The sequence below is a fragment of the Hemicordylus capensis genome, chromosome 6, assembly GCF_027244095.1.
Source record: "Hemicordylus capensis ecotype Gifberg chromosome 6, rHemCap1.1.pri, whole genome shotgun sequence".
Lineage (NCBI taxonomy): Eukaryota > Metazoa > Chordata > Lepidosauria > Squamata > Cordylidae > Hemicordylus > Hemicordylus capensis.
The window spans coordinates 98,760,890-98,982,128 of record NC_069662.1 but is presented as its reverse complement, the minus strand read 5'-3'; the positions used below and the strand labels follow the sequence as shown (position 1 = coordinate 98,982,128).

Here is a 221,239-nt window from a genome sequence, read left to right as displayed (position 1 = left end):
GCAGGCCTATGCAACTTGTAATCCACCAAGCTAAGCAGCACAGCCCATCAGCTGTGTAATGCTGCATACCAAGGTCTTGATGAACTTGCTGTTCTTGCTGCCTGCCTGGGACTGCAAAACCAGTAGTGGGCTGCACTGGGCTTGATAGGTCATAAGGTGTATAAGCCTACTCTGTAGATTTGTTCTTTTGTTTCTTGAAGTGACTGCACTTTGTTAGAATTTCATTTCATTTCATTTAAAAAAAAAACTTGTTTAATCACAAGAATTGAAGTATATAGGCCATTAAAGGGTAAGCGGCAATTTAGTTTATACCCCCCACCTCCCCCCCCCCGTTTTTCTGTCAGAGTTAGTATTAAGCAGGCAAAGCTTGTGAGTCGTCGATTTCCACCTCCCCCCCCCTTTTTTTTAATCAGGTGCCTGATTAGATTTAGGGAGAGTATCTGGGATATGAGTGTTTGGATTTTAAACAGTGAGACATGGAACACTGAAGTTGACATCTGTACGTTGAAATGTCTGTTCTTTATTTGTAGTTTTTAATTTTATTTTAATCTACGCAATAAAAAGGTCTGGAGAGAAGAATTTAATCACAACTGCAAGACTCATTTGTAAGAATAAGATCACAATGTGGGTAAAACCTGAAAACAGTAAGAAACAGGTTGTTAAAAGCTTGAGCAAATTGCCCGGAAGACAATGGAGAAGGCTCCAGGATGTTCTCTCTTGGGAGGTGGTTTCATAGGAATCTGCCTTACTGAATCTGACCATTGGTCTGTCAGCATGGTTTGTACTGACTGGCAGAGGCTCTCCAGAGTTTGAGATGGGGGTCTTTCCCAACCCTACCTGGAGAAGCCAAATGTTGAAAGTGGAGCCTTATGCATGCAACATCAATGCTGTGCCACCAAGCTACATGCCCCATCCCCACACTGTGCTACAACTATGGTATTCCACAACCTGCACAGGGCTATAGCTCAGTAACAGTTGCTTTGCATGAAGAAAGTCCCAGGTTGTGTCCCTGACAATCCAGATAGGGCCAGGAAAGACGCCTGCAGAGCCTCTGACAGTCAATACAGACAATGCAGGACAAGATGAACTGATGGATCGGTCTGTTCTTGGAGTATAAATGATGGCAGCTAGACTGTACTTATCCAGGAGGGGCAGTAGCTGGTGCACCACCATAATTCTTGGTTGCCTTGGGTCCAGTTAGTATTGTGTCATAGCTTATATGCCTTTTAAAGCCCCCAAATATGACATAGTATTTGTATAATGTTTTTTAAAGCACTTCACATGAGCTATCTTGTAATCCTTACAACAACCTGGATAAATAAGTATTGTTATTCCTGTGTTGCAGATGCCAAGGAGGGGAGAGGACGCTGAGGCTCTGTAGCTTGCCTAAAGCCACCTAGTGAGTGGCAGAATTTAAACCAGGAAAGTTGTGATCCATAGCTCAGTCATAAGAACAGCCCTGCTGGATCAGGCCCAAGGCCCATCTAGTCCAGCATTCTGTTTCACACAGTGGCCCACCAGATGCCGCTGAAAGCCTACAGGCAGGAGTTGAGGGCATGCCTTCCCTCCTGCTGTTACTCCCCTACAACTGGTCACTACATCATAACAGCTCTCTTTAAATCCTTGATTTAGTACATTGTTCTATCCCTCTTTTACCACAAGCTGGACATTTCTTCCTTTGTTTTAAAATATAGTCACAAACTTGAAAACTGTTTAAGCAAAATGCATACCTTTTTATAAATTACTGCTGCCTAATAATTATTTGCTGTTTGTTAAAAAGTCATTAATGAGGGCCTTGTTCACCAACGCTATCCATTTTAGCTTTGTATCTTGATTATAAATTATTTTTACTTGGAAAACAGGGCTCCCCTAAGCACATTATTAAGCTTTGAAAGCGGACTCTCTTTATCTTTAGAAAAAGAACACGTAGGCTTCTTAAAGCTGAATGCTTAGTTCTACCACAAAAATAAATAAATAATAAAACCCACCTAATTAGGATCTTACAAAATCTAGGAGCACTTGATGGATTTGTATTTCTGATGTAAATTAAGAGAAGCAATTTTGCGCTGCTGTTGTGAAATCAAACATCTTTAGAGATTGGATAATTAGTGAAGGGGGCATAGTTATTCAACAGCTTAGAAATGCTCCATTTATCTCTCCCTTTTGTTTTCTTAAGCTAATGAGAGCTTGCATTTCCCTTTAAAGGTGTCAAGCTACGCTTAAAATATGCAAAAATGTAACATTTCTTTAATGGGACCCTGCCATTAGGAACACTGCATCTCATATGGCTTCATCAAACATCAGAAGGTAACCTGGAATGTCTACTTACTGCTTTTCAAACAGAATGAATATGGCTTAAAGCAAAACTAGAGTTGTCATGCAAATATTTTATCAGTCTTGGGTATACATATTGCTTATCCATTGAAACAGAATTAACTGAACTCCCCCCACCCCATTCAGTTATGACTGTTAGAGTCCTCCTAATCTATGGCTCTGATATCACTGGCCACTGTTGGTGAGATGGGGTACCTGTTTGAGTTTTATCCCTCTGAGCTACACAAGCTTACTATAGAAGCTGACTGGAAACAGTTGAAACAGGAATCGGCCTCAAAAGTAACTCCCCTGCTTTTACCACAGAAAAGACAGTCCAGTTAGAACATTCTTGCCATCTGTTGCATTGTTTTTCGTTCTTCATTCCAACAGAGGCCTGATCATAAAACCAGCTTCTCTTATCAAAATGATTCTTTGGATCTCAAGTTTGATGTAGCATCCTTGTTACAAAAGTAACATGTTAATTGGCCCTGGCCTGCACACAAGAGGGGTGTTCACCTTCACCAGTGTCTCTTGCAGTTAGTATTCATGGAACATGAAAGGCGATCTCATACAGAGTCAAACCATTGGTCCATCTAGCATAGTACTAGCCACACTGACTGGTAGTGGCTTTCTAAGGTTTCAAGCTGGTCTCTCCCAACCCTACCTGGAGATGCCAGGAATTGAAATTGGGACCTTCTGCATGCAAAACAGATGTTCTGCCATGGAGCTACAGCATCATCCCCCATGCATAATTCGACAGAGAACAAATAATAAAGGGGGGGGGGAGTTCCCCTTGCATTTGATATAGTAAAGTCAAAAGTGCCACTGCAATCATGAACTCTTGTAGGAGTACAAGACCCATTGGTGGTAATGGGCCTCAAGTGCAGGTACCCCGGCAAACAGGCAAATACATAGAAGTTAAAAGTCACTTTTTCAAGTGCTGGCTCAGACAATACATTCATGCTCCCCAACCAGCCTTTCAGCTCTTCTGATGACTTGGTCCACTATAAACAATTCTGTGGTGGAAGGGGAAGCGTGCAGAGAGCATGTCTGTTCAAGTGTTTTTCCCACTGGACTCCATTATTGTGTGGGAAGGATTCTGAAGCACCCACTCACTCTACACATGATCCAAATGCTAATTTAGACTAATATTTGTAATGTATGTGTGGAGGGGCCGAAAAGGTGTCCCAGGAGCAGGGAGGAGAACATGCATGCTCATAGCCTGCATATCTGTATCATAAGCGGTCAAGTCAGCAGACAAATCATCATCTGAACTGGTCAAATCTCACTTCTCCAGTTAATGACATTCTTTCCCAATGACTCATTTTTGCCACCAACTATTTTAAATTCCCAGCTGCTGATTGCTCACGGCCAGCCAGATTAAGGTTATGAGGAGCCTGATGCTAATGGGAAAGAAGGGCCAGAATGGAGGGCCTAAATCGACAGCCTTATGAGCCTACAGGTTAATCTGGCTCTGTCTACACTTGAGAAATGGAACTACCACTCTAGTAACAGAGGAGAGACTCCCTCTGATTTTTCCCCTAACATGACAGTGTAAGGGGAAAGTAAGTTCTCATAAGAAGGCCTAACTTTTAAAAAGTTTCATATTTACATAAATGAACTCATGGTGGGAGTTTGGTAGCCACACCTATCCTCCAATTGGTTAACTGGAAAGTTCAAGGTAGAAGAATCAAACTTGAGATCAATTTATAATGGGTGGGTGGTTGTGCTATATCACTGCTGCCCCATATAGGTGTTTCCCATAGTCTGGGAAACATACCAGTGGGAATTCAAACCAGCAACCTCTGGCTTAATTGTAAATCCATTTTGAGACCCGCACTTTATTTCATATGTCCCTCGTTGAAGGATAATTGTAAATTAAATTAATGAAAGTAGCCCTAGTTCTTCCAAGCTTTCCATGCTTTGTCAACACAGTCTCTCCTGCTGAGGCCCAATAAAGCAGGTGTGAGAAACAACCATGCCTTCCGCCCATCCCATATGGATCCCTGTTTCAAAATTGACTGGTGTAGTATGGGACATGATTGCCTGAGTGAGTAGCCATGCCATGCAGGTAATCAGTCATCTGAAAACTGTAAGACATCCTCAAGAACAGGCAGATGCCTTAATCCTTTTAACGAAAGCATCGCAATCATTTGATGACAGTGCCAAAAGGTCATATTTGATGAAGCTGGAATATTCCTGTCAGGTTCAGGTAGAATATGACTGTACTAATTGCTGGATGTCGAACTGAGTTTAAAAACACATTTGATTGCACCTTTTGAAACTGGATAGTCTGAAGAACTGCATAGTGCTTTGGTAAGTTGATATGGAAACTTAAATAAGAAAAATCCAGTGTGTTCAATCCTTTAAAATGTGTGCACATACTACTTTGATCTCAGGCTATGACACACTCTTCTTCATACCGCTACGTCTGTGCCTATGTGCTTGTGCCTTAAATAACCTTTTTGAATCAGACTCCATTTTACAATAGAGAAAGCTATAAGGAAGGCGGAGAGTGGCTTTTCTTATCAGATATTTGATGCATGCTTGTTAGGGCAAGCTGTATAGTCCGCTGTGACAAACTTTGAAGGAATAACTCCTGGATACTGATTTTTAAATGACTGATGAATTGTTTGAGCATTACTAGTTCTGTTTTCTGTCAGATACTCATCTTCCTCCGATTACTCTTAACTCCCAGTTACTAGACCTACGTGATTAATGCCCAATTAATCTCTCTAGAATAAATTGTGTTTGTCCATGGAGTTTGAATCATGGCATTAATCATAGTTCTTCTGTATCCCTGGAAAGAGATGTCTCTCTCATGCACATACAGAAATGCATATGCATACACACATGCACTTACACACTAAATTAGACCACAGCAAGTTGCCACAAATATTATTATCATTATTATTTATTTACACAGTCAGACAGGTGTTATTGACTGGTTTATCCAGACATCAAGTCCTACCCAAGGACCTGGGCTGGCTGAATTTTATTGTCAATGTTGTTGCTGTTGTTATAGATATCGTCGCAGAATATAGGCTGTTCTGAGTAAAGCTGCTTTTTGTAATTGGCTGATGGTGATTTCTGTGGCCCCTATGGTGTTGAGGCGCTCTTCAAGGTCTTTTGGAACTGCACCCAGGGCGCCAATTACCACTGGGATTATTTTGGTCTTTTTCTGCCACAGCGTTTCAATTTCAGTTTGTAGATCTTTGCATTTTGTGATTTTTTTCTATTTCTTTTTCTTCTATTCTGCTATCCCCTGGTATTGCTATGTCGATTATTTTAACTTGTTTAATTATTAGTATTAGTATTAGTATTAGTATTAGTATTAGTCCGGCACTCTAACCACTACACCACGCTGGCTCCTTATGATTAACAGTGTTGCAGGAAGTGAAAATTCGGGACATTCAGAGCCTGGTACAGGTGATGCTCATCACATGAAAAGCAGCCAGCTAGATCAGAATTTTTCCTCGCGACAATGAAGGAAAATTGGTCTTTGAGTTCAGACCAGTGGCAGCTCAACAGCTCTGTGTGCCTGAGACAGGGTGTCAAATGCTGCCAACCCCCATGCACGCCCTTCTCCCCCTTTCCCCCTTTTAAAAAAAAGTTGGGGCAGGAGTGGATCTTGCCACCTCTCTGGTACACCAATACCAGAGGTGGCCTGAGGCAACTGCCTCATTTTGCCTCATAGAAGAGCCACTCCTGGTCTACTGAGAGGAAAGAAGCAGCTGCTGGCAGGCTTTCCCTTCTGTAGCTCCTTCACCTAATTTTCCCTAGCAGGTGGCAGGGGAATGAGAAGAGGATATTTAGCAGTAGAAGGTAGTGTGAGCTTACAGAAGGGAAAACCCTCTTGGACCCCCTAATCTTCTTCCCTCTCAGTAAGAGTTTAAAACAAGTTTCTCCATTTATCTCCAACTGTGGGAAGGCAGTCTTCCAAATTCTGAACATCCAGAGCTTGGCTGCATTTCATGGAATGAATGTCATATAATATAGCTGGACTTGGGACCAGATAAGGGGTAGGAAATGCAAGAGAGCCATGGGCAGTCCAGTTACTCTTCAATTCTGAAAGCTTCTATAATAAGATTAGAGGAAACAAAGTTTGTTTTTATTTAATTACTAGTAAAATGGGTGTGCAGTTTGCAAGCATTGCTCCTGCACCATGACATGACCATGCACTCTCCCTTCACTCATTGGTAGTTGGTGTGCAGAAGAGTTTATGTGTTCAGAAAAATGTATTTATATCTCCAGCACTTGATCTTTCTTGCGTTTTTCAATTTCTTCAGTGATTTTCATGCTTTCAAATCACTGAAATGCAGTGAACTGAAAAAATATAACTTGATCATTGCTTCATAATGAACTCTGTCTCAAAAAGTACCAGAGAAAACTGCCAAAGTTGGTCAGAAGGTATCATTCTCCATGCTTTTCCAGGAGGAGAATTTTTCCTCCTTTTCTGCCAAATCAATTTTTCAAGGATTTCAATTTTTCAAGGATTTCTGTTTTTCTGGGCAAAATCTGGGCAAAACCTGTAAAATGGCATGTTTCTATCTTTTGTGGTTTGGTCTGGGCATTTCATGTCAGTGAATGAGTGAGAGGCCTAAGCAGCTTGAGAGAGAGAGAGAGGGGGGGGGGTATTAATACATTCAGATTTACAAATCCATACATGTAAATTAATTGTCTTACAGGACAGAGATAATTCATGTATGCATATTATACATCAAAGTCATGAAAGGGGCTACAAATACAATAAAAAGTGGCATTCAAAAGTAGAACAAATGGAGGGAGATGCTTAAGATGTTCCTTCCCTGAGGCACCATTTCATCTAGGGCTCATTCTGGCTGAGTTCTTACTCACATGGTACAGATCTCACATGTTGAAGAAGTGGGTGTGCTCCCCTCTCTCTGCCTGCATTCACATCACCTATAATAATGTGGGTGTTCTATGTGGAGGCTAGTACAAGCAGTTACCTGATTGGTGCAATTCTTCCCTAACAAAGAAGAGGTCGGAGAGTGAGATCAGGATATTGGCCTCTGCACCAAGTCATGCACATTAACTTCGTGGTAGAGAGAACCATGTGTTTACTTGCTTACTAAGCCAAGGCGTTGCCACACAGAGGCAGTCTTTCCATGCATCAAGGTGAGGCAGTTGCTTCAGACAGCAGATTTGGGATGTCCTCCTGCTCCCATTTAAAAAGGGGGATGGCGCATGTGCACAAGGGAAGGAGACATCTGGTGTCCTGCCTCAGGCACACAGAGATCTCAAGCTGCTACTGTAGCCACTCAAGGAAGCATTTAAGTGCTTCCTTAACAAGCAGAGGGTTGCTGGTTCAAATCCCCACCGGTACTATATTGGGCAGCAGCGATACAGGAAGTTGCTGAAAGGCATCATCTCATACTGCGTGGGAGGAGGCAATGGTAAATCCCTCCTGTGTTCTACCAAAAAGAAAACCACAGGGCTCTGTGGGTGCCTGGAGTCGAAGTCGATTTGATGACACATTTTACCTTTTACCTTTATATTGGCTTATACACTGTCGCTTTAAAAAAAAAGTATTTGATCAGCAGCTTGAATGGTCATTTTCTAAGGTCTTAGTGATATTCACTATATTCACTAGCCATGTCTGGGTATTAAAGAATTAAAATTCCAGATATTAGAATACATAACTTAGTTTTATTGGCTTTTATTGAGCAAATGGCAGTGACTGATTCAGCATGGTGTAGTGGTTAGCGTGCTGGACTAGGACCGGGGAGACCCGAGTTCAAATTCCCATTCAGCCATGATACTAGCTGGGTGACTCTGGGCCAGTCACTTCTCTCTCAACCTAACCTACTTCACAGGGCTGTTGTGAGGAGAAACTCAAGTATGCAGTACACCGCTCTGGGCTCCTTGGAGGAAGAGCAGGATATAACTGTAAAAATAAATAAATAATAAGAGTCTTCATTTACCATTTTGATTTTCATGTGTTGGCAGACTGAGTATGAGCTTCTGCAACTATATTTGTCCCTTTGCTAAGCAGGGCCTGCTTTGGTTTGCATTTGGATGGGTGACTATGTGTGAGCACTCTTATTCCCCTTAGGGCAGGGGTGGGGAACCTTGGCCCTCCAGCTGTTTTTGAATTACAACTCCTACCATCCCCAGCCACAAGGCTGAGGGTGGTGGGAGTTGTAGTTCAAAAACAGCTGGAGGGCCAAGGTTCCCCACCCCTGCCTTAGGGGATGGGGCCATAGCTCAGTGGAAGAGCATCTGCATGTCCCAGGTTCACTCCCTGGCATCTCCCGGTAGGGCTGAGAGAGACTTCTTGAAACCTTGGAGAGCCATTGCCAGGCAATGTAGACATTACTGCACTAGATGGACTAATGGTCCGAATTGCTATGAAGCAGCTTCCCATGTTCCTATAAACAGTTATGACTCATGAGCAGATCTTTAAACTAAAGAACAAGCTCCAGTTCTCCACTTCATCTCTGGCTGGATCAACAGTGACTCCCTGTGGCAGAACATAGTGACTGATTGTCTCTTAGGGTTTTATGGCTTTCAGCTATTAACAATTATTACTATAGCCTCTCAAAACTTCAACCGACACAAAATGCTGCTGACTTGAACTGCTTATTGGGAGCATATTACCCATTAGGGTTAGGGTCACTATGTGATCTTCATTGGTTACCTTTTTGTTTGGGGTTCAGTCCAAAGTGTTGGTTATTACCTTTAAAGCCTTCCATGGTTTAAGACTTGGGTTGCTGCCTTCTCTCATATGTGTTCTGCTTGTCTCTCTTTTCAGTGTATGAAGTAACATGGCTCTTTTGCTGTGCTTTTGGTAGGTGAAGTGTATCGATCCTGTCTGGTTGCTGATTGGGGGCATTTGGCTTTTGTTTTCTCAGAATGCTATTTTTCCTCTGTTCTGCCTATTATTTCTTTTAGTTGACTGTTTGCTTGATCTTACTGTTTATTTTTTAATACAGTGTTGTCAGCTGCCACTGGAAGGACAAGTGGGATACAAATGTTTTAAAATAAATTTATGATAATAAAAATAAAAATAAATAGGAATGGAACTACCATGTCTGCACTGTAAGCAGCCTTGACTGTACTGTACAACTGATGAACTGCTGTAGAGGGGAATCTGTCTTGATTGTTAAGCAGTTATAGTACATTCTTGTTCTTTCATATTAGAGAAATAACCCTGAGTAGTATAGGTACTCACCAGCTGTCAAACTCCATGTGCTTTTGTTTACAAACAGAAGAACATGACTAGGGAATGACTTCATAAGAGCTGTCAAAATTCACTTACGTCACCAGAAATGGTCAAAGGAGGGGCTTAAATCACAGGAAATGGTCGGAGGAGACCCCTACGTGACCAGAAAGGGTCAGAACTAGGGGTATGCCTCACCCCTAGACGTTTGGCCCCCCCACCCTCCACTCCTACCCCAGAATATGTCCAGGCATGTTCTGACGGTGGGCATGTGACCCCTCTATGAACATGCCTAGCCATCCTGGACCAATAGGATCAGGTTTCAGACCCTGGAAAGGGCCAAGTGCGCAGGCGTGATAATGGTCGGGTGGCCATTTTGTGTAACTTTATTGGCCAAAATGGGGTAAAACGACCCGTCTATGAACAGGACTAGGGGGTTGTGTGTTTAGTGGGGGCCATTTTACTGTTGTACAGAGACGATGACTGATGCTAGGACTTCGCAGTGTCCCACGGACCTATCATTGCCACAGACACCCTTGAATATTAGGCCTATGACTCCAGTGAGTCTGTCCTAATCTCCTACTGGCCTGAAAACCTGCCAGATGGCTTACCTTATTGCTGGTGAGGTTCTGGTTCCAGAAATTAACTTTGCAACAGATGCAACGGATGAGGTTGATAAACTAGATAGAATGTGATTGTGGCTGCTGTAACACCAACCCTGCAGCCCCCATGGAAACTGAAGATGGAAAGCCTTCAGCTACTGCCTCCAAAGAGGGAAACGTACATTCATCAGATTCTGAAACAGAAGCTCCTGTGAAACAAAAGCTGCGTAGGAAGAAAAAATGGGTGAAGAAGAGACCTCAGTATTTTTGGTGCAACGACAACTGTTGCCACAATTCAGAGGAGAAATTTTCTGAAGATAAGGAGTGTGGCTGTGATTCATGGTTGTCAAGCAGGTCCTGGAAGCCACATTGTACGAAACCATGCAGTGTGTCTAGTGAAAATTGGTCATCTTGTGATTGCCTGACACCAGTTTCAGGCAGCCCAAGATCTGCTTACTGCAGGGAGGTGTGCTTTACTTCATCATCTGAAAGTGGGGAGGAGGAAGCCCTGGATGGCCTTGTGCTTACAAAACCTGAAGAGCCAGCCCCAGCTAAGGAAATCGACAAGCTGGTAAGTTGGATGTGATTTAATTTGCCTGCTTTGTTTGGCTGTGTTTACCCTTCAATATTAAAATATTGCCCTCTTTTGGGCAGGTGCGGGCCTTTGAGAACATGTCCCTCGAGTTAAGCAGAACCATGGCAAGGCACAAGGAAATCCTAAAGAAATATATTACACCCCTGGGAGAGTGGGGAGTTTCAGTAGTGTAAATCCACTATTTCAAGAGCCCGGGTAGCACAGTAAAGTGCTGAATAAAAGGCAAGTTGAAGCCTGGCTTTCAGAGCAGGATGCTTACACTCTACACAAACCTGCAAGGATTCATTTTAAAAGAAACATGACTGTTGTTTCAGGGGTGGATACACAATGGCAGGCAGATTTAGTGGACATGCAACAGTATTGTAAATACAACAAAGGGTACAAGTACATTTTTACCCCTGCTAACTGGGCAAAGAGGCACCTTTTACCATGGTGATTCTCTTTATTTAGCAGGGGGAGAGTAACTGGCCCTATCCACCCCCAGCACAGTACTTCCAGTGACTGTTGCTGGTGTGTGTCTTATGTTTCTTTTTAGAATGTGAGCCCTTTGGGGACAGGGAGCCATCTTATTTGTTATTTCTCTTTGTAAACCGCCCTGAGCCATTTTTGGAAGGGCGGTATAGAATTATTATTATTATTATTATTATTTTGACAGTGGTGGATATTCTATCTAAATATGCATGGGCTGTACCTCTAAAAGACAAAACAGGGAGGGAAGTGGCCACTGCTTTTAAAGCTATTTTCAGAGAAGGAAGAGAGCCTGGCAAGCTCCAGACCGATAGAGGGAGTGAGTTTTAAAATAAGCCTGTAAGTGCACTGTTAAAGGAGCAAGGGATTCACCACTTTGCCACTGACAATGATGTCAAAGCAGCCCTTCTGGAGAGACTGAACCGGAGAGTAAAAACTCGTATGTGGAGGTATTTTACTGCTCACAACACCTTCAGGTATATTGATGTCCTGCCTCAGCTCCTAAAGAGCTATAACCACAGCTTTCACAGAACCATACAGTGCAGGCCGGTAGATGTCACCACCAGCAACGACCTGTCTGTTTGGAAAAGAGTCTATGGCAGCACTAGCCATTAAAAAGTCAAGTCTCCTCTGTTAAGAAAAGGAGATTGCGTTAGGATTTCTAAAATTAAAGGAGTTTTTGAGAAAGGTTATGAACAGGTGAAACTTTGGCGAAATTTGGGGAAGCTTTGGAGAAACTTTGGCGAAACTTGGTGAGACTTGGGTGAAACGTGGTGAAACCTGGTGAAACTTGGTGAACTATGGTGAAACTTGGCGTAACATAATATAACTTGGTGAAACCTTGGTGAAATTTTGTGAAACTTGGTGAACATTTGGTGAAACTATGGTGAAGTTTCACCAATGTTTCACCAAGTTTCACCAAAGTTTCACCGGGTTTTGCCAAAGTTTTACCAGGTTTCACCAAGTTTCACCAAAGTCTCATCAAGTTTCACCAAGGTTTCACCAAGATTCACCAAAATTACACCAAGATTCACCAAGATTCACCAAAGTTTCATCAGTTGGTTTATAAATTAAAGCAGATCTAAGTCTACATATTCAGCAACTCCATATGGCATGGAGTATCTGACGTATACAAAGAGGTCTCTTACCTATATTTATTTAAAATATTCAAGTTTCACCAACGTTCACCAAAGTTTCACCAAGCTTCACCAAAGTTACACCAAGCTTCACCAAGTTATCACACCTGCGTACTCGGCCCTTTCCTGGGTCTGAAATCTGTTACTATTGATCTAGGATGGCTACATGTGTTCATAGAGGGATCACATGCCCCCTTCAGGATATGCCAGGACATATTCTGGGGTAGGAGTGGAAGGTGGGTGCCGAACTTCTAGGGGTGAGGGCGTACCCCTAGTTCTGACCCTTTATGATCACATAGGGGGCTCCTTTGACCATTTCCTGTGATGTAAGCCCCTCCTTTGTCCATTTCCGGTGACGTAAGTGAATTTTGACAGATCCTATGAAGTCAGCACCCACATGGGCACTATGACGTCATTCCTAGCCATGTGCTTCTGTTTGTAAACAAAAGCACATGAAGTTTGACAGCAGGTGGTTACCATTCACACATTATATTCAACAATTGTACAATGAGTGTACACACAGGTACAAATCTGTGCACAGGTATAGTCATTCAAATGTTACACAGGTACAGCATTATACTTCCTATCTGTACCATGCAGTTGAAGGGCCTGTATCCCAGTTTGAATTTTAAAATCAATCCTGGTACAGTAATTCACAGCAACATGTGTGTACTTCCACAGAATAGTCTCTGAATCAGGATAAAGAAGGCCAAGGGATGACTAGAGGATTTGGGGAGGATGGAATAGATCTGGGCAAGCAACAGGAACATGGAGGAAACCTTTTCCAAGTGTATCCTCCATTTTAGAAAGGAAACACCTATCATGGCTGCACGCTTAAAAGAGACCTCACTTGGGAATATTTTAATGAAGTTTCTGTACATGTGGGCTCATCTGGTGGCTACTTGGGGAAGGGTCTTCCGTGCTGCTGCCCCAAAGCTTTGGAATGTGCTCCCTGATGAAATAAGAACCTCCCCATCTTTGTCATTATTTATTATTTATTAGATTTCTATACCGCCCTTACAAAAGTGAGCCATTTGAGCGATTTTGGAAGGGCGGTATATAAATCTAATAAATAAATAAATAAATAATAAAAGTGTTTCAGGGCGGTTTACACAGAGAAATAATAAATAAATAAGATGGATCCCTGTCCCCAAAGGGCTCACAATCTAAAAAGAAACACAAGATAGACACCAGCAACAGTCACTGGAGGTACTGCACTAGGGGTGGATAGGGCCAGTTACTCTCCTCCTGCTAAATAAAGACAATCACCACATTAAAAAGGTGCCTCTTTGCCAAATTACCAGGGGTCTTTGACAATTTTTAAAAAATCTTTAAAGATGCATCTGTTTCCCCAGGCTTTTAATTAAATACTGTTTTAATAGTTTTAACATTGTTTTAAAATTTTAAATCGTAATGTTTTAACTTTTTTGAAGGCATTTGTTTTAACTAATGTTTTTAATGTTTTCTGTTGTCATTTATTTTGTTTTGTTGTAAACTGCCCAGAGACATAAGTTTTGGTTGGTATAAAAATGTTAAATAAATAAATAAATAAATAAATAAATAAATAAATAAATAAATAAATAAATAAAGGAGTGGCAAACCACTATAAAAGCAAGAAAGAAGGACAAGAAAACAAATATGAGAAATGATATAAGAAAAAAGAACAAAATGAATCAAACTTTTAATAATGAAAACAAATGGCATAATGGAACGAATTCTTTTTTCTTGCACATCTTAGATGGATCAAAGGTCTGATGCAGTAGAAGGCAGCTTCATTTGTTCATTCATTTATTATTGTTGTTGTTTTATTTATGTCTTTTCTATAGATTTTATGTCTGAGCATGACTGTATACCATTGAACACCATTATATACTATGCGGCTTCCCTGCCCACTCCTTTTGCATATTTTAATTCACGAACAATAATTTTTGTTGCTCCGTGGCTGATAAGACACATTCAGGCAATTCAATGATTGTTTTTCCTGCTGTGATCCTATCAGCTTAAATGGATTTTACCAGTGCAAGTACATAAGCTTCGCCAGTCCTCTTTTGGTGAGTAATAATCGCAAAACGCCCACATAATTCACTGCATGCCTCATTATTCAATGAAAGCAATGGCTTTAACATGTTTATAAACAGTGATTTTATAGCTGGAAAATGTCCTAAAACCTGACATTTAGAGACAACCTACATGTTGTAGAATTAGATATGCCTGCCAGGAGTAATTTGGGTAGCTCTACACTGACTCAACAGCACAGTTTACTTTACTTTACTAGCTATTCTATCAAATGTTAGTAATCTCAAGGCTATTCATAAAAACTGTCTCTACAGAATGGTGTGACTATCTCCAGCATTTGGCTCATACACTTACATAGACCCAAATCTGGAGGCTGTTTAAATTTCTAGACTTCTGGTTACACCACTGGAAGGACAAACTGTTTTTTCTTTAGATCCAGACTTTGCCAAAACCTGGTGGAAAGGAAAAACTTTTCCAGATCCTGAAACATATAAGGATGTAAGACAGCTACAGCAAAATGAATTTACTGTTCCTTTTCTGTTTAAATAGCTGGGTGTGGAGAACAAAATCTGGGTCAGGAAGTTCCATGCTTTTGCGCAGCCTTTGTGTTAAGTCTTGTAAAGTCTTGTAACAAAAATATAGTATAACCAGATGTAAAATCAATGTACTGAAATGGAAATTATGTGAAACGTATTATTTATTGGGTATAACTTTCATTGTCTCTTTATTTTTATTTTATTTTAAAATCAAACGTTCAGTGAGTTTCAGACAGACAGGGCATCTGGCTCTGAATTTTGCTCTCTAACTAGAATCCCTGATGGAATTTCACAAACAGAGGAAGATAGTGATCTCCACTCTCTGTTTCTGGAATCCAGCATGTGGTAGCTGAATATAAATGATCTCTATGTTCAGGGGCATAGCAAGGTTGGAGTGGGCCCAGAGACAAGATTTTAAAATGCCCCCCCCCACTCTGAAGCTCAGCAAAAAGGTTTTGTAAACTGTGGACGATGCAAGTCATTTAATGGTACTAGAGAAAGACATGCTGTTCTGGTAGCTCCAGGTCTTAACACTCACATCAGTTTTGGAGGATGAACACAGCTGAAAGAACCCTGGGTGGGTGTGCAGCTGGGGGAGTCAGTCATGTGATTTGGCTCTGCCCCCCCCAAGACAGTGGGCCCCCAGACAACTGTCTCCCCTTGCCCTATTATAGTTACGCCCGCCCAGGAGGCCTCAGGATGTGACAGGCTATGTGAGTGAATTGGGTTTCACTTTTGTGGCAAGAAGCCTGTGTGACAGGTGGGTTTGTGTGATTCTGTCAAGGGCCCGAACAGTCCTACGCCAGATGGACTAGAAACTAGAGAGAGTGGCTGCCATCCAGGTAAATTACTCACGAGTAGTCCCATTGAAATTAATGAGACATCAATCATGATTAACTTGTCCCATTATTTGCAATAGGCCTACTCATGCGTAACTTGGATGTCAGCCAGTGTGAAAATAAATTGTGCTCTTCCCCTCCCCCACCCCATCCCCATCCCCAAAACAAAGTTTTTCTGCAGTGCGATTTTCTAGTGAGCTGAATTATTAGAATAGGTCTAATAAGTCTATGTGTTGCCCTTCTCACATATCCAACATCCAATAGCTTTTTAAAGTGCCGAATACTAATATCTATCACATCATCTTGTGAGTGTCAATTTCATCTGTTGAAGAATGTGTTGTGGTAAGAAATATCTTTTATTGTTTATCTTAATGAGCTATCAGTTCATCAGTAGTCTGCGTACCACAGTACCATCACTGGATCTTTGCAAGCCATAACACCTATGGCCACTAGATGACATCCTTTTGTAAAAGCTTAGACAAGTGATAGATGATAGATATCTCATCCATCAATGGATATTAGCCATATCAGTGGGTTATAAGACAAATTGAACCTCCATGATTAAAGGCAGTATAGCTCTGGTTGCTGGATGATGGGGGGAAACAATGGGTATGGATATTACATCATAGTCTACCTACTGTATGAACTTCCTGAAAGCATCTATGGGGTTATTGTTAAAGACAGAATGGTGAGTTACGTGGTCTCTTGTTTTGATCCGGCAAGGCAGTTTCTTTTAAACACACACACACACACACACAATTTTGATGTTTTTGCTCGAGACAGAGACACATATGTTACTCAACAGCAGCTGTCATCTTCATTGAATATTCTTAAAATATCACTCACTGGGATATTAATATTTATTTAATTCATTAAGATCAAGGTTATTAGCTGATTTAGACCACTTTACCGCCCTATTATGTCATTTTTTGTTAAAGAACAGATCGTGCTTTATTTCCTGCTAACATCATAACATATAATTGAAAAAATGCTCACTGTAATAACTCCTTTAAATGTGGTTCCAAGAATGTGTATGGCTTTGATTTAAGACTGGTCTTGATGGCATCTGGCTTGCCCAAGTTGAACCACACTGGGAGGACTCTGCTTCCTCCTCTGCAGCATTCCAACAAGCACACAGTGTAAGGAGAACCTTGGGGCCTAGTGTGCATAAAGTATATTATCACTTCTGGAAAGGTGACACAAAGCACAAAGGCCTGAATTTCAAGGCACATGTTGGTTTCCCCTGAAAAGGGACCCTTCTGTTAAGAAAAGATTGTGAAGCAGCAGGAGGTTTTACAGACAGGGCTCCCCCCTCCCCAAATCCAATCCTGATTGGAGTGTGCCAGTGCACATATTTGCTGGATTTAATCTGACCTCCCTGCAGTCTATCAGCGACTAGGACGCACAGGATTTTGATTCTCCTGGAATGGAGGCTGCGAATTCTGGCTTAGCCCAAGTTATGTCCAGGTTAAAAAAAAATCCTCTATTTCCAGCAGCTGTTGAAACAAACTCCGGGGGGGGGGGGGGCTTCTGCTTTCTCTGAAGGTTGTTGATGGAGGTGCTGAATCTGATGGCTATGTGAATGGTCCATCTAATCCCTCGAATTAAAATGCCTCAAATCTGCTGAGAAGCAGATTCGCTCTTCAGATACCCCCCCCCCCCCAGCATAGAGCCATGTGTGAAAAACCTCCTGGAGAGTGCAAACTAGAGTTGTGGCAAAATGTGATTAAAAAAACGGTTTATAGCCCAAATCTGGGGAAAGAGGATTGGGTGAAAGTTGCACTGTTCATTCTTTTCTTTTTCACTTGACTCTCCTGCCTGTTTACGTGATCCCAGTGGCAGCAGTGATGACACTCCCCTCTGTGGCTGGGAGCCATTTTTCTTCAAGGTCCCTCCCTACCTCAAAGGCAGGTAGGGAGGAACCTACCTTAAACCAGTGTTTTAGGGTAACGTATAACTCAGTGGGGTGAGACAGGACTAGAGTTGCCATGTCCCTGAAATTCCGAGTTTCATCCAGATTTTAAGCATCTCACCCAGATTGTTTAGCCCACCCAGATTCGCCAGGATTTCAGCTTTCTTTTTTCTTTTCTTTTTTAAAGCTAAGCTCTAGCCCAGGATCTTCAACGTTGGGCCCCCAGATGTTCTTGGACTTCAGCTCCCATAATCCCCAGCCAAAGGCCACTGGGCCTGGGGATTATGGGAGTTGAAGTCCAAGAACATCTGGGGGCCCAACGTTGAGGATCCCTGCTCTAGCCCTTATAGAAGAGGAGTTATGGAGCAAAACGTGCAGTCACTCTTCTGCTCCAAAATTATTTTCAAGCCAATTTACATAATATGCAAATTAGGCAGTTGGAGTTGGAAAGCCAGAATATGGCAGCTCTAGACAAGACTCATTGCTGCCGTCATGTCTGCCTGGGGCAAACTATGTCCTGTTCACCATGCAATGCACTGCAAGGGAATTGAGTTCCTTGTGGGAATACCATATGACAAATGTACTTTCACAGCCCCCTTGCATGTGAAGCTGGGCATGGCTTTATGCTACAGTGTTGGCTCCTGTCTGGAGCCTAAATGTTACTCTGTAGCACAGTTAGTCTAATTATGAATCCAGACCTATTCCCTAAAGTGGCAGATATCTTTCATTATGGTTAAAAAGGGTCACTGGTGCTAATGATGAGCAGATGGGACCCATTTGTTTTGAATAATGGCGACCCAAGCCATTTTAAAGACAGCCAGAATTCTTAAGAGAAAAGGAAATACCAGAGAATTCTGGACTGGGCCCAGATATCATTCACCAAAGGCCAGCAACTGTCCTTCTGTCATCACTTATTCTCTTCCCTTCCTTCTTCTCTGCTGCTTTTGGAGATGGAAGCTTATTAAATGTTGGAAAAGGAAAGGGTGCCACAGAAAGAGCAGGTGGCTTAGTGGGGGGGGGGTGTCATCCTGGCAGATTATTGGAGTGCAGGAAGGTCGATATTGAGACACTCTCATCTCAGACCTCCAAGCAGCATATAATACAAGTACAAATGTGATGAGCTTTTCATTTTGTCATTTGATGTTCTTATTTGGTTACTTTTAAATTTCAGAACTCAGCAACATTAATGAAAATATATATAACAGTAAAGCTTCAAGTAAGATCATCTGGAACTACAGGAAGGGCTGTTGCTTAGTTGTAGAGGGCATGCTCTGCATACAGAAAATCCCTGGTTTGAGCTCTGGTATCTGTAGAATCCAGAGGAAAGAACTGTGGCATGCGAGGACAAGACAGTGGAGCTGAATCGGGAATACTAATGGTTTAATGCGACAGAAAAGCATGTTTTACAGAGAAGTAAGTGCAATCTGTGTCACCTAATGGCGCAGTGGGGAAGCAACTTGCTTAAGGAGCAAGAGGATGCTGGTTCAAATCCCCGCTGGTATGTTTCCCAGTCTATGGGAAACACCTATATCGGGCAGCAGCGATATAGGAAGATGCTGAAAGGCATCATCTCATACTGCGCAGGAGATGGCAATGGTAAACCTCTCTTGTATTCTATCCAAGAAAACCACATGGCTCTGTGATCGCCAGGAGTCGACACCGACTCGATGGCACAACTTTACTTTAAGTGCAGTCTGCCTTCAGTGCTCTTGCTGCTGGCTGTTTGTTAGCCCCACCTCTACTCCAGGACTGGAATACAAGTAACAAAAGCTCCATTCAACAGCTTGCCTGGATCAAGGAACGGATTAACCCCCAACACCACAGTATCTACATGTATGGCTGGTAAAAGACCATGTCTACAAGCCTTGAGAGCTGCTGCTAGTCAGTAGGGTTGCCATATTCAAGCTTCCCAAATCTGGGTGGCCTAATTTGCATATTATGCCCATTATGTGGCAAGTCATTTGCATTTATTTATTTATTTATTTATTGGACAGATTTGTATACTTTCCCCTCATTCTCTGCTCTCCCATGTGGTCGGATCCAGAGTAAAATCCACACAATCCGGGCAGTGCATTTGAAATCCGTGTAAATCCAGGTGGAATTTAGCAGCCGGATTGAGAAGCTAAAATCCAGGGGCTACCCTAAATTCTGAGGGACATGGCAACCCTACTAGTCAGTGACTGACATACAAAGCAAGGAAGCACCAGTGCAGCAAGAGGAGCAGGCTAACAGCCAGAGGCATATCTAGGGAAAATAGCGCCTAGGGCAAGCACTGAAATTGCGCATCCTGTCCAAACATCTGACACCCATCTTTACCATAATATCAGCTCAAAAATACAAGTTAAGCTCATTAATCTTTTAATATTTCAAAAACTATTTAGCAGTGGATGTAGCTAGACCAAAAAATGCTGGAAAACTACACATTTCAGGATGCTGGGGCTCATGAAATACCCAAATACTATGTGGAGGTGTACTTGGAAAACTAAACAGAAGTGCCTGTCTAATTCTCTACTATGCATTGTAGCATCACTATTACATAAGTTTGAAAAATAAATGGAGAATTTGACTTTTCCCAGATACTCTGAAAATAATTAAAGGATATGCAGAGTAAACTGTGTCACTGCTTGGAATATATTCTAGTATTTCAGAAGACAGTTAAAATAAGAGAAAGAGAGCAAGAATCTCCCAGTGGGCCTTAATACTAAGGATTTCACACTGATTCAAAGAGAAACTTACCATTAATAGCCATATTATTAAGACCTCACATTTAACTCACTTATCACAAGAAGCAAAGTAAGAGCAAATGAATACAATCCTAGCTCATAAACTTCAGCTCAGTATTCACAAGCCCTGATTCTCTGTACATAGTGCCAATCTGAATATGTGTACAGTGTCTTATATTATATTATTTTTTAATTACCTGTAGCCCCTTTGGGGGGCTTCCTAAAGGCTGTGGGGGGTCTGTAAAAGTCCCCCCTCCCCTCCTCTGGCCTCTAGGACCTTGCAGGGACCATTTGAGCATGTGCGGTGGCCATATTTTAATTTTTTTTAAAAGGCTGCTGAAAACAAAATGGCCACCGCACATGCTCAAATGACCTCTGCAAGGCCTGGCATGGCCTAGGGCCTCACAGAGGCCATTTGAGCATGTGCAGTGGCCATTTTGTTTTCAGCTGCCATTTTTATAATTTTTTTAATTTTTAAAAATGGCGCCCTTCCTTCAAATGGCGCCCGGGGCATGTGCCCTGCCTGCCCTACCCTAGATACACCCCTGCTAACAGCACTTCCCAATGAGGAAAGGACAATTGTTCACAACCTGCTCACCCCCAGGAAGCCTGTGCCAGCTGAAAATATGTCCCTGAGGTCATGGAGAGGAGAGCTGGTCTTGTGGTAGAAAGCATGACATGTCCCCATAGCTAAGCAGGGTCTGCCCTGGTTGCATATTAATGGGAGACTTGATATGTGAGCACTGCAAGATATTCCCCTCAGGGGATGAAGCCGCTCTGGGAAAAGCATCTAGGTTCCAAGTTCCCTCCCTGGCTTCTCCAAGAGAGGGCTGAGAGAGATTCCTGCCTGCAACCTTGGAGAAGCCGCTGCCAGTCTGTGAAGACAATACTGAGCTAGATAGACCAATGGTCTGACTCAGTATATGGCAGTTTCCTATGTTCTATGTCTGCCTGTTAGCCTGTTCCTCTCTCTACACTGGTGCTTCGTTGCTCTGTATGTCAGCCATTGTCAACAATGCTGAGCTAGATGGACTAATGGTCTAACTCAGTATTGGGTAGCTTCTTATGTTCAGCTTTGACATTTTGGAGTCAAACAGGCTGATGGAGAAGAAGTCTTTTAAAGCCAGTATTTTTTTAGGACATATTGAAGTCATAAAAAACACTTTCCACACTTCACTGGTTGGATTAGAAGTAGCTTTGATTATCGTTCCAATGAGAATATGCATTCTTTGTGTTCAAACAATTTGCTTCCAGAATCCCAATGTTGCTTTAATTTGCTCCCACAGCTGTTGTCATTGCTATGCAACATGGTAACACAGAGCTGGCCCATGCCAAGTTACATAACAGACATATAAGCATAAGTACCAATTGGCAGATTAATGACTAGTGATTTAGAAATCAATAGATTCTGAAACAAGATTCTATGATTTTACATACAAAGCTCATACATTTTAAACATCTTTAGCTTTGCTGAAATAGTCCAGTAATCCAGATATTGCAAACTAAATTAATTATAATAATTAAGGAAAATGTGTCCACAATTGTGAATTCCATGGGACAGAACCCTTTCACTGCCCCTTCCTGTTTACCCCAGTCCAGATAGTTGTTGTTTCCCCCTGAAACCAATGAGGGCTTTACAATTATTACTTGCAACTTCCTTTCCCCATCTATTTTCACTGGACTTAAACACATCTGCAATGTGTAGAGATGTCCCAGTGATGACATCTATTTTTGGTGCTCAGTTAGTCCTTTCTGTGGCTATCATAATAACTTCTAACATTTTTACAGGTTGCAGGTGCATATCAAATTTGTCCCCTGCCATTTTGAGCATCTCACATGCCACTTTTGCCAGTTTGTCTATCTTCAGAACTAGATCTCAGTTTTGCCTGCTCCTACTGAATGATGACATCCTGAAAATGTTAGTATCTTGAAAGCAAGGTGCTGTGAGACAGTAAACATGTTGACATGTATGACATGTAAATGTGACAGCGTGTTGGGACTGTATGTGAGAAGATCATATTTTGAAAATTATTTAATTGTGCATGCTTCTACTACAACCCGTTGAAGAAAATTGTCCATCTGAATAGTGTGTAAATCTGGATCTCAGAGCAGCAATTTTTGTTTTGCCCCCTGTGGAATCCAGAGGAAAGAGTTGTGGTGTGCAAGGACAAGACCGTGCAGTTGAATCAGGAATACTAATGGTTTAATGAGACAGATATTATTTACAGAGAGGGAAGTGCAGTCTGCCTTCAGTGCTCTTGCAGCTGGCTGTTTGTTAGTCCTGCCTCTACTCCAGGACTGGAATACAAGTAACTAAAGCACCATTCAAAAGCTGGCCTGGATCAATGAGTGGATTAGCCAAAAATAGCATACCCCCTGCCATTTTAGAAGTTAGATTTCCTTGAGCCCTTTCTCACGATTTGTGAGAAGGGCATGGTAGGCCAGCGGGGAGAAAGGTTTCATTACCTTATCTTCCCCGGAGACGATCCATGGAGGGTGCTGGGTGTGCAGATCATGCACCCAGATTATCCTCCACTACCTCCGGCGGTACGGAGAGTCAGGGGCTGGAAAATGTTGTTCCACCCCCTAGAACTCCCATAATGCACTGTGCAAGTGTGCAGTGCATTGTGGGTATCCCCTGTCACCAGCCAGAAGCTCTGCAGTCTGACAGCCTCAGCTACAAGCAGCCGGGGTTGGCAGACAATGGAAAAAACAGGGCTCCCTTCGCCATTTTTAAAACTGTGGGCTCCACAGGTGGGTTTGCCGCAGCGCTGGCAGCTGCTTGCTTCTCGCTACTTCTCACGAGCAGCCAAGAGCGGGTTTGGCTGCCTTAGCCCACTCTTGGCTGCTTGTGAGAACAGCCCCATTGTCTTGTGATCAGGGGCGTAGCTAGAGAAGAGGGGGCCCATGTTCACCCATCTCCCAGGCGGCCCCTAGGAGTGAGGGAGAGAATGAAGTAAATAGGGAGGGGTGGAGCTGGGGGGCCCTCAGGAGCTGGGCGGCCCGAGTTCTTTGAACCCATCTGCTCAATTATAGCTACACCCCTGCTTGTGATTTACCAAATCTTGGAAGCTGTCCCTCTCAGAGGGGGACAATTAGAATGAAGAGTGCTTCAGAGGGGGAGATTAGAATAAGAAGTTGTAATACCAGATCTGCCCTTTAGGAAGAGTCTACTGCAACTCAGCGCTGTAGTACTTCCCAGCACTTTCCAATTTTAACACACGTTCCCACAAGTAAACCATGCTTTGAAACATATTAATAATTTAAGATCACATTTCTAATCATCATTGCTCTATCTCGTCTCCTGATTGCTGTGGTTTTATACAAGTTGAACATCTCAGTTCTGGGTCATGAGTCAATTGTTTTGATCCTGGAGAATTAAATCATTCTCATCACAGTGAGGTGACAAAAAGAAAAGCAGCAACTCATATTCCAAAATGGGAGTTAATTGTTAGAAGATGGTATCTGGATACAGAGATGTTTCTGGAATGTCTGGAATCAGGAAAGCCATCAGTGTGTGGGGAAGGCGACCCATTTCACCTTCTCCAGAAAAGGGAAGGGGGCTAGTGAAAGGTGTGTTGGGGGTTGTAATTTTTATTCCTCAGTTAATTAGCGGAGCACTAATGAAGCTACCCACTCCAGTTACAGAGTAGTTTGCAGAGTTTAGTTGTTGCAGCTATTTAGAGAAGACACGTGGAGATTCTTGTAGAATAAAATACTAAGCAGATTTACTGGTGAAGTACACCTTTGAATAGGAAAGACCTAATCCTTAATCTAAAAGAACTACATAATGAATAGGTAGGGAGAGAGAGAGATGTTTCCATCTGCTCTCTAAGAGGAAAGGAAGGGATTTCTGACTCAGCACAGGAAATACCTGAAGAGTCATATCAGGGGTCATAGAGTAGAGACAAGCAGAACAGCTAGGAAGACCCTTATTCACTATCTCTACTCACAATGCCCCTAGTGGTCATTCGGGTTCAAACAGGCAATGCGCTGGAACTCCAACAAGGTGGACCTGTGCAAAGAAAATGGAAGTTTGCCCCTTAAAACAGAGACATAGATTAGAAAGAGAGGAGAGCTGAGGTCTGAAGGCACCTTAGGGATCTCTCTCTCTCTGAAGATCTGATGTGAGGGAGTGAAATCCTCAGGTGAATGAGAAAATAGGGACATGCTGGCAGGTATGTAATAGGATTGTGAGACCTGCTACTCATCCTCATTTAAGTCAATATCCTCAACTTAAGCCTCCCATGTAACTCAGGTGTGAAGCATGGCTAGTAAAGTAAACATGTTGCAGTTGGGCTCTTTATGCCATTATCTTTTCTGGCAAGCTGAATTCTGGATTACTCTGAAGAATGTTTTACTACTTGGAAAAGAAAACATGCCATTAAAAGAGATGGACATCACTCTTGTCACAAGCCATATGTCTTTATTCTATGGTAATTTGTTCAACAGAAAATTTGGCAGTGATAATCTCAGACACAAGCACTTCTACTTTCTTCTAACCTAGCCCACCTGCTATAAAAATATGAAAAATACTTGTACACTGTCAGGTCAAAGTAGCCATTTCAGGAATTTTTCCAGTGGATTTTTGAAGAAAACTAGTCTCAGTTGAATGATCTGTTCCAAACACTGGTAATTGATATACATTACACACATCTTCCCCTCTCATTTAAATGGAGAAAGCTAGTCTGCACACACATCCTTTACAATGAACAGGAGCTTTCTCCACTATGTGGGCAAGTGACCAAGGTGTGCAAATGAGCAAGCCCTGTTAGAAAGGGCTAAATTCTGAATCAGGTTGCCTGATGCACTCATGTTCCTGGGGCAGGGAGGCACTCTGCTGGCTCTGTTGTCTTGGGAAGGCATTCACTACATCCAACCCCTACAGAAATATGAGCATCTTCCCACTTTACTACAGTTTAGATTACTTGGGGGAAGACTGGAGCTGTAGTAACCCTTCACAACATGATAGAATCTCTTGCTGTTAGATCTTCTGCTCCCCCTTCCTGCTATTCCTTCTCCAATGTCTGCATTTCAGTTGGATGTGACCAGAAGGAGGTTACTGTAGCACACAGCTGTAGTACTCCCTGCCAGCGGATGCAATATTTTTTGGGTTTTGTTTTTTTACACAAAATAACAAAATTGCTTGTTGGCTTCTCTCTTGCTTTCCCTCTTTACACCAGCAGTGTGCAGTGTTATAGATGAGGCTGAGACAGCTCTGCTTACCTCTAATGTCAGTGATTAAAAGGTGCTAAATCAATTGATGTGGGCTAATTATTCGGCAATAAGGCAGGTGTAACATGAAATGAAAGCAGGCAATGATAAAACACCAACACATTTTCAGTCCAATAGCTGATAATAAGAACAAATCAGCAAAAGGTGGTTTAATTTGGTGCAATCGGCAAGAAGAAAAAAGGGGGCTGCAAGAAAATGACATGCAAGGACAAACTTAATGAGTCTTAAGTGTCATATTGTCTTGGCAAAGTTTGAATGTTGCTCAGACAATGAAGCCATCCTAATAAAATCTGGGTGTAAAAATATATATCTGTAACTCGTATCTTAGAGCGAATAATGCAGCTATTAACAAGTTGGGTGTAGCTTTCAGCTAATTAAAATTCAGCATAGATGTAAGTCATTCTAATCCATTACCAAGAGATTGTGTGTGTCTATATACATACGCACACATCCTTTGCAGATGTACACATATGTATATATTTACACACAAGCACACTCAAAGCTCTATTCCCGGTGCCCCAAATGTCTTGCCTCTTCCACACTAGGAGACCTACTATTAAACAATCATGAACTGGCACACATATGGCAACTGGTCCCTGCATCTCTTGTCAAACCACTTGCCAACAGCAACTCCGGACAAAGCTGCACAGTTTTCCAGCTTCCCGCCGTCTGGCTGGGTGGTGATCTCTGTTTCCCAATTCTTGTAGGTGATGCTTCTGCTTGTCATGTCCACCCACCTTCCTTCAGAGGCCAGGTCATTAATGCCAAGCCAGATTTCCATTTCGGGCCCAATACTCTTCCTCATGTAGTCGTAGAGAGCATCGTTCTCATCCCCTGTTTGAGGGGTGGCGAGGGTGCCACCTTGAGAAATGCAGTCCTCACTGGCCTCGTGATAGGTCTTTGCATTGGAAAAGGCGAGGAAACACTTGAGGTTGACTTTGGTGCCTTTCAGACAAACTAGTAAAGGAGAAAGAATGTGTCATCAGTAAAGGAACATTGTGATTGGATGATGTCGTACTAGACCTGTGACATGTATCTGCTAGGAAGTCATTTCTTGCACATTCCCATTAGACTTGCCAAAGTATACTTGCAATAGTCAAATCACAGACTTTCATTCTACAGTATGTGAATGGGCATTGGCAAGGAATCCAGGCTTACATTTCAGCAGTTTAGCTGGATAGATGTGGGGGTTCTTTGTCTGAAAAGGCACTATATAAATAATAAACACAATAACTTTTTAATAAACACAACACACAGCTGTTGCTGCAGAGGATCAGGTGTCTCTCCCGAAGACAGTGCTTCTGGGCACGGAAATTACCTTTTCCCAACAATGCAATCACTTATTTCTTTGTTTGGAACATACAGTTCTCCCCACTTCCCCAGTTTAGGGCTTCCACTGCAAGAATGAATGGGACAGGCACTTATTGGCTAATTCCTGTACCATCACTGGTGACAAGCAATGCAACTACTTCTACCCATGTTGTATATATTTTTAGAGGCAGAACAAATGTAGATACTCCAAACTAGCTTTTACTCAACAAAATAAGGAATACAAGTAATGCTTTGTATCCCCCTTGACTTGAAGTCATGTTCCTACCAATTCATGGAGTGCTCTTTTCCCCTTCCTGTGAAATCTCCTTCTTCAACAAAGCCATCCGCATCAAAAAAGACTGCATTGTCAGCTTCTCCTACGAGTGTGACAAAACTGACAATATTCCAACGCAAGCATTTCCCCAACCAGGGGCGTAGCAAGGTTGGAGTGGGCCCAGAGCCAAGATTTTAAAATGGTCCCCCCCCCCCCACTGAAGCTCAGCTCATGAAGTAAAGAAATCTTAAATGAGGCTGAATAGTGGTAACAAAAAGCACAGTAAAATTTATTTATATATTTAAATAACCACAATAGAACATCATCCTAAATTATTCTTAAAATGGTTTTGTAAATTGTGGATGATGCAAGCGATTTAATGGTACTAGAGAAAGACATGCTGTTCTGGTAGCTCCAGATCTTAACACTCACATCAATTTTGGAGGATGAATCCAACTGAATGAAGCCCGGGCAGGTGTGCGGCTGGGGGACTTGCCTCTGGGGCCCCCCCACAAGGCAGTGGGCCCCCAGACTACTGTCTCCCCTTGCCCTATTATAGTTACACCCCAGCCCCCAACTATATCTTGCCATGAGGAATTTGCACTAGGATTGCGCAAAAGAAGAGAACGTGGTTTGCACACACTCTCTGCTCAATCACACAGATATTTATTTCCTAGGAACTTCTTTCCAATACATCAGCATTTTGTTTGAACCTCATAAAAGCAGGTGAGATGTTAAACACATCATTGTCTCTCTTTAGTTAGCAACCCCTCCTAACTTAACAAAGGCACCTTTTGAAGTGGTTATTCCCTTGTACTTAGCAGGGGAAGAGCAACTGTCCCTATCTAACCTTGGCACAGCAGCCATCCAGTGGTGGTTGCTGGTATGTTTCTTTTTAGATTGTGAGTCCTTTGGGAACAGGGAACCATCCAGAGATGCTCTTATCCCTGGACTTCTGGGTCGAAGTCCAGGGCCTCCAAATCCTCCTTAGTCTGTCCTGGGTGGTGCTGGCCTGCCACTGTGCCAGGCAGCCGAGAGTGACCTCTGCTTTAGAGACAGAGGAGGGAGTGGGAAAAGAAATATGTGAGATGGGAATATGTTAAGTTGTGTTTCTGCTAATGCTTATTTGCATAAATATACCGATTTTATATTCTTACATTCTTGTGAGTTCAGTTGCTGTGTGTGCCCTCAAGAAACCACATTTAAAAAATTGTGTGTGTGTGTGTGTGTGTGTGTGTGTAGGGGGCCTCCAAACTGGGGGAGGCTCCAAAGGCCTTTAGGTCCAGGCTCCAAAATTACCCAGGTGCACCTCTGAAACCATCTTCTTTATTTTTTATTTATTTTTCCATGTAAGCTGCTTTGAGTACATTTATTGAAGAACAGTATATAAATATTTGTTGCAGTCGCCATAGTCTCTTGTTTTTGTTTGGAGATTAGAGGTTTTTGTGGGAACCCCTAATCCAGACCAGGATCACAGTGAGGGTGGAGAGGCAGTTGAAGCTTTTGCCTCTATGCTGTTTTTTGACCCCAAAATGCCATTTGTTGCAGGCAGTGACTTGCCTAGGACTATCCAATGAATGTCATGGCAGAACATGCATTTGGAACTATTCCCCTGACAGGTTTGTTTGTTTATTTAGCATATTTGTATACCGCCCACTACCAAAGTCTCTAGGTGGTTTACAACATTAAAACAAACCAAGAAATTTAAAACATATACAAGTTCAAATTAAAATAACTACCCATAAAAACCAAAATCATTTATCATCACATATTTCTTATCTGATTATGTTCATATTTACCCTTCCTTCAAAGAGCAGCATTTTTCCAGTCTGACGATAATCATGTGAACTAGGTTAGGCTGACTTGTCCAGAGCTGCTGAATGAACCTCAGAGCTGATTGGACCTTTGAAATTAGGTTTCTCATGGTCACTCACAATACCGTTCTGCCCCTCATTGTGGGGTAAACTTGTCCCACTTGCCCCATATAGGATAAGCCTCTTTAGATAAGCCTGCAGCTGTGACAGATGTGAAAGTGATGACTGGTGACTCCTATACCTGTTTGAAGTGCTTGCTTTTCCTTTAGAAGAGCCACCTCCTGGGAGATATTCTCTAGCTGCATCTTAAGGTCTTCAATCATTTTGAGGCTTACAGCATCTGTTGAACAGATAAAGAGTTAAATGATTGTGTCTGCCTTCAACTAATGAGTGCAATTACATTTATGAATGGAATCCAAACTCCCTTTCCCATTGGTAATGCAATAAATGAGACACTGAACAGAATGAAAAAAACAGTGCATTATGCATACTTGTCATAAGGAGTGTTTATGTGAGGTGTGAGGAGAGCTGGTCTTGTGAGGAGAGCTGGTCTTGTGGTAGCAAGCATGACATGTCCCCTTAGCTAAGCAGGGTCCAACCTGGTTGCATATGAAAGGGAGACTAGAAGTATGAGCACTGTAAGATATTCCCCTTAGGGGATGGAGCCGCTCTGGGAAGAGCAGAAGGTTCCAAGTTCCCTCCCTGGCATCTCCAAGATAGGGCTGAGAGAGATTCCTGCCTGCAACCTTGGAGAAGCCGCTGCCAGTCTGTGAAGACAACACTGACCTAGATAGACCAATGGTCTGACTCAGTATATGGCAGCTTCCTAGTGTTTAGCACATGGAGTTGGCAGGTAATGTTGCTCAACATCCCATGAAAGGCCTCACCTGCTGTTTCAGCTGTAGAAGCATGCCACTTCTACACAGCTCAGTAGAAAAGGTGGTAAGCCTAAAATTCTCTGCCACGGGATGTGGTGATTTCCACTAGCTTGGATGGCTTTAAAAGGGACTTGGCCAAATTCCTGGAGGACAGGTCTATCAATGGCTACTAGTCTGGTGGCTATAGGCCACCTCCAGCCTCAGATGCAAGATGCCTCTAAATATCAGTTGCAGAGGAGCAACAGCAAGAGAAAGGTGCATGTTCTCGCCTCTTGCCTGTGGGCTTCTCAAGGGCATCTGATGGGCTACTGTGTGAAACAGGATGCTGGACTGGATGGGCCTTGGGTCTGATCCAGATCCAGCAGGGCTGTTCTTATGTTCTCTCTCTTCATATTCAATGCAATTTACATACAACCAAAGAAAACAAAACAATCAGGTTTCTGGCTATGGCTGGGATTGGTTCTTAAAGCCGCAGCAGGCCTGTTGCAAAAGCCCCCAGGAACATGGTCGCTAGAAGGAACCTGACAACAGTTGCAGGGATGAGATTTCTTCTATGGTGGGCTCCAAATGTAAGAGCAGCCCCTGGCTGCTTTCTCTTCTTTTGCTGAGCAGCTCCAGGCCAGGGTTGCTGAGCTGGTTTTCCTGTTGCTTCTAGATGAGTCCAGTTAGTGGTAATATCAGGAGTTTGTTTAGTTCTGAAAACCACAGTTGAATTTCTCTGGTGGCTATGTGTATGGCCCAAGTGCATTAGCTGCTGTTGCAGCAACCCCCCAGGAAAATGTTATTCCTGCAAGTTGGCTTGCAGGAGTCAACTCTTGTTTCTCTGCTATGGGTCACCACCAAATGTCACTTTCAAACCACTGACTATGCTAGCTTTTGAACTCCATCCCACCCATGGTGGTTATCAGGGGCGTAACTAGGTTGGAGTGGGCCCTGAGACAAGATTCTTAAATGCCCCCCCCATCACCGCTTACCTCTCCTTCCTCTGGCCCGATGTCTCTGCTAACTATCCCAACTAGTTGCAAGGTATAGATAACACCTTGGGGAGAGCCTCTGAGGGGCCCCTCCAAGGGTGGACAAGTGGAGACAAACAACAAGGAAATAGCGCCAGAACAAGGAGGAGAATTTTTTTAAATGACTTCAAAGGGAAGATCGGGTAGGAGCTGGGTGGGGAGAGCCTCTGAGGGGCCCCTCCAAGGGTGGACTCGCGGAGACAAACAACAAGGAAATAGCGCCAGAACAAGGAGGAGAATTTTTTTAAATGACTTCAAAGGGAAGATCGGGTGGGAGAGAGCCTCTGAGGGGCCCCCCAAGGCGGGGGCCCCGGAGACAACGGCCTCCCCCTGCCTAATTGTAGTTACGCCCCTGGTGGTTATACAATAGTCATATAAAGGCTAACAATCTTTTATCTCATGATGAGAGAGAGGTAAGTCGGTAGGCACCAGTTAACTAGCACTTCAATTCCTGGTCCTCACTTCATTTTAACCTCTCATTAATATTTAGTTGTGTAGAGCAGAGATTCTCAACATTGGATCCCCAGGTGTTATTGGACTTCAATTCCCATAATCCCCAGCCCCAATGGCCTTTAGTTGGGGATTATGGGAGTTGAAGTCCAGTAACATCTGGGGACCCAACGTTGAGAATCCCTGATGTAGAGCAAACACTGAAGCCAGTTAATTGGTTTCAACTGCAAAACAACTAACCTATAAAAAAGATCTAGGAGGAAAGGTAGCCTGGAACTTACCCAGGTATCTTTACTGGTATATGTATAAATGAACAGTAATGGTGAACATACAGCATAGAAACCCATTTTCCAAATGTAGTCAGAAATGGGAACCAAATATCCTCAAACCTGGCCATCTTGTTAAATAATAATCTGTTATTCCTGATGGTTAGTTTGGATTGTCCAAATGCGATTGCATTGTTTTATTCTCAACCTTTTCATTTTTGTAGGCTTTTTTGGTTTGGTAATTGTTCCCATGAAACATACATAGTGAGAGAATTAAACGTGTCTTGAGTAAATCGAAAAGCATGAGGAGACTACCCTAGTCTTTTCTCAATTAACTTTAATGAGCTCCACTAAAGTTGCACTAGTCATTATTATTACTTTGGTTTCCTCTAATCCAAACATATTCTGGGGAAGTGTCTTCTTTATAGAGCTCTACTGAAAGGAATCATTCATCACAATATTAGCTCTGTTTTGTATAAACTATCCATTATTTGTCTCTGGGATATGTATATAGCTATTGCAGTGACCAGTGCTTATTTTATTTTAGTGTGATTGTGGTGTATGTGATCACTGGTTGGCAGGAAGATGTTTCTCTAGGCTGTTCCTAATGTGCAAAAGTTATACTTAACCATATCATGGACTGGTTTCAAATATAACCAGTCTTTAAGGTGCCACAAGGCTTTTTGTTTTTTTGGTGCTTCAAATCCTTGTTTAGCATAGATAGGACCGTGCAAAGGGTCTCGTATTGTTTTTATGTATTTTTAATTGGTTTTAAATGATTCTGAACTATTTTAAAATGGTTTTAATATTGTTTTAAGCAGTGTTTGTTTTGTGTTTTTAAACTTGTGCACTGCCCAGAGGCTTTGGATGGGGCGGTCTAGAAATTCAATAAATAAATAATATTGAGCATAACCACAAAGTAATTATAAGGAAAAGTTACCAAGTGGTGACTATTCTCTGCTAGAACTGAATGTGTAAACTTACTTTTTTTAAAAGTAAGTTTATCTTAAAGTAAGTTGCCATCCCCATCTAAGGAGGCTCACTGCTTCTCTCAGCGCAGGAAGCTTCAGTCCAGAGGCCTAGACATCCTCTGCTAACTTCCCCTTACTTCTCACCCTGAAGTCCTGCACTGGTATTGCTGGCTATACTGGTAAGGAGTATGTAAGCTCTTTCTGACTTCATGTTGTAATCCCCAAGCAGATCTTAGGAACTGCTGGAAGTTGTTAATTTCTACCCCCAGTAGGTAAAAACAGCAGAGCACAAGGAACGAGCACACACTCCAGTTACAGAGTAGGTAGCAGAGGATGGCTTAGTTGTTGCAGCTATTTAGAGAAAACACATGGATATTCTTGTAGAACTAAATACTAAGTATTTATTGATTAAGTACACTTGGATAGGAAAGCCTAAACCTAATCTAAAGGACTACATAATGCAGGGGCGTAACGATAGGGGGGGCACATGCCCCAGGCGCCACTTGGGAGGGGGCGCCAAAAAGTGCCCCCGCCAATTCCCTGCCTTTGGCAAAAAAAATTTTTTTTTGTGATTTTTTTTTTTTTTTTGGGTCATTAAGGAGCTCTCCGGCGGGCGGGAGCTCCCATTGGCTGCCGGAGAACACATGCCCACCATGCTGGTTGTCTCAGTTCCTCCCTCCCTGCTTGCTGCATGCACGAGTGGAGTAGCTTGGTTTAGTTGAGAGAGCAGCTGCTGCTGGGGACGTTCTCTGACTCTGCCTGCCGTTTGCCCACCACACTGCCCTCTGGCTGCCTTTTATTCTTCTGTTGTGCATTAACAAAGTAAGTTTCATTGCTCAAATCTCTCTCTCCCCCGTGTGTGTTGTGTGTGAGAGAATCCCCCTACTCCCTTGCATAACGTCCTCCTTTTAGCTCTTCTGTGCTTTGCATAGCAGGCTTCACCCCCCCCCCCAAACCGAGGGTAGCTGCCTGCAAGTGGAGCCAGTGGCGCTCTCCTGGCTTGCATTGTGTGAGTTTCTGGCTTGCAATGTGTTTCTGGCTTGCATTGTGTTTCTGGCTTGCATTGTGTGAGTCCCGGTGGGATTGCAAAAGGAAACTCACGCAATGCAAGCCAGGAGAGCGACTTGTGGCTCCACTTGCATTGCCCGAGTTTCCTTTTGCAATCCCACCTCTGCAAAAGAAAACTCATGCAATGCAAGTGGAGCCACAAGTTGCTCTCCTGGCTTGCATGCATGAGTTTCCTTTTGCAGAGGTGGGATTGCAAAAGGAAACTAGTAGACTAGTACACAAGATCTTTGCAGCTCTGCTAATAATTACAACTTCTGGATCATCCCTTAGCATGGGGCGTGGGGTGGCAAATTTAATTTGGAACTCATTAATATAATTTTTGAATAATGTTCAGTCTGTCTGGATTAATACTAGGTTTATTCTTTATAGCAGATTTTTATTAGCAACATACAGTCTACAACATTTTCAGCCTTGTTCATTTGGTGCATATTGTAGATGTTCTGTCTCCAAAACATAAGTACAGCATCTATATTTTTGAAGGGGGGGCGGGAAATCCCATTTAATACAGTGTGAACAAATTGGTTCAAAAAGCAGCAATGGGAAGTTTTTCTTTCTGCCCCTGTAGCTTTAATAAGATAGAGTGCACAAATATCACTTGATTAACAGCTGCAATATTAATTTCCCTTTTTGGTTGCTTGACTCACAGCGAGAATCATGTCAAGGCAGTGGAGAACCAATTAAATTGATTTTAATCTTTGTTAGGGAAGATAACATGCCTTTTTCTCTCCTTGTTTAAATAAGTTTCAGTAGGTATTATTTCTGGCTTTAAAGAAATTGGTATCTTAATGTAATGGAATCCTTCTAATTACATACTTAATAGTTTTTAAAAAGTTAATCACGGTTTTTCATTCAATGTGTATTTTGTTTTACATATAAAACTTATATTTTCCTTTGAGAGAGTTTTAAAAATAAGAGGAAATTGGGAAGGTTTTTTTAAAACAAAGAAAAATCTCACCCCTACTTATTCATGATCTTTTTGATTTGCCTGTGTTTTTATTTCAAGCAAGTCAGATGTAATTGCAAATAACATGCAGAAGATCCCAGGTTCAATCCCTACCTCCAGGTAGGGCTGGGAGAAACTCCTGCCTGAAACCTTGGAGAGCTGCTGCCAGTCAGTGTGGGCAATAGTGAGCTAGGTGGACCAATATCTGACTCTGTAGACAGCTTCCTACGTAATCAAACCATAACTTGCCCTTACGTTCAATCCAATTGGATGCATTCGCATTCACATTCACAGCTTACATCCAATAAACTGCTGAGTGAGCCCTCCAAACTAGGATCACACAGTGTGGTTTGCAATTCTGGTATATGAAGGGCCCAAACCTCAGTTTTGCTGTTCAGGTGCATAGGCAAACGGTGATTTAATTAAACCAGGAGGTTATTTATTAAGACTGTGTATGAGAGGGAAGCAGAAAGAGGAGGAGATCATGGCTCAAATAATGGTGGCTGAATGTGGCTATTGAGTTTCCCAGGAATACAACCAACGTAAAGTGTGCTACAAATAGACATTATTATAGAATTAATAAACATAGAATATCTATGATAGACTAGAATATATGTCTATTATAATTTAAGTCTCTATTATAATATAAGCATAAATCTTGAATAGACTAGAATATCTATGATGGAAAAGACTAGAATACCTGTCTTGTCTTTTCCATTTTGGGACACAAAACCTATTACTATGTTTAAAAGCATTTATTTTCTGGCCATGAGGACTGCAAACTTAGGCTGTTGGTATGCAAGACATTTCTTTAAAATATATATTTCTAAAGAGCCTTGTAGCCTCATGTTTCCTTTTTCCTGTCCCAGTATACTTGCACGGATGCAGCCCACAACCCACATTTGACTATGGCTGTGACACATTTCCATATTTCCGGGGGCGGCCGGGGGGAAGGAGCGTGGCGGGGGGGGCGCAATTTCAGTGCTTGCCCCGGGCACCGTTTTCCCTAGTTACGCCTCTGACATAATGAATAGGTAAGGAAGGAGACAGATGTTTCCATCTATTCTCTAAGAGGAAAAGAAGGACTGTGTGACTCAGCACAGGAAGTGAGGGAGAGTCAGATCAAGGGTCATAGAGTAGAGACAGGTAGAACAGTTAGGGAGACCCTGACTCACTATCTCTACTCCCAGTGCCCCTAGTGGTCATTAGGATAGTTGGTGCAAATGGTCGATGCACTGGAAACCCTGGTCATATTATGCAATGTGTGCCTGTGCATGCCTATGTGTAAAGGAATGCATGAACACCTCCTTGTTGGGATCTGAAGGTCTTTCCACATGGTCTGAAAAACAGTGCCTTAGCATTGTCTTTTCTGTTGTGCAATACTCCTGCAAGACCTGATTCAGCTAGAATACTGAAATATCCTGTCCACATGTAATGGGTTAGTTGCGCTGTGGTACACCCCCTTTAACATAGCCTGGTTAGATGCACATGTCAGCATAGGAGAGAAGTGCACAACACACACAGAGTGCACAGAAGAGTTAAGAATGGACTAAATTGCACATGCAGTGTGAATCAGCTGGTGCCAGTTTTGCTGGATTAGACCACCAGATTGCAGATGGGACAATGGCCACATTGCCGAGAGCTCTCCTGTGAAAAGACTCTTTGCACATGAAAACCTAGTATCTCAGATAGGGTGCACATTTCTGTTCATTGCTTTTTGCATCTGATAAACGTTCTCAAAAGTGGTCAATTTAAGAAACTAAATATGTAATCAGCTGTATTAATGTTTGATATGTTCGCCTATTTCTTGAGTACAATTACAATTTCTTCTTGTTTCTCGTAACTGTAATCCTCTTCAAAACTATAAAGCTTCACGATCAAACTTGATACAAGAATCCAGATTTCTATAGACAAAGGTTTTACGTGATCCAGGGCAACAGCCAGAGAACTGACGTATACATTTTAAAAAGAATACTTGAGTGACTTGTATCACTTAATCCAGTGTCAGTGTCACTTTTTTTAGTGTATACTTATAGGATGGCTCAGAACCCATACAAAAGGCAACTGAGCCCATCTGCTACTTCTAGAATACATGTTATTAAAAGGTTATAAAAAGAACAATTTGGCAGTGGAAGAATTTGCCTTGCATAGTGGTGAGATGTCCTTCATGAAAGGTTTTCAAATTCAATGACAAATATTTATATGCCACTTTTCAACAAAAGTTTCCAAAGCGGTTTACAAAGAGAAATAATAAATAAGAAGGATCCTTCTCCGCAAAGGGCTCACAATCTAAAAAGAAGCATGATGGACGCCAGCAACAGTCACAAGTCAAACAGAGGCTCAACAGTCATCTGTCAGGGATGCTATAGCACTTTCCTGCACTGTAGAAGGTTGGACTAGAAGACTTCCAAGGTCCCTTCCAGGGTTCCCTCTAACAGGGATGCCCAGATGTTGATGACTACAACTCCCAGAATCCCTAGCTGCAATGGGTTTTGCTTGGGGTTTATGGAAATTGTAGTCAACAGCATCCGGGAATCTTAGTTAGAAGGAACACTAGTCCTTTCCTACTTTAGCATTCTGTGATTTATGAAGGATTATTATTAATACACTAGCAGACCCGGTGCATCTGCACCGCTAGTTTGTCTCTGCCCAGCCAGGCTCTGCCGCTTTCTCTCCCCGCCACTTCCCCCCTCCCTTCTACTCCAGTCGTTCTCCGTCCTCCTCCTGCCATCAACAGCTTTCTCTCCCTGCCCCCTGGCAGCGCTTTCTCTCCCCACTGGGCTCCCTCCCTCCCCACCATTTTTGCCTGTCTGCCCACCCACCTCCTCTGCCAGGGCGTGCTACCACCATGCTCTCTCATGGGGCCGCCACCCGCCACCACCATTATTTCTCCCCACTCCTGCCTCCCGCCTCCTTCTCCTGGCCGGCAGTCTCCCCCTCTGGGCCCACCATTGGTCGCGGCTTCAGCGGGAGCGTGGCTTGCCACATCCCCATGCATTCCCCCTGGTCCATCTACAGGAATTAATAATATAGATTTAGCTTGCACTTTGCATGTGCAAAGTGCAGGCAATATTGTTATTCCAGAAAAATCTCTTGCATATATGCATGCTATAAATAGGGTTGCCATATTAAAGCTTTCAAAATCTGGGTGGCCTAATTTGCATATTATGCAAATTATGCAGCAATTGATTTGCATTTAATTTATTGGACATATTTGTATACTTTCCCTTCCTTCTCTGCCCTCCCATGTGATCAGATCCAGAGTAAAATCCAGGCAATCTGGGCAGTGCATCTGAAATCCGTGTAAATCCGGGTAGAATTTAGCAGCCGGGTAGAGGAGCCAAAATCTGGGGGCTACCCTAAATTCCAGGGGACATGGCAACCCTAGCAGTCCAAGACCATAAACTTGAAACTCTCTCTCTCTCTCTCAAATTATATTTATGTATCATGTTGTAAGTATTGTATTGTTTTATCTGTGTTTTGTGGTGTTGCAAGATTTTTAAAAAATTAAAAATAGTCATTTTACAATTTATCTTACATGTTTGTTGTTGGGAAGAATACCCAACAAGCTTGAATCCTGAAGCTTGGTACACACAGAGCTCAAGCACACTGATGTACTGAAGATGGGACAAGTTTGTTCCTAAAACTAAAAACCGGATGCTTGAAGTTTACTTCATAAAATTAATACCCAGTATTCTAGCACAGAGCAAACTGAGTTGCACATGGGACAGAATAATGGTATGTGGGAACTCCATTGCCTCTTTGGGCAAGCTTCATAACTGAGCAAAGAGGCACCTTTTAAAATGGTGAGTGACTCTCTTGTATGTAGGAGCAGGAGAGCAATTACCCCTGTTCAACCCAGAATAGAGTCTCTCCCAGAGGCTATTGCTGGTGCCTTGCTTTTCAATTGTCATTTCTTTTGCCATGCAAACTGCATCTCTCTCTCTCTCTCTTTCTCTCTCTCTCTCTCTCTATATATAAAATCTGTGGTACAATAATAAATAATTGTATGCATTCAGCATACCTCCAGAATTTGAGCAGAGTGCACTCAGAATGCAGGCTTTATTTGTTAGTCTACATACATAGATACACACAGAGAAAAAACTCACTTACAGCTATTGTGATCAGGGAGTATGTTGTTCAGAGAATTCCATCTTATTTTTCAAGCAGAAGCAAGGGCTGTGTGTATAAAATATTACAGCCTGATAACAGCAATGGATTAAAGTGAAGATTATATGCACTGTTAACATAGATTGGCTGTAACTCTCAATGTTAAGTGAAAATAGTTTTCAAAAACCCTCCATTGAAAATGGGGAAGTCACAAACCCAGTTACTTAATCATCTTCCTTGGACCCATCCCTTACCTTGCCTGACGGCTGGCTTTTTCTTGGGTTTGGCGTTCTGCTGAGTTGTCATCTGTGCCATACAATAAAGGCACATAAGAAGACAAAGTCCTCGCAACTCCATTCTGCTACTGCTGCTGTTCTCAGAGGGAGTGGAGATGAAGTGGATTTGATCTCAACCTGAGCCAGCCTTCTTAACATGGGCTTTAACCAAAAATGTCTGGCCAAGAAACTCTTCCAGATTCTTCCCTAGCATTCCAGTGACTGCAACTTATATTACAGAGTGCTGGAAGAGATCCAGTATCTGAAGGGCTTTCAGACTGTCGCACAAATATTGGGCGGGGGATTGGTTATGAAGTTTATTTTGTTTCCTAGGTTTCATTTAAAATTACAAGAATAAAATAACCAAGAATAAACATGTTTACTTCCCATGGATGCACGGAGGCTTCCAGCTCCAACATAGTCATTATTGGCTACCAGGATGAATATAACTCAGAGTGGTCCTATTGAAAAACTTGTTTTTATTTCAGTGGGACTACTTTGAGTAATTTTCCTCATCATGGCAGCCACCATCTTTTTCTCTCTGACAGAAGTTTTGCTGAATGCAAGGAACATTCAATAATTGCTGTATGTCCCACCATGGAGAGGAATTGACAGGGAGAACTGCCTATGTTGATATTCTGTCTGCCTCACAGTTGTTAAAGGCACCGGAGCTCCAACACAAAAAGTGGCAGCTTCAGTCCAGTGGCCTGATCCTATTTGTCACTGTGCTGGTAATTAAAGCTCTAACCTAGCATTTTGATGTGTAGTTCAAAAAAAGAAGCCTTGGCTACAACCCAGTGTGTCTATTAAATTAATTTCTGTAGATTCAAATAAGTTGATGGAATGTTGCTGTTTTATTATTGGCCATAGAGGATCTCGAAGCATTGGACTGGTCATTGATTTGGGCATTTGCACAGGCAGCTAAAAAAATCTAGGGAATGCAGCATAAGAGCTTAGTGCACATTAGACTGGGATATGCAAGTTGTTGAGTAATGAGGTTCACACTGGAGATACATGATCCAGATGCCAGTGGCTAATTTGCATATTGAACATATGAGAACATGAAGCTGCCTTAGACTATTGGTCCATCTGATCTGGTCTCTTCTGGCAGGCAACAACTCTCCAAGGTCTCAAGACAAAAATCTGTCTTATCTCTGGGATAGGGGAGCTTCTTAAACTACAGATGTCAGGGACTGAATATGGAACCTCCTGCTTGAAATACATGTGCTCTATCACTACCTCTGCACAACGTATTGCATTACATTTATTTATTTTATTTGATTTGATTGTCAATATACATGTCAATATTATCTCTATACAGCTTGCATTATCAGCATAAATATTATTCTATTTCTGTTGCACTTGTTTTATGCTGCTCTGATGCTCATATTTTATCCCCAGCTGATGAATTGACAAAGTTTTTTGCCTCAAAAGTAAGTATGGGTTTAAAAATAAAGGCACTTGTGTAGCAGAATTCCCCAGCCCGAGCTCAAGTGAAGGATGACACCAGCAGTTGAGAAAAGCAGATTTATTGTTGACAATTAGATCTTGGTGAAAATAGATTTCAAAGCCCGAGATACCAGATTACATTTCAGTTCCAGTACTTATACTCATTTTAATTACATTCAGTGGATACAATCTTCATTGGTCAGCATCACTTTACTGTCATATTACAAATATTATAATCATTGCTAATTAGACAACATTCCTCTAGTACAATGGAGCATTTCTACTCTACACATTGATAAGCCAAACTATCTCTCCGCCTACCCAAGCCAGATGTTGTGTCCTTGAAAGTGTTCAATTAACAGGCTTGGCTATCAGGAGATACAAGGGAAAGAGGCCTCCTTTCACATTCCAGCCAGGTCAGCAAATTTATGATTTTACAACTTGCAATTAGCAACAAGGCAACTTACAAACCCTATTAACCATTTCTTGACCAAGGCAAACCTGAGTTCTGCCTCACTTGATGGTCAGGAACCTACTTTAGTATGCAGATAGCTTTCTCCATTACCACGCTAAGACTGTACCAAACCTCAGAGTGGGCTTCTACCATACCCTCTGCCAAAAACATATCTCACCCTTTCTTAAACATCTAGCTTGAAAGAGAGTTCCATATAGCTCAAAGGTTTCCTCATTAGTTTGCAAGCATTATTTCTCTAAATAATTTTTTTTTTTTACTGGTCCTGTTTGACTTTTTGCTTGTTGTTTTCTGAGCCTTTTCCTCATATTTACATTGCACAAGTAAGTCTGCAATTTCCTAGCCCACAAAATGTTTTGCTTGCTTGCTTATAATTTGTGGCACTTGCAACAGCCAAAAAGAGGGGAGGAGAAGAGAACCTGATTTTAAAAAGCTGGGCCTTTCCCAGACAGCAGGCTTTACCACAATATTAAGAGGGATGAAATACTGCGAGTTACAGCACATATCAAATATTTTGAATTTGCCCAAAAACCTGATGCAAAAAGTGGATTTTTTTACTCTAGACATAAACCAGGCTAAGCTTCAATGCACAATGAAAACCCGAATTGTGTATAGAATGCTCCCCAATAGCTCTCAGGGCCTTCGACATAAATCTGGACAATATGTGAATGCACATCTGCCCTTCCAAAGTAAAATGGCCGCCTGGCAGGGCTCCAGGTACATTTAAATACTCAGTCAGACCATTATAAAGGAAGCCACCATGTACCGAGTCCACGGGGTTTCAGGCAGGAGTCTTTCCCAGTCCTACCTAGATCTGCCAGGGATTGAACTTAGGGCCTTCTGCATGCAAAGCAGATGATCTAGGATCCCACCGCCCTTCTAGGTCAGTATTGTCTGCACTGACTAGCAGCAACTCCTCGGGGATTTAAGCAGGGATCTTTCCCAACAATCCCTGAAAATGCAAGAGATTGAGCTTGGAAACTTCTGTGTGCAAAGCCTGTGCTCTAACAACAAATTACAGTCCCTCCTCCAACCCTAGAAGCAGTTCTTACTTGCCATGGGCAACTAGGAGAATGGCTATTTACAAACCCAGATTAGTGCATCTGTAAAGGAACATTGGACTTGCAGAGGTGCTGCTGAATACTGTAGAATCAACAACACAAAAAGATGAATTTCAGGACATGGAACAAGACAGACATAATGCCCAACTGGGCAAAACCAAAACAAAACAAACACAACAAAAAGCAGTGAGATCACAGACATTTTTGAAAGCCATTCTAGGAAATTTGCAGGTATTGCCAAGTCATTAAGTAGGAGCATACACACTTTAGTTTTGAAAAGTCAGAAAAGGCACTGTAGAAGGGGTACATTGCCAGGTATGGTTTTCCAATTACCATATTCCATATTCCAGCAAAAACTATTAAATAATTAGGTCATGAAGGAATTCATGCATCTTTTCCTGCCTCAGAAAGAATTTGGTGGAAGCAGGTCAACTGCCGGTATTCTCATCAATATTGTGGATGAAAAGAAGATACAGTAAGATAGGTAGGTAGTTCTTCACACAATGCATAATTAAGCTATGGAATTAACTGCCCCATGATGTAGTGATGGTCACCGGATCATACTTATTTAAGACGGGGATTAGACAAATGGAGGTTAGGTCTATTCGCAGATATTTGTATGGTACTGACTAAGAACACATAATAACAGGATGGCCATCAATACCATCATGTCCTGCTTGTGAAATACTGGAGTTGTCCAGCATGTCATTGGGGGAAAACAGATGGACTTCAGTCTGATAGAGCAGAGCAATTGTCCAGCTAAATTGTTATGAAGATTAAGTTCAAACTAATCCTTTGTAGAGGGTTTCCTATCCACCATATGTTTAGAGCTGCTTTATATATGCATTGTGGTGCTAGCAAATTTCTAGTATATCCTTTAGCTCATGCTTGTCTGCTTTTACCTGAAGTAACATACAAATGAAAGGACACATGCCAGGTTATATGTGGCCATTAAAATACCCACACTCATAGTGGTTGCAAAAAGGCTATGGGAATTACATTGCATCCGCTCATAGGAACATAGGAAGCTGCCTTACACCAAGTCAGACTATTGGTCCATTTAGCTCAGTCTACACTTAACCAAGATTGCAGGCAGGAGTCTCTCTCAACCCAAGCTTGGAGATGCCAGGGAGGGAAGCATGCAGATGCTTTTGCCAGAGCAGCTTCATCCCCTAAAGGAAATATCTTACAGTTCTCACACATGTCGTCTCTAATTCAAATGCAAACCAGGGCAGAACCTGTTTAGCAAAGGGGACAATTCATGCTTGTTACCACAATGCTTGACTAACAAGCAGAAGGTTGCTGGTTCGAATCCCCGCTGGTATGTTTCCCAGACTATGGGAAACACCTATATCGGGCAGCAGCGATACCGGAAGATGCTGAAAGGCATAATCTCACACTGTGCGGGAGGAGGCAACGGTAAACCCCTCCTGTATTCTACCAAAGAAAACTACAGGGCTCTGTGGATGCCAGGAGTCGAAATTGACTCGACGGCACACTTTACCTTTACCACAAGACCAGCTCTCCACATAGGCTTCCTGCTGACACACTACATTCATCATTTCAGGAAATAAAGTGGTACTTCCACATGTGTGAAATGGCCCTTCGAGAGCAATCTCGGTGATTTGTGGGTCTGTCAGACACACATTCCAAATGGAGTTATGGTTTTCCCATTAACACCCTCAGCCCACTTCACATGTCGCTCTTAATGAAGGAATTACTGGAATACCAATTAAAATGATCTCTGATGAGAGAACATGAAAGATGCCATTTGGGACTCACTAACAAGATACTTCGAACATGTTGCACCTTTTGCAACAGTAGCAAATATTTCCATAAGATAAACAAGACAACTGCTGCTCACAGATAAGGCTTGCTGATCTGCACTGTAGATCAGTGTTTCTCAATGTTTTTGGAGTCATGGACCGGTACATTATTCGTGCACAGTTTCCTGGAACAGCAGTTAGTAAGGGGGTCTCCCGCCTTGCCCCCAACCCCACCCCTGCCAAACTAATTTCGGGCAGCCCTTGGTGCTGGATAATGTTCATTTTGAGGAAGCGAAATGAACATTATCCAGCAGCAAGGGCTGCATGGAAGTGAGCTCTGGAGAGCCCTTGCCAGCCTGAATTTGCTTTTTGGGGTGTGTGTGTGTGTGTGTGTGTGTAATTTTTATTAGTGATGCCTCACGGACCAGTACCCAACACCTTGCAGATTGGCACCAGTCCGGTGGTTGAGCAACACTGCTGTATATCACGGTTTGGTTTAGAAAATATTTCTACAGTCAGTACATAAAGCAAAGTATTTTAAACTACTGTTTAGGCTATTTCTTATTTCCCCTTAAACCTCCGAGGAGCTGTTGAAATCCTCAGTTTATTCTATGTGGCTTTTGGATGTTATATTTTAAGCCACAGCAATTAAATGTTTCTGGGACAAATCTTTGCTCCACAGATGTTTCCTTTTAGTGCTCGGCTGGATGCATGACAATGAAAACGTGGCAATAACTGCGCAGCAACACATGGAAATTTCCAGCAGCCCTAAGAGCAACAGCTGCCCTGGCAAAGCCCGTTCAAGGAACACAATTCCAGTTGGGTGTGCAGTCAATTGCCCTGAGCAACATCTCCATGTTGTCGTGAGTAAAGTGCCAGTGGAGTGGCCACACCTTTCTTAGCAGTGTGGAACGAATAGATCGCTTTTGAGGCAAAATTCTTTAATGTGGGCAGAGGTATAGTAGGGCTGGCCCATCCATGAAGTCAACTCAGTTGGTAAATTTGGGGGAGTGGCGGATTTGGAGTAATCTCTCCAGCTTTGCTGCAATTGGTGGCAGCACCACTCTAGCCAGACTGTTCTGGGTAGCCTCACTCGATGACTGGAAATCCCTCTTCTTCCACTTCCTCTCCCTTCTCTGCAACTATCAACTGTGCCAGATTCAGTAGCACTCTTGGTTGTTGTCAGTCCTAAATATGTGCTCCTTCCTTCCATGCTGCTTTGCCAGACATTACCTGTAAGAAGGTAGGTTGCCTCCAGCCCTTTGAAAAGCGGCAGGATCAGTATGATTGAATGGAGGGAATAGAGGGCAGCGTTGTTTCAGGTGTCAGCATGTCTTGGGCCACTTCTGGTAAAGATTATTCTGCTGATGCCGTCTACTGTACTTGGAGATCCCTTCCCCTTACTTTGATAAGCACATGATCAGCATGTGTCTATTGAGTGGATGCACGGCAATGAAAACATGGCAATAACTGCACAGCAACACATGGAAATTTCCAGCAGCCCTAAGAGCAACATCTGTTATGGATGTTATGTATGGATGCAGCGAGACAATCCAGGACTGAGAGGGGCTGAGGACATGACAGAAAACTTCACCTCTGTTGCTCAACCTGCCCCCTGCTGCCCCCCTGACCAGAAGATGAAGTATATATCTCATTTCTCTTGTCAGACCCTCAAGCCAATGTTACCTACAACATGGCTAAGTTTTGTTTAATAGAAATGAATATACAACCTTTAATGTGGAAAAATTTACCATGGCATTGTATATTTGCAAAACTATGATGATGTATGGGTGTGACATTATGTCCCTACCTTCACGTTTCTGTACTGGTCAAAGACTGTAATAAACCTCATCTATCTGCCCCCGCTGACCTTCTGCTGTACTTGTGGTGGTCTGGCAGGGCAAGCACTGTGTGTGCAACTCCAAGAACTGAATGGGATACATTCCCAGTCTGGGCAGCACCAATCTGAACATGTAGTGGGGAAGAAGCCTGTTTCTGCATGCTGATGATCATCTCTTGATGGATTCGTGTGAGCAAACAGAATAATTTTCAAATTAAGTGCTTTAAAAAATATTTTTATAAATGTCTTGATAATTTTTCTTTTGCTACAAATATTCTTAAAAACAACAACCCCTTAACAAGAGTTACAATAACTGAGAAATGAAAAGAGAAGTATTTAAATAATGTTTGAAAACAAACTAACTGCCCCCGCACCCGCCGACAGATTTTCAACCAGGTTCATGCAACAATGAAGCTCATCCCAGGAATCCAACTTTTTTCCGTGCTGTTCCAAGGCTCTCTTCTTTGTCTAAAATAGTTTGCAGGGAGGCGTGCAAAAGCTTGCCTACTCTCTTTCCTGTCTGGAATGCAAGTGGGGAAAAAAAAGAACAATGTGAGACAAGACAATTTATTAAAAAGAAAAGAATGCATACAGAAGGTTTATTCTTTTGCAAAATGTTTCTCCTACACTGTTAATATCTACCAGGTGTGGTATGCAGCTGTAAAAAACTAACATAGTAAAAGAAAGAAAAATCTTTTTAATTTGATCAAGAGATCTTTTTTAAAGTAATGGAAATGCACAGCAGTTATGCATAAAGTGATGCTCCTGTTCAACACATAACTAACTCAAAAATCTTTCATACAACCACTTTCTGAGTTGATATTCAGTCTGTGCTGATTTTGTGAGTTTGGGCTTGCATGAGCACATTCTGAACAGCTGTCTGCATATTCCTCTTCATGCCCAATTTACTGCACCATTGCAAAACAAAGTAGGGAAACCTCTTGGGCGACTTTTAGCCAGAGAATTGAACCTGACAATGCTCTTTAGATAGGGAGTAGATTATGAATATATGAAGTCAGACTACGGGTCAGTCAAGCTCAGTATTGTTCACACTGATTGGCAAAAACTTCCAGAGGGGAAGCTGTGTTACTCTGTTGCAACAAAAGAAACAGAGAGACTGATCTCATGCGCTGCCTAACCCAGGCTAGGGAAGTCCAAGCTGGGTTAGGCTGCATGTGATTGCTGCCGGGATTGGGCCCAATCCTGGCAGGGAAGTGCCACCTAGCCCAGCTTTTTAAACCAGCTTTTAGCTGGAGTTAAAGGCAAAAATTTGCCCTTTACCCCAGGTCCATGATCATGTGTTCGCTTGGGCTGCGTTCAGCCCAAGTGGACACAGAGGTGGGTGCCTAGAGCACCCGTTTCCTGGGGGAATCCTCCAATGCACTGTGCACATTGCACAGTGCATTGTGGGATATCTGGAGGCTGGGATGTGTAGTCCTGGCTTCCGGGGCTCCACACTGCATGGCGCAGCACGGATTGTCTGGGAGTGCGGTCTGCACTCCCAGCAACATTTGGTCACTTGTCTGGGGTGAAGGGGAGTTCGCCCAGCCTCTCCCCCGCCACCCACCCAGTTGTATGAATAGCTCCAGAATCTTGTAGCACCTTAAAGACTAATACATTTATTTCAGAATAAGCTTTTACAGTCTATAGTGCACTGACTGTTAGCTCTCCAGAATTTCTGACAAGAGTCTTTCCCAGCGATACCTTGAGGTGCAAGAGATTGAACCTGCATTCATGCCTGGGACAGAACTTTCTGCATCTGTTCTACTATGCAGCTACAACTTGTCCATACATTAGATTCTAGCTAATTAAATGTTCCTCATGTTAATAACCTAGCTGAACTGAATCATATGCCTCCCCCTTCAAAAGGGGGTATATACACTGACAAATACAGTAGACTTATTTTCAGAGTTTGAGACTGAAAGAAGCCCTGTTGCTAACATTATCTCTTCCCTGTGGCACACTGGATTGAGAAGGGTAATAATGAGATAGAGTATTTCTGCATAACCCTCCTCAATTCTGCTGCTGGTGTAGCTCCTCTGGAAGGAAAAACGGGTATGACCTTGGAAAGCATTTTGGACATTCTGATATTTGTGCTGGTTGCAAGAAAAACTATGCAATATGTCTTAGAATGAAGAGTAAAAAGATATGCCCTCCTGGATCCCTCAAACATCTTGAGATGGAGGACTAGATATAAGCTATAGGTATATAGATGTGGAACTACTACTACAGCAAATACTTATAAACTGCTTTTCAACAAAAGTTTCTGAAGTAGTTTACAAAGAAAAGAAAAGAAAAGAAAAAAGAGAAAAGAAAAGAAAGAAAAGGATCCTTGTCCCCAAAGGGTCCACAATCTAAAAAGAAACACAAGATAGACACCAGCAACAGTCACTGGAGGGATGCTGTGCTGGGGTGGATAGGGCCAGTTGCTCTCCCCCTGCTAAATAAAGAGAATCACCACTTTTAAAAGGTGCCTCTTTGCCCAGTTAGCAGGGAATGTGGAACACAACACATGACTAGAATAAGTAAGATACAAATTTCAAAACTACAGTTAAGCAAGCTCTTTACAAATAAACTGGCCTGAAGCATACGTTGCTATAATTATTCAAAGCTATGCTCCATCATTTCATTTTTTTCTAAATTGCTCTGCGCTGGATGGAATTACCATTTGCCCCAAAGCTAACAAATGTGTTACAATTCCTGACTTGGAGCCAATGGGCTGGAGCTGAAGAATGTTAAAGAAAGGTTATGAAACTGTTACAAATCAGGCATCCTCTCTTATTTGACAGCCTGCACAAACCCCCACCCCAAGGAGAACATTCTTTTATTTTCCCAAGGAAAAAAACCCTCAAATCACTACAGTTGGATGCATCACCATTTTAGATGAGAAACAGCGGGCAACACAAGGCTTGCAGATAAAATAGTAATGTTTAGGTTTTTTTTTTACAGGATTCAGTACTTGTTAACAGTGAAAACTGTAACAAATGGCTTCCATTTATATCAACACAGCAAAATCTGCATGCATATACATATCAACATTTCTTGAAAGCTTCTGACATTTTTAGAAGCAGCATTTAAAACCAAAATAGGCTGGCTTTTATGCTGTATTAATTGCCCCTGCAGTTATAATAATATGTCAAAATCTTGCTTAGGAGCTGATATAGCATAGTGGTTAAGGAACTGAGCTATAAATCATGATGTCACGGGTTCAAATTTTGCCTCTGACATGAGCTCATGAGGTGGCCTTAGGCAAGACACTCCCTCTCAGTTTCAGTCCCTATCTGCAATATGGGGAAAATCAATTTATTTTATTTATTTACATTTTATATCGCACACCTCCTCCAAGGAGCCCAGAGCAGTGTACATGGTTACGTTCATCCTCATAACCACCCTGTAAGGCAGGTTAGGCTGAGAGAAAAGTGACTGAACTCAGGTGGGTCCAGAGTCACCCAACTGAGTGGTGATTTGAACTCGGGCCTCCCCAGTCCTAGTCCAACACTCTAACCATTACATCACGCACAGCAATAGAACAAAATAATACATACTAACTGGGCTGGGCACAGAACACCTGCACCTCTAGTTTGCCGCCACTTTCTCCCCCCACCCCCCGCTGGCCATCTTCTTCCCTGTCCCCCCATCCCATCTTCTTCCCACCCGCCGCCATTTTCTTTGGCTGGCCAGCCACTACCATTCACCACCATTATCTTTGCTTGCCGGCTAGCCTGCACTGCCATTTTCTCCCCCACCCCCGTTGCTATCCTGGCAGCTGCTTGTGAACTCTCGCGAGAGCTGCCACACATGGGATTAGCGACGGGTACACTTAAGATAAATATACAGAGAGATTATAGTACAGTGATTTTGGGTGCTTTGAACACAAAAAGTGCTACAGAGATTCTAAGTATTACTATTGCTTACCTCCATCATCTCAAATATACTCTCTGGGTCAAGGCTCCCTTTTCCCACTTTCTTCATACAGGTTAGGGCACCACTACTGGTCACAGAAATGAGGAGGCTAGCCAAAGAACATGCTTCCTCTTGAAGGGTGGCATCCACTACATGCCTACAGCCAATCTAGAGAACCAACGATAAACAAAAACATAATGACCCAGATCTAGTAGATCTGTGTGGACACAGAAGTTCCAATATACACACAGATCTGCTACTGAATGGGCAGGAGCTTCCCAGTTCAGTGTCAGAGGCAACCCTACAGGTATATCCCACTGTGCATGCAGAACCAGTCCTCACATTAAAAAGTACAGAAGAGCTCAACATACAAACTTGGATATTGTGAATCCTTCCACAGGAATGATCCCGGAGGTTCTTATGTGTGGGAAAGACTGGGATTGGCTTCATTAGCCCGCTTACGCGTGGGAACAGTCGCAACATATTAAAACAGCTTTTAAAACCCACAAGTGAAGAATATCCACTCATTTATAAAAGCATTAATGGACAAGGGCATAATTCTACAACAGAGGAAGCCTCAAGAATAGGAGTTTTTTCTATTCTATACTCAAAACAGAAGGGTACAGTAAGAAATGCATTCCAGAACTTTCCAGAGCTACAATGAAAAATAAGGCATTATATCGTAATGAAGTGAAGTGGAAAATTTTCAGAAGCTTACCTTGCTCAGTGTGACCATGCAGGGCACATTATCTACATTAAGCCGAATGCAGTCAAAGGGATCATCAGAAAGCTCAATTTCCCGTCCTCCTTCATCCTCCAAAACACGTACTCTGGGTATTCTAAAGGAAGCAAACGTGCATGTCAGGTACTATGACATTCCTGTAGATTTTGTCTTTTGAGCTTGCCCCTTCCTAATAAAAACTATTATGTAAAGATGATAAATTTCCTAGGTTAAAATAAGAATTTCACGTTTGCCTGTTATTTATATATGTTTAACAAACTCCCTGTTTTGGAAATTCTGGGTGTTTTCAAAAGCTCTTCTCCATACATTTTAATAGCCTTAATGCTCTTGAGATCTTATTTATACTGTATTTACCCAAAGCGAAGTTGACTCTGAATTTAAGATGACCCCCTTAAAAAGCAGGGGTTAAACAAAGGCTAAATACAGGTACAAGGCTCTGAACAGGTACAAGACGACCTCATGATTTCTAATATCAAAAAACTCAGGGGGGGGTTTCTAGTCCTCGATTCAGGTAAATACAGTAATGCAACAGAACAAACTAAGAGAATACTATGCACTCATTCATTTTAACAGAAGTTAATTTGGTCAAATTCAGGGAAGATTTCTTCAAGAAGATTCTTAAATAGTCAACGGAAGTGTACCAAACAACATCATTCAGCCTAGAAAGGCAGAAGTGAGGGCAGCACTGTTAGCCACTACAAAAAGGTTACATGTGCAGAAATCCTGTGCACCTGATACGTGGCATTGTCACCACAAACTGTGGTTTACACCAGTGTAACCACAGCCTCATTCTGTCCGGGGCAAGTCTATTCCAATAACCTGCCAGTCAGTTCCATACTCATTAGAAGATGCTGCAAGGTATCAGGTGCAGGGGGCTGTACAGCTGAAACTGTTTCTATAGTGCTGCCTCCACACTGTATTTCTGTGCTCGACAGCAGGTGTTCCCAACCTGCCATACTCCAGATGTTGCTGAACTACAACTCCCATCATCCCCAGCCACAATACATAGTAGCTGTTGTTGCTCATACCTCTACCAGAGACAGCATCAGGTGTATGTGCATGTTAGCCATATTAGTGCAACATCCCTGGGTTAGCCAGGAAAATGCCACAAGGTGTGATGCTGCCATCTCTACAACCAATCCTTCACACATTTCAGAGATATAGCTTTTGCTCTGAGGCCTGGTAAAAGGAAAACCCTTCTACTGTATGTATTAATCATCCATAGCAACATTAATTTTAGTAACTGCATGACAGTTGTGCCAGAACCAATGTCTAACTGCATGATAGCTGTGCCAGAACCAATATCTACCATTCATCATTTGTAAAATTATAGCATCACATTTGTAATCAGAGCTGAAGATGTTGTTTCTAGAGTTTGGCTTGCAGTTTGCTCTTAAAAACACAGAAATAGGAGACATGGTCATTTATTTTCTTAACAGGAAAGGGTTTTGTTTTTTCCCCAAGATCTTTGAGAAAGTTTTGTTCCCCTTTTCTAAGCTTTTGAAATCAAGTTGTATCAGCAAGTAATTTAGAACAGCTTCTCCATCTAAAAGAAAAGAAAGAGGCACATTCCCAGCATAAATACAGGTTCATTCCAAAGCTGAGGTCTTTTCAAATAAATAGCCTAGAACTGTTTTGTACAGTCTGTCATAAAACCCTGGGCCAAACTGCTGAGTCGGTTTTATATAATGCAGCAAGAAACCAAGTTGTTTTCAACTAGACTTTTTGGCAATGTTAGGAAGCTCAGTTGAATCACAGCATCTCTGTATATGGTATGAAAGCAGAGAGTCATGGCTCCCTAGCATTAGGCCGTGGTGTGTGTGTGTGTCTGTGTGTGTCTCACACACACAGACACACATACCCTTCCTCAACATAAGACAAATGCTACATCCAGAACTATGAATAAACTGACTAGCTTAAATGAATCTGGAGTGTAGCAGAAACTGACCGATTGGTGGTCAGTATATTGGTGAAGCTGATCAATATGGTTCAGCTACTTAAAGGCAGACAAAGGGTAACATGCAGTGGCGGCCAGTGCTTGCTGGGGCAGGTGAGTGGTGAGAAAAGCAGAGTATCATCCTGGGAAATTTCTACTTCCTTGCCTGTCCGGCCTAGGGACTGGCTCACAAATTTTTGCCGCACTGACCCCTCAAATAGCTGCCGCTCTTGTGCATCAGCCAGCTAAGCAGAGGGAGTGGAGCACACAGGGGGCAGGCTGGGTGCAAGGGATACTGAGGGGGGTGGGGAGATTTCTAAAAATCTAGGGTTAGGGTTAGTCATACTCTGTCTTCCTTGCCACCCCCACCCTGCCCCAGCAAGCATCTTCTGGAAGCCACAGTCATTTTTCAAACTCCCCTCTTTTAAGCAGCTCTTCTGCTCCACTTAAAAAATGCATGCCTAACCTTTTGCAAAATTCAGAGCTAGCTTTACATATGACAGAAGTGAGCCTCTCAAAACACACTTGGAACTGGCCTTTCATCATCCAAAATATCCACTATAAAGGAAAATACCAGGAAGTTTTTAAATCATCAGTTCAAAACAAGCCAGCATAGCACAGTGGTTAGAGTGTTGGACTAGGACCAGGAAGACCCTGAGTTCAAATCCCCATTCAACCATAAAAATCACTGGGAGACTCTGGGCCAGTCACGTATCTCTCAGCCTAACCTACCTCACAGGGTTGTTGTGAGGATTAAAATAACCATGTACCCTGCTCTGAGCTCCTCGGAGGAAGAGTGGATATAAATGTAAAAAAATTATTTAGGCTTATACAAACCCTTTCACTTTACAAATTTCTGTTTGAAAAAGATATGCACTTTACCTGGTATTAAATAGTGCTGCCTTCACTGCAATAGAAATGGCATCAAATAAGTTGCCACCACACTCCAATAACTGAAAATAAAAATAAAAATGAAGAGTCTTAAAACAATCCCAGGAATCTCTGTATGGGTTCCTTTATAGCATACAACTTTACGCTTTTTGTCTGCACAACAATCTACTCCAAATTAAACATTTAAGTCATGAAAGATGCCCGGTGATAAGACATAATTGATGATAGATAGATGTTTTTACAAAAAAGTGTTGCCAAATAAAACAGATTACAAAAACTGAACTGAAATAATGGCTAATCTAGTAATAATTAATGTTTATAGGGTGCCATTGCTTAACCCTTTAAGTGCTTTACATATGTTCTTTCAAAAATCCTAACAACCCTGAACAGAAGGCCAGAATTATCCTCATATTATAGCTATTGGGGATGACCAACAGTAGCTTGGCCAATAGTGAATTCATGGCTGATCAAAGCCTGGGGATTTCTTGTCTTGCAGCTCAAGCTGTTATCCACTACACTCTGCAAGCTCTCTAATTTCAAAACAATTCCCAAAGATTTGGAAAACAGAACAAAAACAAGAGAGAGTCCTATATTATAAAAAGAATGAGCAGAAAGTACTTTTGCTGCCAGTAGCCAGTGTTCATATCTAAACCAAGCATGTGCTAGAAAGGCTATGGGCAGAAGACCCTATTTATGCTCCTATATGGTGATCATTAGCAAGAACTGATTTTAAACAGTGGCTGACATCCAGACTAAAGTTCTGCACACCAAATAATGTTTCACGCATGCAGCAGGGGAGGGGTGATTTTCGCTGATCCTCCCTTCTTTCTGTAGCCCTATGTGCCTTCCAAAAATATGCCCCTGAGGGTCCTGCAACCCTCAGGGGTGGGTCAGCAAAAATCACCCCTTCTCCATTGCATGTGCAAACTGTTATTTGGTGCACGGATTGTTAGTTTGTAACAAAAATAAGATCATAGGCTGTTGTCTTCCAAGGGATCTGCATTAATATTATTAAGTTAGTGTCATGGACAATGAAATGCCTTAATCCAATGGGGAGCCAATCACAAAGCTCTGATGTGTAACAAATTGAAGAGATACCTTTGATTTAAAACTGGATTACCAAAATCTGGGATTAACTAGTAATTAAGAGGGGTTGGAGAATCCATTATCTGAAGTTGGCATGAAACCTATCTAAACCTGGGTGGTTTTTCTTAGCATCTGGCTGCCATTTCTGGCAATTCTTCAGCATCTAGATCACTGAAGTACAAAACAATATACTTCTACTATGAAAAAAGAAGAAGTCCAGTGCAAATTATTTGCAGCCTCTTAAACTGAATTCAGAAATTACCCAATTAACCTCTGCAGCCCAGAATGTAAAGAGAGAGTAGGCAAATGAGGAAAGGAGAATGGGGACAAAGGGCATAAATCAAAACAGTTATTTCCAGTACAGTGGTGGCATTTAGACTATATGCCCTCACTTTTCTAGAAACAAGGGCTGGTATCCAGACTAGTGTTACGCAAGCACAATGCAAGAAGTTCCTCACACATAAGGAGTGGGTGGAGCTATGCAAAGTTGCAGATGTCATGTTGCGCAACTGCTGTTATTAGACCTTCTTCAGGACACAGACAAGGTTGTGCAATGTATTGTACAAGGCATCAATGTCTTCCTTTAGTGCGAAAATTGATTGGAACAGGTGCTCCTTTCTTAACGCAACAGCATAGCGCTATGTCCTTGCACTAGAATTACGCTACCGCAAAACTATTCTGGATGTAGGGCAAACTCATTTCTATTCAGTCAGTTAACATCCTGAAGAGCTCTCAAGATGAAATCAATTAAGATTTAATTAAGCTCAAATCTGCTTTACTTACCAAGACGTCAACATAAAGCACCCAGCAATGCTCTCTGGGATTGATACAGAGCAACTTCAAATCTATGCTGCTCTTGTTGTTAAATATTCTGTAAAGGGTATTTGCTATTTCAGTGCCAAGTTCCTCTCCACCTCGGCCTTCAAATTCAGGAGCAGCATTTGCTGAACTAAAGGAAAGGAAAAAAATGTTTTTTTAAAAAGATGTTTTTATCTTCACATTCAAGGGACTCAAGGAACAATACAATTCAGCATATTAAATCCTACTACTATCCCCGCTGACAGCCATGAATAAATTCAGATTTAACAAATCAAAAATAATCAACTGAGGCCAAAGGTATCTATGGATTACCTGAAATAAGTCAAGAACAAAAAACAAAGTCACATAGCTGGCTATATATCTTAGCTTGAACGGTTTGCTATAGTCTTCTGATTACCTTAAATACTTCAGTTCAATAGAGGTGACACTTCTGTAAGTTAAACACCACTGTTTCCTTCTGAAAGCTTATGAAAAAGTTGCAAATGGCTAGCAATATAGTCTGTTAACTATGACAGAAATGTAGTGGGTGAGAACAGAAAAAAGCAACAGCATGATTGGCATATTCTTAATTGGCTGTTGCTGTACTGGATACCTCTTTGCTGAAAGAGTCTCATTATCTTCCTCAAGTGTCACTCAAGGTGGGTTCCATTTTTAAACATTATTTTAAATAAAAAACAGCATTTCAAAAGTAGAAAGCAAAATTATGCAGCCAGGATGCCTTCTGAAATGCTGTTTTTTAAAGAATTATTATTATTATTATTATTATTATTATTATTATTATTAAATTAATAAACTAATCTTGATCCTCCTGCATTGGTCCCAGGGCTGTCCTTAGGGCATGGCAAGCAGGGCGACTGCTCCGGGACCCACTCTTTTAACCCCCATTAGAATTAACCGGAAGGGGGCCCCCGCACTGGCTGATTTGCCCCAGGCCCACACCGCCACCAGGGCTCTTTAAGGACAGCCCTGATTGCTCCATTTCATTAGAATAATGAAAGGGACCAATGCAGGAAAATCAGGACTAGCTTGACAGCAGGGGTGTAGTGGAGGGGGGATGCACAGGAGCGGAGCACTGGTACTTCTGACTTTGCAACTACATCACTGCTTGACAGACCTCCTGGAGGCCTAAAGCTCCTACTGTGGACCATTCTGCTCACCACCACCATCACTCACCTAGGACCCAGGAGCTCCCAAGCCCATGAAACAGTTGCAGGCGCTTGCTCCCCGTGCTTCCCTCGCTTTGCAGGGACAGACACGGACACACACTAAACAAGCCCAACCACCGCTTGCCTCAAATCCAGGGCTCTGCCAGGCAATACTGCAAGCTGCTCTACACAGAGAGCCGGCATGGAATAGTGGTTAGAGTGTTGGGCTAGGATCAAGTTCAAATCCCCATTTGGCCGTGAAACCCACCAGGTGACTCTGTGCCAGTCACTTATCTCTCAGACTAAGCTACCTCACAGGGTTATTGTGGGGATAAACATAACCCTGTAGACCGCTCTGGGCTCCCTGGAGGGCGATCAGGATATAAATGTAAAAGTGTAACACAACTCTACTAATCAGGGCACCTTTTTCATTTACCAAAAACCTTGTGATTAACTTATCTAACCGATCAGCCAACTAAAAGCCATGGTTTTCCAACATACATTTTTATGAAGGCTGCTTACTAAGTTAGCATGTGCAAGCGCTTTTTACCGTGCCAAAGTGTGGAAGAAAAATACACTCACAATGACTGCAACAATTGTGAATTTCCTCCAGTTCAATATTTTGATAATATGAAAATCAAACAACCAGAAAGCATTTTGTTTTATTTTAAAACAACAGTCTGCTGTGCTCATTTTCTTAAAGAAGAATGCTTTCAATTTGCCGTGCATTTCACTGATTTAAAAAAACCCAGTGATCTTCACTATTTTATAAGTGGGGTCCACTCAAGACCTTAAATGTGAGAGCCATTTTCCATTGTAATGACCACTGAGCAGTGCTGCATTTTGCCCAGTGCTGGAGGAGACCCTTTAAGAGAAACTGAGCCTTGATGAGCCCAATCACCATCTTGGAAGGCAAACACAGAATGCTGGCATATGTAGTCCTACCCAGAACCTTTCCCATAGAGCTCTATGGGGAAAGTGCTGGGAAGGAAGTTTCCCACTGCTCTATATGCACTTTCCAAGATGGTGCTGGAGCTTGGAGGGCTTTATTTCCCTTAAAGAAAAATAAAATTAAAAGATGGCATTTCTACTGGCTTTCATCCTTTGGTTCATTTTGCTATGCCAGTTTTCTCTGCTGGGGTTAAAAAAAATAGCAACTTAAAATATTGGGAGACCAATGGTTCAAAACACATACTTTAAGTTATTAGCTGGTACTTAAGCAACCATGTTTATACTAGTGATGTGCAAACCAATTCGAATCAAATCATTTAGAGTTTAAATTGGGTTAATTTGAGGGATTCAAATTCTAATCAAATTGCCCTTAGAATAGAGGGCCTGATTCGAGTTCAAATCGATTTGAGTGATCTGAGCGCCATTTCCCCTCCTGCCAATTGGTTTTCTGGCACTGGCTTCTGATTGACTTGAGATCTCCTTGTTGCTTGGTTGGCTTATCATACAAATCAAGTGTTGTCATGGGCAACTATGTCCCCATTGGCTGGGTGAAGGAAGGAGGGAGGGATAGGGGACCAAAAAAAAGGTGAAAATTTCAAAATGTTTTCAAAGGGCCTGGGGAGATGAGGCAGAGAGAGCTCTTAGTGTGCCCTTGAAGAGGATACATCAGGAGAGGAGGGAGGAAGGAATCAAGGAAGGTATAGTTTTGTGGTTTTCTTTTCTCAGCACTGAGTATAATATGTTATGCTACTGCTGCTATATTATTAACTATTTGCTTTTGCTGGATCTCTGATTGACAAAGGCAGAACTTGGGTGCCTGCCTGCCCACCTTCTTTGCGTTGTGGTTTAGTCTGTTTGTGAGATGGTGCTGTGGTGAGACATGGACAGCTCAGTTCAGCTTGTGTGTATGTATAATATTTCTTGGTGATTGTTGTGATGAGCTCCATGTCCGGCCTTGAGACTAACTTGTGCTACACTCACTGCTCTGGTATTCTCTGCAATCAGCATTGCAAATACTCAGCAAAAATGTGGTTGAAGATATTGTTCTAGTTGCGCTTATGGCTATGCTTGCCTGCTGGCTGCTAAGGGTGCTGCTGTGGCAGCTGGTGCAATGCTGAAGTAAGGAGTCACAATTATGTGTGAGAGTGCAACTTGTGCCAATGATGTTACTGCAGGACAGGCATTGTGGCTGCTTTGGATTCTGGCCAGTGATTCTTTTTTGGCCATTTTTGGACTGTGTGTTTGGCAAAATGTGGTGTTCTGTGCTGGGAAGGACTGTGTACTTCTGTTCTGCAGTGTTTTTCAATGCAGAGTTTCAAAATATGTGTACTCTGCTTGTTTCGGCTATAAGGAACAATGGGGAACTCAAATCACCCCATTGTTTCCCATGGGTAAGTGCTAGGGATACCACACAGTGGGCTGGGTGATATGGCATGATGTGTGCTACCTACCACCCAACCCACAAAAGAAATAAGGTAGGCAGGCAATTGATTTTTTTAAACCTTTCCACAAAATCCCCATAGGATCCTATGGGGCTTGGGGTAAATTTTTTTTTTAATCACCCGCTTCCTTGTTTCTTTTGTGGATTAGATGGTAGGTAGCACCCAGGGATGTGCATGGTCCAGACCAGCACCGAGGGGGGGTGTCTCCCTTTAAGGGCGGGGGGTAGAACTTACCCCTCCCACCGCTCTTCCCCCTTCGGCGCTGTCGTTTACAGAGAAGATTTTGGGGCGGCAGCGTTCTTCGCTGCTGCCCCTGCCCCCGTTGCCGCTTGTAAGTCTCTGGACAATCAGCACGCATGCGCGCATGGCGGTGCGCACCCGTCGCTGCCGTACGCGTGCGCGCCGCCTACGTCACACGCACGCCCCAAAATCTTCACTGTAAACGACAGCGCCGGAGCGGGAAGAGCAGCGGGAGGGGTAAGTTCTACCCTCTGCCCTTAAAGGGAGACCCCCCCTCGGTGCCGGACTGGTCCGGAGGCCTTTAACATGGCCTCCGGACCGGTCCGGGCACATCCCTAGTAGCACCCATCATCCCCTACCACCCAGCCCCATTTGGATCTACCCATGGGGAACAATGGGGTAGTTCAAGTTCCCCATTGTTTCCTATGGCTGAATTAATTGATTTGATTTGTTGAAACAGCCAGCAATGGCTGCTATTTCAATGAATCGATCTGAGTATTTTGCAATTCGATTCGAGCACAAATCGAATCACAAAATCCGATTTGTGCACATCTCTAGTTTATATTGTGCGACGGCAAAAATCCAAGGTGGGGGCATATTTCATGACTATAGCTGCTGTTTCAGCAACTTATATACAGATCACAATAAGAGAGTCCTGAGAGAGTCTTGGAAGCCAGGGAAGTGAAGTCTGCGGGAGAGAGTCAGAGCTGAAGGTTGAAGAAGACAGAGAGTCCTGGAAGTCAGTCTGCTGGAGGGAGAAACCTAACTGAAATCACTAAGAAGAAAAAGGAGCCAGGCTGGATTGAGCCCCAGACCTGTGCTGTAATCAGAACCCCCAGCAAGCCAGAAACTGACAAGAAAGCAGAGGACTGAGTAGTATAGAGTGAGGTAGTAGATGTGTTTTTTCACTTTTTATTTCCCCTGACCTGCTCTGTTAATAACTGTTTTTAATGTGTATTTTTGAACCAATTTTTCTAAAAGTAAATTTTCTTGTTTTAAAAAAAATTAGAAGCTTGTTGATTGTCTCCACCCTTGCCTATAAGCCATTCCACACTACGGAGGGATTTTGTTTTGTTTTTGGAAGGGCTGTTGTAGTGAACCCAGACATACCAAAAATCCGCTTGGTAGAAGTGGTAAAAAGGTTAGGAGGAATAGAGGGCTGTTCCTCCACAGTAAGTATGCAGTTAGAAATTACCTGGAGAGAACGAACATATACAGAAGTGTTAATAAGTATCTAATTTACCTGCACTGTGCCATTTAGCCTCAGAGTAATTATGAGCAAGCTGGATTTCTAAATCACAGTAGAGCTTAATAGGCAATTTAGATGAACATCAAACTAAGCCATCAACCCTAATGCATTAAAGCTGAGATTTGAATTACACCCAGTCTCAGAAACTCAGATTTATAGGTCCCACAGCAACACCCTAAGCCTGCCTCTTCGGGTTTTTGCATGTCAGACCTTTATTATAGGATTATATTACATTTGCAAAGCAAAGCAATACGTTACACCATGTGAATACCGAGATAATAACTGAAGCACCAAAGCTCTGCAAGGCAGGAGGACCTATTAGGATGGTCCACCCTTGGAGACTGATGCATCCAGAGGGATTTCTGTATGTTCTGGTTTCCTGCTGTGTTGGCAAAGTCCTGCTTAACCTCTAGTAGGAGGAAATGGCCCAGATGGTTGACATGATCTCTCCTAAATAGTCTCTTGCAACTGTCAGTGAATAGCTTTATTACGATAATTGATCAGTTATTATTTTTTATTATTTTTACATTTATATCCCGCTCTTCCTCCAAGGAACCCAGAGCGGTGTACTACATACTTGAGTTTCTCTTTCACAACATCCCTGTAAAGTAGGTTAGGCTGAGAGAGAAGTGACTGGCCCAGAGTCAACCAGCAGGTTTCTTATTTGCAAGGAGGATTAAGGAGTAAAATGCAGCAGTCCGGCCAGGAAAGTGTGATAGCAAAGGAGAAATAAGTCTGCACCAGCTATTATTATAAAAAGGACAAAACAGAAGCTCATGGTGTACAGATTCAACCTCACCTGAGTCACAGGGGCATAACCAACTGGCCAGAGGGTTTTTCCAAAGCCTTCCAGATAAAACTGCTGACGGTAAGGCATCATATCTTGCTCTGAGGAAAACCCTGTGATGACTTGGTAAAGAGAAGGACAATAGCTAGCTAACAGGTTCCCAGTTAAAGTCACCAAGGCACCCTCTTATGGTCTCTGGGACGGAGCTTAAATTGTTCTGTTGTTCAATGTCCAAGACCCTCTGTTTGAGGATCTCCTTGGCTTGACTATAACCGAATAACAACAAATGTTTAGCAGAGAGGCCGAGTGATAACAATTTACCCATCAGTGCTCGTGTATAGGTGGATTGAAACCTATCGGCCAACATAAGAGGGATCAATCCCAGGGGGGAGAAATTTATCCTAAGCCAATAACTGAGGATTAAAATCCATGCTTTTGTTTCCACCCTTTGGAAGCTTGTTTCCAACCTCAGCACTATGTTGGAGATACATCAAGGGGCCCTGAATACTGCTCTAAGAAACTTAGAATGGATTATCTCCAGCAACCTATAGTTAGGGTAGGGGCCCAGTTGTGCGCCATACAAAAGCTGGGCCAATGATTTAGCAGCTAATAACTTTAATGCTGCAGGGATAACCTCTCTACCTTTGGAGCGGAAAAATCTTAATGTGCAACTGTTAAATCTCACATTCCTTGGTTTTCATTACATTCATCTCCAGGTGCAATGAAATGTTTGGGTAGATGATTAGTGGAGAAAGACTTGTGATGAATTTGACGGAATATGAACCAAAGCTCATTTTAAGGTATACTCCATGTCAGTGATGGCAACTTTTAATTAGAACTTGGGGGGGGGGGTAGCTCGGTCTTTTAACCTGCTTAATTTTATTCATCTTTTACTTTATATTGTATCTATATTATTAATGTTGAGAGCCACTCTGAGCAGTAGTGTACTGGAGGGCAGGATGTAAATATTTTCAATAAATAATTACTTCATTCTCTCTCCTTGCTTCTTGTCTCCATCTCTCAGCTTCCCCAACAGACATTAGCATTGCTTTCTGTCTTGGAGTGGTTAGGAAATAGTTAGCTGTGCTTGGCCATTGTCTGTGGAAGGAGGAGGGGACTGATAGTAGCTTCTGTGTTTCCAAAAAAGCTTGTGCTTGGACACCACACTGCCTTTCCCATCAGACCAATGCAGAGAGAGTAGCTGATAAGGTGATGCCATGCCAGCAGCAGGGCAAGACAAAGTAGGCTGGGACAGAATTTGGGCATTTCATGGGGAGGCAGGAGAGGTAGCAAGCTGAGATATAGCTAAACAAACCAAGTTCTGGTGATCATCTGTGGCACCAATTCTGGTTGGTTAAATAAACCTACTTACAAAAAATCTTGGCTCTATGTGATATCTGAACCAGCCCAATGTTATATAGCTGGTGTACTCTTTATGAGTCACGAGAATATTTGTGAATGTTCCCAGACACAATAACAGCTCTGCCAACAGCTACACACACACACACACACACACACACACACACACACACACACGGCTTAGATATTTTGTATACATGGCCGAGCGGCGGCCTGCATCCAGCCCCGCTCGGCGGCCCCCTCCAATACACCTGTGCATGTGACAGTACATGCACAGGGGCGTGGCTCGGGCTCCGGAGGATCCCAGAGCAAACTCTCCCCTCCCACGCTGCCGAGAGCCCGGGCGAACTCTTCGCCAATTATTTCAGGCAGCTCCAACTGCTCGATAGAACACTTTCCCCTTCCTCTCCCTCTCTGGAGGGAGAGGAAGGGGAAACCACCCTATCAGGCAGGTGGTGATGCCTGAAATGACGAGCTGAGAGCTCGTTCTGGCTCTCGGCAGCCCAGGCCACGCCCCCTTTGCACGTGACAAGGGGGTGTGGCCTGGGCTGCTGAGAGCCCGAAGAAGCTCTCCCCTTGTCATTTCAGGCAGCATCGGCTGCCTGATAGGGCGTTTCCCCCTTTCTCTCCCTCCAGACAGGGAGAGGAAGGGAAAAGCACTCTATTGGGCAGTCGGAGCTGCCTGAAATAATTGCTGATGAGTTTGCCCGGGCTCTCGGTGGCCTGGGCGTCGGAGGGGGGAGTTTGCTCTGGGCTCGGTGGCCATTTCCCATTGGTGGCCTGAGTTCTTTGAACCCGTTCGCCCAATAGTGGCTCCGCCCCTTCCACAATGTTCAGAAAGTTACACCCAGATCACATCAGCAAATTTGTGTCAACCTTCGAGCTCTTTACATTTGGACACTACTCTTCATAGCTAAACAAGCTGCCCACTCTCCTGGCATACAGCCATGATGCCGTTCTCTTCAACATGTAATAAGAGTATAATCCTCATTTGATTCATTCTTCATCTCAGTGATAGTGCAATCAACACAGAAAATAAATTTTAGCAGAAGATTTCCTTCTCTGACATCTCCTGTACATCTCCCAAAGGACAGCAGACTGAGATTGCAGTTAAACATGAGTTACTATTTGGCAACTTATTAAATATGGAAAAACACCACTCAAATCCCTAATAAATAACAAATGTAGTCAATCTGCAATCATTCACAGAAAAGAGTTCCAGATGTTACACTACGTTTGTTAGCACCATCTAGTGGTAATCCAACAATATGACATAAACAATCTACACTGAAGAAAGCTGGGAGTTTGGAGTCAGGGTTTGGTGGGCTATAAGCCGGACAGTAGTCAAACAGACCAGGGTCAGATTTCAGTGTAGATAGCTGAGGCTCCTAAGGGCCAGATACAGAAGTCAAGGTAAAAGGCAGGTTGGTGGTCATGCAGGCAGACAAGAGTTCAAGGCAAGGTGCTGTATTGCACCTCTCTGAGGGATGAACAGTTCAGACTGTGGAGCCAAGCCCAGAGGAAAGGACTTCTTATACAGGACCAACAGGGACATGATGGTCTTTCTGGGCTGGCTGTGATTTCCCTTCCTGCTCACCAGTGGGGTGCTATGGAACAGCAAAGCTCGGGCCAGTCAGTTTTTTCTCCCTATGAGCTATTTCAGTGGTGCACAGAATAAAGCACCTGAACAGTGTAACAGGGATTCCCAGATGTTGTGGACAACTCCCAGAATCCCTAGCTGCAATGGCTTTTGCTTGGGGATTATGGGAGTTGTAGTCCACATCTGGGAATCCCTGTTAGAGGGAACACTGCACCCGAGTGCTGCTGCCAGGATCTCTGCTTAGAGATCCTGCAGCCTCAAATAAGTACCACCAGCAGCAGTGGAAGGAGTAGATTCATAGATATTCCATGAAGGCTGGAAAATGGAATGCCCTCCACTCTGAGGTGCGCCAAGCTCCGACACTGTGCACATTCAGCAGAATCGTGAAGACGCACCTCTTTACCCTGGCCTTTGACTTGTAATGTAGTGGTTCTTCCCCTCTTAGGCACTGCATTTTTTACTGTATTTTTGATTTTATGATGTTGTATTTTAATTACGTTTTATATTGGTTTTATTGTAACCCGCTCTGAGACCTTTGGGTATAGGGCGGGCTAGAAATGTAATTTTTTTTTTAAAAAGTGGAATTTGTGTGTATGTGTGAGAGTGTGGGAGGAGAGCTGGTCTCGTGGTACCAAGCATGAATTGTCCCCTTTGCAAAACAGGGTCCACCCTGGTTTGCTTTTGAATAAGAGAATACGAGGCGATTCTCATGCTCGCCAAAAAGCGGGCTAAGGGAGTGTAGCCCACTTTTTGGCGGTCATGTGCTGCAATGGGACCCGCGCAACTCCTGGCAGCAAACCACCCAAAGTACCCCTCCCCTTAGCTGAGGCTAACAGAGCGAGCGCTCTGTTAACCCCAGTGTTTTGATTGTGTATTGCCATGGCATGCCTCTGCACCGTGGCACTGCACGAGGAGACCCCCGACCAGGAGGCTGCAAACAGCTGCCCGGGCTCGGGGGTCTCTCCAGGATGCCCCACGCACTCGCGCGGGGCATCCTGGAACTTCCAGAGGCCGCATGGCCTCTGATCCCTGCAGCCCCCACCGGCTCCGTGATGGATACGGCAGTCGTGTAGGCGGCCGATCCAGCTGCCCAGGGCTGTCTAGCAATCATCTGCAGGGAGAGCGGGCTAAGCCCACTCTCCCCACAAACCCCCTTATGGCGAGTCTCACTGATTGTGAGACTCACCTCTACATGTGTGAGCACTGTAAGCTATTCCCCTCAGGGGATGGCGCCTCTCTGGCAAGAGCAGCTGCATGGTTGCATGCAGAAGGTGCCAAGTTCCCTCCCTGGCATCTCCAGGATTGGGCTGAGAGAGACTCCTGCCTGCAACCTTGGAGAAGCCGCTGCCAGTCTGTGTAGACAATACTGAACTATTTTTTAAATTATTATTTTTAATTATGTTATTGTTAAATTTGTATACCGCCTTTCATTAATGTTGATCAGATGGACCAATGGTCTGACTAGGTATAAGGCAGCTTCCTATGTTCCTATGAGTGCAGTGAAAAGGCAGGACACTGATCATGGACAAAGGGAAAGAAAGAAATGAACAGGAAAGGATGAGGAAGGAAAAGTAGAAGAGGCTGTCAAATTAGATTGCTGGGTAGGTATGATAATCCATTGTTTAGAATCCTGAAGCAAAAGATGCCAATATAGAAACAATTGCTTATTTTGCAAAATTAATATTTGTACCCCAGTGTTCAGCTTTTCTTGGCACATTTAGCATAGTGATTTAAAAAACAACAACACAGACACAAGAGTATCCAGTTCTGCCATGAACAGAGCTTTAACATTGCTGATCTACGGTCATAAATAAGGCCTCACTGTGAGCAGTTTTCACTAACCAGTCAACAAAGAATTCCAAGTAGCCTTCATTTGGTTTATCCAGCTTTGGTGTTCCCATTTCTGCTTTGACTCCAACGAGGATGTCTGTGTGCCCCTGTTAAAATACAGCATCTAGCTAAAGAGGTTTTCCAAGCCATCTGATCTTACCAGCATACATTCCTCTATTTACTGTAACGGTCAACAAACATTACCTAGTATGCACTTCCAAAACAAAAACATGCCAAAAAGGCAATTTTGCCTTTTTGAAGGAACTTTGCAGTTCCTTCAAAGCACTGGAATAGGCAACCAAATAATATCATGATCTCATTTCCTTCAAAGTACTGCAATAGCCAACCAACTAATATCACGGAATAGCCATCCATAATATCATAATTAACAACATAAATTAAGTGGACTGGGATACCAACAATGTCAGCATTAGCTGTTTGATACATATTCAGTCAAATGATTCATTCATATTCTCTTTCTCTCTCTCTCGGGCTATTAAGTTACTTCCATTGTATCTCCAGATTCTGTACAGCATGCTCTAAACCAAGGATTCTCGACGTTGGGTCTCCAGATCTTATTGGACTTCAGCTCCCAAATTCCCCAGCCCCAGCGGCCTTTGGTTGGGGACTATGGGAGTTGAAGTCCAATAACATCTGAAGACTCAACGCTGAGAATGCCTGTGAACATTTTATTTCACAGGAACAGAGAGTAAGGTGCCAGAGGGATTGAACGAGGGAGCCTGGTAGAAGATGGCTTACTCCCTGCATCACCAAGGCAGCGCTCAGGCAGAAGGAGCTACCAACCTGTCTGTTGTGCTGCAGCACCATCCAGATAATGGCCAGAAAGGGTACTACAAGTTCAGCAAGAACAAGTGATCTGGGGAGCCAATAGGCCCTTAACTGGCTCTATATACAACTGCTGCTTCAAGCATGGTTCCTGTCTGAGCAACCTGTTGCCAGAGTAGCCATGCAGGCGCCTGTGTCACCTATTAGGACCTAATGACCTTGATTACATGAATGTTTCTAGATCTCGATATGGTGCTCAGGACCTTGATTCTGGACCCTGACCTTGATCCAATTATTACGTACTCACTCATCGCTTCTCAGCTTCTTGGCTAAGATCAAGTGTAGTGTGTAGTACTCACCGCTGTCTCTTCTAGCTCCTCTTCTAGGAGCCTACTGTCTTGAACTTGCAGTCTCTTGGCAGAGAAACATTTTCTCACGTTTGGCACCACATGCAGAGAGAATGTGGGGAGGAAAAGCAGGCTCCTGACCTCTGCATTTCCACTGGCCCTGCTCTCAACCTCTAACCTTGGGACAAAGATGAGAATGGTATGCACAGCATGCATATAGACCCTTTCACATGACTGGGAACCCACTGTGAACAGAGTCCTGATTGCATGGAAGGGTCTATGTGCATACTATTATATGCTTACAAAAACCCCATTGTCACCTTCAGCCCAGAATTTGGAGGAAAGAGGTGGTGCTAGATAATGTGATCCTGCTCTGCATATGAGGCTGAACATGAGAAGACAGCTATTAAATTCAGTTTATTGTGGGCAAGACCACTTTCACTGCTATACCTGGCAGCCTACCGCAGAGAAATTTCAACATGTATTGTAGAGAATTTTTGCCAACATGAACTTAGTTTGACATAAAGTCTACCTGACTTCGGGTCTTATTTCTTCCTGTCCAAACTTCCAGCCTCTTTAGCACTCTTCAGTTCTTCCCTTAGCCCAGATTCTTGCTAGAAGCTCGGCTTTGGAATGCCTGCCCCAAAGAGCTACGCCATGCTCCCTCCCTCAGTGTTTTAAAACAACAACAATTGAAAACACATCTTTTAAAAGAGGCTTTTAAATGTTTCGTCTCTGTTTATATCTGGTAGGTTCTTTAGTTTTTATAATTTTTAGTTTTTAGCATTTAATGTGGCTTTAGTCTGGTTTTCAACTGGTTTAACTTAAATTTGGTTAACTTTATTAGTCTTATTTTACATTCTATCTTTTTATTAATATTGTGAGCTGCCCCGAGCAGTAGTGTACTAGAGGGGCGGGATATAAATGTTATTTTGAAAGAAGCAGTAGTACACAGACTTTCCTGTGTGCAAGTCATAGGTGAAATTTTTTGCAGACTGGTTGTTCTTGTCATGCTCTGCTTCTTCAGGCCTACTTTCCTGTAGGCCTCTTCCTCCTACACTCATCTCCCTCTGGTCTCCACTTCTCTTGCCTGTGGGCTCCCCAGACGTATCTGGTGGGCCACTGTGTGAAACAGGATGTTGGACTCGATGGGCCTTGTGCCTGATCGAGCAGGGCTGTTATTATGTTCTCAGGTCAATTCTTATTCTGTCTCTCTCCTCCGTTCAGCAATCCTGCTTTTAGGTTTCCTGCCCCTTCATTCTACTGTCTCTTGAACCTTCTACCTGCTCAACTTCCCACCTGCCCTAGGCTCCCTCATGTCAGGCACCCAGCCACCTTTCCCTCTCTTCCCACCATCAGTGCAGTTTCCAAGCCTGTGTCTTTTTCTCATCTGAATGTTCACTTCTCTTACAGAACTTGCATTGTATGACATCATTCTACTGCTTAACATGCTCACTCACTCCCAGACAATTAGAATGTATGTGTATATACATGATATCACAGCAGTTCAGAAATGCAGGACTTCTAGACAGGAGAGGGGGAGAGCGAGAGAGAATTTTCTAGAAAAATGTTCCATACTTTGTTTTTCCATGGAAATTTCCCCATTTCTAAAAATTCATTATTTCATAAAATGCATTAACAACAATGAATGGATACCAATGCAATATTAGGCAAGCTTGGCAATTTCAAAGTTGTAAATTATTCAGCTGATTATCCCTAGGAATATCCCTAGGAAGTGTACGAGACAGTACATATACATATTATTGATTTGTAAATAGGTTATATGGTGGGTTCTTTCTTTATTAAATATATATAGATCAAATAACATGCCAAATCAGATCACATAGGGCATCAGGAATATAGGAAGCTGCCATATACTGAGTCAGACCATAGGTCCATCTAGCTCAGTATTGTCTACACAGACTGGCAGTGGCTTCTCCTAGGTTGCAGGAAGGAATCTCTCTCAGCTCTATCTTGGAGAAGCCAGGGAGGGAACTTGAAACCTTTTGCTCTTCCTAGAGCAGCTCCATCCCCTGAGGGGAATATCTTACAATGCTCAAGTACTTCTAGTCTCCCATTCATATGCAACCAGGGCAGACCTTGCTTAGCTATGGGGACAATTCATGCTTGCTACCACAAGACCAGATTTCCTCTACCACAAGACCAGCTCTCCAAGATTATCACAGAAACATTTTCTGAGAAAAAAGTCATGTAAATTGCATGCAAACGAGAGAAAAATGCAGGGACGTAACTACCATTAGGCAAGGGGAGGCAGTCGTCTTGGGGCCCCACTGCCTCGAGGGCCCCCCCAGAGGCACATCACATGACTCCCCACCCGCCCATGTTGCACCCCCTATGAATTATGTTGAGTCTCTTGGAGATCGGCAGGAGCAGAGAGTAAAAAAACTAGATTCAATGTGAACTAGATATTCACCGTATTCATAATGGGGATGTGAGTGTGAGTGCACGATATATTGTGAAGTGTGTTTGTGTGTGTATATCAGCGAGGGGCCCATTTTAAAATCTTGTCTCTGGGCCCCCTCCAACCTTGCTACACCCCCGAAAAAATGCATAGGAATATTTTCCAGTTTTCAAGTTATCCAGAAAACCCATAACTCTGCTACCAACAGTCAGTTTTTAGCATTTAAAAACAATCAGTCTTTTGTTTTTTTAAAACAATAATTTAGCAATGCATAACAGCCCCCATGAAGTGTACTTACCAGTTTTACTCTAGCAGATCCACTTGTATTAGATACTACATCTGTTTCTACTTCAGTACATCTATAATCTTCACAGCCACGGCCATCAACGCGAAGATCCTCCTAAAATAATAAGCATCAGTATTGTTACAAAAGGTAAGTCATTAACCAGAAGGATAAATCTGATGAGGGGACCAGATGATTTGCACACATTTTATCAGTTTTGAGTTTGTGACTTCTTAGAACTGAATGCCAAAATGTTTGGCAGTTAGCACAACCTACTGCTATATACTGCTCAGTTACATCATTGTTTTAAGGGAGATGAACAAGATGCGCAAAGGATAGACCAATCTAGGATATCACTATTTCCCAAGAAACAGTGCTGCCCTTGACTATCAGAACATTTTGTGAAATTGTGGAGCTTATCAACAGAGAACAAAAAGTAGAGTTGACACTATTTTTTATTTTAGGGTTCATGCAAAATAGCATTGGGGAAATTTTTACTTGTTAAATTTCTGTGCACCATACAGATATTTTACATCAAAAGTCAGATATCAAAAGTCAAAGGTGCCCTTCCAGAAAAAAAGATGGCAACTCTTGTTGAAAGAGCACCAACAGCAAGTTGCAGGTGTCTCCAAGAACAGTAAAAACCAACACTGCATCTTAGACCGCAGCAATCTGACATTGATTTCTAAAAACTAAGGTGCTAGTGCTCCAGGCTGCCTGGAAGCCTTTTCTCCTTAATACTGGATGTGAAGAAATTGGCTGCACTTGGTGATACAGAGCTGCTTACATATTTATTGATCACTTGCAGCTGAATATATGAACTGACTGAAAGCACCAGGTCCGAAGTAACATCCAGCTATCTAGGAGCTCACATCTGTGATAGCTAACTCACAGATGCATCACTTGATGTTGTGGCCAATGGTCATTATGCAACATCAAGTGATGTATGATGGCTGGAAAATGCACTCTGCACATGATTGGATACACCCTCTACTGAAAAAGGATTTCAGGGCTGGTCCTGGACTCAAATTAACCGCTGCTTTCAAAGAGTCCTTGAAATCTTGCAAAGCTTTTCAGGAGGCTTAAGAACCACTCCGTGGCTACTACCTGGACACCGTGGATGATGTACACTTTCTCTGCTTCACTCAGCACTACTGACGCCATAACAAGCCCTCTACGCAGATTCAGTTCGCCCTAAGCACCGCACGCGCGTAAAAGGTGCCTAATTCAGAGTCTTAACTTCCGCTGCGCTCTACTCTTCACGGCGCCCCCTAATTACGTCACTCGCACTCTGTCACCCCGGTTGGGCGCGTAGGCGAAGCGTCCTCGCGCCTTTCTCCTTTCTGATTGGTCCGTGCTCTGTTTTTACGTCACAGATGGGAAGGAATGCTTGGAACGAAGTTTTTTGCTTAGTTAGGGAAATCATCCACTGAGCAAAACGCCGCGGGTTTTTTTCTCGAAGGAGGCTGTGGTGTTGCGAGTCCGAGATCAAGACAGAAAAGAGAGCTAATAACGGCATGGCGCTTGTGCCTTGTTTTGCCCGTTCCTATATATGTTTTAGTCAGTTTCGCAGAGCTCCGTTAGGCTTGTCCCCAAGTAAAAGTATAGGATTGCAGCCGAGCAGCCCGAGCTTGTGCGTACTGACTCGGAAATAAATCCCTCGCAGTTCAAATGTGCTTACTTCTAAGGTATGTATGTGTGCACAGATGGGAACCTGGCTTGTGGTGTGTGTGAGTATGAACCTGTTCGTTTCCCCTATGAAGTGACTAAAAGTCCTAACCTTTTCCTGCGCTTGTTTGCTTTTTAACGGCAATTTATAGCACCCATTTGGTGAATGAATCGACTTGTCTGAATTCGGTTTTTTGTTTTTGTTTTTTTGCTTGATGATATTCCTTACATACTTAGCCTGTCTCCACAAAAGTTAACCACATTGATTTCAATAGAACTTATACTACCCGTATTTGCCCGAATAGAAGATGATTTAATTCATTCATTCATTCGTTAATATACCGCCTAGTATAAAAATCTCTAGGCGGTGTACAGAATTTAAAATGTAACAACACATTTAAAATTCATAAAAAGATACAATCATAATAGATAAAAACACAAGTCATTAATAACACATTAATATTTTAAAGAATTAAATTTAAGATGACTCCCTCCCTTAAAAATAGAGGTTACTTATACTTGTTTACCCAAATGGAACAGGGCTCTGAATTTAAGATGACCCCCCCAAAATTTCTAACATCAAAGAACTTGGGGAAAACACCTAGTATTAGATTCAGGTAAATAACCTGAGTAAGTATGTTTAGGATTACAGCCCCAAGGCTGACTTGCATGCATAGCCTGCAGATTACAACCAAAAACTGCAAATACTAAAGCCATTTATGATGCCACAAGAACATTTTAAGTATAAATTTGGCACATTTGCCCTTTCAGCAATGTTGTAGTTTAGGACAGGGGTTCCCAACCTGTGCTACTCCAGATGTTGCTGAACTACAACTCCCATCAGCTACAGTTTATTATATTGTGGCTGAGGATGATGGGAATGGTAGCTCATCAACATCTGGAGTACCACCGGTTGGGAGCCCCTGATGTAGGGAAGCAGATATAGTTTTATAATGTGTGAGTTCCATAATAACACATTATGTGTGTTGTTTTAAATTGTGTACACCGCCTAGAGAGATACCTATCAGGTAGTATATAAATAGAAGCCTACCCGCACAGAGCATCTGTGTGCTCTTTGGGGCCCGCTGCTCCCTCCTGCCCCACTCTCTTGTCCTCCATCCTGCCCCCTCTCCTCCCTCCCGCCCCACTCTATCTGGCCCTTCCTTCTCCTCCCCTCCCTCTTGCTCCCTTCTCTCTCCCTCCTGCCCCTCTCCCTCCTGCCCTACACTCTCTTGCCCTCCCTCCTGATCCCCTCTCTCTTGTCTTCTTCCCCTTCCGTTCCTCTCTTCCTCCCCCCCCCGCCTGCACTGTGCATTTTACCTCAGTGGGTGGCGGGAACCTTCTCCTGAGCGGCGAAGTCCCACCACCCATTTCCCTCCCACCCCGGCCTCCATCGGGAGTCAGGGCTTTGCGCCGTCGCTTGTTTCCCACTCACCCCTCTCGCCGGTGCCTACTCTGGCCGTCCTGCCGCCACCTCCTCCCTCTCCCACTCCCCGCGGCCAGGCCAGGCTGGGCCGCTGCCTCCTCCTTGTCCTTAACCAGGATGGGACGGCCTGACCTGGCCAGGCTGTCCCGCTGCCTCCCGGCGGCCAGTTGAGCCCACCTCCTCAGGCCGTTTTGTGGCCTGCCATTACCGCCTGCTGCCATTTTTCTTGCCCGCAACTCTTGCCTTTTGGCAGCGGAACTCTTGCAACCTGTCGTGAAAGTTCCGCCGCCAAATCCTGGGCACGTATACCGGCTAAGCGAATTAAATATATAGATGATAGATACATAAATAAATAGTTCAATGGATTCGGATTTCAAATAGCGATGCTAGATTTTTCACGCTCAGAAGCTGACGTGTGCTGCACACCTGCTTATGTACATTTGGTTTGTATAATTATTTTAATTAATAACATTACTATTAATCTTGTAGCTTCTAAATGTTTAGAATTTGAAAGGTTAGATTTCATTGTGCTAGGCACTATGCAGAAATATAGTCTTTATCCCAAGCAGATATCAGTTTAAGTAAATGGAGTCGCGTACCATAAACATCATGATGCTCAAGATCACTGTTCCCTCTAAGGCGTGTGCATGCTCACAAGTTTTTGGATGACCGCTCAGTTCATTTTAGATCCTGCTCAGGTTGACTCAGGAAGGCCCCACTCTGAATGCAGGTGCGCACACACTGCCTTGATACTGCCGCTCAGAACAAAACTCATTCTGCACAGAGATGAAAAAAATTAGAGGGACCACTGCCTGCTAGGAATGTAAACTCTCCCAAGATGGAAGGAGATGGAACATTCATTACTTGATTTCATGGTGGAATCTTAGGGACAGCATGCCCAGTCATCTGTCCCTAGGAATAACACATCTGGGGCAGGACACAGAGACATATATCTCAATGCACATTACTTCATCTTCTGCACACATATCTGCATGTGAAGCACTTTGAAAACTTCAAATGTGCGTGCATGCTTCTGTTATTCTTACACTACACAATTCCCATGATCCTTCCACTTCCTTTTCGAGGTACAAAGACTGTGGAGGTCAAACTTATGCATGACTCACCTTTATTACACATCCAGTTGTATATCGTGATGAGTGTATGTGTAGTACTCCTGGATTGCCTAATGTGTGAGTCTACCTTTATAGTTTTACCAAAGTGCTGTGGTCAACTATTCCAAAAGTTGCACTGATCTAGGGATGTGCACAAAATGTTTCAGCACCTCATTAGAGAGGCACCAAAATGATTCGGGTTGCCGAAGCCAAAATGTTTCAGCAGGGATCGAGCTGCAGCTTTAAGGAGCAGGTACACAGGTCCTTACCTGCTCTGCCACTTCCGTTCCGGTTGCAGTGCTATGCTGCTCAAAAGGCCATGTGCGGCTGCTTCCCTGTTCCCAGCAGCCTGTGCACGGTGTTGGCACGCCGCCAACACCATGTACTGCCTTTTGAGCAGTATAGCACAGTGCTGTGACCAGAATGGCAGAAGGGTGGTGGAGGACCAGGTATGGACCTGCGTATCTGTTCCTTAAAGCTACCGTTGTCCACCCCACCCTGCCTGCCAGAGACATTTCATGCACATCCCTACTCTGATCCATGCAGACTTCTGCAAGTGCTGTGAGCATTCAAATGAAACCCTTGGCCCATGGAAGTGTGAGTGGGCCCTAAGTATACACTTTTGAAAATGAACTTGTCCAACTGTTGTGCAGGAATAGACCTTTCTAGGGAATCAAGCCCAAAGTGATTGGGCATCTTATTTTTAACGTATAATGTTGACCCCTGAGCCTTAACATTTGTTCACTGGCAGATTTGTTTGCCACTTTCTCATAATCATATCCAAAGTGGCTTATAATGGATAGAAAAGGAGCCATAAACATATGTAAGATAATATAAGAATATATCAGCAATAGTGATACAGCAGGAACATATCAATAGTACATTAATAACGCATCAGACCACATATTGCTCCTATCTGGGCAAATAGGCACCTTTTAAAGTGGTGGTTCCCTTATATTTAGCACTGGCCCTATTATTGCTTGTGTTGTGTGTGGTTGCTTTTTAAGATTGTAAGTCCATTTGGGACAGGGAACCATTTTCTTATTCCTTTTGCTATGTAAACTGCTTTGGGAACTTTTTTGTTGAAAGACAGTAGATAGATCTATTGCCTTTCAACAGTAGAGAGAAAGGAAGCCTGCACTCTTAAACACACTTTCTTGGTTGTAAGTTTAATGGAAATGTATGGGAGTTATCACCCAGGGGCAGCCCATTCCTGTGTGATTACTCGGAACTAACCTTCATTGAGTACAATAGAGCAGGGTTTCTCAACCTTGAGCTCCTAGATGTTGTTGGACTACAACTCCCATCATCCCCTTTGTGGCTGAGGATGATGGGAGTTGTAGTCCAACATCTGGGGGCCCAAGGTTAAGAAACCCTGCAATAGAGCATATGTCCCCAGTCTGTGGTATTCCAGATGTTGACGAACTACAACTCCCATCATCTGCAGCCACAACAAATTGTAGCCGGGGATGATGGGAGTTGTAGTTCAGCAATCTGGAGCACCGTAGGAGGTTGGGAACACCCGCAATAGAGCATAGCGCCCCGCGAGGACAGCCTAAATTTAAGTTTGTGGTGGAGAGGCTGGCGCGTTTGTATCATAGGCGATACGTTAAGCCTTCATCGAGTCAAGTGAAAAAGAAGGGATGCAGCTCAACTGAACGCCAGCTTCATGCAGCCAATGGGACTACAGCAACGGAGACGCCGCTTGAAGTCGGTCCGTCGTCGAGGGCAGCAACAATGCAGTTGCCGCAGGAGCCACGGACACGCCTCCTGCGAGATGGCCTGCCCTCTCCGTGGGAGGGAGGCGTTCCGGTTCAATCTGAAGCGGAGCTCGCGGAGAGAGAAGGCGTGCCAGGCCGTGGCGTTGCTCATTTCCTGATTTCGCCGACTCTTCCTTCTCCCAGTCCCACCCTCCGAGCGCGAATGGGGGGGCAACGAAGAGACGGAGTCGAGCCTTAGCAGCCTCCCTCGGCAAGGAGGGAGCGCCGGGGCGTCGCGGGCTGGCTTCCCCGGCTGGCAGAGCGAATGGAACGACGCGCTGGGCGTTGGAAGGTTGCCCCGGGAGGCGCGCGCCGCTGCTAGAGCGGGGGCGGCAGCGGCAGCGGCAGCAAGCGTGTTGCAGCAGCACCAGGCTGGGTAGGTTGAAGGGAGAGGAGCCCGTATGGAAGGGACTGGGGAGACCCCGGGGGGTTCGGCGGCGCTCGCGCTAGGAAAAGAGGCAGGTTGAGTGGGCGTCCAGAGGCAGCACGAACCTAACCAAGGGCTGGCGGCGGTTGCCTTCTCTGCAGCAAGCCAAATGCAGGGAGTAGGCAGGAAGGTGGGTGCGTGTGTAAATGGTACGAGTGCGTGTGTAAATGGTACGAGTGCGTGTGTAAATGGTACGAGTGCGTGTGTAAATGGTACGAGTGCGTGTGTATGTACACCGTGTGTGAGCCAGAAAGCCGGTAGTGGAGCGACGTGGTCGGGCTTGGGGTGGCGGTGTGCAGCCAGGCTTCTTGCAAGGTGAAACGAGTGTCACTAAGAGCAAGTGTAAGGCTTGTGCCCCCATCCATAGGGGAGCCTTGCTCTGTTCGGGTTTGGCTGAGGATTTGAGGTTTCAAGGGAGAAGGGGATGCTGAAGGGCTACTTGAAGCAAATGAATCGGGTATTTATAAATAGGTGGTGGAACTGAGAGTGCCTACATAATTTGCAAGGTGCCAGTGTCTGAGGAAAAAACATAAGCAAGCCACCAAGCTCTCTTGTCATGCTCACCTCTCAGATTCTCGTCAAAATTATTGGGTGTGAATCCTAGTGTATGTAGTACCACTCGGTGGCTCTTTTACAGCACAAATGCTTAGGGACAGAGGCATACCCTTCAATCTTGCTAGGGGTATACATCACGTATCGAACGATGTGAATGGCATGTCTCTCTCAATCAGTGTCCACACAACCAGAAGTGCCAGGTGCTATGGTCTCTGTAGAGTATATCGAGTGTGTCTGGTTTTTCAAATAATCAGATGTGCATCTTGTGATCTGTCACTGTTTAGCTCTCAACTTTTTTTGCTGGCCAGTAACCAAAATAAACATTACTATACTACTGCACTCCACTTTTAGTTTCTGTTTTTAAAATCCAGGTTAACTCAAGATGTGTAAAGCTTCCCACAGCTGACCAGGACCAATATCTGCCATTGCATCTGGGCGCTCAGTTACCTTAAGCACTTGGCTAAGTTCTCTTTAGTTCATTGCCCTGAACTTGGATATTTCACAAATCAACCTTAGCTAGTCTGACATAATGTGTGTAGAGTGTTGGAATTGAACTAGGAAGACTTGAGTTCATTAAATTCACTGAGTGACGTTGGGCCAGTTGTCTCTATTGCCACCTCTATCACAAGGTAGATGCAGTGGTAAGGAGGGTTGTGTATGCTGCCCTCAACTCCTTAGAAAATGGGTGGGATAAACATGTAATACATACAATAAATATGTTCTCCCTTCCCTCTCCACCCAATAATTAAATGTATTGGGGCATTACAAGGATAAGTGTATAAATTTGCTGGGGGTGCGTGGGGTTAAAAATCTGACCTTGCCATTTCAGGAGCACAATATACATATGTAAAATATGATGAGTACTGTGAGACAAAAATGAAATTTCAATAGGATGAGAGTTCTAGTCTGGATACTACTGTGAATATTTATATACCACTTTCCAACAAAAGTTCCAAAAACAGTTTACATAGAAAAATAAATGAGATGGTTCCTTGTCCAAAAAGGGTTCACAGTCTAAAAAGAAACATAAGGTAAACGCACCAACTATCACTAGAGGGATGAAGTGCTGGGGTTGAATAGAGACAGTTGCTTTCCTCTTGTTAAATATAAGAGAACTAGTAGATGAGCCCTGCCGTTGACTGGGCAAAGTCATTTTGAGTAGATTACAGTTATAGAGAAGTTCAAGAAATTAAATATGCATACTGTAGTAGAATATTTAGTCTATTTTCCTTAAGGAAAGTAAGCTTGTGAGATCACCCGGTATTCTGTGTGTGTCCGTGTGAGTGTCCCCATCCCCCAAATCAACTTTGCAATACCTGGACCAATATGAACCAAACTGGGTACAGTTGTAGGGACATCTAAACAGCGTAGTTTGTGATGATGCCATCCACCCCAATTTAAGATGACAGACACATACACGTTTGAGGTGCAAGTGGGCTAACTTGTGAAGTACCTAATCAATTTGAACCAAATTTGCTACAGCTATAGGGACACCTCAATGGTGTAGTTTGTGATGATGTCATCCCAATTCAAGATGGCAGAAGCATGAATGCTTGAGGCTCAGGAGGGCTAACTTGTGGACCACCTAACTGAATTGGACCAAATTTGGTGCACTTGTAGTGAGCGATACAAAGGGATACCTCAGTGGCATAGTTTGTGATGATGTCATCCACCCCAATTCAAGATGGTGGCCGTGTGAACGTTTTAAGATGAAGTTAGCTAACTTGTGAGGATGGTAATTATCAATTGAGATTCTAGTGAAAGGAAAGTAGACAGATTAATTCTTACTAGAACAACTTGTTAATGTGCTTGCAAAAGGGAAGTAAAAGAACAGTTTGAAATGTGTGGGATTTCAACTTCAAACTTTTTTTTTTAATAATGATTACCATATCTGGTAAATTTGAGTAATTACATTTGAATCTGAGAGAGATCTGCTTTTCTTGAGCATGATGTCATTTTGGAATTATTGAACTGATTATTGAATGTTAAAAATCTGTTGAGAACAATAACTATTAAAATATGATTATATCCAGAATTTATTCTTTTTTTTAAAAAAAAGCTAAACTTCTATCCAAGCATATTCCAGTGTGAAAAGTAGTGTATTCAGTTAATTTTAGTGGAGGATTGTGTATGCAAAATTTGGTATTTGTATGTCATTGGTAAGAAGTATGACTTTATTGCACGCAAGCAAACAAACAAACAAACAGATTCCTCAAAATACATAAGATATTGGCACTTTAAAAGAGGCCTCTTTGTTCACTTAGCAGGGTACTCCCTGGGTACACCCTTAGTGTATAGTATTACACAATACGGTAATACCACTACACTGTGGAGTGTTATCACATAAACCAGCCTCTGAAAGTGAAATGTCTTATCTTCATATGATAAGCCTATGATGTTGCTGAGCTCTCTTATTTTGGGAGGGCTAAGCAAATCCTTTTAATGCCAGATGTGATTTTATGTTGTGATTTAATTAAAAGGCTGCATGTCTTTCTGTTAACCTGACAGTTAAAACATTTTTGTTCTTTTAGAAGTGTAGCCCTTGCATTTATTATCACTCTTACCAGCAGATGTTTGCTTAGTAAATACAAGTGAACCAGCTAACAAGTCCCACTGGGAGCTGTCCTTCCATGGAAAATAGCCACTGGGGGTGGGGGGCAAACTGGATTAAGGCTGTGGTGGGGGTGGGTGGGGGTGAAGTGTTGAAGACCTTTCACTTTCCTGATCCAGATTAGGGCTCTATATAGCTGTACATTTACATTTAAAGGAACAACACAGAAGTCCTACAGTTTAATTCTTTATGTAGCTTATTTCCCTACTTCTTACTGTTTGATATTACTGGAAATATTATAGACCCAAATATACTTGCTGTGCTTATCATAAAAATACTTATTTTATAATGTTAAAGCAGTATTTGCATTCTGATTAGTATACTGATTTATCAGTAACTTAAATCTTACAGAAGTTTGTCACTGTGATCTTTAAACAATTTGTCATTCTATGTAGCACATTTAAACAGTCTTATAATTCTTTTATCCTTTGCTGTGCTGCACTTTGAAGAACACCAAAAGGTAGGAATAGCACTATTGGTGGACAGATAAAACTTTCTAATTATTCTAAACGCTTAACTAAAGAAAAAAGGACTGATCTTTACTGTAAACAAATTGTTTCCTTAAGTTTCCTCTATTTTATCTCTTGCTATTTTGTCACACTACTGTACTTAGAGAATGTAATTTTAATAGCTATGTATTTTAGGTTACTGCAGTGATCTTCAAAAGAAAATATTTTCATGAAAATATGGTTGCTTGTAATGTGAGTACACTTTAAGTGGAGAGAGTGCTTATTATTCCATTAGGCATAGTATAGCAAAGCATATCTGTAACCTCATTGCTTTTCTGTTTTGTAGAAAGCTGTTCTTGTCTTTGTTGTAGCCTTTTCATGCTGGGCAGATTGAGGAAAACCCATGGTTGCATAATTAAGATTTTACCTACTTGTGGGCACTTAATAACTAGTTGTGACATTCTTTTGTTGACTTGTTTGCTCTTTTTCTTGACTGTTCCTTTCTTGTCTAAGATACACTATGGCTGCCCCCAAGCCATGGTTTGGTGATCCTCTAAGCCATGGTTTGGATAACAACCCCCATGCCTACCCTTTTTTCCCTCCTGTCAAGCACATGTTTTTAATCAAACCATATTTAGTTGTTGCATCCAAGCACAGTAGATTGTGGCACTTGCAGCCCATAGTTTGTTCCTGATTCCCCAACTAAAGGATTGTCTGAATGTAGCCTCTCTTTGTTTTGTATAAGGACTGTATGCCTACTTAGACAACGTGGTCGGTTTTGTTATCTGCTAAACTTTTTGTGTTTAAGTTTGTTGTGTTTTCTTTTCTGTATCCCAGAGATGCAAAGAGTCGTATGATCCACAATGTGGGAGAGTAGCAGCATTACCTCAGCATAATCTGTCTCAGTGTAATTTGATTACGCATGAACTAACCTGCAATAGCATTCCAAAGCACTTTGGTAGCTGCCTTAAATTGTGATGTGATATTGTATCATTGCTCATTCTGCTGAACTGGCAATTCCACAAGATTTTTTTAAAAAAATTAACTCGTTCAAGTGTTAAAAGGTTTTGCATGTCCAGCAGATATCCTGATATGGGTAAACTTGAAGCATAATGTTTGGTCACAAAGAGAAGCTAAAGAGATGCAGGAACTCAAGGAATAAAGCATCCCAGTGATCTATGATATATACTGGAATCCTTTAAAACTATCCAGAAAGGAAGCAGAACTGTCGTTCAGCAAATACACAAATATTCTAACAATGTCTTTCATTGAGTAAATGGCAATATCAGGTATCTAAAACAAAAGAACCAACTTGTTCATTAATAAACAAAATCAAACATGTTTCATTGGAATCATGTATACATTGAAAGTGTGGCATTAGGAGTGACAGTCATAAAAGCATGCTAGGCTTCACACTACTATGACCAAAATTCATCCACCAGCACAAGCTTTTAACGTCACACTTGCCATCACCAATGCTCTTCAATGATCTGCACCAACGGCATCATCATAACCCTGTGCAGGAGAATGTGCACAAATCTGGTGTTGAAAAATGGGGCAGAATGCGAGTGCATTTTGAAGTGCTCTCCAGCAGAAGGTATTTGGAGTGCTGGGACCTCTGATTCAGCACACCATAATCCTGCAAACCCCACAAAAATGGGCTGATTTGTGTGAGAGTCCAAACAGTAGGTCACGGACCAGCAGACTTGTTGCAGGTTGCACAGTACTATTGTGCAACTTCCCTGAATTGTTTGGTATGCATTACAACCCCCACTCCTCCTGTTTTGCCATTACAGTACAGAACTGACCAGGAGGGAAGCTGTTGATTGGACAGTTTTTCTAGTCTTCTTAGATATTCTCTTTCTGACTTCAGAACTGTGGCACTTAAAGCAGTGTCACAGGATAGTTACTTTGAAGTTGCAGAACCGGAATTAATTAATGGACTTTAGTATCTGAGGGCTTGCATTAGGCTTATAGGTTGTTCTTGTACTACAAAGGATAAATTCCATATTGGCTGTGTATTGTGTTAGTATATGATTAGTGCTTTAGTAGTCAGGGCATATTCTGTATTCTCATTATCTTTAACTTTCTCTTTGTTAAAGCCATTTCTGTTCAGGATTATTTCTAGTTAGAGATACTTACCTTCTCATTCCAATTAGTGTATTGTGGTAAGTAGAAGCTGGCTATGAACACTTGAGCCATAATAAATGAATGAGTTTTCTGAGGTGTTGCAGTGCAATCTTCTGCGGGCACAGATGACAGCAGCCCTACTGTAAAACTTCAAAGTACAACCAGTGATCCTGTGTGTACACCACAGTGTGGCTTGTAAAGAAAGATGTTTCATAAAATAGTAGAAATGTTGAATCGGTAAACAGAGATTTAGCAAATGGCGACAGGGTAGTGCATGACTTTCAAAAGAAATTTTACATGTATATACCTCAAATAGCAAAAGTAGTGATAAGCACAATATGAAAAAGAATAAACAAGTAATAAGCTGATGTAAATCAAGAATGAGCAATGCAATGCGTATTGTATGGAAGTGGCCTGAAAGGAAAGGGAATCTAATAGCGTAGTTGTGCCAGAGGGGCCAAGCACCGCTGACGGGCTGCCCTCCCCATTGTGATAACTGGCACTTTGTACAATATGTTTATTTTCATCAATATATTGTTATAGATGAAGTAATGGCTACTTAGCCATCTACTTGTGTGGCAGAATGCTGGTTGATAATGCAGAAGGCCTTTGGCTGTCTCTAGAAATGTTAATGGCCTTGAAGTACCCTGATGGGAGAAGCCATAGAAGTCTGTTGAATTGGCATACAGTATAGCCACCTGATGGGAGGGGTGTATTGACTCCATCATACACACACACACACACACACACACACACACACACACACACACACCCTGACCAAGTGTAAAGACAGAGAAAGTAGCTTGGGACAGGCTATGTGAGAGAGTTTTGGAGAGGCTGGAATGGAGGAGTTTGGCAGAGACCTGAAGCACCTTGCGTGCTGGGTTTTCTCTCCAGGGATCAAATATAACGTGCTGCTGCTTGTAGAAGTGCTCATCTATTTCATCTCTTTCTAATGCTTAACTTGTATATCTCTGAATACACCCAGTATTACAGAGACACCATAAATGTTCAGTGCTTGCTCTTCCAAAGAGTGCCAGAGTTCAAGAAGCACTGCATCCTTAGAACATATCGCTGCTTAGGCAGTGGGGAGCATGCATAGCAGTATAGATTAAAAAACTCACCAGCATCGTGTACATAAAGAACTCACTTCCACTTATATTTTGGATGGGAGCATTAATGTGAAATACACCACTGCTTTTTGTTCAGAAATCAAAATCTGTGACAAAAGTTCTCTTTCCTCCCACCCCAGAAATGTCCTTTGCCCCTTCTCTCTCCACACCCCCATATTTATTTTCTGGTGCCACCACTATCTAAGAAAGAAATCTACGTAATGGCAAAACCTGCATAAGTGTTAATGTTCATGTGAGCATGATTGCTGATATTGAGTTAATAAATAGACATGTGTAAACAGATGCTGAAGGAGAGTTGATAATCTAAGGCTGTCAGCATAGAGAACCTTTCTGATTCTTGCTGTATCCTTGTGGCAAAGTCAAATGACTGGTGAATAGGGAGATCTGACGACAGAATATTTATTTATTTATTTATTTATTTATTTATTTATTTATTTATGCATAGAAACAGGACTTGTGAGTTTTTTCTTCTTCGTAATAATCTTAAAATAGTGTGGCTTCTTGTATGTATTTTGGAGGAATCAACGTTTCTGAAGATAATTTTGTTTATAAGAGTACAGTACACACATCTTGAAAATACATACAGAAGTCTGGTTTATATTTGAATGTTGTGCTTTCAAAATTCTATAGGAGTTTGACTTAATTTATCATCTTTATATCTAGTATCAAGAAAGGACAAAATAATAACCACAAACAGAATGTTGATTTTTCAAATTCTGCTTTTTGTCATTGGTCAGATTGAATTGGTTGAAGTAGTTTTATAGTTACCTTTAGGACCAGACACTGGTGATAGTTCTTTGCATATCAAAATTGGATGTAGTTCAATAAGTCATGTTGGGAGCCACAATGAAATGTGAAAATTCAAGGTGAACCCATCATGTATTCTGTTTGGCAGATGCTATTCTGATGCCAAAGTTCTGAACTCCTGTTGAAACTTTAACAGCATTGTGAAGTAAGCACACACACACCCTACCTGTATATGAACCCAATAACTTCTAGTTTTGCATTAGAACACTTATAGCACAATCCTATGCATGTGTATTTGGAAGTCCCACTGTGTTCAGTTGGACATATTCCTAGGAAAGCAGAGGGTGTAAGTCCTGCTGAACACAGTGAGACTTCCAAGTACACTTGCATAGCATTATATTATATAATGGAGCCACCTAGTGAGAGGTGACTCTTTTAACTTAAAACTGACTGGTGTCCAGAATCTGGTGTGTGCTGTGAATGAAGTGTTGTCAAATCACTGGTTGCAGTGACCACGCTGCTTTATTTAAATTGTTTCCCATTGGTATTGTATGTGTTTCCTAAATGGTTAACTTAACCATAAAAATGTAGTGTTCACAACTAAATAAAACATTTATATCATATAGGAGGATATATACTTGTATAGGTGTATATATTTACTAATTTTAGAAAAGGTTGTGTGAAGTTGCATACTGAACAGTGTTCTCCCATTTTTCCAATGTTGCTGCTTTCTGTTTCACTTCTGCTCCTCCTCCTTCTGTTGTATAAGTCTCCTGCCCTGCACCAAATCCAGCCACACCCCCATTTCAGAAATGTGAATTAGTTAACAATCAGAAGCAGGAAACAAGGCAGGAAGGCAGCTGGAAGGAATATTAAAGTCATGAAAAGACTATCAGAGGAGGATAGGGAGATTGCAGATAAGTTTATTGGTTCTTTGCCTTTGTATGGAAGATACTTGACATGTAGTGAGACCTAAGCCCCACGCTGCCCCACTTTTGTTACCCCACTTTCTGCTTGGGTATACAAACAACTGAATCAAATAGATGTGACAAGATGAAGTTGTACGGCCGATTGGCAAATTAAAAATCGAGAACTCATCAGACTTGGATGGCATACACCCTAGAGTTCATGATGAACTTAAATGTGAAATTGTTAATCTTCTAACAAATCTATATATTTAATTCTCTAAGGCACACCTGTGGCTAATCCCATGTGTGGCAGCTTTCCTGAGAGTTTGTGAGCAGCTGCCAGATAGCCACAGGTACACCGCTGTGGGCAGCGAGGGAAAGCAGACTGGGAGGGGCAGAATGGACTGGGGCTGAAGAGGGGCGGAGGAGAACAGACTGGGGCTGGAGGGAGGGAGGAGAGACGGGGAGGACTAGGGGCGCAGATGCTCTGCGCCAGGTCAGCTAGTACTAATCACTAAAATCAGCCTTGTTGTTGAGGCTTGGAAACTAATTGACAGTGGCATCTGTTTTCAAATTGGAATAGGATCTGGGATAGGGGAGGCAGGGAACTGGAGAGGTGTTAGGCACACAAGCCTAAATTTTCTTTCTACGCTAGTGAAAAGGATTATTAAAACTATAATTAACCTATGGCAGAAACAAATATATAGAAGAACAAGTGTTGCTGAAGATTAAGCAGCTTGGCTTTTGCAAAGGGATGTCCTGCCTCACTAGAATCTTAAAGTTCTCTGTGTGTGTCAACAAGTGTAGGTTAGACAGGGGTGATCCAGAAGAAAGACTGCTCTGGTTTCAGTGCCACATGAAGACCTTTTTGTTCTCCCAGGTTTTTTCTAGTATTTCCTTGGGATCCTTTTAAAACCACAATTAATGGACTTTATTCTGTATTAACATGAGCTTACGTACTGCACAAGGGGTTGTGGCAGCTTGAGCACTGCCTGCATGTATGTAAACAGCTGCAAGGAGGCTGTGTAGGGGCTTCATAATGGAGATACACTTCACATCATTTCCAATGAGCAGTGCATCACACAATGCTGTGCATGGTAAGGGTTCTGTGTACAGAGTTGTACGCCACGCTGCCCATTGGAAATAATGGACGGCATATTGTGCAAATTCATGCATGGAGTCTTTACTGCTGAGCACTGCTGCCTAGCGGAACAATTCACACAGGGCATGGCCAGTGCTCAGACCACCCATAAGCCACCTGCTTTTTCTAATCTCACTTAGTTTATGTTGGTGCAGGCCAGTTTTTGTATACATTTTTAGATTTTAAAAAACCCTATTTAAAACATATATTGAAATTATATACTTGGGCTTCCAAAAAGCTTTGGGCTAGGTCCTTTGTTAAAGATGCCTGAGTAAATGTGATAGTCATGGTATAAAAGGCCAAAACTACTCAAAGAACCAGAAGTAAAAGGTTATAAGTGGATAGTTCTCACAATGGAGTAAAGTAAGCAATGAAGTCCCCTTAGCAGTGGTGTTGCAACTAGTGCTTTTCACAAGTGATCTGAATCGGATGAATAGAGAAGTAGCCAAGACTGTAGATGGAGAAAAAGGCAACTTTCACCTTAGAGATTGTTGGGAAAGGGATTGGAGGTGGGAGGATGTACCATGCCTTATATACGTTTATGGTGTAGCCATGTTTGAATATTTGTACAGTTCTGATTGCTCCGTTTCAGAAAGGATACCAGCCAGGGAGCTAGAAACAAAAATGATCAAGGAGCCAAAGCACATTCCTGGTGAATGGTGACTAAATCTGGGATATTTTTGGTTTAGTAAAAAAAGGCAACTGTAGGAACACAGGAAGCTGCCATGTACCAAGTCAGACCATTGATCCATCTAGTTCAGTATTGTCTGCACAGACTGGCAGCGGAATGGAGCATCCTGGCAAGGTTGCAGGCAGGAGTCTCTCTCGGCCCTATGCTGATGCCAGGGAGGGAACTTGGAACCTTCTGCATGCAAGCAGGCAGATACTCTTCCCAGAGCGGCCCCCCCCTTACAGTGCTCACACATGTAATCTCCTGTTCATATGCAACCAGGGTGAACCCTGCTTAGCAAAGGGGACAATTCATGCTTGCTTCAACAAGACCAGCTCTGCTATGGGGCATTTTAGAAGTATATTTATTTATTTATTCGATTTCTATACCGTCCTTCCAAAATTGGCTCAGGGCGGTTTACACAGAGAAATAATAAATAAATAAGATGGATCCCTGTCCCCAAAGGGCTCACAATCTATGCAATTACAAATTCTGTATAGAAAGTGAATAGAGGGAAATTAGCCTAATGAAATGGATTGGCAGTAGATTCAGGCCAGGCAAAATAAATTACTTTATAGCTTATACAATGCATAACTTAATTTCTGGGATTTGCTGTCACAGGAGGTAGTGAGATCAGCTGATTTAGCCTTAAATGACAAACAGATAAATTCATGGAGGGTAGTCTATCATCAGATATTGTCCATGATATCGCATTAATTAATTAATTAAATTTTTATCTGAATTGATGAAGACAACTCTGAATTTAAGACAACCTGCCCGTTAAAAAAAGGTTAAATACAGGTTATATTGTATTTACTTGAAAGGAAGAGGAGAACTGAATTTAAGGTGACTCCTTGATTTCTAACAGTAAAGAACTTGGAAAAAACCTAATTTTGGATCCAGGTATATACTAGGGATGTGCCCAAACCGGTTCAGCGCCTACTTTGGGAATCACCGAACCAAGACTAGGATTTTTCCAATTTCTTTAGAAACCAAGGGGTCATCTTAAATTCAGTCTCCTTTTCCTTTAAAGAAAATAAATATAACCTGTTTTTTAAAAAAGGGGGGGGTTCATCTTAAATTCAGAGGCTGCAGCCATGCACGGCCTTTTAAACACCAAGCAAGGTCCTGCTTGCTTTTTAAATGAACCAACCCCTGCCCACCTGTGGCTGCACATGCTGTTCGTGCACATCCCTAGTAAATACTGTAGTTAAATGCAGCCTCCATATTGAGAGGCAATATATCTTTGAATAAAAATTGCTTGGGAGTCAATAGTAAGTAGAGGTCTTGTCTTCATGTCCTGCTTGTGGGCTTCCTGGAACCATCTGGCTGGCCATTGTTGGAAACAGGATGCTGGACTAGATTTACTCATGGTCTGATCCTGCAGGTGTGTTGGAGATAAATATTTAACATGTTTGCTTGTGCACTTGCTTCTGGTATTGCACCCAAAGTTGGGAGTTTCTTAAATATAAATGAAGACATCTGTCCTGTCTTGGTTTATTTATAGATAAGTTTGCTCTTCTTGGTCTCTTTCAAGTGATTAGGATAATTAGTTGTACCAACAACTAATGAGCTGTGATTACGCTTGCATTCCCCTGCCCCCACAGTTCTGGTTCCACTCTGCACAATTCAGAGGTGAATGGAGCATCCTGGCATAGGTGTTTTGAGTTCAAGTATCATATCAGTCAGTGGTATGCAATTTACACAAGCCCATTTTGTGTTTGGTCATTAACACGTCTTACAGGAACAGTGTTTTACTGTAGTCTTTCAGACTGTGAATGCTGTTTAAATGTTATAGAAAAGACACTGGCAACATGTACCAGCACAGTACTTCTAGTGACTGTTGCTGTGTGTGTCTTATGTGTCTTATGTTTCTTTTTAGAATGTGAGCCCTTTGGGGACAGGGAGCCATCTTATTGTTTGTTATTTCTTTTTGTAAACTGCCCTGAGCCATTTTTGGAAGGGCGGTATAGAAATCGAATTAATAATAATAATTATAATAATGTAGTGGAGGCATGGGGACCTATCTTCTGTAATATATGAAGCAGTTCTTAATCCTTTGAGTCAGAAAATGTTGTGCAGGGCAAACAAAATTGTGTGTTTCATTATTTATTAGGCAGATTTTGAAAAATAAAAGACAAAATGAAAAGGAAGAAAATAATGCACATTAAAAATATGGCACATGTTATCAACATCTAATAAAAGTAAAAACCAGATTGTACCAACTACTTTCTAAAAAAAACCATAAAACCTGGAAGTTTTTGAGTTATGCATAAGTTATCTTCAGATTAGTTTTCAGAGCAAAAATATGAAATAGATGTTGTATAGTGAAGCTAATGTCTACCCACTAAGTCTGTTCTAAAATGCATCAAAGAAAGAGGAGGTTGGAGAAGGCACTATGTTAATTAGGGCTATAAATAACTAGGCTGTTTTGGGAGGAATAAAGTTATAAAGCAGTAAATGAAAAATATGTGTCTTTGGGAATATAAAAAATCAAAAAGTAAGTCATGTATGTGTTTCCAGTGCTACTTGGGTTTTGCAGAACTCTTGCAAGACAGAAAAACACAAAGCAAAACAAATATGATGTATTAGCAAAGATGTATTCTTAGAGCCAGTTAAAGACTAATTCTGTGCTATTGCATAGTAGTCAGTCATATGCCTTCTGCTTTTTTCTTTTTAAAAAATTAACCTTTTTTCTTTAGTGTGGTGTTCTACGCTGTTGCACTGTTTCTGTAAAAAAAAAAAATACGGTAAATGTTTCAACTTCCACTTGCATCAGTATTTGAGGCTAGTCTTCTATTAGTGTATAGATGTATACACCCCCACACACTCTCAATTGTTAAGTAGCTAACTGAAAGAAAACTTAAATAATTCGGAAAGCATTTATATATCAATTCAGAGATGTTCAGCTTCTCCTGACTATCTCGGAAACTCACTGCCCCCCTTATTATCTGTGGGCATGCAGGGTGCCATGTTGGCAGCTTGTTGCTTTTCTTTGTTGTCCAGTTTGGAAAAAAACCTATGTGGTTGGATCCCTCAAATCTTCCCCAGTGGCAGTCTCCTTTTTTGACACTGATGCATGAAACAGCAGAGTGAGGATGTGTATCAAAGCTGCTTTTGATTCTCTCTTTTTTCTCTATTCCTTTTCCTTTCCCCACCCCTTACTTCTCTCGACATCCCAATGCCTGCTCATTGCGAGGCCATTAGTTTTCTTTACTCCCCTTTCTTCCCTATCTAGCCACAGGGGCTACCTTCATTCCCTATGCATCCCACCATGATAAGATCTTGATGTGGGAGAAGGAGCCACTGCAGTGGGCAGGAGTGCCATCTTGCCCATGGTGTGCGCTCCATGCAGGCCACCGTAGATCCTAGAACCTCTGCCAAAGACATTAGGTCCGCCGAAGGGAACTGTAGGAGTGGATGTAAGGACGTGGCGATCTTAACCTTGCTTTCTTCTGGAAGAGATAACAATCCCTGAGCTGTATTGAACTCTGCTCCCAGGTGTTGGAGAACCTGCGATGGATACAGATTACTCTTGTCCAAGTTTATTACGAACTCTTGATGCTTTAGGCACTGTAGAGTATGACTCACCACCATGTGGACCTGAGTGCGATATAGAGCTCAGATCAGCAAATCATCTAGGTATATGTGCACCCCTTCAAGACAAAGATGCTCAATGAGAGTGATCATGATCTTCATGAAGGTCTGTGGGGCTGATGACAGGCCAAACGGAAGAGCTTGCTAATGATAGTGAAGACAGTTGTAAGAAAACCGAAGGAACTTCCTGTGGAGTGGTGTAATCGGGACGTAAAGATATGCTTCGGCTAAGTCCACCGAAACCAGGAAATCCCCTGGACAGACCACCTCCTTGATGGTTTGCAAGGACTCCATCCTGAACTTTCTTTTCTTTATGTACTTGTTCAGGCGTTTGAGTTCCAACACTGTTCTGCAAGAACCATCCTTTTGGGGAACAAAGAATAAAAGTGAATAGATGCTGTGACAGAAGTCTATTGAGGGCACCAGCTCTATTGCCCGAATCTGTTCTAGATGATGAATGGCTTGCATCATTCCCAGATTTTTCTCTGGTTTGTTTGACATCAGGGATGCTTGAAAAAAGTTGGGAGGTGTGGTGGTAAGGTCCAAAGAATAGCCGTGGCAATCCTATCCAGCACCCAGCTCTCTTGGGTGATGGACATCCAGGTGGGGGCAAAGTTTGGGAGCCTGCCCCCAACCGGGACCACATCATTGCTTCTTAGGGAACTGGGCATTGGGGACGAAGGGCCTAAATCCTTGTGCCTTAGTGCGACCCCAATATCACTGTTTCCACTGTGGTCGACCCGATCCCTTGAAACCCTGGTTACCCCCTGACATGGTAAAAGGAATTTCCCTGGTATTATCTGTGGGGATGAAAGGAAGAAGAGTAGGGATGAAAAGAACTCCGGAAATCCTTTCTTGTAGAAGGCATGGCCGCCTTATCCTTCATTTCAACTAAAACTGCTTCCAGAGCTGGGCTGAACAAATTAGTTCCCGTGAAGGAAGAGGCAGTGAGCCATTTTGGACTTTGCATCCACCTGCCACGGCTTAAGCCAAAGAGACTGCTGAACAGCGACTCCAGCTGCCATAACCCTGGATGCTTGCTAAATGCATTGAAGGCTCTAATCTGCCATCAAAGCAGTAGCTTTGGCCATTTTGTTTATGCCCTGTTGTAGCTTAACATTCTCTGGCGGCACAAGAGCGACAAGCTCCTGGGCCCACAGACTGGAGGCATGTGAAAAAATCGAATTTGTAGTTGCCACCTTAACAACTGTTGCTGAGGCTTCATGAACCTTCCTTAGTAAGAAATCTGATTTCCTATCTTTAGGAAATATCAATTGCTTTTGATGTTCCACATTTAAAATAGAACCTGATACCATTTGCACCAATGGTATATCAACGTGGGGAATAGCTAACAGTGAGCTGACATCCTGATTAAGTACATAGTGCTTCCTAGGATACCTCCCTACCGACTTGGAGGAAGCTGGGTACTGCCACTCTGCTGCCATCACCTTACAAAACAGTGATGGGAAGGAATCAGTGGCTGAAGCCACAACCAACGAAGGAAACACATTTTGATCTAGATTTGGAGTGCTTTGCGTGACCTCTGAAGGTGTCACATCATTAATAGCCCTCTTTGCCTTAGAGAGCAACATTTCGAAGTCTGCAGACATGAACAAGTGAGCTGAAATGGGGGCTTGGCCAGCTTTTTCCTCCCCAGACAATTCTCCCTCCGCCTTATCAGAAACATTAGGCTGGAGGGGCCCCAGCAAAGCAGAGTTTGATTCAGAATCCGAAATAGGTCTACGGGGGCCTGCTGGTTCTTTTGGTGGACGGGAAAGGCCTGGAAAGGAAGGTGGAAGAGGTAACCCTGGCGGATGTAATACAGGGTCCGCCAGCAAGACTGGCAGGGACATAACAGGGAGAGGCAGTGCAGGCAGAGGTTTCAATGGAGGCAAAACGAGGGGGATGTCTACCTGAGCTGGCGTCTGGGTGGCAGTGATCCTGAAGAGGAAGAGTAACAGACCCGCCTTTTGCGCTTTTGCCCAAGTCCTTTAGTGACAAAAAAGGCCCCATTCAGATGGAGGAACAACCCGCCTTCTAGGGCTGGAATCGGGAGATAATGTGACTCTGCAGTGCGGAGGCCTCGGAATTCGCAAGGTGGGACACACAGGGAGCACTTGTAAAGGTGCTACATTTTGAAGGGGCAAGCATTCTTGGCTGAAAAACTCCCATAGCCACCCAGTCACATCGGGGGAAATTGAGGAGGCCAGCCCTTGAGGGACAGGTGTCTTGATACTCACCGGCTCTGGTCTATTAGGCACCGGATTTGAAGGAACTTCGGCTGGCTGGTCATTCACCTTCACTGGCTCAGGCAGCAAATCTTGCAATGGTGCCTTGTTTGCCATCATTGTCAGCTTGCCATTCACAGGGATCAGATGAGGCGTGGGGGGACTGTGCAGACCAGCCGGTTCCCCCTCAATGCCCACTGCCACCAGCCTAAGTGGCACAGACGCCAGTAAATCGCTTACCGGGTGCTGGTCGTCCTTAACTGGAGCGTACTCCTCAGGAGAAGTAGGATTGTGCCACAGCTTGGTTTTGCGGCACACATCCTTTATAAGGAGGTGCTCGCTAAGCGCACGGAGAGCTGCAATCTCTTCTTATTCTTTTGAAGTGGCTCAGCTTGCACCTTCGGGTGCTTGGTCTTTTTTGCCGCTTTCCTTGGAGCTGGTAGGGCCTCCGAAGCTAAGGGAGCAGAAATGGTGGGAACGGAGTGCTGAGGCAGGGAAGCTGACCACGCCCATAACAAAGTCCCACCAACCCGATCTTAGGGGTCATGTGAGGCCCCTCCAAAAGGGAACCTCTTAGAAGTTCTTCCCTGTGAGCCCACTGCATAAGGACAGCGTTAAGGAGGAGCTCTAGACACAGGGAAAAAGAACCCTTCACGGTAATTTCACACAGTGGCCCACCAGATGCTGTTGGAAGCCTACAGGCTGGAGTTGAGGGCATGCCCTCTCTCCTGCTGTTACTTTTACGCTGTGGCCCTGCATTATTGATAAACTTTATTTCAAAAGCCTTGTATGAGTCTGTTGCTCCTCTGGGTTAACCCTAATGTTGGCATTGCCTGTATCCAGACTGTGATGGTGTTCACACTTTCAAATTTCCCAAAGTGAATCCAAAGGCATAGTTATACACATGTGCTGCATACACATGAGAGCAAATGTGGTAATGCTAGCACATTGATCCCCAAGCTAACAACCCTGGTGAACTATGTCTGCCCTCCTAGCAGAGTATGAAATACGCTGAATATGTTGTTCCATATGGAATTCAGCTCAGGCTATCTTCCCACTCCTGAATACAAGAGTACATCCCAGGCAGCTAAAAAGTGAAACCTCATATACTGCTTTTGGGCCAACTACTTCTGCGTCTCTGGGCTAGGAGAGTGGGCTGTCTGATCTGCATTGTGTATGAGATGGATAATCAGATCATCAAACATTTAACTATTAATAATTGTTCAATCTTTTCTGTAGATGTATATGCTATTATTTATGTGTGCACAATTTCTTGATTTGAAAATGTGTGGACTGAGGGATTATTCCTATAGCACTTACCAATTATTTAATCAAAAGATATTACACAAAAATGTTTAAGAAAATATGGTTTATACATTTTTAATGTATATCTTATAAAAAGCCTAAAGTCACTTAAATATCTCAAATCAGATTTCTAAAAAATAGCTTGTGGAGATATAGGGTGAAGATTGTATGGGAATTTCTCCCCCCTCCCCGCCCCGCCACAACAACTTTGGGAGGGAGGAGTGATTCTATTTAAAATATTAGCATATTAAATTAACATTTCCTTTTGATCTATGGCATTAACTAAGTGCTAAATAATTGTCAGAGATGTGTTGGGTGCACTATTGAGGTTATCAAATTGAAAAGGTCTATGGTGATCCCAGTTTAAAAAGTGAACCTGTTATTTCAGTTATCTTCAAACCACCTTCAATTATTGTAAATATATGTTATGGCCTTTGCAATCATTTAGCTTTGAAATATAACTGAAATGTTTATGCTGCCTGGGCGTAGGAGCTACTTTTCAATAGAGAATGTCCCAGTGTGTTCCAAAGATCAAAGTACTAGCTGTAGCTTTCTTGCCGAGGCTGCTACTGATTCTCTCCCCCCACCCCACCCCTTTGTCTGTGGTTTTAAAAAAGTCTTGCTCTTCATGAATGCATTATTTTATTATAGACTGCTCTGTCCTCTCTACACAACTACTCTGAAAGCCTTGGTACCTCATTTTATAGATGGAAAAACACAGATTGAGCTACAGTGATTTCTGCCAAGCCACAAAGTGAACTCTGTATCTCATGTTAAAAATTAGCAGCACGAAACGTAGGAAGGTGGGTTATTTAACTAGGTTGGATAAAGGCAATTGAACTGTAAGGCTAAGGAGACGATCAGAGTTGAGAGTGGTTTGAGAGGCTTTGCTTCCCCATGGTGTACCTGTGTACTTGTTCCACTTGCGCCTCTGGTCAAACAAGTTTGGCAGGGTTTTTGAAACCACTAGAATCTTTCAGTGGCGCTACAAAAGCTTCCTCACTTGTTAAGCTTTTGGCTTGGCTCTCAACTTGAGGATAAGCCAGATGCTGAGTTTGCAGGGCCTAATCCAAGAGCCTGGAAGTTATCTTTCCATGAGAGTAAACTGGATTCCTTAAGGCTTTGGGGCACCCTGAGACCCAAACAGAGATATTGATTGAAGCTGCTCTTTGTGGGAGTCGGGTGCAGAGAGTTGACTGCAAAACAGTGGACTGCCTTCTGATCTTTCATTCTGGGAACTGGGAACCTGGTGGAGTTTGTGGAGTGGCATGCAATTCAAAACCAGTGCCTGAAATGCCTCCCTAAAACTGTCCATAACGTTGCTGTTTATATCCCGCACTACAAACCAGGGTGGATTTGATTTAAATCAAACTGATTTAAATCACTATTTAAATCACTATTTAAATCACTAGCAGGGTGGATAAAAATAAAAAAAATCCAATTTAAATTAAAAAAATCCAATTTAAATTAAAAAAATCCAATTTAAATTAAAAAAATCCAATTTAAATTTAAAAAAATCGGATTTTTTTATTTAAATCGGATTTTTTTTATTTAAATCGGATTTTTTTTATTTTTATCCACCCTGCTAGTGATTTAAATCGTGATTTAAATAGTGATTTAAATCAGTTTGATTTAAATCAAATCCACCGTGCTACAAACTGAACCCCATGTTAAATTGGTTAAACTGGTACGGATAGAGGCTTCTCCACTCCCCCACCACCAGCCCATTGGAAATAATAGTGTTTAAGTCCACTGAATGTTATGGGGGCCAGGGAAGGGAGGAGAGCCTATGCTCAATTTCTAAGGCTGCAAAACAGTTGTACTTCTTTAACAAGTGTTGATTACGAGTTATCAATGGATACTGGTTTTACGTGGAGACATGGTGTATGAAGGTCTTATCTCTTAATTTCTTAAATTGATTTTTAAAATATCTAGTCTCAAAATGGAAGATGTCAGCATTTGTTCTATAGTGAAGGATGGGTAACTGTTCACTCACTTGTGAACTTGTGAAAACTATGCTTTAGCTGTTTGATATACATCTTAATTACACCTATGCTGTAAAATAGAGCTTGTTGATACTGGCCTCTGCTGCAAAAATGGGTGGTTCATGGTTTAGGAATTACAAGTTCTTCTAAAGAGTTCTAAGTGCTCATGGCATTCCTAAACAAATTCAAGTTTTATTGACAACATCCATTTTATATAGCTCAAAGTGTTGGACCTCTAATGAAGGAAAGCATTGTTCTACTCCAAGGTTAGACAAACTTGTGGAAGCTTACAATATTTTTATCCATATGGATACATTTTGGCTGGGAAGCAGTATGTAAAAAATTTAATCATTCACTTACATTTTTTTCTTGTTTATTTCCCTCTCCCCATGCTTGTCCCAGTCCTTTATTTTTAACACCCCCTCCCCCATAAGGTGTATATCGATATAGAAACTCTTCAGTTATGTTTGTAAAACAGAGGACTGTTTGTTCTTTTTTCAGATCCAAGAATGGACATTATAGTCGATGATGATTACTCCAATCCACCGCTTCAGAGATATTGAAAGGAAACCAGAATACCTCCAGCCAGACAAGTGTGTTCCACCTCCCAGCCGCAGTTCCTCAGGAATGATGTGGTTTATTCGAGATGGCTGTGGTATTGCCTGTGCGGTTATCACCTGGTTTCTGATCTTCTACGCTGACTTTGTAGTCCTCCTTGTTATGCTGCTTCCATCAAGAGACTTTATTTACAGTTTGATCAATGGAATAGTTTTCAACACATTGGCATTCCTGGCTGTGGCTTCACATGTTCGAGCTATGCTAACAGACCCAGTAAGTTTATCACTGAATATTTTTGCCAGCTGCTGTTTCTCTTGCTCTTTTTTGGTAATGTGGGAGCAAATATTCTAGAACTTGTAGTATAAGTGCAGTATTAGAAACCTCACCACTTGATTTTTTTTAAAGCATAGTTACACATTCTTATTATTATATTGCAGTGCATTATTCAGTTAAACTATGATGACCATAAGGGTGGTCAGGAGAAATCCTCTCTGTCAGATATTGGCAGACTGTAAAGTGCCTTTGCTTTATGGTTCTTTACACAACAGTTACTATTGAGCATTTGTTGCTCTCAAGTGGCATTACAAATGAAACAAGCTTTGATTTCTACTTGACAGGTGTTATGTAATGCTGTGTAAAGAGAGAACAATATTTGCGCTTTCATTCTTACTAATGCACTGTACTCTAATGGAATTGCAAAGTTGAGGGAGTGGTGAGAGCATTTTTGTTGAGACTGAGCTGCTTCCTTTGCATGAGAAGAGGAAAAATGGAGGTGGAGAGAGTCTGTCCTTTCCCTCCTCCTCAGTAGTGCATTCAACATTGATAACATGTCATAGCATGTAAAACTGAAAATCTGGAAATCCCTGTCTTGTGTGCTCATCTCTTCAGACAATTATCACTGCAATGAAATAGTATTACAAATAAAAATATTCATGTTAGGACTGGATATCACTTAATAATCTACACTAAAGTTCTATCCAAGTATTTTAACTCAACCCAGGCGCACTTCTACTCTTCAAATGGGTGTGAATTTGAGATTCAGGTAAAGAAACAATTTGCTTGTGTCAGACTTGAATTCTGTTTGTACAGTATTCTCTCCACCCAATGATATCATCAATGGGCTTTGGGATGTTGGCTTATATCGTTGGGATCAGTTATAACCTCAGTGCATAGAAGGATTAGGAAAATGGAAAGTTCCCACTAACTTCACTGAATTGTGTTATCTCCTTTCAGTTTCTGAAAACAGATAACAGTTTAGTGAAGTTGGTGGGAATTTTCCATTTTCCTGATACTTCTATGCACTGAGGTTATAACTGATCCCAAAGATATAAACAGATGAAAAACCTTTCCTCTATGTTGTACTTCTTCATGCTCCATATACAATTAAGAGTGTGTGTGAGAGAGGGGGGGGGACAGGGCGGGGGGGGGGGGGAGAGGTACAAATCACCACTAGGAGGCAGTGTTTGTAACAATGGATCACCAGGTTAGAGGTTACTTAGGGGTGTGTCCAATCACCTGCTCCATGTAGAAGAATTCTGAATTGGCCCTTGGTGCTATAGTTGCTATTTGAAAATGCAGCTATCTGGATGTAACTCCATGTCAACAGCTATTTGTATGAAGTAACTTGCTGTCTGGTTTTGGCCACACCATTACAATCCTTTTTCTTAAAAATAAAATAAAATAAATCACAGTGTACATGATTGAAATTTCCATAAATGCATGGAAAACCATTTAAAGTATTTGCTTAATACACTAGTAGGTCTCTGCTTGAAAATGCATTACTCTAGCCTGGGCCTCAGACTCTAAATTTGCTCTCATGTTGCATGTTTTGAACTATAATGAGCACCAAAGTTGGCAAAGAATTATTTGAACAGCTGTATTGTGGCTGCTTTGATCATATAATTAAAGTTTTCAGATGGCCCAGCCATTTTTCTTTATCTGAATACAAGTGACATAGTCAATAATAACAATAATAATAACAACAACAACGTATGGAAAGTCCCAGTCAGAAATTGAATCACTGCTAAACACTGTCCATATATTCAGTAGCGATATAGCAATGGAGTTTGGACTAGACAAGTGTGCTGCATTAATAATGAACAGAGGGAAAATAAGAAAAACAGAAGGAATAGAACTGCCCAATGGAAGCAAGATCAAGAACCTTGTAGAGAAAGAACATTACAAATACTTGGGCATTCTCCAGGCTGATAACATCACACACACTGAAGTTAAAAGAAAAATGGGAAGTGAATACATCAGGAGAGTTAGAAAAATCCTCAAGTCCAAACTCAATGGCGGGAACACCATACAAGCCATAAACACCTGGGCTATACCTGTTATCAGATACACTGCAGGAATAATAGACTGGACCCAGGCAGAGCTAGAGACACTAGATATAAGACCAGGAAAATAATGACCATCAATCATGCTCTGCACCCCTGCAGTGATGTAGATAAGCTATAGCTCCCTCACAGCTCAGGTGGAAGAGGAATGCTGCAAGTCCATCAGTAGAGGAGGAGAAAAGAGGCCTTGAAGAATATATCAAGGACAGTGAAGAAGATGCACTTCAAATGGTCAGGAACGCAAAACTATTCAACACCAATGAAAGAAAGCAGGCCTACAAGAAAGAACAAGTCAAGAACCGAGCAGAAAAATGGAAAAATAAGCCCCTGCATGGTCAATATTTGCACAATATAAGTGGAAAATGAGACATCACCAAGACCTGGCAATGGCTTAAGAATGGCAACTTGAAGAAAGAAACAGAGGGTTTAATACTGGCTGCACAAGAACAGATAATAAGAACAAATGTAATAAGAGCAAAAGTAGAAAAATCAACAACAAACAGCGAGTGCCGCCTTTGTAAAGAAGCAGATGAAACAGTGGACCACCTAATCAGCTGTTGTAAAAAGATCGCACAGACTGACTACAAACAAAGGCATGACAAGGTAGCAGGGATGATACACTGGAACATCTGCAAAAAATACAAGCTACCTGTAGCCAAACATTGGTGCGACCATAAAATTGAAAAAGTGGTAGAAAATGAAGATGTAAAAATATTATGGGACTTCTGACTACAAACAGACAAACATCTGCCACACAATACACCAGATATAACTGTAGTCGAGAAGAAAGAAAAACAAGTTAAAATAATCAACATAGCGTTACCAGGGGATAGCAGAATAGAAGAAAAAGAAATAGAAAAAATCACCAAATCCAAAGATCTACAAATTGAAATTGAAAGGCTATGGCAGAAAAAGACCCAAATAATCCTAGTGGTAATTGGCACCCTGGGTGCAATTCCAAAACAACTTGAAGAGCACCTCAACGCCATAGGGGCCTCAGAAATCACCATCAGCCAGTTACAAAAAGCAACTTTACTGGGAACAGCCTATATTTTGCGACAATATCTATAATAACCAACAGTATCGATGATAAAATTCAGCCATCCCAGGTCCTTGGGAAGGACTCGATGTCTGGATAAAACAAACCAGTCAATAATACCTGTCTGACTGTGTAAACAAGAAATAATAGAAGATCATTTAAAGTGTGTTTGACACGTGGATGAAACTTGCTCTTGGAAAAGAAGATATATTATACAGCCTCTTGGGTAGGGCTACTGACTTTTTTCTGAGATAATCTAATGGTGAATAGTTTCCTTTTTAAATCAGAAACCACAGTTTGTATAATGCTTATTGTAATTTTATAATATGTAACACTTCCTACAAGCTGTTCATGAGACATTGGAAAGTTGTAGCCTCACTTAGGTTTCTAGTTCACCAAGGCTGCAGGACAAGAAATCAGCAAGAAAGAGATTATTCATCCTCCCTACACACTTTTTGCCATCAGTGCTGCACTTCTGCTATAGTTGGGAAACACTTTCTAATCATTAGCTGAAGTAGATTTTCCAGTAAACCTGCCACTACATTGCCACATCAGTAATAGATACGATGGATAGTCATTATTTTGTTCCTGCCATTCTTTTCCTTATATACTCGTAGATCAAATGCTGTAGTGTATCAGGTAGTGAGAAATTGTTTCAGTGTGTTCAGCTTTTTACACCAATTCAAAGTTTTCAATTGCTGTTCATTTTCCTTCTTGGATTACATAAGTTTATTAATGTGTCCAGGAGCATGAGATTTCACTTTCCCCATAAAATGATTCTCTGATAATGACTAAAAGTGCTCTGAAACTTTTGTTTTTGTTTCCAGGGTGCGGTGCCTAAAGGTAATGCCACAAAAGAGTTCATAGAAAGTTTACAGCTGAAGCCAGGACAAGTGGTTTACAAGTGTCCAAAGTGCTGTAGCATCAAACCTGACAGAGCTCATCACTGCAGGTATGGAAACCACTATTATTAGTACTGTATTATGTTATGGACTTACCATGTTGTCAATATCTGAATTATTTTTCTCTCATCCTTGATAAGAAAAGTCTTGATAAGAAAAGTCTTGATAAGAAAATTTGTGGTGATCCAATATACGATGGCTTGCTTTGTGATTTTTTAATTATATGAGCCCCTTTCCTTAATTACTCTGCCCTTTTAACATAAATTTCAGCTGGGATTTTCCAAGGCACAGTGAGCCTGTCACTCAAAACAGCAGGCTGGTGCTCCAGAGCATAGCTCATGTCAAGCAGCAGTTCAGAGCCCTCCTCTGTCTGCTGATCTGCTCTAAGGAAGATCATAGTAATTCTCTGTGTATCTTTTGTCCCTCTTGTCCTTTTTTTGTTCTGGTGCTGATCTTTATGTATACTGGTTTGTGAGCCACAAACAGAACACAAAGTAAATAAATCTGTACAGTTTCAATGGTGAATCTGCTGCAGAGGCATATGCACTCCATTTCTGACAAACAGGTTGTCGTCTTGCCCAGGTTAGGCTCAGAGAGAACCTGTTCTTCTGGGTTTTAGCAGAAGCTGTATTTGCACAACATTGATTTGACCACACTGTGGGTCATTTGTAAAACTCTCCCCCGCCCCCAATCTTGGAGCAAGAGCTGTGCACAGCACTGATTGGTTGGGCCTTATGTCAGTCACAAAGCATGAAGCATGGTGGGAGGACTGATGATAAGCGTTTGATCAGAAGCAAGATAGGTATGTCAGTACAAGGATTGCGGGTGGGGGGAAGTAGAGTTAGCCATACAACAAAAACAATATACTTGCTCCTTTTTGTAGGTGCAGAGCCACAAGGCGACCGAATAGAGACACTGGAGCACAAACAAACCATAATGGCAACCTATGAACAGACTTATTTTTAATACAGTGCTAAATGGCTGTATTGGTTTTGTAGTTGCACTCTGCACTTGAAGCAGATAATACCTTGTCAAAAGGTGGGGTGAAATCCAATGGTTCAGATGTGGAGTTGTGTTTTAAATTGTTCTATCTTCTAGCATTGAGTTGTCCTAAGCAGTTACCTTTTCTGTGTGGTACAAAGCAGAATCAAATGTGATTCCTCAAAGATTTGCTCTAACTATTGCAATCAAAACAAGAGGGCCTGAGTCTGTTGGAAGTATTGCAACAGAATTTATCATTTATTAATGCTGCTCTAAATCCAGTTGATATTTCGTCAATTATGAATGGTGTTGTACATCTGAAATGTGTCCTCAGTTTAGCTAACTTGAAAGCTGAAGTAGAATTTGGCAAAGGGGACATGATTTTTCTATGATCTGATATTGAGGGGCAGATAAGGTTTTCTGGGTGGATGGAATTCCATTTCAAATTATGAAGCATCTTTTTATTTTTAGCGTTTGCAAGAGATGTATTCGGAAAATGGATCACCATTGTCCATGGGTTAACAACTGTGTAGGAGAGAATAACCAGAAGTACTTTGTATTGTTTACAGTAAGTAATTCACTGAATTATTTCTTTGCTGTGATTGAAACTGAGACCTTGAAACCTCTAGTGGGACTATGGTTGCCCTCTAAAATAATTTCTATGGAATTCTCCTTGGAACAGTGGCAAAACTGTTACTATTGCAAAATGTTTGAGTACTGCAGTTAAAGAACAACATTAAGTCACCAATGCGTGCATTATTAGCAAGGGTTCACATAAGTTTTAAGACTAGGTTCTCAAATGGTTCAGTACTCACAGATCTCGGATATCTCGCTAGCTCCTCCTTTGCCACTTTGGTGGTGCAGCTCTTCGGCACTCCTGCTGCCCTTGCTGCTACTTGCCAATGGTTCTCTGGGCAGAAGCAGAAAAGGCTCTGTTCCTTTCTGCAGACATGACCAGAGCCTTTTTCTTCTTATGAGAGGCTCAGAGAGCCACAGGTGATCTGCCACAACGGAGCAGTGATGAGGGCGGCTGGATTGACTGGCGACAGGGGCAGGCTAGTGAGGTAGCTGCAGACAGACAGCACTCATTCAGCATTTTTCAAATGTTTGGGGTGCTCTTTACAATATTTTTTTTATTCATGAGTACCCGAGTACCACTTATGTGAATTCCTGATTATTAGCTATTTACTTATTTTGTGTGTTGCAAAATATTTTGAAAGGATCAGCCCAAGTCCTATCTAGCCCAGTTCTTTTGGTCAAAAGATCGTAAATAAAGTATGTATGTTTCTAGCCCAGCATCCTGTTTCACACAGTGGCCCACCAGATGCCTCTGAGAAGCCCAAAGGCAAGAGGTGAAGGCATGCCCTCTCTCTTGCTGTTGCTCCCCTGCAACTAGAATTTAGAGGCATTTTGCCTCTGAGGCTGGAGGGGGCCTTTAGTGTTGCCAGACAGCCCAGTTTTGGGGTAGCCCCAAGAGCACCCTTCTATCTATTACATTGGAAAGCTATGCAGCCTGAGACTGCGGGATTGCACCCTCTGTTCTGACCTTTTCACCTGCCTGGGTTTGGCAAGACTCGCAGCTGCTTGCTTGGCATGAGCTAGGCATGGAGCAATGCACCCCAAGGTCAGAAGAGCAAAGACTGAATGGGACGCCCCCACCCTTCTCTTTCACACAAGAGGAGAAAATAGCCAGTGAGCAGTCTCTCTATTGCAAAAGGTGAATCAATCAATGGAAGAAATTTTCCTTTTCACAAGAGGTAACAGTAGAGTGCTCCTTGGGAGTCACACAGATAAGCGGTGCATTTCCTAACCCATCTTTGAATTAACAATTTAGCTGGGCAAAGTTTCAGGGAAATGAGTGCATTAAAACAGGAGATGTGTAATCTTGTACACCTAAAGGCATCCTGCTCTTCAGATATTCAGTCCGGCACAGACCTATTCAACTCATATAACACTTTTACATAACTTTACCCTTGCCTTTGTTAGGAAGATCTACTCAACAAGATTAAGCTCAAGTAGCAATGAGCTTGTTTGTCTTTCATGGAATCTGCTCCCCTCTGGGTAGACCAATATGTAAGCAAAGATCTGTGAAACAACCTTAAACAAGGTCAAGATATACTGAACATGCACATGGAGAATGTCTATGAACATACATCATATACAACTGGTCACAGACCATGAACAGAACCAGCAAGTACAACAAATGCAAAAGTGAGGAATATGTATGTACAGAAAGTTCATGATCAAATCTTCACAGCTGGAGTACAAAACATACAAAGTACTTTGAAGCCGGAGATGCCAAAAAATGTCTTCATTCTTCACAAATTTGAAAAGTAAATTCCTTTACAAGTGCCCTAGGTTATCTCGCCAGTTTCGAAACAATCTTCTTCAGAAGTACATCATATCTCTATATAAACAAAAAAAAATATTTATTTAATTTTATTTTTACATTTATATCCCACTCTTCCTCCAAAGAGCCCAGAGTGGTGTACTACATAAGTTTCTCCTCACAACAACCCTGTGAAGTAGGTTAGGCTGAGAGAGAAGTGACTGGCCCAGAGTCACCCAGCTAGTATCATGGCTGAATGGGGATTTGAACTCCGGTCTCCCTGGTCCTAGTCCAGCACTCTAACCACTACACCACGCTGGCTGGACATATTGACACAATATACATTCGAAATAAACAATCTTACTCTTTCAACCTCTACAAAACAAACCTTATGTCCGGAACAGTCTTGCTCTATCAAGCGGCACATAACAAATGTCTGCACAAGCATGCTTGCCTCCTTAATAAGCTCAAAGCACATTCGAGGTTTAAATACACCACAGCTGAGTCATCCACTTCACAACAGGTGGAGGGAATATACTCAATATGTTCTATATTCTCAAACAGTGATCAATCACATATATCTACTATAAAACGCTAGAGAAATCACAGTTAACAGTTAACATTGCTGCCTACCTCCGGGTAGACAGCACAGCTTAGAAACTGCTTCAGGGCACATTTGGAGGTATAAATACTGCTGGCCAAAGCAAATGGCCTCAGAATCTGTTTGGATCACTGTCCTACGGACACTCAAGCGAATCATAGCCTTTGCTCCTCGCTTTTCTTCTTCTCTGCTTTTTTTGCCCACTCCCCGTGAGGGGAGGCCAACTAACGTGCAATGAATCCACCGACAAACCAGGGAAGGGTATGTAAAGAGTCAGCGTGGTGTAGTGGTTAGAGTGCTGGACTAGGACCGGGGAGACCCGAGTTCAAATCCCCATTCAGCCATGAAACTAGCTGGTTGACTCTGGGCCAGTCACTTCTCTCTCAGCCTAGCCTACTTCACAGGGTTGTTGTGAGGAGAAACCTAAGTATATAGTACACCGCTCTGGGCTCCTTGGAGGAAGAGCAGGATATAAATGTAAAATAATAATAATTATTATTATTATTATAAATAAACAACAACAAACATCCTCCTAAGCCTCCTTGCTTCCTCTCTTTCCAGCCTCCCTGCTTTCAAGCATTTCCCATGGCAAGCCTTAAGCCAGGCTCTGGTCAAGCGCCGGAGCCAAGCCGAACGATCTCTAATTAGATCTTTAGACCTTTTAGCTAAATTATTGCCAGCCTTATTCTTGCCTAGGATATCAGCTAAGATTTATTGCCTTGCCTAAGTAAACATTTTCATTCTGTATATACCCTTAATAAAACTCTTGAACTATATTTCTGCCATAACATCTTTTCCAAGACACCAAACCTGTTCAAGTTTGATACTGGAACCACTGCTGCCTCTAGCCAAGCTAATTCCCCGCAAACTAAGCTGAAAGCATAGTTGGTGTGTCTAGCCAGCACTTGGGGGAAGTACTACCACAACAGATATTTATATACTGCTCTTCAACAAAATTCTCAAAGAGGTTTACATAGAAAAATAAATAATACATAAATAAGGTCACCTGTCCCCAAAGGGCTCACAATCTTAAAAACAACAACAAAAAACCCTAATGAAGATACCAGCAACAGCCACTGGAGGGTAGGGCCAGTTGCTCTCCCCATGCTAAATATAAGAGAATCACCACTTTAAAAGATGTCTCTTTGCTCAGTTAGTAGGGGTCTGGTAACAATAGCCACCAGACTAGTAGCCCTTGATAGACCTGTCCTTCATGAATTTGTCTAAGTCTTGCCTTTTGGACAGTGGCTTGGACTACGTTGCCTCTGGCTAACTGATTAAAGTAAAATAATTTGCTAGCAGTGTTCCATATTCCTGCTGAGTCTGTAAAGTGTGCTGTCGAGTCAGTGTCGACTCCTGGCGACCACAGAGCCCTGTGGTTGTCTTTGGTAGAATACAGGAGAGGTTTGCCATTGCCTTCTCCCGCACAGTATGAGATGATACCATTCAGCATCTTCCTGTATCGCTGCTGCCTGATATAGGTGCTTCCCATAGTCTGGGAAAAATACCAGCGGGGATTCGAACCAGCAACCTCTGGCTTGCTAGTCAAGTCATTTCCCTGCTGTGCCATTAGGATTTTGTAACTGATCTCTAAATACAGGATTATTATTTTTTAAAGCTCTTATTGGAATAAGATGGGAAAGCCCTAGTTTGCTCTTATTGTGCAATGTATAGTAAGATATCACCTGCAAGAATAGGTTTTTCTTCTCCTCCCTTATCACATAATTCAGTATTGTTAGGAGTAAATAGGCCTCTTGTTACAGCCAGTTTATTCTTGGTACTTTTCCACATATATGCCTAGGCCTTTTCACTCTGTAGCTGAAGTAATTTGGGAGATGAGGCTGAAGATAAGGGAATCTTTAATCGTGAGGACTGGAATAATGTTTATTGTCCTGAATGCTATGTCTTGGGTTTCAGCTCTAGCTAAAAATTGCTAAGCTACATTTACAAAATGGGGCTTATTGAACTCTCAAGTTATTGCTTTGTTCTGCTTTTATCTTAAAATATTCCTTCAGACCCAAGAGCACAGCAGAGTAGCTGCACAGGGAAACTACTGGGGCAGAGGAGAGATGTTTGCAATGGTGTGGCACAAAATAATTTTCAGTGGCAACATCCATGATATTTTCTCTTTAAGAAACTACAGCTGTCTAATGAGATGTGCATGTTTAATTTTAATGCTATTAGGCTCAACATGTTGCTCTACGTGAAACGTGGAGACAGCTTCTAGGAATTGAAATACAGTGTGTGGTACAATATAGCCTGGGATCTTATGGTTCAGTGCTATCTAATTTACATGCCTACCAATCCTATGCATAATCAAATTAAGTTCCACTGCATTCAAGGGAGTTTTCTTCTAAGTAAGTATAGAACTATTTGTCTGCAACCCTTAGGCATGATACACAAGTAAAGTAAAACATTTAAACCACCCTGAGCCATTTTGGAAGGGTGGTATAGAAACGGAATAAATAATAAATAAATAAACATGCAGGGGGGAAATGTACAATATAGTTCTATTTTTTCATTATTTATAGCATATATTTAATGTATGGCAAATTACTGCATACTTATCCTGACGTCTAAATGCCTGTCCAGTTGTTATTTCTAAAGCATATAGGACTACTTTATTAATAGCCAAACTAAGAAATTTCAGATCTAGGCAACAGGTACAGATGAGTCTTCAAATTCCCTTGCTATTCAGAGTACATGGTGCATGGTGCAGCTGCTGTCTGACTATAGTTCTTGCACTGGATGAAAGACACAAGCTGTTGAGACCTCTTTGAATTAGTCTTGTGAACAAACTACTTCTAGATATGCGTTGTTACTCAAAATTTTATATATTTTCCACATATAATAGGATTGTGTTATAGTTTTCAAAGCTGTGTTTCTTAATGGTTCGAAATTCTGTTGTTTCAGATGTATATAGCACTAATTTCCCTGCATGCCCTTATAATGGTGGGATTTCACTTCCTGTATTGTTTTGAAGAAGATTGGACAAGTGAGTATTGGCTTTCAGGCTAATTGGGCTGAATCATTTTCTTTCAAGTTAGTAAAATGTCTTGAAAAGAATGGCCCCATTCTCCTGTTGTATATGACCCCTTTCTACAGATGTTGCCATGGCAGGACAATATCCAGATTTGGAGATGTGGCTCCTATTCCACTATTGTTATGTATAAATCAGCCCTTCCAGATCCAGTCTGAGATAGCTGGGTTTGCAACAGCCAGGGACTATTTGCAATTCCATGCCTCCAGTTCAGCAACCTTGTATAATTGCAGCCCTCATCCTGGGGAAACATTTAAGCCAGGTCTATCTTAGGAACACCCCCCCCCCCAAGAAGTGGAAACATTTTAGGTGCTTCCCAAATCCTACTTCAGTCCTGATGAAATGCTGCCCTAAGTGTGAGAGATCATGCACATATTGGCAAAGGCGCGTGGTATAGCCCCCATAGTACTGTACTATCTCAGATATAAAGGATTGCACACTAAAATCTCCCTACTTGCTCAAAGGGAGCATATCAGTAAGAAGTGTTCTTCCTCTCTCAACAGGCTCTTGAAAGGTTTTTCTAAATACAATAATTAAGGCCAAATTAGATGTTGCTTTAAATGCATGCGCAAAACCCATGCTTGAGATCTGCCTCCTTCTAAATCAAAAAACTTTTGTGGAGAGTGCAATCTGGATCAGGACCATGACAAGGGGGTCCTAAGCCTGCTTTCCACTGAAAATAACCCCCTACCACTGCTATTTACAGTAAGCAGCAATTTGGGGTGAGAGGTGATTTTCAGCAGGAAAACCCTTCTGGGGGGCGAGGGAGGGTTAACCCCCCATCACTTTCTTGATATGAATTGGCGGGAAGGGGGAGGCTTGGCGCTGTGTGTGTGTGTGAGAGAGAGAGAGAGGGGGGGGGAGCGGTGGGGGTTGTGTGTGGGGAAAGTGGAGAATACCAAGCATGGGATCCGGCTGCATGATACATAATCATGGGATTGTGCATCAGTGCACATAAATTAATTTCTAGTTTAATCTTCAATTCAGTCTACCTGAGGTGGTTTAATACATGCACCAATGGGTTTAGTCATGACAAGCCGTCTCCTAGGGCCTTGTTCTGATTTTAAACTATTGTTACCTCACTTGCTCCAGGTAGGGGTTGGGGAGAGAGAGAGAGAGAGAGAGAGAGAGAGAGAGTGTGTGTGTGTGTGTGTGTGTGTGTGTGTGTGTGTGTGTGTGTGTGTGTGTGTGTGTAAGCTACTATGTGTGTACTTGTGCTTTTATTCAGGTTGGGGTAATTAGCTCCCTTGATCCAGTGTTTCAATTTGAGGCTCAAACAGCCCAACGTAGGAGAAAGGGATTGAGAGCAGAAGCAGGTTCTCTGTTGGGAGAGGCTGTGGCAGCAAGCTCAGAATCATGGTCTCAGAAGCAGCTTGATAGGAAGCACATTCTGATAACTGAGCATTCCCACTGAACTGGGGGAGACAGAGCACTTTTTATAGGGGTTTGTCTAAAATTAGTGCTTCCTTCTAGGATGTACATGAGTGACTCAGCAGAGGGGAACCCTCCCTTCTGCAGGTGAACTTCCCCCCTGATCTAGCCCGATGCCTGGCAGAACTGTCTGATCCAGTGCAGACCCAGTCTATTTCTTAGCAGTATCAGATGTACATTTGGGCTGAGACTTCTGACCGGCAAGTCATTTATTCTTAGCATGGACAAAGAGAAGGAGTGGGGGAAGCAGGCTGTCTGCTAACACCAGGGATTGTGAAAAATTGCTTTTCTCAGTCAAGCTTACCTCTCAGGTCTGTCATGGGTATAAAAGAAATACTGTAAACTTGCATAATGTACAGGAAGGGGCAATGAAATGCTGAATAAAACAAAACAGTTTTACAATTTTGCTGTAAAAGAATCTGGATTCAAGAACTGTGCATGCCAAAGTCAGGAAGTGCCTTGGGAGAGTAAAATCAGTTCCACCTTCAAAATGAAGGTGTTGGCAAGCAAGATAGTGTGGAAATCTGAAGCTAGAGTTGGTTCTGTACAAGACTTGAGCATCTATAGTCCTCAAGCACATTTGAGGGTACATTGCAACAGAAGGAAGAAATCCAAATTAAAATTAAGTGGTGTTTTTTATTTCAGTCTCTGCTCACCCTGAACCAGCTCTGTCCATTTTTGTTGATTACTCTCTCTGATACTTCTGTGCATGGCTGTCCGGGCTTTTGCTGGGCGCAGGGTGGAAATAGTTTGCAGGGGGGGCCCATGATGAATCAATACTGTTGTTTCTCTGCCAGAACTCGGAGTCTCTGTCACTGTGAAGATGTGGGGTAGAAGATTTTCTGGAAATTTTCCCAATGCTTTATTTTTCTATGGAGAAAAAATCAATTTCTAAAACTTTATTGGCTGACACCTAGACTAGCACTGCACTTACGCAGCAGTGAGAGTTCCTAACTACTTCTGCACTGATGCTTGATAAGAGGAAGGGGTGATTTTTACTAATCTCCCCTTCTCTCTGAAGCCCTTGTGCATCACTGAAATGTCTCAGGAACATGTTTTGGTGATGTACTATGGACTTCAGAGGTAAGCGGGGAGGTTGGTTAAAATTGCCCCTTTCACTGCTCAAGCAACAGCATAGCACTGCTCTGCAACTTGTACTGCATCATGTGCATAATGCTCTTCTGGATGTCTTTTTCAGAAAATTTATTAGTAACAATGAATGGATGCCAATGCAATATTAGCAAGTTCAGCTATTTCAAAATTGTAATTAATGTTTTTCAGGTGATTAACTCTAGGAAATGTGTGAGAGGGTACATATGTTCTGTTGATTTGTCATGTATTCCAACAAAAAGAATTTCTTTCCACATCAAGCTTTGAATTTGTTTCTGTATAACAATTAAAGCACATAGCTTTAAGCTGCCCCCCCCCCATATTTCAGTTCAGCTACTTGAAACCTTTTTAGGATACAGTGTGAGAAATTAATATTCTTTTACTATATGAATAGGTCAAATAACATGCCAAATCAGATCACCACTTATTTAGGAAATCAGGAAAACTTGTATAGTTGTTTTTTTTTTTAAAGAAATGATGCTGATTTTATGCAAATGAGAAAAGCCTTGCATGGGAATTTTTTCTAGAGAACTTTCCAATTCAGATTTTTCTAGAAAACCCACACCTCTGGCCCTTGGTGACTATTCCCATAGCCCTACCTCTATGTAACATTTTAACAACATTTAACGTTTTAATACACTGTGATTAGAAATAAAGTTCAGAAGCATGCTGCTTTGCTTTCTTGAAAAGTTGAGCAATGAAGGAAGTGCTTGGAGCAGATGATGGGCATTTAGCTGTTTTTGGAAGTAATATCCTCCAGGCTCATTATCATGTAGATCATATGCGTAGTCTATGATGAAAATGTATTAGAACCATTTATACTGTATTAATGATCTCTAGATAACAGAATGTGCAAGTGATCAAGGCCTGGGGAGGTGCTTAATTGAAAAATAAAAGCCTGCATACCATCACAGCATGAGTTCTATCTTCAGATCGGTAGTAAATGATTAATTTCTTGCCTCCTTGGCAATAGTTGTCTGTATGGACAAGGTACATGTTAGCTACGACAGTCAAGGTTTTATATATATAAAAATAAAAATTTATTTCAGTCATGCCCATGTTCAATGCACAAAGCTAACAAGAATGCTCAGCTAAATCACCTCCCCAAAAGATTTTGATAAGCCAGATTCTACACCAAGGAAGGCTTGCTTCTGGGACCAGTGTTCCCTCTAACAGGGATTACCAGATGTTGTTCACTACAACTCCCAGCATCCCCAGCTGCAAAGGCCTTTGGCTGGGGATTGTGGGAGCTGTAGTCAACAAGATCTGGGAATCCTTGTTAGCGGGAAAAACTGTCTGAGACCTGTATAAATTATGCACATGAAAAACATTTGTGTCTATTTTATTTTGTGTGACCTTTTACAAAGTAAAAGGCAAAAAATGGCACTCTGAAATGTTGCTTCTTGCCATTGGAAATCTGTTCAACTTTCTGCCCGATCCACCACCAACATCTGCTTCTAAGATTTCACTGTGCATTGCCTTTGTGATTTAAGCCAGTCTGCAACTTTGAGAGATACTAGCTTACTTAAAACAAACAAACAAAAAATCCTGAAAGCTGAAGTTTTGACTGCTGACTTCTCAATTCTGTGCTTAAGTTGGATGGCTGTGAAATACATATGACCTTGCTTGTTCCTAATATTGCATCTCATTGACTCTGTTCTTATGTAGAACATTCAGTGCTTTATCATGTTGTGTTTTTACAGAGTGCAGTTCTTTCTCTCCACCAACTACTGTAATCCTTCTTATCCTCTTGTGCTTTGAGGCTCTTCTCTTTCTCATCTTCACATCTGTCATGTTTGGAACACAGGTACACTCCATCTGCACTGATGAAACGGTGAGTGCTCCCTGGTCTCTTGTAGTTTTTGGTTCTTTGTTTTTGATCATCACTAGGTTTTCGCTTCCTTGCCCTAGTCTGTAGGGATCAAGTGACAAGCACGTTACAGGTAGGTCTGTAGAGGTGTGAGAGGAGAAAATATGGCATTTACATGGCAATTTTGAAATGTATGTAATAAGTAGTAGTTGGAATTGCAGTGTTCCTTTTGCACAACAGACTCTGAAATGTTCATTGCTGGTGTCATTCCAAAATCCTAATTTGTACTCTCTACGGTTGTTCATGCCTTTACATGGTTACATGCAAGGATGATGGGAGAAATGTGCTAGAAAATATTTTTTTAATGTAAATAAAGCTTAAATTTACCGGTGGACAATCTCTGCATCACCAGATATATATAAAAAGCAAACCTGTGCTAACAAACACTGACACATTGGAGTCCTTCCGTTAGAGAAAAGAAACCTTTAGGTTCAACCCTATATATAGTTTGATCTAGTGGTGGGTTTTAAATTGACACTTTCGTTTGTGCCATGTTTCTGCCCTTTTAAAAGGGAAATTTGAGGTGGTATTGTGATGTGATGTTGAGTTATCCAAAGACACTTTCTGAGGTGTAATGAAGTATTCTTTCATTACCTCTGTTTATATTTTGGCTGGGGAATGTGTATGTTGCCAAGTGTGCAGAGAGGCTGGCATGGCTCTTTCCCCTTCTTCCTTGGCTTTTGCTCAAGTAGAAAATTCAACTTGTCTGAGGTGGCTTCTGGAGACACCCCCCCCCCACACACACACAGAGGGAAGGAAGGAAGACCTGAACTAATGAAACAAGTAGGCCTTACCCTGTGATTCATCAAGCAAGATGAGCTAGCAAAATAAGCTAGCTTATCTTGCTTCATGAATCACAGGGTAAGGCCTACTTGTTTCACTGCTTGATCTTCATTCAAGAATGAAGATATGAAGATAGTGCAGCTATGAATAGCAGCATATTTGTGATTTTTGATTATGTTTGTCCTTTTTGGATGACTTTTGTTAGCAGCCTCTGCATTTTGTTGTAAACTGCCCAGAGACGCAAGTTTTGGGCGGTATAAAAATAAATAAAATAAAGGACTCTCCTGCTAATGATACCAAATGTTTAATCAGTCAATGTTGTCTTGTGCCTGGGAAGGAGGTGCTGGGTTCGTTAGAATAAATTGTTTTGTATCAATGGCTCTCCTTTGCTACAGTTTCATAATTTACCACTCCCCCTCCCATATAACTAAGGCTGCAGTCCTATGCACACTTACTTGAAATAAGCTCAGAAGACAATGGGATTTCCTGTTTATATTAACTTGGAAGTATCCTGACTGTCAAAGGAATCCTGACTGCCAAAAGCTAGAAGTGTCAAATGAATATCAGCATCTTAGATTGGGATGAGAGAGATCAGAGGATTAATTCACTGCTCTATACTTGTAGAAGGTTGAGATTCAGTTCATTACACATGAATTACTCCTTATATCACTCAGGTGTTGCCATACTTGCCAGAAAGTGGTTTACAGTTCTTTCCTCCTTTGTGCTTTCTGTATCCTTCGTACTAATGGGTTTCTTCTGCGCCTGTGCAGATGGTCTTGAAATATTCAAAGCTTTTTCTCAGCATTTTTGGCAGTAGCCCCACCTACTTTGGGGGTCTCATATACGCATGGTTCACTTTCCCTTCAGTTCTTCGTTGACCACCATGTTGGCAGTTTCGTTTCAGTTAGATTTTTTTCAGTCAGTGCAGAAAAAAGGAAGCTTCTTCAGTTAAGTTCCTTCTTCCCATTGTTCTCCTACTTTGTTCCATCTAATCTTTCTCTTTGGGTGCTCTACTTTTAGATTTCACTTTTTATCCCCCCCCCCCTCACCTTGTTCTCTCCACCCTCGTTGAGGGTCTGGCTCTTACTAGTCTTGTCCTATGGCCAGAAAGGTCACTTTTAAATAGTGTTTGGCATGTTCTGCCAAATTTCCATCTATTGGGCAGACACCAACAATGCCTTCTTTGTTTAGCTGAAGGCCATGTTGTTGGTTTTTTGTGTGCATTGCCTAAAATATACTAAGCAAGCAATTCACGCAAACATCAACACACTTGCTAGAAAGTGGTTTAAAGTTCTTTCCTTTTGGGGGGCCTTTCATATTGTTTCAAGACTTCTGTTCTGAGACAAACATAATTAGCCTTGCTGGATTTAAAAACATCATGCTGTTTCTGGAAGTGGCCAGCCAGATGCCATTGGGGAGCCATATCTTTCCCCCATTCCCAACATCTAGTATTTAGAGAGATCGTGGGAGAGGAGCATGCGAAGATGGCACTTCAGATGAGGGCAAAATGTGCACAGCCATACTCCTCCCTCACATGTTTGAGAGTGCTGTTGGATGCATCGTTCAAACTGGCCCTCTGTTTCTGAATATGGAGGTTCTTTTTACTCTCATGACTCATAACCATCCTTCATATTTATAGCTTATTCTAAATGGACTTGTCCAGCTTTCTTTAAAAGCCATCTAAGCCAGAGGCCGTCACAATATCCTGTAGTAGTGAATTCGACTAGTTAACTATGTGTTGTATAAAATACTACTTCTCTTTCCCCGTTCTAACCTGCCCCTGATTAGTTTCATTGTATGACTTCAAAATGTAGATTTATGAAAGCAGAAATCTTTCGATCCACTTTGTTTACCATGTATAATCTCATAATCTTCTACCATGGATTTCTCCTGTTCCCCAAGTGTCTTCTAAACTAAAACATTCCTAACTCTGTAGCCTTTTCTCATAGGGAATGTGCTCCAATACTTCAGTTATCTTGGTTGCCCTTGGTCAGGAGTTTTTCCAGTGCTGTGATACTGCTTTTGAGATGAGACAACTAGACTTGTGCACAATATTTGAAATATAGCTGCACAATAGAGTTATCTAAAGGCATTATTATACTGAAATTTTATTTTCAGTTTCTATCCTAATGTCAAAGGGGTTTGTTTGTGACTTTACACTGTGTTGATGATATTTTCAGTAATCTGTCTACCGCAACCTCACATTTTTCTTTCCTGGATAGTCACTAGTAATTTGGATGCCATCCATGGCTGACATTCTTCTCAGGGCTGCGAAATCAGAAGTAGCCCTGGGTAGCAAGCATGAATTGTTCTTTTGCTAAGCAGGGTTCACCCTGGTTTCCGTTTGAATGAGAGACCACATGTGAGCACTGTAAGATATTCCCCCCCCGCCCCAGGCTACTCTAGGAAGACCATCTGCATGCTTGCATGCAGAAGGTTCCATGTTCCCTCCCTGGCATCTCCAAGGTAGGGCTGAGAGAGACTCCTGCCTACAACCTTGGAGAAGCCACTGCCAGTCTATGTAGATAATACTGAGTTAGATGGACCATTGGTCTGACTCGGTATATGGCATGTTCCTATGAGATGCTAACAGATTGGAGCCCCAGCAGTGGTGGTGTGACAGGGAGGATGCTATTTCCACTGTTCTCTCCACCTCACAGTCCCAGCAGTGCCAAGTAATGGAGAGGGTGCAATTTTCACTGCTGCACAGCCCTCAGGAATGGATTCCTGGAAGTAAACACTCCATCTGGAGGAGGGAGAACGGGAGAGAGCAGTGAAAATTGCATCCTCTTCTCCCCACCCCACCCCCCGCTGCTGCCACTGGGGTTGTGGGGAAGGACTGGAGTGCAGTTAAGCTGCAGTCTGTTTGCATCTCCACAGGACTACTTCCGTTTTTGTAGCTCCGCGGAGGACATCAGCCAGCATGTTAGGACTTCTTGTGACAAGCATCACTTTGCACTTTCTTATATGGACTCCCATTTATCATTTTGTTGCCTGTTCACTCAGTTTAGAGAGATCTTTCTGAAGTTCTACAGTTGGATTTCACCATCATGAATAACCCTTTTTCCATCCATAAACTTGGCTACTATACTGCTTGTCCTGAGCTCCAGGCCACTTTTGTGGCTATAATCTCAACACAGATCCTGCTTACTTCCTTGCATTGTGAAAACTGCCCATTTACTCCTCTCTTGTGCCTCCTGTTCTTTTAACCAGTTTTGATCCATATGATGACTTGGTCCTCTTATCCCATGACTGCTATGATTATTCAACAGTGCTTAATGACAAATTTTGTCAAAAACTTTTTTAAAGAATCAAAGTATGTATATAGTGACTTGCTAAATCACCTCTACCTATGTATTTGTTGACTTTCACAAAGAATTCTAAGCAGGTCTTATTCTCTATGTGTTTAATAAAGTTTTCTACTAATTTAATTTGGAATCAGGGTTGTCCTGGTCAAATATATTTTCCCCCCATCTCATAATGCCTTTCAGAATTTTGATGGGGATGGGATGTCTGCAGTATTCTATTACAGACAGTCCTCAACTTCAGATGCTCCAAGTTAAATGAATGTCACTGAAAACGTTTGTTAATTGCCAGCTTGTTTCAACTTCATAACACTTGTGGAAGGGCAGGTTCTGCTAGATGGCTGCTGGTGTGTAGGCTGGAGGAGGCAGCGGTGACCATGACTTGCAGACTCCCATTATTGAGACTGCTAGTCCTGGCAGCTGCTGCTGGGTCTGAGGCTGTGGGAGGATTGACTGGCTTGCCCATTCACGAGGCTTCCCCTGCCACTACTTGCACTCCTCCTTTGTGCTCAGCTGCTATGCTGTGACGATGAGAGGGAGAGAGCCCAGTCCATGCACTGCTTCTTGCCTACCCTCCTTATTTCCTTTCTAATCATTACCCAGGAGGAGGAGACAGAGGCAAGCTACCCAGTTGGCTCCCTTCCTTTCACAGAAAAGTGAGGAGGAACTAGGAAGAGATTGGGATGGGAGTGGGTGGCAAGTATGAACAACTTCTTATTCTCTACTATCAACCTATCTGCTGCAGGTCTGTCTGAGATATCACTAGCTTTGACAGCAGCAGGAAAATAATAGGGTATCTAGCCTTCGTTTAGGAACCCACCACCATTTAGAGCATTGTTTGCTATGGGAAAATAGGTCCCTAATTAAGACATTTTGACTTGAGGAGTTTTCAGGAACCAGTTGTGTTGTAACTGAGGACATTCCTGTGTTCTGGATTTGATATTTTTACTCCTTCCTCCAGTACTAGTTCCTGTGATTGAAATTTTTATTCTAGGATTTTAAAGTGTATACTCATTGTCTGTCATATAGAGATCAGTAATGTGAACTACTCTGTCTCTTCTGTATTTTTGAGTGTAGGTGTGAAAGATTAGCCTTGAGAAATGACTGGAGAATGGAACAGTTTTCTGAAATAGCCAGCATCAAATATATATATGTATATGTATATAACTCCATATGCTTGTTGGGTTCTTTATTATTAGCCATGGTTTGAATCCCTTGAATGAAAACGCTAACACCAAAGCAGTTAACTAACTGGAAACCTATTATCGGAAGGGTCTATATTTGCTCTCCCTGTAATCTTTACTAAACCAATGTGATTCCTTTCTTGTCCGTTGACATGCTGACACTTTATCCTCCAACTCTTTTCCCTGCTTGACAGCTTATGCTTTGATAATCGGAAGTTTCAATAGAATTTCAGAAGCCATGCTGAAGCCGGGGCCTTTCATGAACTTATTTGTGAAGAACCTGGCAGTTATTGGAAGAGGGAATAATATTGAGATGTTTTCATTGTAACCCGTTTGCATACGGTTTACTATGAAATATGACTGCCACATCAAGTGCTTCTTTAGATAAGGGCTGTGTGGCATGACATGGTACGGATTTGTTTAAACTTTATTAATGAGTTGCTACAAGCTTGGGTTCCCCCCCATCCTTTCCCTATAATAATAATAATAATAATAATAATAATAATAATAATATTATTATTATTATTATTATTATTATTATTATTATTATTATTTATGAGGGAAGTGTTCAGGAAATGAACCTGGTTATTTTCCTGCTCCAGCCATTTGATAAAGGATAGTCAAGAGGGATCCTTTCCCCCCGAAACCAGAACTATAAAAATAAGTTCCTGACTGAAAATGTCATATTTCTGTTTTCAGGGAATAGAACAGTTGAAAAAAGAAGAGAGAAGATGGGCTAAAAAAACAAAATGGATGAACATGAAAGCAGTATTTGGCCATCCGTTCTCTATAGTTTGGCTTAGCCCATTTGCTACTCCAGACCAAGGAAAAGCAGACCCATACCAGTATGTGGTCTAAGAATTCTTGAACAGCATTTCCACTAAAACAAAACCACATTTATAGCACTACCGTTATCTTACATGAATGTTTCAAATGAAAAGGCAAAATCTTTTTTTAAAATGCCTATTAAATGGCTGATCATTGCAGAGAAAAGAGAAGAAAAAGCCCTGTATTCTGAAAACTTTTGGTAATTCTTCCTGGTGGCTGATGCTTTTTCTTTTCCTTTTTTTTTTTTTTTAAACCTGTTAACTTTACTGGCCTTTTTGTTTTTGTTTTTCTGTCTGCTTTCTCTATGCCATAACTAATGTAAAGAGAAACCTTTTTTCTTTGTGCCCACTTATTTGGATTAAGTAATCTTTATACTGTGGTTGACATCCGAGTGACAGTCTGTGCCAATGGTGCCATCTTCTCACACAGGCTATAAGTATTTTTGATGGTAGATGATGCTCTTAGTGGGCAGTAAGTCTCTTGTTTGTGGTGTGTGTGCCCCCTCCCCCGATCCCCGAATTTAAGCCTCATTTACTAAAAATGGAATGATGGAAGACAAAAGTATGGTACTGCAAGAGGGCCACTTGCTAATGAAATTGCTTAGCATTAGTGTTTAAAACACATTGCCAACATTATTGTACTTTGGATGCTGCCAGCTACAGAGAGAATTCAACCTTTTCTTTCATTGTTTGGTTCTGTACCTTCCCTGATTAGTGGGGAATGTTTTCTTCCTAGGTTAAATGATGGACAGTCTTTTGTGAATGTATGTGTGGATTTTAATGCCTTATTGCTGGAGAGAAGGAAGAAACCTTGATTTAAATATGTAGGATAGCAAGGTTATGTCTGTCTTGGTTTAGGAAAACAAACAATTTGTGAGATGTTCATTGAACAGTGTTCCTATTTAGAAGAGGCTTGCAGGCCCAATAAATACCTAAGCACAGAAAGTTTGTGTAGATATGTCAGCATTGTCTTTTTTTTAATGTCACCATCTTTTTATAGCTCTGTAAATGTTTATTCTCCTTTATATTTATACATATTATATATTTTACATTGGGGAAATGTCAAGTGTTAAAGGATTGTGCATGCCTTCTGTCATGACTACGTGGATGGCAAATTGTGTGTGTAGTAAGAACCAGGAAACAGGGAGGTATGTAGAGGGCATGATTCTGTTTGAAACAAAAGCGGGTAAAACAGAACACCCAACTAATGGAGTCAATAACTTTTGTACCTAGGCAGGGATTTTGTTGTATATTTTGGATCAAAGGGGGCGGGGGGCAATTAGTATTAACTCTGATGGTTCATGTCAGTAGTTACCACACAAAAACCCCTACAAAGTAGACCTACATATAAGCTATGTTTCTGAATTTTTTCTTTTGACTGAATCAAAGCCATGGGGTGGGAGGGAAGTCAGTGGAGAAGGATAATGGATCTGTCTCTTTTGAAAATAATGTGAATGCTGCATCTTTTCAATTCTGTCAATGCTTCCATATGGAAAACAAATGCAATAAACCTTTTCTGAACACTGTTTCTGTGTCTTTTTTTAAAAAAAAACCCTTTATATTCCACTTGCAGCCAAAGTGTTAGGACGACAAACATTAAATAGTGGTTTTAAAATTATGAAAATTGTTTAAAATCAATAGTATAGTGTTGACTGTTCTGTCCTCTTGTAAATCAGTTATCAGTGACTGTGTGTCCAGTGAGTAAACAGACATGTCTGTAACAGAATCTCCATTGTTTTCCTGCTTCTCCAATTGTGTTTAAAGCATCTTTGTTGCTATAGGAATGCACACAGTAGATTAACTGACCTCGCTGTGTGCTTAAATAGGAAAGATTTTTTTGGAAGAAATATGTCTTTATTAATTGCATGCTTTTTAATAGTTGAGAAAATAGGGAATGTTGTTTCCTCTCTCAGCCTGATCCTATACAGTACATGTTTGCATGGAAGAGCCTGAGCTTGATGAAACGTACTTCAAAGTGACTGTGCATAGGAGTGAATCCTTTGTTAATCTTTTCATCAATGGTTTATTTTTGATATGAGATTTGGCATACCCCCCAATTGCAGCTTCCCAGGGCACACTAGTAAATTACATCCTTTTTCTGCAACTATATTGAAAAAAGTAATACAAGAAGTGACCTTGAAAGTTTTCCCAGGATATGGTGAGTTATAATCAACAAGTCAGCATTCACAAGTACTGCAGGTTCCTACACCAAAAATCTATTGAAAAAGAGTTAACTTATGCCAACACGAAGTGATTGTGTGAGTAGTCCCTGATTCTTTGTTGCAGGATGTTTTATTTCTTTTGTAACTAAGCTTTTGTTGCACCATCTCATACTGGCTTGTCCCAGAATATTTTGGAACCTTTGTAGTGGAATAAAAGTAACTAGGCTTTTGTATATGTACACATATCATTGGGTGTGAAGTTCATCTAACCAGGGGTTCCCATGCTGTGGCATGCCAGATGTTGCGGAGCTACCATTATCCCCAGCCACAATAAATTGTAGCAGGGAATGGTGAGCTCTTAGCAACAGGTACCACAGACTGAGAATCCCTGATCTAATCTGATGAATCGTCACCCTGCCCACACAGACTTCCCCTGCAGTTAAAGCAAAAAAACTAGTAGCTAATCAGGTACCTAACTTGATTAAATTCACTTATTGATGTACCTTTTAATGTTTGGTTAGTCTGAAAGGCTTTAGATTGTATATTGTCTTTTTTATGGTCCTTGAATCACTTCTAATGTTTATAGTTATATCTTCCTTTGTCTTGCAAAATATTGAAATTATTATTTTATACTTTTGTTACAGTCTGACCTATCACTGAAAATGACATTAATTAATTTATTAAATGAATTTAAATTGGCTGAGTGTTGTGTACTTGTGCTCAAAATGTACAGTACTTGCCAAATATATTGGATAAAGGAAGAGAGAAACCTATTTTTAAAGTTAGTTCACTGACAGCTATTTCACTTAAATACAATTAGAATCTTTGTACAAATGAAATAGGAATACAGTACAAAACCCTTATCCTCAAAGTTATAGTTAGTGCTTTCCATTTCGTAGTAGATAAATTTGATTGTTCTTCCATATCATAACTAGCTGCAAATACAATTGCCAGATATTCCCCCGACTGGCACTCTTAAATAACTCTTTGCCTGGGGTAAATTGTCTCTCTATGACACTACAGCAGTTGACCCTGTGGCCTTTATGTCACAATGGGAGAGGGTGGACTACAGCAGTACCATGGAGAGGAGGAAGCGAAACTTGCTAGTGTTGGAAGAAGCTGTTCTCATCAATAGTGTTATGTTAAGGTCCCTTTGTGGACCATCACATCTCTGGTGTAAATCAAGTATTTAAGCTGTGTATCATTTCCCACACAATACTCTTTCCATGATGTATATTTGTTCTTCTGGACTTATCTGCTATATTGAATGAGCACAGGGAACTCTATCATGTGGCATCATACCACTGGGAGAGTCTGCAGTGTCCACTTGCATGATGGGAGAAAATCTACTCCCCTGCTTTCCCCAGTCTTCTGATCTGATGTGGATGTGTTGCACAAACCCACATGGCCATGTGGCAGTATCAGCTGTGAGGATTGTTCTCATTCTTCATCCCTGCCCCCCTCAGTTCCCCTTTTTGTGTGACCAGCCTCAGGCTCAGTCCTTTTGGCCCTATCCAGATATCTAGATTTTTGAAATCAAATGTTGACAGCGCTATTTCAAAAGGATCTATTTGCACAAACATAGGCTTTTAGAGACTTTAAACCTTTAGTCAGTTGAGTATACGGTTATTAGGAAATCTCACACTTTTTATAGAATGCTTCTATTCTGCTAAATAGTCCATAACTCCACCAAACTCTATGGACAGTCTTCTACAATATCCCCCCCCCCCCCCGAGATAATCTGTGCTCTCAGATACTTAAAAAGAAAAATGAGACTCGTTGCATAGGGCATGTACTTCTTTTTGGTTTCACTGCACATTTTGTGTTTTGCTGTCCTGATTGTCATTTTGTTTGTTTCATGTCCATATATGTTGTTTGTTTCCTTCTTCTTCTTCTCTGCTCCCCCCGCCCCACTACACTCATGTGGATTTGACCCCATACCTTCATCCACCTATAAAGTAGATCCTGGGAGGTAGTGGAAGGGAGAGTCCTTGAGCCAGGATGGTGACGTAGCAAGGTCAAACAAACCAGAAGAAATTAACAATCTAAATAGAAAAAGGGGGGCTCCAGGAATGGAGGAAGAAATGAGACAGTGTAAGGTTCAGAAAAATATATGCCTCTTTAGTGAGGTATAAGGCAGGGCTGCAACATTCCATTATTTAAATAGTTGGATTGATTTTTTTTAAAATGATCATTTAAAGGTACCCTAATTGAGTAGGTAGATTTTTGTTTTTGTTTTTGCCAAAAGTGTTAATTTTTAATAGAAATATTTAGGAAAGCAATGGATTACAGACACCATTGTAGAGGTATTCTCTCTCACGCCACAAGAGCTACTAGTCCTGATGCCTATTGGCTATCTCCAAGCCCAGAGGCAGGAGGCCTCTGAGCCATTTTTGGAGGGGTGGTATATAGATCAGATACCAGTTGCAGGGGAGCAACAGCAGGAGAAGTAGCATGCCTTCATCTCTTGCTGCGGGGCTTCTCAGAGGCATCAGGTGGGCCACTGTGGGAAACAGGATGCTAGATATGTCTTTGGCAGAGGTGCACTTAGGTAATTTTTGGAGCCTGGACCTAATGGCCTTTGGAGCCCCCCCCCCCGCAAGTTAAGCATCATCGGGGTGCACCAAGGTAATTTGGCTGCCCAGCCATGAGGGCCCACCCTCCTTTGCAGGGCCCACCCTGCTAATGCTCCATTAAAAAAAAAAAGTCTTACCATGGCCAAGGGTTGGCTGCAGGGGTGGGGGGAGCGGAGCAGTCCCTCTCCCCGCTCCCTCGGCAGTGGTGGGTGGGAGCAGGAAAGACGCTGGCCCCATCCATTTCGGCCAACGTCTTTAAGCAACTGTAAAGTTTGCCTGCGCAGGTTAGAGATAGTCGCAAGCCCATGATGTCACAGGCTTGCGACAATCACAGCTGTGCAGGCATGCCTCGCAGTTGCTGAAAGAGGCCTGAACGGATGGGTTTAGCATCGTTCCTGCTCACCCCACTGCCGCTGGGGGAGGGAGGCAAGAAGGGGAAAGGACTGCTCCACTCTCCCCCACCCCGCAGCCACCCCTCTGCCACAGTAAGACTTTTATTTTAAAAGTGGAGCTTTGGCGGGGTGGCTCAGCTGCCGGAAGGCCCCAGCCATTTGGAGGCTCCCCCAGACCTTGGAGGGCTCGACCGCGTCCCCAAGGTCCGGGGGTTAGTGTACCTCTGGGCCTTGGGCCTGATTCAGCAGGGCTGTTCTTATGTTCTTAGGAAATTCATCTTCTAAAATACTGCCTTTTGCAAGATGTATATGTATATAATCTAAAACCAGAATGCTTCCCCGCCACCAGAACTGACTTGAATATGCAGATTTAGGAAAGCCTAATTTAAGGAAAAAAACGTGTCTAATTCTATTTATTTGTATTATCCCACTTTTCTTCCAAGGAGCCCAGAGCAGTGTACGTGGTTATGTTCATCCTCATAACCACCCTGTGAGGCAGGTTAGGCTGAGAGATAAGCAACTGGCCCAGAGTCACCCAGTGAGTTTCATGGCTGGATGGGGTTTTGAACTTGGGCCGCCCCTGTCCTAGTCCAACACTCTAACCTCTACACTGGCTCCTAATTATTAAAGATAATTAGCTAATATATTTAATCATGTGGCTGCTCTAACAAGAGTTTTTTTGCAGGGGAGAAAATCCAGTAGAGTGCTGAGCAGGAACGGCAGCAGGCAGATCATGGGAAGACTATCAGATTCTGTCACCTCCTTTATATAGGGATCAGCAGCAGGTCATACAAACTTCAGATATATTCAAGAAGTTAGTTTGCTTGAGATTAAGAATGCGGGATCTGGGCAAACCTCTCTATGGTACATGTGTATTTTCCCTTGAATGGTGTGTCGAAGCTGCAATTTTACATTAGTGTGCTGAACATGTGCTTTCGGTTTTCTTGATAGAGTCACTTTGAGTCGCTGTTCTTGCTTTTTATTATTTATGGCTGGAGTATGTTCTGATCATTTTTCCCCCCTTAGAAAGCTTCACATCCCACAAAAGGCCTTAAACATGTTTGTGATGTTCTAGCACATAGGTGGAGAGTGCAGTACTGCCAATGCCGTGGTGTTAATTGTCTGTGATTAATAAATCCAAACTATTTTGTCTTCTACAGGGCATAGAGCGGCTTAAAAACCAGGAGCCAACTTGGGAAAAAGTCACTGGCTGGGAAGGGATGAAACTGGCTTTCGGGGGTGAATTTTCACTGCGGTGGTGCAGTCCTTTTTCAGACCTGTGTTGCAAGGAGACTCCACCAGCTGGTACTGCAACAGTTTCTCCATCCGAGATGATGGTTGAGGAAGCTTTTGATCAGTTTTCTGATCAAGAGGTGGTTGTGCAAGTGTGTTAAATGAATAATATAAAGTGCCCTTTAAAAATGCCTATACTGTGGAATCTGTGCACTTGAGACTTTGCTTTAAGGGACCATGATGCATGAAACCATTGAGGCTCTACTCTTCCTCTAGCCAAGGACTGCACTAAACGAAAGCAATGCAACTACATTGACATGGTTCTACTGATAATGGTTTAATTGAGCTTCCATAACTATCTCATGAAAATGTGAGTGTCTAGTTCAAAGTTAACAATTTCTAAAAATATGCAATAAGTACATTGTCTCAAAAGAAAAATCATTATGCTTAGCATAACTTCTACTGGTCCATTTGGTGTGGGGCAGTTGTCTCATAATAATTCTCTTGGCCAGGAGATTTGAATTTGTACTTGAACCAAGTACAACTGAGGCCCAGCAATATGACTTTGGGGAATTAGTGAAAACCTGGTTTCTATTCCAGCTCAATTCATATTGGGAATCCTTTTATTCAGCTAAACAGCCCCTCAGGGAGTATTAATGTATTTTTATAATGTATGTATAATTAATTCATTTTGTCATGAATAATGGACTTATTTTAAGCAGAAGAACTACTGTGTGATGCACACTGAGGTGTGATGGACGTTTAGCAAAACCAGCATTTACTATCATGTTTTATTATTAAAGATAGGGAGTAATCAATGATAAGATTCTATAATGTTCTGGGAATGGCCAACTAAAGCTAAATCTGGGATGCTAATCTTTTAACTGTTTGACTTTGATCCTTTGGACTTGCTTCTTACAAGTAAGTCCCATTTGATCCTGATTGTTTTCAGCAAGTCTACCAAACGAGTACAGGATTATTAGAATCTGTAAAACTCTAACTCCGAAACAGTGTTGCTATATTGTGTTTGTAGCCTGGGTTAAAAGGTTGAGGATTGCAACATGTATTTTTGAAAAATTTCATCACTATGAAATGGCTAGTTGCTTGTATGCGAAAGCCATGAGTGCCTCTGTGTATCTCAGAAAGGGACCAATTAACTTAAAAGGATACTGTGTGTCTTTAAAGTGTCACAGACGGAGAATATTATATTAGGAGTATTTTAGGACCCAATGAATGACCTCAAAACAGATGCTGCAGCATTGGAGAAACTAGGCAGGCATCAGCCCGATCAGTAAACTTGATGGGAGACCGTCTAAGAGTGGAATGTTTAAAAAAACATTCTTAAGAACATTTCTGGTAGCAACCCATTAAAGAGGAACTAAGTTGAATGTTGAACTAATATTGAGTGTCAAGAAGACATTTTCCTGCCTTACACTGCTATCCGTTGAGGAAGCATCCACAAACTCATTTGGCACATTGACTGCCACTGTGAAATAAGAGAAATAAAAGAAAATCTTTGTCAGGTCTGATAGATGATGTCATTATGGCCTGGATCCAGAAAACCGTGTGACTCTCTCTGCATGCCTAAAGAGGCTTTCAGTTTGTTTTTCTTTATTTTTTAAAAAAATCAGCTTCCACTCTCCATGCTGCATGGCAAACCACTTTTGAAACTGAAGTGGGTTTCAAGAGCAGTTTGTGATACAGCATGAGGGGCAGGGGAAATCTTGCATTCAAAGTTCTTGTATTTAGTTCCACTGGGTGCAACTAAAGTATGTCTTTGGATCCTAGCCTATAATATTTGGATCCTAGCCTAGAATCTCCCAAGGTTCTCACTTTGCGGGGCTAAGAAACACACACAGTGCATATTTCTATAAGGGAAAAAGTCCCTAGGTTTGTCAGATAACTTGGAAAGTGTGTATACTCTTAAACTCCTCCTAAAGGTGGAGATCAGTTGGCCGCTCCTGCCCATTCACCCCCCTGATCCTTTTGCCAGTCCTCCTGCCCTGCCTCCAGTAATATGTCCCGCAGCAGGTGTTAGAAGCAGGTAGACAAAGGGGGCGAATGGATGGGAGCAGGTGTACCTACCTCATTTCCTGCTTTAGCAGAGAGTTTAAAGGCAAATACTTGTTCTCCAACTTGCAGTCTTCCAGCCCCAAGTGAAATATATGTTTGGGTATAAAGCAGGATATAATTTTAGAAGGAAGATGGAGCTGAAGTTATATCCTTCGGGGAAGGAAAAGTTTATTTTTCAAAGGTAGCTTTATAAATTGAAACTAATACAAATTTAGTTATTTAAAAGGTAGATTTCCAAATATGTTTCTGAATAAATACCATGGTGGGGGGGCCTGCCTAATTAAAAGCACAGGGGGAAAGGTGAGGGCCAGTACAAAGCACTCCAAAGACTATTAACATTTTGTCCCTATTGAGTATGGTATATGTTGTTCAGATAGCATTTATTAAATGCAGAATCTTCACGGGCTGAATTGAGTTAATTTGGTTTACTACAAGTATTTTTATTTTTATTTTTGCAAGATTCCCGCTACACAGCAAAATTTGCAACTCTGCTTTGGGGGTTATATTTGGGATTTGCATATCTATCTCTCTATCTCTGAAACAAGCTATTCGTATAGATTGTTCACAGTGTGTTGATGTCTGTCCATGTTTTACAAATACAATGTCAAATGGATGGGTTGTAGAGCAACATGCTCTTACTTGGTTTCCTGTCTCATATATGCTAGCTGTACTAAGGGGCATAATCGCATTCAGTACAATAATACATGTTTTTCTGCTAGGAGGATCCCCACTGACTTCAATATGGAGCTCATTGACACAAGCAGTGGCCAGAGTTTAAATTTTATTGGCCTAATAGCCCTATCCTGTGTGCGGGGAGGAGGATAAATCAAGCAATTTAGTGTTATATGAAGCTTTATTAGGAATTGCTTCGTGTAAAGTGTTCCAAAATGCAACCTAAGTGCTAATTACTCTTACTATTTTTACTTTATTATTCACATGGGGAAACAGTATTGATTTTTTTTTTTTTTAACCTCAAAATTGCCTTTTGAAATTGACCTACATTTGTGTGCTTCCTGGAAAAACATGGTCTCTGTTACTGTACTGAAAAGCCAAGCACCTTTTTAGCACTCAAATGTGCTGAATAAATTTTGAATAAATAATAGTGAATGTTACCTAATGTGGCTAAATTGTGAAAGAGCAAATCTGCCTTTAAACTCAGAGAAAATTGCCTCTCGATTGACAGGATTGTAACATTGACATTGCTTGTATGAAGGCAAGGAAAGAGACCAGTTCTTCTGTTTTTCTGGCATATGTCTGTAAATTACAGCGATGCAACTGTCACCCTCTTCCATCTTTATATGGCTGGAGGTTTTCTCTTCACCTTTCATCACTTTTTCTATGGCTAGTGGGGGGGAAAGGGCAATAGAATGGAAGACAAGAAAAAACTGAAATTCTGTTCAAACATGTTTACAGAAAGTATCTCTCTGACACTGAATAAAAGTGCCTTATGAGGTCCAGATTATTTTGTAAAACTTTATCTAGCAGACCGAGACCAAATGATTTTGCAGAATACCAAGATTAATCTGCTGTTAACCAAAGCTCTTAATTTTTCCTTCTTCCCAAAGGTTTCGACACTGTTGTGCTCTTTTTCAGAGAGTCTTTTAGGTGGGGCCTTAGATACCTCAAACCAAATAGCCTCTTTGTCTGGGGTCCAGTGTTTACATTACTAGGTAACTTGCTAACTACTGTGAGTAGCCCCGTTGAAGCTGATAGAACAGCCTGCCCATTAAAAGTTCCATAAGTATTTGCGTAGGCAGGACTTTGGATGGATGGTTTCAGGCAAGGAGATGCTCTCATGTTTGAAGCTCGTTGTGCAATCATGGTGTTGTGCAACCAGCCAGGCTCTGTTTTGTTTCAAACAAATAATATGTCTTAAATTTAAAAAAAAAATTGATATTTTGAAAGTGTGGTAAGCTGGGATGCCTCTGCTCAAAGGCTTTAAAAATGATGGGCTGGGGCCTAGCATACTATAAAATACTATATTTTTATGAGCAGTTTCAGTGCTGCATAGCAGCCTGTTCTATGCAATTAAAGGGTGTATGCATTTTAAAATCTTGGTTTTCTATTTTTGCTCTTTGTATCTCATGTTCTGACTTAAACTGAGTAACGGTACTTATTAAAGAATCAATATTTTAATCTCAGACTTGTCTTATGTTTCCAGTGGCTGTAAAGCTCCTGAGGTAACCTTTCTCTAATGTATTTTGGAGCACAAGCTCAATTTCATCCTCTCCAGTCTTTTCCAAGCACATCCAGATGTTACACAGGGCTGCATGAGACCAATAGGACATCTGGTTTAAGCTCCTGCTCCTTCTGGAGGAGGCCCATTGCCCCGCTGCAGATCAAGGCACATAATCCAACTCGTAAGAGAAAAGGAAAAATGTGTGCAGAAAGTGCAACACAGGGATATTTCTCCTAATGATCCCTCAAACAAGTTCCATGCACTACATGGAAAGATAAGACTCACTCCCAGGTCATTAGTTAATCTAAGGCAGGGAGAATTATTTATTTGATTTGATTTGTATACTGCCCTTCCAAGATGGCTCAGGGTGGTCAGCAATGCCTTGCCAACCTTCTCATAAGGCAGACACTAGACATCTATTGAAAGCAGTGGTGTAGCGATGTTGAGGGAGGCCCTGAGGTAAGATTTTGGGCAGTCACCACCTGCCACTCACGCCACACTCCCCCTACTTCCCTCTGCTGACTGACACAGTCTAATGATGCCATTATGCCAGCCCCAAGCCATTTGCTTTGAGGTCCATTTGCATTTTCAGACCCTAGCCCAGGAGAGTAGGTTCTTGTACAGCCAGCCTTCTAGTTACAGCCCTGCAGTTCCTCCAGGCCCCCCTGAGGCAATGAGCTGTGGGCCATGGCACCTAGAGAGGGCCAAACATATGGGTCTTCTGATTTCCTCACACAGATAAGCCAGTGCAGGCCTCCTCCTCACAGCCTTTTATTTTTAGGCACGAGCTCTCTTGCCTCCTAGGCCCCTTGAGGTCACAACCACAGGTCATGACACTGAGAGTGGCCAGAAGTATGGATCCTTATTTTGTTTTCCCCACACAGGCCAAAGTAGGCCTCCCCATTTTAGCCTTGGCAAACTCATAAAAGTAAAGTGGGGGAAAAGGAATGGTGGTTTAATGAGTCATGATTTTTACTCATAAATACAACTTTCTTATTCCTTGGTACTTTTCCAGACCACAGAACCTACAATAATATTTCACTTCTGTGGAGTGAAGTGGTGAGCCCCACACCCCAAATATTGTGCCCTGTGTGACAGCATAACTTACTGAGAATGTGTGTTGTTAAGAAAAATTAACATTTCAAACCCTACACTAATGAGAATCCATGCTTCAACATCTCGATTCTCATTTCAGCTGAACAGACACACTGTGACTGACCTGAAGGCTATCATGACAGGTCTGGTAACTGGTCAATTGCATTCTACAGGCAAAACTTCCACAATTTGACACATCTTTTGATTGTCAGCTATCCTTGGGCACACACTTCTTGTATACATACAACACCTAAGTCTTCTGTCGGTCCAAGCCAAACACGGAGGACAGTCGTTCCACTTGTGAATGTGGTTGCATCTGTCAGACTGGCTTGTTGTGTATCATAGTGCCTACACAGATCAACCCTGTTTGAAGTGGTTTTTCTCCCAATTGACTTAACATGAGGATGGGATAGAGACCACCTCAACATAGGAGTAGGAGGAGAGCTGGTCTTGTGGTAGCAAGCATGACTTGTCCCCTTAGCTAAGCAGGGTCCACCCTGGTTGCATATGAAAGGGAGACTAGAAGTGTGAGCACTGTAAGATATTCCCATTAGGGGATGGAGCTGCTCTGGGAAGAGCATCTAGGTTCCAAGTTCCCTCCCTGGCATCTCCAAGATAGGGCTGAGAGAGATTCCTGCCTGCAACCTTGGAGAAGCAGCTGCCAGTCTGTGTAGACAATGCTGAGCTAGATAGACTAATGGTCTGACTCAGTATATGGCAGCTTCCTATGTTCCTATGTCATATTTCTGTTAATAGTATAAATATAACTGGTGAGGGGCAATACTTGTGGATATATTGTGTACCAAAATGCAGGCAAGATTATGACAAAAAGGGCATAGCTGAGAGTGCAGTGGTTTGCTTGATTACACACATTTATGCAGCCATGGGTGGAAATCTATCTCAGAATCCGAACTAGAGTGTTAACGCCAGCATACTCGTAGGCTCTCCTCAGGTAGCTATGTTCAGAACCAGAAAGTCACACTCTAGTACTGTACAGAACTTACCCATCATAACTCTGGCTTCAGAACCTGTTACAAAGTGCAGAAAACTGACACATTGACCCCTTTTGACTGGCATGAATATATGACACATTCACATATTCTTTCAAATTTTGGTGAAAATTACTGATATAGTCTGTTCAGGCATGTCTAGGAAGGCAATCCTTTATTGGTTTCATAATACTTTGAGCAGCAGTAATCATCTTTATTATGAAAAGTATGATGCTGAATGTTTAGTATACTAGTTTACAGCACAACAATAACAAAACCCAGAAAATTTGTGTGAAATATGCTTTTGCAAAGTTACTTGGTGGAAACCTATATTCCTGAGATAAAAGCAGAGCTAAATAAAATTCTGTACCAAGAAAAGCAGAATACAGTACTGCCATCTTTACATTATGTAGATGTACATATTTTACTCTGGTTTTGCTAAATCTAGGGTGTCAGGGGAAAGCTACCGATGGTAGCTTCTTCTTTGACCACTGGAACTCCAGCTCAGTCCTGAATGGCTTCCGGGAATTCATTTCCAAGCTCATTTTTACAGACATAAAGGCTATAAATGAAGGGTATAATCCATTTTCGTGCAAGTGCAGTCATGATACCAATATACCCACACATGAGCCTCAATGTGTAATGTCTGGAGAGCTGCATTGTATGATTAGCGTTCAAGGGTGGGGAAGGAAGGGTGAGCACAGGAAGATGGATACATCCTTTGCTTAAAAACAACAACTAGATGCTTGAAAGCTAGATCCTTTGCTTAATAGCAACATCCATTTTTGTGCAGAATCAGAGAATATTTATTTTATTATTTATTCATTCATTCAATTTCTATACCACCCTTCCAAAAATGGCTCAGGGTAGTTTACACAGAGAAATAATGAATAAATAAGATGGATCCCTGTCCCCAAAGGGCTCACAATCTAAAAAGAAACATAAGACAGACACCAGCAACAGTCACTGGAGGTACTGTGCTGGGGGTGGATAGGGCCAGTTACTCTCTCCCTGCTAAATAAAGAGAATCACCATGTTAAAAGGTGTCTCTTTGCCAAGTTAGCAGGGTGAAGAATACACATAGCCCTGAGTAAAATTATACAGTACAGTGTACCAAATGCTATAAGGCAGATGTAGGCAGAAGATAAACTGGGATCTACTGGTGGATAGCGATCTATGGGTGATTTGCAATAGATTAGCAAGGATTTCTGATTCTGTTTCACAATAGCAACAAGTACAAGAGTCTCACCTTCCCTAAATACTAACATTCCATTTTTTTACACAACTCTTAAATATTATAGTGTCTGAAACATGCAGCTTACATCAGTGACGGAAATAGCATTTCTAGGCGTTGTTTCTGATTCTATTACCGATGTAGCATGTTTCAAACACTATCTGCATGATTTAAGGGGTTTGTAGAAATATGACTGTATAGTAGGAGATGTTCTCTAGCCAGTGGGTTATATAATAACTTTAAAGTTTGCTTTATGGCTACAGTCATTTAAAAAAGTGATGATGAGACAGAATCAATCTGATCTGCTCAACTATTGGGCCAGCACCAACCAGATGAAGTTGAACAGAGGCAAATGTGAAGGTCTGCATTTGAGTAAGAAAACCCAAATGTACAAATATCGGGTGAGTGGCAGATGGCTTGTCATCAGTATACGTGAAAGGGATCTGGGTGTCTTAGTGGACAATCAGCTGACTATGAGCCAGGAGTGTGAAGTAGCTGCCAAAAAAAAAAGTGGATACAATTCTAGGCTGAATTAAGAGAGGCCCAGAATTCAAGTCATGCAAAGTAACCATTCCATTCTATTCTGCACTGGTCAGATTCATGTGGAGTAATCCTTCCAGTTTGGAGCCCTGCATTTTAAGAAGGAAGATGATTAAACTGGAACAGGTGCAAAGGCAGGAAACCACAATGATGAGAGGTCTGGAAACCCAGTCCTATGAGGAAAGGTTGAAGGGGCAGGGTATGTTTAGCCTGGAGAAGAGAAGACCAAGCAGGGTGGTGGTGGATAGAATAGTCTACTTCAACTAGACAAAGGGACTGTCATGTAGAAAGAGATTTGTTCTCCACGGGGCTAGAACCAATGAGTTGAAATGACAAGGAAGCAGATTTAGGCTAGCCGTGAGGGAGAGTTTCCTAACTGTGTTTGGTGGTAGAACAGTCTGCCTGATGCCGTGGTGGGCTCTGCTTTTGCTGGAGGTTTTCAAACAGAGGCTGGGCAGCTATCTGTTAAAGATGCTAACTAAGCACCACTTTTAAAAGTGGTGATTCTCTTATATTTAGCAGGGGGAGAGCAACTGGCCCTGTCCAACCCCAGCACAGCATTTCTCCAGTGGCTGTTGCTGGTATCTGCTGAATGCTTTTTTTTAGATTGTGAGCCCTTTGGGGACAGGGGACCATCTTTATTATTTATTATTTATTTTTCTATGTAAACTGCTTTGAGAACTTTGGTTGAAAGATGGTATATCGATCTTTGTAGCAGCAGCAGCTTCCTGCACTGAACAAGGGGTTGGACCCTCAGACCTCCAGGGCCCTTTCCAACTCTAAACTTCTATAATTCTAATTAAAACAACAACAACAACAACAACAACAACAACACCCAAAACCGATCAGTTAAGTATGTTGACCTCTGCTGTATGCACTAAATATAGCTTTGTAATATATTGTATATCCTACTTTGCTCTATGGATGATAAGCAAGCAAGCAAAAAATGGCAGCAGGCAAAGCTTTCATTACATCATCCAAAGGACAAGAAAGAGCCAATGTTGCTAGCATTATGAAAAGCTCAGAATTGCTTACAAAAGAAAAATGGAGCCAGCTTTCCCCTCACAATCATCTACAATGTGCTTAATCACCATAAGCTGTCAAATCTATATGCGTGCAAGAGCAAATTTCAATAATCTATTAAATCCACATTAGCTTGGAATGTGCTATAACCCTAAGCCATTGAAACTCTTCGTGTTAACATGTATGTCTCTTATGTTTTGGTCCACAGTCAAGGCTGCAGGCAGTATCAGCAAGGCTAATTCATAGCACACATCCCTGCTGACACCTTGTGATGGCATTTGGGAATACGCCTATTCAGTGATGTTAATAACCTTTTCCACAGTTATTCCTTTCACTTGGTTGGAGTTCAGTTTGGCCACTATCTTTTTCAGTCCAGCTTTTCTTGGTGTACAGATTATTTTGGATTTAAAGATCCTTCCAGGTGCTATATCCCTAGAAGGAAAAAATATATGCATATTACTACTTATAAAACAACGCTTACTGCACTTGATTCTCTAAAGGCAAAGGGTAGTATCTGGATTAAGTTGGTCATGACTGAGCCTCACTGAAATTATTCAGATTTAAGTTAGTCATGACTAACATGTCTCATTGATTTAAATGGTGCTTAGTCATGACTGACTAGTCTGGATTCTGCCCAGACTCGCTATCCAAATCCATGTTAAGGTGCACATGCAGTTCCTGCACATGTGGGCTTCCCCATTTATTGCAGTGTTAGGTTGCTGGTTCGAATCCTTGCTGGTATGTCTCCCAGACTATGGGAGACACCTATATGGGGCGGCAGTGATATAGGAAGATGCTGAAAGGCATCATCTCACACTGCGTGGGAGCAGGGGCGTAACGAGGCTGGAGTGGGCCCAGAGACAAAATTTTAAAATGGGCCCCTTGTGCGCGCGTGCGTGCGCGCGCACACACACACACACACACACACTCACACACACTCACACACACTCTTCACATGTGACTTGCCTCTGGGGGGCCCCTCGAGGCGTGGGGGCCCCCAGGCAGCTGCCTCCCCTTGCCTAATGGTAGTTATGCCCCTGTGTGGGAGATGGAAATGGTAAACTCCTCCTGTATTCTACCAAAGACAACCACACAGCTCTATGGTCGCCTGGAGATGACACTGACTTGACAGCACACTTTATCTTTAGGGCTTCTCTGACTGCATGCACAATGTAATGCACACATGGATCTCTCCTATTATTTATTCAGCATATTTCTATACTGCCCAAAACGCAAGTTCTCTGGGTGGTTTAAAGGACAATAAAAACAACCAATAAAAAGATTAACATATTTCAACAATTGAAATGTAAAAAGTTAAAACTATTAAAACACAATTAAAACACAATTAAAACAACATCTAATTAAAAGCCTGGGTGAAAGCCTTTTATCAAGCTTAAATGGGAGGAGTCCTTGCAAATGGCTCCATATTGCTGTTTAGATTAGTGAAATGCCTGTGAAGCTGCTTTCCAAGTAGAAACTTCAACTGGTTCAAAATACAGCAGCTAGATTGTTGAATGGAACTTCCTAACACATGATCTAGCCAAGATCTGGCTTCCAGTTAGGCTTCCAGTTTGTGAAGGCAAAGTTCAAGTATTGCTTTAAGGCAGGGGTTCCCTCCCAACCTGTGCTATTCCAGATGCTGCTGAACTACAACTCCCATCATTCATACAGCTCCTGCTCATGAGAACAGCCTCAGTATCTGTGTAGATGAAGCTTCAGTTGCAACCACCCAGTTAAGTTCTCAGGTAAGAAAGCTACCCACTGCTAGACACATTGCCAGTTGTACGTAGCTGATAGCACTAGGTCTGATTCAGTATGTGGTAGTCTCCTTTAGCCACATTCCTTACCCTTGATCAAATGTTTCCATTGTAAAGATGCCCAGGCCTTCTACATACAATTTGCATTTTTCCAAGGGAATGGATAGTGTATTCTTGAAAATAAATGCACAGCTAAAATCTTCATGAATCTTTGCAGTTTCTGGCATCTGTAAAACAAACAAGGGTCACAGAAGAACAGGGGGGGGGGGAACACTACATCTGCATTCTATAATACTGTAGAACTATATAGATCTAACATTCTGTATAACATTCAGTAATACTGTAAATCTGTAGATCTAACAACTAGTAGAGCTACGTGTAGCCGTCTGCATCCAAGTGTGGAAGATGAAAGTACAAGATTGCAGATTCAGACAGGAGAGCAGGAAGTCTTGCAGGCGGGGGGGGGGGCACTGGCTTCATGCCTCTCCCCAGCTACCTCATGTCTCTTCTCAAACTGCTATGAATCTATGGATAAAGATTGCACACACGTTTCCTCATTGTGGCTATGTACAGGTACCAGGGCTGCTGGGGAAGGGAGCTTTGCTACCTGGGGAGATAAGCTGGCTTCCACTTCCTTTCTCACATTATTTTTTGTCAGAGTGAGACTGAGCAAACTCTGCCTTCCTTTGCCATCAAACCAATCACTGGAGACATGGTGGGAGACAAGGAGAAAGGGATTCTGCCTAGCAAAATCATAGCCCCTAGTGTGATTTCTCTGAACTTCATTCATTCATTCATTCAATTTCTATAACACCCTTCCAAAAGTGGCTCAGGGCGGTTTACACAGAGAAATAACAAACAAATAAGACAGATCCCTGTCCCCAAAGGGCTCACAATCTAAACAGACACATAAGATAGACAGCAACTAACACTAAAGGTACTATGCTGGGGGTGGATAGGGCCAGTTACTCCCCCCCCCCGATAAATAAAGAGAATCACCACATTAAAAGGTGCCTCTTTCCCTACCAACAATTGTTACTAGGTCAGAGGGCTGTTATCTGAGGAGCCCCAGCCTCCTTTTGCTGCTAAAGCAACAGCAGAGTGATGGGGAATATTGTGCTGTGAGGAAGCCGTCTCTGAGGAGCTTTTCCACATGGGGCTTTTACAGTACTTTTGCATGCTGAGGCTTGGGATGTGTTCATGTGAGGGTGGGATTTAGCCACCAGATGGCATTCTTCAGCAAGATCAATGGGGGATACAAATTGAAACACCCTCCCTATCAAAAAACATGATTTAAAATCAATTAATTGACCAATCAGCTTCAAATTTAATACACAGAGTCCTGCTATCCTGTGCTACTACTGTGTCTGGTTTCAGAGCAACATTGCCAGACTTTTTTTCCTTCTAATTCTCCATTGACCTCTGTGTTTAAAAAAACAAAACAAAACCTTGTAGCTGGCTATAGAGACCCGTGGCAGCCTTGTGCAAGACCCTTGACAAGTTTTTGTGTTTTTTTAAAATAAGAAAATTTCATGAATTTTTAAATAATAGCCAAGATTTAAAAGAATGCCGGATCTCCATCACACATGTGCACATACCTGCTCCTTCTCTACCTGCAAACTTGAATAGGAAGGAAGAGGTGGGGCGCCCACCTCCTCTGCAACCCCATTGGTCAAAAATGGGCCAGAAGACAGCAGGGAGAACATGTAGTATAAACAACCCCTGCTTGGGGGAAAATGTAAGGAACTGTAGCCAAACTTCATTAGATATAGGAATAGGAATGGCCCCAGCTTTATACAAATTATGCCTGAAAATGTTTGTTTTTGTTTATTGCTGCTTTGACTACTCTCATCCTAAGTTTTTCCGATGTTAGATCACATCCTCCTGGACTAAAGGTTGCAGCCTGGAAAGGCTCCAGTCTCTACGTCTAACTATTAATAACTGTTTCTTTCTCTCCTTCTCACAGGTTTTGTAAATACCTACCAACAAATCTCAGCACTGATCTATTATTCAGATTCTTACCTCCACTTTGAGAGGAGGGTATTGAAAGTTTAAAGTCAGCTCTTCTGAGAACTTCTCATTAGTTTCTTGAACCTCAGCAATCACGTTGATTCTGACTAGAAGTTCATCCTCTACTGCTGTCAGTGTGCTTATGTAAGCGTCAGCAGCTACTTTCAGAGGAATCTGAATAACTGCATCAACACAAAGAAAAGACAGCTAGGGAGGGAAACATATGTATTATGCAACACAAGTACCTTGCATATGTGTGGTTTGGAGGCGTTGTATCCTACTTGCAAGGGGGGAGATATCAGGATAGCTGTTGAATGGGGCTGTAACTCAAAAATACAACATCTGACTTCCATGCAGACGGGCCCAGCTTCAATCCCTGCCATCTCCAGGAAGGGCTGGGAAAGACTCCTACATGAAACCTTGGAGATCTGCTGGTAGTCAATGTAGACATTACTGAGCTAGATGGACCAATGGTCTGACTTGGCATAAGGTACCTTCCTGTGTTCCTATGAGAGGCCTACCGAGATGAGAGCATAGATCTGTTTGTGTCCTTCATGGACCATGAATCTGAGTGCATGTTGAGAGACTTGCTCCCTTTCTTGTCTGATATCTGTCTCTCACCTCTAAGAGAATCCCTTGAATGAAAGTAAGAGAGAGAGAGAGAGAGAGAGAGAGAGAGAGAGAGAGAATGTGGAATGGGACTTTGCAAAAAGGAGCATGCATCTCTTTTCATATCCCTATCCTAATCAGAAATCTGTGGCTCAAAACAGTTGTTCCAGGAAGGCTCAACATAACCATGTGCAAGATCTTCCTCCTACAGAGAAGTGGGCAGACATCATCATCAAAAGCACATGAAATCAACAACTAATTTTTGGAACACACACCTGGCTTTCCTTCTGTTTGAACAGTCTCCTTGATGGTTGCAAGGCTGGCTTCTACTTTCCCAGTGTATGACTCCAGCTGACAAGAGGCAGCAAGTTTCACTGTCCATGCACCTGCACGTTTGTTCTGTATAACAATATTCAGATCAACAGGCTGCCCGGGCCACAATGCTTTTTCGCCTTCCATCCCAAGCTCGAGTTCAGCCTTGGGGACATGAGAGGAATTGGCATCATTGACTCTCAGGTTGCAAGAGTTTAGATAAGAGCAAGCGGTTTCCACAGCTTTTCTTTCTTCTGAGGACTCTGAAAAAAACAGAGAAAGGGGGAATAAACAAACTCAGATGTAATTATAAACAAACCATTTCAACCGTCAGCTTCATGGTGAGGAACAAGATACAGTTATTCTTTTCAGCAAATATATTATATTTCTTCTATGTTTGAGAAATGCCAAATGAATCTCTAGGAAACTATAAGCAATTTTGTATTCTCCCGAGAGGATCTGCTGAGTCTGTACAATTTTAGACAAAGGATCATTTCACACATTACCTGCCATCAAATCTGAGTTTGCCATCTTGTAAACTCAACAGCCTGGCTTTCCGATGAGCACACCTATGAGTTTTCAAATATGTGTTTGCTTCAGTCATATTTTTCATTGTTCTGGAAAGGTGTTTTCTAATTTTTTTAAGTGTTGTAATGTGTGAAGCAGCCCTAATACAGCTTTTGTTACTACTGACTGACCATTCCACTTGAGAATGCTTAAGGCAATACTTGAAGATCAATTATAACAAATCTAAAATTATGTGCTTTAAAAATAAACCAAGGAAATTTACATGGACCTTGGATGGACATAAATTAGAACAGGTCAATCAAATAAAATATCTTGGGGTGGTTTTCCAACAAAATGCTGGGAAAGCAGCACATATGAGAATGGTAGCTGACTCAGCAAAACGCAGTGTGGTGGCAATTAACAGATTTTTCAGAACGCAGGGAGCAGGTTTTATTCCTGCGGCTTTAAAACTATATCTAGCAAAGGTTATCCCTCAGCTGTTGTACGGGATCCAATTGGGACCTTATGCAAACTTTGATATGCTTGAAAGAATTCAATCCGGTTTCTTGAGAGCTATCTTTGGGACTACAAGATGCACCGCAAACGTAATACTGCGTATGGAGGCTGGCCTCATAAAGATCGAATCTCGTGCCTGGCTATTAATCATTTACTTTTGGTTGAGAGTCCACCTACGCCCGGTGGGCCTAATTCCTCAGTTTCTATCGTTAAACCCACAACCGCAGTGGTGCACTGTAGTTAGTAAAAAGCTTGCTGCTCTAGGAATAGACCCTGAACAACTGCTGGAGTTAGACTTGGGAAATGCTAAAAGAATAGTAAAACAGCGTTTGACAGATATTGAATTGCAAAATAACTGGGCCTCTTTGACACAATTCTATAAAGGAGTAAGAACTAGATGGGATCTTTCACCAGCAAATTATTTGTCCCATATTACACTCAGCAAATTCCGGTGGGCATTTACAAGGGCAAGAACAAATTCTTTTCCCTCTGCACTATTAGCCGGGAGATACAGTGGTGTTCCCCTGGAAGAACGCTTCTGCAGATGCGGCAGTGGGGAAATAGAATCTATTGAGCATATTCTATTATCCTGTAAAATACATAGGCAATCAAGGGAGCACTTAATTCTACCTCTGGTCTGTAAACAGACAGACCGATCTGCTGAACAAATTGTTAAATTTTTACTCTCTGATGAAAATGTTTTTAATTTTAACTCTGTAGCTAAATTTTGTTATATTGCTTTTAAGATGTATAATGAGAACCTATAGAGTTTTTATAAATTGTTCTGCTATTTGTATGCATGGATTGTTTGGTCTAGGACCGTAAATAAAACTTGACTTGACTTGACTTGGCTTAAGGCATTTTTAGTTACCTAATTCAGACACTACAAACCATCCAAGAAAGTTTCCTTATGACAACCCCAACATGACTCATCTGTGTGGAAAATATAGTTGATTGAGTTTGTACAATTTAAAAAGGAGGCACACAAGCCAACCTTGCTGCAGGTCAAATTTCAGCCAAACACCACAATCAAAGTACAAGTATTATAGAGGGGAGTCGCCTGAAAAGATGCGTCTTCCTAACAAGGCACAGTGAGGAAAGGGCATTCTTTCCCAACACCTTCTAGCACTGTTCTTGCAGGTATGAATCTCTTGCTATAAGCTGCCCTGAGAACAATTTGTTATGGGGCGGCTAACAACTAATGTTTTTATTTATTCATGTATTATTAATTACTTCTATTAATCATATATTTTACATTCTGGATAAATGCAAGGCTGGCAGCTCCGTCGTCTGTGGCCGTTGTCCCACTGTGTCCGTTTGTTGTGTGTGGCAGGGTGTCTCACATGTTTACCTGTGTGCTTTCCAGCTGTCTAGGCTGTCTCCCTGATGAACCTTAACAAAGAACAGATCAGATACAGAGATCCTATCTCAGAAAAGTTGCAAGAGAGCATGGGGAAGCGTCAATGAGGTTAGTTCTGATTCTCCCTGTTTGTTTTGAGAGAATGTCCAGGAGCTTGAATCCAAGACCCAAAGTAGCGCGATTCAGATTTAAGTATGCCTTTTTAGCCAGAGCTGATGTGTATACCAGGAGCCCCTGGTGGCGCAGTGGTAAAACTGCCGCCCTGTAACCAGAAGGTTACAAGTTCGATCCTGACCAGGGGCTCAAGGTTGACTCAGCCTTCCATCCTTCCGAGGTCGGTAAAATGAGTACCCAGAATGTTGGGGGGCAATATGCTAAAATCATTGTAAACCGCTTAGAGAGCTTTGGCTATAGAGCGGTATATAAATGTAAGTGCTATTGCTATTGCTATTGCTATATGTAGTCTTATTAGTTATCAAGTAACAAATTCATCACCTGTTAAGCCTGTCCCCACAGATTTACATTTAAAGTGTTTACGTTTTTAGAGAGCTCATAGGAACCTAGGAAGTGGCCTTATACTGAGTCAGATCACTGATCCACTTGGGTCACTATTTTTTAAATATTTTATTTTATTTTATTTTATTTTATTTATTCGATTTCTATACCACCCTTCCAAAAATGGCTCAGGGCGGTTTACACAGAGAAATAATAAATAAATAAGATGGATCCCTGTCCCCAAAGGGCTCACAATTTAAAATGAAACACAAGATAGACACCAGTGACAAGATAGTCACTGGAGGTACTGTGCTGGGGGTGGATAGGGCCAGTTACTCTCCCCCTGTAAAATAAAGAGAATCACCACGTTAAAAAGTGCCTCTTTGCCAAGCTAGCAGGGGCACAAAATTATCTACAAAGACTGGCAGTGGCTCTGCAGGGTTTCAGATGTGGGTCTTCCCCATGCCAAGGATTGGCCTTGGGATCTTCTGCATGCAAAGCCTGCGTGCCACTGCTGAGCTACAGCCCTTCCCCAAAGCTCTGTGACAACTGCTCTATGATACCTTTTCATTTAACCAAAATCTCATGTAACAGTTGCAATTACTGAGCCAAAAATGTCATTGTGTAAATTGTTCTATGAAGGATCTGAGCCTAATCTTGTCAAGTGTATTCTAATACATGACAGACTGCTGAAAGATGAGCATTCTCGCAAGTACTGGTGTTCCTCATTAATGTGCTATGCTGTTATAAAACTCCTCTTAAGAATGTAGAGCTAGCCAGAATATTGTACGAGATGATTGATGTTTGGGTCCTTCTCATCATTTAGAAATGCAGAGGCTCAGTTGGCTGGTTTTCCCCCTCAAGGAAATGAAATGTCAGGAGCTAGACTGGTGTTCCTTCTTGGGTTCTTGACATTCTACTCAATCAGTCATACAGTCTAAGGCAACCTTGGCTCTCGGGCTGCTGGTGACCTACAACACATCCCCAGCCACAATTTACTGTGGCTGGCGATTATGGGAGCTGTAGTTCAACAGCAACTGGGGAGCCAAGGTTGCCCACCTCTGGAGCATACCCAGATAGCGATTTTACTTTGGAAGGGCAGGTGTGCATTCACATATGCATATCCTCCAGATTTACATCGAAGTCCCTGCGAGTTATTGGGGAGCACTCCATATACGATTTGGGCTTTTCATTGAGCATTGGAGCTTAGCCCAATTTATGTCTGGGGTAAAAAAAACACCCATTTTTTGTGCCGGGCTTTTGGGCAAATTCAAACTATCCATAACTCGCAGTACTTCAGGCCTCTTAATCCCATGGTAAAGCCTGCTGTCTGGGAAAGCTCCTGGTCCAAGGTGTAGATTTCCAGAGGGGGCAAGAATTTTCAATAACTGCTAGCACCAAAGACAGAAAGTTCAGTGCAAATTTCAAACAGAGAGTAATTCAAACAGAGAGTAATGAAAGTAAGTTTGTAAGTATCCAGTTTACTACAGAAAAGGCACAAGAAGACTTTGACTTTGGGTGGGTTCAGATGTAACCGAGGCACCTGTGGTTGCCACCACCCTGGGACCATACACTCCCATCTGCTCCCATGCAACCCTCTATTTCCACTCTAGGTTCCAATATGCTGAGATTGGTCATGTTGTCCAAATGCACCAGTCTCAGCATATCCTGCTCCATTCCCCTCAGGGAGCCTGACATCTGTCATTGACTTGAAATCTCTAACTGAAGATGTTGGGTTCCTTGGGGGAAGTAGGGCAGGATATGCAGACTTTGGTGATTTGGATGACACGACCAATCTCAGCATAGCAGGACTTACAACAGAGATAAAGGCTATTCTCACGAGTGCTTGAAAGAGGGCTAAGGCAGCCCAGCCTGCTTTCGAGCAGTCGTGTGCCGCACCAGGAGCCACATGGCTCCCAGCTGCTAGCCCTCCTAATTCCCCCTCCCCTTAAATGGGGTAAGCAGAGCTAGCATTCCACTAACCCCATTTCTCTAATCGTGAGTCGCCATGGCATGGCTCCACCCTGTGGCAACTCATGAGGAGACCCTCGAGCGGGCTACAACAAGCCTCCTGGCGTCAAGGGTCTCCCCAGGATGCCCTGCGCACTTGCACAGGGCATTCTAGGACTTCTGGGGGCCAGGTGGCCTCCGATCCTTGCAGCCCCAACTGGCTCTGTGATGGAGCCGGTAATCGTGTGGGTGGCCAATCCAGCCACCCAGGGAGGAGGCAGCGATCTTCTGCGGGAAGGTAAGCGCTTTTGGTCTTCCTCCCCGCAGAAGGGGGTAGCCTCCTGGAGTGATTGTGAGGAATGCTTCATAGTCTCAGGTGGGGCTGGGGTGTGTGTGCATTCTTGGGGCAGCAGCAACCTCAGGTGCCAACCTTCTGTCTGAACCCACCCTTTATGTTCTGCCCACTGAGGAAACATTTCACATGTCGTTTACCTTCTGGGAATTTGTACTGAGCTGTGATGTCTTCACGGGTGTCCTTCCCAACAGCTTTAGTGCTGATGCTTTTTCCTATCACTTTGGTCTCTTCACGCAGCTTGATGTGTTTTTCCTTGCCATCTACATTCTTTACAAGCCAGAAGACTCTGTCGGCATTCACTTCAGCAAATACAAACTTGGAGTCGTAAGGAAGGTAGACTTCTCCCTTCTTGATTGCATTTACTGGACTAGGCCCACACTGGAAAATCCCTATAGAGAATGAATGTTAATGTATGCTGAGCCCTTGGTCACCTCTTGGCATTTCCATTAATACCTTTCTAGAATTCAATGGCAGATGAATAATTCCAGCAATCGCTAGGTTCTAGTTTCCAAAGTGCTACATTTCCCATTGCCCTTCAGCTCCATCTGAAGGTCTTTGTAACCTACCTTTGTAGCCCACCATCTTTGTGGATATGCTTACAAGTGTCATACTGAAGTGGCATAGCAGGGGGAAAGGGGGCCTGTGTTCACATAACCCCCCACCCACCCACATGGTGGCAGCAGCCCAGCCCCTCCAACTCCACCATGGCAGCATGTCCCAGCCGCACACCACCTTCCCCATCCCCAGTGGCCTGCCACACTCCCCATCCCTGCTGCCATGCTCCTGTTGCACCATTGACTAGCTGCTCAGATCAGAAGCAGCTTCTCACCACAAGCCGGCTGGGAATAGAGACTGCACATGTGGCCTCCATTCCCAGCCAGCTCAGGGTCAGAACCCACATGGCTGGAGTGCGAAGTGGCAGGAGCATGGTATAGTGGGGGGTTCAGCAGAGGTGGGGGGGGCAGTGCATCCAGGTGCCCATATTCTTTGAATGCTCTGGAACACTGCTAGCTCTGCCTCTGATAGACTGTCTGACATTAACAAGGTGTGTGGACAGCATTAGGTGCATTCCTATTAGGTGCATTCTAATTGCACCTAGTTAGCCGGACTATGTGCAAGTTTTTGGTATGACATCTCATTATAGCTAATGTGTTTTTTCACTTCTACATTATGAAATGGTTATATATGTACATGTAAATTTATTGTTGAATGTCTCACAGTTTTTGCAATGATTCCAGTTGTAGGTATGTTTCCACTATTGTCCCTCCAGGTTCCCCCCCCCCCTTTTGTTTTGCTTTTTGTGGTTTGGCTGTAATTTTGAGTACCCCATATTTTTCCTGCATATTAAGAGACCCCAAAAGACAAAAGATGAATTGTAATAATGATAAAAGAGTTAAGTCCTCTGTGAGGACAATCAAAATCAATTACCATTTGTAGTATAAATACATCCAAGCAGAGGATTCTTAATAGAACACACCAGGGCTTTCTTTTTTTTTTTTTTAAAGTGCAACCAGACATAAAATGTGCAGTTCCCCTTCCCCAAAAGTGCAGTTCCAAAAGAACTGGAGAACTGGTCTTGTGGTAGCAATCAAGGTTCCAAGTTCCCTCCCTGGCTTCTCCAAGATAGGGCTGAGAGAGACTCCTGCCTGCAACCTTGGAGAAGCCACTGCCAGTCTGGGTAGACAATACTGAACTAGATGGACCAATGTGACATATAATACAGCTAGTATAATTATTTGATTAAAAGTGATTGTTTATATCATAGTTCTATAGCCTACGTGTATAATCGAATGACGTATTAATGCTGATAAGGGGAATTGCTCCCACTTCAAGGATTTTCTGCAAACGCAATAGCATGATTTACTTCTGTATAAACAAATGATAAAAGGAATGGTGTATGTGTCTGAAAGAATGTATGAGTAAGCAAAAGGATATACCAGCCTCAAAAACATGATAAATGTTGGGAAGGAAATGCCCAAAAGGACCAGGGAAAACAGGATAAAAAGATGCCAGAGACAGCAGAAAAGGAATTGCTCGGAAAACAAGGATAATGGTCCATCCTGTGATAAGGATAGATGCAAACATGGAACAGCAGGCAGCTTCAAAGGCAGGCAACCCTTTTAAAGTCAGGCATCAACAGAGGTTTTCTCTGAGAAGCACAGAAGATCGTGGGGCCTCCAGCTTCTCCCAACTCCCCATTAAAGACTGATCACCTTTAAGAGGGGCTGGTAAGTATGCATGTGTGAGTGAATGAACTATAGTTTAGCTAATACTTAGGGTGTAACAATAAACTGATGAACTAAATCCAGCTGGTGTCCGGGAACTGTTTTCTTTTTGGGACTTGTATTAGCCTGTCCAAAGTAGTACTCCTAATTAAGGGTGACCCACTCAATAATTGGTCACATATGGTCTGACTCAGAATATGGCAGCTTTCTATGCTCCTTATATTTGTGCAGTTCAAAAATTCAAGTCACACTAAAGTTGTGTCATGTTAGAGGATGTAAAAAGTGACTGATATAACTATGAGAAAAGTAAACTGAATAGTCCAAGCTGTAGAACTCAGACCTTGCTCAAGCATACCCATTTCTTCCCCGCCCCCAAGTTTTAACTTTTAATTTGCCTGTGCTTGTATGCCTTCAGTGAAGTCTTACCTTGGCTCTGTTCCTGAGGTGTGGCATCAATTGCTTGCCATCCATCAAAACCCTTTGGCAAGTCCGGCCTTTTCATCCAGACATCATTCCATACATGGAAGTTCCTGTGTAAAGTAAGGTTTCAGAACCATATCCAAATATTTGCAGCTGCAGTTTCATGTGCTATGTCATCCTAGCATGTATTAAACTGTTACTTTGGCCACTTGATTTGACTTAAATTCATAATACAAGCCACAGAGAATACTAGATGATGCATTAATAGAAATATGAACATATGAACCTGCAATTTTAGCTGCACCACCTACTGGTCAGATTTATATGAAGAACCTCTATTCACCATAAAAGTAGTAATCAGTTGGGAAGCAAGGGCTGGGCAGCAGGTGGCGCTGCTAAAATTGCACAAGAACCTTGCTGTTCATATGGACAGCAAAGATTTGCACTGGAAAAGACAACGCAAGCCTGATGAATTTTGTGGGAGCCAAGTAAAATCACGATTAGAAAAAGCACTTTCTAATGTCATCTGGAAGAGTTCTGTGCAGGGTTGAATAGCTTGGCTGAATAGGACATTCTCCCACAGAGGAGGAGGGTATCCTGAGGCAGATTATTTCTCCTGCTTCCTCCACAGGCAGGACAAACATCACTGTAGCCTTTTTATTTTGGTGGGAAGAGACCCAAATAGTTCCAGTCCTAACAGAGTGCTCTCGCTCCCTTTTTAATATCTTTAAACACAAATGTTCGATACCTTCCCCATATTTGTTAGTCAGGACAGGAAGGAAGCTTGACTGCCTCATATTGGCCTTACTCACTTAATTCATCAATTGATATTTTACCCCAGATTTTCTGCTGTCACAATTAATTGGCCTATATTTGATTTTCTGCTTCCCACTGTAATTATTTGGTGAAACAGATTTAATGAAATGAAATGATCTTCACCATATGGGTTTAATTCATTAATATATATTTTCTCTCAGATTTTTGGCTGCCACGGTAAATTGGATTATTTGATTTTCTGCTTCCTGCCTTCATTAATCAGCACTGCAGAGTTAATAAATTTATTGGCCTTAGTTAATAAATTTATTGGACTTAATTAATTAATTTTTGCCTTAATTATAAACCTTATATTTGATTTTCTGCCACATTTAACTGACCGATATTTGAATTCTGATTCCCACTTTATTTAATTGGTGCTACAGGCAAAACTAATTGACTGAGGCTTTGGCTCTCAGTTGCACTTTAGCTACTTTATTCCAGTGATTTCCTTTCCAGCCATTTAGCCATGCCCACAACTTGGGTGGCACCAGCAATGGACAGAAGAGGCTATGGCTGCGAAGTGACTAATAAAAACGTGGGACAACAGAAACGGAAGTTCCAGAGGCAGCCAGAACTCTCAGTAACTGCAAGCTGGGGAGCACCTTACGCCCCATTGCACCTGACTATGCAAGGTCCCCCCAGCAAATGTCCCTCCACTCAATTCAACAAGGTCATTGTAGCAGTCCCCTGCTACATCCAGATCACACCTGACTCCACCTTGATGCTGAAGACTGACAAACACACCCTTTGCCTAAGCTCTGTTCAGACTCTAGCAAAAAAGAAAAAAAGGCACATTCATGATTACGGTGCTGAAAGAAATGTACCATAAGCTCTGTTAAGCCTTCTGAATAGGGCTTATAGGAAGGGGAAAGCAGGCTCATTTCAAACTTCTAGAAGGTCTTTTATTACGCTCAGATGAGTCCTTTAATGCTCTGCAGATCTGAGGTTTGGGGGAGCTGTGAGAATTTGCAAACAAATGTCTTAGAGCAAACTTGGCACTACCCATGGGGGTTCCAGCTGCCTTTTTATGGACCGAGATTGGCTGTCCTCCGATAACCCAACAATCTCCAGTTGTTTGCTGAAAGTCCATAAAAGAGTGCTTTCCCTGTTGGCATCCCAGCTGGTTAGGATATCCTATTTGTATAATTGCTCAAAGCATTTGTGGTCCCAATTAGTTAGAGGACTGATCAATTGGAATAATTTGGGTCCAGATGAATTGGAATGACTGAGTAAAAGCAGCATCAGTCAAATAATTTTTGTTTCTGATTCCCAGTTAGATATTAGGATTATTCATGCTATGAAACTTGCTAAATGTTTCCCCCTTTTAAAGGAGGATCAAGGGAAAGTTCAGCATCTGGATAATTTGTTGCTTCCTGCACAAAGACATGCATTCACTGAATTACATTTGATCTATCTGATGCTCTCAGCTGCAGCAGGAGGATACTATAATAAGGTGTCCTGGGAATAAGGGTTATGTCCAAAATGTCTCCAAAAAGTTGAGGACTTGGAGCATTACCTCAAAAAGAAAAAAGGGGGAAGGAAAGGGCCCTCTGTTTAACGGCAGTTGGCTGATCTTCTGGGAACACATAGGCTTGGGTCAGAAGCTGTAGCTATTGGTTTTCTCTTGTCTGATCATGAGGCAGTGACATATATCAAGTGTCAATGTTTGCCCTTACAACAAGGAAAACCAGAGCTGAATTTATGGGGACCATGGGTGGGGGAATCCACTACTTTGATTTGTATCTGTAATTTTCTATATACTGTTGTTGGACTTGCTCCATATATACTCTCTTTTCTTTTTGTCATGGCCTTTGACTTGTGCTGTAAAAAGTTTAATGATTATATAGAAGTCCACTTGGAAAGCTTCTCTTGAGTGGCTCAAATGAAGGTAAAGTATATTATTTCCTTGAGAGTAAGAATCAAAAGTATATTATTTCCTTGAGAGAAAGAATCAAAAGTGTATTATGTCCTTGAGACCCCTAGGGCAAGGTCTTTTCCTAAATGGCTTCAAACACCATATAACATTCCTTGTCACTAGTTTAAGATCTGGATCAGCCTCCTCTGCTAAATCCTCCGATTGTTCATAGATGTCCCTGGTGGAATGTATACAAGGTTCTCAGTTATTACAAGAAGACTATCAGGTTACTATCTCTTAGGGTTCTAGGTTCAAAGGTGTTTGAATGGCAATACTTTCTAACCTACCTTCCTTATATGTGAGGGAGAAATTATGTGGCCTTCATCACTTTAATTTGTATTGAGGAAATTTCCAAAGTTATCAAATTATTCTGTAGAAGAGGTCTATAGGGCTGCTGCTTACTCTACTATGTTCTGCATTGTCAACTCTTGCCCCGCCCACAAAAAAGTGTTTTACTCTCTGCTGAAATTGCCCTAGGTGGCACGAATGTCAACACTTTCTCAGTCTGTCTCCAAGCAGTGAGATGTCCCAACTGGGAATTACTCTGCTTTTCCATATCCTGTTTCAGAATACCTTCCTCTACTACGGGAGAAACCTGTCACCTAATGGCGCAGTGGATTAGCAGGCCAGAGGTTGCCAGTTCAAATCCCCACAGACTATGGGAAACACCTATATCGGGCAGCAGCGATATAGGAAGATGCTGAAAGGCATCATCTCATTCTGCGTGGGAGATGGCAATGGGAAACCCCTCCTGTATTCTACCAAAGAAAACTACAGGGCTCTGTGGTCGCCAGGAGTCGACACCGACTCGACAGCATACTTTACTTCACCTTACTAAGGGAGAAAGGAACATTGGACTTACAATGAACACTTCTTCTCCTAAGTGGATAGAAGGTATCCTGGCTTGCCCAGTACTGTGTCTGTATCAGGTGGCCTTGCCACTTGAGGGATAGTTTAGAGATGATCAGTAACAACGCCAATGGATTTTGCTTTAGAATAATCTGAGTCTCAGGAATGCACTTCTATACTAGCGTCTTCTTCCTTCTCTATTACAAGTTATGTATTTTAATATATAATGCAAATGTATTTTGAGCCTACTTTCCAAAGGGAATAAGGCTTATGAGATTACCATGTCTGTGTGTTTGTGTGTCCATGACTTTCCCTCTAGTAACTTTTGTGTTTACTGTCCAATACAAACAAAATTCACAGCATATGGGAAGGCAGGTGTTTGGACCCTGACAACATTATCCCCCCCCTTGATCTGTTATGTTGTTTCAAAATGGTGGACACTCAAAGTACACAGACAACACTCCTTTGTAACCTAAGTGATGATAGTAGGATTCAAACCAAATTTACAGCATACACGAGGGAGTCCTAGGTAAGAGTCACTATGTTAAAAGAAGCAGACAGTATGGCTCATTAGTTCTACTTAGAGCTACTTGTTATAAGTGAGGTTTGTTCCTACTTTACCTGTGTTTCAAAACTGAACAGTACTTCCTCAATCATTGACATGACCATTCCCGTGAAGGGAGTAGGATAAGAGATCCTTCTCAGGAACCCTCCATCCACTGAGCAGAAGAAGCTTTCGTGGTGTGTCCCATATTCCTGTTCCCACCCCCTTGCTAAATTTAATACGAGAGCTTCCACTTTAAAAGATGCCTCTTTGGCCACTTAGCATGGGGATTCAGTGTTAATACACTTTAATTGCCATTTCTGCTCCAAGTTAGGAAGAACAATATTGAATGTCTGTTCAGGATGCAGAAATGTCTAGAGACAGAAGTGCACCTAGGTAATTTGGAGCCTGGATCTAAAGGCCCCCTCCCCTGCAAATTAAGCATCATCACGCTCGGCCGGGTGACCATACCACTTGGGACAGACTAAAGAGGATTTGGGGCCCCTCAGGGGCTGTGGAGGTCCTGGACTTCAGCCCAGAAGTCCAGGGGTAAGAGCACCTCTATCTAGATATGACTCTGGTTGTGCTATGCAAATTACAAATTGGGAGAGGGTCATATTCAAATGCCAAAAGTAATAGTCTCTCTTATACACCCTGAATGAATGAGATTTTCAGATTTCCTGAATGAGATTTTCAGAAACAGATGAATTAATCTGTAATGATTACCAAATAGAGTCTGATGTCAGGAAGTCCATTCTTTCTCCATTTTCATTCAAGTAGATGTCGACCTTTAGGTTTTCCTCTGTGTCATGAGCAGAAGCAAAGTTGCTCACACTTCGGCCTGGGATCCCCAAACAGCGCATAACTGAAATACAGATGAGGAAGGCAGCTCTAGGATGGTAGGTTGCTTGGCTGGCTCCCTTTAGCTACATGCCCATTCGGGTTTGTGATTCCATCATGGGGCTTTCTAAGGGATGGGGCTTAGTATGAAAGGGATTGGGCTCCACTCCCAGCTAGCACTTATCAGGCGGGGCAACTTAAGAACAACTCATCTAAAGGGTGGCAAAGAACATTTTTAGAGGAGTAAAGATTTTGCTATGGTAAGGGAATTATTGTTAGTGTATTTTCCTTATTAATGCAGTTGAATATGGATGTCGTGACAATAATCTGTCTACAACTTTGTTCAGATCAAGAGACTTTGACAGCTCCAACCCCCGACCCCCAATAGCCAGGATAGTCTGTGCATGGCAGTTTTTTTGAATGCTGGAGTATGTGCTTTCCTTTGCATTTTGTTTCATAAAAAGCTCTGAATTGTCAACGATTACTTGCTTTTCATTTCATTTAGTCAGGAATGGGCCAGATTCCCCTTAGAAATACTACCTTTTGGGATTCGGCCAAACCTTCCAGTCTGCTTCGCAGACTAGTTTTCTCTTTCTGTACAAGACCATGTGGCAGGAAATTCTGGGATGCGGAGAGGTCAGTACTAGGCCAGCTGAAATCTGTAGGGGAGATGACCCTGCAACCTTCTGCACACAAAGGCTGAATTCACACATAATGCAGAACCGCAGGTCCAATGGACCCGTGGCTCCGCACCCCCTACCCCTGCTCTCCCATCCAAATCCGGACATTCCAGAGAGCTCTGTCTCTGCAGTCAGCAAGGCTGCAGAGAGGTGGGGGAGCTGGAGTGAGGGAGGAGCTTCCTCCCTCAACTCCAGTTCCATGGGGCTTAAACTGAAGTGTTTGGATGTAACGCTGGCAACGCAGAACTGGAGTTAAAGGTGGCAAAACTCCACTCTGACTAAAGGTTCAGAGTGGAGTTTGGGGAGAGAAACCACGGGTCCCTTTTTGCCCTTAACTCCAGTTTCCTGAATTTGGACGTGTGGCTTTGGAATCTGGAGGTGAACGGACCTCTGGTTTCCTATTACATCCCAATTTCAGCCATGGTCTCACCCAGTTCAGTTTCTGACCAGGAAGGAAGCTAAGGGGTTGTCCTGGCTCCTGGGAGGCTGGAGGAGGCTTCCACCTACCTGGCTGCACTGGCTTCTGCTGCTTTACTAGGGTAAAGGAATAAGTGAATCAATGTGGCCTCTTTAAACAATGGAGGCCTTTACAAATGATTGATTCAAGCTATGGGACTATAATATCCTATTGTTGTATTGTCTAACACTTTGCTGTAAAGCTCAAATCTGGTGGATGCAGGAGCAAAAGGAGGAGCAGGAAATGACCTCTTCCTACCCTTTGGAGTTATTCCTACTGTCAGGCCTGCCTGGCTCGAGTACTCTCAAGAGTGGCTTGGATGGCAATCCCATGCCATAGCTTTGGAAGATCATCAAATGTAGGGATGTGCAGAAAACCGGTTTGCCCGGATTGGTTCAAATTCAAACCAGGTTCGAACCAGGAGGGGGTGGTTCGGTTTTGGTTTTGCTCGAACCACCCTCTGGTTCGGTTAGAATTCAAACTGGTTTTGAACTGGTTTGAACTGGTTCAAACCTCAAAAAGTGGGTGGGGTGGTAGCTGGCACCCATGGGTACCTGCCACCCAAACCCCAAAGCAATCAGACACTCGTACGATTTTTTATGAATTTATGATTTTTATTTTTATTTTTTTCTCATAGGGTATAATGGGACTTGAACCAGCCCATTATTCCCTATTGTGGATCACCCATGGGTGCCAATTGGGAAAAAGGCTGATTTTAAAGTGATTTTTGAAGTTTACACGTCTTTTAAGGTTTTTCTCCATAAAGAAGCATGGAGGTATCAACAAATGTATAACTTCACGTCGGGGGAAGAGGGGTGGCCTAGAGCAGAGTGTGGTGGGTGGTAGTGCCCAAGGGGGGCAAGGAAGCTATCAGAAACAACAAAACCCACTACCCCATGGGTTAGCAACCCATGGGGGGTTTAGCACACTTGCTCTGGGCCACCCCAGCACCCCCCCCCCAAGTGCAATTATGGGGCTGCTGAAACTTCCATTCTTCCCTATGGAGAAAAACCTTAAAGCCACTTGTGGGGTGCTGGGGTGGCCCAGAGTGAGTGGTGGTCTAGTGCACAGAGGGTGCCAACTTTCTCCATAGGGAAGAATGGAGGTTTCAGCAGCCCCATAATTGCACTTGGGGGGTGCTGGGGTGAGTGCTAACCCCCCCATGGGTTGCTAACCCATGGGGTAGTGGGTTTTGTTGTTTCTGAAGTGTTCTGAGTGTAGATTCTTTAGTAGCATATAAGATTTTCAATGACAAACCATGAATCCACTCTCATTTCTAACCTTAAAGACACATAAATTTCAATAATCATTTAAAAATCAGCCCTTTGCCCAATTCCTTTCAAATAATTCTGATAGCTTCCTTGGCCCCTTTGGGCACTACCACCCACCATACTCTGCTCTAGGCCACCCCTCTTCCCCCGATGTGAAGTTATACATTTGTTGACACCTCCATGCTTCTTTATGGAGAAAAACCTTTCCCATAAACTTTTCTGTAAACTTCAAAAATCACTTAAATATCAGCCTTTTGCCCAATTCCTTTCAAATAATTCTGATAGCTTCCTTGCCCACCTTGGGAACTACCACCCACCACACTCTGCTCTAGGACACCTCTTTCCCCCCGACGTGAAGCTATACATTTACTGCAATCCTCATTATTCCCTATGAGAAATTCAAAAATACTTTAAAAATTCACCAATAATCAGAGGAGTGTCCGATTGCCTTGGGGTTTTGTGGGTGGTTGGCACCCCTGGGTGCCTACCACCCACCCCACTTTTGTGCCCCAGGTGCCCCAGGTGCTCCACAGTAGGGGATATGGGCTGGTTTGGGTCCCATTATACCCTATGAGAAAAATAATTAAAAATATTTCAAATATTCATAAAAAATCATAGGGGTGTCCAAATGTTTCGGGGTTTGGGTGGTTGTTGTCATCCATGGGTGACAACAGGGAATAATGGGCTGGTTCAAGTCCCATTATACCCTATGAGAAAAAATAAAAATAAATTTCAAAAATTCATAAAAAATCGTACGAGTGTCTGATTGCTTTGGGGTTTGGGTGGCAGGTACCCATGTGTGCCAGCTACCACCCCACCCACTTTTGAGATTTTAACCAGTTCAAAGCCGGTTTGAATTTGAACCGAACCAGAGGGTAGTTCGAGCAAAAACAAAACCGAACCACCCCCTCCTGGTTCGAACCTGGTTTGAATTCGAACCAAACCGTGCAAACCAGTTTTCTGTACATCCCTTCATTTTATGACCTTCCAAAGCTATGGCACAGGAGAGAAATAACAAAACATGTGTACCCATCCCACCCACTTTTTGAGGTTTGAACAGGTTCAAATCGGTTCAAATCAAACCACCCCCTGTTTGGTTCGAATTCAAACCTGCAGCTCGAACCTGATGGCTGGTTTGCTTCGAATTCAAACCTTTGAACCACCCCAGTTTGAATTTGAACAAGTTCAAATTTGAATAGTTTCACACATCCCTAATCAAATGTAGGAAGAGTCCAAGGGTTCACTTTCTCCAGCATCCTGTTTCCAACTGTGGCCAGCCAGATGCCTCCAGGAAGCAAGGCATGAAGACAAATGTATGCTTCCAGCAACTGATATTCAGAGGTGTCCCTAGCTAAATTCAGAGAACAGGTAGGCCACCTCCAAGACACATGCCCTACCTGTGGTAAGCACTCCAGAGAAAACCCAGCACTGACCAAAATTGACTGTTTTTTTGGTTTTGTAATATTGCTGCAGAATTGGGGCACTTCCTGTCCAGGCCAGAGGGGAAGTACCAGCAGCGTAGTGTCCTGACCAGTTTCCAAATAGTACTCCTGCATCATCATTAGCGTTAACCTAAGAAACAGACAGTTAAAGAGAGCAATGCCAAACAGGCTGACCCCCTCTCCTGCCCCCTATATTTTGGCCACCTTCCATTGGAGCTATTGTTAGATTAACACCTAATGGACTCTTTATCACCCCCCCAAAGAACTTGGGCAAGTTTCTTTATAATAACAAACTCTTCTACCATGTATAGTGGTCTAAACACATGGAACAAGTGCCCAGGCCTTGACATTTTGCTGCCTGAAGTGGAGCACCTCTCCCCACCATCAAAATCAAGCCTGCATTCTTTCAAATCTCTCCTCCTTCCTAATAGAAAAATAAGGAAAGGGATCAATCAAAGCAGCATGTTGCCATTCCGCCTTCCTTCTTTTGCAGGTCACCCATGGGGAAGATGCTGAGTGGGCTGCTGAGCTGTCCTTGGGAATTGGTCCTCAATCTGAAGTGACCCACTTTACTTTGCTCTATGGTAGGACTGGCCCTGCATAGATCATTCATGCCCTTAACACTCAAGACTATGCAACACATAGTGCATGAACCTGTTGGAGCATCCATATATTTAATTCTCTTATGGCCAACTGAGGAGAGAACTGCGTGGGGATGTGTGGGGGTGCTTGGCAAGCCCCGCCCCCACTGCATCCATGACCAATGAAAAGGTGGGGGCGGAGCTGCTGCTCAGTGCCAGGACAGACAACGGGCTTAGGAGGGGGCGCAGCAGCAACACAGCTGCCCCAAAATGGTTGCCTGGCTGGCTGGCAGGGAGGGAGGGATTGAGGGACAGAGCCGGGTGGCACAGGCAAAGCCCTACCACCCACAGGAGGCCACCAGCAGGCTTAGGAGGAGGCACGGTGGTGGCGTGGGTAGAAGTGGCCTGGCAGGGAGGAGGGAGAAGCGGCCTGGCGGGGAGTGGGGAAGAAGCCCTGCTGGACACAGGAGAAGCTTGGCTGGTGGGCAAAGCCCCACCAGCCTCAGGAGGGAGGAAGTGGGAGGAGGCGGTGGGGGGCCCGGGTTGAGGAGGCAGCTTTTGCCGGGTTGGCCAGTGGCCCAAGAAGAGGGAACGGGTTGAGGAGGTGGCTGTTGCCAGGTCGGCTGGCGGCCCGAGGAGAAGCGGCTGCTGCTGGGCTGGCCGGTGGGCTGAGGGGGAGTGGCTGCCGGCAGGCTGAAGGAAAGCAGCCGCCGGTGGGCCAAGGATGAAGGACAAGTTGTGGGGGGCAGAGTGCGTGAGCGAGGGGGTTGTGGGGGGCAGAGCGTGCGAGCGAGGGGGTTGTGGGGGGCAGAGCACGCGAGCGAGGGGGTTGTGGGGCAGAGGATAGTGGGGAAGAGATTTGTGGGGGGAGACAGACAGAGAGAGCAAGTCGTGGTGGGGAGAGAGAGAGCGGGGGGGAGAGAGAGTGGGGGGATGCCACACGCTGAGTGTACTACTGCACAGATGCTCTGTGCAGGTTCAGCTAGTTTAAACATTATTTCCTTATGCATGGATTGCAATGGAAGGAGCGTTCTATAGCAAGCATGACTAGAGAGTAACATTTAAGTTGGCCTTGAGTGAAGAAATCAAACAGACAGTCATGGTTTGATAGAGAAAGTAGCAGAACAGTGGCTGACATTCAAAGCAAGGAAGTGCTGGTGCAGCAGGAAGAGAAGACCCTTTTTGAATGCCTTCCCCTCCCTCATGAAGTCCTCTATGCCACCTGAAAATATGTCCCCAAGGGTTGTGCAGCCCTTGGGGACATATTTTCAAGTGGTACTGAGGGCTTCCAGGGAAGGGGAGGGCATTGCCCCTTCCTCAGTGCACTGGTGGAAGTCTAGAAGTGTTGTTAGTCTGCTCCTCTTGCTGTACTGGTGCTTCCTTGCTCTGAGTGTCAGCCAATTTTCTTTTCCCTGAACTAAAAGAAACCAATCTGTTAAGACATGTATTTAAGGACATACCAAAGCAGACATGGCTCTAGAGATGATCACAGGATCTTTTCTACATTTCATCTTGAGCTGGCTTTTGTCCAAAAGGTACAGGCAGCAATCCAAAACAGAGTCCTCAAACTGTTTTTTTGTTAGAAAGGAAAGGTTAGTAATTCTTAAGTGTGCTTACTGGAAATTCCCTTTCATTTAATTATAGAGTTACTGTTCAGATTTAAATACTTTTGGAAGTCAAAGCACATTTCACAAGCTCAAAATGAATTTGAAGCACTTGCAAGTTTAGAGCTTCTGAAATATGCATTGTTAACCCCAAATGTAAAAAAAAGAAAGGAAGGAAGGAAGGAAGCAAGTGGCATCTGTGTTGTTGCTCAACAGGAAACAATATTTAATCATAGTGCACAGACACCTCTATGCTAATGCTGATAAATACAGAAAGCATTGTATACAGACAGCAACCTCCTTCAGTGTCCATGTCCATGTCTTTATGCACAAACCAGAGCAGTATCTTAGCACAATAGTTCAGTCTTGCTACAGACACACACACTGAGAACTGCCAGCCCTGTGACAATATGCTACTGCCACCTAGTGGTAGGAATAAGTGGGTCTTCTTCTTTTGTATGGATGTGGCATGAATACAGAACGCAAGAAAGACACCAGAGGGTGTCAGAGACCAAAGACTACTGTTTGGCCACAAAACACCCATGACTTTTTGTTCCATTCAGGAACAAAAGGAACATGTCAGAGTATCACAGAAGGCAATACCACACTATAGGTTTTGCCTTTCTCCGCATAAGCCTGCCCATGTTACTGCTTCTCATCACCCACTTTCAGATGTGAGCTAGATGGTGACCAGGGATAGGGCCTTTTCAGTAGTGCCATCCCAACTCTGGAATGCCCCCACCAAGGAGGCTTGCCTGGTGCCACTTCAGATGTCATTTTAGCACCAGGTGCTGACCTTTTTACTTCCCCAGGCCTTTTAAGTCTCTCAACATCTTTTAGTGTTTTTAGCCCGTAGTTCTGTTTTAGCAATGATGCTATTTTATTTGCTTTATTGTTGTCCTAATAACCTGCTCTGGGAGCCTCTGGGATGAAGAGCATGGCAAGGGTTGCCATATCCAAGCTTCCCAAATCTGGGTGGCCTCATTTGCAAATTATGCAAATTTTGTGGGAACTAATTTGCATTTCATTTATTTATTTGACAGATTTGTATACTTTCCCCTCCTTCTGCTCTCCCATGTGATTGGATGCAGAGTAAAATCCAGGCAATCTGGGCAGCACATCTGAAATCTGTGTAAATCCAGATAGAATTGGGCAGCCAGGTGAAGGAGCCAAAATCCAGGGGCTACCCTAAATTCCAGGCGACATGGCCACCCTAAACAGAGTTATACATTATTAAAACCAACCAATCAATATTTTGTGAGGAAAGATTTCCTCTGTTTCCTTGCTGAGGAAACAGAATGCCAGTATTTGAACTTCAGAAGGCTCTCCTAATCAGGTACAAAAAGTAAAGGAAGCTGTGAGTTAAAATAGCTCACGTCAGAGTTCAGTCTGATTTGATGCAACCAAGCCCATGAAATATCCCACTCTTTTAAAGTAGGTAATGTCTCTGTACGGACATTCCATTCTACATAAAGATTGATATGGGTGGAGGAGATGGGGAGTGTAGTAGGGAGTTGCAGGAGCACCAATTCTCTTGACTGTAGCCTCTGCCTTGTTTGTTCTCACAGCACCTTTGTGAGGTTGACCACTCTAATTCCTGTTTCATAGAGGAAGAACAGAAGCTACGTGACTGCCCCAAGTCAGTCCATGGCTAAGGTGGAAAATGAACCCGGGTGCCAACCAAACCTGCTGTCTGTTGCACCACATGGACTCTCAATTCTGCAAGCAGCAGCAGCAGCAATAGCTGTGGCAACAGTTCAAAAGGTCACTCTCTGTTTCACCAGGAGCTTTTTCAGACAGCGACTATACTGCGACTTTACTTTGGGAGGGTGGGCGGGCGTTCACATACCTGTATCAGCCAGATTTACCCAGAAGTCTGTGTGATATTTCAGAGAACACTTCACACACAATTTGGGGTTCCCCCTCCCTATTGCAATCTTGCCTCTTTTTGCACTGGAGTATCCATTATGCCCTGAACTCACAGTAAAGCCTCATAGCAAATCCGCAATAAAGCCTGCTGTCTGAAAAGCCTCCAGCAGGCTTTCATTACACCTTATCTATTCTGTGTCCACCATTTAACATTCACATTTATTTCACTAAATGGATTAACACTGCATGCTTAGGTTTAAAAGAATAAACAGAAAAAGAGAAATGTGCTCTTTTACCTGTCCAAAATTCCAAGGTCTTTCACGTATATTTTTTGCTGATCCAACATAGAGATAGCCAGTATCACTGAGTACGTACTCAGCTCTTTCATTTTTATCAGGCATGAAAACAGTATCCTCTAAGGAAAAAAGCCCATAGGTGTGTTATTTGTTTTTTCAATAAAGTTGCAGACAGTCTAACTGGATGGGAGACACTCATGATTGGGTGAATGAATGACATACTTGTGCCTCTTAGACATTAAGAGTCTCTGATGGAAACACAGATAAGACTGATGAACAGAAATCCAAAGGGACTCTGGTAAACTATTATCTTGTATCCTGGTGTCTCCATTCTAGAGACAGGTTCTCAGAAAATGTTTCCAGTTACAGAATGGTAGATCATATATATTTCTTGCAGGGTGGATTTGATTTAAATCAAACTGATTTAAATCACAATTTAAATCACTAGCAGGGTGGATAAAAATCAAAAAAATCCAATTTAAATCAAAAAAATCCGATTTTTTTAAATTTAAATTGGATTTTTTTGATTTTTATCCACCCTGCTAGTGATTTAAATCGTGATTTAAATCAGTTTGATTTAAATCAAATCCACCCTGAATTTTCTTGACTAGTATTCTACAGATAATCAAGCCTGTCCCTTCACAAATCTCTTCTTTCATATACTGACGCTCCCTCTGTGAAATATACTACATTCATAACTTAGACGGATACTGCCTAGCCTGTTCCTTTGTGTATGTGGAACAGCTACCAGAAGAGAGAGAGATACACACACACACACACACACAGGCAAGGAAGCAAACACAGCAAACAAAGCTGCAAGGAAGACTGTCAAGAAGAGCACAGAAAAAGAGCACTGAGCCAATCAAATGTTCAAGATCTGTCTACCCCTGTGCATTTGGGCTAGACAGCCCTTCAGGGGAATGTTATTTATCACAAGTGCAGCTGCAAGAGAAACCACATCATTGCTTTAGGTCAAAACTGTCCATTATGACTAGTCAGCCAAAAAGAGGCCCAGAAGGCACTTCTAGGATATAGGCCAAAACCCCTTCTTTACTACATGAAAGCTTTTCACATACAGTGAGCTTTTGACAGGGGAAACTTCCAACATTTGACAGTCATTCCTCCCACCTGCAGTGATACAGTCAAGGAAAGGCTGTATGATGTGAGATTTCTGAACATGTAGTTTGGCTCTTGGAAGACCAGTGGCTTTGTAAAACACTTTGATATATTTTAGAGTGGGACAAAGCAGGTTACTATACCTGGGTGTGAACTGAGTCCTTTGGAAGCTGAATGCTGTTTTGTTTGTGAGCAGGAATGAGAATGAATGAATATGCATACCAGAAAAAGAAAAAACATCATCATACTTTATTTCGGTCACTGACCAGATGATGAGAAAAAAGGCATTGGCTGGCTGTTGTGTTCCAAAAACTTTCAGACGTAATCCTGCTGCTCTGCCTGTTGAAAACATGACTGCTCTATACTTCTTCAGAGCTCTGCTTGGTTGTCTAGCACAGAGATTCTCAGTGTTGGGCCCCCAGATGTTATTGGACTTCAGCTCCATAATCCCCAACCAAAGGCCACCAGGGCTGGGGTTTATTTTATTTTATTTGTTTGTTTATTTGATTTCTATACTGCCCTTCCAAAAATGGCTCAGGGCGGTTTACACAGAGAAATAATAAATAAATAAGATGGATCCCTGTCTCTGAAGGACTCACAATCTAAAAGGAAACATAAGATAGACACCAGCGACAGTCACTGGAGGTACTGTGCTGGGGGTGGACAGGGCCACCCCCCACTGCTCCCCCACTGCTAAATAAAGAGAATCACAACATTAAAAGATGCCTCTTGCCCAGTTAGCAGGGCAGCTGAGGTCCAATAACATCTGGGGGTCCCAACGCTGAGAATTCCTGGTCTAGCAAATAGCTGCCAATAAAACAGCAAGGATCCCCAGTAGCAACTAGGCAAATCATGGTTGCCTTGTGTTGACCTCTGCTACGGCCTCTACTCATAAATGCTGCAATATTACACATATCCTGCTGGAACAGAGCAGTTATTATCCATGAATCCTGAGAGCAGTCCATATGAGAAGTTATTTATACTTGGGAACTGTTTGCATAGAGTTCCTTCAGCAGGTTACTGCTGCATCTTCAATGGAAGTAGCTGATCTTGGAATGCACAGCTGCAGGGGGCAAAATTAAACCGCCCCGAGCCATTTGTGGAAGGGTGGTATATAAATAAAATAAAATAAACTATAATAGGCCAGATGGGTTCAAAGAACACAAGCCAGTCAGCTCCTGACCTGCCCCAAGTTCCCTCACTGGAAGCAAAGGAGAAAATGAACAAAACATGCAGCCAGCAATGAACACGGTTGGGAAACAAGTTCTGGAGGGCTCGTGGGTTCCTTCTGGGGCTCTGGCTATGCCTCCTGGTGTGTGACATCACACACAGGGGCATCATTGGGGTGTGTGTGCTGTGCACTCACACACCCAAAACACCCAGCAGGACCTCCGGGGTCTTGGGCGAGCACAGGCCCCTGGGCCATTGATTATGCTAGTACACAGCTATTTTTCGGAGTTGAACCTTACAGTGACTTGGACATCTCCCAGTCAAAAGAATGGAGACCCAAACTGCTCAATGAAAAGAGCTCAGATCTTGTTGGCAGGGTTTAAATTGAACCAGGGCTTCAATGTGAAATATTCTGATATGCTCCGCCCTTGCTTATGAAGAGACTGCTCATGTGATACAAAGATTAAATTGTGAGTAGCAACAACAAAGGCCAACATTCTTTTTAGATATTGTTATACTTCTTGTGGGACTTTTATACATCCAAGTCTTACCCCTACTATAGCTTCCAAAAATCACGCTATATGGAAGGTTTTACAGCCTCACAGTATATAGTTTTTTAACTTGAATGCTTTTTCAGTTTTTACTGCTTTTATAGCACTATAGCTTTTATAGTTTTTAGATAGCCACACAGATTTTAATAGCCTAATAGTCTTCAATGGTTTGTAGCTTCCACAGCTACATTGTTTTTTTTACAGTTTGATAGTCTTTACCAAAATTCTGGAATTCCAAGCCACTGGGTTCCTGGAAGCTCAGGTCTTTGGATGCCTACTACTTCCTCTTATGTCTGTATCCCTTTTATACCTTACAAACCTCTGTGCCTTTCATACCCTTTTAATGCTTTATACTTATGCTGGTCTAAGACCATAATAAAGATGATTTGATTTGAACCAAGTCTCACTGTTTTTAGGAGAAAGTAGCTAAATAAGACATCCCTTTTCGCAAACTTATTTAGCAGTAATGGAAAGGTCGTGATTACCTTCACACCAAGGGTTGAACAAAACACAGATAACGTTCTTTTCAGGCTTATAAACGTTAGGCCCAGTTTTCACACTTAGGAGGTATGTTCCAATAATTGCATCTGCTGGACTGGTTACAGCAATCAGACACTAGGGAAAACATAACATCATCAACATACGATAAGATTATAGGCATTCCATAGCTCTGTAAATGTGGACACACAGAAATCCAGTGCACTGGCTACTCTTTCACTACCTTAATTGCTAACAATAATCAATAATGACGGTGCCATGAGGAGTGTCTGTTTGTTAGGAGAAAGTCTCCTAGAGTTAATTTGTTGATTTGGTTACAATTGTTTTCAGACCCAGTGTAAGATGCCAGTTTTTACTTTGAAAATCTTAAATGGCTGGGACCAGGTTACTTAAAGGACTGTCTTTATGTCTGTATGTCTCTCTCCATATGCTACATTCATCATTGGGGCCTGCTCTTAGTGTGTTTGCTGTCAGAAGCACAGTGGGCATCGATTAGAAGCAGGGTGTTTTTAGGGCAGGTGCCCATTTTGTAGAATGTCCTCCCTATGGAGGTTAGGTGGCCCCCCCTATACTCTTTACATGCCAAGTGAAGAATTGGTTTTCCCGAATAGCTTTTGGAGCTGTTTAAGTCAGTGGTCTGCTGCTACTATAAAGTGCTATTGTATGCATCCCTTTTGCTCTTGTGAACTGTGGCAGGGTGAAATGGATTTTGCTCTTATTTAAAAATATGTTTGCTACTTCAGAACAGTCTGAGAAAAACTCAAGTTTAAAGTTTTTAAAAAATAAATAAAATGCATAAACTTCCAGAAAACCTCACATAAAACACATTTGACCCATTTGAGTTCAAGGAGTAAAAATAGTTTCCTGTTCCTAGTACTTCCCTACCAGAGATGCTAAAATGGTGCATGGGGGAGGAAAGGAACATAGGAAGCTGCCATATACCAAGTCCATCTAGCTCAGTATTGTCTATACAGACTGGCAGTGGCTTCTCCAAGGCTGCAGGCAGGAATCTCTCTTAGCCCTATCTTGGAGATGCTGCCAGGGAGGGAACTTGGAACCTTCTGTTCTTCCCAGAGTGGCTCCATCCTCTAAGGGGAATATCTTACCATGCTCACACATGTAGTCTCCCATTCATATGAAACCAGGGTGGATCCTGCTTAGCAAAGGGGACAATTCATGCTTGCTACCAGAAGAAGTCACCTGGAGCTTTTTCAGATGGTGACTTTACTGCAACTTTATTTTGGGATGGTGGGTGTGCATTCACATATCGGCCAGATTTACCCCAAAGTCCATATGATATTCAGAGAGCACTTCATACAGAATTCCGGGTTTTCTCTCTGTACTGAAAACTAGCCTGACTTATGTCAAGGATAAAAAGAATCCACTTTTTGTGTCGGAGTATCTGTTATGCCCCAAACCCACTGTAAAGCCTCACAGTAAAGCCTGCCGTCTGGAAAGCCTCCTGGGGATACATATGCACCAACAGATTATTAATGCCCAGAGGGAGGCAAGGATCCTCATACAGAGCAGCAGGAACACAATCTGCTGTTGTGTGTGAACATCTCCCTCAGCGTCCCTGCTGCTAAGCTTTCATTTCATCCTTTCTGATCATGCTTTTCTCCTTGTTGGAGACGACTTGAATGTTCCAAAGAAAAGTTGACAGAAGTCTGGTAAAGATCACATTATCCACACATTGTGTTCGTCTGGGACAGTTTTCAAAAGAATGCCTTTTACACATAAATTTGGCAAGATCTGCTGCTCCAGGTTTAATTTGGCTTGATTTCTGTGCTTTTGGATAACAGTTATTTGGTACATTCTGCTCCATGAAAGGAACTTTCTCTGCTGTAATAAATGAAGCAAAATCAAGACAAGATGGACACGTTATAATAATTATCTTGGAAACCTTTTAGAAAAGTGGGCATCAAATATTTTTAACAGATTTTTTAAAAAATCCCAAAGCAGTTCAAGACAAAACAATCTATGTCAAGAGCTACTAAGAACAGAGGGAGGGAACAACATTAGATTCATGCCTGATTGTCCAGAGCCAGTGCCAAGTTGCCCAGTAACAATAGTGCAATGCAACTTCTTGTGTGAATCAAAGATTAATCATGGATAGTGATTGAGGGAAGTGCTGGAAATGTAGTCCATTGAATGGAAATGAAATCCCTACAGTCACAATGGCTGGATACAAATCTTGATCAGACAAATCTTTTACAAATCTTGATCAGACGATTTCCACACTAAATTGCTGAAGAGATAACTTTTCTCTCCATCTGTTCTTAATATTCTCTGTTGCTTCTTAGCTGACAATGCATCAGGATCTGATAACTTTCTATTAAATATATTTGGTGACCACCTTTTGAAAAAGGATCCTCATTGTTTTTGAGGACACTGATTCATCTTTTGTCTTATCTATAATCTTGCTGGGCAAGAGGAGGAAGTGGAAGCAGCACCATCTTAAACTTCCAGTGTTATCTTGGTCCTCAGTGACTCATTACTGCCTCCTCTCTCGAGATCCTGAAGATACGATAAAGGAATACTATGAATGGTTCACCATGAGGTGACAACTATCACATGCAGTGATTTAAAGCAACTATCCTGCGACAGCCACACAGTATAAATCAAGGAATGTTTTAGTTGGACTTTACAATGTAGGGTTAGGGTATTCCAGACTGATGTACCTCTTTCCCATTTTTTTGACAGATGGTGGCACTCCAGCAATGAGCAACCTTTCCTGACCTTGCATCCAAGGATAAAAGTGTCCCATTGGATTTCATTGGTTTTTCACCTGAAACAATACAGATCCATAAAGACTACTGTTAAAACAGAACAGAGAATGGCAGGGCAACAGGCTTCATTTTCAATCCTCGTCTTGGACGGATATTCCACTATACAGTATAGGCTAATGGCACTTGCTTCCATTAGGGAGACACAGCACCTAAATGTACTAGATGCCTAAATGGGTTTGTTTAGCCTCTCTACTGCACAGAGGAGGATATTGAAGTTATAAAAAACTGTGCTAGCCCCAATATAACCAATCTAGTCAAACTGTGGGAACCTTTCTTAAAACAAAATCAAATTGCTAACTCTTATGGTTGTGGGGAAAAGATCAAGGATGAGAATGGCATCCTCAGAGGAGAGCTTTGTATGTTGCTCTCTCTGCAGTAAAGGAGCAAGATAGTCTGAGGGCACAATTGCATTATAAAACCTAAGTCAGACCCGTCTCAGTCTGATCAATGCCTGGATGGGAGACTACCTGGAGAAACTCTATGCACTACATCAAGGAAGATGGGATATAAGTATAATAAATGTGTGTCCCCACCTCCAGTGTCTCTGCTCCTTAGTGGCCCATTCTTATTTCCTTTCTTAACATGCCTCTAACATGCCAAAAGGTCAGGATGTCTTTGAATGCCAGTTGAAGGGGAGCAATGGCTCCGGACAGCTCTGCCTAGGCCTTGGTGTGACCCAACAGGGTTCCTCTCATGTTCTTATGTAATACCTTTGTCCTCTCAATAATATCCACATTCAAACACACCTGCCTTCAGTTTGTAATTATAAAATGATCAGAAAATTAAATACATTTTGTCAATTTGCTTGACTGTGCATCGTCTGTGCGGTATGCCATCACATTTTCTGACTGAGGATGATGGCATCTTGGAAATCTGTATTACCACCATCTGTATTTTGAGACATATTGTGATGAACCAGACAATTAGCTTGCTTACCAATACAGAGCTGTAGTGTGATTTTGTCATTGTCCTTCACCTCCCTGCTAAAAGTTAGCTTCAACTGAAATGGCTTCCCACGTCTCACAATCAGGTTTGAGTTGTTGAAGTCGTTGGTGTGATGAAGAACAGCATTTTGTGTTTTAAGGAAATCAACCCCAACAGCCTGCAGAGGAACCCCTGAAAAAGAGGGCAAAGAAGAAGGCAGGTTGATTGATTGATTTTCAACCTGCTCCATATAAGGAAGGAAGGATTCTCTTTCAGCTTTATGGTTTGCAAAAGTTAAAGGGGAGTATTGCATAACTCCAGTTCCTTATGGGAAAGATTTATTTTTACCAATTGCTACGAATCAAGATTTCCATATCCTTCCTAACTAGAGCTTCAAACTTCTTCTATTGTATAACCAGGTTCTAGTCACGTATTGATGCTTCTTCCTTCCCTTTGTTTCAATCAACTGGAATCTCTTTCAGTGTTTGGGTAATATACATACAGTAGTTTCTCCAGATGTTTGAAGTATATAGTTAGTATATGCCAACAAAATGTAGGGCCAGCCTTGCTACTGAACAAATGAAATACTTGGCCTGGTGAAGCACATCAGCAAGCACCACATGTTCCTTAACAACCCCTCCCCACTGTCCATGAGTGAAGTATTTGCAGAAACAAATGGTGTATCTAGGGAGAGATTATTGCCAGGCCTGGGAATGATGGAGTTCCTGATCAAAGTGAGGACAATTATCTATCTATCTATCTATTTTTTATACCGCCCTTCCAAGCAGGCTCAGGGCAATTTACAATTAAAAGACAAAAATAATTAAAAAACAATTAAAACAGAAATACAAATATAAACACCAATTTAAAAACATCTTAAAAAAACAATTAAACTTTCAAAACAATTAAAACCCTGAAAGCCAGGTTAACATTAAAACAATTAAAACTAATTAAAAACCCTGAAAGGCCAGGCCAAACAGATGAGTTTTAAGGGTTCTCTTGAAAGACAATAAAGAATTAAGATTACGAATTTCTGCTGGGAGTGCATTCCACAGCCCAGGAGCAGCTACAGAGAAGGCCCGTCTCTGAGTCGCCACCAAACGAACTGGTGGTAACTGGAGACGGACCTCCCCAGATGACCTTAACGTGCAGTGGGGATCATGTAAAAGAAGGTGCTCTCTAAGATATCTCGGACCCAATTAATCAGGTACAGCATTCATCACTGAAGTAAAGCATACTTATACGATACATATCTATGCAAAGTGCATGTGTGTGAGGGTGGGGCATGAAAGCATTCTTCTGTTTGTGTTGTAATTGTGTACAGCTTACACAATTATATACCGCATGAAACAAGCTAGAAAGGCTCAACCGTTGTGGCTATTTGCTAATGCACAATGTATTTTACCTAATGAGGTAGGCTTTGTTCTGAGAAAGTGGCCTAACTCACTTGTCAAATTTAATTAACTTGGACCAGGAATCCGGAGCTTCATCCTAACCCCAAGCCTTACGAGTAGTGGGTTGATATTACAGAACAGATTTTCTGTCACACTAGAACGTTCTTCCCAAGAAAATCATGTATGTCCAAAGCAGCATATAAGCAAATTGGACTCTCAAGTAGGGATGTGCATGGAACCGGGTGGGGGTAGCTCGAAGGGGTGAGGGGTAGGACTTTAAGGGTGGGGGAGGGTGCACTTACCCCTCCCCCCACTCCCCCCCCCACCAGTGCTAGAGTTTTGTAAAATCCCTTGGGGCGGCAGTATACCTCCCTGCCACCCCTTCCTCTTCTTCAGCCGGAAGTGGCCAGAAGTACTGGGCATTCATGTGCACGCTGGGCATGCATGCATGTTGGACGCACACTTGTGCAGTCAGACGGGCTCACGTGGGATTGCAGCATGCACATGAGTGCCCAGTACTTCCAGCCATTTCTGGCCCAAGAAGAAGGGACGGCAGGGAAGCATGTTGCCGCGCCGAGGGATTTTACAAAACTCCAGGGCTGGAGGGGAAAAGCAGGGGGAGGGGTAAGTGCACCCTCCCCCACCCTTAAAGTCCTACCCCCCCACACACCGAATGTTCGAACCGGCCCGTGTTCGGATCTGTTCAGAGGCCCATAAAAAGGCCTCCGAACAGGTTCGTGCACATCCCTACTCCCAAGTCCAGCCAAATAGCCAGCAGCAAAGAAGGACACTAGTTCATTGCATTTTGTTTACATGGATCTGTGTTTCATTCTATCTAGTAATCTTTTGTATTTTGTTGTTTGGAGGTTTGGCCCAGTGGGGATCCTGTAGAGGGTTGTTGGGGGGGGTGGTATGTGGAGTCAGAAATAAAAGGGAGGAGAAGGAGGAAAAAAATGAGTTGCTTTGGAATAAAGTTTTAGTTAAACCAGCATAAGATTGTTTCGTGTTTACAAGAGGAGCAATTATGAAACAGTGTGTTTCTCCTTTTGGGGCTCATCATGGGTTTTAAAAGGAAAGTTCCAGGTTTTTATTCAGAGCATTGGCTCATGTGCCATGAAAAGGCTCCAGAATAAATTGTTATGGCCTCTGCTGAGAGTAGGGTTGCCATGTCCCCCGGAATTTAATGTGCTCCCTGTTGAAATAAGAGCATCTCCTTCTCTGTTTGCTTTTAGGAGGACCCTGAAGATGTACCTGTTTTCCCAGGCTTTCAACTGAGATTCGATTTTAAATTTTAATGCGTTTTAACATGTTTTTATCTATAATTTTTATCTTTTTATGAATTTTAAATACGTTATATTGCATTTTAAAAATTCTGTATACCGCCTAGAGATTTTTATACTAGGCGGTATATAAATTCAATCAATCAATCTATCAATAATTTAGGGCAGCCCCCAGATTTTGGCTCCTCCACCCATCTGCTAAATTCCACCTGGATTTACACGGATTTTCAAAAGTGCTGCCTGGATTTTAGTCTGGATCCAATCAAATGAGAAGTCAGAGAAGGAGGGGAAAGTATATAAATCTGTCAAATAAATAAATAAAATGCAAATCAGTTGCCACGTAATTTGCCACCCAGATGTGGGAAGCTTGAATCTGGCAACCCTAGCTGAGAGGGAGAGCTTCTTCCAGGTCTCAATGTGGAGAAAAGGTCCCTGTGACTATGGTGCCCTTTATTATACCTTGAGAAAAGAAGGAAGCTTGCAGCTTAGATCTGATGCAACACTTCAAATATCACAGTTTCTGAAAGGAGAGAGGATATGACCAAAACACCACAGGAATTTAATTTAGTGCCAATTTAGTGGCAATTTTTGTTTGCTCACAGGTTCTTTGTAAAGGAAATTAAGGGGAAATTACTACAGTATTGGTTTTGCGTTAAACAAAGAACAAGAACGGGAAATGTGGGCTATTAGTAATATGATAAGAGCAAAATATGTAAGAGAAAATGTTCTTTCATGCCCTGCTTCTCAAAAGCTATGTCAGCACCAGACAATGGGCCCTATGTAAATTGTGCTTTTGGTAAACAAACATTCAGATCCTTAGATACATCTGCCACTTAAAATACTTTTGAGCATACCTCTGTTGTTGGCGTGCATGTGTGAAAGACAGAAAATGTAGTTTAAAATGTGCTTGTATCAGGTTTCTTTACATTGCTTGATGGCTGAGAAGGAAAGTGGATTGACGATTCCATTTTACCTTTGCTGCATTTTTTGTCCTCTGTGAATAGATGCATTTTCTCTGAATTTAACATGATTCATCCTTCACACACCATTTCTCCATAGAATTACACACTTTGGGAATGGCTTTTGTTATTTTATTAAGCATTCCAGCCTTTCCGGTTTATAGGAAAAGTTAATGAGAAAACTTTTGTCAGTTTCATCAATGTCATTTTGCTCCACCATCCCCTTTCTTTGCTCTTGAGAAGAACTGATAAGGTTAGGGGGAAGCCTCATCCATTTCATCAGTGCTTGTCCTTCACTCTCTTAATCACCTCCTCTTCTGCTTTTTGGTGAAATTGGCAATGCTTTTACCTGACCATGTCAATTTCACAAGCGAGCAGAGGTGGGGACCATAGAAATGGCAGTACAGTAGGTGTGCAAAAGGTCTAACTGCAGACCACTGTGGAGTAGGCAGGTGAGGAAAGGTCTTCTACCTCAGTAGCTGGAAGGGGTGTACATTTAAAGTTTGGGGGGGCATTGCTGGACATCAGGACAGCATAACACTGTGCGCTATTTCACTTATTTCTGGTTTTTTATTGCTTCCCCCCCCGCCCCCCGCTTTTCGGCCCTCCAGGAACCTAACCTCTCAAATGCCATTAACTTAAGGTCTCGTTATCCACGGTTTTGTTATTACGCAGATAACGAGAGCCACCTGTAGCCCTATTCAGAGCATTATTTTTATTTTTTTAAATTTATCTAACATATTTTTATACCACCCAAAATCTGTGTCTCTGAGTGGTGTACAATTAAAACAATACAAATTAAACTAAACCAAAAATGATTAAAACATTAAAACCATTTAAACCTGACCATTAAAAACCAATAAAATTATAAATCTAATTAAAAGCCTGGGTGAACAAATATGTCTTCAGTTCCTTTTTAAAAGTAGCCCGTGGTGGGGAACCTCTTATTTCAACAGGGAGGGCATTCCAAAGCACAGGGGCAGCAATAGAGAAGGCCTGTCCCTGAGTGGCCTGCAGACATAAGAACATAAGAACAGCCCTGCTGGATCAGGCCCAAGGCCCATCTAGTCCAGCATCCTGTTTCGCACAGTGGCCCACCAGATGCCGCTGGAAGCCACAGACAGGAGTTGAGGGCGTGCCCTCTCACCTGCCATTTCTCCCCTGCAACTGGTACTCAGAGGCATCCTGCCTTTGAGGCTGGAGGTGGCCCACAGCCCTCCGACTAGTAGCCATTGATAGACCTCTCCTCCATGAAGCCATCCAAACCCCTCTTAAAGCCATCCAGGTTGTTGGCTGTCACCACATCCTGTGGCAGAGAGTTCCACAAGTGGATCAGTGAAAAAGTACTTCCGTTTGTTGGTCCTAGACCCCCTGGCAATCAAATTCATGGAGTGACCCCTGGTTCAGACGAGCCAGTGGCAACCACAGACAAACCCCTCCAGACAATCTTAATGGACGATGGGGGTCATGGTGAAGAAGACATTCTCTTAAATACCCAAGGCCTAGGGTTTAGGACTTTATAGGTAATAGGGCTTTATAGGTAATGTTTAGGGCTTTATAGGTAATAACCAGAACCTTGTATTTTGCCTGGAAAGGTATCGGCAGCGAGTGTAGCTCTTTCAATACAGGAGAAATATGGTCTCTCTGAGATGACCAGGAGACCAATCTAGTTGCTGCATTCTGTACCAAGATGCAGTTTCTGGACTACGTACAAAAGTAGTCCCACATAGAGTACATTACAGTAGCCCAGTCTGGAGGTTACCAGCTTATGTACCACCATTTTGAGGTCATACATCTCAAGAAACAGACACAGCTGACGTATCAGCAGAAGTTGATAAAAAGCACCTCTGGCCACTGCCTCAACCTTGGACACCAGGGAGAGGTTCAAATCTAGAAGCACTCCCAGACTGCATCTGGGGGAGTGTGACCCTGTCCAGAACAGGAAGATCAAAATTGTCTCCCAACTTCTAAACCCACACAATAAGTACCTCCATCTTATCAGGATTCAGCCTCAGCTTGTTATCCCTCATCCAGCCCATTGTTGCCTCCAGGCAGGCATTTAGGGAGGTTATGCCTTCTCCCGTTGAGGCTGACATGGAGAAATAGATTTGGGTGTCATCAGCATACTGATAACACCCTGCACTGAATTTCCTGATGATCTCTCCCAGAGGCTTCATATGGATGTTAAACAACGTTGGAGACAATATGGAGCCCTGGGGGACACCATACGGAAGTTCAGATTTTGAAGAACAATAGTCTCCAAGAGACGCTATCTGGAATCTGCCCAAGAGGTAGGAGCAGAACCACTGCAGAGCAGTGCCTCCCACCCGTAATCCCCTCAGATGTTCCAGAAGGATACTATGGTCAATAGTATCAAAGGCCGCCAAGAGATCCAAAAGGACCAACAGAGTCACACTCCCTCTGTCAATTCCCAATTGGAGATCATCCATCAGGTCAACCAAGGCAGTATCCACCCCATAGCCCACCCCAAAGCCAGTTTGAAATGGGTCTAGATGATCAGTTTCCTCCAAGAAGTGCCTGGAGCTGGGAGGCCACCACTCTCTCAATCACCTTGCCCAGCCATGGAAAGCTGGCCTGTAGTTACTTAAGTCTGAGGGATCCAAACCAGGCTTTTTCAGAAGAGGTCTAATGATTGCCTCCTTGAGACAAGGAGGCACCCTGCCCTCCCTCAGAGAAGCATTTATAATCTCTACCAGGCCCTCTACAACAGCCTCCCTGCCAGATAGTATAAGCCATGTCGCAGGGGCGTAGCAAGGTTGTAGTGGGCCCAGAGACAAGATTTTAAAATGCCCACCCCCGCCAATGAAGCTCAGCTCATGAAGTAAAGAAATATTAAATGAGGCTGAATAGTGGTCACAAAAAGGATAGTGTGTATAAAAATCTATATGCCACAATAGAACATTATCCTAATTTTTTTTTAAGGTTTTGTAAATTGTGAATGATGCAAGTCATTTAATGGCACTAGAGAAAAACATGCTGTTCTGGTAGCTCCAGGTCTTAACACTCACATCAATTTTGGAGGATGAATACAACTGAAGGAAGCCCAAGTGGGTGCGCGGCTGGGGGAGTCAGTCATGTGATTTGCCTCTGGGGGCCCCCCAAGATGGGGGGCCCCCCAGACAATTGTCTCCCCTTGCCCTATTATAGTTACACCCCTGCCATGTCGGGCACAGATCAAGAGAGCAGGTGGTAGGCCGCACCATTACAAGCAACTTGTCCACATCCTCAGGAGTCACAAACTGAAACTGATCCAGGGTCATCACATAAGAGGAGCTGCTGGACACCTCGGCATCAGACTCTGTAACAATTGTGGAGTTTGAATCTAAGTCAGCCCAAATACAAGAGATTTTGTCAACAAAAAACTCATTAAAAATGTCACAGCGAGTAATTGTTAGTTCCATGTTTTGATCCAAGGGGGAAGGGGCATGCACTAGTCCCCTCACAACCCTGAACAACTCCTCCAGATGTGAACTTGTGGATGTGATACAGGCAGAAAAGAATTGCTTCTTTACCACATATATTGCCTGATCATAGATCTTCAAATGCACTCTATGTACAGTAATAATCTTTTGGATTTGAGTCGTCTTTCTCCACTTCCGCTGCTTCAGCCCCTGTATTTCTTCTGCATACCAAGGGGCCGGTTTTGAACTGGGTGAGAGAGGACGCTTAAGAACGATCTTGTCCACTGCCCTGGTGAGTTGGCTGTTCCAATTCTCCACCAGGGCATCAACAGAGTCACCAGCAGAGCCAACACTAAATCCCTCCAAGGCTTCTTGAAATCCTATTAGATCCAATAACCTTCTCGAGTGGACCATCCTAATAGGCCCCTCACCCCTGCATAGGTGGGATGTGATCATGAGTCCAACCTTAACCAGATGGTGGTCCATCCATGACAATGAGGAAATCACAGGAGTCCCTACCCATGGAACACCACTCTGTTCAAAGTGAAAGACCAGATCAAACATGTGACCAGCAACGTGCATTGGTCTCAAGACCAACTGGGATAGGTCCATAGTTGTCATGGCGGCTATGAACTCCTGAGCGGCCCCAGACAAATTGGTCCCAAAGTGAACAATGAAGTCCTGCCAGCACCACAAGCCTGAGAGACTCCAATGCCAAGCCTGAAACCAAGTCTGCCAGTTCAGTTAGGGACTCTGTTGGGCAGTGGGATGATGAGTAAACACCAACAGAAATCCCAGTCTATCCCCTGTCCCCAAACATAAGTATACATATTCAATATGTTCAGAAACTTTGACAGGGATCCTGATAGGGAGATGTTATTCTTATAGACCACAACCACTCCACCTCCCCACCCATGTCCCCTCTAACCTGCTCAACAGCATCCCAGGAGGGAGAAGCTGAGACCAGACCGGGCCACCAGCCTCCCCCAACCAAGTCTCTGGGATACATACCAGGTGAGCCCCTTCATATAAAATCAGACATAAATGATTTCAGGTTTATTCTGGACCGATCTGGCACTACAAAGGAGCAAGGTGAGGCTCTGTGTGTGGTTGGCACTACACCCCAAGGTCAAAGAGCTGGCAGGACAGCCGGAAGGGAAAACAGGTATTAGGTTTTTGATTTCCCTTCCCCTGCAACGGCCTGCTGACCTGACAACATTACTTCTTCTATTCCCCACCACCATCGGAATAGCCACCCCATAATCAGTAGATACACCCTCTGACTCCCCATCTCCATACATTAAAACTAAACTCACCTAGGATTTAAAACTGAAGCCAAATTAAAAATACCCACCCAACATTAGCACACACATAGGTTCCAGGGCCAGGAGACCTGGCCCTCGCCCTCATTAACCACCCAAAGGGGCTACCCCCTTTGGGGGCGACCCCAGCAGTGGTGGACCCACTGCCACTGGCAGTTCTAAAAAAAGCCCAGAGTGGACTACTCTGGGCAGGTGGAGTTCAGGACCTGCTGAGTCACCCCTGGGCCCCAATCCTGCGCAGACTCCCCACAGATCAGCAGCTAGTCCCATGGGGCAGACGGCAAGCATTATGTGTTCATTCAAATATCTGCACACATTTGTACATTTTTGTGCGAAGGACTGTACATATATTTATTATAAAAGTGAACCTGGATTCAGGATCCCATGCAGGGTCAGATAAGAAATGCCCTATTGTACATATGTCGAATATGAAGCGTGAGTAACTGTATGTACGTATGGATCTATATGTGCACACACTGTACACAGATTGTAGGTGCATTAAAATGTGGATAGACTTTGCATTTCTCAGGAATCTGTGAAGATTCAGGAATCAATGGCCTGTTTGAGACCCAGAAGTAATTATCCCATAAATCCTACATAAGTCCCATACCAAGCACCTTGCCTTCCCCATACATTAATTTCTATGGGGATCTCCTTGGTGGCTCCAGCCTAGAAAACCCCTTGCTGTAGGGAACAGAACTACAAGTGCAAGCACAATTTTCAGTTCTAGGATATTGATTTGATGCTGAAGGAAGGTGGAAACAGAGGGACAATGATAAGTGCCTACATTTTCTAATTATAATGGGATCACTTAACTCTTGGTTTTATTGTTCTGAATTGTCTGTAATGCTTTGCTGTGTTATTTTATATGGTTCATTCAATAATATCTGATTGTGTATAGAGTCTGTTAAACTGAAGAGTGGTATACAAATATTTTAAGCAAATAGTATTAATTTTTTTTCTTTTTTTCTTTTTTCTGTTTTTCTGTTTTTTCTAAATCTGTTACAAATCCGTTTTTAAAAACTACTTTTAAGATCTCGGGGAAATGGCATAAAATTTTTGCCCCTTCATGTTCCCCCGTTATCCATCTGTAGTCATCCTAAATTTCCAGCTTTAGACTCACCCTCTCGATTACTTGGCGTCTTTGGAGGTGTTGCAAATAGATTAAAGGATTTTTATTATTTGGATAAGCCAATTGATTTAGAACCAATTCGGGAGAAGTTTATGAATAAGCATTACTCTTGGTTAAATTTTCTTCAGTTTCAGTCCTTTATTTTACATGCTGATATAGTTAACCAGGCTAATAGGAATTTGACTATGTTTGAGGAATTAATATTAAAGGCCTCAGAAGTTTCTAAGGGACTTATTTCTAGATTATACAATATTCTAATAATGCAAACATCTGATCCTTTAAGTGGCCTTAAGTTGGCCTGGGAAAACGACTTACAACAAACTACTAGCGACTCACAATGGAATGGAATACTGAAATGGAAGCCAGTGTTTTCTACCTCTTCCCGAATTAGAGAGAACTTTGTTAAGCTTTTTCACAGGTGGTATTTGACCCCTTCTAGATTATCCCACATTAATAAGAGTATGTCCCCATTATGCTGGAATGGCTGTGGAAATAGGGGAACATACTTCCATCTATGGTGGTCTTGTCCCAGTATTTTTGGCTTTTGGACAGAGGTATTTTTAGAAATGGGTAAAATTACACAACAGAGGTTAGATATGAGACCAGAGCTGGCTCTATTAAGTGTATTTTCAGGAGCTAATTTGTCATTATTGTCTAAGGATCTTATAGTTTTTATGTTAACTGCAGCTAGATTATCCATTGCTCAACACTGGAAGTATAAAACCATGTCTCTGACATCTTGGTATCAGTTTATGTGGCATATTGCCATATCTGAAAAATTGACCCATATTATCCACTTTCGAGCGGGTCAAACTAATTCTGATTATTTTTTCATTATATGGTCAGATTTCATTTTGTTCACAAATCAAGATAATTTCAGTCATTCTCCTACATCTAATTATTTACATATTTGGAAGGATGGTTAATGAATGTCATTATGTATCAGTTTTATGATTCATGTTTATGTATTGTAATTAAAATCTAAGCAAATAGCATTAAGATCAGATTAAATAATCAGTCTTTCAGTGTTAGGGCTCCTGTGTTTAATAGCTGGATAATCAAGAATGCTTTAGGAGGTGTCATTTTTAGATTTCTACAGGGCTGTGACATGACGAGCTGCAACTATTAAAATTCCCCATTCTACAAAACTATTAATGATCCAAGAGCTCAAATGCTGAAAGATTTACTATCTCTGATGCAGAGGGTTGTAAAGCACTTTATAATAGGATTAATGCTACATAGAAGATAACAATAATGCTTTTGGGTGCTGTGACCCAGACAAAAATAAAACCCATTTAGGTTAACAGGAGCCCATTTTGGTTAGATTTTGACTGAACCTGTCAGCCATGTAGAAAAATGTTGGGACAGAAATTTCAGTGCAAATTGATAAAGCTGCTAGTCATACTGTTAAGACACAGGGGAGTCAATAATAAACATTATCCTCACCATATTTTCAGTAGACGTATTAGAATATATAGCAACAGTACTCATTTAGCTTTAAACAATGGAAATACAATTCCTCTTATCAGAAGCTGAAAGGATTCCAAGGTGTGTTCAACAACTACAGGTCCAGGCGCTATTAAAATCAGAGGACCTGAGTCCTGGGCATCGGCAAGACTTTTTCCAGGGGAGGGGCAAAGGCTGCTATACCTATACTCTATATTCACTTACCTGGGAGTAAGCCCCACTTAATTCAATGGAACCAGCTCATTGCAGGGGAGGGGGAGTCAACTGGCCACTTGGCCCCCTGCCCTGGACACCCATAATCTGAGTGCCCTTTGCTTCTGTAACAGATTCTTAATACAGCTCAGACACTACATTTTTGTAACATGCATTTCCTGGTTTTGTCACCCAGGGGTGTCAAATTATAACAAGAAGGAACAAGGTAATGCACAGCATAGAGCCAAAGTTATCTCAAGTCCTTACCAGCTGCCTGACTCATGATCTTTCCTGGGCTTTGCTTCTTGCAAGATTTGCGGAGAGCGCAGCGACTGGCTTCTACCACGTTCTTTCTCACTGAAGGAACCTGCCTGCCCTTTTATATCAGATCCTTTGAGGTGTCAGAAGGTACGCTGCCAAGGGGTGGTGTTTGGAAAGAGGGAGTAGGTCTGTAAGAATGACTTAAACTTTACACTAAAACATAAAAACGTCCTAAGTAACCATCAGACACGCATCATGTGGTGCTCTGACAGCCATAAGCATGCTTTTGTGTTTTCACTTATACAGGGGGAACAAATTAGGGATGGGGTGGAATGGAATGGACTGTTGCCAGAGCAGCCCCACCCAACCTCCACACAGCTTGGACTCTCACCATCATTTTAGCCAAGTGAGATTGCCACATATATCACAGCTTGTGCCTTGAGGGTCAGCCTCCATTTGGGCAATTGGGACAGACTCATAGGCAGGGACTTGTGCTTTGAGCGGCACAAGATGGGAATCCCACCCAGTGCTCCTTAATTAAAAGCGCTTGCTAACCTCGTAGGTAAGAGGTCCTGGCACAGTCCCAATGGACCCTCACACAATGGGAACAAATGACTTATAATTGGCACACTCTGGGTTCTTCCTTCTTTGTGTTCATTCCAGGTAGTGCTGACTCACCCACTCAATTCCTGGGACTCTCGGTACAGAATATTAGCACACTCCTTGGCTTTTGTGGCCCTGGAGGGGCCCCATTCAGCAGATCCCTTTGTTTTGCTCAAGGCCCTATAACTGACTGGAGTCCCAGACCTCAGTGTGCCTTCAAGACTGGGCTCACTTGTAGGCACTACTCTGCCAGAAACTCTCCTTGGAACTCCCAGCTGAGCACCTGCCTTTGCACTCCCCGGCTGCTTCCAGACAGGCTTGCTAGTGGACATTCTGCCCAATACTGATGTGTTCTGTCTTGGTTGGCCAGTGGCCACAGGACCTTGGGAAGATCCAAGGGAGCTAGTTGATTCCACTCCAGCCAGAGAAAGACTGAGCCCTTAAGTACCTTTAAGTGCAGCTTGCCCCTCCCGGTCTCTGCCTCTCTGGTTGGAGAGGGGAAGCCTTAGAGCAGCAGCCTTCTTGCCTTGGGTCTGCTTGTTTCTTGTCTGCTCTCTCTGCTGACTTTGTTGCTGCGGCTGGCGTGTAGTTATTGGGAGGTATGGTGGTATGGGAGAGGCTGACTCGGTAGTAGGCTCCAGTTCCAAGGGTGCTGCTCCAGGGACTTCAGGCCCCGAGGAGCTTCCGCAGGGAACCTTAGCTCCAGGGCTTTAGCTCCAGGACTTTTTCAGGCTCTCATTTGGTGTCAAGGTCCAGGGTTGAATGAAGCTAGTGCTGGTCCTGCATCCTCAGCGTCTGGCAGAGTGGATACTGTGAGTGTGGGTTGTGCTGTGACACACACCTTTGAACCCCCAGGCGAGCACCTGCTTTTGCACTCTCCCTTGCTCCCTGGAAGTTGGCACATGCCTAGCTTACAACCCAGTGCTAGCCAGGCACCCAGACGCTTGTACCTGGTACAAGCATCTTGATATCAAGGTACCAGCTCAGCAGCCTCGGAAGCCCTCCCCTCCAGCGACAGTGAAAACCTCACAGTGGTATAACAGGCAGATTTCCAGCCTGAGGTCTACCCCTGATCACCTTAGCAGGCCTGGAGAGAGAGATAAGCCACTCACTCTTCCTCTCCCTTCTGCCCTCTTTGCCTTTCTGTACTTTCACTTTCACTTTTCCTGCAAGTTACTCCCCCTTCTGTCTCTGAACTGGCTTGAGCTCTGCTCTCACAACCAATATATTGGTTGTTTCTTATACTGGAAGTTTCTATAGGAACCGCCCTGAGCTATTTTTGGAAGAGTGGTATAGAAATCGAATTGAATGAATGAATAAAAATATATTAAGCCTTGTTTACTGTGCTATTCTCTTGTAATAAAACATATATTTTCTTTTGAAAGGCCCTTGGCTTCTGAGTCTGCTCCTTCTGGGGTAATTTATGGCTAGGGTTCACTATTCATACTTGATCCTGAAGCCTGTTGGTTTCCTGCTAATAAAATCTGGGTCCATTACTGGACATATAGTTGTCTGATTCCCTGGCTGGTCCGAGCTGGCTGCAGAAGGGAAGGATCCCCCTAGTACAAGAGTAATTCCACCAGTTTTAGAGTATAGTTCTCCCCAGAATCAATTTGGTGCCCCTGCCCTGGACACACAACCTAGGCACACACATGTATAAGAGACACAGGCCCAAGCAGCCATGGTAACAGGACACAGCTCTATTAAATGGCTCACGTCAGTAGCAGAGAGTGAGTAATGAGATCTGTGATGGATGGTTTGGGATAGTGTGTTCCAGTGTATAGTCTCTCTTGGGAGATCAGGAAGTAAATGGGGAAATGCAAAAATGTGGAGGAGAGGACTAACCTACACGTCATTTAAATAAATAAATAAATCAAGCAACTTTTACATGTGCAGACATTAGAACTCCATTTGAGGAAACGGTAAGCACACAGTACAATTCTGTTAGTATACTGGAATCACAGGAGCTTAGATACAGAAATAAATCAGGATAATTACACAGTTAAATACATAGTAAACACTAAACATAATTAATATCACAAAGAGATCCTATACATGCTATCTCTGACATACAGAACCCTTCCAACATAAAAATTGCCCCCCATAAACTTGCCCCCATAAACTCAAGCATTAGGTGGAGGAAGTTCAGCAGTCCACTTCCACCTTCTTACCTAATTAGAACATAAGAACAGCCCTTCTGGATTAGGCACAAAGCCTACCTAGTCCAGCATCCTGTTTCACACAGTGGCCTACCAGATGTCTCTGAGAAGCCCACAAGCAAGAGGTACTATGTGCATGCCCTCTCTCCTGCTGTCGCTCCCATGCAACTGGTATTGAGAGGCACAGAGGCATAACTATAAGAGGGCAAGGGGAGACAGTTGTCTGGGGGCCCATTGCCTGGGGGGGGCAGAGGCAAGTCACATGACTGACTCCCCCAGCTGCACACCCGCCCGGGCTTCCTTCAGTTGTATTCATCCTCCCAATTTGATGTGGGTGTTAAGACCTGGAGCTACCAGAACAGCATGTCTTTCTCTAGTATCATTAAATGACTTGCATCGTCCACAATTTACAAAACCTTTTCTATCTATCTATCTAATCTATCAATCACCTAACTATGCTTTTTGTTACCACTATTCAGCCTCATTTAATTACTTTATGAGCTGAGATTTGGGGGGGGGGCATTTTGTGCCCACTCCAACCTTGCTACACCCTTAGAGAGACATCATGCCTCTGAGGCTGGAGATGGCCCAGAGCCACCAGACTAGTAGTTACAAAAGGGTGTATGTTCTCTCTTATACTGTGAAAGTTCCTTCAGTTTATTAAGCACATATGATTTGGCCCACCTAGTGTCCATACATCTGGCAGATCTTCCTTGCTCAAACATTTTGGGACCCATCCCTCCCTTCCCACTACTCATTATGAAAGTAGCCCTCATAATGAACAGATTTACTATACGTGTAACAAACCAGGGGATCCCCCTTGCCTTGTTTGTGTTTGGGACCCTTTACTGTGGCATGTTGGTCCTGTCCTGAGCAGAGCTCATTGCTAGTTTGATATGCTAGTTTGAGTCAGGCCAGATACTTTGTCTTGTTTTTCCATACCTTTTGTGAAATAGGACATTCTTTAGTTGTGTGATCCATGGTATCTTTGGGCAGATCTGGATTGGTAGGTTTCATTTTACCACGAACTGGCTGTTGACACTTCCTATCCTTCCCAGTTCTCCACGGGTTCCCAGTCACTGTATCACACACACAGTAAGACACACTCCATCACCACTCCCATAGGTGATAGGGCACAGTTTTGTCCAAGGAAGTTTCTATAGGAAAACTTCCATTTTTAAAATAAGACAGGCTGGTGGGCTGAGCCTTTTCCTTTTCAGCAAACAACTCTAAAATACGTTTCTGAGGGCTGAATTCATAGATGATCCACTTGATTCCTCTTTGTGAAGTGTCCTCTGTGTTTTTCAGAAGGTTCGAAGAAATTCCCCACTTCTTTATTAGAAGAGCTGCTTCCCAAAGGTACAGTGGTAGCACTGTTTTCATTGCTGCAGTGAGTTTGTAATCATGCAAACCCTCCACCCACTACCACTTCTCTACATAGATACTTGCCATTTTCAGGTGTGTGAAATTGGCACTGATGAAATAGCCATCAACTGCCCAGAGACTTGCATTTTGGGCAGTATACAAATGTGTTAAATAAATAATAAATAAACAAACTGTTGACCAATGGCCGTTAGGCTAAGTCCTCTATCCTCAATAGCCCTGTATGCTGTTGGACATGCCAAAGGAAACCGTAACATCCCACACAAGAACTTGAAAATTATCCTCTCAATGTGAACCAGAACATCTGCTCCGGATAGACATTTGCCAAGAAGACAGCTGTCGGGATACAGTAGATGTTAATGAAGCTCAGTTTGTAAAAGATGTTCAGTCTTCATCTACTCCAGAGTTCCACAGTCTGTTTGACCTTTTGCTCCTATTTCAGCCAATTTTTGTGCCAGGCTGTTTTTTGATGTAAAAGAAGGTTTTGTGTTGATCACCTATAGCAGGGGGTCCATTGCTAGCACATACAGGAGAGGACTGAGCAGGCACCCTTGCTTAAGTACAGATTTGATGTCAATGGGATGTCCTACGTGTCCACTGATATGCAGGATGACCTTTGCATTCTTATAAAGAACCTTTAGGTACCTCACAAAGAGCTCTGGTATCCCGTGCCAAGCCAAAGCCTCTCAAACTTCCACTTTGGGCTAATATGGACAATATGCAGCTGACACATGTGATAAGTAAGGGTGGCCACCATAATGGCAGGGGGCATCCTGACACACTTTCAGGGTATTCCTTATATTGCATGCAGAGGCTGTTCATATGAATTGCCCCTCTATGTACATTCCAAATACCTGCTTAAACAGTATTTAGAGTGCATGTGGAGGGGTGATTTAGATGAACAGCACCCACAGGAGATAAAGGGACACCCCGAGAGTGTGTTGGGACACTCTTTGCTGACATCATGGCAGGAATGCTCTTGATGCCCTTACTTATCACATGTGCCAGCTGCGTATTGTTGGTTTCGGCCCACTGATACTTTTCTTCAGGTCCAAATGCATATCTGCTTCCTTCATCTGTGGCGAAACTGAAAAGCTGCAAGACCAGCCAAACGTGAAGTCTGGAGCAAGCTGCCATTTTGAATGATTGATGGATTGTGTATAAAGAGAAATCTGTAAATACCTCTTTTAACAACTTCCTAATTTTTATAATTAAAAATGCATTTCACTCTAGCAAGGCAAAGAAAACAAACACATGTAAAGCCGTCAAAGCCAAGCCACACTGCACTGGTAATGAGCCAACAGAGAGGGAGGGAGGGAGGAAGAATGCACACAATAATGCAATATAATTTCTAGACACGGTGTAATATTTACAGTTGAAATAATGCACACTGCAAGTTGAAATGATAAAACAAAATCACTTTATTTTGACAATATACAATTATTAATAAAGAAAACATAGCTATTCTGGGTTCTTTTTTCTTCCTGTGAGTCCATCTTGAATGTTCCCTTCTACGTTCAGCAAGTTCAAGCTAGAAGTTATTTTAAGCAAGTGCTACATGCAGCTCCATTCTCGTTTTTCCAGTGTAAAATAACACAGATGGGCCTCCACAACCCGGATCAGAACCATGGGAGGCTTAAGCCCCCTGCCCCTGCCCCTGCCATGATCTGCACTGGGGCCCTGCACAGCTGCTATTTGATCTGGGGAGAAAGACTCTGAACACCCTCCACCTGGTTCACTGCCATGGCAATGACCACACTTTCCATGATGTGCATCCCAGCATGAGATGTAATATTTAAGCAAAGGGAAGATCAGTTGTTTGGGGGAGAAAGGTGGTAGAAAGCCCCAGTCCTAAACACACATAGTTGTCAGTATTTGCAATTTTACATTTTTAAAATCAAAAAAGAGAAAACAACATGGAAGCTGCTGTTGGATGATAATTTTGGTCATGACTTTCAAAGGGCTACTGTCAAAAAGCGTTTTGTTTTAATGTCAGTTTGGATTTGAAGTATCATTAAATATTTCTAGCCTCTGTTATACAGGGTTACTTGGAAATGTCTTCACACCACAAAGACTGCAGTGACAATTTGAAACAGACAACACCTTCAACAAATAATAATGTTCCAGCAATCACAAAAGTGTTGATAACTGTATGGATAATTAGTAGAGCAAATATTGGCTGGGAGTAAACAGTTTATTCATTCATATATATATATATGGGAAGCCCTGCAAAGCTCTGAAGGTCAAAACCAGGACCTTAAACTGAACTTGGAAGCGAATGGGTAACCAGTGCAGCGACTGCAGGAGAGGTGTTACCCTGTCATATTTTCTGGCACCCATGAGTAGGCTGCATTCCGGACCCATTGTAACTTTCAGATCATCTTCAAAGATAACCCTAGATAAAGCATGTTACAATAATCTAAGTGTGAGATAACAAGGGCATGAGTCACTGTCATTAGTGCTTGTCAATCAAGTTAAGGGTGTAGTTGGCGAACCAGATGAAGCTGGACAAAAGCACTTCTTGCCTCAGCCTCCACCTGCTGTTCAAGCAGGAGGTGCGAGTCCAAAAGAACCCCCAAATCATGAACAAGCTCCTTTGGGGGCAGCACCACCCCATCTAAAAAAAGGTTCACATCCAACTGTTGGCCAGTACGAGGGCTGAATAAAAGTAGTTCAGTCTTAGTGGGATTTAGTCTGAGCTTGTTTTGAGTCATCCAGACCTTAACAGCTTCCAGGCATCGAGTAAGCACAGAAACAGCATCCCTAGAATGGTCTGGGATGGCAATATACAGCTGAGTATCATCAGCGTATTGATGAAATCTCACCCCAAACTGGTAAATAACCTGACCCAGCGGCTTCATAAAAAGGACAGGGGCAAGAACTGAATCCTGGAGAACTCCATAAAGGAGTGCCCATGGGTCAGAGCACCTGTCCTCAGTGCATACCAACTGGACACATCCACTAAGGTAGGAACGGAACTGCTGTAAAACAGTGTCCCCGATACCCAACCCACGCAGGCAGTCGAGAAGGATAGCATGATCGATAGTGTCAAAAGCCACTGAGAGATCTAAAAGGACCAAGAGAGGGACACTACCCTCATCAAGGTCGTGAAGAAGGTCATCTACCAGAGTGACCAGTGCTGTCTCTGTGCTATGCCGAGGCCTGAAACCCGACTGATAAGAATTCAGGTAGTTAGTTTCTTCCAAGACCCTATAGCACAAACTATGGTTTGCAAACTAGCTTCAAATAAAATTTTCAGATCCTGGTTTGTTAGTCCCAAATAAGTTATAGTTTTGGGGGAGGTTTGGGTCCAGACACAGCACAAAATCCTGAGGCTATTCACATGATGGGAGAAAATCGGGCTAGCGGAGGCTAGCCCGATTTTTTTCCATCGTGCGAACCACCAGGCTCGGCTGTGAGCCAGAAGAACCACCAGGCTCGGCTGCAAGCCAGATGGGTCACCCACTTAAGTAGTCCTGCCCTTAAACCCATTTTTTCTAATCATGTGTTGCTATGGTGTGGCTCCACGCCGTGGCAACTCATGAGTAGACCCCCGACCGGGAGGTTCAAAAGCAGCCTCCCGGCTCGGAGGTCTCTCCAGCATACCCTGCGCGCTTGCGCAGGGCATGCTGAAACTTCCAGGGGCTGCATGGCCCTCAATCCCCCCAGTCCCTGCCGGTTCCGTAACAGAGCCAGCAGTTGTATGGGCAGCCATTTTGGCTGTCCGGAGCAGACTGAATGCTCGTCTGCGGGGAGAGCGGGCTTAGCCCGCTCTCCCCACTAACCTTCTCCAAGTGGCTCCCACTGATTGTGGGAACCGCCTCCCTGTCTTAGCTAAACAAACCATGGTTTTACATAAGACTGGTTCAGATGTCACATGGAATCATGGTTAAATCTTGGTTCTGTGCCACCTCTCTGAACCTTAGGAGCACACACTTCCCTCCTCCATGTCTGTGTAAGCTTTGGAAGAATTCTACTTCTAATTAGAAACAGTTTTTAGTTTATAAATATAAATGAATAAATAAATAAATAAATAATATAAAATAAATAGTTTTTATCAGCCGATTACTGTTTAAGCTTTCTTTCCTGGTCTTTTTTGGCATTCAGATTTATCTTTTGGATAGTCATATACCCCATTTTGTGTTGTGATCACATTGAGTTCTTTGGATACAACTCACATCTTTCATATGTGCAATGGGATCTATCAATTTTTTTAACAAATAATCCTTCTAAAAAAAATTTGGCCCACTGATTCTGTAGAAGTTTTGCAAGATACAAAATAACTCCAACCCTGAGTCAACAGAAACTTCACTGGGTGATGATAAGCCAGCGGCTATTATGGGAGTGCAAGCCTGTAGGCCATGACCTCACTTGGAGTGAGTGAATGAACCATTCAGTCTTAAGAGGCTAGTCTAGAATATCTGATTTGTCTTTCAGTACTCTTCTGTCTGGCAGGATGTACCATATACTCGACTTTCTGGTTTGTATTTTATGCTAGAATTCACTCCCACAAAGGGAAACCAGAGAGGTGATTTGGGGTCAGTATCACTGGGGAAAAATATGGCAGTCTTTCCGCCAGATGCATGAGCGTGAATCAAAAGATTGTGCCAAATGCTTGCGGCAGCCCGAGGATTAAAGTGCTGTCAATACCAATAAGGTTGGTGTTTTTAACACACTGGTTCTTCATTGTACTGATCACAATAGCTCCCAAGACAGCCAACCAAGGACATATCTCAAGAGAGGCCTTGTCTTCCCCATAGCAGTTGGCAGGCTACTGGTGCAGGCCATAGCACATACTATGATCTGTCATCTGTCATATTAAGGAGCCAGCGTGGTGTAATGATTAGAGTGCTGGACTAGGACCGGGGAGACCAGAGTTCAAATCCCCATTCAGCCATGATGCTAGCTGGGTGACTCTGGGCCAGTCACTTCTCTTTCAGCCTAACCTACTTCACAGGGTTGTTGCGAGGAGAAACTTAAGCATGTAGTACACTGCTCTGGGCCAGGGGCGTAAAGATAGGGAGGGCAGGGGGGGACGTGCCCTGGGCGCCACTCTGTTGGGTCACATGGGGGGGTGCCAAAACGTGCCACGACCCCCCCCAATCCCATGGCGGCGTAGGAGTGAGCGTGGCGGTGGCAGGCAGCGGCGGATTGCCAGAGCGACTTCCCAACTGCACAGGCGCATAGTCGGTAGCGGTAGCGCAGCCAGCCCACTTCCTCCCTTTCCCCGCCCGCCCTTGTGCGCAGCGTGGCCAAGCACCGTGGCCAAGCACTTCAGCAGCGGGCGAGGAGGCTGGCATGTCCGGGCAGCAGCCACAGCAACTCCCGGCGACGGCTCCTCAAGTGCCGGGCAACCCTGCCCCATCGACGGCCTCAGCCGTGCTTCTGCTTCACCCGCCACTGCCTCCGCCACCACCAGCCACCTCGGCCCCGCCGCCGCCACCACCACCGCCGCCTCCTCCACCCGCTATAGCAGTGCTGACACACCCTCCGCCTCGTCGTCAGGCTCCGCCAGGCCCATGTCTGCCGGGAGCGGCGGTAGCAGCAGCAACGCCCCGGCCCCTTTCCCTCACAGTGGTGACCCGGCCCTTAAAGAACAGGAGAAGGAGCTCAAGCGGCGTCTCAAACGGCTCTACCCGGCCGTGGACGAGCAGGAAATGCCGCTGCCCTGCTCCTGGAGCCCGAAAGGACAAATTCAGCTACATCGGCCTCTCTCAGAACAACCTGCGCGTCCATTACAAAGGTGAGAGGAGGGGGCGACCGATGAGGCCGCTGCCACCAGCCTGCCCGCCCCCCCGCCCCCTGACACAGACCCCCTGCTGTACAGACTGACAAACTCCCCCGCCACGCATGCCAGAGGGACTGTGGTCATTCGTCAGGGGGTCTAGACTGTTCCCTCTCTTAATCCAGATAGATCGCTCCCAAACTCAGCATTTCGCCATGTCCCTCCTTGTTCTCCCAGATGAAACGCCCGTTGGACCAGTAAGTAAATCCCTTTCTCCTGTGTCTGAAGTGAAATTGTCCTTGTCTCCTCCCCCGCCCCCCCCCCCCGCTCAACCATTTCTCTTTCTGCCCTCGTCAAACAATACTAATGCTATCAGCTCCTCTAGGCCACCCTAACACGGATCGGATGGCACCTGCCTCCCCCCCCCCTCCACACACACACAGTCGACCCCTTCCTTGAGTCTTTTTGTGTTTTGCAAAAAGTCCAATCTGGAAGTGGCCTGATGTTTTGCAAAAGTCCGATCTGGAAGTGGCCTGATAACTGTAGCTAGGTCAGACTTTTCAAGGAAAGGCTGCAGCTGACCTAAATAGAATAAAGAGTCCAGTGTGGTTAGTCATTCCAGAGTATACAACAGTGAAATTCAAGTGAAATCTTGATAAACATGTCACTGTTTGTTCAAAGTATAGGAGTATTGTAGTGTAATATATTAGTATTTGAACTCCATGTGAGGCTTGTTCTGTAAAACACAGTATTATAGGTGATAGTGTATATTAAGTACAAAATATTGATTAAACATTGTTTGCCAGCTGAGATGAGCTGGTAAATTGATCGTGATATTCCCTCTTAAGGCTGAAAAATAGCAAAGATGACTTGAAATAAGATAATACCATTGCACTTTTCCCAATTATGGGCTTCATCCAAATTAGAGCTTTCAGTGGAGCTACATCTCTTTCAGGCCTTGTCTTGGAACACCATCTACAAACACGTTGATTCACCAGGATTGGCATTTGGACCTCTGCCACATAAAAATCTAAAGGGTGTTGTCAGATTTGTGAATCAGGCTTATTCATAATTTATATTTCATCCCTTATTTGTTATAAATGTGACTTTGCTAATCACAATTGTATGTTTTATTTATTTGATGTAATTGCAAATAACATAAATGTACCAATTAGTTCCTGGGACAAACTGGTTAGAAAGGAACGTAATTAGTACAATTAGTAAATGTTTTAATAGAGTTCTGAATTGTTAACAAACATGGCTGCAAGGGGGGAAATGACTCTACCAAGTTTACTGATTTCCCTTTTTGTATTATCTTTTTCTGGGCCAACAAACAAAACAAACAAACAACCACTTAAAACCATCAGTTTAAACAATATAAAAACAGATTTACAAGTTTAAAACATTTAAGAAGAATTTTAAAATCTAGGAAGGTCAGACTGAACAAATAGGTTTTAGAGCTCTCTTGAAGGCCAACAACGAGTCCAAACTATGAATTTTTTGCTGGGAGTGCCCCCCACAGGTAATTTTTGTAATTTTTGGTAATTTTGGTAAATTTTGTAATTTTTGAGGTAATATTATGGTAAAATAAAAGTTTTCGGAAAGGTGCGTGTCAGATGTATGGCCGGGGGGGGGGTGCAATTTCAGTGCTTGCCCTGGGCGCCGTTTTCCCTAGTTATGCCTCTGCTCTGGGCTCCTTGGAGGAAGAGCGGGATATAAAATGTAAATAATAATAATTGTTGTTGGTCTGTTTCTGGGAGTGAAGGAAGCTCACACAAGCTTGAACCCCCCCAAAGAGCTTGCACTCATTCACCTGGGTACCATTGCACCTACGTATCTATTAGACTAGGGTTGCACAGCTTTGGCCTTCCAGTTGTTGCTGGATTACAACTCCCATCATGTCTAACCATTGGCTATGGGGAGCCCCTGCTAATCTCCCCCCACTAATTGGCTAACCATTCGCAGGGGGGGAGTAACTGGCCCTATCCACCCCCAGCACAGTACTTCCAGTGGCTATTGCTGGTGTCTCTCTTATGTTTCTTTTTAGATTGTGAGCCTTTTGGGGACAGGAATCCATCTCATTTATTTATTATTTCTCTGTGTAAACTGCCCTGAGCCATTTTTGGAAGAGCAGTATACAAAATGAATAATAATAATAATAATAATAATAATAATAATTATTATTATTATTATTATTATTATTAATATGGTGGGTGGAGATGATGAGAGTTGTAGCCCAACAACTAAAGTCGTGCAGCCCTAAAATAGGCACTTGGTTAATTTTGGTTGCTAATTTAAACTAGACTATCTCCTAATACAGTTGTAGGGAAGGGATTTTAAGGATTCCAATTATAGAGAGCAAGTATGTGTGAGAAGAACCAAGCCCATTAAGAGTATCTTGAGACATACATTTAAGGTCCAAATACTTGTAAAGGTTTATTAAGGAAGTTACATACTACTATGACAAATATTTATATACCGCTTTTCAAGGAAGTTCCCAAAGTGGTTTACAAAGAGAAATAAAAACAAACTTGGATAGCAAAGTCTGTGTCCCTGAGCTTTCTATGTCTTCATAGTGTGTAAGAGCAAACCAGGGAAGGAGGAAGAGTAAAATGCAACAAACAGGTAAGAAAGGGAGGGAGAGTATCAGTCTACCAATCAGAAGCCAGAGCAGAGAGACAGAGAAAAGAAGAAGGGAAACGAAGAGGAAGACCCTTGCTTACTGTCTCTAATTCCAATGCCCCTAGTGGTCAATAGGGTAGAAGGTGTAAAGAGTCAATGCTTCTGGAGCGGTTTCTCCAACAAATACTGGAATCTGGCTACATCAAGATCTTGTCCAAAGGTTATTTCCCAATTTCCTTTTTGGCAACTGTATCAGATTTATTGGGAAGCTCAGAGAGTCTATGGGTGCACTTGCACACATTCACAGATTCAAGGAAAAACAAACAAAACAAAACAAAACAAAACCGACCTATACAATTCTAGAAGGAGAAGGGGGCTGATAAAGCTAGGAAGTATGCAAGCACACACCAAAACAATAAGAATAAAATACAAGGGAGCTGCTCTGGTTACATCCTAATATAAAGGTGGGCAACTAGTTTTGCATTAATGGTTCCCATGCAATCAGTGTGCATCTTTTGGTCATTCTTGTTCAAAGATTTAAAAATGTCAAATTCCACAAAAAGAATTTCTGAAATAAATGGAGCAGCTTGCATGAAGAATAAATCCACGTGTGTCCCTGGATAACTGGACTGGGGAAAAGGTGTTTATAAAGTAAGGTCTGAAAATGTGCCTTTTTTCTAAACACAATGTGCATGAAGTCTTTATTTCCACTATAGCCCATTTTGGTTAATACAGAAATGTTGCTACATATCACCCACAACCCTTCCATGAAAATACTGATGTTTCTAGAAATGTTCAGACAAAAATATGTTCCCCCCCCACCGCAAAGAATTAGTAGGATTTAGCAGGCAAAAATCATACACTTTCCAACATGTTCATAATCTATGTTATTTTAAGACAGGTTACAAGCGTGAGAAACAGGAACTAAAAAGGAGGCCCACTCTGTCACAGAAGAAAGAGACAAATGGCACAAATCCAACTCCCCACCCTGCTTTGCAGGTCACCTTTAAGCTTTTGTCAGAGATGGAAGAGTCTTGCCAGCGGCCAGAAATTTAAGAACGCTCATTGGTCTGGTTTCCTGCTGTGGGACTAACAAAAAGACTCTTGGGTGAAAAATGATGTTCCAATCTGCTGAAATCACCCACATGTATTTAAAATGTCAGTGGTAAATGGACTGCCAAAGTGAATAACATTTAATTTTTATATCCTCTTTCAAGTCTACTAAAAGTGTGTGTGTGTGTGTGTGTGTGTGTGTGTGTGTGTGTGTGTGTGTGTGTGTGTGAGAGAGAGAGAGAGAGAGAGAGAGAGAGTGTGAGTGAGAGAGAGAGAGAGTGTGAGTGAGAGAGAGAGAGAGAGAGAGAGAGAGAGAGAGAGAGAGAGAGGGCTTCTCAAACCTGGGTCTCCAGATGTTGTTGGAGTAGGACTCCCATTGTGGCCAAAGGTCAGTGTGGCTGGGGATGATGGCAATTGTAGTCCAACAACATCTGGGGACCCAAGTATAAGAACTGCATATTTACACATTAGAGCCATCCAAGGAGTCTGTACCCACTAGGGATGTACAATTTGATTCATGTGTGAATCAATTTGCACTGAATTGGGGTGATTCATGTGATTTTAACACAAAGTGAATCACCCTTAAAATAAAGGGGCTAATTTGCACTAGAATCAAATTCCAATGGGCAAATCGTGAATTTTCAAAACGAATTGCAAAAAATGATTCATGCACACCTCCAGTACCCACCATACCAAAAGCATGCAAACCAATTCAGAAGATAAGCATGCTCCAAAGCACATGGGCTTACTTATACAGGCTCCAAGAAACTAGGCATTGCCGTAAGAGCAAGAGGACATATGTATTGAGTGGTTCCCTCATGTCAAAGAGATGGAGGTGTGTGTGTGTGTGTGTCCATTTATGTCTCTGCATCAAAGCAACTGTGAAAACTTCTGGATTTCTGTGATGGATAAGCAAAGCCAAACTGTGGATTTTATTTCCCAAAGGTCTTGAAACATCCAATTCAATTGTTTGTAAAAATGCACATGTTACAATTTAGAGCCCACCCCTAAGCCTGCTTATTTGAAAATAAGTTCAACTGAAATTAATGGGTTTTATTTCCTGATAAACCCGCAATCAGCACTGGCAGTGTGGAAGTAACCAAGCAGACAGTCAAACTAAGCTCTCAAGCTGATAGGCCATCAAGCAAGTTTGCAAGACAACCGGAAATGGATAGTGTGAAAGCTACTGTCTATAACTACTACATACCATCACTCCCTAAGTGATGATTTGCTCAGACTGAGGAATCAGGCCAGGGTCAAAAGCTTTATATAATCAAGTGGCACTCTACTGGCTCCTCATATCACCTACTGAGATGATAACTGCAGTACTACCATGTGGCCATCTACAATGATAAGGCGTGAACGATTGCATGAACAATGTTCCCAGAACCATCAATACATACCATTTCAAATATAGCACTCTTAAAAAAAAATGTTATGCATTAAGTTGTAGTACATGCTGTGAACGGGACCAAAAGACAGACTAGGTCCTGCTGTCAGGTACATGCTCTGTACAAAACATGTACATATACATCTCACCAAGTTGTGTGTGTCTCTTAAACATTTGAGATTGGCAGATTTGTTAAGCAATTCTATGCCACCAAGGATCATACAGTATCTGTCTTGTGAAAGGACATTGCTGTAATAAGTCTTAAATGAGATACATCCACCTTCCAGTTCCTGGATGACTATTCTTATTTCCCAGATGCCCTGAAGTGCCTCAGAGTCCAGAAAGAGAACATCATCCCTTCTCAAAGACACTCCCTCCTTCATAGCACATAAAAGTCAACCTGGTACATGGAAGTCACCATAACCCACGGTGCAGTCAAAGTACTTAACTATACAAAATCCACTGTAAATCTATTCATGTAAACAAAATGAGAAAGCACCTGGATCTCTGGCCAAGATGAAGCAAGCCAGAAGACCTGGTTTTGACCCAATGTCAGTTCTTTTCTGCATCAGGAATGAAAAGCCTTTCAAGTTTCTAAATCTTCTTTTCCTTCAGGTGCTTTTGCTCTTTTGACAGAGGAGGCACAGTGTGGAGCAGCAGAAGGCCAAAAAGTGTAATGGATATCCCTATCCACCACAACAGAGCATGAGTCTCCCCAAACAGCAACTTGCCAAGAAAGGCCTGGAAAAAAAGAAGGGAAAATGACCTTCAATAGCCAGGGATATCTGAATAATGAATAAGATTCCATTCAATCAAATCGAAGCCAGAAGAGCATGTTGTCATATTCCCCCATGAAAAAATCTTTCTGCGCAAAGAAAAACCAGCATGTGAGGAAGGTTTTGCTGATTGCATGAATTGGACCTTGGAGAAAAAGGAATAAGAGTACAAACTCCTCTTTAAAGAGGAGTGATACCTTAAGTCCTGCATTGTTTGTATGAGCATTACAAGCCTGTTCCTTCCTCTGACATCTTTGGTGTTTGTCCTACACAGTTAATATAGCAACCATGTGCACTGTAGGAACCAGAAACAGGAAGAACTCTGTGATATTTCCCACTTGATTTCACTAAACATTATTCTCCTGGAAAACAATGGTTGACATTCTGTGCAGTCTTATGAAGGCAAGAGCTCCATCCTCACAAGGAGCCACTACACTAACTGTGGGTGAGGCTTGGCTCACAGTGCAGTGGAGGTGAAGGCGGAAATGATTTTTGCTTCTCTCCCCTCCCTGCAAAAGACCTTTTCGTGTCCAGGAATATGTCCATGAGGGCTAAACAGCCCTCAAACAGGCCTTTGCAGGGAGGAGAGAGAAGCAAATATTGCTTCCCCCTCCGTCCAGGCTGCACTGTAAGCCAATTCTCACCCACAGTTAGCTTAGTGACTCCTTACGTGGACGGAGCTCTTGCTCCACCCTCAAAAGATTGGGCAGAATGTCAGCCACCAACCCATGTGTGAACAGGGCAGAAGCAAAACTGCATCCTCCTGAATGACCTCTCTAGAAGTACCTAACACTTCTTGTTTACATTCATGTAAAGAGCATGTGGAATTTGGATGTGCAAGTGTCATGGGCCCTACAGGAGATATTTTATGACATGAATAATGGACTCCCCATGCTCAGACCAATTTCCGCTGAATATTTGTCATTACTAGATTACAGTTAAGCCAAGAAGATCCTTAAGCAGAGGGTCTTGGACATTGAACATCAGAACGATTTAAGCTCCATCTCGGAGACCATAAGAGGGTGCCTTGGTGACTTTAACCGGGAACCTGCTAGCTAATTATCGTCCCTTTCTTTACCAAGCCATTACAGGGCGTTTCTCAGAGCAAGATATGACACCTTACTATCAGCAGTTTTATCTGGAAAGTTTTTGTAAACCTCTCTGGCCAATCAGTTTTGCCCCAGTGGCTCAGGTGAGGTCAAATCTGTCCACCATGCAGGCTCGGACTGGCCTGCCGGGCAGTCTGCCGGATGCCCGGTGCGCCCCTCGCCTCTGCGCCCTGCTGCCTCTGGATTTGCGCCCTCCGCCCTCCTCCTGAGCTCCCTCCCACCGGCGCTTGCCTATCTCTGCAGGGAATCTCTGCAGACAGGCTGCTGCCTTTCTGCCCTTTACCTGCCGCCCGCGGAGCGGTGTGGCTGGCTAGCTACGGGCGAGTGGATGCCCGCCGAGGTGGGGGGACACACACAACGTGGGCATCCATATGCCAGCTCTTAGCACCGCCCCTTTCCGGACTCACCTGCCCTCAGTGGCCACCGCTTGGACGTGCCCCCCGGGGGGGAGGGAGCGGGGGGAGGGGATGGCGACTCTCTCCCTCCTCCACGCCCCCTTAGCCAGCGAGGGTGACAGGCAGACGAGGGGCTTCCTAAGGGAGCTCCAAGGGCTTCGCCGTCTGCTGGCCTCCTGGGGTGGCCTGAATGCCCGCCAGCCGCCTTCCCCCGGCCACACACGCAGACGCCCCTCTTGGCCTTGGACTTCCTGTGGGGACTTGTTGATCAGTCTCATGGGGCTGGGGAGAGAGCCAGAGAGCAAGCCCCGTGAGCAGCCAGGTTTCTCTTTCTCGCTCCTGTCTCTTTCTTTAGGCCAGGCGGAGGTGAACGAGCTGTCGTTGGGAATGTAATGAAAAGCAACCACAAGGTTTTCAAAAGAAGCGGGTGGTTGTTCCCCCCCCCCAAGTCCAGCGGGTTTCTTTGGGAGTTTTTTTGTTTTTGTTTTTAAGTCTCACGTTGAGAACACAACAAGCAGACAGAGCCCTTGGTAAATCATCGCAAGAAGGCATCATCCAGTCTAGCATCCTGTTCCCATAGGTGGTGGCTACCACTAGCCAGTAGCAGCTGGTGGGGCAGTGCTCAGGGCAGCTACCTAATGGTACCATTTGACCAGGGGTCACCCCATGAAACTGAAGGTTGGGAAATTTAGGACCGACAAGAGGAAGTTCTTTTTCACACAGCGCATAATTAATCTATGGAATTCCTTGCCATGGGATGTGGTGATGGCCACCAGCCTGGATGGCTTTAAAAGGAGCTTAGACAGATTCATGGAGGACAACTCTACCAATGGCTACTAGTCTGGTGCAGTGTTCCCTTTCCCTCGAAGACGTGTGTGTGTGTGTGTGTGTGTGTGTGTGTGTGTGTGTGTGTGTTTTAAGCTTAACTGTTTGAGTGCAAACTTTTAAGAAAAATCCTCATCCCTACAGTATACTTTATTGTGAGGAAATTAGTCAAGCAAAAGTATTAAGAGCTTTGAAAAGAATGGTGTGTGTGGGTGTGTGTGCAATGCTCTAACAAGTGTAGTAGTAGTAGTAATAATAATAATAATAATAATAATAATAATAATGGGTCTGTTGTTTTTGTTCCTGCCCCTATCTCTAATCTAGTCTCTATGTGTGGGTTTCTTTCTCCCCCCGCCGCCACCACCCTTGTTAAAAATATTGATATGCAGCTTTTTTAAGCAACAGAGTTCTCAAAATGGCTTAAATAGCAAAAGATGAGAAAATGGCTCTCTCAACATGTTTCCCCTTTTAAACATTTTTATTTTATTTTGCTCTGTGCTTGTAGCAGGCTCCCCCACCAAAAGTCTATTTTTGTACACTTGCTTCAAAACAAGGCTTTGCAAATCAGTTCACAAGAATCTCATTTGTAAAACTCCTTTGCCCATGAAACTCCTTTGCCTCTGAGTCCCAGTTGCAGGGGAGTCACAGCAGGAGAGAGGGCACCCCCTCAACTCCTGCCTGTGGCTTCCAGCGGCATCTGGTGGGCCACTGTGCGAAACACGATGCTGGACTAGATGGGCCATTTGGGGCCTGATCCAGCAGAGCTGTTCTGATGTTCTTATGAAATGATTGGTTGCCTTTAAATTCTACAAAATTGGGGTTACTCTATATATGACATTCTGCTGTCCTATTTGAAATCAAAATGGTGTCTTTTCTTTCTGTAGTGTATAGACACACATCTCGGGCTCCTGCCTCAGAAGGCTGGATGGGGAAGGAGCAAGGCTGGTGGGGAGTCCCTGCTTGGAGAGGGAAGGAGCCAGAGCTGGTTGGGGCACCTGGCCATGATGTGAAGCTCTCCTCTTCTCCCCCTTCCCCACAAAAAACCCAAACACTACAGGCTGGCTCCTGCAGCCCAGCTGCCCTTGTCTCTATCCACTCCCTTCCACCAGATTTATTCCCCTCCCCCGCATCATTTCTCTTCACCCCCATTTCTCTGCAATGATATGCTTAAATGCTTTGAAATTCTATGACGCTATATATATTGTTAGGAACTGAAAATAATTCTTCTCTCTTGGGTAGGTGTATAGGGCTGAGGGGTGAGAGGGCAGGCATCTTGTGGAAACTGGTGGGGAGAGAGAACTTAAAACAGTGCTATTGTAGTGCTATTAAGATGCCATCCACTTCATTTTCTAACAAACTTGCAGGAACTGGATTACATAGGAAGGAAAACATATATCCAAACTACTTTATTAGTATAGAATTGTGCTTCTTAATAGTTACAAGTGATACTTCATTTGAAATATTTATAGTAACCTATAAGTAACAGAAAACAGAGGTCAGATATCAAAAGTTAACAGGAAAAAATAATTATTAAATGAAACCAAAAATGTAAACTGCCCTGAGCCAGGGCGGTATAAAAATCAAATCAAATCAAATCAATCAATCAATCAATCATAAACTTGGCGCCCTCCTCACATAAATTCCCCCGCCCTCTCAGTGCCCCCAGTCCGGCCCTGCCACCATGCGCTGCTGTTTTGTCCTTTTTCTAATGATAGCCGGTGCAGTCTTATTTCTCCCCTGCTATCACGTTTTCCAGGCCAGACTGCTGAATTTTATGCCACACTCCTTCTTGCAGTTAAGATACCTATCGCCTACTATGTTGCCAAATTTTGTGCAGCTGCTGTTAAGATCTGCCAAGAGCTGATTTCCAGCCCTTCTTTTTAGATGCTGCTACAAGAGGCTTCTATGCTGGTGTATGCCGTATGAATCTTATCTGAATGCAGTATCATCTGTTTGTATGTATACCTGATCAATGATCTCAATAAAGCTATTCATTCATTCAGACCAATTTCTGAACTCTTAAAAAAAGTTACTGAATATATACCTAAAATCATAAACATATTTTAGAGACTATGCTCCCCTACTGTATAACTCCAATAGGGAAACGATCACAGCCTTTTTCTTTTTTAAAGAGGCAAACATCAACAAGGCTAGCTTCCTTCCTTCTCCTCCTCCAGGAAAAGCCCCACTTTTTTGTGAATATTTTGTTTTGACAATAAGAAATTAAGTGTTATTTCCGTTGAGGCTATGTGTTTCCTTCTCCCTGACTGGAGAACAAATCTAGCTAGCTTTACATTACAGAACCACCTTAAGTGGCACAGCGGGGAAATGCTTGACTAACAAGCAGAAGATTGCCGGTTCGAATCCCTGCTGGTACTATATTGGGCAGCAGCGATATAGGAAGATCAAAGGCATCATCTCATACTGCTCGGGAGGAGGCAATGGTAAACCCCTCCTGTATTCTACTCAAAGAAAACCACAGAGCTCTGTGGGCACAGGAGTCGAAATTGACTTGACGGCACACTTTACTTTACATTACAGAAAGGTGGGAGAACCAACAAAGCACAGCTATTCCATGCACACACCCAGTTCCAAATCCAGTACAAGCAAATAGTGTATCACACTATTGCCACTGAGAGAAGACTTCAAGAAGTAGCACACAAATTTGGGTGGTGCACATTTTAACCGATTGTGCAGGTTGGACCCAATGGAGTCACTTCTACTCACCGAAGAGATGAAGTTGGAAGCAGTTGATGTCACTGTTGCTGTAGCCGAGGAAGAGGAATATCTTAGGGCTTTGGCAAAGAAAGTCCACATTACAGCATTGAATGCAAGCACCAGACCACCACATACTGCTCGAAGTACCATGTGTAACTGCAACATATTTGCGGGAAAGGAAAAACATTTTAACCGCTCTACCTATTTCATGACTTTTCTATAAAACATCTGATGCATAACAGTTTGGAACTAAACTGTAAACACTGTGGCTGACAGTGACTAAATTACTCACAAGTAACTGAAATAAGTTCCAGAAGTTCTGAAGCAAAAGAAAAAAGAAAGAAAATACGGAGCAGTAGTGGAAAGCACCTGACCACATGAAATACTGGTTGCCATTATGCATATGACACATATGGATGGCACTGGAGGAAAGAAGCAATGTTCGGACAGTCAAAGCTTTAACTTATCACTGGCTTTGCTTTTTAGAGAAGGACAGATGAGGCATAAAGACAGAGGCTGACATCCAGAGCAACGAACTGCATGCAGATGAGCAAAGGTGCTCTAGTGTGGGAAGGTGGCTGAGTTGCACTAGAAGATGGGAATTTGCAGAATTGCCCAATAGCCCTCTTGGGCAAAAGTTCACATTAAAACAAAGAAGACATGTCCCAGTTGCACAGCTGCTAACACACTTGCAGTTGCACAACAGTAGTCTGCAGCACAAATGTCAGATTTTGTGCCACAGCTTTGTGCTAGTGTAATGTCCTTCCCATATCCAGTTCGGTGCTCTGGTGTTAACTAGAGACTTCACATGGTACAAATAAAGCTTGGTGAGCTTTTATTCAGAGCAGAGGATAACATTCCAGAGGGGGGAAATGGACACTTGGTTCTGACACAGGTAATATCCTGCTTTGAAATATACCAGGATACATACATACATAACGTATTTAAAATTACATTTGTCTCATTCTTCCTCAGAGGTTAGAAAAACCAGAATCCAGTTTCAACGTACATGTAGGTGACACCAAAGCTCTGAACAAAAAACTGGTGATCAAGTACAGAGCAGGCTCTGTAAGCATTTGGATGACTAAAAGGTGACATAACAAGTCTGTTCAGATATTTCTTGTACGTGTGTACAGATCTCTGTACACATGCACTTGTTATTGTGCGAGTGACTGTGTAAGCATTCATTTCAAAAGTGAACAGGTCTCCTCAAATGCAGGATACAGAGAGGAAGCGGTCACGGATGCCACCATGCTGCAGCCTCATGTCACGGCCCAGTCTCAACCAGCCCCATGATCATAAGCTTCACTGCTGCCACTAAGTAGACAATTGCATTTTTTCTGGCTGTGTCTACTAAAACAGCCTTCCAAACCTCTGCCTCATTCAAACTTAGGTAGGGTGGAAAGGTTTCTAAGCGTGGGGTGGGGAAACAGACAGAAGCTACAAATTTTTAACTTCAAAACAAGAAAATTTTACTTTAAAATAGTTCAATTCAAAACAATAGTTTGTTTGGAAAATTTAGTACAAAACAGCACCCATATGAGCACAAGGAACAACTAAAACATGAGAAAAACACATCCAATATATCCTGCACTAATACCTATATATCCTAACAGTTCTTACTAAGAGTCCTCGTCTTGCAATCACGCCTAGTCAGCTTCTGCAGCAAGCCTGGCTTATCCCTTGCTCAGCCTCAGGTCCTGCTCTTCTTTCCCAGTTCTTGGGGTTCAATCCCAGACTGTTTCTTAGCTGATTTGGGAGTGATTCAGTCTTCCAGAGAGTCACAACTCTCCCAGAGATTTCTCAGCTCTCTTTCCAATAGCTCTTCCCCAACTCCAGATCTGATTGTTACAGCAGCTTGAACTCCTTCACTGGAACTCTTCAGCTCTGCAATTTACACACTCTAAAACTCTGCTGAAGGCAGCCTCCTTATAGTCTCTTTACCTCCTCTGTTTCCCCCCCCCCAAACAATCCAATCAAAACAACTCAAGTTCCTTCCATTATTTTAAAACAGATCCAATCCAATCAAACCTTGCTTCCCTCCAAAACCAAACCAGTACAATTCTTCTTCCTCCAAAACCAAACTGTAGAACAGGAGCTGTCAACTTTTCTCCCCTGCATAGCTTTTTAACATAGTGAGTAAGCAAAGCAATTGCAATACAGAGGAGGTTCAGGCCTCATTCCTTCACAGAAGCATATTACTCTACATACACTGACCATATGTGAAATGTCCATGCGTACATTTAACAAAGACTGTACTTGCATTGACCATAACGTGTGAATAAGGCTAGCCTTTAACTTAATTCAAACATTTTGCTCTTCCTTAGAGTTCAGGAAACTGTTTACCCAGACAACAAGCCTTTTCTTCAAAACTGGAGAAAAGAATTTATCAAAATGAGCTTGAGTATTAAAATAAAGCCTTCTACAAGGAAACTCCAGCTGCCAAGTTCAATGGTATTTACTCTGAACAAAGTCCATCTGCATTTAGCAACACTTTCTTATCAGCAAGTGTAACTTCAAGTTAGACACCCAGGTCAGGCTATAAATATGACAAAATGATATAAATGCAGATCTATAAGAGCCATATAGGCCAAATCCTTGCTCTAACCCTGAGAAGAGGTATCTTTTGTGAGTTTTAAAACGATTAGAGAAAGGAATGGATGCCTGTTTCTGGAAAGGAAAACTCAGGAGCCATCAACACTAAAACATCATTAGTCAAGTTGGTCATATGTGAAGAGTACACAATATCTATTTTACCATACGTACACCTGGAGTAAAGTCCATTCTTATCAACCTCATTCAAAGACCCACACACACAAATAAGTTACTTGGCTTCTCTTGTGATATTGTCACAGATAAAACAACATGTCTGGACTGGCTGAATAAATTTGAATGAAATAAATAATATTTGGTGGTTGATCAACTTCAGGGGGCATATTATTTTCACCTACAGGTGGAAAAGCAGCTTGGGGAGGATGATTTTGAGTAGGAAACTGTTAATTTCTCTGTTCAAGAGAGTTAAGTATCGTTTCTGCTGCTTTCCCAATGCAACCTGCAATCTCAGACAGCTGTTTTCTTTTTCCTTTTTAAATTGGGAGACTGCCTGGTCTGGCTCGTGGGTAACCGAGGGACTTTGCAGCATCTGGACTTTGCACACAATTTTAACTATAGTACAAATTCACTGACATATACACTATATTTGCAGCATATGTATAAGGGATGAAATCTCATGCACAAATGACCTTGAATAAGGTCAAGTTGGTTTTGATTTTTTAAAAATTAAAAATACTAACTTTATGGGTATGCCCAAACAGTAGGCAGCTTACATAAGGTGGAGGCTCCAACAAAATACCAAAAGGGAAAGAAAAGGGTAAGAGAAGGAGAATCAATCATGAAATGGACACAAATAAATGGTCCTTTAAATAAACACAACAGAAAGGTGTTGTTTCTCCATGGGGATTAAGTGGCCTCCACCACACCTTCAGGTGCCTTAACATATAGAGGGCCAGCCAGAAAGCCTTTGTGTTCCAGATTAGTAATGTATGGGGAAGTGATCAAGTCAAGCATAACCCAGAGATGGGAGGCAGGACCGTTCTTAGGGCAAAACGGTATCTTACGTGGGAGGTGCAGAGCTGGACCTCTCAATGTTTTCCTATTTAAGGAATGCAGCTATAGGGGCTGCTAATTTGATTAAAGCAGGGTGCTTGGAGGGCGGGTGGTTCTTTAAAAACGCCTTTCGATTAATTTGGTTACAATTTAACTAAATAACACAATGCCTCTTGTAAAGGACTCATGTTGGAGCAACAGAGTATATCAATGAATGAATGAATCCAGTGTCGTTTTCCCAGTGAAAATTCCTTCCCTGCCCTTGCCATCATATTCCATGAGGAAAAAGACACAGGGACATGTATTTCACCCCCAAAGGGCAAACATGAAGTGGAAAGTATGCTTGGGAAACCAGCAGGAATGGGTGGGGGAGGTTAAACAATCTGGCAGCCCCATGGCTCCACCTCATTTTAAAAAAGATGATATCAGATATCCCATGCGTTTTGTACTTAGGACCTTAGCTCAGATTTTTTTAATTAGCCCAGAGATATGAAGGCCTGGAATGAACCCAGAAAAACAGAAAAAAACCCAGTTCCCCACCCCCCACAAAAAAGGTTCCCCCCCAGTTTTCTCCCCAGACCTTCACTTCTTTACATTAGCCCCATTCCCAGCTTTAAATCCCAAGTTGGAAGTCCCTGCCCCAACCTTGCAACCATTTAAGCATCCACCATCATGGATAGGACACTTCGCTATTCAGAAAGACGTCACTCTAAATGTGTGCGCTGGGGAGTGCTGCTGATGGAGGGCTCGGGGGTGGGACTTCCAACCAGTTTGTGCCACTGTAGCTGTGTACAGCTGTACTTTTTTCAATGTCTGAATGGGAAGGGTAGCAGTGCTGCTTTGGGAGGTAATGCAGGAAGCCCAAATGACATGGGAGATTATGCTGCAACTCTTTCCCACACCAGTCCATAAGAACAGCCCTGCTGGATCAGGCCCAAGGCCCATCTAGTCCAGCATCCTGCTTCACACAGTGGCCTACCAGATGCTGCTGGAAGCCTATATGCAGGAGTTGAGGGAACATAATCTCTCTTGATGTTACTCCCATGCAACTGATATTCAGAGGCATCCTGCCTCTGAGGCTAGAGGTGGCCTATAGCCCTCTGACTAGTAGCCGTTGATAGACCTCTCCTCCATGAAGTTATCCAAACCCCAATTAAAGCCATCCAGGTTGTTGGCTGTCATCACATCTTGTGGAAGAGAATTCCACAAGTTGATTATGCGTTGTGTGAAAAAGTACTTCCCTTTGTTGGTCCTAAATTTCCTGGCAATCAATTTCATGGGATGACCCCCTGGTTCTAGTGTTATGTGAGAGGGAGTAAAATTTCTCTTGATCCACTTTCTCCACACCATGCATGATTTTATAGACCTCTTTCATGTCTCCCAGCAGTCATCTTTTTTTCTAAACTAAAAGGCCCCAGGTGTTGTAGCCTTGCATCATAAGGAAGGTGCTCTAGGCCCCTGATCATCTTGGTTGCCCTCTTCTGCACCTTTTCCAGTTCGACAATGTCTTTCTTTAGATGTGGTGACTAGAACTGTACACAGTACTCCAAGTGTGGCTGCACCATAGGTATAAGGGCATTATAGTATTAGCAGTTTTATTTTCAATCCACCTCCTAATGATCTCTAGCACGGAATTGGCCTTTTTCACAGCTGCCGCACACTGAGTCGACACTTTCAACGAGCTGGCTACTACAACCCCAAGATCCCTCTCCGGGTCAGTCACTGACAGCTCAGATCCCATCAGTGTATATGTGAAGTTGGGGTTTTTCATCCCAACGTGCATCACTTTACATTTACTAACATTGAACCGCATTTGCCATTTTGTCGCAGTTTGGAAAGATCCTTTTGGAGCTCCTCACAATCCGTTTTGGATTTCACTACCTGAAAGAGTTTGGTGTCATCTGCAAATTTGGCCACCTCACAGCTTACCCCAACTTCTAGATCATTTATAAATAAATTAAAAAGGACCGGTCCCAGTACAGATCCCTGCGGGACCCCACTTCTTACTTCCATTTATACCTACCCTCTGTTTCCTGTCCTTCATACCAGTTACCGATTCACACATATACTTGTCCCATTATCCCATAACTGCCAAGTTTTTTCAAGAGTCTTTGAGGAGGAACTTCGTCGAAAGCTTTTTGGAAGTCCAGGCATACTATGTGAACTGGATCACCTTTATCCACATACCTGTTGACACTCTCAAAAAACTCCAAAAAGTTAGTGAGGCAAAACTTGCCCTTGCAGAAGCCACGCTGGTTCTTCCCCAGCATGCCCTGTTTTTCTGTGTGCTTAACAATTTTATCCTTGAGAATGCTTTCCATCAATTTGCCTGGAACAGACTTTAAGCTAACCGGTCTGTAATTTCCCGGATCACCCCTGGATCCCTTATTGAAAATCAGTGTTACATTTGCTACTTTCCAGTCCTCTGGTACAGAGACTGATTGTAGGGATAAGTTATATATTTTAGCAAGGAGGTAGGCAATTTCACATTTGAGTTCTTTAAGGACTCATAGATGAATGCTATCCGGCCCTGGCGATTTGCTAGTTTTCAGTTTTTCCAGACAGTCTAGAACAGCATCTCTTGTCACTTCTGACTCAGTTCTTTAGCCTCTGTCTCTGAAAAGCCTGGTTCAGGAACAGGTATATGCTCAGTATCCTCTGCCATTAAGACAGATGAAAAGAACTCATTTAGCTTCTCTGCAATGTCCATATCCTCCTTAATAATCTCTTTCACTCCCTCATTGTCTAATGGTCCAACTGCCTCCCTGGCAGGTTTCTTGCTTCTGATGTATTTAAAGAGGTTTTTGTTATTCCCCTTGATATTTTTAGCTAAATCTTCCTCAAACTCTCTTTTTGCCTCCCTTATTGTCACCTTGCATTTCTTTTGCCAGAGTTTGTGTTCCTTTCTGCTCTCTTCATTTGGGCAGGCCTTCTAATTTCTGAAGAAGTCGTCTTCCCCTTTATACTTCCTTGACTTTACCTGTTAGCCCTGCTGGCATTTTCCCGGTCTTGGTGGTACCTTTCCTCCTTTCTGGTATACAGTCTAACTGGGCTTCTAGTATTGTAGTTTTGAGTAAACTCCATGCATTCTGGAGTGAAGTGACTCTCCTGATTCTCCCTTTCAGTTTTCTTTTCACCAATCTCCTCATTTTGGAGAAGTTTCCTCTTCTGAAATTCAAAGTGTCTGTGTTAGACTTACTGGGCGATTCTCTCCCCGCATGTATGCTGCATTTGATTGCATTATGGTCACTGTTCCCTAAGTGGTCCATGACTCTGACATCATGCACTTGGTCCTAGGTGCCACCCAGGATTAAGTCCAAGGTCACCTTCTTTTTGGTTGGTTCCATGACCAACTGTTCTAGGGCACAGTCATTCAGCGTATCTAGAAATTTGACCTCTGTCATTACCTGACTAAATTTACCCAGTCTATGTGTGGGTAATTGAAGTCACCCATTATTACTGCCCTTGACACCTCCCTGATTTGCTCCTGCAACTCCCAGTCACTGTCAACGTTTTGATTCAGAGGGCGATAGCACATCCCCAGTAGCACATTTCCTTTCAGCCCTTGTATTGCCACTCAAAGGGTTTTTGTGGAGAACTCCAGTCCTTCTAGGTTTTCTAGCTTATTAGATTCTATCCCTTCTTTAACACACAGTGCTACTCCACCTCCAAGGCGCCCCGCCCTGTCCTTTCTGTAGAGTTTATATCCTGGGATAACAGTGTCCCATTGGTTCTCACCACCATGTTTCTGTTATGCCCACTATATCTATTTCTTCATTAGTAACCAAGCTCTCTAGCTCACCCATCTTGGCTCAGAGGCTTCTGGCATTGGCATATAAGCACCTATATGCTGAATCTCTTGGTTGATGTATACTGTTTTTCTTTTGGCTCTTTGATCGCTTTAACCAGCTAGCACAGCCTTCTGTCTGCTCTTTATGTGGTTCTACTCTGCCCCCTTCTGTTTTATCTAAACCTTTTATACCCTCTCACCTTAAGGGATGACATTTGCCGAACTGGATACTGCCCAGCTCCTGGCGTCATTTTAAAACCTGCTCTGCGACCTTTTTGATTTTAAGTGCCAGCAGTCTGGTTCCATCTTGGTTAAAGTGCTGCCTGTCCCTTTTGTGCAGGCTTTGGTTGCCCCAAAATGTATCCTAGTGCCTGACAAATCTAAACCCTTCCTCCTGGCACCGACATCTCATCCATGCATTGAGACCCCTCAGTTCTGCTTGTCTTGCTGAACCTGCATGTGAAACAGGTATAATTTCTAAGAATGCTACCTTGGGGGTCCTGGACTTCAATATTCTACCTATTAGCCTAAATTTGGTTTCCAGGACCTCCCAACTACATTTCCCCACATTGTTGGTGCCAACGTGCACCACGACCACTGTCTCCTCCCCAGCACTGCCTAACGGTTGATCTAGATGCCATGTGATATCTGCAACCTTCACACCAGGCAGGAAAGTCACTGTGCAGTCAACACGTGGGTCACAGACCCATCTCTTTCTATCTCTGAAATACTGAATCAGACAGACTGAATCGCCCACTACAAGGAAGCCCCACCCCCCAGAGAGTATCCCCTGTCCAAGAGGATATGGGCTCATCATCCACAGGAGTCCCTTCTAAGGGAGCATTTCCCTCTTCCTCAGACTGATGTCCTCCTTTCCCAAGACCTTCATTCTCTGTGATAGCAGAGGAGCTATCAGCCTTGGAGTGGGATGCCTCTACCACATTGTAGTGACCTGTCTCCCCTCCCTCTAAAGAGTTAACAGGAAGTGAACTCTTGTCTTGACTGACAGACTGGTGAACTCCAGGGCTCACCCAATCAGTCCAACAGGTAGGTGGGATTAGAGAGCTATTGCTGGGATTTCTGAGAACAAGAAAGGAATTCTGGGCAGAGAGGGTGGACTAGCATGAGGTTGGTTGCCTCATGGTGGAGCTTGAGTGATCTGCAGGAAGCTTGATTCTCATCAGGAGCTTGGTGAGTTCAAGGGAACAGGAAACCAAGGCTAGTGGCTTTGGAAGTCTAGGGCAGGAGAAAGTGTTTTAGTAAGAATTTGTATTAGAATTTCTATTTCTTTAGTGTGTGTGTTTTGCATTTCCTAAATATCTGTTATTTGCAAGTAAGTAACTAAATTTTAAAGTGTGTTGCCCCAGAATCATTGGGGTGTTTTTCAAGTATGCTTGTAACCAATTAAGTATTTTTAAGTGTTTCTAAAAAGCTAAAGTGCCAGCCAGAACCAGTCTGTAGTAACTGAATAAAAGTGTTTTCTTTGTTCTTTACCTTTTACAAGCCTCCAAGGATGGTTATTAACCGAGCAAAGGGGGGGGGGAATGACACACAGGGGATTTCTCTAGTGCAGCACTTATCTTAAAGACAGCTTGGCCAAATTAATATTTAGCTCCACATGCAGGCAAAATGCATAGGAGAGAAAGGTTTTTCCGCTTAGTCTTGCCTGTTAGCAAAAACGGGGAGCAGATTTTTGCATTTGCCCAGTACCCGGCTATAGAGGGACCTTGGACTAAAGCACTCAATCCAATGGTCTTATTCTAGGCAAGTCTTAAGAGTGCTTGCTGGCAGCAGGAACCTACCAGAATATCTGGGATTTCCCAGAACCTTTTTCTTAACATTTGGGTCTTGAAAGTTACAGATTTTTAAACCAGCCAGTTGGCATCTCAGAGCATAGGACAGGGATGACTCAGCACTAAAGTCTCCCTCTGTTACAGAACTGGTTTGGACCGGTCAGGGAGATTATCTAGTAACCTGGCCTGAGTCAGCAAAGGAATTTTCCACAACCCACAATCTGTTACACATGTCCCTGAAGGTCTCGTCTGCATCTCTCTCTGAGCTTCTTCAGATCCGTCACTTTGGTCTCGAGGGAACCAACTTGTTCCCTGAGAGCCAGGAGCTCCTTGCACTGAGCACACACCCATGACTTCTGCACATGGAGCAAATAGTTATACATGCAACACTCTGTGAAATACACTGGGAAATGCCCCATCCTATGCATGCTTTCTATCTTCATAACTGGTTTTGTTGGCTGTTTATAGTATTATTATTATTATTTATTATTCAATTTCCATACCATTCCATTTAGAGATTGTATATTCGAAAGTCAGGTTTTAGCTGTATTGGCCGGCTATTAACTGTTCCAACTTCCTTTCTCAAGAATATGGAGTAGTACTTACCTTCTCTTTCCACTGGGCTCCTTGTGAACAAGGGGACTCGTTTTATTATTTATTTATTCATTCATTCATTCTATTTTTAGACCACCCTTACAAAATAGCTCAGGCAGATTCACAAATATCATAAAACAGTTAAAATCAATCAATGATTGGGAATAAAATTTTTAAAATACAATAAAACAGCTAAAAAATAAAACAATTCAAAACCTTATAAAACCCAATACATTGAAAGCCCTTTAAAATAATTTAAAAACCCTGGAAGGCCAGACCAAACAGGTAGGTCTTTAGGGCTCTCCTAAATGCCAATAAAGAATTCAAATTCCGGATTTCTGCAGGGAGCACATTCCACAATCTAGGAGCGGCTACAGAGAAGGCCTGCCGCTGGGTCGCCACCAGATGAGCCAGTGGCAACTGGAGCTGGACCTCCTCAGATGATCTTAGCGTGCATTGGGGATCAGACCAAAGAAGGCGCTCTCTAAGGTAACCTGGACCTAAGCAGTTCAGGGCTTTAAAGGTAATACCGTGTCTTTAAAGGTAATAACCAGCACTTTGTATTTTGCCTGGACACGTATCAGCAGCCAGTGCAGCTGCTTCAAAAAAGGCACAATGTGGTCTCTCCGAGTTGCCCCGGAGACCAGCCTGGCTGCCGCATTTCGAAGTTTCCAAACTACGTACAAAGGCAGCCCCAAGTAAAGCGCCTTACAGTAGTCAAGCCTGGTGGTTACCAGCTGGTTCACCTCTGTTCTGAGGTCATCCTCTTCAAGGAATGGATGCAGCTGTCGGATCAGCCTATGCTGATAAAAAGCACTCCTGGCCACAGCCTCCACCTGAGATACCAGGGTGAGGTCTGGATCCAGGAGTACCCCCAAGCTGCGCACCTGCTCCTTCCGGGGGAGTGTAACTCCATCCAGCACAGGGAGATCTAACTCATCCCTCAGATTCTGAGCTCATAAAATGAGCACCTCCATCTTGCTTGGATTCAGCATCCATTTGTTATCCCTCATCCAGCCCATTACTGCCTGTAGGCAGGCATTTAGAGAATGAACGCCATTTCCTGATGAAGAAGATGAAAGAGAGAAGCAGATTTGGGTGTCATCAGCATACTGATAATACCCAGCACCAAATCTCCTGATGACCTCACCCAGCGGTTTCATGTAGATATTGAAAAACACTGGTGACAGAACGGAGCCCTGAGGGACTCCATATAACAGCTCTTGTTTAGAAGAGCAACTGTCACCAAGCTCCACCATCTGGCAAGTTCCTTGTTCCAGGTTCCCACAAGAGCATTGACAGAATCGCTGGCAGCACCAACTTCGAAACCCTCCAAGGCCTTTGGGTCCAGCAGCCAACTGGGTCTGGCAACCTTTTTGGACAGACCATCCTAATTGGTCCATCACCCCTGCAGGAGTGGATTATTGCCGTGATACCAACCTTAAGCAGATAGTGGTCCGTCCATGACAATGGGGAGACCACCAGATCCCCCACCCACGGAACATTCTCCTGATCCGAACAGAAGACCAGATCGAGTGTGTGGTCAGCAACATGAGTTGGTTCAGATACTAGTTGGGATAGGCCCATAGTTGTCATGGCCGCTATGAACTCCTGAGCCACACCAGACAAGCCAGCCCCCAAATGGATATTGAAGTCCCCCAGGACCAAAAGCCTGGGACACTCCAACACCAACTCCGCGACCAGCTTGGACAGCTCAGTTAGGGAGTCAGTTGGGCAGTGGGGTGATCAGTACACCAACAGAATCCCCAATCTATCCCTAGCTGCCAGCTTCAAAAATACACACTCGATATAAGTCAGCTGCCTCAAAGGGGCCCTGGTAAGGGAAATGGTATTTTCTTATAGCCCACAGCCACTCCACCCCCCCCCCACTTCCCCTAACCTGCTCCACAACAGAATAACCTGGAGGGAGAAGCTGAGCCCACAGTGGACCACTCGCCTCCCCCAACCAGGTCTCAGTTAGACATGCCAGGTCAGCTCCCTCGTCCATAATCAAGTCATGGACAATTGCGATCTTATTCTGAACTGACCTGGCATTACAGAGGAACAAGGCCAGGCTCTGTGGGAAAATGGAGCTGCTCCCCAAGGCCTGAGAGTTGACAGAGCAGCTGGAAGTGGAAACAGTTACTAAATTACTAGTTTCCCTTCCCCTGTAATGGCCAGCTGCTCTGCCTACGCCAGTTCTTCTATTCCCCACCACTACAGCAATAGCCACCCCAGAACTACTGGACACACCCCCTGCAGTATCCCACTCAGGAGAGCCCATATCTGCAAATGGGCCTGGCTGAACTCAGAACAGTAAAAACAGCCCTCCAACCCAAACCTACACACACAACAGAACCTCCCCTCAACACCCACCCCAAAGATCCAGCTCCAAAGGCGAGCCCCTTATATAAAAAACAGGCCAAAAATCTTGGCCCTCACCCTCGTTACTCCGCTGAAGTGGCTCCCCCAAAGGGGCGACCCACTTTGGTGTTGCTTCTTCGGTGGTGGCCCCGCCACCACTGGCAGCTTCCTTCTTTATAAGTCCTGGGCAAAAAGCCTGGCTGGTGGAACCAGGGGGGAAAACTGCCAAGTCACCTTGGGCTTGGCCTCTGTCCTGCAAGGCACCACAACACCTCAACCAGTCCAGGGGTGAGGGAGGCAGATGGAATCAGGAGGGGGCAAAAGGAGGAGGAGGCAGCCATGCAAGAACCCCAGACTCTCACTCTGAGGGGTGTCCAGCAAGATGGTAGTCCCTCCTCCACAGATGGACTCCCCCTCCTCTTCTCCAGCAAGCTTCTGGGGCTTGGTTTTAGGCTCCTCTGCATATGTTCCCGCTAAGCTCCATGCAAAACTCCAATTCCCTTTTTGCTATCCCTGTTCACTAAGTTCTCAGGCCTTCATCTCTTATAGAGAGTAGGCTTCAAACTTGAAACACAGAAATGTGGACCCTCTCACCAGTTGTGACTCACTTCAGCCCTAGCGGACTCATCCTCTGTCCCCCTCCAGGCAGGGAGAAACAACAACTAAATGCCATAGAGCCCCCAATGCAAGCCCTGGCAAATGCTAGCCGTGGCAAGAAACAAATACAAACACACACACTGGGACTTCTCCCTTAAAGAGAAACCAGCCCCTCTAAATCTCCCCTTCTCCTGTTAGTTTGAAAGAAAAAGGCTTGTTGTTGTTTTGTTTAGAAAATCTTGCTTACCTCCTGAATCTGCTTCTGCTCTTCTCAGAGTAGGCTTCAAACCAGTGTTCAAACCCCACAGCAGCTAGGAGCTACAGCATGGGTCCTTCTTCTTGTATGGTCCCAGGCATCTCACATTAACTGGAGCCTTTCCTTTCTCTTAAATTACATTTTGTGCACATCTCTACTTTCCAGACTGCCAGCTTTAGTGCAGGAGGAAGTGTCTAACATTAGACAACGTAGAAGAGAGTCGTCAAAATGGAAATAAATGTTTTCAGGCAAAATTCAGAATAAAGCTGGGCATACTCCTATATCTTATGAAGTTTGGCTACGGTTCTTTAGGTTTTTCTCCAAGCAGGGATTGTTCATACTGCATGCTCTCCCTGCCATCCTTCTCGTCCATTTTTGGCCAATAGGGTTGCAGAGGAGGCAGGCACCCCACCTCTTCCTTCCTATTCAAGTGCACAAATAGAGAAGGAGCAGGTATGTGCACATGCGTGATGGAGACCTTGCATTCTTTTAAACCTTTGCTATTTATTCAATCATAAAAGCTTGACTGTAATAATAATAATAATAATTTGCTGTTGGTCTTGTGCAAGGCTGCCATTTGTCTCTATAGCTACATGTTTGTTTTTTAAATATAGTGTCAATGGAAAATTAGGGGGAAAATCTAAGTTGGGAAAGGCTGGCCATGGAGCTCTGAAACCAGGCACAGTAGTACCACAGGATAGTGGCACTCTGTGTATTAAATTTGAAGCCAATGGGTCAAAATTTGGTTGAATTTTAATACATTTTTTAGACAGGGAGGCATTTCACTATTTCTGGTTTTTTAAAATTTCCCTGTCAATCCTGCGCAAGACCCACAGCAAACTAATTTTTTAAATAAAAACACACACGGAGTATTAAAAAAATTAAAGGGAAAAAGTAGAAATGAATGAAGGGAAGTGGACTCCAGGGCACAGGAAAGAGGTCTGGCCAGAGCACTATCATGTCAGCAGACACTCCGCAAAGCCACACCTCCACCTCATCTTGATCCGCTTTATCTGTGGGGTCTCTCCACACATCAGAATCCTACTCCACAGAATGATGGAGTATCCCAGGAAAACATTTTAGAAAGTGCAACTATTTTTGGATGCAGATACTCTGAGTTAAGTTCCATTAGCAAAGATGAAACCTGAATAATTCCACCTGCTATATGAACAGTACCTTGCTAACTCAGTACCGAACTTGGGCTAAATCCTGCCCTCATATGGACACAAGCCTCAGTGTGCAAAGGCACTGTAAAAACTGCATGCAGAAAAGCTCCTGGTGACACAGAAAGGACATATGGAACTGCTTTATACTTTGTTAGATTATTGACCTATCTAGGTCAGTTTCTAAAATGGCAATTGTGGAAACCAAGGTACAAACGCATGCTTGCTTAAGATTTTGTGCCATTCTGATTATTCCTTTTGGGTTTCCACTGCCACCATCGACTATTTCCAGACAGGTCATGAATCACCCAAATAAGTTTGGTCATACAAACTGGATATTCCTTGGAGCCTCGGGAAAATCCCCAAATCCAAGAACCTTTGTGTATTTAACCAAAGTGGTGTGCAGGCAGGGCTAGCGAAGGTTAAAAAAACTAACAAACCTTTTTTCTTACAACCCCGCTCCCAAAGAGTTTGCATACAAAGATTAGGAGATGAAACAAGGAAACATTAGTACAAAAAACCCAAAGGCATTCTCTCTTACTTCCTGATTGGGTTGTCACTGAATCAGAAGACATCATCATCTTAGGCTTGCAAAAAGCAAGGTTTAGAATCTAAGCCCTAAGAAGCATGGCTAGGCTGTAAACCTTTGTCTCGGCCAGGAACACAAGGAGCATGGACAATGATAAGGCAAGAACTCACTTGGCTATCCAGTTCTCTCTACTTAAAGAGAGAACGTGAAAGAGAAAACTTTTTACATTACTATAGAGATCTGGCTTATCCTGCTATCTATCATCTCAAAGCATAGGAAGATAGGGATATTCTAGCTTAGGGGTTCCCAGCCTTGGGTCCCCTTTGGCCATTGTGGCTGGGGATGATGTGGGGAGTTGCCCAATATCTAGGGATCCAGTGCTGAGAACCCATATTCTTCTAGCCAATAGGATTCTGTGAGCTCCTAGGCATGTATAATGTATTAAGACCCATAGGAGGGAAACAAAAGCAGTTGGGGGCTGTATGTAAAAGTCTCTGTTAATTCTGCAGTTTAAGTTGCTGTTAAAGACACATGATCAAGGACTGCTAAAATAGTTGGCTGACAAAACATGACTTAAACAACTGTAATTGCTTCTCCCCTCATTAAATACAACTCTTGCCAGCCACTTGGCTAAAAAATGACTACATAGGAAGCTGGCTTAACTCTGCTTTGGAAACTAGCTAATATCTATGTTCTTTCCAACAAATTCTACCATTTCATATAATTTAACTGACAGGTAGTAACGATTGCACGTTCATCCTGTATATACCTGTCCTAAAAACACTACTACTATTAGCCACTCAACTGCATATTGCATGCAACTTATAATATATGCACTTCCTACAGATAGCTTCTTCTACTGGAGAATCCCATGCTCTTATTTCCAATAAAAATGTGCATGTCTGGTTATAAGGAAACGCATGGCACATATTAATCAATGTAAAAGATAACATTCAGAGGAAGAAGTGGCTGCAAAATGAATAATTCAGTCTAATCTGTTTTCTTAAGTAAGCAAAAATTGAGATAAATGGGGGGGGGGAGTTAGCAATATAGCAATAGCAATAGCACTTACATTTATATACCGCTCTATAGCTGGAAGCTCTCTAAGCGGTTTACAATGATTTAGCATATTGCCCCCAACATTCTGGGTACTCATTTTACCGACCTCGGAAGGATGGAAGGCTGAGTCAACCTTGAGCCCCTGGTCAGGATCAAACTTGTAACCTTCTGGTTACAGGGTGGCAGTTTTACCACTGCGCCACCAGGGGCTCTTCCATTGGTTGCATAAAACAATAACCAAATGCATCTTTATCATCAGTGGACAAGAGAAAGAAGAACACATTAACTTTTCTCAAATAATTATGTCAAGTAAGCACTTGCATGGACTGCAAGATTCCTGTATCACATTCATTTCTCATGCGTACATGTTTGTGGAAGCATTCACCAGATTTACTGGCCCCAATGTTATTTGTATAATTGCAACGATCTTGCTAGGAACAGGGATATATTTGCGTACTTATTGACACCCAGATAAAAAGACAATGCCTCCCTGTTAAGTATAGCATAGTATAGTTTAGTGGTTAGAGTGTTGGACTAGGACCAGGAATACTCGAGTTTGAATACCCATTCAACCATGAAACTCACTGGGTGACTCTGGGCGAGTCATGTATCTCTGAGCCTAACCTACCTCCCAGGGTTGTTGTGAGGATAAAAATAAGCATGTACACCACTCTGAGCTCCTTGGAGGAAGAGCGGCATATAAATGTAAGTAAATAAAATAAATAAGTGCAGCCTCTTCTCTGCTTGCTTTATGCTATATTCCTTTTATTGACTGCTTGGTTTAAAATATGCATACCTTTCCCCTCAGCCTCAATTTCTAAGGAAACTTACAATATAATTAAAAGATATTTTACGCTGCAATAGTCTGTCCTGTAATCTCAAGTCAACTGGGTCAGTAAACAGCCAAAAAACTTCCAGAAGGGTAGCCATTTATATAGTCCACCCGAGGCACCTTAAAGACTAAGCCTGCAGTTCAGACAGCAGGCTTTACAGCTGTGAGGCTTACTGCGAGTTTGAAGTTGGTCCCAAAAGCCGACACAAAAAGTGGATTTTTAAAATCCCAGATATAAATTGGGCTACACTCTTAACACGCCATGAAAACCCCAAATAGTGTGTGAAGTATTCCCCGACAGCTCGCAGGGACTTCGGGGTAAATCTGGCCGATATGAGATCTCATTCCTCCATCCCGGAGATGCGAGCTAAAAGCCGGGTGTGTGAAAAACTGGGGAGTAAGACCTACGGAATTCGGAAACGAATTACTTCCAAATATGCTTAGGACTGTGCTGCAGGCAGCAGTCTTATTGTGGCAAAGGTACTCATCACGAATCCGAGTGGGGCCATAGCTCAGATTTCTTTTTCAGTGCCTTTTTTGTGTCTTTAAAATGTAGGGGTGGGTGGGGTGGGTTCTGCAATCACAGCATTGCCTTGGGGCACCCAAAGGAGTGTCGACCCCAGAAAGCATGAAAAGCAGGGCGCATAGGCTCGAGCAGGACGTGGTGAAGCAGAAGGAAGGAAAGAAAAGGCTCTTGATACATTTGTGACAAGCTTAGGCAACTAGCAGGAAGACCTCTCAGCTGCTGTGGGTCTACAGGGGCTCACGAGGAGAGCCTCTTCGCCTCTTCCATAACGCCTGTCTGACCTCTGTCCTAACGCACTCGCAGCAGCTTAGCTAACAGGCAAGGACTAACCCTTTTCCCAGGAAGGGAGCGGAAGCTGCCGCTTACCCAGGCGCAAGGCCCCGCAGCGGCTAAGGCAATCTCCTCCTCCTTCCTTCCGAAGACTGCAAGGCAGCCGTCCCGCAGGTAATCAGCGCCCAGGGCCAGCTTCGCTGAGCAAGCGGCCAGCGCCCCCAGCAGGCCGGCCCCTGAAGCATACACAGCCCCCCAAGTGGCTGGCATAGCAACGCCTTTCCTCTCCCCTTCCAAACACTAAGGTATGAGACCACGTGCAAGCACCGAAACGTTCTTCCGGGTACTGTCGGATCACGTGACAATGTCTCCACCTCTCTCACGGTCGGATTGCGTTACAATAACATAGCGGGGAAGCTGGTTTGTAACGTGCTTTGGATTTGGGACGTTGACTACCAATATCTCCTCCCCACCCCTTATAACCCAATCCGTAACGAAACGTTTCCCACGCACTACAGTCCAAACCCTATATATTCGCCTCAAGTATAGCAAACAGTTCTCCTTTCCTTTGATTTCACAGCATAAAACCAACATTCTCCTTTCACTGACTTCATACAATAAGTTTAGATGTTTTTGGTTTCAAATACAGCGAGTGAGTGACACTTTATTTAAGAGTGGTACAGCAGACTCAATTTTTCGTTGAACACCGTTAGAATCCCGGTCTGGCAATAGGCTGCTAGCTTTGTATTTTGCCTTGGAGGAAATGAGCACATTGAACTGATGCTCTTATTGTTCTTTTAATGCTTCGTTCTGTAAGGCTGTGTTTGAGAGAGCACTAAAACCGATTGCAGGAGAGAATAGTGGGAAAAGCCAGCTGGTCAGTTCTTCCCGATGTAAACAGGCCCCCTTAGCATTATTCCTGGGGACCTGAGTGATGAACAAAGCTGGCAATACCAATAAAGTTTATGGGCAAAAGGTAAGTAGGAGATCCCAGGTAAAAATAAAGATGGTCACAGATGCATACAAGTGTTAACAGCAGGGACAGATCTTATCTATTGGCAAAGTGGGTGGCCCTCACCTTACATTTCTCAGTCAGCTATATTGTCTCTGCTATCATTTTGTGTGCCTACTGCCTTCCTCTTGTTTCCTGCTGCTCTTCTTGCATGCAGCCTGCTGCTGCTTTAAGAGTTGTGAGGTGGGCAATAATAATACCAACCTCAAAGAACAAATGAAGAGCCTCAGATCTTTTAAAATATTAGTATGAGGCAGGAGCCAATAAGCATGCTCACTTTTGTTTTTGCAAAATATGAGGTCCTAGGACTGCCCTATAAACCAATCAGAGAGGGACTAGGCTAATTGACTCCTTAGGCAACCACTCATAGAGTGCCCAGAAGGTGGAGAAGTCTCTTTCTTTTAGCTACACAGAAGAATCTGATCATCATTTTGGTTAGAGAGCAGGTAGGCAGGCTGGCTATTGGTAGGTCTCTTATGCCAGCTTTTTTGTGTTTGGAGGAGAGGAATGCAATTTCTGCTTTCTCTCCCTTGCTCTCTGACCTGATCTGGGCTGTATGCAAGGTGTTATGGCCATGCTATAAAACACTGGAATGAACAGCAAACTGTAAGACCACTAATTAAATTAGGAACTGGCATAAGAAACCAGAAAGTTCTTTTAGGGAATATGCATGGATTTCTGAGTCCAAACTGCTTTTCATATAATTGCTGAACGGCTTTCCATGTGGGTGTAGTGTAGAAAATGAATGGTCTCTGTTGGAAGGAAAATAATCTTAAAAATCCATTTGCTATGCAGAAAGCTAGCCAGTATCTGTAACATTAATATGTCCCCTGGGGGTTATGGTTCATTGGGCAAGGATTAAGGAAGTGATCTCTATTTAAAAACAACAACAAACATTTGTTGTAGGCTAAGTGATGGACACCTAAGGTGGGCAGAGTGGCACCCAGCGGTTCATCAGGCATGGCGTAGGGAGAGGGTGTCCCCTTGCATCTTGCTCCCCATAGTGTCCTCTAAGTTAAAGGAGATGGTTCATAACTGCATCAAACATAATTGAAAAACCTCTGATTTTTATATTATTTATGTATGCATTTTGAAATAGGGAGGCAGAGCTGCCCTTGTAACTTCAGAATGCATTTGTTTCCCACTTTTGTAGCTGGTCTCTGCTTTACCTGTGGCATATATAAATTTATTTACTTTCACATGTATAGCCTGTGCTTCCTCCAAGAAGCCCAGTGTAGTGCACATGGTTACATTTATCCTCCCAACAGCCCTATGAGGAAGGTTATGCTGAGAGATAAGTGAATGACCCAGAATCAACCAGTGGGTTTCATGGCTGAATGGGGATTTGAACTTGGATTTCCCAGTCTAGTCCAGCACACTAACCACTGTACCATTCAGAGTTCTTTCTTGTTTATTATTAGTAATACTAGCCGACCCTGCACAGAGCATCTGTGCACTCTTCAGAGCTGGCAGTTACATTTCCTCTCCAGTCTCCGGCCATCTCTGTGGACGGGTCCGCCACTGCTGCAGCTTTCCTCCGCGGTCCCACCTGCCACTTGCCTCCTCGACCAAGCCCGCCACCGCCTCTGGTCTCCTGGGTGTGCCGGCACCCAGCCAATCAGCTGGGACGCACATTCCATGGCACACCCAGGAGCATATATATATAATAGATAGTTCTTAGAAATAATCAGGCAGACAGGCTGCCTTGGTGACTACAAAATGCATTTACTCTCCACAGAAGTGACCAGCTTTTGTAGCTGGCCTTTGCTTTACTTATAGCTTGTACAGTTCTTTTCCTGTGTGTCTCTGTGTGTAAGCTCTATAAAGCAACTGATGTTTTCTATATTTCTCTGATGAGCAATTGAGATCTGTGTGCTTGTGTGTGTTTGTATTTTGATCCCACTTGTTAGCTACAAATCTGCACTTTGCCAGTTATTGCACCGGCTTAGTCCTGGCTCCACCTCTGCAGCTGCCCACAATTGGCTCCACCTCTCACTACCTGTGGCAGCAGCAATCACCATTGCTGCCCAGTGTCCCCGCTCCTTCCCAGGAACCATCAGCCGCCATTGGTTAACAGAATGCAAAATGTTTGAAAGGGTCGCTCTGGTACAGTTTTACAGAACAGTAACAGTTACACCAAAATAGTTTCCTTAACCACACTTGCTTTCTCCCCACCTTTAGAGATGTCTTTCCCCAAAAATCTTAAAAAGGCTTTCTTAAGACTTCAGCCATGCCTGACACTACTGCAGTGCTGATCCTTGCTGCTTCAATGCTGCCTCTTCTCCTCATTCTTAGCTTCTCACTCAGCTTCTTTCTAGATGGATTTCCCTGCAGTTGTCTTCTGCTCAGCAGCTCCTCACTCTTCCCAGAAGCTTCAGTTTTACTGCTTGTCCTGGTTGCTTAGATAACTACCTGTTCCATTACCCCTCCTGCCTCTTCCTGGCATTGCACACCATGCTGGGCTACAGTATATTGTACACCTTTTCTTCATAGCATAGGCATGGCAAAAACTGACTGGTCTGAAGATAACATGTTTGTAGTGGATAGAATGTTGGATTAGGACTAGGGAGACCTGTGCTCAATTCCCTTTTTGCCATGAAACTCAATGGGTGACTCTGGGTCATTCACTTATCTTTCAGTCTAACCTAACTTTCAGGGTTGTTATGGGGAGAAACATAACCATTACACAGCTCTGGGCTCCTTGGAGGAGCAGCAGGATATAAATATTTAAAAATAATTAGTGAGTTTCATAAATCAGAAGTTCCCAACCTTAGGTCTCTAAATGCTACTGGACTACAACTGCCATTTCCCACAGTCACATTGGCCAAACATCTAGAGACTCAAGGCTGGAAACTGCTATCGGAACATGAACTTCTATGATCAGTTTATATCCAGTCAGTATCACAGGAATATGGTCTCCAGTTTTAGATAGCTGGCTGATATGATGACCATAAATGCATAAGTCTACACACATTCCAGTAATCAAGTGATAATTGCAGTCATGTAAACAAAAAATAAAAATGAATTAACTCAGTTTGTGTCTCCTTAAGGAAACCCATTAATAGTCTTGTGTGTAACTCCAGCCAAAAAGATGATTTAACAGACTGGTTACATGAAAGGACCACTACAGACTTGAGACAGAGGACCCTCCATCTTGTAAACTATCCTAACTATGAGGTTGGGTAAGCTTCACTGAATAACTCTTGAATCAGTTGCCTGAACCTAGCTTAAGAGGGTATTCTAACCTCTGTAAATGTAGTTAATACAAATTAAAATGAGAAACAAAACCCTAAGTGATGTTTATGATAGAATTTATTATCTCAGTTGCAGTGGCAGGTAATTAGTAGAAGAAAAAGAGCTGATGTGCTTTCATGTAGGGATGTACAGAAACCATGGTTTGAGCACATTTTGGGAAATTTGAATGGGAACTTTAAGAAAAAGGAGAGCAGGTCCTTACTACTCTCCACCGCTGCATTCAGCTTCCTGCTGGGAAGCCAGCATGCATATGGTGCACATGCATGTGTGGGCACCATTGGCGTGGTCAGCAACAGCATGCTGACTACGCAAATGGCACCCGCGCATGCGGAGGCTATGTGGCACGCTGGTGCTGAACATGCATGGAAGTCATGTGGTGTGCTGGTGCAGTGTGTGGGGTTATTGAGATGTGCGTCACCCCAGCACGAAGCTGAATGGAGTGGTTTTTTTCTTAAAGTTCCCATTCAAATTTCCCAAAATGCTCAAACCGTGTTTTGTGCACATCCCTGCGTTTTGTGCACATGTGGGGTTTGATGTGTAGATCACCTCCCAAGCACACTTCACTGCTCTAGTAATGACTGGGAGAATGGGTGAAGCCACCAGAGCAGTGCTTTGAGTCTTTATCATAAAGTTATAAACTGGGTCATCACTAGTTTGCATCGCTGGTTGGATCACAGTCAACGGAGGCTCTTGAAGATTGGTGGGGGAAGGCGTCCGGTCCCCCATCAGGACAATGAGGTGCCAGCGTTTTTCGGGCAGTGTTGAAGGCCATTCGACACTGTGATGCTTAGACGACTTTGACGTGCTCGACATCGAGTCAGTGCTGTGGTCACGGTGGCCATTTCTGGAACTCGAAGATTGTCTATGTCAATCTGTGGTCAAAGTCGAAGTCCAGGATTTGTGGTGGGCTGACGGTGTCGAAGTTGAAGGTCTCTGGTGACTTGGAGTCGAGGTTGACGTTGAAGATTTTTTCTGGGCTGATGGATGTCCTGGCGGGCCTATTCGATCCCAATTTCGTTGAAGTTGATGGAGGCACTGAACTAGGTGGCTTCGATGGCAATGCTGAGGTAGATTATGGCATCCCTGGGTTGAGGGACTTAAGACGTTGCCGTATATCACGGCTCGCAGCCGCAGTGTCGTTTTTACAAGTTTGCTTAGAGAACGATAGGAAAAATTTACGCGCCAAAACGTTATGTTCCTCTCCTAAGCATGTCAGGCACAAATTGTGGAAGTCCTTAGAGGGGAGTTTGGTCCTCCAGCCCTCGCACCTCTTGAAGGACTTCTCCTCCTAAGCCATTTAATGATGTAGGGGTAGTCAAGTCCATTCCAAGGTCGAAATGCCTATCGTTATACCTCAGCCAGTCCAGTGTCATACACCAATTAATATCTGTCAGCCAGTCCAGGTCATACACAGATCAAACATGTCAGCCAGAAAAAAAGGGTCATACACAAAGAATCTGGAATAAAAATGTTTTTTAAAAAAAAGAAATCGAACTCACGAGGAACTTTCCGACGAAGGAGCGGCAGACTAAGGTCCAAATGGTGAGGCAGTCGGAAAAGAACTGAGAAACGTGATGTCTAGCTGCCCTTAAATAGCACGCTACACATGTGGGGGTGGGGCTTGGACACCTCAACATACTGCGGCATAGCTACCACGTGGTCTCCGTGCATGCGCAGAACCCATTCTTATG

At 42.9% G+C, this 221,239-nt stretch overlaps 4 protein-coding genes across 10 annotated transcripts; 1 reads left to right on the top strand and 3 right to left on the bottom strand.

Annotated features, from left to right (window-relative positions):
• Window positions 1–24,729: 24,729 nt before the first annotated feature.
• On the bottom strand, window positions 24,730–39,142 carry CLEC3B (C-type lectin domain family 3 member B). Of its 3 annotated transcripts, none has more exons than XM_053260330.1 (3): window positions 38,911–39,142; window positions 29,199–29,297; window positions 24,730–26,515 (listed from the first exon to the last, which is right to left on the bottom strand). In XM_053260330.1, exons 1-3 carry the CDS (start codon window positions 39,011–39,013, stop codon window positions 26,115–26,117), a joined length of 603 nt encoding a protein of 200 aa, XP_053116305.1. In that variant the 5' UTR covers window positions 39,014–39,142; the 3' UTR covers window positions 24,730–26,114. The 3 variants fall into 3 exon arrangements, with proteins under 3 accessions (XP_053116305.1, XP_053116307.1, XP_053116306.1); XM_053260332.1 differs by lacking the exon at window positions 38,911–39,142 and adding an exon at window positions 31,311–31,331; XM_053260331.1 differs by lacking the exon at window positions 38,911–39,142 and adding an exon at window positions 30,810–31,202.
• ZDHHC3 (zinc finger DHHC-type palmitoyltransferase 3) lies at window positions 33,268–128,068 on the top strand. 5 transcript variants are annotated; one of them, XM_053260325.1, is made up of 7 exons: window positions 33,268–33,357; window positions 95,691–96,020; window positions 99,956–100,080; window positions 101,483–101,579; window positions 106,855–106,936; window positions 111,226–111,356; window positions 123,782–128,068. In XM_053260325.1, exons 2-7 carry the CDS (start codon window positions 95,715–95,717, stop codon window positions 124,013–124,015), a joined length of 975 nt encoding a protein of 324 aa, XP_053116300.1. In that variant the 5' UTR covers window positions 33,268–33,357; window positions 95,691–95,714; the 3' UTR covers window positions 124,016–128,068. The 5 variants fall into 5 exon arrangements, with proteins under 5 accessions (XP_053116300.1, XP_053116298.1, XP_053116297.1 ...); XM_053260323.1 differs by lacking the exon at window positions 33,268–33,357 and adding an exon at window positions 70,709–71,025; XM_053260322.1 differs by lacking the exon at window positions 33,268–33,357 and adding an exon at window positions 75,282–75,679.
• Window positions 45,739–70,630, bottom strand: EXOSC7 (exosome component 7). Its single transcript, XM_053260329.1, has 8 exons — window positions 70,445–70,630; window positions 69,353–69,454; window positions 65,512–65,606; window positions 54,861–55,026; window positions 52,983–53,053; window positions 50,141–50,261; window positions 49,435–49,590; window positions 45,739–46,039 (listed from the first exon to the last, which is right to left on the bottom strand). The coding sequence occupies exons 1-8, from the start codon at window positions 70,499–70,501 to the stop codon at window positions 45,935–45,937; spliced, it is 873 nt and encodes a 290-aa protein (XP_053116304.1). The 5' UTR covers window positions 70,502–70,630; the 3' UTR covers window positions 45,739–45,934.
• Window positions 128,069–130,362: 2,294 nt separating the features above from the next.
• Window positions 130,363–220,361, bottom strand: TGM4 (transglutaminase 4). Its single transcript, XM_053264695.1, has 15 exons — window positions 220,095–220,361; window positions 215,378–215,459; window positions 165,728–165,907; window positions 164,684–164,790; window positions 161,990–162,119; window positions 158,668–158,786; window positions 156,359–156,466; window positions 154,273–154,447; window positions 150,354–150,492; window positions 145,510–145,613; window positions 142,996–143,247; window positions 137,639–137,938; window positions 136,767–136,936; window positions 134,835–134,971; window positions 130,363–133,419 (listed from the first exon to the last, which is right to left on the bottom strand). The coding sequence occupies exons 1-15, from the start codon at window positions 220,359–220,361 to the stop codon at window positions 133,278–133,280; spliced, it is 2,412 nt and encodes an 803-aa protein (XP_053120670.1). The 3' UTR covers window positions 130,363–133,277.
• Between the last annotated feature and the right edge of the window lie 878 nt (window positions 220,362–221,239).

What these genes read in the sequence shown, in the direction of transcription:
- CLEC3B (XM_053260330.1), bottom strand. Translation starts at nt 39,013, where the DNA reads ATGGAGTTGCGAGGACTTTGTCTTCTTATGTGCCTTTATTGTATGGCA. An exon ending in AAAGCCAGCCGTCAGGCAAG is followed by an intron (nt 29,298 to 38,910) that starts GTAAGGGATGGG and finishes TCTGTTCAACAG; the next exon opens with ATGCTGTAAGCCTCAAAATG. An exon ending in AAAGCAAGCACTTCAAACAG is followed by an intron (nt 26,516 to 29,198) that starts GTATAGGAGTCA and finishes CTCCTTTACTAG; the next exon opens with TTTGTCTGAAAGGCACCAAA.
- EXOSC7 (XM_053260329.1), bottom strand. Translation starts at nt 70,501, where the DNA reads ATGGCGTCAGTAGTGCTGAGTGAAGCAGAGAAAGTGTACATCATCCAC. An exon ending in GATCTGCTAGAGTAAAACTG is followed by an intron (nt 65,607 to 69,352) that starts GTAAGTACACTT and finishes GTATTTTAACAG; the next exon opens with GGGCACACAGACATCCTCGT. An exon ending in TGCTTTATGTTGACGTCTTG is followed by an intron (nt 53,054 to 54,860) that starts GTAAGTAAAGCA and finishes TTTTATTTTCAG; the next exon opens with TTATTGGAGTGTGGTGGCAA.
- ZDHHC3 (XM_053260325.1), top strand. Translation starts at nt 95,715, where the DNA reads ATGATGATTACTCCAATCCACCGCTTCAGAGATATTGAAAGGAAACCA. An exon ending in GAGCTATGCTAACAGACCCA is followed by an intron (nt 96,021 to 99,955) that starts GTAAGTTTATCA and finishes TTTTGTTTCCAG; the next exon opens with GGTGCGGTGCCTAAAGGTAA. An exon ending in GACAGAGCTCATCACTGCAG is followed by an intron (nt 100,081 to 101,482) that starts GTATGGAAACCA and finishes TTTTATTTTTAG; the next exon opens with CGTTTGCAAGAGATGTATTC.
- TGM4 (XM_053264695.1), bottom strand. Translation starts at nt 220,361, where the DNA reads ATGTCGAGCACGTCAAAGTCGTCTAAGCATCACAGTGTCGAATGGCCT. An exon ending in CAGTGAAGTGTGCTTGGGAG is followed by an intron (nt 215,460 to 220,094) that starts GTGATCTACACA and finishes CCTGGGCGCTGA; the next exon opens with TTACCTGCGGGACGGCTGCC. An exon ending in ACCTCAGGAACAGAGCCAAG is followed by an intron (nt 143,248 to 145,509) that starts GTAAGACTTCAC and finishes CATTCTCTATAG; the next exon opens with GGATTTTCCAGTGTGGGCCT.